The sequence below is a fragment of the Hippopotamus amphibius genome, chromosome X, assembly GCF_030028045.1.
Source record: "Hippopotamus amphibius kiboko isolate mHipAmp2 chromosome X, mHipAmp2.hap2, whole genome shotgun sequence".
NCBI classification, from domain to species: Eukaryota; Metazoa; Chordata; class Mammalia; order Artiodactyla; family Hippopotamidae; genus Hippopotamus; species Hippopotamus amphibius.
In genome coordinates, this window is record NC_080203.1 from 16,675,555 (window position 1) to 16,936,399 (window position 260,845).

At 40.6% G+C, this 260,845-nt stretch overlaps 3 protein-coding genes and 2 non-coding genes across 7 annotated transcripts; 4 read left to right on the plus strand and 1 right to left on the minus strand.

Annotated features, from left to right (window-relative positions):
• The first annotated feature begins 50,547 nt into the window (after positions 1-50,547).
• On the plus strand, positions 50,548-50,684 carry LOC130842810 (U4 spliceosomal RNA). Its single transcript, XR_009050584.1, has one exon. It is a non-coding gene; the product is annotated as a U4 spliceosomal RNA (small nuclear RNA).
• A 28,732-nt stretch (positions 50,685-79,416) lies between these two features.
• On the plus strand, positions 79,417-80,910 carry GPR101 (G protein-coupled receptor 101). Its single transcript, XM_057717345.1, has one exon. The coding sequence runs from the start codon at positions 79,417-79,419 to the stop codon at positions 80,908-80,910; it is 1,494 nt and encodes a 497-aa protein (XP_057573328.1).
• Positions 80,911-89,761: 8,851 nt separating this feature from the next.
• Positions 89,762-209,882, minus strand: LOC130842638 (transmembrane 9 superfamily member 2-like). The gene is given in 18 exon segments (XM_057719323.1): positions 89,762-89,918; positions 116,701-116,872; positions 119,206-119,317; positions 121,537-121,685; positions 123,182-123,341; positions 151,049-151,106; positions 151,311-151,430; positions 152,441-152,573; positions 153,279-153,387; positions 156,117-156,196; positions 168,189-168,300; positions 179,019-179,146; positions 191,581-191,710; positions 191,920-192,018; positions 192,020-192,045; positions 195,946-196,039; positions 197,167-197,234; positions 209,569-209,882. Coding segments are annotated over 18 exon segments (2,007 nt in total). The 5' UTR covers positions 209,758-209,882; the 3' UTR covers positions 89,762-89,850.
• Positions 209,883-231,699: 21,817 nt separating this feature from the next.
• RBMX (RNA binding motif protein X-linked) lies at positions 231,700-250,667 on the plus strand. 3 transcript variants are annotated; one of them, XR_009050269.1, is made up of 10 exons: positions 231,731-231,876; positions 233,070-233,197; positions 233,395-233,501; positions 234,056-234,227; positions 234,796-234,948; positions 235,224-235,338; positions 235,435-235,560; positions 235,662-235,744; positions 238,472-238,553; positions 239,227-250,667. XR_009050269.1 is itself a non-coding variant. In XM_057718086.1 (9 exons), exons 2-9 carry the CDS (start codon positions 233,089-233,091, stop codon positions 236,680-236,682), a joined length of 1,176 nt encoding a protein of 391 aa, XP_057574069.1. In that variant the 5' UTR covers positions 231,700-231,880; positions 233,070-233,088; the 3' UTR covers positions 236,683-237,393. The 3 variants fall into 3 exon arrangements, 2 of the variants coding, with proteins under 2 accessions (XP_057574069.1, XP_057574068.1); XM_057718086.1 differs by lacking the exons at positions 238,472-238,553; positions 239,227-250,667 and adding an exon at positions 236,372-237,393 and having other exon boundaries at positions 231,700-231,880; XM_057718085.1 differs by lacking the exons at positions 238,472-238,553; positions 239,227-250,667 and adding an exon at positions 236,372-237,393.
• LOC130842763 (small nucleolar RNA SNORD61) lies at positions 233,246-233,317 on the plus strand. Its single transcript, XR_009050556.1, has one exon. It is a non-coding gene; the product is annotated as a small nucleolar RNA SNORD61 (small nucleolar RNA).
• Positions 250,668-260,845: the final 10,178 nt, after the last annotated feature.

Here is a 260,845-nt window from a genome sequence, read left to right on the forward strand (position 1 = left end):
GTGGGTGGAAGTGTGTGGATGTGCATTGTCATGCAAGATCACAATGCCCTTGGATAGCAGTCCTCTGCGTTTAATCCAAAGTTTAGGCTTCAGCTCCTCAAAAAGCATCTCACTGTAAGGAGCACTGTTGATTGCTGAACCTTTGAGCTGTGGATGATTTGCAAGTGATTTGTCACATAATCTACTGTCACTCGTCTATTCGACAGAATCATTTCACGAGTACGTTCAATGTTGTCATCAGCCGTGGATGTGGACAGGCATCCAGCTCCTTCTTGATGGCTAACACTTGTATGGCCTTCCTTGAACTTCTCTATCCATTCATACACACTTCTTTGCGACAAAACACTTTCTCCATATGTCACACAAAGTCTTCAATAAATACCAGGACCAGGTACACCCTCAGACCACAAAAAATGAATCACTGCCTGCTGCTCTTCTTTCGTGCAAGTCACAAGTGGGGCATCCACTTTTGCTTGCACCGCAGTTACAAATGAACTGATGTAATACAGTCACACCTGCACAGCAGTGACTGGGGAGACAGTAGCCTTGAACAGAAAGCGCTGATAAGACAGTGAGGCCAACAGAAGTTTTAATATAACCGGAGTGAGGATAATTTTTGACTCACCCTTGTAGATTCTTCCCCAAAGCTTCCAGATAAGAATCCAGTGTGGCTGACACCTTAACTTTGGCCTTGTGAGATCCTAAGCAGCAAACTCAGCCAAGCCCTCCAGACATCTGGCATACTAGAGAACTGTGAGATAATACATGCATGCTATTGTAAGCTGCTAGGTTTGTGGTGATTTGTTATGCAGCAATATGGGGCAAGAGAGGAAGCTTGGAGACCAATTAAGAAGCTGTGGTAGTAGTTCAGACAAGAGAGGACAGTGGTTCAGGCCAAAATAACAGCCATGGAGATGGAGAGAAATAATCCAGTTCTAGATATATTTTGATGATGCAAGTAAAAAGTTTTTGGCCTAAGGACAGGAAGAATGAAGATCTTGAGACAGGAGGGAAGGGGGCAGGGTACAACCATTAGAAGAATGACATAACCATTGAGAAGAACAGGAAAAGGCAAAAACTGGTTAGAACTTACTAGGCCCAATATGGCAGAAGATTTGATTTCCAGTAGAATTCAGCCTCGTTATATGCTAATTGTATACATTAGCACACTAAATGACACCTTCACAGGTGCCATGACCGTTCCAAGGCTGACCATAAAAGGCCAAAAAGTGGGCAGTGGTCCAATTCCTGGAAATCCCCACCACTTCTCCAAAATAGCTGAAATAACCCTCGTACTTATTAGCCTATGAAATTACCCAGCCCATAAAAACTAACCATGCCCACACACTGGGGCCACTCTCACTTTCTGAGACTGACCTCACCCTGCCTATGGAATGTGTATCTCTCTAAAAAAAAAAAAAAAAAAAAAAAAACCTGCTTTCACTTTACTACGTCTCGCTCTTGAATTCTTTCCTGCATGAAACCAAGGACCCTCACTTGCCAGCCCATCCCAGGGCCTTACAGGAGCCCTGGGACATGACCATCCTCTCACACCCCATTTTCCTGCAACAATCTCATCAACTCAGATTGGAAACATAAGGAAAAAGCATTTTAGGGGAAGGGGAAGATCAGAAATTCCATTTAGGACATAAATCTGAAATGTCTATTAAACAAATAGGAGAGATCTAAAGCCATGAAACTAAATGAGATTATCAAAAGAGTGAGTCTAGGCCAAGCAAAGATCCAAAGACCAAGCCCTGGGGAAGATGAGCCCACAAAAGAGAATGAGAAAGAGCAGCAGTTACTGTACCCAATTTCTCCGAGCCTCAGCTTCCTCATCTGTATAACAGGGATACAAATAGTACCTACCTATAGGGTCACTGAATTAAGTAATGGGTTTTTAGTACTTAGAACAGTGCCTGGTGCATTGGATGCATTCAACAAATGTTAGCAATTATTCAACAGGGCAGAGGCCATCTCTCATCCATCCCTTTTTCCTTGTCACCTCCACTTCTCTGCCTCCAACCCCACCACCTCACAGCACCGGTGCAGGGCTTTGCACACAATCATCACTAGATCGATCGATATCTACTGAAGCGAATTTAACTCTCCACCTTAGTGTTCTAAAACTAGGATTAGGTTTTCAAGCTGAGTGAAATGAGCAAATCCATGTGGGCATTTGCAACTCATGATTTGGGGAGTCAAGGGCAAGGGAGACCATCCAGAAATGAATTCCTTCACTTCAGCAAGAGACTTCTGTTGTTAAGCCACAGCCATGTTGAAGACGCTACACACATGCTATTTCTCCCTAGATTTCCATTTTGGAGCAGTCATAAGTGGAAACAACCCAAGAACAGAGAGAAATCCAATTTTGTTGACAAGACAAGGCTACAGATATTTAGTTTTCAAATGAAGTATCCCTGTAGGTTTTACTCATTTTCTGTTTGGAATCATTTCTTGAGACCCTCAAGATATTTATAAACTCCCAAGTCTGAAAAATACTGCCCATGGCAGGTCATAATTCTTTGGAATGTGCCTTGTGGTTTCAAACAGTGACTTGAACAGTGGCTACTGGGGATACTTGTGCTTTTCCCCCCTAACTTCTCCTCTGAGACTTATTTACTGAAATATTTTATTGCCTCTGCATTGAGAATAATTTAAAACTGCAGTTAAGCCTGTAGGAGCTAAGTAAAAGCAGGCATCATTTGGATCGAATTTGTTGAGAATGAATCAACTGTTCACTATCTGCCGTGAAATTTTGAAAATTCTCGGTAATTAGCTCCTTACAAAGAAAAAGTGTTCTAATTTACTCGGCTGCACAGAAATGCACTCAGAAGTGCTGTTCAAAGCTTTAACTTTTGCCTTCTGTGTTTTAAGGTAACCATTCAATCTGAGGAAAATGTGTGAATTTAATTAATGGTATCGAAACAAAAGAAGCATTTCCAAAGTGCTCGAATCCATATGAGACCAATATGTTGACTTGTTGATGTGAATTTAATTAGTGTCTTCAAGCATTAAGTCCAAAAGCCTCTTTTATCTAATCATCACATTTATATAAACCATTAGCACATAGTACTTGGTTTGAAATGCTTTGCTACATAATCCAAACTGTTGTCTTACCTTGGGAGAGTCTCTAATAAACTCAATACGTTTCCACAGAGTAACTATTGTATCCATATCAAGTAAATTTAGGCTTCACAGTTGCACAGAAAGTAACTTAAAACTGGCCTTTAAGTATGTGAAACAGAAGTGATTTAGGGCTTGTTCTGCCTTTCCATCCCTTTCCTACATGAACAAAAGGAAAGAAATTAAATTGTGCTGGCCTAACCAGTCTCAGGAAGTAGCCTAAGCAAATGACTAAACTGAGTCCCAGGGCTCCATGCTGCACAGAGCGACAATGACTGAAGAAGTTGGTTCATTGGGCAATATTGACGTGACAGCTTTAGGCAAAGAAATATTGCTCTGGGTGCCCCAGGAACAATTTCTCGGTAATAAGTACATCTGTCTCCCAGCGACTCCTTTTCCCTGTCTCCCAAAAAAGAGTTCTTAAAAGCAAAAAAGAATTTTAATATGGTTTTCAATGACTGTTGTATTACTCTGCGGTCCTAAAATTCGAGGGGGTACCTGGTGGTGGTGATTTAACTCTTTAGGATCAACACAATAAGGAGCCAGCCTCTGGAGGCTAGCCTGAGACCCAAGGCAGGAAGGTAACGGGGCAGTAGAGAGCAGGCTCTGAGGTCAGACTGAACTGGGTTCAACTCCCAGCTCTGCCCTTACTCTGTGACCTTGCTCATGTCACTTACAATTCTGCACCTCAGCTTACTCAACTGAAGAGCAGGAATAATAACAGTACTCCCTTGTATTAGTTTGCTAGGGCTACTGCAACAACTGTGTGACTTAAACAACAGAAATGCATTGTCTCACAGTTTAGGACACCAGAAGTCTTAAGACCTAAGTGTTAGGGACTTCCCTGGTGGCACAGTGGTTAAGAATCCGCCTGCCAATGTAGAGACACGGGTTCAGTCCATGGTCCAGGAAGATCCCACATGCCATGGAGCAACCAAGACCATGTGCCACAACTACTGAGCCTGCGCTCTAGAGCCCATGAGCCACAACTACTGAGCCCACGTGCCACAGCTACTGAAACCCACCTGCCTAGAGCCCGTGCTCTGCAACAGAAGCCACCACAATGAGAAGCCCACGCACCACAACAAAGGGTAGCCCCACTCACCACAACTAGAGAAAGCCCGTGCACAGCAACGAAGACCCAACACAGCCAATAAATAAAATAAAAATAAATTAATGTTTTTTAAAAAAGAATCTGCCTGCTAATGCAGGGGACATGGGTTTGATCCCTGATCCGGGAGGATCCCACATGCCACGGGGCAACTAAGCCCGTGAGCCACAACTACTGAGCCTGTGCTCTAGAGCCCGAGAGCCACAACTACTGAAGCCCCCACGCCTAGAGCCCATGCTCCACAACAAGAGAAACCACTGCAATAAGAAGCCTGAGCACCACAATGAAGACCCAACACAGCCAATAAATAAATAAGTTTATTAAAAAAAAAAGACATAAGTATTAGCAGGGTTGATTCCTTATGAGGCTGTGAGGGAAGGTTCTGTTCCAAGCCTCTCTCCTTGGCTTGTAGGTGGCCATCTTATTCCTGCGTCTGTTCACGTCAGCCTCCCTTTATGCACGTCTGTCTCTGTCTCCAAATGTCCTCTTTTTGTAAGGACACCAATCATGTTGAATTACGGCCCACCTTTATGACCTAATTTCAACTTGATTACCTCCATAAATGCCCTATTTCCAAATAAGGACACATTCTGAGGTACTGCAGGTTAGGTCTGCAACATATGAGTTTTGGGAGGACACAGTTCAACCAAGAACACCCCTCAAGTGGGTGATGTGAGGATGTGATGCGATAATGTATGCAGCTAGCATAGTTTAGCACAGTTTCTGGCTCAAATAAGCACTCCACAAAAAGTAGTTCATATCAGGCACTGTGCTGTCCATACTTATTGATTTCGTGGGCTCAAATAATTTTTGGTAAAGAAGAAATCAATAAGTCTGTCCACACTAACCCTAGCGTCTACTTCCCTCAACAAGTACAGATGGTCAAGGTGAGAAACGATAAACCACTGCAAAAAGTACAAGGGGGGCAAACTAGGGCACTGAGGTGCCATGAAAGTAGAATTGCATTTAGGTAGTAGGAAATGATAAAAATTCCTCATCTGACAGTGAGACTGCAAAATCAATTGTCAGCTCATCAAGCAACCTTGGGATGGGATAAGATACTCTGAAGGCAACTTCAGTTTAGAAAAAAGGCAAGTGTTTTAATATTAGACTAATTAAAACCCCAGAATGACAAGGCTGGAGCCCTCACTCCTATGGATTATCTTTGAGAAGACTGGAGTTCAAGTGAAATCTGAGACACTCCCATATAGACAGAGGAACAACAGGCTCTGCAACGGGAAATTTATCAGGTTACTCTTTCAATAATGTGTATTCATAAACAAAGGACATATGGCTTGATCATAAAGAAATTAGTTGGAATTTCTCATACATTTCTTTATACACACATACTTAGAGAAAATGGGTCCACGGAGACTGGAAGAAAACGGCCACGAACATAGTCGATTCTGATTCTACAGCTGAGAAGGGAACTATGTGGCAGAAGAAATATAAAGCTAGCAGTAAAGAGACTTGGCTTCTAGACCTAGACCTGCTACTAACTATCTGTGTAACTGCGTAACTCACTTCTCTCTGGGCCTTAGTGAAACAAAGGGATTGCCCTGGATAACTGCTATATTTTCATGCTTTGGTTGATAATAAACTCTTTTACACCATAAAGTAATAAATAATACACTCTAAACTATTAGTAGTGGTTCTAGGAACTGCAGACCTCACAGTGTAATTACATCTTTCCATAACATCTATGCACTACCAAATAGATTTAAAGTTTCAGAATGTATTCCCTCTTGAGTACCTTTGCCAACTGCTATTTTCTTTTACATGGCCGATGCCCCACTTTCTTCCTATGCATCTTGTCTTAGTAAATGATACCATCCTCCACTCCATCCACCATCCTTCATGGAAAATTTCAGATGTACACAAAAGTAGAAAGAATAGTACAATTAATCTCCCTATACCTATCATCCTACTTCAAAATTATCCACTCTCTGCCATTCTTGTTTCATCTATTCCCTCCCCTCCCCACCCCACAGACTTTTATTTTTCTGGGGTGTTTCAGAGCAAAACCTAAATAGCACATACATTCACCTGTAAATATTCAAGAGGGCCGTTCTCACAGAGGAGAATTCACCAACCTGCTTGGTGTTTTCCAAACATGTCCCACTCTTCCCTGTGCCTTTGCACAGTCTATCCCTTCTGCCTAGAGTGGGCTTGGTCCCCTCACTTCCCCATCTAATGAACTCTTAGGTACATCTCAAATGTTACCCTCTCTGTGAAAACTTCCCCGCTTCTCCTCTGCTGTGCTCCCACAGTACTTTGTAATACCCCACACATTCACTGATAAAATAGAAACAGAAAATAATACATAAGCATAGTTCATATTAAATTATAGTAATATATTATATAATGCTATTGTGTATTTCATATTTCAAAAAATATTATAAAAATAGAATATGGTATCTAGCCTACTGAATACCTATTGTATTCAAATGATGTGTTTGTGTGCCTGTCCCTTCTACTAAAGGGGAAGCCCTTTGAGGCAGAATGTTTCTGTTTCTTTTATTACAGCTTGAGCCCACCACCCAATGCATGTTTCTATTCCTAGCACCTAGCACAGTGTTTGGTACATAGGACTGATCTGCAAATATTTGTTAAATTAATATATTAATCAGGTGTAGTATCACCAAAAGCGTATAGAATTTGGAGTTGAACAATTTACGACAGCCAAGACATGGAAGCAACCTAAATGTCCATCAACAGATGAATGGATAAAGAAGATGTGGTACATATACACAATGAAATACTATTCAGCCATAAAAAGAATGAAATAATGTCATTTGCAGCAACATGGATGGACCTGGAGATTAGCATACTAAGTGAAGTAAGCCAAAGACAAATACCACATGATATCACTTATATGTGTAATCTAAAGAAAATAAAATAACAAATACAAATGAACTTATTTACGAAACAGAAATAGACCCACAGACTTAGAAAACAAACTTATGGTTACCAAAGGGGAAAGTGGAAGGGATAAATTAGGAGTTTGGGATTAACAGATACACACTACTATATATAATAGATAAACAACAAGGACCTACTATATAGCACAGGGAACTAGAAACTAACACAACACTGTAAATCAACTATACTTTAATATTTTTTAATTTAGAAATTTTTTTTTAAAAAACAGAATTTGGAGGTGAACAGACTTGGATTTAAGTTCCAGTTCCAGCAGTTATTTACAAGCTATTCTACCTCTCTGAGCCTTAGTTTCTCATTTCACAATTGGCATAGTAACGCCTACATCCCTGTACTGTGAGGATCAAATACAATAGTAAATACAAAAGCAATCACTGGGACTTCCCTGGTGGTGCAGTGGTTACGAATCCGCCTGCCAATGCAGGGGACACAGGTTTGAGCCCTGGTCCGGGAAGATCCCACATGCCACAGAGCAACTAAGCCCGTGCGCCACAACTACTGAGCCTGTGCTCTAGAGCCTGTGAGCCACAACTACTGAGCCCACATGCCTAGAGCCCGTGCTCCACAACAAGAGAAGTCACTGCAATGAGAAGCCCACGCACCGCAACGAAGAGTAGCCCCACTTGCCACAACTAGAGAAAGCCCACGTGCAGCAACGAAGACCCAATGCAGCCAAAAATAAATAAATAAATACATACATAATTTTTTTTAAAAAGCAATCGCTAAATACCTTCCACATGTACGGCAGCAGCGTAACAAATGCGCAGTGTGACCTAAGGCATGACAAGTGTTTCGCACAATGCCTAGCATATAGCAAGTGCTGAATGGTTGCCAGCTATCATTATTACACTTGAAGATGAGGCTGCTGCCAGCCACCCTACTTGTGCATGCACCTCTGTGTGTGTGAGAATTGACTGATGGATGACCAAATAGCCCTGCTCACATAGCAAATGCTCTTCATCTGTTGATTCCATGGCTGTGTGACTGCTGCTTGCACTCTCCTAGGCCTGCAATTTATCAGCCATCGAAAACATTCCATGTTGCTGGATGCCAGGGTTCAAGAGAGCTTTAAGTTTATCCAAGCTGATGGTCAAGGCTGGAGGGACCATACAGATCCCAGATTGTCTGGGATAGTTGCAGGCTATGTTTGTGGTCCAGACACTGTTAGTGTCTTCTTTCATTTTCAAAAGGGTTATAGTTTGGACAATAAATGATATTACAGTTAGCCTCACCAAGGATATACTTACTACTCAAGTTACTTGTTTTCAATAAGGAGAAGAAAAAATCCTAAGTGAAAGTCTTATTAGTGTCTTTTCAACAGCAATATCTTTTTTATTCTTGGTTGTTGTTTTTTTCCCTCCACATGGCACACGGAAGCAGACCATTAGGGAAATTAAGAGTGGTACAAGCAGCCGTGTCTCATAGCCCCTGGGTTCATTTACATTAGGAACTATTCTGTGTCTGCATCTGCTCCTGTAACAGCATAAGCAGGATGTCTTCCTGGACCCAGAGGGCATGCTATTCAGAGCTCTACCACCTGCACACTTTTTGGCCACTGGCCACATGGCAGGGCAGTGCCTATAGCCACAACCTGGGCAGATGGTCCCCAATCCCCAGGTCTCTCCTGGACTGCAGTTTTAAGGGGGCAACTTTATTCTACAGCCTCTGCCCCTAGCTACCTGGAAACTTACAGACAAGTCTCCAATCACTCCTAGCTACCACTGGAGTTGTCAGGGGCAGGGGTGAGAACCAAGGGCCATGAACCATGTTGGCTGCCTTAAATACCTCTACTTAACCTCCTCTTAAGTTAACCGAGCCAGGCTTTGACAACAGTTTGATATGATTCATTAAAAAGCATTCTGTCAGTCAGAGCAGGCCACAGATATTTACATCTGCTGGTTTAGTCCCTATTAAAGCTGTTTGGCCATTGTGTATTGTAGGCAAAACCTCAATGTCAGCCGTTTCCAGTGAGAAGGAATGTCTTTGTACATGACGATCCCAGCCATCATGAACTGTACTTGACTAACGCCCATCCTGTGCCCAGCACATCGAGGGAGACAAAGTCTAATTCCCACTGGGAAAAGCAGAGTGTGAACACACAGCAGGATAACTTACTCAGATCAGGGAAGGACTGTCCTCCACTAAATCTATGCATTCCCTCTACCGGACACTAGAGGAACAGTGGTAGCTGAGACAAGCACCACTTCTGCCCTCATGGGACTTAGTGGCAAGTGGGGGAGACAGACATTAAAACTCTAACTTTAGGGACTTTCCTGATGGCCTGCCAATGCAGGGGACCCGAGTTTGACCCCTGGTCCAGGAAGATCCCATATGCCACGGAGCAACCAAGCCCGCGCGCCACAACTACTAAGCCCACGGGCCCCAACTAGAGAAAGCCCACACGCAGCAATGCAGACCCAACGCAGCCAAAAACAAACAAACAAAAAACTGTAACTTTAACTTTAAAATGCACTGAAGGTTAAAACAACAACAACAGAAGGATATAGAAGAAGGGCTTAATAGGGCCTGGGATGGGAAGGGAGACTCTCAGGGACTGACTCCTGGAGGAAATTGCAGCAAACCTGAGCCCTGAAAGAAGTTAGCTACACCAGAACCAACAAATTGTATTCATTCAGTGACACACTCATATATTTAGTGGGTGTTTGTTGAGTGCCAGACTCTGTGCTGAACGCCAAGGAAACTGTTTTGAACAAGACAGACTGAGTCTATCATAAAGCTTACAGTCTTGCAGAATTTCCAGAAAGTTCACGATCAAAGAGAGTTTTCAGAGCCCCTGAAAATTTTGCTCCCTCCTATCTTTCCTGGCTAGAGAAATGCAGGCAAGTTACCCTAAAGTTTAAGGTAACTGGTCTCCTAGCTTCTAAAACAATCCCATTCTGAGGCTGTGAAGCCTCACCTCCTTTCCAGCCTGGTGTTTAGGCACAGAGGAAGCCTCGGTTTTAGATAGTTTGGACTGTGAATCAGGAATCACTAATCCCCCTCTATACATGCACACACATCTTAATTTCTGTTCCTTACTTATTTGCAAAATATCTCCCTGGCTCCCAGCATCCCCAGGGTGGTATAAGAATTCTGCTAAGACCTTGTTTCTTGGTGTATATACCCATTAGAGGTGGGCCTTACCCTTTCAAAATACCCTCCATATTCCAAAACAGACAGGTTAGGTGGAAATCATTTCTAATAACCAATCATTTCCAGTGTATTTACTTTACAAAAGATTTCATAGTGCAGAGAGGTTTTCAGTCTAGCACATTTTCCCCTATATTTTTATTAGAAAAATATAAAAAATTCAGAAAATTTTGAAAGATTTGTACAGTGAACACACATATACACATCACCTATATTATGCAACGAATATCCTGTTAGATTCACTTTATCACATATCTATCCATTGATCAACCTATCTTATTTTTGGATGCATTTCAAAGTAAATTGCAAACATCAGTACACTTCATCCTTAAACACTACAGTACGCATTTTTAACTAGAGTTTAATATTTGTTAATGGTTCTTTTCTTTAAGTCAAAATTTGTAAAAGGTACAATGCACATATCTTAAGCATACCATTCAATGAGTTCTGACAAATGCATAAATCTGTGTAAACCAAACTTCTAACAAGGTGTAGAATATTTTTTATCACCCTGGTAAATTTCCTTATGCCTCCTCTCCTTGTCAATCCCTACTCATCCACCAGTGGCAACAATTGTTACAATTTTTTCACCATAGTTAGGTTTTGTTCTAGAACTTCTTATAAATGGAATCATAGAGTCTGTAATCTTTTGTGTCTTTCTCCTTTCACTCAACATATTTTGGAGATTCGACCATGCTATTGCATATATCAGTATTTCATTCACTTTTATTGCTGAACAACTTACCATTGTATGAATATTCAACTCCCATTCCATAAATTTTGGAAAACTCATTGCCTTTCCAAGATTTCTGTGAATTCCCAGGAAAGAAGAGCCAAGGGTCAATGGACAAAGTAGAGAACAAAATTTAGATGACAGAAGCCAAAAAAAGTACGTAAAGTCTGGGGTAATGTCAGGAAATGGGCTGCAGTAACCTGGAGACCAGTAAGATACAGCAGGAAGACCAGTGAGGGTTCAGAGGAGATAGGACGTGGAGACAGAACAAGGTGTGGGAACAAGCCAGGACTTTGAGAGTACATCTGGGGGTTGCTCAGTTCCAACTGTGTTCTCCCTTTGTTCCCAGTTTGAAAACCTCCTACCAGACCAACACAGGTAGGGCAGGTACTAATCACAGTCAGCCTCAGGGGAAAATGAGATAACAAGGAGGGTCTAATTTAGATGGAGTGATCAAGGAGGACCTCTCTGAGGAAGCAGCATAAAACAGTGTTCTAGAAATAGCAAAGGCAAAGGCTCCAAGATGGAAAATCGGTTGAGGAAATGATGGGAAGGCCAGAGTGGCTAAGGTAGGGAATGGTAGAGAGACTGTCATGAGATAAGGCTGAAGAAAGTGGACAGATCACGAGATCCTTGTAGGCCAGTGAAGGTTTGTCTTTGTCCTAACAACAATAGGGATATTTAAGCAGGGCTTTAGTGGGGAGGGGAGGGGATGATTTCATTTGTGTTTCAAAAAGGCCACAGTGGCCACAAGAGGGAAAATGATTTGGAGCAGGGCAAGGTGAAGGCAGATATCCCAGTCAGGAAGCTATTGCTGTTGTCCAAGGGAGAGAAGGAGATCTTTGGATCATGGTAACAGCAGAAGTAGCAATAAGATATAAAGATAAATTTAAGAAGTAAAACTGACAGAACTTGCTGATAGATGAATATTTGTGAGTGTGTGTTGTGTCTAGAAAACATCTGGGAACATAACCGCCTAGTGTTAGTAGGGACTGTCTCTGGATGGGAGGTACTATATTTTTTTAATTTTTTCATCTTTATTGGAGTATAATTGTTTTACAGTTTTGTGTTAGTTTCTGCTACACAACAAAGTGAATCAGCTATATGTTTACATGTACCCCCATATCCCCTCCTTCTTGAGCCACCCTCCCACCCTCCCTATCCCACCCCTTTAGGTCTTCACAAAGCATCGAGCTGATCTCCCTGTGCTCTGCAGCAGCAGAAAGATACATGTACCACAATGTTCACTGCAGCATTATTTACAATAGGCAGGACATGGAGGCAACCTAAATGTCCATCGACAGATGAATGGATAAAGAAGATGTGGCACATATATACAATGGAATATTACTCAGCCATAAAAAGGGAGGTATTATTAATAGATTTTATTTTCTTCTTTGTTATTGCATGTTTTTTTAAATTACCACAATGAATATGAACTACTTTTATAACAGGGAAAAAAGCAATAAAGTTATTATATTTTTAAATCCTAAAGAAAGGTGACACCAGTCCTTAACCATAGACATGAGTGTGCTTTGTGTTATATTGACCCCCTTGGAGGCCCTCCACCCTCCAGAGAAGATCTCAGATGTGTGACTACCTCTTGTGAAACTGCCTTCTGGACCTGCAGCCCAAACTTCCAATGCCCTCAGTGGCCACACATCTTTATCCTTTGGGTGTGGGCTTAAGGTTTTGCAAATAGTCATAAGTTATTCAGAACCAGATCTGTTGGGCCTGCAGGGTGGGGCGGGTGGAGGGGGCCAAGGGTGCTAAGTGATGCTACTTTAGTTAAAACAACCACCACCTGGTGCTCCTGTTTGGTTTGTAAACTGTCTCTTAAGACAGATCCCAAAGAAAGCTTGCTTCCAGCCAGCTTTTGAGGAATGAAAGCATTCTTACATGCAACCTATACTGCCTCCCAAGCTTAAAAGCCAAAATCTATCTCATGACTGTACAATCATTTCTTATTTATTACAGGCAAACTCTCATTGCTGAACACTAATAGGAAATTCCTCCATCCTATCCCTCTCCTCCAACCAAAGGTTCTAGGTTTTAAGGAGGGTCCCCAAATGGCATTAGTTTAATGTTCAGAGATAATATCTGGAAATGTTATTAAGTGCATGAATCAGAAACGGAAGAGAAAGGCCTCCACTGGGAAAACAGAAAACCAAAACATTTCCAGCACAGAAGACCACAGCCACATTCCATGATCAAAGGATAATACAGAAAAGCAATTGAAAAAAATTACTACAAAACAGGAGATGGGGCTCGTTTTTCCAGTTTCCTCACTTCAAACCCTAATGCTGATACCAGCCAATCAGATGTTATTTTCAATCACGAATGACAGCTGTTGGGGCTCTAAGAGAATAATAATAATAAAAAGTCATCTAACTTTTTCAGCAATTTTTTTTAAAGTCTCTAAAACTTACCTCTTGTCAGTGATATATTAGATGACTTTTGGTATTTTACAGTTATGCATAAAAATAATGTAATTATGAATGCGCCATTTGCAGAACAAAGTCAGTATCTTGGGGGAAATTGCTATTGTAATTGGCTGTAATAACTATCCTGGGTTTAAGGACCTGAAATATGTGACCATAATGCAGAAAAACTAAGGAAAGTTAAAATAAGGACTTCGGGGCTCAAACATGTACATAACTTGCCCCAGGATCTTAGTGTTCTCTCCACCAGACCTAGGCCTAGAAAGGGAAGACGCTTGTCTGCCTGACCCGCTCAGCAGCTACTTGAAAACGATTAAGAGCCAAGAAAGCTGCTTAGCACTCACCTAAGACTATGGCTACACTGAAGCTCTGTAGAACAGTGAAAGTTAAGACCCCATTTGGGGACTTTGCTGGTGGCACAGTGGTTAAGAATCCGCCTGCCAATGTAGGGGACACAGGTTCGAGCCCTGCTCCAGGAAGATCCCACATGCCACAGAGCAACTAAGCCCGTGCACCACAACTATTGAGCCTGTGCTCTAGAGTCTGTGAGCCACAACTATTGAGCCCATGTGCCACAACTACTGAAGCCCATGTGCCTAGCGCCCACACGCCTAGAGCCTATGCTCTGCAATAGGAGAAACCACCACAATGAGGATCCCCTGCTCGCTGCAACTAGAGAAAGCCTGTGTGCAGTGACGAAGACCCAACACAGCCAATCAATACATAAATATATAAATAAATTTTTAAAAAAGACCCCATCTGTTTTGCCAAGTATTTGAGCAGATTTTTGAACGCAACTCTTTATTACCTGTCCAAATGGAAGAGGATTTTTACTGCCTTTACCTCTTCAGAGGAAAAGATACGCTCTCATGGTCTGCCTATTGATACGTCTTCCAAAACTGTGGGTCTGATCACGCCACTCTCCTGCTCACATGCCTCTAAGTGCCCTCATCCTGAACCACACTGCCTACAAAATAAAAGACCTTAGCCTGACAGCCATCGCCTTCTACCGTCTGGTTCCCAAACATTCCCAACCTTATTTACCAAAATACAGCATCCCCTTCATGTACTCTATGTCTTTGCAAGGACTTTCTGTTGCTGTTGTTGTTTGGTTTGTTGTTGTTGATTTGGTTTTTGTGGAGTTTTTTGGTTGCGGTCTTTTGGTTTTGTTTTGCTTCTTGTTTTTGTTTTGTTTTGTTCTTGCTAGATGAAATCATTTGCTAGGAGAAAATGCAGAAAAGGGAAGAGGGACCAGGACTCAGTCCTGGGTCATTCCAACATTCATAAGTTGGGAAGAGGAGGAAGATGAGCCTGATAAAGAAAAAAGGGGAGGGGACTTCCTAGGTGGCACAGTGGTTAAGAATCTGCCTGCCAATGCAGGGAACTCAGGTTTGAGCCCTGCTCCAGGAATATCCCACATGCCACAGAGCAACTAAGCCCGTGCACCACAACTATTGAGCCTGTGCTCTAGAGTCTGTGAGCCACAGCTATTGAGCCCATGTGCCACAACTACTGAAGCCCACGCACTTAGAGCCCATGCTCCACAACAAGAGAAGCCACAGCAATGAGAAGCCCAAGTACCTTAACAAAGAGTAGCCCCCACTCGCCGCAACTAGAGAAAGCCCGTGTGCAGCAACAAACACCCAAAGCAGCCAATAAACAAATTAAATAAATAAATAAATTTTTAAAAAAAGAAAAAGAAAAAAGGGGAGGCCAGAGAGGTAGGAGAAAATTCTGGGGAGGGAGGTGTCCCAGAAGCCAAGGGAGGAGAGAATTTCAAGAAAGAGGGAGCAGTCACTGGGTCAAATACTGCTGAGACATTAAGAGGAGAAGGACTGAAAACTGACCACTGGATTTAACAAAACAGAGCAGGGCTGGAGAGAAAAGCATGGATATAGAGAAGAAGGCAGGAAAGCCTTGGGCCTTAAGAGGAATAGGAACTACCTGTTACTTGAAATGGGCTGTGCCAATGATATGTGATGGCCCCAGGTTGTAAGGGTGGCTGAAGGAATTTGGGTGGCTTTGTGAACAACAAGGGCTGTCAGGGGCTGGGGGATGGGAGATTTACTGCTCATTGCTAGTAGCTCCTAGAATATTCAGACTCCACAAGATAATTCCCCCTCCCCAGCAGCTACCTCCCTGGCTTTCCCAGAGGTCTTGTCCCCCATCAGCTGCTCCACCTGCTACTCAACTCATTTAAATGTCAAACCAGCTGTACCAATTAGCAGTGGCCCAACCATCCAGAGCCTGAAAAGAAATGAGGTGTAAATGCAAAAGTCAGGATGAAGGAGCCCTGACAAAATGCTCCCCCATTTCCCCAAAGCTGCTCTTATATTTTTTCAATGTAGGGAGGCTTTTTCCTAAGATGCTATGAGAGCAGGGAGGGGGAAACACATGTGCAACGGAAAGCAAATACGGCCAGGAAAGACCTTAGTGAGCTGATCTTTCCCGATTCCGTTTGCAGAGCTGTATTGAACTTTCTCTGGAAACCTTATATGACATTTAACAGGTAGAATCAAAGTACCTCTGTGAAGCATTTGCATAGGGATTGTTAATGAGTAGGGTCAACTGTATATATGGATTAATCAGACTCATTAGAAGGAAATTGTTGATAATTGTGTCCAAATGCACTTAGGTTCTGTGACAGAGACAAGAGTCACTTGGAACTTCCTGAGATGGCCATACGCACCTCTGTTTGTACTGCAGACTATATTTAAATATCAGGCACCAGCATCAAATGGCCATTTTCTTTTTTTTTTTAAGCTCTTTACTGGAATATAATTGCTTTACACTCTTGTACCAGTTTTGAGGTACACCAAAGTGAATCAGCTGTATTTATACATATATCCCCATGTCCCCTCCCTCCTGCAACTCCCTCCCACTCTCCCTGTCCTGGCCCTCTAAGGCATCACCCATCATCGACTTGATCTCCCTGTGTTATACAGCAACTTCCCACTAGCTATCTCTTTTACAGTTGGTAGTCTATCTATGTCTATGCTACTCTTTCGCTTCGTCCCAGCTTCCCCTTTGCCCCCCGCCACCCCAACCCCGTGTCCTCCAGTCCATTCTCTGCATCTGCATCCTTATTCTTGCCCTGTCACTGGGTTCATCAGTACCATTTCTTTTTTTTTTTTTTTTTGATTCTGTATATATGAGTTAGCATACAATATTTGTTTTTCTCTTTCTGGCTTACTTCACTCCGTTGACAGTCTCTAGGTCTATCCACCTCATTACATATAGTTCAATTGCATTCCTTTTTATGGCTGAGTAATATTCCATTGAATATATGTGCCACATCTTCTTTATCCATTCATCAGTTAATGGGCATTTAGGTTGCTTCCATATCCTGGCTATTGCAAATAGTGCTGCAATGAAAATTATGGTACATGTTTCTTTTTGGATTATGCTTTTCTCTGGATATATGCCCAGTGGTGGGATTACTGGATCATACGGTAGTTCTATTTTTAGTTTTTTAAGGAACCTCCACACTGTTTTATATGGTGGATGTACCAACTTACATTCCCACCAACAGTGCAGGAGAGTTCCCTTTATTCCACACCCTCTCCAACATTTATTGTTTCTAGATGTTTTGATGATGGCCATCCTGACCCGTGTGACCTGATACTTCATTGTGGCTTTGACTTGCATTTCTCTAATGATTAGTAATGTTGAGCATCTTTTCATCTGTTTGTTGGCCATCTGCATGTCTTCTTTGGAGAAATGTCTATTTAGGTCTTCTGCCCAGTTGTGGATTGGGTTCTTTGCTTTTTTGGTATGAAGCTGCATGAGCTGCTCGTATATTTTGGAGATTAATCCTTTGTCTGTTGCTTTGTTGGCAAGTATTTTCTCCCATTCTGAGGGTTGTCTTCTTGTCTGGTTTACGGTTTCTTTCGCTGTGCAAAAGCTTTGAAGTTTCATTAGGTCCCATTTGTTTACTCTTGATTTTATTTCCATTATTCTTGGCGGTGGGTCAAAAAGGATCTTGCTTTGATGTATGTCAAAGAGTGTTCTGCCTATATTTTCCTCTAGGAGTTTTATAGTGTCTGGCCTTACATTGAGGTCTTTAATCCATTTTGAGTTTATTTTTGTGTATGGTGTTAGGAAGTGTTCTAATTTCATTCTTTGACATGCTGCTGTCCAATTTTCCCAGCATCACTTATTGAAGAGGCTGTCATTTTTCCATTGTATATTCTTGCCTCCTTTGTCAAAGATAAGGTGCCCATATGTGCTTGGGTTTACCTCTGAGTTCCCTATCCTGTTCCATTGATCTTCCTTTCTATTTTTGTGCCAGTACCATACTGTCTGGATCACTGTGGCCTTGTAGTATACTTTGAAGTCAGGAATCCTAATTCCACCAACTCCATCTTTCCTTCTCAAGATTGCTTTGGCTATTCGGGGTCTTTTGCATTTCCATACAAATCGTAAGATTTCTTGCTCTAGTTCTGTGAAAAATGACATTGGTAATTTGATAGGGATTGCGTTGAATCTGTAAATTGCTTTGGGTAGGATAATCATTTTCTCAATGTTGATTCTTCCAATCCAAGAACATGGTATGTCTCTCCATCTGTTTGTGTCATCTTTGATTTCTTTCATCAGTGTCTTATAGTTTTCTGCATACAGGTCTTTTGCCTCCTTAGGCAGGTTTATTCCTAGGTATTTTATTCTTTTGGTTGCAATGGTAATTGGGAGAGTTTCTTTAATTTCTCTTTCTGCTTTTTCATTGTTAGTGTATAGGAATGCAAGAGACTTCTGTGCATTACTTTTGTATCCTGCATCCTTACTAAATTCATCGATTAGTGCTAGCAGTTTTCTGGTAGCATCTTTAGGGTTTTCTATATATAATATCATGTCATCTGCAAAGAGTGACAATTTTACTTCTTCTTTTCCAATTTGGATTCCTTTGATTTCTTTTTCTTCTCTGATTGCTGTGGCTAAAACTTCCAAAACTATGTTGAATAATAATGGTGAGAGTGGGCACCCTTGTCTTGTTCCTGTTCTTAGAAGGAATTCTTTCAGCTTTTCCCCATTTAGAACGATGTTGGCTTTTGGTTTCTCATATATGGCTTTTATTATGTTGAGGTAATTTCCTTCCATGCCCATTTTCTGGAGAGCTTTTTATCATAAATGGATGTTTATTTTCGTCAAAAGCTTTTTCTGCGTCTATTGAGATGATCATATGCTTTTTAACCTTCAATTTGTTGATATGATGTATCACGTTGATTGATTTGCGTATATTGAAGAATCCTTGCATCCCAGGGATAAACCCCACTTGTTCATGGTATATGATCTTTTTAATGTGCTGTTGGATTCTGTTAGCTAGTATTTTGTTGAGGATTTTTGCATCTATATTCATCAGTGATATTGGCCTGTAATGTTCCTTTCTGTGACATCTTTGCCTGGTTTTGGTATCAGGGTGATGGAGGCCTCGTAGAATGAGTTTGGGAGTGTTCCTCCTTCTGCTCTATTTTGGAAGAGTTTGAGAAGGATAGGTGTTAGCTCGTCTCTAAATGTTTGATAGAATTCGCCTGTGACGCCATCTGACCCTGGGCTTTTGTTTGTTGGGAGATTTTTAATCACAGCCTCAAATTCCGTACTTGTGATGGGTCTGTTCATATTTTCTATTTCTTCCTGGTTCAGTATTGGAAGACTGTATTTTTCTAAGAATGTATCCATTTCTTCCAGGTTTTCCAATTTATTGACATATAGTTGCTTGCAGTAGTCTCTCATGATCTTTTGTATTTCTGTGATGTCCATTGTTACTTCTTTTTCATTTCTAATTCTGTTGATTTGCATCTTCTCCCTTTTTTCCCTGAGTCTGGCTAATGGTTTATCAATTTTGTTTATTTTCTCAAAGAACCAGCTTTTAGTTTCATTGATATCTGCTATTGTTTCCTTCCTTTCTTTTTCATTTATTTCTGATCTGATCTTTATGATTTCTTTCCTTCTGCTCACTTTGGGGTTTCTTTGTTCTTCTTTCTCTAATTGTTTTAGGTGTAAGGTTAGGTTGTTTATTTGATATTTTTGTTGTTTCTTGAGGTAGGACTGTAATGCTATAAACTTCCCTCTTAGAACTGCTTTTGCTATGTCCCATAGGTTTTGGGTTGTTGTGTTTTCATTGTCATTTGTTTCAAGATATTTTTTGATTTCCTCTTTGATTTCTTTAGTGATATCTTGGTTGTTTAATAGTGTATTGTTTAGCCTCCGTGTGTTTGTATTTTTTACAGCTTTTTTCCTGTAATTGATATCTAGTCTCATGGCATTATGGTCAGAGAAGAAGATGTTTGATATGATTTCAATTTTCTTGAATTTACTGAGGCTTGATTTGTGACCCGAGATGTGATCTATTCTAGAAAATGTTCTGTGTGCACTTGAGAGGAAAGTGTATTCTGTATTTTTTCGATGGAATGTCCTATAAATAGCAATGAAGTCGAGATGGTCTAATGTGTCATTTAAAGCTTGTGTGTCCTTATTTATTTTCTGTTTGGATGATCTGTCCATTGATGTAAGTGGGGTGTTCAAGTCGCCTACTATTATTGTGTTACTGTTGATGTCCCCTTTTAAGGCTGTTAGCATTTTCCTTATGTATTGAGGTGCTCCTGTGTTAGGCGCATAGATATTTACAATTGTTATATGTTCTTATTGGATTGATTCCTTGATCATCATGTAGTGTCCTTCCTTGTCTCTTGTAATAGTCTTTACTTTAAAATCTAATTTGTCTGATATGAGTGTTGCTACTCCAGCTTTCTTTTGACTTCCATTTGCATGGAATATCTTTTTCCATCCCTTTACTTTGTCTATATGTATCCCTTGGTCTGAAGTGGGTTTCTTGTAGGCAGCATATAGAAGGGGCTTGTTTTTGTATCCATTCAGCCAGTCTGTGTCCTTTGGTTGGAGCATTTAATCCATTTACATTTAAAGTGATTACTGACATGTGTGTTCCAATTACCATTTTCCTAAATGTTTTGGGTTTGTTTTTGTAGGTCTTTTCCTTCTCTTGTGTTTCCTACTTAGAGAAGTTCCTTTAGCACTTGTTGTAAGGCTGGTTTGGTGGTGCTGAATTCTCTTAACTTTTGCTTGTCTGGAAAGCTTTTGATTTCTCCCTCAAATCTGAATGAGATTCTTGCTGGGTAGAGTATTCTTGGCTGTAGGTTTTTCTCTTTCAAGACTTTCAGTATATCCTGCCATTCCCTCCTGGCCTGCAGAGTTTCTGCAGAAAGGTCAGCTGTTATCCTTGTGGGTTTTCCCTTATATGTTATTTGTTGCTTTTCTCTTGCTGCTTTCAATATTTTTTCTTTGTGTTTAATTTTCATTAGATTGATTAATATGTGCCTAGGTGTATTTCTCCTTGGGTTTATTCTGTATGGGACTCTCTGCACTTCTTGGACTTTATTAATTATTTCTTTCCCATGTTGGGGAAGTTTTGCACCATAACCTCTTCAAATACTTTCTCAGACCCTTTCTTTTTTTTCTTCTTCTTCTGGGATGCCTATGATTCGAATGTTGGTGCGCTTAATGTTGTCACCAAGGTCTCTGAGACTGTCTTCCATTCTTTTTATTCTTTCTTCTCTTTCCTGCTCTGGGGCAGTTATTTCCCCCATTCTATCTACCAACTCACTTATTCGTTCTTCTGCCTCAGTTATTCTGCTGTTTATACCATCTAGAGTATTTTTAATTTCGGTTATTTTGTGTCCGTTACTGTTTGTTTGTGCTTTAGTCCTTATTAACTGTTTCTTGTATTTTCTGTATTTTGTTATCGAGATTTTGGATCATCTTTACTATCATTACACTGAATTCTTTTTCAGGCAATTTTCCTATTTCCTCCTCATTAATTGGTCTTGTGGGGTTTTTTTCCTGCTCCTTTGCCTGCATGGTGTTTCTTTGTTTTCTCATTTTGTCTAATATATAGGATTTGCTGTCTCCTTTCCCTATGCTGCCTAGTAGTAATCCCTCTTGTTTCTGCCCTCTGCCCCCTGTGGTGGGGTTTGTCCAGTGTCTTGAGTAGGCTTCCTGGTGGGGGGGGGGGTCTGCTGTCTGTTTTCCAGTGTGTGGCTCTGTGTCTTTTCTCTCTGATGAGCAGGGCCGTGTGAGGAGGTTTGTTTTAGGGTATCTGTGAGGTTAACATGGCTTTAGGTAGTCTGTGTGCTGATGGGTGGGTTTTTGTTCCTTTCTTGTTTGCAGTTTCATGTGAGGTGTCCAGCACTGGCAGTTGCAGACAGTTGGACAAAGCCAAGTCTTAGACTCTGATACAGAGCTCTGTGAGAGTTCTCTGCAGTTAATCTTCCCTGTGTCTGAGGACTCCCTAGTAGTCTAGCATCCTGGATTCAGTGCTCCCTCCCCAGAGCCTCCTACTTGCCTTCTGATGGAGTAGTGCAGACTTCAGAAGTTGCTTGTCCCAGTTATGTCGAGATCTTTGCAGTCCTTTCTGCTGTCCAAGGTCATTTGCTGGTGTTCAGCTGGTTCTCTGTGGGAATTATTGCATCTTTTGATGTATTCCTGATGCATCTGTGGAGAGGGATGCATTCCACGTCCTTCTGCTTCACCACCATCTTTCTTCTCTCAAATGGCCATTTTCTAGCAGACAACATTCTACACTTTGTTTTTCAATTGAGTCAAACTGATAAAGCCATATCAACACAGCAAAATGATTGTAATTAACACTCCTGCTCCTCAAAGTTAGCTCAGAAAAATTGTCCTCACTTCTCTTTTGCCCTCCATCTTAACGAAGTGCAGAAACACCCACTCCCAGCTCCCAGGCCTGCTGCCACCAGTTCTTGTCACTAGTCATGACACTAAAAAAAAGAAGAAACGTCCCAAGTGCAAAATCAGGCAGCATTCTCAAGCAGAGTTCTAGTCTGGAAAACCCAGAAACAAGTCCAAGATCTGCCACTAACTCACCTGGTAACCCCACTGGCACTCTCTCAGCCTGTTTTCTCATCAGCAACGTGGGGGGAGTAAATGAGGTCAGTCCAAAGATGACTTCCCGAACGACCTGCTAGGGTTTCTCTAGAACCTGTTTTCTTTCTCTTAACTGTCATTGCACAGCCACTGAAGCACCTGTACCTGATACACCTGCACTCGGACTTCCACTTTCCACTTAGAGGGCCAAGTCTCCCAAGCTCGAGGAAGGAGGCTAGTCATAAGCTGTGGATTGGTTTCAGCCTTTTCAAACCAACTTCCCAAGGTCTCCAGAATTTTGGTTCTAAGCATGCTTGTAAGGCAAAAATTACATGTATTTCAATAAGCAGGTTTTAGTACTTAATATGAAAATTAGGTCAGAAAGAAATCCCAAAGTGTCAAGTCCAACAAAGCTGACAGAGCTGGCTTTTTAGTCCAAACTCCTCCCCTGTCCTAACTGTCTGACCTTGAGCACATTACCTAATTTCTTGGAGTCCCAATTTCCTCATCCATAAAATGGAAATGCTAATAATAGTGCCTACCCCACTGGGTTCTTCTGAGGATTAAAAGAGACAAGACACATGCCCTTCCCGGGGCATGGTGAACATTCAAAAAAGGATAGTTCTGACAGTCAGGATTTTCATTGCCCTCCCACACGTGTAACAGTTGAAGAGCAGATGTCTCCCTGTCTGCCTGAAGTTCTTTGCACACCCATATACCCATCATAGTTCTCAGACAGAGATAGTGGCGATAGATAGATACAGAGGAAAAATGAGTGGGACAGGCCCACACGTAGGGAAAAAAAGAAAAAAGAAAGCAATGGCACATTTCATAGGATTCCAGATGTTACATTGACTACCTACAGTTTTGAATCCTTTGTTTTGAGCTTGTGGCTGAGACTATGGCTATGGTTGTTTCCAAGATGAAATTTCTTTCCTTCCCCCATTCCCAGAAACAATCTGAGAAATGCCCTACAGGTAAGGCAGAACAACAATGGCTTCATTCCTCTTCTGCACCTGTTAGTGTCCGCACTACTTAATCCAAGGAAAATGGAAGGTGGAAACTTCCTGAGAAAGGTCCCCTGGACCCCTCCTAGACCTTAGGGCCCTAATCTGAATTTAGCAGAATATATTACTTTGCAATATGCTATTTTGACTTCTCATGCATCAAATTCAAAATCAACATCATCTAAGCTTTGCTTAGATACCTGAGATGAGAGACACCCCCTCTCTTCTTTCACTGGCCTGACAAAGCTCTTTCCAATCTCTCATTGGGACTTCTGAGAAATGACAATATAGATTATTGCTGCTGAGAAGCATTTGGCATACAATTGTTTTCATTTTCCCCTTCAGAAGCAATAACAACTGAAGAAAAATAAAGTTGGATTATCTTAAGACGGGGAAATGCATGAGCAAACAAAAATATCACAAAATGCTCCTCTTTTTGCTGAGAAAAACAAATCTATTACTTCTTCTTTCTTGAAATCCTAAAGGCCTCATTCAGCATATGGTGTTGGCACTTAATAAATTTTGTTTAAGGGGATGATGATGGAGATGATGATTTTAGTGAGAATAAATACCTCTCCACCAGGCACATGTCTTAGCCTTCTCTTCTGTAACAGGACCAGTGTCCCTTCTTTCCCATCTGTCACTACAGATCATGTTTTCTAAAGAATATTGCTACTTACCAAATATGGGTCTTTAGACAAGTTATTTAACATCTCTGTACTTCACCATAAGGACCATGATGACAGTTTGACCACAAAAACACACCCCATCAACCCTGACTTGTTCCAGGAAATGGCCAGCCACAGACAACCTTCCACCCTCTTAAAGTTGAATAATCTTTCCTCTATTGAAATGTCCCTAAAATGCTTGTTTACCCCCATGCAGCCAACCAAGGACTGCCAACCACACCTGAAGATCAATTAGAAAGCTTCCCCTGCTTCCAAAATTCCCACACTAATTGAATGCTTGCCAATCAAAGACCATCTTCATATTTCCTCTTTTATACTCTATAAAATTTACTCTCCTTTCTAACACTTTTGTATCCCCGCTGAAACAAAAGTTACTGCAGCAAGTTTATGAATCAGCACCCTTTGTTAATTCTGACTCTGACTTAGCTTTGCCTTTGACATGCTCAAGAAATAGCAGCTATGTCAATTCATATTTCTATACCCCACTCCACTTGCTCAATCAGGCCTTGCACACAGAAGGCATGCAACCGATATTAATGAAATAGTTAATAGAAAGTTAACTATAAACTTATGGTTACCAAAGGGGAAAACGGGGAGGGATAAATCAGAAGTTTGGGATTAAAATATATACACTACTGTACATAAAATAGATAACCAGGGACTTCCTAGGTGGCGCAGTGGTTAAGAATCCGCCTGCCAATGCAGGGGACACGGGTTCGATCCTTGGTCCGGGAAGATCCCACATGCTGCGGAGCAACTAAGCCCTCGAGTCACAACTACTGAGCCTGCGCTCTAGAGCCCATGAGCCACAACTACTGAGCCCATGTGCCACAGCTACTGAAACCCACCTGCCTAGAGCCCGTGCTCTGCAACAGAAGCCACCACAATGAGAAGCCCACGCACCACAACGAAGGGTAGCCCCACTCACCACAACTAGAGAAAGCCCATGCACAGCAAGGAAGACCCAATGCAACCAATAAATAAATAAATAAATTTATAAAAAAAAAAAAAGGACTTGCACTTGAAATACTAGGACACAAACAGGTTGGAAGTAAAACCAAGAGAACAGATACACTGTGCAAACTACAGATACACTGTGCAAACTGTAACACCAGAAAGCTAGCATAGCTATGTTAACATCAGAGAAAGTTGACTTTAAGAAAAAGAGAATAATATCAGATAAAGTGGATTATCATTACTTCATAATGATAAAGGGATATGATCATGTGTATCTTCTCACCCAGCTTTATTGAGACACAGTGTAAATTATGTAAATAATCATTTTTCTTTACTTTTCTGTCACAGGCTCTTAGAGTTACACAATAGAGTTGATTAGGACAAGTTCCTAATAGGAAAAAAAATCTGCATTGCCAGAGGTGGGGAAAGGGAGTGGCAAGTAAGGGTTTGTGGATAAATGGTTACAGTTGGGTGGAACTAAAAGATAGGACATGAAACTGGAAAGACAATATAAAAAGTTGCTGCAGGACAGAATGCTTGAAATTGAGATGATGGACACTGAAGACACTGGTAATAATTACATAGAGGATTGCTTGTGGGAATGAACAGCTGAAGTAGAGTGAAGGAGGGATGGTCGTCAAGAAACTGAGCAGCAAAGTTATTGGGTGAATTAAAAAATACACAGAGGAGGATGAACAGAATTAAGAAAATCACTATCCTGCAAGCCCTAATGAAATTACAGGCTCAGGACACAGTTAATGGAGACTGAAACTGTTGGGTGAAACTTTGATGGAACAGGTTGACATCACCTGATTATGGTTCTTCCCTTATTGCTGTGGGACAACCAGGTATCATGTGCTACCCGATGTCCTGTAATAGGCAACAGAGAACACTGCCCATAAAACAGTCTCGATGAAAACTTGAATCAGAATTAACCAAGCCTCTAGATCAACTATAGCTCCTAGCAGACCTAAGGGATAGATTCACATTTCAAATGAAAACACAATCAGCCAAAAGCAGAATGTGGGCAATTCTCCAGGAAAGAAAAAGAGTGCATTTTCTGTAACAAATGAATGATACAACCCCACTGGAGAGCTAATACAGGCATATGTTGGAGCTATTACTGGTTTGGTCACCAAGAGAATTAATACAAAATGGAGTCACACAATTTTGGGGGTCTCTCTTTGCATAGAAAAGTTATGTTTACACTACACTGTAGTCTATTCAGTGTGCAAGAGCATTTAAAAACACTATTGCTAAAAAATGCTAACCATCATTGTACAACACAGGGCTGCCAGAAATCTTCAATTTGCCAAAAAAATGCAGTATCTGCAGAAGCAGTAAAACAAGGAATACTTGTGCATGTGTATGTACATGTTTATATGTATAATTAATATTCATAAATATGTATATACAATTTAAGGATTAAAAATATGACTGTTAATGTTAAAGAAAAGAAAGAATCGGCCTGCCAATGCAGGGGCATGGGTTCAATCCCTGCTCCAGGAATATCCCACACGCCATGGAGCAACTGAGCCTGTGCGCCACAACTATTGTGCCTGCACTCTAGAACCCATGAGCCACAACTATTGAGCCCAAGAGCCGCAACTAATGAAGCCCCCATGCCTAGAGCCCGTGCTCCGCAACAAGAGAAGCCACACTGCAATGAGGAGCCTGTGCATCACAATGAAGAGTAGCCCCCACTTGCCACAACTAGAGAAAGCCTGTGTGCAGCAATGAAGACCCAATGTAGCCAATTAGTAAATAAATAAATTTATTTTAAAAAGTAGATAAGCAACAAGGACCTACAGGGAACTATACTCAACGTCTTGTAAGAACCTAAAATGGAAAAGAATCTTAAAAAGTATATATATATACACATCTTTAAAAGTTTTATAAAAGTGTGTTTTCACTCACATTCTTTTTACCACATTATATATATAAAACTGAATCACTTTGCTGTACACCTGAAACTAACACAGCATTGTAAATCAACTACTGTATATTTCAATAAAAGTTTTAAAAATAGTTAACTATTACTTTAATCAACACTTATTGAGCCTCCTATGTCACTAGTCCCTGTACTAGGTGTTTTCACTCACATTCTCCCTTTTACCACATTATTCATCAACTCAACCTTACCCAGGCTGAAAATCTTTTCATTATTTTATAGAAGCTGTATTAATGATAAACAAGGGCTCTGTTGTCCATGAAAACTGAGATTTGGAAATCCTGGTCCCAAGACACTTCTGACTGACACTTTTTTTACTTATGCTTCAAAATAGTATCACTAGCGGGACTCCCTCAACATGCAGGAATCATGATGAATTAAATAAATAATGTTCTTCTCTCTTCCCTCATTTTGCCAATCCTTGTAATGCATTTCCCTAATTGCCAAGATCTTCTTATCTTTTGACATTTTACACTGTGTGAGATTGTAAGGTAGCAGCAGTGGAGGAAAGGTCCCCTTTAAATTGGCAGATGCACTTAAAGGTTCATCCACAATGAATGAATAAACAAAATGTGGTACATGCATACGATGCGATATTATTCCGCCTTGAAAAGGAAGGAAATTCTAACACATGCTACAATGTGGATGAACCTTGAGGACATTATGCTTAGTGAAATAAACCAGTCACAAAAAGACAAATACTGTATGATGCCATTTATATGAGGTATCTAAAGTAGTCAAACTCATAGAAACAGAAAGTAGAATGGTGGTTGCCAGGGGCTAGGGGGTGGGAGAAATGGGAAGCTGTTTAACGGGTACAGAGTTTCCATTTTGCAAGATGAAAAGAGTTCTAGAGATCTGTTGCACAAGCAGGTGAATATACTTAACACTACTGAGCTGTACACTTAAAATAGTTAAGATGGTAAATTTTATTTTATGTGGCTTTTAGCACAATAAAAAAAGTTAGAAGATGCAGATTCCACAGTGATCCAAGGGCCTTGGTGAGGCAGCATTAATCCAAGAGCCCCAGGCACCTCCCACAATGCCTTTCATTTCAAATGAGGGCCTACCACTCAACACACGTGTCTCTCTTCCACTTGCATGACTTCTGCAGCTTCTTACTTTCTTATTTATGATCCTACAAATGAGCTTTACTTCAGGGCAAGAGACTAAGGAAGCAGAAGTGCATGAGACAAGCATTTTCCCACCAATTGCTTTCCAACTGATATTGCGAAATATTCAAGTTCCCGCAAGGAATGGTGCATGGGGATTTGCAGCTGCTCATCTCAACCATATCTCCTTCTTACCAGGAGCTCTGTCAAAGCCACTCATGTGAGCTTTTGACTAAGCTTGTGGATCAACTGAGTCACTGTATGCGTATGAAACATGTTCATAACACATATTTAAAACCCCAGAGCCTACCTTTAAATATTCTCATTACTGTGAAACTCATCAGCGAAAAAGAGGGACTCCAAGGCAAAAGTGACCAAACAGCATGAAATCGATGAGCACAGAGTGGCTGGGAGAGAAAAGAAAACTCAGCTCTGGTTAAAATTTCACCTTGTTGACCCCATTTATGTGTGTGTGTGTGCGCGTGGTGGGGGAGAGGGGTAGGTGGAAGGGGTGAGTTGTGGCCAATCTTGGATGTTTTAATTTATCATAGTGTTCATGTAAACAAGGCAGTTAATTGTCTAAATGTCTTAAATATTTCCAGCTTAATTGAGGAGAACATCAATATGGTTATTTGACCTCTAATATTTGCATAATAAACTCTAAACAAATCTCTCATTACCAACTTCCCCGAAAAACAAACATATTCTGCTAAAAATGGAAGGCTCAGAAACAGATGGAGATCACTTTCATTCTGTCCTGAAAACGTCCCTAGATTCATCGTCTACCCATGACCTTGATCCTCCTTCCTCCATACCTCCTCCACTCCCATGTCCCCTGCCTACAGCAGTGCCATCCTATCAGTGAATACTTACAAAAGTCTCCTAACCATTTCTCTACCATTGGATATCTGCTTCATTGCAGTAACAGCAACAATAGTAGTAGTAATAGTAATAACAATAACGACAATGATAACAGGAACAATTTATTTAGCCCCTAATATGTGCCCGGCATGGTACTAAATGTGCATTTATGTACATGGATTCCTTTAATACTCATAAAAAGTGTGGTGAAATAGATACTTACAGATGAAGAAAGGTAAGTCAAAACCTAACACACAATCAAAACCTACCATTGCGACTTCCTAGGTGGCACAGTGGGTAAGAATCCGCCTGCCAATGCAGGGGACACGGGTTTGAGCCCTGCCCCAGGAAGATCCCACATGCCACGGAGCAACTAAGGCCGTGCACCACAACTATTGAGCCTGTGCTCTAGAGCCCGTGAGCCACAACTACTGAGCCCATGTGCTGCAACTACTGAAGCCCACGTGCCTAGAGCCTGTGCTCTGCAACAAGAGAGGCCACCGCAAGGAGAAGCCCATGCACCACAATGAAGAGTGGCCCCCGCTTGCCGCAACTAGAGAAAGCCCGTGTGCAGCAATGAACACCCAACACAGCCAATTAAATAAATAAATAAATAAATAAAATTTTTTAAAAACCTACCATAGCTAGTAAGTTGAACTAGGTCTGTCTGAGTCCAAAGTCCATTATCTTGGTGTCCCCCATGCCACCACTAAGATCTGTTTTTTCAGAATTGGGCAAATATTATAAAGAACTTCCAGGTGTTATAATTCACATTCATGCAATGCATGACAACAAAGTAAAATGTGGTTTCTCTTTTTCAACCAACTACCAGAACTTCTGTATCCAAGTGAATGATGATCTTCTAAGTGGTACCCATGGGAGGACATACACTGATTCTGCAGCCCTCTTTATCAGAACTGCCTCCAAAGCTCACTTCGAAGCTACACAGGAGAATTTGTCTCCTTACCAGAGAGACACAGCTCATTTCAAAATCCAAAACATTCACTGCTGAGCAAGATCAGCCACCTTATTCACCAGTGTGGGTTCTAATGACTTTTAGCTGTTTGTTCAAATATAGCCTATTCTCAGAGGACAAAGATTTGTCACCACCGAGGAGATTCAAAGGGATATGTGGCAGGCTCTGAATGCAATTTGACAATAGAGTTGCTTCTTCCTCCCCAACATCTAGCATCTGGTTTGCCTTTTCAAAATGTCATGGCAAATAGGCAACAAGGAATCAAGAAGTTCTCTTCTGAATTAGAAAACAAAACTTCTTCATCTCAATGTAAAGACAAGTACCAAAAATTATGCATTCTCCAGCAGACATTCATCCATCCTGGAAAGGCTATGAAACCAGTTGAAAACCAGTTGCTAGTTGGCCTTTGCTTTGGAGTGGCCAGAAACCAACTGGCTCCCTGGGGGTTATTCACAGTGAAACAGGAAACGAACTACTTCTCACCACAACTCTCCTTCAGTTGGAACTGTTTACTCCAGGAATAAATTCACTCTAAGTATAAAACTCTATTCCTACTTTGTCTGATGTATGTCTGTCAGAGGAGAGAGCAAGGCCCTTTGCCAGGTGGCCGCTTGGAGATAAATGGGCAATGGCAAACCAGCTGCCAGTTGGTCATCCTTGCCACCACCTTTGAATATATATTTCAAGCTGTATCTCCTGTTCCTACTGAAAAACTATTCTAGCATATTTATTGTGCAGGAAGTAATCATCTCAACATAAGCTTGATGTAGAAAACCACATTGCTAAGTAAGATGTATGCTTCATGGATCAATTTCCTTCATGCAAATAGCACAACACTTTAATTTAACACTCTCATGAAGTGTAAACCTTTTTGCATTTGAGTGCCAAAAAGGATACAAAGGAGAATTATTATTTTGGTGCTGGGGATATTACGCCAACCTAACATCCCTGGGCCAAGCAAGGGGTCTTTCTGGATGTGGGAGTTGCAAAGAAAGGGGCGCTTCAAAACAGCCTGAGCAAGTGATGGCCAACCTGTGGCTCTCCCTTGAACAAACGTGAAAGAAAACCCAAAGCCATTCTGAATGGGACTGATGCTGTCATTAAATGTCATTTTATATCCCTTAGATCATATACTGCCTTTGAAATGCCTGGGAGCATTATAATCAACAAGCAACGGGGGGAAAGGGAGATTTCATGATCTTCTTTTCAAGCAAAGCGGACTGAGCCATTCATCAGAGGCACTAGTGAAATCTAGCATTCGCCCTTAGATTCCATTGAAAATCTCATGCTAAACCATCTAGGGAGCAATCATTTGGGGCAATTTATTGGAGGCTCACTGGGCTCTTGAAGCTTTCTACCACCTTCCTCTTCTCACTTTTCGTTCCCATCCCTCTTCATCCTCTGATGGCCATCTGAGGTCACTGTCACAGACCTCCAGAAGCTGGTCAAGGATGCTGCTCTGGGTTAACAGAGAGGCTTTGTGACTGGCTTAGACCTGTGTTTAACTTTGTAAGGTAACAAATCCAAGCAAAACCCAGCCAAGATACCCAACTGAGGGCCTGGTGTGAAAAGCACATTCTACACAAAATATATCCACAATATTCTCATTAGTGAGTAAAATTCACATTCCCACAGGAACTGGAAATGCTCGATTTCTTCCCCAGGGTTTTTGCCTCTTACTAGGCTGCCTTTATCAGAGTTAAGGCTCAGTGAAATATTCTTTATTTGTGCTTGCAAGCATACAAGCCTCTCAGAGCTCTTTAGTCATTCTCCTCCTCAGTCTGGTTTTTAATAATCCTCAAGGGAGACAAATTTGTTTTACATGTAACCTGAGCACACGACAATGTCCAAATCATTTTATAAGCCAGTGAAATGTTGTGATAAGCACTGCTAGAAAGTTAGTGATGTCTGTAAACATTACCCATGCTCGCTGCACGTCTGCCACACCGACAGATTCCATCTGCATCAAGAAATGTCTTAGCAATACCATTATGACCCTAAGTTCATTAAGATTTTCTTGCCTAGAAACAGAAACAGGAAGCCCTAGGTTGGAAGGGTGAAGGGCTGGCTGTGGAAGCCGATCCTTTTTCCTCTGCCATATTATTTCCTTCCATAGAGACTCTTGATTTTCAGTGAATTTGCCTGTTGGTGAGTCCCATGAGAACTCAATTGATCGCGAGGATTTTGCATTTTCCCCAGTTCTCCCGGGACTGCCAGCCAGAGAGAACATTCCCAATTTGCCATCTTTTTTAGCAGGGCATGTTGCCTGACACTAGTGAATCACAGAGCAAGAACACAATCCCTCTCAAAGGCTACATTTGCGGCCACTGAAGTTTGTGGACACATTGAGTTTGACAAAAAGTAATTTCACATGAGCTTGTCTGGTACTACCTGAGACCAGATCCTTTTATTTTCTCCCCGCACAGCCTCTTCAAAATGCCACATATTTATTTAGAAGTCCAAGTGGTGAAACAGTCTCTAATGCCATCCCCCAATCAGTGGCCCCAAAGTTCGGTCACGAGAGCTGGAATACTTGCAGACTTGGTTAAAGAATTCCTCTCCTTGGTAACACAGCAGACCCCAAATCCGCCTTTAGCTCAAATGCTTCATCAGTCCAGTATCTTACACAGATATTGCTGCAAATTCCCCGTGTGCCCATCCTACTGGGGAGTAAAAATATTCTAAATATCAATTGGTAACCATATGAAGCACTGCATTGATGAACAACTTTGTAACAGCTACGGGTACAGCCTTGGGAGGGCTGCCAAATACGTGTTTTGATTTAACGAACTTTTCATGATTATGAGACAAACAAGAAATCCATTCCTAAGCCTGCAACATATTTAGAACCATTGAGCAAGTATGTGTACATCTTCAGTAAAGTCAAATGAACCGAATACAGTCCTGCTCTTTTGTCATTGCTAAGAGATTTCTCAGCCTGATGACATCGCCAATACTATCTTTCGCTATTGATTCAGAAACGCACTCTGTAAGCATTTCTCCCTTTATTTGCACAGAAGGCATTCAACTATTTATTGATGATGAAACTCACTGGTCAAAGGAAGCACTCACTTTGACTTCTTTACTTCTCCCATTTTCCGCAACAGTCCCAAGTGACTCATTGGAGCAGCATAAGCAGCTGGTCAGTTTTTCTCTAACGACACCTGCATTCTCTCTTAGAGAAGATGGGGCTGAGCAGGGAGGCAGACAGGGAGAAGGCAAGAAGAAACGAAGACACTAAAGCTTAGTTAAATCCCTTGGAATAATGATAATAGTGCTTATTTCACCCCTGATATTGGTCAAAAGTCAAAACCAAGAGGAATCATTTTCCCTATTTTTCAGGAAATATGTGCTCTTTTCAAGTACCAATATATCTTTTCCACAGCTGGTAATATAGCTGAAATTGGCTTGTACTGCACACTAAGCCAGGATTCTTGTCACTGCCATGTCACCTGGATTCAAGTCCAGCCTTTTCTCTTTTCTAGCCATGTGAGCCTGAGGCAAGTCACTTCACCTCTCTGAACTGTTTCCCATCAGTAGCACGTAGAAAATCACACTACCCCCTACACAACGTCATCGTGACACTCAAAATCAAGATGAGAGTATGGGACACTCTAAAGTACTCTGCAATGCATGCAGGCTTTCCAGCAGTTTATAGACATAAGGTCACGTTATCTTCAACTCAGTGATCACCCGAGTTCATGTGGCTGTTGAGAGAAGCTGCAAGATTCCAAAGTGCTTCTTCATCAACAAGACTACTTTTGATTGTATGGAGATTAGCGGTAAGTATAGTTTGGTATGTTCTCATTCCTTTCGGCCTGCATCTTCCATGCATGTAGTACATATCTATTAGGCAGAGCAGTTGGTTAAGCAGCCACTCCACCTCCCAATGAGACTGAGTAGAAGAGTGTGCCGACTTCTCTGACACAGAGCTGGGTGCACCCTCTCATCTCAGTGCCTGTCTTATTGCCCCCATGCATGAGACAATTCCAGTGCACAACGCAGACTTCCGCATGTAGCTCCTGCTTCCCCGGAGGCAATCACATTTTTACCAACACGCATGAGAGAGAGAGAGAGGGAAGAATATGCAGGTAGCGTGATTCCTTTACTATGTGCAACCAACCGGCAGCTACTTGGCTGTTGGCCATTCAAATCCTAAAGCCCATCTGGCAATGGGATTGCATTTACCCCTCCTGGGGCTCCCAGATGTATACTGGATGGCAATTAGCTCGAGCCATGACTAAACAATTTCATTCCAGCTATTTTCAACAAAAATATTCACGCCCAATTCCAGTGTGACTAATCAACCAATAACCCATTGTCATTGGTGGTTCACATACACACTGTGTATGAGACAAGCATGTCGCAGAGATGACACCTGCTTATATAAGTATTATATTCTCATGAAGTACTTTGCCACCTGTTTTCTGCATTTCTCCTCACAATAACCTGGGAGGGGGTAGGTAAGATAGGTGCTACCCTCTCTACCTTCTAAATGATGAGGCTAGGACATACAATGTTATTGCTTCAAGTAACACAGCTGTAGCACAGGGAACTATATTCAATATCCTGTGATAAACCATGACGGAAAAGAATGTGAAAAAGAATACATATATATGTATAAGTGAGTCAATTTGCTGTACAGTGGAAATTAGCACAACATTATGAATCAACTATACTTCAATAAAATTTTCTTAAAGTAATACAGCTTGTCAGTGAGAGGCCCAAGCCTAGAACTTGGGCTTCCTGATTCCCAGTGCCCTCTCTAGATGCAGAAGTGTCAACAGAAAGGGAGTTGTGGTCAATGCAGGCAAAGAGAGACAGAGGAACTATCAGAATGGCTACATCAGCACCCCCATCTCATTGGCCCATCCACATGCAGCCCTTCCAAGGCAAGATCTTTGACCTTTTCAATGCAAAGATTGACTGTCCCGCTGCACAGAAAGAGAAGCACCCCACGTTAACACGCACATTCCCTTGTAGCCACCAAAAAAACACTGGGGTGAACTCAGCATCTCCTTCTCCCCAGAAACTCAGCTTCGGAACTTCACCAGCCTGACATCCAGAATCACAATATGTAATCCCTACAACATGACTGTGAACTCACCCAATTCCTAGGCCTCTTGGCTTCCCTTCAGGAACAAGCAGGAGAAAAACTGCCGTGCATCTTGGATCATTCATTAGCACTCATGGCAAAAAAAGAAAAAAGAAAAAAAGAAAGAAAATCTCAAAGATAAATAGGGCTGCCCTTACACGGCTCGCATTTTCCCCAATTTTCCCCTGGGCTGCATCTCTCATGAGCCCACCTAGTTCTCGGAAAGCTATTTTTGCTGTTTTTATATAATGAGTATGCCTACAGGACTGTGAACTTCTGCACTGGAGAAGAGGTGCAAATAAAGCAGAGTCATGCTATTCAGCCACAAACACGGCAAGTCATTTCATACTCCCCGGCCCTACTAATTACTGAAAATAATTATGCAACAGTGAGAGCTTTCTCCCTCGTTGTGTTTGGACTGATCATAATAGAAGATCCTCCAGCAAATTAGAAGTCTAACAACTGCTTTGTTCGGAGTGGGAGAGAACAGTAAACTGGGAACAGGAGCGCACAGTAGCAGAGCCAAGGAGAACTGGAGTGATTTAGGTTCACACAGGAAATTTCTCGCCTCAGAAACAGAGTCAGTTTCCTAGTGTCTTTTCCCATATTTTAAGCGCAAAGCAGGAATAATAGCTCTGGTGCGTCCCAGGTGAACCGGAACTAGGCTTTCCCTGAACTGGCATAAGTAGCTCTTTGGTCAGGTCAGTGAAGTGATTTTCTTCACAGACAGAGATCACTTGCTTCAGTGGCAATTCCCAGTAAGGGCTCCCAGGGGTCATCAGTGGTGACCAGTGACTCCAAGCTGCTGCTGTAAGGGAAGGACTCAGCCAGCCTCCACAGCACCCAACTCACTGCAAATGCTCATGGTCAGTCTCATCCCTGCCACCTATATTCCATCCCTTGTTTGCTTGTTTATGATTTTTATATGTAAAATTTATACAGAGAAATGTGCAAATCTTAAGTGTACCATTCGATGAGTTTTGACAAATGCACACAGCAGGATAACTCACACCCCTATCAAGATAAAGAATGTCTCACTCACCCCAGAAAGTTCCCTCATGCCCCTCTGTAGTCAGCACACCACACACACACACACACACACACACACACACACACACACACACACACCCCCCACCATCAGAGCCCCACTGGTCTGACTGTACTCACCACAGCCTATTCTAGTACTTCACGTAACGGGAACATATATCCTTGTACTCTTTTGGCTAAGACTTCATTCACCTTCATAGAGATTCATCTATGCACTTGTTCATTCCTTTATTATTGTTAAGTAGAACTCCAATACATGACTATACTACGATTTGTTTATCCCTTCACCAGCTGCTGGACATTTGGGTTCTTTCCAGTTGGAGGTAATAAAGCTGGTATAAGCCTTCTTTTACAAGTGTTTTTGTGGAAACATGCTTCCATTTCATTTCTCTTGGGAAAACACCTAGGAGTGGGATGCCTGGGTCATAGGGTATGTGTATGCTTAGTTAAATATGAAACTACCAGATTTCTGACAAAGTGGTTGTGCCATTTTACATTCCCACCAGCTGAATATTCCAGCTGCTCCACATCTTTCCCCACACGTGGCAGTCAATCTTTTTCAATTTTAGACATCCCGGTGAATGTATAATGGTATCCCATGATTTTGGTATGTATTTCCCTAATGACGAATGATGTTTAGCACTTTTTCATGTGCTTATCAGCCATTTGTATTTTCTCCCTTTGGGAAGTATTTCTTCAAATCATTTGCCCATTTTTAACTGCATTTTCTCATTATTGAGTTATAAGAGTTCTTTATATATCATGGCAATAAGTCCTTTGTCTTAGTGTTGTGAATATTTTCTCCCAGTCTACGACTTACCTATTCATTTTCTGAATGGTGTCATGTGGCGAGAAACTTACAAATTTGGTGATATCTAGTTTATTATATTTTTTTATGATTTTTATTTTTTGTGTCCTAAAAATGTAATCGATTTTAAGTCCTGGTGATGCTCCCTCTTTTTTTTTTTTTGCTCCCTCTTTAATTGGTCTTGAATCATGCCCCTTTTCCCTTTTCTTTCCCTTTTGCAAATAACAAACTCCAAGCCACCATCCTCTTTTGTCAAGACCATGGCAAGAGCTCTCTGAAAGCCCAAATGGAACCCCTAACTCACAATTCCCAACTGTCTACCCCTACCCCTACCTGTCCCTCCCTTGGTCTCCCCCACCTCTTTAAAGATACTACCATACAATTAGTCACTTGAGGCAAAACCTAGAAGTCACCTAGGACTTCTCTCTCTCCCTTACTTCCAACCCATCACTAGGCACTTTTGATTTTTCCCTCTTACCTATCTCTCAAATGCATATGCTTTTCTCCACCTCCTCTTCCACCACCTTAGCTCAGGCCACCCTGACTATAGCAGCAGCTCTTAACTGGTCTCTCCAATTCCACCCTTGCTCCCTTGATTCCATTCTCCACAGAAGTTAGAGTGACTTTTTCAGCTACCTCTTGCTGCATAGCAAAGCACCCGCAACAAAACACTTTGTGATGGAAAACAATAACTATTTTGTTGGGTCCCCAGATTCCAACGGTCAGGATTTGGGAAAAAGCAGAGCAGGGAAGGCTCTTCTATGCTCCTTAATGCCTAGGGCCTCAGCTGAGAGGAGACTTGAACATCTGAGGACTGGCATCATCTGAAGGCTTCTTCACTCGTATATCTGGTCCCTGGCCTGGGATGACTTAAAAGCATGAAAGGGTTCTCCCCATCCTTGTCACATCCTTGACTCTTTTCTTGCTCTTACACCCTATATTCAGTCCATCACGAAATCATATCAGGGACTTCCCCGGTGGCACAGTGGTTAAGAATCCACCTGCCAATGCAGGGGACACGGGTTCGAGCCTTGGTCCTGGAAGATCCCACATGTCGCAGAGCAACTAAGCCCATGCACTACAACTACTGAGCCTGTGCTCTAGAGACCACGAGCCACAACTATGGAGCCCACATGCCACAACTACTGAAGCCCACCCGCCTAGAGCCTGAGCTCCACAACAAGAGAAGCCACTGCAATGAGGAGCCCGCGCACCACAGTGAAGAGTAGCCCCCGCTCACCGCAACTAGAGAAAGCCCATGTGCAGCAACGAGGACCCAACGCAGCCAGTAAATAAATAAATTAATTAATTTTTTTAAAAGCACACAAAAAAAGAGAGAAATCCTATCACCTTTCTCCTCAGACATGTATCACAGTACTTGGAGTACAGTTGCGGGTGCTTTTCTAGTCTTCTCCATAAGAGTGCAAGCGCCTTGAGGCAGAGACAATACCTCATTCACATTCATGCAAAGAGAAGGCAGTTATTTACATGTTGCAATGTGATGCACCAGAAAGTGCTTCTCTCCCATCATGGCACTCAAATGTCTCAAATGTCAACATTAGAATTCCTTTGTCTGTATTCCTGAGTCTACTGCACATGCCAGCATGCCTACTAAAGTGTTAGCGGCACAAGACATCTGCTTCCTTCATGTAAATGCATTAGCCATGGGGGAGGAGCAGAGCACCACCCAAAGAGAAGGATGATGGAAAGAAAGGCCCACAGCACGACTTCACCTTGCCTTTGCCCTGCACATTACCAATGCCCCATGGTAGCAGACCAGTCCCCGACTGGCTACACGAGAAAATGTTTCCTACTCAGAATACCCCCATACTGTTCCTTTTCTCCACAGATGCTACTCACACCAGAGAACATAAAGTTCTTCAAAACCTTAAAAGAAGAATTTCTCTATAAAAGTTAAACAATAGCAAGAGGGAACAATCTAACCAAGATGATGGAAAGTGGTAAAATCCTTTCGGAAAAGCAACTTGGCTCCCTACGTCATAAGCCTTTGACCCAGCAATGCCCCATCTAGAAATCCATCTTATGGGGGGGACACAAAATCCAGAAAAATAATTATGTGTAATGACACCCATTTATAATGGTGAACAAAATGGACACCAACATGTCCATCAATAGGGAGTTGGGTAACTAATATAAGGGAATACGATGCAGTCAACGAAAGTGGTATTTTCAAGGAATATTTAATGACCTGAGGAAATACTCGTGATGTAATAGGGGGGAAAAAAAGACTAGGAGAAAAAAACACCAGTATGTTACCAGTACCTTATCTCCGGCTGATAGGCTAAGAAGGAATTGGTATTTTCTTTTTTGCTTTGCTTTATGTTCCAAATTCCCTACAATAATTACGCATTGCTTTTGTACTCAGGTTTTTTTTTAATCAAGAATTCCGTTTTTAACCAACCAAGGACGCTGGAGTTCTTAGCGATCAAGTCCAGCCCTTGGTCCTGACCCCACCTTCGCCACTTGGGGCAGAATCACCCCCCTGCAGTCCTAACCTAGCAATGTGCTCTGACCACCCTTGCCAAATCCACCTGACTCCCAGCTGTAAGTGTAAACAATGCTTCCTGGCTGAGGCTGGAGTTGGCTGCGTCCCTCTGCAGCTGTCCTGCCTAGCCTCAGGCTTTCTGGCTTACCTTGGTCTAACCCCTTGTTCTGCCTTTGCCCCTAGGCTCTCTGCCTCCCGGCAAACCTTCCCCCCACCATGCCTTACCCCTATCTTTCACTCACAGAGCCTATAGGCTCAGTATGGCATCATGGCGACACCCACTGCGACAGCCGGCGGGGGGGGGGGGGGGGGGGGTAGTCTGTGTGCAGAGTCCTTGCAGCAGGCAGGGTTCAGGGACTAGCCACAACAGCACTCCCTTTCCTCTGTGACATCTTCACTTCCCTCTTCAATTACAGACCCCAAGCTGATCACACCACTTTAATAAGGCCCTGATCAATGCTAAGGAGTTATTTTATGATTCCTGCAGGTTGTATTCCTGTTATTATTACACATCACAGCATCACATTAGCTTTCAAAAAACAAACCAGCATTGATTTGCTGACTCACTCTATGGTCTCCTATGACGCCCAGATCTTTCCATTATGTTTGCATCTCCAGGCAAGGAGAGAATTGATTTCCTCTCCAGCCTTCCATAAGAGGTTCCTGTTCACTTGCCGCTCCCCATCATCCCCCCGCCCTCCTATCCTCTGTAACGAAACTGGAGAATTGTGGAAAGCAACAAAACTCTGAGGTCTATTTGTTAAAGCCCTGAAAAACAACAACTGAGAAAACAAAAGCATCACAAGAAGTAAACTAGAGGCTCTTGCCTACTTTCCACCAGACCGCTCCAATTTTTTATTTAAAATCTTTACAGCCAAAATTACAGTGTGTTTTACAAGCTATAAATCAATACAGTGGGGGTAGTTAAGAGCTTAAGTTATGGAGTCAGAGAGATCTGGACTTAAAAGCCAGTTCCCAAATCTCCTAGCTGTGTGATTTTTTTTTAAAGCTCTTTATTGGAATATAATTGCTTTACACTGTTGTGCCAGTTTTTGCTGTACAAAAAAGTGAATCAGCTGTATTTATACATATATCCCTATATCCCCTCCCGTGACTCCTTCCCACCTTCCCTATCCCAGCCCTCTAAGGCATGACCCATCATCGAGTTGATCTCCCTGTGTTATGCAGCAGCTTCCCACTAGCTATCTATTTTACAGTTGGTAGTGTATATATGACAGTGCTACTCTCTCACTTCCTCCCAGCTTCCCCTTCGCCCCCCCGCCCCCGCCCCCAGCCCTTGTCCTCAAGTCCATTCTCCACATCTGCATCTTTATTCTTGCCTTGTCACTGGGTTCATCAGTACCATTTTTTTAGGTTCCATATATATGTTTAGCTGTGTGATAGTGAACAAATCACTTTGCCTCTTAAGACCTCAGTTTTACCACCTGCAAAATGGGAGTAATTATAGTACAGTCAGTTCTGCAATAATGTGATGTATCACAGTTTTACACATGTTAGATGGTTAAGAAATACATAAATACTGCAATAAGGGTGGCACTTTAAAAAGACCTGACATTTACTTGTAGAAGCAGCTGTTGGGAGACCTGCAGCTTGTGAGTTCTTGTGCCATGGTGGAGGGACGGTGATCTGGAAGCAGACAGAAATTTGTAAAGCAGATGTGGGCAGGTGTGGCTCATATCACACATGGTGAACTGAGAGAGCTGGTGGATGCTTGAATTGTGCGTGTGTGTGTGTGTGTGTATGTGCATGTCTGCATGCACATGCTTTGCGTATCACTATGAGGCTCAGCTGAGCTGTGTGCAGTTTCCTGCATTCACTGAGAGTTTCTCATGGAGGAGATCGTGCATAAGCAAGCACGAAGTTCATGTTATGCTCAAATTGTTCCCTAACACATCAATCGCATTAGAACAAATTCACATTTTTCAAAACAAGAGTTTATAGCAGAACTGACTGTACCAACCTCTTCGGTTTGGGAAGATTACATGAAATAATGCCTTTAGCAAAAAGCCTGGCACCTGGTAAGCTCCCAGTAAATGATAGCTGCAGTTATCAAAAGCAGCACTAGTAGCTCAAACCAATGGGGCCCTGCAGCGCCTGCAGGTAGAACCTGAAACCACCTTGATGTGGGTTTTCCTTCACAGATCTGATGAGAGGCAACAAAAGTCCAGTAAAGCTCACCTCTGTTCGAATTCAGCTTTCCCCACAGCCTACTTGCTAACCAAGTGCCTGTAATGTTTGCAATTAATTCTAGAACATCTTTTATGGCCCTAGAGTGCCAAACAGTGGCTAAGCAGTGCAGGATTTACAAGAGGAGCCACAGGCCCAGCCCTTTGGCCTATTTCCTCTGACGATCAGTAGGAAGGGTGAGGCCTATGGGGAGCCAGGGTGGCCTGGCTGAAGAGTCTCCAATAAGCAATAGAGAGACACTGTTGGCTCTGAGCAGGGCAGTGACAGGAGCAGAGCCATTGTTTAGAGCAGATGTCAGCAAACTTTGTCTATAAGAAGCCAGACTGTAAGTTTTTAGACTTTGCAGGCCATATGATCTCTGTCACAACTAATCAAACCTGCTATTGCAGCATGAAAGCAGCCATAGACAGTACATCCATGAGTGAACATGGCTGGTTCCAGTAAAACTTTATTTACAAAACAGACAGTGAGCAAGATTTGGTGTTCAAGCCACAGTTTGCCGATCTCTGCTTTAGAGAAGTCCCATCTAATAGATTTTGTGCCACAAATGCAAGCCACAGAAGTAATTTTAAATTTTTCTAGCAGCCACATTTTAAAAAGCCAAAAGAAAAAGGTGTAATTAATTTTAATAGTATATTTTATTTAACCCAATATATCAGAAAATACTATCATTTCAACATGTAATGAACAAAACAATTATTAACGAGATATTTTACATTCTTTTTATCATACCAAGTCTTTGAAATCAGCTATGGGTCGAATTGAATTTCTCAAAAAGATGTTAAAGTCCTAACCCCCAGTACCTGTGACTATGACTTCATTTGAAAGAGGGTCTTTGCAGATGAGCAAATTAAAACGAGGTCATTAGGGTGGGCTCTAATCCAATAGGAGGACTGCTGTCTGTATTAAAAAGGGAAATTTGGACACAGAGACACACACAATGAGAAAAGGCCATGTAAAGACAAAAGCAGAGACTGGGGTGACGTAGCAGAAGCTAAGGAATGCCAAACATTGCCAGCAAACCACCGGAAGCTAGGGGAGAGCTCTCAGAAAGAACCAACCCTGCCAACACCTGCATCTCAGACTTCAAGCCTCCAGACTAGGAGGAAATAAATTTATGTTGTTTAAGCCACCCAATTTGTGGTACTTTGTTACAGCAGATCTAGGAAACAAATACAAAATCTAAGTCTTTGGGGACTTCCCTGGTGGCGCACTGGTTAAGAATCTGTCTGCCAATGCAGGGGACATGGGTTCGATCCCTGGGCCAGGAAGATCCCACATGACTCAGAGCAACTAAGCCCAAGCTCCAAAACTACTGAGCCTGCGCTCTAGAGCCCGCAAGCCACAGCTACTGAAGTCCTCATGCCACAACTACTGAAGCCCGTGTGCCTAGAGCCCATGCTCCACAAGAGAAGCCACCACAGTGAGAAGCCCGCGCACCACAACGAAGAGTAGCCCCCGCTATCGGCAACTAGAGGAAGCCCACGCAGTGACAAAGACTCAGTGCAGCCAAAAGTAAATAAATACATGTATTAAAATAATTTTAAAAAATCTAAGTCTTTGTATTTTACATTTACAGCACAACTCAATTCATACTAACCACATTCCAAGTGCTCAACAGCCATCCATGGCTAGTGGCTACCATATTGGACAGTGCAGCTTGAGAGAGAGCAATCTGGCTCCCCCCAAAATGGGCTGATGAGCTTGGGGGAAGAGAGGAGTCAGGGAAACAGGGAGCTTGAGGATTAAGCATAAACAAAGAACTTTTTTAAAACCTTGACCTTCCTTGAAAATGTATTAAATGGGATAGTGCCGGGTGTTTACTTTCTCTCAACAGTTTGGGGGCCCTCAGGAACTGACCACGGCATAGCCACGGAGTGCTCCATTTTCTTTAGCTTTGACCAAAGTCATTTCATTCCAGAGTTCTGTTTTTGCTTCTATGGTGTGCGATCATTTTTATCTCCCAACTGATTTCCTTTGAACTCAATATGTGATATTTTCCCTTGAAGTGATTTGCCAGTTTCATCATTTTATTGATCTTACTTTCCCATTAACTGTATTCGTGCATGCAATGTATCATCTGAAGTGACAGGAAGATGGTAACAAAAAGTTGAGTTCCATTTTTGATATTTGACTTCTGACAGCTTTCAAGCTCCCTTTCCCTTTTCCCCTTTTGCCCCACATCTAGCAAGCCAATAAGAAAGGGTGGGCACTCTCTCCCCTGCTGCTGGTGAGAAAGCTCAAACCAAGAACACCCATGTGCAGGAATCTTCACCCCAGCCCCATCTTCTACCCACACTAAAAACCCGAGCCACTCACCCCTTCTTCGCTCAGGCCAAGTGGATGGGCTTGAATGCCTGCCCTACTCCCCTCAGAAAGCCTCATGATGTAAATAATAACCCTTTCCATACCTTCTTGGTGCATGTGTTACATCGTCAGCCTCAAGATCCAAACCAATTTGGGGTGGAGGTAGGGAGTATGATACTGTCCTTCCACGGAGGAACTCCAAGACAGTTGGTGCTGAGAGCAGTGTGGTCTAAAAGATGCCCGACACCTCCTGGAGGTCTTCCTTCTATTGCTTTCAGTTAACTACCTGGCTCCACAGCCTGTTGGCAAATATACACTCTGAGCTGCAATCTACTGCCTGCTGCCTAGTATGCTCTTTGAACAGTGCTGCTGCCTGCTAGTGAGCTTGCATTGGAGTTGCTGCCGCATTTAATAAGTCCTAGCAAGCCTCAATCCCTGATTTAACCTATCCAAGTCAAAAATTTTGCATTTAGGGCCAAAACTATGGGATTGGGACCCTCCTTAAAGTGGCCCTGAGTTGGGTATCTCAGACTGGCCCTATCTGTTTCAGATTGAGTCACATGTCTCAATTCCTGCACAAGCTATGACTGATGCTAGACTCAGGGGAACGACTCTCACCCTGTGATTGTTGGGTGTATGTTTCAACCAGGCATTGGTCCTAAGCTATACAGTGTTCAGGGAAAAGACTGATAACGTGTGCAATATGATGATCACGGTTGTTCACTGGTGTAAGGAAGAACAATTGTCATGTGGAGTTCTGGGGTCACATTCCTAAAAACAGACGGCATATTAGGACCCTAAATGCCTCCGGTGCAACACATATCTTGATCCTCAGTATTATAGGGGAAAACACCCCTGGTACCCTTATGAAAAGCATCCTTAATGTTTTATTCCCAACCTTCTTAAAGAACCAGAGGACACCATCACCTTATTAGATGATTGGAAAATGGATCAATGAAGACTCTGGGTTCTATTGAGTGCCACATCTGATCAACACCCCCAAGAGGTTAATTCAAACTCAGCTTAAGCCCTGAGTCTCTACACCCAATAAAACAATAATTGCCATAAGAAAGGTCCCTAACCCTGATAATACTGATTTGGGACTCTCTAGAGGAAGAAAATTATAAACATGACCAGGGTAGAGAGGAGACCTCCAACACAAGGTACATCAGGTAACGACCAAAATAAAAAAATGAAACAAACCCAAAAAATTGATATGGGGAGGGGGAGGAGAGAAACTGAAACAGAGGCCTGCAATTTGACCCAATTGTATATCCAAATTGTATGAAAACAATTTATGCAACAGAAAGGTAAAAGTTTGCTGATTGGCTTTGCACTTCTAAAACAGGTTCTAAATTAACTTTAACATCTGCTGAAATGCAGCAATTGCCAAACTTTCATGGCGTTAATTGATACTGGGACCCAAATTACAGTTATACCTGTAAGTCTCAATAAATTTAAACAAGGTGTCCTCTATAGGGAATTACCAAACATAAAGTATAGGGGAAAACGGTATGCCTCACCTTAACCATGAGAACCACTGCCTTGACTAAATTCCCCATGGTCACAGTGCCCACTGCCCTAACATATCCCATAGAGGGCATGGATGCTCTGATGCAATGAGCAATAAATTGAAATAAAATTGAATATTTGGTATTTACAACTGGCGTGACAAAAATGGAACCACATGGACCTGCTCCCTGATTAAAATCAGCCAAGGGAAGAGATACATGGGGCTAAGTCTAGGAAAGTTCCAAATGTGGAGTTTCCAGTTATCCTCTTCCCACAGTCATGGAGAGCGTGCCTTTCCTGGCACCGGTATGTGACAATACACATGGAGTACAGCCCATCAGGAAAGCTCACCTGAGCCTTGAGTCCAGAGTCTTTTGGGGGCTTGATCACATAAACCTGGCTGGCTATCCATGTGGCTGACCTCAATCTCCAGCCCCTCCCCCAGAGGTCAAGTGATACCCCATGACCCAAAGCTCCCACCCTAAATCAGATTGTTAGTGTCGTCCAAGTCCCTGAGACAAACAAAGATATTCCTATCAGGCGTGGCATTTCAAGGGCTCAGATGTTACCTCCAAGAATCTACGGGCAAAGGTTGGACTGGTCTTTGGGCAAAATTAAATTCTTTACTACACAGCTCCCATAACTAATATTATTGAAATTACTGGATCTAACCCACCAGTCAACACCAGAAAACGTTTTGCTACTAAATATTTGGTGAATGTGTTCCATTCAGTGCCTATTTCCATAGTCTCTCAGCTGAAGTTTGACCTCATCTTCAAAGAGACATAATACACCTTGACCCAGCTACACATGGAGTACCTCAACAACCCTGCCATCGCACAGGGTTGATCTCAATGGTATCCAACTTTCCTTAGAAGCGCAGGTATAATATCCCACTGATGACATCTTCCTCTGAAGAGATTCACCTGACACACTCATTCAGGATACAAAAATATTCACAAAGGAGCTCACAAAAGGGAATGAGCCATTGCCCCACAGAGAGAACAAAGCAGGCCCCACTATTGGGTTAAACTCCTGGGAATCATTTGGCCAGCCAAGGGCCACTCCACCCCAATACTGTCAAGAAACAACTATTGACCCTCTCAGCACCCACATCATTAAAACAAGCCAAACATCTTTTATACATTTTTGGGTTCCCAAGGCAACATATTCCCTGTTTGAAATTTTACTTAAGCCCACTTATGCTGTTATTTACAAATCAGCCCATTTTAAATGAGGTCCCCACCAACAAAAGGCTCTAGAATGTGTCCAAACTGCAAGACAACAGGCACCCCCATTAGTATCTTCCAGAGAGTCCTTCACTGCAGAGGCTTCAGCAACCTCCTCTCATGCCTCCTGGAGTCTCTCAATCACCGACCATTTAGGATGGCCATAAGTTGTCTATGCAAAAAAAAAAATGTTATTTTTTTTTTCTGGTGCAAAAACTGTTCTCCTCAGCCTCACGCTACAGGCATTAGAGCAACAACTGCTGGTTATTCCAGCATACAGGGCCTTTCTGAAGATGGAGACTCTCACAGGAGACTCTCTGCACCCAGTTGCCCAGGATGCTTTTGATCATGGTGGCAGCACCCTCATTGAAATGAACATAATACTTACATGATGGGGCCAAACCTGGGCCCTCTGGCATATTCCACTTATAGGAATGGGTGGCCTCCTCTGGCCTCAGGCCCTTGACAGATCCAAAGTTGCTGAAGGAGACTACTCCTTTCACAGACTCAGTGATCACCTGGAGAGCCCCTTAGGATCAACTTCAGATCCGAAAAGGGAGTTCGTACACTTTACAGACAGCAGCACTGCAGGAGAGCTGCTGCCATTCATCATCTAAACTGGATGTGCCTAATCAGGGACAGGACCCAAGTGTCATCAAAATTGACCCAATTGCAGGCCATTATCTTAGCACTAGAGGATACCCTGGCCAACAATTGGTCCCATATGCATTTTATTTTACAGACTCTTGGGCCACTGCCAGTGGTCTGGCTGCCTGGTCTGACCAATAGCAACAACAATTCCTTATCCAAGGTTGCCTATTTGGGGTAAAGAACTCTGGGAATTTATTGCCTCACAGATACCCAAAATATAAATCAAGGTCACACATGTCTCTGCATGTACATTTAACACTACAATACAAGGTCTCAGCAAGGCACTCCTTATCCTCTTCAGAGTTCCAGACATCACTGATAGTGAAGGAGGCATTCATCTCACTTCTCAGAATACACAATGCTGAGCTCTCGAACAAGGTACTCAAAGGGACGTTCATGACCTTCACTGGTCTCAGGCTGCAGGCCTCATAGAGCACCATAACGGCTTACTTAAACAAGTTCAAATTCAAGTAAATGAAATATGGCACCCCACATTCGCACAAGCCCAGAATAAAGTCCAGGTGATCCCTCCTTTCGTGCCAGCAGGAAAGTTCAAACCATCAAAATCCCAGTGAACCCTCACCCCTACTCTATGCCCTAATCACAGTAAAACCAAATGAAACCACTAGCCTCTTCCTTCGTTCAAGTTAAATGGACCTGCTTGGGAGCCTGCTCTGCCCGTCCCAGAAAGTCTCATGCTGGAATAGCTTTTTCATACTATCTTGGCACATGTATGACATCATCAGCCTTGACTTCAAAGCCAATCTGAGGCAAACAGTTGATCCCATCCTCCTCAGGGAAACCACAAAACGGAGATTCTATCAATTAATAACTAATATAAAATGTAGCATTCCATTTCTGATGAAAGTTAACTCCACCTCCAGAAGTAATTGACTTCTAGTCACAAAGGGGGATTTTTGCAATTGTATCCATGAGGGAAGAAGACATTTTAGAAGCTTATATAACATGTCACATATCTCCCCCACTCCCACTTAGCTACAGATTAATTTCCCCTTAAATGTATTTGCAAAAGCTTACCTTTCTAGCCAGGCAGAAAAGAATACAACACTCAAAGTCATCATCTATACAGAAATCCTGATAAAGAGTTTTAAAGAACTGCAATATCACAGCTAGCCTGGTATTGTTAATCCTTGAAAAGGAGAGTCAGCGTTGCCCAAGAAAGCTTTGTTAATAGTATAACCGTCACAACACTTGGCCAAGAAAAAAAAAAAAAGGAGCCGTAGTAGGATTGGAATCCTGAGTAGGTTTTATAGAAATGAAGGGTCTGTAAGAGGTTATACAGTGAAAATGATATTGACAAATGCCATAGCAACCAAAATTGCTTGTCGCCTTGTGAAAATTAAAATCTTCCTGATGGTCAGGCATTTGGTGTGTGTCTGTAAACGAGTGTATGAATAAAAAGCTTCCCTCAAAATAAAATCCACTCCAGGGCTGCTAAGACTGTTCAGGAAAGGGGGAACTTTAATTCTGGAAATCTCTTTTTTTTTTCAGTCTAATCCTACACAGAAGATATCAATTTCAGCTTCCAATGAAAACAGAAAGGAGAAATCTGTATTTATGTGAGCACGTGAAGCGGAAAGGCACCTCCAGAAGTAGCCACTGCACCGCCTGCCCATCAGCCGGGTTATGCTCCCAGGCAGGGCTCTTCAGAAATACTATATTTCCACAGAATGAGATTTCATTTTCTCCCTTTGCCAATCAGTGATCAGAGCCCTCACTGACAGACTTCTTTCTGGGTCTAACTTTCATTCTTTCTGCCCTGGTTTCAGTGTTTCTCATTTTTCTGGAGATTGTTTTCCTTCTACTTTATTGGTAGATTTGATGATGGTTCAGCATCCTGTCAGCTTTGCGATAAGTCCTCATCTCTTTAATCCAGCCTTGTCCATGGGTTTATAAACTCAGAAATATTTCCATTCCATCACTATGCTCACCCCAACATCAGTCCCGCTTGAACATCAGTGCTTCTCTCTCCCTCTCTCTCTCTCTCCCCCTAGGAGTCACTGTGCTTTACTCTTCCCATGTGGAAGGAATTCTAATGGAAGGCTTCTTTCTCCCTCTTCCTTCTCCCCTTACACACACACACACACACACACACACATATGTGCCTTCTCAGGACCCACATTCTCAACAAAGCAGAAAGCACTACAATAACTTGAACACTTCCTACGAGTTGTCCACTTGAGGAAGCCCTCTGGATCCCCACTTAGCCCTACAGGTTGTCATCCCCTTCTCCATATGAGGAAACTCAGGCTTAGAATCAGAGGCGAACCCTTGCAGTACTAGCGCTCTCAGCAGCTGAGATTCCCAGCTTAACTCCTAGCTGCCCCCAGCACTCCAGCAGCCTCAGGCTGCCACAGCTCCCCATCCTCAGGCCTGGAAATCAAGGGTGGGGTCACAGGGGGCCAGGCCACTCCCTCCATCCCTCCCACCTTCACAAGTGCTAATAATACTGTGAAAATACCCAACAGCTGTTTCTGGGAGTCCAGCCTGAGATCCACCAACCAACCCCATCTTTCAAGAAGACCAAGTATACAAAAACAAACAAATCAATGCCCCTTGGGCTCTCTGCCTCCTTCGCTCGGGGGTCCAGCTCACGTCCCTCTAAACCAGAGTTATATAGGCCTGTCCTAAGTCCTGAGCTGTGGGAATATTCCTCAGTATTTCTCCTGGTATTCCCTCCCAGATTGTCCCCCCTTGCAAGGAGGTTGCAAAGTTTCAGGGAGAAGCAAGCATTTGAACACTGGCAGGAGAAATCAAGTTTGAATTTTGAACTTTGCATATGTGCAACAATAAACTTAAAAAAATAGAGGATAGGTAACGAAAAAAGAAAAAAAAAAGAAAAACGCACATTTAGGAAGACCCACACGATGGGAGTGCTCCTGTAAGCCGTGGACTTTTTTTTTTTTTTTTTTTGGGCACACGGGCTTAGTTGCTCCGCGGCATGTGGGATCTTCCTGGAGCTGGGATCGAACCCGTGACCTTTGCATTGGCAGGCGGATTCTTAACCACTGCGCCACCTAGGAAGCCCCAGCCGTGGACTTTCTTAAAAGTGACATGCAATTGTTTCTTGCAATTGTATTTCTCTTATAATTTTCTCTCTCCAACCTCTTACAGATCTGCCTTTCACAGAAAACACATTTGGTGAAGGGTCCTGAATTGGAACACTCTACTTGTGATAAACCTGTCCTGCTGAGTTTATATAAAAGGAGAGGGGAGCTTTGCGCAGTGGCAGTATCGTAGCCAATAAGATTCATCCGAGGCGCGATTATTGCTAATTGAAAACTTTTCCCAATACCCCGCCGTGACGACTTGCAATATAGTCGGCATTGGCAATAAAAAAAAAAAAAAAAAAAAAAGAAAGAAAGAAAGAAAGAAAAAAAAAAAAAAAAGGAGAGGGGAGGGGAGAAAAAACTCAAGGAAGAGAAGATAATGCCATAATCGAGACAATAATAATTCTTACTTTTGCCGTTAAAAACATTTTAACATTTGAAGGGATGAATGCATAGCCTCCCAGCCTCTGCTATTCAATAATACAATTCATTACGAGGGAGCAGAGAAATCTCCGCGGCATTAAGAATACCGAGGAAGGGGGAAATGAAGGCCAGTGTTACAAGCCCTATGGCCAAATTCAGAAATGAATGATAATTAGATTGCAGTTCAAAATGCTCAGGCGATCCAGACACACATTTTGAATCCCATTCACATTTGCAGAAGGAAGAGGTAGACGACGCCTGGAATGTTGTCCTTCAAAAGTATTAATGATGCACTATAAATTTCGTCCGCGTATTAATGATAATTCACTCCTCATTAAACGCCGGTGCTGATAGCAACCCACATTTCGGCACAGCAGGCCCTCGCAAATTTATTTTCCCTTTGTTAAATCCAGTTTACTCTAATAGTTTGTGGAGACACGGACCGAAGCAGCGCGGGGGTGAAAATCTATTTCTACGTCTGATCAAATACAGGATTTTCTAAATGGCAGCGCCCGCGCTCGATGGACACGCGGGCATCTTCCCGGCTTCCGCAGGGATGGGGCCACGCCCGGGGCTGCAGGTTACGTCTAGTTCCCAATAGGCTACCAGAGAGAGAAGCCCCCCCTTTCTTCTCTGAGCTGTTCCCCAAATGCAAATGGTGGCGAGGGCAGCAGATGGCAGCCGCCAGGGCGCTGCGGAATGGGGGCTGGCAGTGGCACCGTCGGAACATGGTGGGCACCGCGGTCCAGAGGGGGCGCGTAGGGAACCCGGGTTCCCTGGCAGGCTCCGCCATCAGGAGGAGACCGGCGCCCTCTGGGCCGAGGCCGAGCGCCCAGAGAGCGCCCCGTTTTAGGCACGGTTGTGCTAAAGAAATAAAAGACACGGAGCGCCCCCCGGGTCTGCGTCCTGTGGTCCAGAGGGACACAGGACAGCCGGGGTGGAGGTGGAGACGCGCAGCGGTGCCAGGTGCCTTCGCAATCACCCTCTGCGGGTCGGGGCGGGGGCACCCGCGCAGTGACAGCTTCGGGGCACCAGAGGGCGCCGTGCGCACAGCCTGCTTTCAGCGCGAGCCGGGCATCGGCGGGGACTCGGGGGCCTCCGGCAGGGTAGGGACAGGAGAGAGTCTTCACCTGCCCGCCCGTCCGCGGGAACAACCGCCCCCGCGGTAGCGCGCCTCCCCGGTCCTCCCTCCGCAGCCCACAGGGAGGGGCCTGCACTTCTGGGAAACATCCGATCAGGTAACATCTGATGACAACCCAGCAAAACGCAAATGAAGGAGGGGGAAGCATCCTTAACACCTACGGGAGCTCAAGCAAATGTCATTTTTAAACTGCAGAGGATGAGCAATTGCCATCAGACACTATCCTGCCGCACCTCACAAATCCCTTAGAGCTGGCTGTGTCCTGAGGTAGACCCCCACTCAGAGACGCAAGGTTCCACACGCCAAGGGGGCGTCATGTAGGGATGCACAGAACTGCAGCACCATCATCCAAACAGCACCTACTACTTGCCATTGTTGCTCTGAGTACTCTCACATCCATCATTTTATTTAAGCCTCAAAACAATCCCACAAGGCATCCTTAGCCTCACTTTACAGATGTGGAAACTGCAGCTCAGAAGGGGTATAGAATCTGTCCAAGCTCACACAAAAACCATGTTCTTTTCACCGTCCACACTGCCTCCCTGATGAGGAACACGGCTGGCCAAGTGACTGCTTACACACTTCTTCAAGCCAGCAAGACATATTGGAGCTAAAAGTATGCATATGAGTTCATAAAAATAACTTGGGCTCTAATCCCTTTTCACTTTTGAAATAACCCCCAAACCTTCCCCTGGTATCCTCTGAATGCTGTATCTCAGCCTCAGTGAAGAAAGCCTTCCCCATTTGAGTTCAGAAGTGATTGCACACACCAGGAGCCACAATGGCCCCAGACACCCAGAGTCGTTTAGACTCTTAGGCGTGGGTTCTTGCAAACATTTGCAAGCTCTGCTTTCCGTGCACAGAGGAATGGAAAAGCATCCAGTAAGTGGTCCAGATGTATCACCAAGCATACTGGTATGAGATGCTGATGCCAGGGTCCTACCTCCTTCCAAAAGCCTGCGCCAGCTCCTTCAGCCCACATTAGCTTCTCCGGCCTCTGAGCTCCCCCCAGCACTTAATGTAGGAGCCACCCTGAGGCAACTTGCTTGTTTCCATTCCCTGTTCTCTGATTCTCTCATATGTGTCTGTCTCCCCAGAGAGCTGGCAAGAGCCATGGGAGCAGAGGCCATGTCAGCACTGGGCACGCAGCAGCTCTCAGGGATTTGTGAAATTGAATTATGGCTGCATCTCTGCTTACAGCATCTATCACTTTCCACCAATCAAACAAGGTGGCCCTGTTTGCTTTTTCTTCTAGTTTTGGGGTTTGTTTATTTGAAAGAGTGAGGCCTGCTGACAGGTAGAGTTTATAAAAAGACAACAGTAATTGTGAAAATGTGAATTATTTCCTTTGCACAATGCAGTGTTCATTGTGTCCTCTCTTCTTGTTTGGATTCCTGTTTCATCTTCCTTTCACACCTGTACTGTGATAACAGGTACTCATCTATGCTATAGACAGCCAAATACAAATGAATATTAATAGGAAACACCACTGTATGGTAAATTCCCATCTTCTCCACCATTTGCTACAATGTGCTTAGAGTGTTGTGTAGCAATCAGATGTGCTGGGCTGGATATCTCTCCCTCTCCCTCATAAAGCAGGACCCAAACTGGCTGTTACTGATAAGAAATGGAAAGATGGTCAGTGCAGAGGAGGAAGCTAGGATTGGTAAGGAAATGTAATGAAAAAGGTGGAATGGGCAGGGGTGTTGGAAACTGAGAAAGCAGCAAAGTAGTATGTATATTACAGAACCCAATGACTGGAGAGATGAAGTGTTATGCAATGAATATTTGTGTCCCTCCCCCCAAATTCATATGTCGAAATCCTAACCCCCAATGTGATGGTATTTGAAGGTAGGGCCTTTGGGAGGTGCCCAGGTCACAAAGGGGGAGCCCTCATGAATGGGGTTAGTGCCCTTATAAAAGAGCTTTCTCATCCCTTCTACCATGTGAGGACATGGTGAGAAGACAGCAGGCTATGCACCAGGAAGCAGGCTCTCACCAGGCACTGAACCTACTGCTGCCTTGATCTTGGACTTTGCAGCCACCAGAACCGTGAGAAATAAATTTCTGCTGTTTAATTTCTGTTTTGCTATAGCAGCCCAAAATAAGACACAAAGGAAGGCCTAAAGAGTTGGGACTTCAGGGGAAGAAAGATGGCAGCGAAGTAGAAGGACGTGGAGTGCATCACTCTCCACAGATGCATTAGGAATACAACAAAAGATGCAATAATTCCCACAGAGAACCAGCTGAACACCAACAAATGACCTCGGACACCAGAAAGGACTGCAAAGATCCTGACATAACCGGTAGGGAGGCATTTACAACTATCAAAGATGGTGAAGCAGCTGAGCTGTGGCAGACAGGAGGGAGTGAGAAACACACGGCAGGTCCGCACCACGGCTCAGAGTGCCCAGACTGAGACGTCTATTTGCAGCTGAACAGGGGGTCTGGGAGCGGGAGTGTGGGAACCAGAGAGCTGGTTCAGGGTGAGAAAGATTGTTGGTGGTGGCGAGATGGACCGAGGGGACAGGAGGGAAGAGGTCCGCAGCGAGGAGTGCCTACCGCAGAGAGCTGTGAGACCATAGTGGCGGCTGGATACTGCTGATTCACAAGCAGGGGGGAGGAGCCGCGGACGCAGCCTCTCTTTCAGCGCCTGAGACAGACAGAGGGAGGACCCCTGTGGGCCAAGCTAATGCACACAGGGATAACAAAGGCCCCTGGGTGGGGCTGGCTTAGAGTGCCTGCAGCTGAGAGCCAAAAGCCCCACAGAGCGGCCCAACTCTGAGACATTCTGTTTACACCTAAGCCGCCTGCGTCCCTCTGCAACAGGCACCGCCACACCCGATGGAACCAATGAGTCCCAGACAGGGCACCACTGCTCACTCACTCCCAGGGGAAGGAGCCATTATTGTACCCTCTCTCTCCCCACACACCAGCGCTTACAGACGAACAATAAACGAAGCTCTGCTAGTTGCAGAATAATACAAAAAAACCAAGGCGGGTAGAAGGACACTTACAGCTGAGACCCCAAGGAAACAGAAATATCAGTATTGATTCTATTGAACTGGTCCATTCTGGGGTCAGTTCCAGTGTTTGCTTTTCTTTTTTTTTTATTAATTACGAGCTTAGTCCTAAGGGATGTACAAGCTTTTATAACATATTTTTATTCAATTTTTTATTCTATTTTTATTTTTAGCCATTTTATATATTTCTATTTCTAGCTAAGTTTTTTATAGTGCTGACTGTATCTCTCCTACCTTCTTTTCATCTCTTTTATACATTTCTATTTCTTTCTTTTTATTTTCATATTTCCAGTCACACTATGCTCTTCTGTTGCTGTGTCTTCTATTCTTCTTTAGTTTATTTTATCTTAATATACTTACAAGCAATATTATTGGTCTGCTCTGTCTCCTTGCTTTATTCTCCAAATGATACACTGCTTTGGTATTTATTATTAGGTTTTTGTCTTTATCTTTGTTCTAAGTATAATTGTCTGATTTCACTCTGAGAATCTTCAGTCTGTCTGGTGGTACTCTAGCTCTTCATTATATTTGATCCTAGATTTCAATATCTCCCTGGATTTGTGTTTGTGTGTGTGTGTGGTGTTACTTTGTTTGTTTGTTTGTTTTTCCTTTTGTTTCTGTTTTGTTCTGTTTTGGTTTTGAATTTCTGTTGGTTTTCTCTTTGAAAGTCTGATAGCATACTGTGGTTTTTCTCTCAGGTATTTCTAGTGCCTTATATTCTATTGGATTCAGTATTTGTGTGTCTTATACATGTTTGTGTTTCCTAGACTTAGTATATGTTTGACTCAACATTCTGCCATTAATCTGTGGCTGGGACAGTCTTCTTTAAACCCCTTTATAGCCGGGACAAGCAATCTCTGAAGTTTGGACTATCATGAGAAAACAAAGAAACACCATGCAGGCAAAGGAGCAGGAAAAAACCCACAAGACCAAATAAATGAAGAGGAAATAGGAAAAATGCATGAAAGAGAATTCAGAGTAATAACAGTAAAAATGATACAAAATCTCGATAACAAAATACAGAAAATACAAGAAACAGTTAATAAGGACTCAGAAGAACTGAGGAACAAACAAACAGCAATCGACAACAAAATAACTGAAATTAAAAATACTCTAGATGCTATAACCAGCAGAATCACTGAGGCAGAAGAATGAATAAGTGAGTTGGGAGATAGAATGGGGGAAATAACTGCCCCAGAGCAGGAAAGAGAAGAAAGAATAAAAAGAATGGAAGACAGTCTCAGAGACCTTGGTGATAATATTAAGCACACCAACATTTGAATCATAGGCATCCCAGAAGAAGAAGAAAAAAAGAAAGGGTCTGAGAAAATATTTGAAGAGGTTATAGTGGAAAACTTCCCCAACATGGGAAAGGAAATAGTTAACCAAGTCCAAGAATCGCAGAGAGTCCCATACAGAATAAACCCAAGGAGAAATACACCAAGGCACATATTAATCAAACTAACGAAAATTAAACACAAAGAAAAAATATTAAAAGCAGCAAGAGAAAAGCAACAAATAACATATAAGGGAAAACCCATAAGGATAACAGCTGACCTTTCTGCAGAAACTCTGCAGGCCAGGAGGGAATGGCAGGATATAATGAAAGTCCTGAAAGAGAAAAACCTACAGCCAAGAATACTCTACCCAGCAAAAATCTCATTCAGATTCAATGGAGAAATCAAAAGCTTTCCAGACAAGCAAAAGTTAGGAGAATTCAGCACCACCAAACCAGCCTTACAACAATTGCTAAAGGAACTTTTCTAAGTAGGAAACACAAGAGAAGGAAAAGACCTACAAAAACAAACCCAAAACAATTAAGAAAATGGTAATTGAAACACACATGTCAGTAATCACCTTAAATGTAAATGGATTAAATGCACCAACCAAAAGACACAGACTGGCTGAATGGATACAAAAACAAGACCCTTCTATATGCTGTCTACAAGAAACCCACTTCAGACCAAGGGATACATATAGACTGAAAGTAAAGGGATGAAAAAAGATATTCCATGCAAATGGAAGTCAGAAGAAAGCTGGAGTAGCAACACTCATATCAGACAAATTAGACATTTTTTTTATTTATTATTTTTTGGGGGGACAAATTAGACTTTAAAGATTATTACAAGAGAAAGGAAGGACATCATAATGATCAAGGGATCAATCCAAAAAGAACATATAACAATGGTGAATATCTATGCAACCAACATAGGAGCACCTCAATACATAAGGAAAATGGTAACAGCCATAAAAGGGGACATCGACAGTAACACAATAATAGTAGGAGATTGAACACCCCATTTACATCAATGGACAGATCATCCAAACAGAAAATAAATAAGGACACACAAGCTTTAAATGACACATTAGACCATCTCGACTTAATTGATATTTATAGGACATTCCATCCAAAAACTACAGAATACACTTTCTTCTCAAGTGCACACAGAACGTTTTCCAGGATAGATCACATCTCGGGTCACAAATCAAGCCTCAGTAAATTCAAGAAAATTGAAATCGTATCAAGCATCTTCTCTGACCACAACGCCATTAGACCAGATATCAATTACAGGAAAAAAAACTGCAGAAAATACAAACACATGGAGGCTAAACAATATGCTATAAAACAACCAAGAAATCATTAAAGAAATCAAAGAGGAAATCAAAAAATATCCAAAATCAAATGACAATGAAAACACAACAACCCAAAACCTATGGGATGCAGCAAAAGCAGTTCTAAGAGGGAAGTTTATAGCATTACAGTCCTACCTCAAGAAACAGGAAAAATATCAAGTAAACAACCTAATCTTACACATAAAACAATTAGAGAAAGAAGAACAAAGAAACCCCAAAGTGAGCAGAAGGAAAGAAATCATAAAGATCAGATCAGAAATAAATGGAAAAGGAAGGAAGGAAACAATAGCAAAGATCAATGAAACTAAAAGCTGGTTCTTTGAGAAGATAAACAAAAGTGATAAACCATTAGCCAGACTCATCAGGGAAAAAGGGAGAAGGTGCAAATCAACAGAACTAGAAATGAAAAAGGAGAAGTAACAACGGACACCACAGAAATACAAAAGATCATGAGAGACTACTACAAGCAACTATATGCCAATCAATTGGATAACCTGGAAGAAATGGATACATTCTTAGAAAAATACAATCTTCCAAGACTGAACCAGGAAGAAACAGAAACTATGAACAGACCCATCACGAGGACAGAAATTGAGGCTGTGATTAAAAATCTCCCAACAAACAAAAGCCCAGGGCCAGATGGCTTCACAGGCGAATTCTATCAAACATTTAGAGAAGAGCTAACACCTGTCCTTCTCAAACTCTTCCAAAATAGAGCAGAAGGAGGAACACACCCAAACTCATCCTACGAGGCCACCATCACCCTGATACCAAAACCAGGCAAAGATGTCACAAAAAAAGAACATTACAGGCCAATATCACTGATGAATATAGATGCAAAAATCCTCAACAAAATACTAGCTAACAGAATCCAACAGCACATTAAAAAGGTCATACACCATGATCGAGTGGGGTTTATCGCTGGGATGCAAGGATTCTTCAATATATGCAAATCAATCAACGTGATACATCATATCAACAAACTGAAGGATGAAAACCATATGATCATCTGAATAGATGCGGAAAAAGCTTTTGACAAAATCCAACATCCATTTATGATAAAAACTCTCCAGAAAATGGGCATGGAAGGAAATTACCTCAAAATAATAAAAGCCATATATGAGAAACCAAAAGCCAACATCGTTCTAAATGGTAAAAACCTGAAAGAATTCCCTCTAAGAACAGGAACAAGACAAGGGTGCCCACTCTCACCATTATTATTCAACATAGTTTTGGAAGTTTTAGCCACAACAATCAGAGAAGAAAATGAAACATAAGGAATCCAAATTGGAAAAGAAGAAGTAAAATCATCACTCTGTGAAGATGACATGATATTATACATAGAAAACCGTAAAGACTTTACCAGAAAACTGCTAGCACTAATCGATGAATTTAGTAAAGTAGCAGGATACAAAATTAATGCACAGAAATCTCTTGCATTCCTATACACTAACAATGAAAGAGCAGGAAGATAAATTAAGGAAACTCTCCCATTTACCACTGCAACAAAAAGAATAAAATACCTAGGAATAAACCTGCCTAAGGCGGCAAATGACCTGTATGCAGAAAACTATAAGACACTGATGAAAGAAATCAAAGACGACACAAACAGATGGAGGGACATACCATGTTCTTGGATTGGAAGAATCAACATTGAGAAAATGACTGTAGTACCCAAAGCAATTTACAGATTCAATGCAATCCCTCTTAAATTACCAATGTCATTTTTCACAGAACTAGAACAAGAAATCTTACGATTTGTATGGAAATGCAAAAGACCCTGAATAGCCAAAGCAATCTTGAGAAGGAAAGATGGAGTTGGTGGAATTAGGCTTCCTGACTTCAAACTATATTATAGGGCCACATTGATCAAGACAGTATGGTACTGGCACAAAAACAGAAAGGAAGATCAATGGAACAGAATAGAGAACTCAGAGGTAAGCCCAAGCACATATGGGCACCTTACCTTTGACAAAGGAGGCAAGAATATACAATGGAAAAAAGACAGCCTCTTCAATAAGTGGTGCTGGGAACATTGGACAGTCACATGTAAAAGAATGAAATTAGAACACTTCCTAACATCATACACAAAAATAAACTCCAAATGGATTAAAGACCTCAATGTAAGGCCAGACACTATAAAACTCCTAGAGGAAAACATAGGCAGAACACTCTATGACATCCACCAAGCAAGATCCTTTTTGAGCCACCGCCAAGAATAATGGAAATAAAATCAAGAATAAACAAATGGGACCTAATGAAACTTAAAAGCTTTTGCACAGTGAAAGAAACTGTAAACAAGACAAGAAGGCAACCCTCAGAATGGGAGAAAATACTTGCCAGCAAAGCAACGGACAAAGGATTAATCTCCAAAATATACCAGCAGCTCATGCAGCTTCATACCAAAAAGGCAAATAACCCAATCCACAAATGGGCAGAAGACCTAAATAGACATTTCTCCAAAGAAGACATGCAGATGGCCAACAAACACATGAAAAGATGCTCAACATTACTAATTATTAGAGAAATGCAGGTCAAAGCCACAATGAGGTATCACCTCACACCAGTCAGAATGGCCATCATCAAAACGTCTAGAAACAATAAATGTTGGAGAGGGTGTGGAGTAAAGGGAACTCTCCTGCACTGTTGATGGGAATGTAAGTTGGTACAGCCACTATGGAAAACAGTGTGGAGGTTCCTTAAAAAACTAAAAATAGAACTACCATATGACCCAGTAATCCCACTACTGGGCATATACCCAGAGAAAACCATAATCCAAAAAGAAACATGTACCGTAATGTTTACTGCAGCACTATTTACGATAGCCAGGACATGGAAACAACCTAAATGCCCATCAACAGATGAATGGGTAAAGAAGATGTGGCATATATATACAATGGAATATTACTCAGCCATAAAAAGGAATGAGATGGAGCTATATGTAACAAGGTGGATAGACCTAGAGTCTATCATACAGAGTGAAGTAAGCCAGAAAGAGAAAAACAAATATTGTATGCTAACTCACATATATGGAATCTAAAAAAAAAAAATAATACTGATGAACCCAGTGACAAGACAACAATAAGGATGCAGATGCAGAGAATGGCCTGGAGGACACGCGGTTGGGGGGGCAGGGGGCAAACAGGAAGCTGGGACGGAGTGAGAGAGTAGTATAGACATACATATACTACCAACTGTAAACCAGATAGCCAGTGGGAAGTTGCTGTATAACAAAGGGAGATCAACTCAATGATGGGTGATGCCTTAGAGGCCTGGGACGGGGAGGGTGGGGGGGATCACGGAAGGGAGGGAATATGTGTATAAATACAGCTGATTCACTTTGGTGTACCTCAAAAACTGGTACAAGAGTGTAAAGGAATTATATTCCAGTAAAAAAATTAAAAAATTTTTTTAAATTTAAAAAAAAAAAGAAGAGTTGGGACTTCTTGCTAGACCAGGTATGCCACCCAAGCAGCTCCTTCCAAAACGCACACATATTCAGAAGCTTTAGAGTTTCCAGATCCACCCCACCATGACCCTGAGTTTCTCAGGCTAGCTAGGTGCCTTGGCTTGAAAAGGACAAAGAGAGTCTCATTCAGGCTTCATTCTAGTTAATGATCCCCAGTGGCTGCTACCATTACTAAGAGCGAGATGACCAGACATCATGCATCTTATGACAGAAGCACATGGCACCATCTCTGAAGAAGTCTTGCCAAAAAGCAAACATAAGTCTGATCAAACATTGATCCAGCTACCAATTTACAGGAAATACAAAGGAGAGAGGAACATGTTAAAAGACATCACAGGGCGGGGAGGGTTGGGGGGGAATGAATTGGGAGACTGGGATACCAAACTGTACACTCATATATGCAGTTTATTGTCTGTTAACTGTATCTCAATAAAAGTTCTTTAAAAAAAAAAAAGACATCACAGGGATGCAATCAGCAAGATCCAACTCTGGGAAACTCTACAGAAAAAATGATCTCATTTCTTCAACAAATAAATTAGAGAGAGAGAAAGAGAGAGGATATGGGGAAACCTGTAGATAAAAAACTTAAATACATATCAAGCAATTGCAACATATAGATCTTATTTAGATCCTGATTCTAACAAAATATATAACTAAAAAAAATCCTACAGCATCTAAGAGATAATTGGAAATTTTAATCTCATGGAATAGCTTATGGTATTGAAGAATTATTACCATTTTACATGTGGTAATGGTGCTGTGTCTATGATTGGTTCTTTTTTAAGGCTCCTGCACTTGATCTAGAGATATGTACCCAAGTATTTACAGATGAAATGCTAATATCAGAGGTCTGCTTCAAAATGTTCTAGGGGTGAATATTTATAACAGCATTATTCATAATAAACAAAAACTGGAAACAACCCAAATGCCCATCAGGTGGTGAATGGATAAACAAAATGTGATATAGCCATACAATGGAATACTATTCAGCAATAAAAAATGTACAAACTGCTGATATATGCTACAGTTTCAAAAACATTATGCCAAGTGTATGAAGCTAGAAGCAAAAGCTGCATATTGTATGATTCTATTTATATAAAATGTCCTGAAAAGGCAAATCTATAGAGTGAGAAAACAGATTGGTGGTTGCAGGGGGCTCAGGGTGAGAAAGAGCATTCAGGAAAATGAGCACAAGAAATATCTTTGGGGCTGATAAAAAATGTTGTAAAACTGGATGACGTGATTGATATTTGTACAACTCTGTGTATTTACTAAAAGCCATTGAGTTTTATACTTAAAACGGGTAAATTTTATAGTTTGTAAATTATGCCTCAATGAAGCTGTTTTGCTTTTAGTGCTTCAGGGGATGGGAGGAAGGAGTGGGTGGAAATTAAACAAAACAAGATTGGCCATGATAACTGCTTAAGGTGGGTGATGGGTATACAGGGTTTATTAAGCTATCGTCTTTAGTTTTGCATGTGTTTGAGAACTTCCACAATAAAAAACAATTTAAAAGTGAGAGGAGGAGATTGGAAGTTGAAAGTCATCAGGAACAAAGGCTTCTCTGGGGACCTGCTACTCTCATCATTTCTCTTTCTCATGTGTCACATTATCTCTCATGGTGTCTCTGCTCTCTTGCCCATGCCCCTCGAATGACCAACTGACCAAGCCTCTCAACATTCTCCAGTCCAAATCCCAGGGGGCACTGATTGCATGGTCTGGCTCATTGCCAAGGCCACCCTTAGGCCAAGCCCTTGGTGCCAGCCTCAGTAGGGACCACTTTTGGGTCAGGTGTCCATTTCTGGTCCAAAGAGCCAAGAAAGAAAGAAAAAGAAGGGAAGAAGGGAAGGGAGGGAGGGAGGAAGAAAAGCATGCGCGTGTGCGCGTGCATGCGCGCGCGCACACACACACACACACACACACACACACACACACACAGATATGTGCCTAGTTCCCTGAGGAAGGGGCTGTGGAATAGGCTGTTTGTGATAGAAGTGAAAGTTGAGTCAGACACTAACGTGTTCCGTGTAGCCCCCACTCCTGTTCCCCATAGAACACAATAGAATGTGTTATCTTTCTGGAACTGCCTCTCCTGGATGCAGCTCCAGCAGTTGAGTCTGAGACCCAGAGCATGGCCTGTCAAACAAGAATGAACAAAAGTGATGAGATGGACCCCAGCCTAGCATTGGATGGCAAAGGTTAAAGAACAAGTAAAACTCTTCTGAAGGGCCCACAGACGTTAAGTGTGGACTTAAATAAACTCAAGGAATCTACAGAAACCTATAGGGGTCATTAATTCAGCTGGCCTGGCACCCCTCCTCAGCGCCTTTTCTCTGGTAACCTACTCTCAAAGTTTTCTCCCAAAAGTCTTTGACCATAAAGATGATAAGGGAGGTCTAAGAAGAAAGAAAGGAGGGAGGGAGGGAAGGAGGGAGGGAGGGAAAGAAGGAAGGAAGGAACGAACGAACAAACAAACGAACGAATGAACGAACAAACTCCTGGGCAGTCAGACCTGTCTCTGCCTTCTTGTGGTGGGGCAAGTAAGTGATGGTGAGTGGTCTGTTAGTAGCAGGTCATTCCTGCCACTTCTGAAGTGGTTGATTATAAACATTTCCTTGGCTATTACCCCATGAGCACACCTACAACCACCCACAGAAATGGCATGTTGCCTTAGGCAGGGAAAGTGCTACATTTGAACAAAGAAAGCTATTTAGTCTCCAAGCCCCATTGGCTTGTCCCACTTGAATACACCACAGGAAAAGTAGGACTCTCCTCATGCCACAGTTACACTCCAGCTGCCACTTCAGCTCTTTGGTTGGGTCAATGCCAAGGGTAAATTCATGATGCCAAACAGATGCCCAAGACTGACACAATGAATTCCAACTAACTGACCCCTTTTTCCTCTGCCTGTGACCCCCAAAGGAGTATTTCTCTGATAGTACCAGTCTAGCCAAAGCTGTTTCACAAGCTCCGTCTCTTAGACAGTTACTCTCCATAATTGCTCACCATGGCGGGTGTAGAGCCAGCAGTCAACCCAGCTCAGTCTTCAGAAGGCACATTCTGCTTCAAAATGGACCAAACTCAGGTACATTAAGGACGGATCTGTACACACTGAAGTGCTCTTTGCCCAACTCTAAGTCTCCACTCTCTGGACTCAGCTTCCCCTCACATGTCCCCACAACTCCACGGCACAGATGAGCAAGCTCTCCCAAAGGACATCATGATGTCTCCATCAAGAAATAAAACATCAGGGTGAGAGAGGTTTTCCCTAAGAACACTCCCCCTCCCTACCATTTACTTTTCCTTGGGCTTGCTTCTTTTTTAGGTCACTGACTTTCTAAGTCTATTCATTTCATCCATTAATCCTTCACCCTCATTCAAACCACTGCTTTGCATTCAAACACAACTTCACTCTCAATCAAGCTTTTACCTTACTCTCTACTTGTCTGTTTTTTCATCGATTTTGGCTGGTATGATAGAAAGCAATGGAATCTCTTCCCCATTTGCCAGCCACAGAAGCACTTCCCAGTGATTCTACATCCACCAGCAAGCCTCCCATCACAGAAAGCTCCTTGACCTGAGAGGCCATGAGAATCTGCCCACTTGGCCCTCATTCCCTCTCCTTTTTATCGCTGGCGGGACTTAGCACAACTTCTCAGCGATAGAATTACTGTCCAAGGGAAAATGACTCCTTCCTTATACAACCAAAGCTCTGGATCAATTCTGGTGGTTTGTTGATCACCCACACTGGTCCTAGTCCATGAACTCAGAGCATAACCAAGCTGCAAGGGAGGACACTGAGCTCAGTGCAGGCCAAGAGCCACCTTCTAGGGCAGGAGCTATTAACCAGGGATCCCTAGACTCCAGACTGCATGGACTGCCTTTGTAGGCCATGAACCCCCTACAATTGGGTTTGGATTTGAGTGTGCTGTGTGTGTGCACACACGTGCTCATATGCATATATATACATGTGTTTTTTTTATGAGTTTGCTTTTTATGTTTCTTAATTTTTTTTTTATTATTTTTTGGAGGGTACACCAAGTTCAAGCTATACACGTGTTTTTTTGGTGGAGAGGGTCCCTAGCTTTCATTAGTTTCTCAAAGGGGTCCCTTATACAAAAACAAAAAAAATCAGAATCACTGTACTTGGCGAAACACTAAGCTTGGTCAGAAGTGCTCCCCACCCCACTGTGGAGAATATTAAAGAGCCAGAGTACAGGGCTAGGTGTGATAAAACAGAGAATGGAAGTTCAGGACCCTTTTCTCCAGAGCCACACAGCCCAGTTCCGGCCACCAGTCCTGATCTGAATCCTGATTCCAGGGTTCAGATACAGGAAGGATCCAAAAATCTTGCCCAAGGCTCAGTCGATCTGAATCTAACTCTTTAATCATGGACAATGGTGCATGTTGAAAACGTAGTGATGGAAACTGTATCACTGGGACTACATTTATACATCCCTGTCCTTCCTATGACCAGTCCTCTGATTAAAAGGATGAAACTGAGCCCAGAGAAGGGAAATGGCCTTCCTACTATCATACAGGAAAACTGTGACTGAGACAGGCTAGAAGCCTCTGATATCCCATATTGCCACAGAGCACCTACTGGTTTCATCCATCCTCTCCCTGCACCCTGGGCCCCTATGGAAAATGGAGGCCTATCATTAGTAATAGATACTGATAAGGTCATTTTGAGTAAGGCTTCTAAAATGTTGATCCCAGAATAACCAGGGCCAGCATCCCCGTGGGAGACAGAAAGACAAAGAAATCCACCACAGACTGGCTGACTTCCTTCTAGCAAATGGAATCCTGACCAAATGTGAGCATTCGTTAGGGAAGAATATGAAAGAGTTAAATAAGGCAACAACCACAAGAGCCCTGTAGATAGTTTAGAAAACATCTTATTGAAAATCCAGGGCAGGGACTTCCTAGGTGGCACAGTGGTTAAGAATCCGCCTGCCAACGCAGGGGACACGGGTTTGATCCCTGCTCCAGGAAGATCCCACATGCGTGGAGCAACTAAGCCCGTGCACCACAACTATTAAGCCTGAGCTCTAGAGCCCGTGAGCCACATCTGTTGAGCCTGTGTGCCGCAACTACTGAAGCCCGTGTGCCTAGAGCCTGTGCTCTGCAACAAGAGAGGCCACCACAGTGAGAGGCCCGTGCAACACAATGAAGAGTGGCCCCCACTCTCTGCAACTAGAGAAAGCCCGTGTGCAGCAATGAAGACCCAACGCAGCCAATCAATCAATCAATGTATTTATTTATTTAAAAAAAAAGGGCAATGTGCACCAAGAATCCAAAATATCAGAAACTTTGAAAGAACTATGTTGAGCAACTAAGTAGCCAAGTAAGAGAGAGATGAGCAGTATGATAAAAGCTCCTTCTCCAAATGGAAAGGTGGCTCAAGCAAAGGGAACAAAGATGCTCCCCAAAAGTGGCAGAGCAGAGGTAAACTAAAACTCTTGGGGACCAAGGGAACTGAAGAGGAACCAGGCAAGGTACCTGAAAGCCAAAGTCAAGACCCTCTTGACCTCTAATCTAAGAAGAATGCCAGCAAGACAATCAGTGGGATAGGGAGGGTGGGAGGGAGACTCAAGAGGGAGGAGATATGGGGACATATGTATACATATAGCTGATTCACTTTGTTGTACAGCAGAAACTAACCCAACATTGTAAAGCAGTTATACTCCAATAAAGATGTTTAAAAAATTAATAAACAGAAATCTCAAGAAAAAAAAAAGACAATCAGTGGGGACAAATGACAGTTGGGATAACAGCCATGCTTGGGAGGCCAAGAAGTGAACAAATACCAAACAGGATATCACTGGATGTCTGCTCCTCGGCTCCCACTGGAAGTGTCCAGGTCACGAGACCACATAGTGGCAAATGCTGTGGATGTCCAAGGTCCACAGAAGGGCATAAATATGCACCCTTCACTAGGACTCAGGGGCAAAGCGTCTGCATGAAACTAGGACAGAAGGTGCAGCCTATCCTCGACAAGGCTGTCACATTGCCAATATGAGTTCCATTCATAAGGTAGGGTCTTAAAGAGATCCCGGGGCACGGGCTGGGCAACACATAATTTTTATAACAAAGGATAAGTTCAATGACCGTTTGGACAACAGTTTACACAAGATGAAGTCGTGCCTGACCAATCTATCAGAAATTTTTCAGTAGTAAAAACACACATGGATAAAAAAAGAGAATGTGTAAACAGAAGATTTTGACATAGTTCCAAACCACCATTGGAATGGGGGTAAGGTTGTATCATGGATAAGCGATGGGCACAGGGACAGGAAACAGGGATAAACCTGATGTTCTCTGAGGAGAGAAGTCTAGACACCATGGCCTCCCCCAAAAAACTGATGGAGAGATCTATCTTATCTGACTTACTCAAAAATTATGTGGAAGAAAGTCAGCCTAGTAAAACCTTCAGGTTTCTAGGCAACACCCAACCCTTCTGGGTAGTAACATGTTAAGCTCTTTAGATTAAACTGCAGAAGATGCTCAGAGGCTGAGTGAGTGGGCTGAAAAGTAGCAGGTGAGCTTGGTGCAAGCAAGTGCAACATAATGCACCGAGAAAAAGAATCCCATTAACCACTCAAAATAACACACCGAGCAATCAAGCCTCCTTTGTACAAATCCTCAGGACATCTGCATCCAAAATGAAAGGACTAATTCTTCTATTAGACAAATGGAGTGACACAGAGGTCATCCAGCTAGAGATGAGGATATGGAGGCCAAGGGACAGAGCCGGGACTAGAACCCAGGCCAGAGGACTTCTCCAGAAGCACAGCACCAGTGGACAAGAGTATTAGCCTTGATGTATCAGTGGACAGATCAAGGGTCTTGGGAACAGTATGGTGTAGTGGAGGGAGCATGGATTTTCAAGCCAGACACATTCACACACCCCTCTGTTTCTAGCTGTGTAGAAATTAAGCAAGTTGCTTAATCTTTTTGAGTCTCGGTTACCTCAACTGTAAGATGGGAATCATGACACATACTTCCCGAGGTTATAATGAGGAATAGAGATATTTTCAGAGTGCTCTACACAAGAATCTGAATAGACATTTCTCCAAGGAAGATATACAAATGGCAATACACACATGAAAAGATGCTTGACATCACTAGTCTTTGTGGAAATGCAAATCAAGACCACAATGAGATTCCATTTCACATCCACTAGGATGGCTGTAATCAAAAAAAAAAAAAGGAAAATAACAAGTGTTGGTAAGGATATGCAGAAATTGGAATCCCAATACCCTACAGGTGGGCATGTGAAATGATGCAGCTGTTGTGGAAAACAATTTGGCCAATCCTCAGTAAGTTAAACAGAATCCCCATGTGACCTAGCAATTACACTCCCAGGCAAATGCCCAAAAGAACTGAAAACAGATGTTCAAACAGAAACTTGGACATAAATATTCATAACAACACTATTCACAATAGCCAAAAGGTAGAAACAGCTCAAATGTCCATCAGTCCACCAACTGATGAATAGATAAGCAAAAGGTGGTATATCCATACAATGAAATATTATTCAGTCATAAAAAGGGATGAAGTACTGACACACATCACAGCATGGATGAACCCTGAAAACACTATGGTAAGTGAAAGAAGCCAGTCACAAAAGCCGACATATTATATGATTCCACTTATTTGAAATGTCCAGAACAGGTAAATCTGATCAGACACCAAAAATAGATTAGTGATTGCTTAAGGTTAAGGAATGGGCACGTGGGGAGTGCGGGATAAGGGGCTGTTAGCTAAAGGTTTCTTTCTGAGGTCATGAAAATATTCTAAAATTGAGTGTACACTGGATGGGTGTGTGGCATGTAGATTATATCTCAATAAAGCGATATAAATAAAAATAATGTGTTCTACAGACAGAGATGTGTCGGTAGAGGTCTAACACCTGGCTCTCAAGAGAAAAAAGTCCTAATGTGTAATATTTGATGATTTCGGTGGTAAAAATACTCCCTTGGTCAATTTCAATGTGATGTCAGTCAATGTGGAGTTGTGAGAAGATGTGTGGCATTACAGTATAATACAGTATTTGCACTATACACATACAATGGACATAAATAATCTCAATATAACAGATAAAAGTCAAAGGTGATGAAACAACTAGGAAGCGATGTGTTTTGAGTATTACCTTTTTTTGAATGTAATTCATTTAACTGTACCTTTATGCAATTTAATTTTTGACCATCACTTGCAAAACTCCTGAAAACAGAACAAACCAGCACACCAGCTCTCACAAACCAGTACAGACTGTCTCTAGACTGTCTCTACTGCACTGTACCACAGAACACTCTTTTTGAAGAATTTCACATGAGCAACTTCTAGAAAAGTGCCACCCTTTGCATTCCTCTGGGCAAAAGCTCTAAAATTTATACGGTCATTACTGCTTGGCTTGAAGAGGTTGATTTCTCCCCCTCTAATGCTGATATCTGAGCATGGCAGGAATATTTTCCGAAATGTGGAAACATAATCCTATTTTCTGTCGACTCCATTTTGAGGCACTCTGGCCACATCTCTACAGCCAACAAGCAACACTAACAGCTCACGGAAGGCACCTGAGCACACTCGAGGAACTGTCTTTCTCTGGTCAACCCACAGGCTCTGTGGCTCCCTTTCTGATTTTTAACTGCCATCAAGCTCAGTGTTGTTTGAATCAAACTTCCGAGTCTTAATTCAACGAAAATCAAAATATAAATTTGCCTTTGAAAACTCCACAGACCCTAATATTTATTTATTTGTTTATTTTTCTTATTGACCCTAATATTTAATGCAGAGCCATGGGAAGTTTGAAGTGCTTGGTGCTTTGAATCCTCAACGTGAATCAGTGATACGTCAGTTCTAGCCACCCAATAAGTGTTGGAATAAGTGTTGTAGAACAGGGTCGGCCATTCCAATGCTCCTAGAACCTGACACTGCACCAAAGTTATGCTGTGAAACTCTAGAGCCTTTGGGCAAGTTGACTCAAGAAGAGTTAAGTGTGGTTCCAAAGATGAGAGGATTTAAGTCTTTCCTGCCCTGAGGGTGACAGTAGGCAAAGCAGCTAGAGAGAGTGGGCTCTGAAGTTATTCATATGCTACTGGGGTGGCTTGAAGCAAATTATTTAGCTTCTCTAAGCCTGTGTTCTCACCTATAAAATAAGGAATATTAGCCATAGCCACCTCACAAGATTGTTGGAGAATTGGATGAGATAAGGTGTATAAAGTTCCTCATATATCAGTGATTCATTTTAAAAAATTGCTTAGGATAAGGAAGCAAAATAGTGTAGCAGTTAAACATCCAAACTATAAATTCAGAGTCTGTCCTAAATTCAAATTCTAGCCCTGTCTGTTCCTGAGTGACTCTGAGTAAGCCACAGCTCCTTTCTAAGCCTCTGGTTCCCCATCTATAAAATGAGGCAAATGATAGCACAGTGTTCATTAAATGAGCTGTGAGAGGTCAAGTGCAAGGTACACTGTTAAATCCTCAGTAAATGAGAGCTGCTAACCTGCCATGAAGGGATGGACACAATTCTGCAAGCATCTGGGAAGAGCTCACATTGCGTTCCCGTCACAGAGGGAAGGTGGGGCAAGAACACTGATTACGAAAACACAAGGGTATGCTGATGAGAGCCAAGATGGGGTGCTGGGAGGCCTGATGGTTCCCTTAGAGAAAGGTGAGTGTTCTAGTGCTGGGGGTGGGATCTTGGACACACAAACCATTCGCTTTGGAGTTTTTATCCCCCAGGGACTTATTTTTACATACAGTTTTATTTAGGTATAATACATGTAGATTTAAATGCACATATGTGAAGAGTACAATTTGATGAGTTTTGACATAGGTATATATCACGAACCGTCACCAACATCAAGATAATGAACATTTGTGTCATTGCCAAAAGATTCTGCATACCCTTTCCCTCTCTTTCCTCATCCCAAGGCAACCACCTGTCTGCTTTATGCCACTTTAGTTTGCATTTCTAGAATTTTATGTAACAGGAATCATACAGTATGTACTCTTTTTTTGTGTGGTTTCTTTCACTTAGCATATTTATTGTGAGATTCATCATGCTGTCATGTATATCAACAATTTGTTCTCTTTTGGGCTAAGTAGTATTCCAAGGTGTGAATATACCATTCACCTGTTGATAGACATTGGTGGTGTTTCCAGTTTTTATCTATTACAAATAAAGGTGTTATAAACATTCAAGTACATCTTTGCATTGGCAAATGCTTTCATTTCTTTTAGGAGTGGAAAAGCTAGGTCATATAGTCAGTATATGTTTAATATTTTTTTTAACCAGCCAAGTTCTTTTTCAATGTGGCTGTCCTATTTTACATTCCAAAAGCCGTGTATGAAAGTTATCGTTTTTCCAAATATCCTCATCAACTATATGGCAAGAATTCATGGAGAAACTGTAAGTATTATGATGTGCCTTGATATGGTCTTCATGTTTCTTGTGCTTGAGTTTTGTTGAGGTTCTTGGATCTGTGGGATTTTACTTTTTATTACATTTGGAAACATTTGAGCCATTATCTCTTCAAATAATACTTCTGTCTCCCTAATGTCTTCTGGGACTCCACTTACACATACATTAGGCCCCTTGAAATTGTCCCACTGCTCACTGTTTCTCTGCTTACTTTGTTTTCTATCTTTTTTTCTCTGTGTTTCATTTTGGACAGTTTCTATTTCCATGCCTTCAAGTTCACTAAACTTTTCTGCTGCAGTGTCTAACATGCTAATGATGTATCCATTGTATTTTTATCTCAGAAATTATATTCTTTATCTCTAGAAGTAAGATTTAAATCTATTTTCTATCTTCTATGTCTCCGCTTGACAGGCCTATGCTTTCCTCTACCTTCTTAAACATGAAATATATTTTTAAGCCATTTTACTGTCTGTCATCTAATTCCACCATCCATGTCTATTTCTATTTAAAGACTTTTCTTCTCATTATAATCTTTCCTGTTTTGCATGCCTTGTAATGTTTTACTGGATTTCAGACCTTGCAAATTTTACCTTGTGTGCTAGAGATTTTTGTACTCCTTCAAATATGTCTGAGCCTTGCTTTCAGTTGCAGTAAAGATATTTGGAAACAGTTCAACCTTTTCAAAGCTTGCTTTTAAGCTTTGCTATATGTGACCAGAATAAACTTTACACTAAGGTTAACTTGGCTCCACCGCTGAGGCAATCCTCTCTGAGTACTCAGTCTGATGCCCTATATATTATGAAGTTTCTTCTCTCTGGCTATTGGGAAACTGAGCTATTCCCAGCCCTGTATGAGCTCTAGAAATCACTCCACCTACCCCTTTTGAGTGATGTTTTTCCCCAGCCTTGGGTAGTTTCCTCACACGTAGTCACAGATTTGAGGGGTACCTTTTACAGTTCTCCGGAGTTCTCTCTCTGGGAAGCTCCTCTCTGGTATATTACCTTGCAAATTCTAGCCACCCTTACTTACCTCCCTGAATTCTGACCTCTGTCTCTTCAGTTTAGGCAAACCTCTAGGCTCAGCCTGGGTTCCCAGCTGGTAAACTTTCTCTAGGTAGTAAACTGGGGCAATTGTAGGGCTCACCTCATTTGTTTCCCTTTTCTTTCTTTCTTTTTCTTTTTTTTGCTTTTTATTTATTTCCCTTTTGTTGAAGATCACTGTCCTGCACTTCCTGTTTTCCAATGTGTGACAACCACTATTTCATATATTTTGTCCATTTTTTAGTTGCTTAAGGTGGAAGCATAAATCCAGTCCCTGTTACTCTTTCATGGCCATAAGCAGAGGTCCAGCTTTCAGTTTTTAAATAGTTGACTTGGATTACTTTGGGATTTTTACTTTGGGATTTTTAATAACATCCAGATATAAAAGAGATGGAATCAGTCAAAAACTGACAGGATCCTTTGAGGTTACCTAACATTTCCCCCATTTCATTTGATGGATTAACAGAACTGAGATAAGAGAAAGGAGGGGATATTCCCAAAGTCACACACCTAATTCTAGCCACAGAATTTGGACTAGAAATCAGGTCTCCTGCTCTTTATTTTTATTCTATCCAGTTATTTTCTGCTGATTTTCTTTTCCAAACCATCTTATTTGGATAGATATAGCCTTGAAATCTAGACCTTCTGTCCTGCCCAAGCCCACAGAGTGGGCAATATCAGCTCACACCCAGATGGTACTTAATTTCATGTGAATTTTGCAAACACAACCCCTAGGGTTGGCCTAAAGTGAATACCAGAGCCGCTCATAACACTGAAAAACTTAAAATACCCCCATGGGTAGGCACTCCAGAACAAGACCACATATTTTTCCCCACTGACTTATTATGAACTCACTGTGCAGGAAGGAGCGTGACTTAGAATTTAGATTGGCTAATTTAGTCATTTCACCACCTATAGGAACAATGTATCCTACAAAAAGAAGCTATTATCACTGCAACTGCATTTGTCTTCCCACAATTTTAGCAATTCATCTGGATTCAAAATTTTTATCTGGATTGGGTCTCTGGAAGCCTTTCTTTCTGTCTTGCCTCTTGACCCTTCCAAGAACCAGCATAGGAAATGCCCCTGCTTTGGAGTCAGAACAGGTTTTACCTCTCAGCTCTAATAGTTACTTGCTGTGTGACCTTGGGTAAAGTTACTTAACCTCTCTGTAAGGACAGGGAGGGTGCCGGCATACATTGATTCTAAAGCACATTTCTTTTCACATTTTAGCATCTCTGAAATCAACATGCATATTGCCAGCAGTGGTGTGAAGGTTAAATTTGCACTTTTTATTCTTAATGGTATATGATGTCTTGGATTCTAAAAATACTGTATTAATCTCTAACTTGCAGAGTTTCCTCAAGGATTAAATAGGATAAAGCAAGCATAGAACTTGGCATGTGGTTGGTGCTCAAGGACTCTTGCACTCCCATTGTTACTGGAACTAATACCTGGCTGGGTCCTGGGCCTCTGACCTCCCTCACCTGGCAGTTGGTACATCCATTGGCGCAGTCTGATGAGGTGAACAAGTCTGGGAAAACCAGGCTGGCATGCTGCCGGCTGGTGTTGCAGCTTGTGGTTGTCATCAGGCCCTAGAGCCTTTCTAGTAGCTTCTTGCCCTCCGGCCCTGCCCCATTAATACCATTAGCCTGATCTTACCTCTGCTGCTACAGAACTATGAAGGTAGGGAAATGGACTAGGTGGCTTCTTGTGCCATCATCCCTAACTCTCCCTGTCTCATCCCAAAGAACCTCCCCAGAATCTAACAAAGCTTGTCAGTTGAAGGGCTCTCCCAAGGCCATCAGAATCAGAGCCTGCAGGGCCTGAAGCCAAATCCACATTCCCCAAGGCCCCCCACATACCTCCAGTTGGGATGCTGATACTTGCATGCCTTTGAAATTCAAGGACACCAACTCTTCCTGCCTAGAGGGAAAAAGAGAGGAAACAGACACCTGAGGATTAACAACCCTCAAACAACTCCCTGTACAGAAAAGTGGCTTATATTTCCTCCCCAGGGCTTCCTAGCCTTTCCTGCTGTCCCCTGCAGGCAGACTGGCTTTGGTTGCAGAAGCCTCATCACACTCAGGCCCTTTCACTCCCCATCACGTCCCTTGGCACCCAGGGGTGTAGCTGCAGATTCCATGAGCCCACCTCTCTGAGGCACCCACCTTTAACATGTACCTAGAGCTTTTCTCCCTGTGCCCTGCTGGATCCCAGTAGTCCAGGGAACTCTTGGGACCACAGTGAAAAGCAGGAAAGAGCAGGATGGACTGGACTGGCCTTTGTCTCTGGCCATTTCTCCCAGCTTGACAGCCTCCTAAATGATTCTAAAATATGGAGTCTGATGGAACTGCCACTTGACAGTGCATGCCACCCAGGATTCTGCACCATGGCCAGTGTGAGGCTAGGAATTAATAACTGTGAGCAATTATCATGGAAACTGTCTTTAAGAAAAATGACTAGGTTTATACCATTCAAACTTCAGCAGATAAAATCAGGCCTAGCCAAAAAAAAAAAAAAAAAACTTATCTACAGCTAGTGGTAAGACCTGAAATCCCAGGAGCATCCTAGGGCCTGATTCTACACCTGCCTGTGTCCCTGTCCAAAGGCACGGGGTGCAGTGGGGGGAGGGGGTGGATATCCATCCAGCTCATCAACCAACTCAGAATCTTGTGTCATCCTAGACCCTCCCAATACCTCCTTGCCCTTATCTCTTTCCACTGTCAATTTTGCCCCCTATGGGTCTCTGCTCCAGCCCCCTTCTTGTGACCTGTTGAGACAGTCTTTCTCTACTGCCACAGCCTCCTTTCTGCTCTTTCTCCATTCAACACCTCGCCTCCCCCCAACCCCAGCCCTGCTTCTAGGAGACCCTGGAAAAACAGAAATCTTACCACATCGCCCTATACAAAAACCAGCAATGAAAAATGAAAATCGTTTTTAAATCACATGTAATCTTATCATACACTAGATAACTTTTAACACATTGGTTTATCTGCCTTCACATTCTGAATTCATATATAAAAAAATATATAGGCCTTTTTAAACAAAAGTATCTAGGGGACTTCCCTCGCGGTCCAGTGATTAAGAATCTGTACTGCCACTGCAGGGGACACAAGTTCCATCAGGGAACTAAGATCCCACAAGCCATGCAGCATTGCCAAAAAAAAAGTATCTAATTTTATACTCTGATTCTTTTTACTTATTAAACCTTCTTCAAAAAATAACAAAAATCAATGAACAATAACGGCAAAATATTTATCGTTGTTAAGCTTGAATGGTGAGAACAACGGAGGGTTATTTTATTATTCTCATCATATTTGTGCATGTTTGAATTATGCATAATAAAACAAATCCTCAAAGGCCCTCCAGGGACCTCAGGATAAAGTCCAAAGTCCCCAGACTGGCATTCAAGGCCCATCAGAAGCTGCCTCTGCCCCATTTTTCCAGCTCACCTGCTGTCACTCACCGTGTGCAGCCTCTCTTGGCACCCAGCTCTCTCCTGCAGCCCTCTTTGCCTGTGCATCTCCTAGAAGAACACGTTCTCGCTTTCTGTCATGCCTAGAAAACGTTTCATCTTCCCTTGGAAACCAGACTTAAATGATACCTCATCCGGCCACCTTCCTGGGTGCAACCCTCCCTTCGTGGGGAGCCGGGGGGGGGGGGGGGGGGGCGTGTTACATCCTAGCGTTTGCCCACCTGGTAAAGAGCAAACACTCGATGTGTACGTGTTTGGGAGAGACCAGAAAGTCTTGGTTAATAGAGCAGGTGCAACATTTACTTGAACTTAGGCAAGTAGGGTAATCTCTCTTCTTGGCTTCTGCTTCTTCCTCTATGAAATGAAGATAATAGCAGTACTTATCTCACAAGGCTGGGGGAAGGATTCGGCGGTATTCTCTGTAAACAGTTTACCACAGTACCTGGCAGAAAGATAGAGATGGGGGGGCGCTGACTTACAGATTTCAATCAAATAATAAAGTGGATAATTAAGCAGCTTGTCTTAGACGAAATGCTCCGAAGGCCTAGAGGAAAGGAACTGCTGTTTACTCTTGCCGGGAGCTAAAGAAAATTGTGGCAAATCGGTGATATCAAAGTCACTTCCTCTCTCGGGCCCAGGGGCGGTTCACATTTGAGGCGGGTGGGAGTAAGGGGTCTTCCAAGGTCGAGGCCCCAGGCCCCGGCCCAGCTTTCTGCTTCTCTTCGGAACAAGTGTGCAGGTCTGGGGCCCGGCCCTGGCTCGAAATCCGGGGGCTAGGAAGGCATGGCATTTGCAGGAAAATCAGCCCGGGTGACGATCCCCAGTCTGTGAGGTCTCCAGTGAGCTCGGACCGCCTGGGGCGTTGGTGCGGGGTGAGAACAGCTAAGCGGGCCCGTCGCAGTGCCCCCCGCCCGCCCGCTCCTCCCGGCGCCCGCGGCCTCGTGCGTCAGCGGCGCGGGCGGGGGCCGGGGGGAGGGGGGCGCCGCGAGGTGAGGGCCCCGCGCTGCCTTAAGACGCCGCGCGCCCCCGCCGCCGCTCAGAGCTCGCAGCGCGCCGCGCGGGCCGGAGGTGCGGGCACCGGCGCCCCGCTCCCGCCGCCCGGGGCCAGCTCGCGGCCGCCGGCGCCTCGAGAGGCCGCCCGGTCGAGCGCGCCGAGTCCCGGACCGGCACGCAGCTCCCGCGGCGCGACGCCTCTGGCAGCAACAGGTAAGAGGCCCTGCTCCGCTCCCCGCGCCGCGGCCCCTGCGCCCAGCCCGGCCCCGCGCTCCGGCGCCTGGGACGCCCCGTCCGCCGAGGCCCGACGGCGGCTGCGCTGCCCTGCGCGGAGCCCCCCGGCGCGGCCCCTTCTCGCCTCCCCTCGATCGGCCCCTCTCCCTCGCGTTTTCCCTCGCACTTTCCCTCGCGCCCACCCCACCCCCACCCACCCCCGTCATCTCGATGTTTCCTCATCCTTTCTCACATTCTGTGCTTCGCATCCTCTCTTTTCTTATCCTCTCTTTTTTGATTTTTATGTCTCAATTTCTCCCTGTCTCTCTGTCTCTCCTTGGCTCATTTATTGACTCTAGGTCTCTTTTCTCTGTCATTTTCTCTGGCTCTCTGCGTGGCTCTCATTCTGTCTCTGTCTCTCATCTCTTTCTGTCTCTCGTTTCTTTCTCTTTTTCTCTCTCCCTCTCAATCTCTTGCGCTCTCTCTCAGACTCTCCCCACCACCCCTGCCTCCTCCCCCGCTCTCCCCGAGCTCACCCACCCCTATACCCACCGCCGCCGCCGATGCCGGGTGGGCTGGAGAATGCAGGGAGGACGCCGAATTGGAGGGGGGGGTGTCACAGTAGGCACCCTCCCTGCTTCCAGCCGCGGCTGCGCTGCTGAGAAACTGGGAGGTTTATCCACCAGAGCCCGCGGTGGCCAAGGTGGCAGCTGGTTTCCATGGTAAAATAAAGTCGACAGAGAGATAGAGATCAGAGACAGAGATCTAGCCAGAGAAAAACCGAGGTGAAGGATCGTCGGAGAACGATGGAGAGAGAGAGGCACACACACTCAAACATACAAGGAAAGTGTTCAGCGAGAGTCCCGGGGAGAGAGTGAGAGACAGAGAAACCAACTACCTTTAAGAGCACACGCTGGAGAGAGTCTGAGCAGCGCAGAGACAATCAGGAGAGACAACGAGTAGATCTTCAGAGACCAACGGAGAGGCACAGGCAGATAGTGATAAAGAGAGAACTTAACGCACGGGGAGACAGAAGCCGCAGTGGGGGAGACAGGAAGAGACACAGAGGGGAGAGGATCCGAGAAAGAGAGAGCAATCGCAGCGAGAGACGCGAGACGCGGAGAGAGAGAACCCGAGGGAGACACGGTAACAGGAGAGTCGGAGAGACATGGAGGCAGTCAGAGACACACATTCAGCGAGTGATACGGAACAGGTGCACCAGGGACACAGAGATTGTCAGGGAAATAGACTGTGAGAGAGAAATGGAGGGACGAGACAGCATCAGGGGAAGACGCAGAAGCGCACGCACGAGCGAGCGACAGAGACAGTGACAGGCAGAGATAGAAAAGCGAGAGCGCATCAGTAAGAGACGGAGGGAGAGACAGGGACAAGATCGGGAGAAAGCCGACGAGAGACAGAGACACGCACACACAGCCACAGAGAAAGTGCGCTGGCGAAAAAGATTCACAGAGAAACTGAGACGGAGAAGCTGACCGAGAGTAGGAAGGCAACACGGGAGTAACAGAAAGGGAGGTGAGAGGAGAACGACAGACTGGCAGAGACGGGCAGACAGCGCGCATGTGCTAGCGAGGGACCGAGAAATAGGGACAGGCCACAGAGAGAGACACGGGTGAGAGAGAGAAAACCGGTGAGATACACACGCACGCGCGCGCGCGCGCACACACGCGCGAGGTACAGGAAAAGTGCGCTAGTGAGAGACACTGGAGAGAAAGCGACAAATCCACACAAGTAAACAGGCAGGGACGGAGCCCGCGCGCGCATGCGCTAGCGGGAGAGCCGGCGGAGAGATCTCTGGAGAGACCCAAACTCGGAGACCCCCAAGATAGTGCGAGACGCGCAGAGAGCGCGCGCGCCAGCAGGAGACAGGTGTGCAGGGGCGGGGGGGACTCGGAGACCCCCAGAGAGAGAGGCACAGAGGCCCCAGAGTAAGAGAAGGATTCAGGGAAACTGCCCGAACGCGGACTGGAGCCGCGTGGGGGCCCGGGGGCGGGGGTCCTGCAGCGCTGCTGCCCCGTACGGAAGCGCCCCCCCTCCTCCCCGGCCGGGGGACTAACCCCGCGTGTTTCTTCGGTCCCCAGCCTAGGCGGTGAGTGTGGTCCCTGCGCCCCTTCGCCGCCCGCCGGTGCCCGCTCAGCGCCTGCACCTGTCTCCGGGCCGCCCGCCGCCGCCATGGCGTCCACCTGCCCCAACAGCACGCGCGAAAACAACAGCAGCCACACGTGCATGCCCCTCTCCAAAATGCCCATCAGCCTGGCGCACGGCATCATCCGCTCGAGCGTCCTGCTCATCTTCCTCACCGCCTCCTTCGTGGGCAACATAGTGCTGGCGCTCGTGCTGCAGCGCAAGCCGCAGCTTCTGCAGGTGACCAACCGCTTCATCTTTAACCTCCTCGTCACTGACCTGCTGCAGATTTCGCTCGTGGCCCCCTGGGTGGTGGCCACCTCCGTGCCCTTCTTCTGGCCCCTCAACAGCCACTTCTGTACCGCCCTGGTTAGCCTCACTCACCTGTTCGCCTTTGCCAGCGTCAACACCATCGTCGTGGTGTCGGTGGATCGCTACCTGTCCATCATTCACCCTCTCTCCTACCCGGCCAAGATGACCCCGCGCCGGGGTTACATGCTCCTCTATGGCACCTGGATCGTGGCCATCCTGCAGAGCACCCCCCCACTCTATGGCTGGGGCCAGGCCGCCTTTGACGAGCGCAACGCCCTCTGCTCCATGATCTGGGGGGCCAGCCCCAGCTACACCATCCTCAGCCTCGTGTCCTTCATCATCATCCCGCTGATTGTCATGATTGCCTGCTACTCCGTGGTGTTCGGCGCGGCCCGCCGGCAGCATGCTCTGCTCTACAATGTCAAGAGCCACAGCCTGGAGGTACGAGCCAAGGACCGCATGGAGAATGAGGATGAAGAGGGAGAGAAAAATGATGAGTTCCAGGGTGAGAGTGAGTTCCATGGCCAGAATGAAGGTGAGGTCAAGGCCAAGGAGGGCAGCGTGGAAGCCAAGGATGGCAGCGGGAAGGCCAAAGAAGGGAGCCTGGAGGCCAAGGGCAGTGAGGAGGTCCCAGAGAGCAGCTTGGTGGCTCACGGTGAAGGCAGCACCAAAATTCAGAGCAGCAAGAAGGCAGACAAGGGGCGCCTGGAGGTCACCCAGTGCAACATTGACTTGGGTGAAGACGACATGGAGTTTGGTGAGGATGACATCCATTTCAGCGAGGATGACATCGAGGCAGTGAACATCTCAGAGAGTCTCCCTGTCAGTCGTCGGAACAGCAACAGCGACCCCCCTCTGCCGAGGTGCTACCAGTGCAAAGCTGCTAAAGTGATCTTCCTCATCATCTTCTCCTACGTGCTGTCCCTGGGGCCCTACTGCTTTCTAGCAGTTCTGGCCGTGTGGGTGGATGTCCAAACCAAGGTGCCGCAGTGGGTGATCACCGTAATCATCTGGCTTTTCTTCCTGCAGTGCTGCAGCCACCCCTACATCTATGGTTACATGCACAAGACCATCAAGAAGGAGATTCAGGACATGCTGAAGAAGTTCTTCTGCAAGGAGAAGCCCCCCAAAGAAGAAAGCCACCCAGACCTGCCCGGCACTGAAGCTGGCACCGAGGGTGGAACTGAAGGCAAGATCGTCCCTTCTCATGATTCTGCCACTTCGCCTTGAAGTTGGTTCTAAGGTAAACCTCGAACTGTCCACAGGACACAGGAGCAGCTTTCTCTTAAACGGACCATCCACAATCACATTAATGCCAACCCATACCATTCCAGGCAAAGGTTCTGCACACACCCCTCTCACAATACGGTAGATACACATATGGAAGAGGTAGGAACTGGGGTCTTCCCTTAAAAGTGTGCCCCTCAAAGAATGGACTTGAGGATTCTGACTGTAATGTCTCCCCACCAAAAAAGTTATGAGGCTCCAAATTTCTTAAAGCAACAAGGGCTATCCATTTTGGACCCGTGCTTGATATTCTGTCTCCCCAGAGCTATCATGTGTCAACTTTGGCTCTGAGGGAAAAGGAAGATGATGCTGGTGAACTTAAGGACTTCTGAGCTCATGGGTGAGGGCTACGGCCCATATTCAAGGGGAAGAGAGGCAATGGAGCAAGTCATTCATGGAGCCCAGGAAGCAGAACCTGACCCACTGATCAATGTATGAGCCAGATTCTAGACTGAAGAGCCCCCACAATCTGGTGCAAAGACTATTACGGAAACTAAGGGCATCATGTAGTTAAAATACCAAGAAGGTTTCTAGATCCTCTGAAGAGATCCAGAAAAGTGGAAGAGGATAATAGGGCATGTTTGAAATGGGAAGCTAGTCTAAGGGAGAAGATAGAGAAATCACACACATCCGTGGGGCTGAACAGTTGACTTTTTTCTATAAAATCCTGGGTTTGTGCGTGGGCTGAGGCCAAATTTGTCTCATGCAAATGGAAAATCATCAGTTGACACTAAACTGTTTTCTGTCTCCTATTTGAATAATGGTGGGACAGAAATCATGCCACCATTTTCCAATTTTCCCTTTGTGATCAAATTGAGATGCTCATAAGAATCCTCCAGATCTCCCCTGCCAGTCACTTGTGTGGGTTTTTTTTCCAAATAGGCCTTTTCAGTCAAACGATATTCCAGAAAAAAAGAAAAAAGAAATTCAACTAGGAGTAGCCAAAGTCCTACAAAACCCACACTGCCAATCAAGAGTGATGGGCCCACTAGAAATCTCTTTTGTGTCCATGAGATCATAGACAAGACATATGATCTACACATGGGGTAAAAATAAGGCAGGATAAACATTCTCCTTCCTCCAGACACACCCATGCATCTTTTCCACCTGTGGCTCTCTCTAAAGCCTTTCAGCTCTCTGCACATGTGGGAGAGAAATATAGGAGAGTCAGAAATAACAGAAAGGATGGTTTCTCAATACCTGACAAGCACCTGCCCTATTCCAGACAATCCTAAATCAAAGCGTTCAGGTCAGACTTATCTTAATTATTGCTGTTGAAATATATCACTTTGGGAAAAGCTCTGCAATATCTAAATTATCCCTAGGATCAATACAGAGGAAGAGTTTTCAAATCCCAAACCTTGAATCACTTTGGATGGGTATATACTTGTGTATTGTTTAGGGCACAGACCATATCGACATGACAAAAGACCGTGGAACCAAAAAATGGTCAAAACAGTGTTTTTGATCCTCCTGAAGATCAAATTAAAGCAACTCTGTGGTCAATCGAGTGTTCAGGCAGAAATCCAATGTTAATATGGGCAGAGGAAGAGAAAGGAGTATTTGACTGAAAAAAAAAAAAAGGTTAATCAGAATGGTTGTATATAAAGATGGCCATATTCAGAGTTTAGTCTCATTCTTGTGTGATGACCACGTCTGTATTAGAAGTCAAATTTCGTTCATTTAAAAGCCAAGCTCACTTATATTTTATCTCTTCCTCCTGACAGATTCCAACATGAGCATCTCAAGGGGGAGAGGTAAACAGCAGTGTATTGAGGCTGTGAATAAGTCTGCATGGGAATTTGGCATTGCCACGTTCAGAGTTTAGGAGAGGAGTGGGGATAGACCCATCAATTCGATATATCCATGAAACTGTATTGATTTCAACCCCATTAACTTGGAACTTGTGATTCAGACAAGACATGGGAGCTGAAGTTTACCTTTGCAAATCATTTATTTTTCTACCAAAATGTATACAGTGAGTGAATAGTCATAAGTTTATGATACCAATTTGTTGCCAAACTCCTGTATCGACCTGTCTGCAAAGGATATCTGGGTGAAGAAATGGCCCGTGTGACCAATCCTTCTATGGGGGGAGGGGTATTGCCTTAAAGATCTGTCATGGTCAAAGGCTATAGCCTGTCCCTTGAGTAGAAATGCTTACCTGGGTAGGAAACAGGATTTCAAGCATAAGTGTCTCCAAATATTTTGTTGAAACTGAACTTCTTGTTTTATTTTTAAAGCTCAGCCCCTTCAAAGTGTATCAGAGAAAACTGTTTGCCAAAATCCCAAATCAAAATGGAAGCAGAACCTGTCGAGTGTGGTAAGTTCATGTAACTGCACAACATCCTCCAGGGCACCAACATGCACTGATTTCCTTTTTCAAGTTCCTCTTCTCCCTATTTTAGTCATTGTCCATTCTCATAGCAAATTGGATTTTTCAAAGGTGAAAATCTTTTGAAAATAGGGGACTGGAAAAGAGGACCTTTGAATTAAGAGCATTCTGCTTTGCTGACGTGTTCTTCTTGAACAATAGGGCCTCTAGTTAGCTTGGAGATAGCAACTGCTTCAAATTGTATGCTATTTTGAATAAAACACTATCAAGTTAATGAGGTTTTACTGCACATACTGTTTTGTCATTTGAAAGTCTGAAAGCACACACAAAAGTCATCATTAGCCTCACAGATCTTCATGTGCAATAGCTTTCCCTAAATGTTTTTAAAGGAGGTATTCTTTTGCCAAGGCCACTTCAAATGTGCAGTAAAAATCCCATTAAAGTCCAGGGGCCAGACAAACCAGACTTTGAAATGATGTGGTTTCCAATTTAATGATTTCCTTAGTTAAGAATAATAGAGCATCCAGTTTGCCAAGGAGTCGCAGGTGCTTTGACTAACATACCAATTTCAACAAGCTTGGGAAGGCAGTAATAAGGAGCAAGCCCCGGGCTTCTATGACTTCTCTGATTGCGAGGGTCCGTCTTCTCTAAGGCACCACAAATACCAGCTGCCGGAAGTCCTCTGCACTTCCGGCCCCCTGCCTACCTCCTGCCATCATGCCTACTGTCTTCACCTGCCTCACTCCCTCTCCCCTTGCTGTGCTGGCCCTTCAGGAATATCCTGTGCTTGAAGCTCTGTGTGCTCACTCACCCCCATTCATCCCCTCCCCACCCAGAGCTGACAGGTTCACAGGGAGCCAGGGGCCTGTGGGAGCCCGGAAGGACCGAAGGATACAATAGCAGTGACCAGCAATTAAAGGTATTTTTCTGTCTCCTCCCCCAACTCCAATCCAACTTAGAGATGAGGGGATACCTACTTCAAATTCAACAGGTAAGGATAAGTGCCATTTTATAATAGGAGAAGGCAGGCACCGCATTTCTTACCAGAAAACACCCACTACAACGCATCTTTGGGAGCACATTCAATCCTGTAGGTACTGTCCAATTATTTCAGCAAAAAAAGAAAAACACTAAAAAAAATTTTACCTATAAAATTGTAAGGTGCCTGATATTGCCTTATTTTCTACATAATTAGCCAATTAAGCTAGGTAGTTACTTCAAAAGATTTTTTCATACTACCTAAAGAGTAATATATTAGATTAAACTAGGCTTTCTTTCTTAGACTTTGCCAAAATGCTCTTAAAAATGTCTGAAATACACCATTTGGAAGAGAAAAATTATGCATCATCTGGTGATTTGAATACTCCAAGATAAAACCCTCAGAGGTTGTTGAGATAAAGAGAGTATCAATTTCAACTAGTGGCCTGTATTTTTTTCCTCATAACTGCCCTCCCCCATATTTTGAGAAAAAAATCAAAAGAAGGGTTTTCCCCTCATAATGTCGTTTTTGTTGTATTCCTCTTTAAGACAAACCCTCATGCTGTCAGGAGAGGCTTCTCTAAGCAAAATGTCCTTTCCCCATAGAGCAGACAAAAGATTAAAAGAACAGTTGGCTATGAGCCAGTTACCAAGATAAGGAGAGAAAGTCTGGTCAGTCGTGGCTTTTAACCCTCTCCGTCCTTATCTGTGTCTCTCATTTTCTGTGGGCCAGACAAGTGCTCCTGGCCCCCTCAAAGTCCCTCCAAGCTTAGGCATGAGGAGACAGAAGCAGTGAACCACAAACAACAGATCATAACCTAAAAGTCAAAAAGAAGAGAGACTCTTGTCATAAATTCTTTCCAGTTACTTACAAACAATCTCTTCCTCCACGGCAAAGGCCCAGCTTGCTTTCAGCAGTCTTCTGCGAAAAGCAGAAAGACTGGCTGAAGGAAGAACTAGGAGAGCTAAAATCCACAGCTAAAGTTTCACTGCTCTTCGATAAGTAGGATAAGAATCCTCAAGGTAAATGAAGGTTGCCAATAGGTGTCAAATGTTCCCATCACTGCCTCTCAAAGCTCGCATATCTCAAAGTATACACACGAAGGGGAAAACACAGTAACTTGTACACTCACAAGAGGTTTGCTATGGCCAAGGATTCGTTACTGGATCTCTCTTGTTCTAAAATACAGGCAAAAACAAGATTGGTTTTAGTTTGGTGCTTCAAAGTTGAGTGGATTCCCCGCCCTTCATCTGTGCTACAACTTTAATGTTAAAAAAACTTGGTATTTTTGTCTGTTTCAGTGGTGTATTCCTTTCTGTAGTAATTCTCCTAAATGTAAGCTATTACTGTATATAAAATATGTGTTCTTGGAGATAAGGTGCTAGATATTAGATTGTATGTGTCCATAGATAGTCACCCTCAAAATTGGGTAGTAATGTAAAGTTAGTTAATAAAATGCATGCAGAATTCTATTTGTGACCCACACCTTGGTCAGTTTCTGAAGTAGAACATAGTACATTTGTGTTTAAAGTTTTCCTTTTAAAGTGTATACTACAGGATGTATAAGAGGCTCCAAGGTGGGGTGGCAGGAAGTGGTGCCTTTCATTCCTTAAATCCCTGGTACAATATATGACAGGTGAGAACTTATTCTGGTACAGTTGGTCATTACTGTGACTTAATCGTCTTGGCTGAAGTCCTCGCTGGCAGTTCTGCACAACACGCTTGGCACTGGTACGCCTGTTTTCTGTTCATTGTATAGAATGCAAAATCAAAAAAGACAATCCTTTCATCCTTAAGGAGCAAAGACCCCAAGACAGGCTATTGGAGTCCTGTTAGCAGGATGGAAAGAATGATGTAGTCTCAAGATCCAACCAGTACCTGACTGTGAACTGATAGGGTTTGCATTGCGCAGATCTATACTGTGACCATCCCTGCCCTTCCAGAGCAGTACCAAAAGCCAGAAAAAGACTGCTCTGTTTTTTTTTTTCTTTGATTGGTTGCCTGAGAGATAAGAAAGCATAGATGAGTAAATAAATAAAGAAGTAGTGGGACTCCTCCAGGGGTCGCAGCAAAGATGTTTGAGAATTAAAATCACAGAGCAATGGCATTTGCATCAGACAAGAAAAGAGAACTATGAGATGAGTTTATTATATTTTAAGAACAAAAATATTAAAGCTGAAAGCTATATATATTGAATAATTTCTAAAACTGCCTTTAATACCCAATTGTATGTGCTGTTTTTGAGACTGAAAGCAGGAGGAAAATGCATTCAGCCAATAAACAGTTTTGAATTTGAATTTTTCCTTTTCTTTTCCAAAAAGTATTTGTAATTTAAAAGTGCCTTCGCAAAGGATTGCCACACTACAATCCTGGGGCCAAGTTCCCACTGGCACAACTTACCTTCAGGTGCACAAAAGAGGTGGACTTAATCCTCCTCCCCCCAGCAAGAAGAGAAACCCCTTTACACCCCAGTCAAATTCATACATCAATACTCTTACATGGGTCAGTAGTCTCGGAGACTCTGCCCAAGGACAAGGTTTCATACATTGGTTGGCTTTAATTGGATCCTTTCTAAAACAGTTACATTGCACGTTCTTGCTGGACAGAAATAACAGACTCCTGCTTGGGGAATGCAGAGAGATTGATGTTTGTGGTTTAACTAAATATTATTAAGTAACGTTTGTGTTTCTTAAATAGGTGCTGTTAATCTGTCCTTGGTATATTCTTCTTAAATATGCTAAATAAAGTTTAATTTTAATGTGTGTATCTGGTTATTATGCCAAGCTCCAAGGGAAAGACATAAGGGAGGGAGACACATAACTAGTTCTCCATCCCTTCTCTTCTTCTGGAACAGAGGGAAGAGGGGAGAAACTAATCCTAGTACACAGAAAAATGAAACAGATGGACGCCAGTATTTCACATTGCACTGTTCCAGTATAAGGAGTATGCAGTGGGAGGGGGAAGTCATCTTGAGGGGCTTGCTGGAAGAGGGGAATCTGCTGAGTCCTCCGAATAAAAAGGATTCCAAAGTCAGGGTGGTCAGACTTTGAAAACAAACTTAGGGTTACCCAAGGGGAAAGGTGGGAGGAGGGATAAATTAGGAGTTTGGGATTAACATATACACATTACCAAATATAATAGATAACTCACAAGGACCTGCTGTATAGCAGAGGGAACTCCACTCAATATTCGGTAATAACCTATATGGGAGAGAATCTGAAAAAGAATGGATATGTGTCTATGCATAAATGATTCACTTTGCTGTACTCCTGAAACTAACACAACACTGTAAATCAACTATACTCTCATGTAAAATAAAATTTAAAAAAAAACAATAAGGTGAGGATGGGTGGGCAGATGGTTTGTGAGGTTCCCAAATGCCAGTCTTATGCTCAAGGCCATGGGGGTGGGGGGTGAATAGGTTTTGTTTTAGGAAATAGTACTGCTCAGCACCTGGGTCACCCCCACTGGGCTCCTGGCCCTGCTGTCCTGCTACTCATGACCAGGACACCTCCCTTGGCACAGTTCAACCACACCCACAGCGTCCTCACCTACACACACTCACCCACCCACACACACACACAGCGCAGCCAGGACTCAGCAGGATTTACACAACAAGAGGCAGGGGCATGTTCCCTCAAGCCCAAGTTTAAGAAAATGGCTCTACCTCTAACACCAACCATGACGTAAAAACACAGAGCACAGATGAGATAAGCAAACATGTCTAAAACTTAAGAGCCCACTAGTTCCTCTCAAGTTGCTGTGCTTGATGTGCTAGTAGCCCTTCTCCTAATCTCATCAGCGGTGGTAGGAGGAGCTGCGCCCTGGTGCTTCTGAAGTGGCCCAGGGAGCTATTCATCCCCGTTTCAATCAAAGGAAAGTGCTCTTCTCCATTTTTCACTCCAAAATCAAACTAAATACTGACTTAGACACGCTGTTTTTCAAGATGTTCAAAGATGGCTGCCATGAGACCTGCCCGTGGCCGCCTTTAACCTTGGTTCATGAATGCCATTCTGGCAGTGACCTTCTCCTCCTGCAGAAATACATTTACCTTCCAGCAAACTACTACCACCAGTGCAAGCGAGTGAACTCGTGAGTTCAGATAAAACTATCAGGCAGCAAACCTGGTGGGAGCAGAGTCCCCTGAAGCTACAACACTGCTTTGTGCAGAGTATTTAGAGGAGAAAAAACCGGGTTCCAAGGCATCTCGTCATAGCAGTTGCACCTCTCGGGCAGGGTTTAGGCCTCACCCTTCAATTATGAGACAATGCAAGAGGGTTGAGAGGATCTAAAAATTCCACTGTCAAGAGGCACCTTTGACCTTCTGTAGCTACTCCCTCTCCCCGCAGTCTGCTCCAGGTCCCAGCCACAACCCTGCTCCTTCCAAAGCAGAGGAAGGCCTACTACTGGCTACTGAATGAATTTCTTCTTCCCTGAGGCAACTAGTCAACCCTTACTCCGTCTACCACTCTTTTTCAGAATGCAACCCTCTGACCCCGTCCCTCTTCATTCCAGACTCCCCTTCAAGGGCAACACCACCATCAAGGGCATCAAAGGATCCCTGCACACACAAACACATATTCCTCAGTTTGAGGGTAGCTTTTAGAATGTTCATAAATTGAAGGGTATGTGTAGATAGTTTTCAAATGTTTACCTCAATAAGACCAATATTTTTCAATAAAATTTATCACAGAACAATGTGTGATTTTCATGACTGCTCCCCCAAAACTTCAAGCTCAAAGAATGTTTGCAATACAAATCCCCGGCATTTGGGAAGTTGTGACACCTGACTACTGTTGAGTGGAAACAAACAAATCCAAGAAAATTGACTCCAAAGATTTGATATCTACACACAACTAAGTCAAACCTGCACATTCTCAGCCTCCAGAGGCAGAAAACAAAAACAAAACAAAAAAAGACAACCAACCACCAGAAATGTGCAGATTTAATTGAGGAGTAAGACAGCAGTATCTGATATTTCATAAATACCTGTATGCTAAACAAATGTGTATTTTTAAGTGATCACCCAGTTACAAGGGCATAATATAGTTTGTGCAATCAACTTAAGTTGGAAATTTTCGCATTTTACCTACGATTTATTTGACAATAGTTCTGATGCTCTAAGCAGATGAAGAAGAAAAAAGAGAAAAGAAAAAACATTTTCCTCCAAAAAATCAGTGTACTCACTTTAAACACATGCAGTTTATTGGATGTTAATTATATCTCAATAAAAGTTCTTTAAAAAAAAAGAAAAAAAACCAGTATACTCAACTTTAATTTTTTAAGGAAATGTGCCTCCCTGTTCTAATTGCTTTAAATCAAACCCTTCTATGGTATCGTTTTAGGAAAATATGACTTAGAATAAACCTACTTCCCAACCTGTTCTTTTCCCCATACAATCATATTTTGTGTCATACAAACTGAGGCTGGACAACGAGGTTTTTAAAATGACATATATTAAAAACATGCAGTTGGAAGCATACATATATGTCTCTATAGATGTTCATATAGATACAGATATATATTGAAATGCAAGGCTGATGTGCCTGGAAGCCTTTGGGGACATTCTTTAATCCATTTTCACCACACTGTAGATTTTAGTAATAAAACAGAAGCAGGAAAAAAATCCAACTGTCCCTGAAACAAAATGAAAAAGATCTTTGTTAATCAGACATTATAGAAAATCAAAGTAGCTTTCTCAAAAACGCAAAGCATGTCAGTTTTGAGGTGGAGTACTAATTCTCTAAATTGTAAGACTTGTACTTTATCAAATAAAAATCACTAGGCTCTCTTGCTGAGCAAAGAGGATGAGCAGCAGGGCTGCAGGCAGTCACCTGCAAAAGAGTGTGAGAATACATTTGATTGAACACTGCAGGTCTCAACCAAAGCAAAATAATAAAAATGAGTACTTAAGTTCTCTATCTCAAAATGGATACAAAAAGGTCCAAGGCTACTTTCTAACACAATAAACTTTGTATAACTTGCTTCAATTTAGAAAACGTAAATAACCATTATCAACATAGCAAAAGCAGGAATAATCTATTTACTTACATACTCAGAGCATATATTAGTTTTCTAAATCAAAGTTTTGCATTAGTAAGCTTGAGAAACATCCCATCTCTGGGGACTTATCCTAAAGAAATGACCCCATAGAAGAAAAAAAAATTACATGCACAAAGGTGTTCATAAAACTGATTTATAATATTGAAAAATTACAAACAAACCAAATGCCCCCAAATAGATGACTAGCTAAACAATGGACTAGGATGAAATACAAGAGGCATCAAAAATGACAAATATAAAGACATACAAAGCAGCATGGGGCAATATTTATAATATGGTGTTAGGTAAAAAAAGCCAGATCTTAAACAACTCCCAGGCAACACACCTATGAGAACATTGCATAAGCCTAAACCCGTGGACTAGAGCAGAGCAAGAACAAAAGAAGATACCTTTATATATTAGGGTGACATGATTATGGACAAATTTTTCTTTAACACAGAATTCCAATGATGTTCATACTATAAAAATAAAATTTCAGATGACATTAAGGTTCAGTGACTGAACTGAAGTAAACTCTAATAAGATTTCCAAATCCCATAGTCTAAATGGGGCAATTCAATTATCTAAGAAAACATCTTACTCAATAACAAGATCACAGAAAGCTTTAGGGAGGGTTTGTTACCTTTTTCTATACCAATTTCTAAATTTATCAATAATAACTTTCTATGCTGTATACCAGCAGTCCCCAACCTTTTTGGCACCAGGGACTGGTTTTATGGAAGACAATTTTTCCACGGGGGTGGGGGGTGGGGATGGTTCAGATGGTAATGCGAGTGATGGGGAGCGGCAGATGAAGCTTCACTCGCTCGCCACTCACCTCCTGCTGTGCGGGCCAGTTCCCAACAGGCCATGGACCAGTACCAGTCCATGACTCGGGGGTTGGGGACCCCTGCTATATACATACCATCATGTCACTTCCCTCCCATCCTTCGAAGCTCCTTGTCAGGAGTCAGTATGCTATAGTGATAAGACCATGGGCTCTGGAGGAACACAAATCTCCTCTGTTGATTACTTGTTAATCTTGGGCAAGTGACAGTCTTGCCAAGCCTCAGTTTTCTGCACTGAAAAATGGGGACAACAATACCTATTCCTACTTTTGGCTTCCATTTTTGAATCCAACAACTTCAAAGGTTCAGGAGATGAGAGGTATGTAGCTAACATATGTCTCTGAACCTAAAACACTCCTGATTTCAATTTGTTGCATATTATTCCCATAAATTATTAAAATGTCTGTGAATTCTCAACTTTTTGATGCTCTATTTAAAATACCAAATTGACTCCTACCCAAAACACAAAGATTCATTAACCCTCACATTGTTCTGAGAGTTGGCTGAGCTAAAGAATCTGGACTTTGGAGTTAGGCAGACACTTAGCTGTATGATGTGGAACAAGCTACCTATTTCCTCTGTTCCTCATAAGTGAAAAGGAATCATATCCCTGCCCAACTAACAGAATTGACCTGAGAAAAAAAAGGATAAAATACATTAGAGTGCCCGTCAGAGTAGGCACTCAAGAAATAATAGCCATCACTGATGTTCTGATCTGGGGCTTGGAAAATATGTTCCCATGTGATTTATGTGACTAGTGTAGAAGTCCTCAGCATCGCCTGTAGCTAATCGCCAGGGGAGATTTAACAAACACTACTGCCTGGGTCGACCTCCCCCCCCCCCCCGACCCCGCCCCCAGCTACGCTGATTTAATTGATCCGGAACACAGCCAGAGGGTCAAGATTTTTTACATCTCCCCAGGTCCTGCTGACTTGCAACCAGGGTTCAGAAACCTCTGGGCTACCCTGACTTCCTTCCTTCCCTTCCCTTCCCTACTCTTCCCTTCCCTTCCTTCCTTCATCTCTTCCTTTCTTACATGTAAAACATTAAGTATGAAGGAGAGGTGTGGAAATTTCTCTTCTAAGGGCCACTGTACCACACAAGTTAAAAGCAACATAAAGGGACTTTCCTGGTGGCACACTGGTTAAGAATCTGCCTGCCAGTGCAGATTCGAGCCCTGGTCCAGGAAGAACCCACATGCCGCAGAGCAACTAAGCCCATGCGCCACCTACTGAGCCTGTGCTCTGGGGCCCTCGTGCCACAACTACTGAGCCCGTGTGCCACAACTACTGAAGCCCACCTGCCTAGAGCCCGAGCTCCACAACAAGAGAAGCCACCGCAATGAGAAGCCAGTGCACCACAACGAAGAGTAGAGCCCCACTCGCCGCAACTAGAGAATGCCCATGTGCAGCAACAAAGACCCAATGCAGCCAATAAATAAATAAAATAAGTAAATTTAAAAATAAAAAAAAGGAGGTGAGGGCCAGATAATGAATGATAAGTTAAGAACTTTGGAGTTGATCCCATAGGCAACTGGGAGCCAGTAAAGAGTCATAAGCCAGAGAGTGAGATGAACAGATTTGTTCATAACCAAGACAATGATGGTGTCGATGATGCTAATAATAATAATAGCTGGTATTTACTAAATATTTATTATATGCCTGGTTCTGAGTTAAGTGCTTCACATATGTGATCACTCTGAGATAGGTGCTATTTTCTATAACGAAATGGAGGCTCAGAGAGGTAAAGTGACTTGCCTTACAACACACAGCCAATGAGCAGTACAGCTGGGACTCAAAGTCAATTCTGGGGGACTTCCCTGGTGGTCCGGTGATAAAGAATCTGCCTTGCAATGCAGGGGATGTGGGTCTCTACCCTGGTCGGGGAACTAAGATCCCACATGCCTCGGGGCAACTAAGTCCGCATGCCACAACTATTGAGCCGGTGTGCCTCAACTAGACAGCCCGCGTGTCGCAAACTACAGAGCCCATGCACTCTGGAGCCTGCGCGCCACAACTAGAGAGAAAACCCGCACGCCACGACTAGACAGAAGCCTGTGTGCTGTAACAAAAGGTCCTGCATGCCTCAACTAAGACCCGACGCAGCCAAAAATAATAAATACATACATTCATACATACATACATAAAATATTTTTTAAAAAAGAGGCAGAAAGGTCTTCCATTTAGAGGAGAGCTTGTTGTTTGAAGTACGAAAAATAGAGAGAAAGCGCTTGAAAAAAAAAAAAGTCAATTCTGACCTGGCTGTTCTAGGGTGGAGATATCAATATGGGCTGAGATGACCAAGAACTGCTTTGTACAGAAAATACCTCAAAGAATAAGCAGCAGTTGGACAGGAAAAGCTTGAGAATAGGGATAAGAAATCAACTCAGGCACAAGATGCCAGAGAACATAAAATACACTAAACAAGAATGCCAGAGAATGCAGCTTTTGCTTACATCTAGAGAAAAGGAATACCGCCCCTCCTTTGAAATTTTTTAGTATGATGCTCAAAACTAGAAGAATACTGGCTACCACAGGGCCCAGAGTTAGAATAGGTCTGTAACTACATGCACTGGGAAAAATGATAAGACCCTGAGGTTTTCAATATCCTTGAGAATAGAGAACACTCTGTCCTGTTAATTCCTATAGCACCTGGCACTTTAGTCCATAAATATAAGCTGAAATCAAAATGAGCTGGAATTAAAGAGGTAATCCCAGAGATTACACTGGCCTTGACTCCCCCATCCTAGAATAATGTGGAAAAATTGGAAGGATGTGCCTCTATTTTTTTTAAAGAAGGTTTGGAAGGGTTGAAAGGGCATGGAAAAGACTTAGCATAGTCTCTTTTCATCATCTATTCCTGAGGGCAATACTTTATTGCTTTACGTGCACCTGTCTTCATTCTCCCAATTACAGCAAGGCCACCTGATCAAACAGAAGACCACAGAGCAGATTCCACAGGCATCCTTTGGTGATTGGTTTGGCCCCAGGACAAAGAAAGTACGTCTTTCTTAAGGAGGACGTGGAGAGTTGTGTTTAAGAGAATGAACTTTGGAGTCAGACCAACCTGGGTTGGAATGAATCATAGCTCTCACACTTACTAGCTGAGTGACCTTGAACAAGTCACTTAATCTCTCTGGGCCTCAGTTTCCTCATACATGCAATGGGAGTAACATGACCTCATAATAATTAGACAATTAGGTGAAAATTAAGTGAGATAAATGTGTATTAATAGATGGCACATAACCAACTCAATAAAAAAAACATTTGGTATTATATCTTGTTTCCATATTCCCTATTGGCACATTGCCAAGCCCATCAAAGAAGTTTAGTAAATATTTATTGGTTGGATAACAGTTAGCATTTATACATCTATATATCCCTTTCTGATCTTTCGGCCTTTAGAATCGAAATTTTTAATAAGACAGAGACAACTTGGCATAATAAAGCACAAAAGGCCCACTTACAGCTAACATTTGTGTGTTATGATAATTGGACTTTTCCTCCAATATAGTGTATTTCATCTTTCACTGTGTGAGAACATTCTTCACTTTAATTTAGTGATAAAATATACAGTAGACACTCAAATATATTGAACTTCATTTGCTTCTTTTAGTGAATAAAAATATATTCAAAGCATAGACAGTGAGAAAGTCAACAGAAAAGCACTCTGCACTCGGCTAATACGCCTTCTGGGTCTTAGAAACTCTTTGCATCACACTGGCTTCAATCACTGCACAGCGACTGGTGGTTCAGAGTCTCAGATTCTAAACACGTTCTCTTGAGATGAACAAAACTATATTTTGAAAATAGCATTAACTCCCAAGTAAAAGTGAGGTTCAAAAATAGTTCATTCTAGAGCAGATTTCTTAACAGCAGTATTATTGACATTTAGGGCCAGGTAATTCTTTGTTGTTCAGGGCTGGTCTGTGCATCATAAGATGTTTAGCAGCATCCCTGGCCTCTTCCCACTAGATGTCATTAGCATCCTCCCAGTTATGACAATCAAAAATGTCTCCAGATATTGCTAAATATCCCATAGGGGACAAATTTGTCCCTGGTTGAGAACCACTGCTCAGGAATAATAGACTATGGCTACATGCAAACATTTATATAAAATATTTAATTTACTACCCAATTGCAATGCCAGCCAGGATTTATATTAAACCACAAACTGCATTATTATAATAGAACATAGCATTTAAACTTGAAGAGAAGGAATCTTAAGTGTTAGATCTTAATTGATTATTGTGCTCTTATGTCTACTACATCAAACTAGAGATACATTATTTCAATTAATTTTCTTGACTTTAACTCATTTGTTGATATCAAAAACAAAATGATGCAAATAAAAAATCATTAACCATCCTCCAAATAAGATCAATTATCAGGCTTCCCTGGTGGCAGAGTGGTTAAGAATCTGCCTGCCAATGCAGCGGACACAGGTTCGATCCTTAGTGTGGGAAGATTCCCACATGCTGCAAAACAACTAAGCCCATGTGCCACAACTACTCAGCCCACATGCCACAACTACTGAAGCCCGCATGCCTAGAGCCCATGCTCTAGGAGAGAAACCACCACAATGAGAAGCCCACACACTGCTACAAAGAGTAGCCTCCACTCGCTGCAACTAGAGAAAGCCCACGTGCAGCAATGAAAACCCAATGCAGCCTAAAATAAATTTATTTTAAAAAGTTTAAATTAAAAAAAATCAAGTATCCACAAGTGTGTCAACCAACAACATCCATTAGAGATCTGAGTAAAGCAATCAAATTAGAAGAGATCACAGCCTACTTGGTCATGTACAGATGACTTAGTTTCTTTAATAGCCAGTTTCTTAACAGCTGGTTAAACTAGTTATACTAAACTAGTTAGGATTTTGGACAAGTCACCTAATTTTAACTGAAATTTGTCTCTACAATACAAGGTTTCCCTCCTGGCACCCTTTGGTGACATTATTGGTATATTGTGGCTTATCCTTCTTCTCCCTGTTCTTCGAATCCTATTTTAAAATGTTATTTACACATCTGTTAGTGTGCTACCAACTGAAAATTGGGGAGAGGAACACCAGCCATAAGGCACATCACTTCCTTTGCCTCAAAAAATCAGAGGAAGGAAACAATGGAGTGCCATTTTAGACATACTAAGTCAACAAAAGAGAAAACCACTTTTTCGGGGTTTTTTGGTTATTGTTTCTTTAAACATAATACTCAATGCCAGCCAAGGCTGTAGGGAAACTGATACAACTCTGCTGATAGCAGAAAAGCATAAAGAGCCATAAAAATATTTGTGCTTTTTGACCCTGTCATCCCATGTCACAGACTATCCTGAGGAAAAAATCCAAAACGGTGGGGATTCAACAGTGAAGAAAGAGTTAAGAAATCTGCTCAATAGATTAAATAGCCACAAAAGTGGCAAATATAAAGGATATATAGAAATACACTCAATATTGAAAAGTGACAGCTGTGAAGTCCCCTACTTCTATTGTGATACATGGAGGAATTCAAGCACCAAACAGGAATGTGGTGACCACAAGAAAGAGCTTTGGATGAATGTGTAATTATTCTAAATTAATGTGAAACTCTTCAGCATTTTTTACATGAGTGGATATTGCTAATTTTAAAGTTCTCATTTAAAAAAATCACTCTCAGAAAGATTTGTCTACAGCAAGAAAGAGTAATCAGCAATTAAGAACTGTACTTTTGTGTACATCTATATTCTTAAGACTAATTATTTAATTAAGGATGTCTTCCTCAGAAATGAAACACCATGAACAGAGGCTATAAGCCTTGCTTCCTGCTGTGAACCTCAAAATAAAATGATGAAATGTAAAGAGATGCCATTTAAGAGTCTTACGCAGAGAAGGCTTCTTAAAGAACAGTTCTAGAAAATTGATGTCAAAAGCACACTTCATGATTTTACTAATTTTTTCCTGATATGAACAATAACCAGGATTTACTCTGGAGGTTTTTCAAACCCATGATTTAATTTTAAAATAGACATGGAGATCTCTTTTCCTCTACCCCCCCCCCCCACATATGAAATATAATTTGCTCTGATTCAAGGTGGTGACATAGGAAGATCCTGAACTCACCTCCTCCCATACACACACCAAATCTACAGCAAAATATGGAACAAATTCCTCTGAAAAAACCTGGCAGAGAGACCTCTTCACATGGGGCAAACGCGAGGGAAACCACATCGAAGGGGATAGGAAAGGCTGAGGCACAATCTCATTATAAACCCCAAACCTGACACGGTGATGCACATTCGGGAGGAACTCAAAACCTGGAGCTTTTTTCTGAGGAGCAAAGGGTTCATCCTCTGTATCAAGTGCTCCTTTAAGATTGGCATCTGAGAAATGAACCCCGCAAACATCTGGTTTTGAAAAACAACAGGGCTCTGGACTTCCCTGTTGGCGCAGTGGTTAAGAATCCACCTGCCAATGCAGGGGACACGGGTTTGAGCCCTGGTCTGGGAAGATCCCACATGCTGCGGAGCAGCTAGGCCCGTGTGCCACAACTACTGAAGTCTGAGCACCTAGAGCCAGTGCTCCACAACAAGAGAAGCCACCACAATGAGAAGCCCGCACACCGCAGTGAAGAGCAGCCCCCACTCACCGCAACTAGAGAAAGCCCGTGCGCAGCAATGAAGACCCAACACAGCCAAAAATAAATAAATAAATAAATTTATTTAAAAAGAAGAAAGAAAAACAACAGGGCTCACACCCATGAGACCCAAGGGGCTGATACAAACTGAGATTTGGCTCTTAAGGGCCCACATGCAATCTCCAAAATATACAAACAGCTCATGCAGCTCAATATCAAAAAAACAAACAACACAATCAAAAAATGGGCAGAAGATTTAAATAGTCATTTCTTCAAAGAAGACATACAGATAGCTAAAAAGCACATGAAAAGATGCTCGACATCATTAATTATTAGAGAAATGCAAATCAAAACTATAAAGAGGAATCACCTCACACCAGTCAGTCAGAATGGCTATCATCAAAAAGTCTACAAACAACAAATGCTGGAGAGGGTGTGGAGAAAAGGGAACCCATTTACACTGTTGGTGGGAATAAAAATTGGTGCAGCCACTATGGAGAACAGTATGCAGGTTCCTCAAAAAACTAAAAATAGATCTGCCATATGATCCAGCAATCCCACTCCTGGGCATATAGCCAGAGAAAACCACAATTGGAAAAGATACATGCACCCCAGTGTTCAGTGCAGCAGTATTTACCATAGCCAAGACATGGAACCAATCCAAGTGCCCATCAACAGATGAATGGATAAAGAAGATGTGGCACATGTATACAATGGACTGTTACTGAGCCATAAAAAAATGAAATAATGCCATTTGCAGCAACATGCATGGACCTAGAGATTGTCATACTGAGTGAAGTAAATCAGACAGAGAAAGACAAATATGATATTGCCTATATGTGGAATCTAAAAAAAAGTACAAATAAACTTATCTACAATATAGAAATAGAGTCACAGATGTAGAAAATAAACTTATGGTTACCAGGAAGTAAGAGGGGAGAAATAAATTGGGAGATTGGGATTGACATATACACATGACTATATATAAAATAGGTAACTTATAAGGATCTACTGTATAGCACAGGGAACTCTACTCAGTGCTCTGTAATGACCTATATGGGAATAGAATCTTAAAAAAAGAGTGGATATACATATATGCATAACTGATTCACTTTGCTGTACAGCAGAAACTAACACAACGTTGTAAATCAACTATACTCCAGCAAGCATTTTTTTAAAGGGGGTGGGGCCCAAACTCAGACTCACCAGCCCCAGGGCACAGAATAGAAGCAGCCTTTTGAAAAGCACGGAGACTTGATGGGAAAGACTGCTTTGCTGATTTTAAAGCATTGGTCTGAAGGGCAGGGGTCTGCTGGAATACTCTCCAGGGACAGAGGCTGGTGGGTGCCGTCTTCTGCTCTCGCTATGCCTACCTAAGTTAGCAGGTACCATCTTATCTTTTATTTTTTCCTTTCTTGCCAGCAGATGTCATCTTTATGCTTCAGCCAGTGGGCACCATCTTCCTCCAAATCCCTCTGCGTTGCTAAAGTCAGCAGGTGCCACCTCCCTCACCTTTTATTTCCCATTTTCCTTTCTCTTCTTTTTTTCTCTTTTTCTTTTACTTTCATTTTTTTCTTCTTTTTTCCTTTTTATCTGTAGGTGCCATCTTCGTGCTCTCCCCTGGCCACACTCCAGAGTGCCATATCTCCCAGAGCGACGCTCCTACACACACCTGGCACCCCAGTTTTTACATATGGTGCCCTGATTTTTGCAGCTACTGCCTGGGGACACTTCTACATTGCCTGGCTCTGGTGGGCAGTGGCACTTATGCTCACATGTCCCACAGGACTATAACCAATGAAGAAAGAGTTTTTAAACAGCTACCACTCCCATGGCCTACCAAGAGGCAACAGACCCAGGAGCTCCTATTACCTTATCATCATAGCTTCAGCCTGAGGGGCAGGCTTCTGATTAAGTCCACATCTTAGGGCTGACTGTAAACTTTCCCTGAGACTTTGGAGGATAGGAACTCTTACATGAGTCTAGTAATTTTTTTACATTTAGTGCCCTTGATCACCTGGCTCTGGTGGCCAGGAAGACCGGTGTTCCTGGGTCCCACGGGACAGTAACAATTGGAAAGACAGTTCTTGGCAACTATCACCCCCAGGGCACTACACAGATAGCAGACTGAAACATCTCCCCAGGCTTTTTGTGAAGGAGGCCTACTTGCTAGTCCTACATCTTCAGCCTTAGGGACAGGCCTTAGGTTAGGCACACATTTAGAAGCTATGGAGCTGCTCTCAGAGAATGTAAGCTAAGGAATACCATCTTTACACTCCCCCTCTATCTTGCTACAGCTCACCAGTGTTTCCCAGAAAGGAGCTTATACCCTCATCTGGAGCCCTTATTTTTGACACTGCTGCACAGGAGACACCTCCAGATCACCTGGTTCTGGGAGCCAGTGGGGTTTACACTCGTAGTTCCACAGAATACACATTTATATTCTCTAAAAGCAGCTGCCTGAGTGAGGATCTGGCTTTCAATCAGTCTGAATCTAGGTGCTGACTAAGATCCTCCCCTTTGAGACTCTGAAAGGTCTTGGGACACCCTCAACTACTAGGAGCTATTAAAAATAAAATAGGCCACTTGGGTAACCACAAAGGTTTGAGACAACCAAGAGCTAGGGCAGGTTTGAGCAATAAGGTTCATCTTCTACACAAGGCCAACCCTTCAAGACTGGAAGAGATGGCTATTTCATCTAATGCACAGAAACCAACAGAATCAAGCAAAATAAAGAAACAGAGGCATATGTTCCAAACAAAAGAAGAAGAGAAAACTTCACAAAAAAAAAAAACCTTAAGGAAACAAAGTTACCTGATAAAGAGTTTAAAGTTATGGTCATAAAGATGCTCACAGGGCTTCCTAGGTGGCACAGTGGTTAAGAATCCACCTGCCAATGCAGGGAACACGGGTTCAATCCCTGCTCCAGGAAGATCCCACATGCTGCGGAGCAACGAAGCCCGTGAACCACAACTATTTAGCCTGCACTTTAGAGCCCGTGAGCCACAACTATTGAGCCCATGTGCTGCAACTACTGAAGCCCATGTGCCTAGAGTCCGTGCTCCACAACAAGAGAAGCTACGGCAATGAGGAACCCGTGCACCACAATGAAGAGTAGCCCCCACTCACCGCAACTAAAGAAAGCCCATGCACAGCAAAAAAGACCCAACACAGCCAATTTAATTAATTAATTAATTTAAAAAAATAAAGTTGCTCACAGAACTGGGGAGAAAAATGGATGAATACAGTGAGAACTCAAACGAAGATGTATCAATAGAAAATATAAGAAAGTATCAAACATAAGCCACAGAGCTGAAAAATACAATAACTGAACTGAAAAATACACTATAGGGGTTCAATAGACTAGATGAAACAGAAGAAAGGATCAGTAAACTCAAAGACAGGGCAGAGGAACTCACCTAATCAGAGCAAAAAGGAAAAAGAATGAAAAAAGTGAAGATAGCTTAAAGGACTTATGGGAAATCATCAAGTGGACTAACATTCGCATTATAGGGGTTCCAAAAGGAGAAGAGAGAGAGAAAGGGGCAGAAAAATTATTTGAAGAAATAATGACTGGAAACTTCCCTAACCTGAGGAAAGAAACAGATGTCCAGATCCAGGAAGCCCAGAGAGTTGAAAATAAAATGAACCCAAAGAGATTCACCAAGGCACATTACAATTAAAATGTCAAAAATTAAAATGACGGCACAAACAGATGGAGGGACATACCATGTTCTTGGATTGGAAGAATCAACATTGTGAAAATGACTATACTACCAAAAGCAATTTACAGATTCAATGCAATCCCGATCAAATTACCAATGGCATTTTTCACAGAACTAGAGCAAGAAATTTTACGATCTGTATGGAAACACAAAAGACCCCGAATAGCCAAAGCTATCTTCAGAAGGAAAGATGGAGTTGGTAGAATCAGGCTTCCTGACTTCAGGCTATACTACAAGGCTACAGTGATCAAGACAGTATGCTACTGGCACAAAAACAGAAATATAGATCAATGGAACAAGATAGAAAGCCCAGAGATAAACTATGGTCAACTAATCTATGACAAAGGAGGCAAGGATATACAATGGAAAAAAGACAGCCTCTTCAATAAGTGGTGCTGGGAAAACTGGACAGCTACATGGAAAAGAATGAGATTAGAACACTCCCTAACACCATACACAAAAATAAACTCAAAATGGATTAGAGACCTAAATGTAAGGCCAGTCACTATAAAACTCCTGGAGGAAAACATAGGAAGAACACTCTTTGATGTAAATAACAACAAGATCTTTTTTGATCCACCCCCTAGAGTAATGGAAATAAAAACAAAAATAAATAAGTGGGACCTAATGAAACTTCAAAGCTTCTGCACAGCAAAGGAAACTATAGGCAAGACGAAAAGACAACCCTCAGGATGGGAGAAAATATTTGCAAATGATTCAACAGACAAAGGACTAATCTCCAAAATATATAAACAGTTCATCCAGCTCAATATCAAAAAAACAAGCAACCCAATCAAAAAATGGGCAGAAGACCTAAATAGGCATTTCTCCAAAGGAGACATACGGATGGCCAAGAGGCACATGAAAAGCTGCTCAACATCACTAATTATTAGAGAAACGCAAATCAAAACTACAATGAGGTATCACCTCACACCAGTTAGAATGGGAATCATCAGAAAGTCTGCCAACACTAAATGCTGGAGAGGATGTGGAGAAAAGGGAACACTCTTGCACTGTTGGTGGGAATGTAAATTGATACAGCCACTATGGAAAACAGAATGGAGGTTCCTTGCAAAACTAAAAATAGAACTACCATATGACCCAGCAATCCCACTGCTGGGCATACACCCAGAGAACACCATCATTCAAAAAGACACATGCACTCCCATGTTCATGGCAGCACTATTTACAATAGCCAGGACATGGAAGCAACCTAAATGTCCATCAACAGATGAATGGATAAAGAAGATGTGGTACATATATACAATGGAATATTACTCAGCTGTAAAAAGCAATGAAACTGGGACATTCTTAGAGACATGGATGGACCTAGAGACTGTCATACAGAGTGAAGTGAGTCAGAAAGAGAAAAACAAATACCGTATATTAACACATATATGTGGACTATAGAAAAATGGTACAAATCAATCGGTTTGCAAGGTGGAAATAGAGACACAGATGTAGAGAACAAACATATGGACACCAAGTGGGGAAAGTGGGGAGGGTTGGGGGGGAATGAATTGGGAGATTGGGATACCAAATCGTACACTCTAAATATATGCAGTTTATTGTATGTTAACTGTATCTCAATACAGGTTCCCAAAAAAAAAAAAAAACCTAAAGACAAGGGGGGACTTCCCCAATGGCACAGTGGTTAAGATTCTTCACTCCCAATTCAGGGCCCAGGTTCGATCCCTGGTCAGGGAACTAGATCGCACATGCATGCCGCAACTAAGAGTTCACATGCCACAACTAAGGAGCCCATGAGCCACAAGTAAGAAGCCCACGAGTTGCAACTAAGACCCAGCACAACCAAATAAGTAAATAAACATATATTTTTTAAGTTAAAGACAAGAGGAGAATCTTAAAAGCAGTAGAAGGAAAACAACTTGTTATATACAAGGGAACCCCCATAAGACTATCTATCTGTAGATTTTTCAGCAGAAACTTTGCAGGCCAGAAGCACGTGACACAATGTATTCAAAATGATGAAAGAAAAAAAATCCAACCAAGAATACTCTACCTGGCAAGGTTATCATTCAGAATTGAATGAGAGGAGATAGGATTAAGATGGCGGAGTAGGAGGACGTGCGCTCACTCCCTCTTGCAAGAGCACCGGAATTACAACTAACTGCTGAACAATCATCGACAGAAAGACACTGGAACTCACCAAAAAAGACACCCCACATCCAGAGACAAAGGAGAAGCCGCAATGAGATGGTAGGAGGGGCACAATCGTGTTAAAATCAAATCCCATAAATGCTGGGTGGGTGACTCACAAGCTGGAGAACAGTTATACTGCAGAAGTCCACCTGCTAAAGTGAGGGTTCTGAGCCCCACGTCAGGCTTCCCAACCTGGGGGTCCAGCAACGGGAGGAGGAATCCCCAGAGAATCAGACTCTGAAAGCCAGTGGGATTTGATTGCAGGACCTCCACAGGACTGGTGGAAACAGAGACTCCACGCTTGGAGGACACACAAAAAAATGCCCACCAGGACCCGGGGGAAGAAGCAGTGACCCCATAGGGGACTGAACCAGACCTACCTGCTGGTGTTGGAGGGTTGCCTGCAGAGGTGGGGGGGCAGCTATGGCTCACCGAGGAGGCAGGGGCACTGGCAGCAGGGGTTTTGGTAAGTGCTTATTGGTGTGAGCCCTCCCAGAGTCTGCCATTAGCCCCAAAGAGCCTGTGGGCTCCAGCACTAGGTGGCCTCAGGCCAAACAACCAACAAGGTGTGAACACAGCCCCACCCATTAGCAGACAAGCAGATTAAAGTGTCACTGAGCTCTGCCCACCAAATCAGATTAAAGCTTTACTGAGCTCTGCCCACCCAGCCCTATCCACCATCAGTCCCTCCCATCAAGAAGCACACAGGAGGCTCCTAGATAGCTTCCTCCACAAGAGGGCAGACAGCAGTATCAAGCAGTATCAGCAGTATTTTGTCTTGTGGAACTGAAAACCACAGCCACAGATAGAGAAAATGAAAAGGCAGAGGACTTTGTACCAGATGAAGGGACAGGATAAAGCCCCAGAAAAACAACTAAATGAAGAGGAGATAGGCACCCTTCCAGAAAAAGAATTCAGAATAATGACAGTGAAGATGATCCAGGACTTTGAAAAAAGACTGGATGCAAAGATAGAAAAGTTTACCAAAGACCTAGAAGAATTAAAGAGCAAACAAGCAGAGATATGCAACACAATAACTGAAATGAAAAATACACTAGAAGGAACCAATAGCAGGTTAACTGAGGCAGAAGGGTGAATAAGTGAGCTGGAAGACAGAATGGTGATCATCACTGATGTGGAAAAGAATAAAGAAAAAAGAATGAAAAGAACTGAAGACAGCCTAAGATACCTCTGGGACAATGTTAAATGCACCAACATTCGCATTATAGGGGTCCCAGAAGGAGAAGAGAGAGAGAAAGGACCCGAGAAAATATTGGAAGAGATTATAGTTGAAAACTTCCCTAACATGGGAAAGGAAATAGCTACCCAAGTCCAGGAAGCGCAGAGAGTCCCAGGCAGGATAAACCCAAGGAGAAACACGCCAAGACATATAGTAGTCAAGGTGACAAAAATTAAAGACAGAGAAATATTATTAAAAGCAACAAGGGAAAAACGACAAATAACATACAAGGGAACTCCCATCAGGTTAACAGCTGATTTCTCAGCAGAAACTCTCCAAGCCAGAAGGGAGTGGCATGATATATTTCAAGTGATGAAAGGGAAGAACCTACAACCAAGAATACTCTACCCAGCAAGGATCTCATTCAGATTCGAGGGAGAAATCAAAAGCTTTACAGACAAGCAACAGCTAAGAGAATTCAGCACCACCAAACCAGCCCTACAAGAAATGCTAAAGGAACTTCTCTAAGTGGGAAACATAAGAGAAGAAAAGGACCTACAAAAACATAACCAAAACAATTACGAAAATGGTACTAGGAACATACATATTGATAATTACCTTGAATGTAAATGGACTAAATGCACCAACAAGAAGACACAGACTGGCTGAATGGATCCAAAACCAAGACCCATATATATGCTGTCTACAAGAGACCCACTTCAGACCTAGGGACACATACAGACTGAAAGTGAGGGGATGGAAAAAGATATTCCATGCAAATGGAAATCAAAAGAAAGCTGGAGTAGCAATAGTCATATCAGATAAAATAGACTTTCAAATAAAAAATGTTACAAGAGACAAGAAAGGACATTACATAAAGATCAAGGGATACATCCAAGAAGAGGAGATAACAATTATAAATATAAATGCCCCCAATATAGGAGCCCCTCAATACATAAGGCAAATGCTAACAACTATGAAAGAGGAAATGCAAGGCAGAAATAGAGACACAGGTGTAGAGAACAAACACATGGACACCAGGTGGGGAAAGCGGGGACGGTTGGGGGGCATTGAATTGGGAGATTGGGATACCAAATTGTACACTCTAAATATGTGCTGTTTATTGTCTATTAACTGTATCTCAATAAAAGTTCTTAAAAAAAAACTTTTTATGGGTGATAAAATAGATGTAACATAAAATTTACCAAAAAAAAAATAGAATTGAATGAGAGAGAAGTTTTCTGAGGGCGGGGGGCGGGGTGGAGGAAGGGATAAATTGGGAGATTGGGATTGACGTATACACACTACTATATATAAAATAGATAACTAATGGGGACCTATTGTATAGCACAGGGAACTCTACTCAAGACTCTGTAATGACCTATATGGGAAAAGAATCTAAAAAAGAGTGAATATATGTATATGTAACTGATTCACTTTGCTGTACACCTGAAACTAACACAACATTGTAAATCAACTATACTCCAATAAAAATTAAAAAACAAAAGTTTTCCAGACAATCAAAAGCTAAAGTAGTTCATCACCGCTAAACCAGCCTTACAAGAAATGTTAAAGGGACTTCTTTATACTGAAAAGAAAGAAACAAATTAGTAACAAAACGACCTATGAAAGTATAAATCTCACTGGTAAAAGTAAATATATATTTACTATTAGTAAAGCTAGTGGATTAACAACTTATAAAGCTAGTAGGAAGGTGAAGGGGCAGGAAAAATTTTTAATTGTTAAAAAAATTTAAAAACCTAATATGAAGGTTAAAAGACAAAAGTAGTAAAAATAACAATAACTACAATAATCAGTTAAGGGATACACATAATGAAAAGATGTAAAATGTGAAATCAAACACATAAAACATAGGCGAGTAAAATAGACTGTTATAAGTTGTTATTGGGTTGGCCAAAAAGTTCCTTTGGTTTTTAAGTAAAAATAAAGACACGTTTTTCATTTTCACCAAGAACTTTATTGCGAACAACGCATTCACCCTTTTGTTGCTACATTCTGCAACTTTTCAGGCAACTTCATAATTCCATCTTCCCAAAACTTTTTATCTTTTTGAGCAAAGAACTGTTCCAGGTGCCTTTTACAGTCTTCCAGGGAATTGAAATTTTTTCATTAAGAGAATTTTGTAAAGACCAAAATAAATGGAAATCCAAAGGTGCAATTGCTGGTGAATACGGCAGATGAATCAGAACTTCCCAGCCAAGATGTAACAGTTTTTCCCTGGTCATCAAAGAAACATGCGGTCTTGCGTTATCCTGATGGAAGATTATGTTTTCTGTTGAAATTCTGGATGCATTTCATTGAGTGCCACTTTCAGTTGCTCTAATTGGGAGCAGTACTTGTTGGAATTAATCGTTTGGTTTTCCAGAAGGAGATCATAATAGAGGATTCCCTTCCAATCCCACCATATACACAACATCACGTTCTTTGAATGAATACTGGCCCTTGGTGTGGTTGATGGTGGTTCATTTCACTTGCCCCACAATCTCTTCCGTTCCACATTATTGTACAGTATCTACTTTTCATTTCCATCCCAATTTGTTTTAAAAATGTTACTTTTAAGTAGAGAATCGCATGCGGAAATACGGTCAAGAAGGTTTTTTATGCTTAACTTATGTGTTACCCAAACATCAAAGTGATTAACATAACTCAGCTGGTGCAAATGATTTTCAACACTTTACTTAGATGTTTTGAGTATGTCAGCTATCTCCCGAATGGTATAATGCTGATTGTTCTCAATTAATGTCTCGATTTGATCATTATCAAATTAAACTGGTCTACCCAATCATGAAGCATCATCCACTGAGAAATCTCAAGCATGAAACTTTGCAAACCACTTTGACAGGTCCAATCAGTCCCCGAAAATATATATATATTTGCATCTTAGTTGCATTTTTACCTTTATTGAAATAATAAAGCATAACATGCTGAAAATGTTGCTTTTTTTCTTCCATCTTCAATATTAAAATGGCTACCCAAAAATTCAATTTTTTAATATTTATTCATTTATTTTTTTTATGTATTTTTGGCTGTGTTGGGTCTTAGTTGTGGCACGCAGGATCTTTGTTGCAGGCTTCTCTCTAGTTGTGGTGCTCGGGCTCCTGAGAGCATGGGCTTTGTAGTTGCAACACATGGGCTTAGCTGCCCCGCGGCATGTGGGATCTTAGTTCCCCAACCAGGGATTAAACGCTCATTCCCTGCATTGGAAGGCAGATTCTTGACCACTGGACCACCAGGGAAGTCCCCCAAAATTCAATTTTGATAAGTTTATTTTTTAATGTATGCTGATATGACAGCTGTAACAATACAATCTAACAAAATCGTTTTGAATGCAGTTAAAGACAACTAACTGCTACTAGAGCCATCTTACAGAAGAAACCAAACGAACTTTTTGGCCAATCCAATATATATAAGCCTCATGTTAGCCACAAAGCTAAAACCTATACAGATACACAAAAGATAATGAGAAAGGAATCTAAGCATACCACTGAAAAAAGTCATCAGACCACAAAAGAATAGACAAGAGAAGAAGAAAGGAACAGAGGAACTAAAAAACAGCCAGGAAACAAACAACAAAATGGAATAAGTACATATCTATCAATAATTACTTTAAATGTAAATAGACTAAATTCTCCAAACAAAACACATACAGTGGCTGCAATGGATAAAAAACAAGACCCATCTATAAGCTGCCTATAAGAAACTCACTTCAGACATAAGGACACACAGACTGAAAGTGAAGGGATTAAATAAAAAAGATATTCTATGCAAATGGAAACCAAAAGAAAGCTGGGATAGCTATATTTAGACAAAATAGATTTTAAAAAGAAGACTGCAATAAGCAAATAAGGGCATTACATAATGATAATGGGAACAGAGGGTACATAGCTCAACATAATAAAGGCCATACATGACAAACCCACAGCTAATATCACACTCAGATGCGAAAAGCTGAAAGTTTTTCCTCTAAGATCAGGAATAAGACAAGGATGCCCACGCTCACCACTTTTATTCAGTATAGTATTGAAAGCCCTAGGCAGAACAATTAGGCAAGAAAAAGGATAAAAAATATCCAAATTGGAAAGGAAGAAGTAAAACTGTCTTATTTACAGATGACATGATATTATGTATAGAAAACCCTAAAGACTCCACCAAAAAACTATTAGAATTAATAAATGAACTCAGTAAAGTTTCAGGATACAAAATCAACATATAGAAATTTGTTGCATTTCTATACACTAATAACGAACTATCAGAAAGAGAAATTAAGAAAACAATCCCATTTACAATTGATCAAAAAGAATGAAATACCTAAAAATAAATTTAACCAAATTTATCCAAGAATAAAGTTAACCAAATTGAACTGAAAGACCGGTACACTGAAAACTGTAAGACATTAATGAAAGATTGAAGAAGACACAAATAAATGGAAAGATATTCCATGTTCATGGACTGGAAAAATTAATATTGTAAAAATGTCTATACTACCCAAAGGAATTTCTGGATTTAATGCAATCCCTGTCAGAAGTCCAGTGGTGGACTTCACTGGTACTTCAGTGGCTAAGACTCTGCATTTCCAATGCAAGGGGCACAGGTTTGATCCCTGGTCAGGGAACTGAGGTCCCACATGCTGTACAGCACAGTCAAAAATAATAATAATAAAAATAATAGTAATAATAAAATAAAAGTCCAGTGGTAATTTCACACAAATAGGACAAACAATCCTAAAATTTGTATGGAACCACAAAAGATCCCAAATAGCCAAAGCAACCTTGAGAAACAAGAACAAAGCTGAAGGTATCAATCCCTTGATCTCAAACTGTATTACAAAGCTATGGTAATCAAAACCACATGGTGGGACTTCCTAGGTGGCACAGTGGTTAAGAATCCACCTGCCAATGCAGGGGACCTGGGTTAGAGCTCTGCTCTGGGAAGATCCCACATGCTGCAGAGCAACTAAGCCCATGCGCCACAACTATTGAGCCCGTGTGCTGCAACTACTGAAGCCCACACACCTAGAGCCCATGCTCCGCAACAAGAGAGGCCACCACAATGAGGAGCCTGTGCACCAAAATGAAGAGTAGCCCCCACTCACCACAACTAGAGAAAAGCCATGTGCAGCAATAAAGACCAAATGCAGCCAATAAACAAAATGAAATAAATAAATTTATTTATTAAAAAAAAGTATGGTAATGGCATAAAAACAAATACATAAATCAAGGGAACAAAACAGAGAGCCCAGAAATAAATCCACGCATATATGGTGAACTAACTTATGACAAAGAAGCCAAGAATATACATTGGGAAAGGATAGTCTCTTCATAAATGGTGTTGAAAAAACTGCACGGTGACATGCAGAGAATGAAACTGGACACAAAAATTAACTCAAAGTGGATTAAAGACCTGAATGTAAGACCTGAAACCATAAAGCTCCTAGAAGTAAACACAGGAGGTAAGCTCCTTGACATCAGTGTTGGTGATGATTTTTTTGGACTTCACACTGAAAGCAAAGGCAACAAAAGCAAAAATCAACAAGTGGGACTAAATCAAACTAAAAAGTTTCTATACAGAAAAGGAGGCCATCAACAAAAACGAAAAGGCAACCTCCTGAATGGGAGAAAATATTTGCATATCATATATCTGACAAGGGATTAACATCCAAAATACATTAAAAAAAACAACCCTCATCCAACTCTATAGCAATAAAATCCCCCAAAAATCCAATTAAAAATGGGTACAGCGGGACTTCCCTGCTGGTCCAGTGTTTAAGACTTTGCCTACCGATGCAGGGGGTAAGGGTTCGATCCCTGTTCAGGGAGCTAAGATCCCACATGCCTCACAGGCAAAAAACCAACATATTAAACAGAAGCAATATTGTAAAAAATTCAATAAAGACTTCTTAAAAAAATGGTCCACATCAAAAAAAATTATAAAAAAAATTTTTTAATGGGCAGAGGATCTGAAAAGACATTTTTCCAGAGAAAACAAAACATACAGAAGGCCAACAGGTACATGAGAAGATGCTCAACCCCACCAATTATCAGGGAAATGCAAATCAAAACCACAATGCGATATCACCTCACACCTGTCTGAATGCTGTCATCAAAAAGATAACAAATAACAAGTGTTGGGGAGGATGTGGAGAAAAGGGAACCCTTGTACACTGCTGGTGGGAATGTAAATTGGTGCAGCCACTGTGGAAAACAGTATGGAGGTTCCTCAAAAAATTGAAAATAGATCTACCACATGATCTAGCAATTCCACTCCAGGTATTTATCTGAAGAAAACAAAAACACTAATTCAAGATATATGCACCCTTATGTTCATTGAAGCATCATTTACAATAGCCAAGATATGGAAGCAACCTAAGTGCGCATCAATAGATGAACAGATAAATAAGATGTGGTATATGTTTATGTATGTATGTACGAGGGTGAGTCAAAAATTATCCACACTCCGGCTGTAGAATTTACATAAGTTTTAATATAACTGGAGTGCGGATCAGGTTTGACTCATACTCGTGTGTGTGTGTGTGTGTGTGTGTGTGTATAAAACTCAGCCATAAAAAAAGAACTAAATCGTGTCATTTGGCCATTTGGGACAATATGGGTGGACCTAGAGGGTATTACGCTAGATGAAATAAGTCAAACAGAGAAAAACAAATACTTTATGATTTCACTTGTATGTGGAATCTAAAAAAAACAGAACAATTGAACAAACATAACAAAATAGAAACAGAGTCATAGATACAGAGAACAAACACGTGGTTGCCAGGGGTCGGGGGTGGGGGGTAGGTGGAGGAGTGAAATAGGTGAGGGAGATTAAGAGATACAAAATTCCAGTCACAAAATAAATAAGTCATGGGATGAAATGTACAGTGTGGGTAATATAGTCAATGACTATGCAATATCTTTGTATGGTGACAGATGGTAACTAGATTTATCACGGTGATCATTTTGAAATGGATAGAAATATCAAATCACTATGCTGTGTACTAGGAATTAACACAGTGTTGTAGGTCAATTATACTCCAACAAACAAACAAACAAACAAACTCATAGATAAAGAGATCAGATTTGTGGTTACCAGATGTGAGGGGTAGGTAAAGAGGAACTATGTGAAGGCAGTCAAAACGTACAAACTTCCAGTTATAAGATAAACAAGTACTAGGGATGTAATGTACAACATGATAAATATAACTAACACTGCTGTGTGTTATATATGAAAGCTGCTGAGAGTAAATCCTAGAGTTTTCAGCACAAGAAAAAAATTTTTTTTCTATTTCTTTAATTTTGTGATTATATGAGATGATGGATGTTCACTAAACGTACTGTGATCATCATTTCATGATGTATGTAAGTCGCATCATTATGCTGTACACCTTAAACTTATACAGTGCTGTATGTCAACTATATCTCAACAAAAATCTCAATAAAACTGAAAGGAAAAAAAATATACACCCTCCAGAAAGATTTTAGGGCTGTTACAATAGATGTAATCATTTTATTGTTTTAAAAAAATGGGCAGGAGATCTGAATAGACATTTTTCCAAAGAAGACATACAGAAGGCCGAAAGGGACATGAAAAGATGCTCAACGGCACTAGTCACCAGGGAAATACAAATCAAAACCACAATGACATATCACCTCACACCTGTTAGAATGGCAATTATCAAAAACACAAGAAATAAAAAGTGTTGTCGAGGATGTGGAGAAAAGGGGACCCTGTGCACTGTTGATAAAATGTAAATTGGTACAGCCACTATGGAAAACAGTATGGAGGGTCCCCAAAAAATTAAAAATAGGACTACCATATGATCCAGCAATTCCACTTTTGGGTATTTATCCAAAGAAAATTAAAACACTAACTCAAAAAGATACTTGTACCTCATGTTCACTGCAGCATTATTTATAATAGCCAAGATATGAAAACAATCTAAGTGTCCACTGGTGGATAAATGGATAAAGAAAATGTGGTATATGTAAACAATGGAATATTATTCAACCATAAAAAAGAATGCAATCCTGCTTTCTGTGACAACATGGATGGGCTTTGAGGGCATTATGCTAAGTGAAATAAGTCAGACAGAGAAAGACAAATACTGCATGCTCTCACTTACATGTAGGATCTTAAAAATAAATACATAAACACCAAGCTGACAGATACAGAGAACTGGTGGTGGGGAGGAGGATGTGGGCTGGTGGTGGGGAGGAGGATGTGGGCAAAATGGGTGAAGGGGGTCAAAAAGTACAAACGTCCAATTATAAAATAAATGTCATGGGGATGTAATGTACAGCATGGTGACTATAATTAATAATACTGTAGTGCATATTTGAAAGTTGCTAAGAGAGTAAATCTTAAAAGTTCTCATCTACTCCAAAAATTTTGTAACTGTGTGTGATGACAGATGTTAACTAGACTTATTGTGGTGATCATTTTGCAATATACACAAATATCAAATCATTATGTTGTAGACCAGAAATTAATATAATGTTGTATGTCAATTATACTTCAATATAAAAAATTTTTTAATTTAAAATAAAATAGATATGGAAACCTTATACCATAATGGTATCTCCTCTCTTTCACACTCTGTGTAATTCAAGAAGAACCATGTAATTCAAGAACCATGTGTAACTCAAGAAGAACTCTGTGTAATTCAAGAAGGACCACTATGAAGGATATAAAATAGGTATAAGATGTGGTCACTGTTCTCAAGGAGATTCCAAGTTAGGTGGGGAGACATGTTAAAAAAGTCAGGAGGATACACACCTGAACTCAGTAAATGGTTAAGTTTAAGATGTTTAGAAAATATGCTGAGTAGGCAGAACAGGAGCCCAAATACCAAGGTAAGTTTAGACCTTGATAGAGAAGGAAGTATGGCACTATTAAAGTTTTCAAATAAGAATGATATTATCACGTTAGTTCCCTATTTAAACCCCCTCAACTTACCATCCTTCATACAATAAAATCTAAATTCCTTAGTACAGTATAGTTTTTAAGACCCTGGTAAGATCTGCCAGTTCCTTATGTTTCTAATCACTATTGCCACCTAGTGCCACCCACCCTCTCTTGCCATCCTGAACTTCTCTGTGTTCTTTGAAGATGTCATACTCCTTTCCACTTCAGGACTTTTGAACACACTGTCACCTCTGTTTGAAATACTTGATTACCCACCTCTTCTTCAATATCATTTCTTTCACAAAGCTCATCAAACCGATAATTCCTTCTTTGTCTCCCATCCATTAAAATAAAAGATCCACAAAAGCAGGGGACCTTACCTGTCTTCTTCACCACTGTGTCCCCAGCACCTAGCTCAAGGTCTAGCGCAGCGTAAGACAGAATAAAAAGCTTCTGAAGAAGAATAAATAGGGAAGTTGTGATTAATTAACTATAAAGCATGGAAGGGCTATGTTAAGAATTCTGCAAAATAAGCCCAAGAGATGAGAGATTAGAGATGATGGTTAAAGAAAGAGAGAAATTAAGATGAGTCAGGGGAAAAGGAAGTGCTAAATTCACTTTCTGGGGCATCCTGAGTTGGCAGTACCAATGTGACGTGCAAACGTTCAGAATATAAGTGGAGAGAGGTTATGGTTGGAAACACAGCTTTGGGAGGTGTCAGCACTGAGGAGTTAAGGGAAGCCCTGCAACTAAATAAGCTCTAACAGGGAGAGCATAGAAAGAAAGGACTGAAATGCTGAAGGCTGAACCTTAAAGGCTAGAGTTAGGTGACAGGAAGAGAGAGGAAAACAAAAGAATTCACAACGTGGTACAAGAAGAATGCCAATCATGCTGGGAGAATTTCACAGAATAGGTGTTGAGTAGTGTTAACTAAGAAGCCAAGGAGGAGGAAGACAAATGAAAGGCCATTAGATTTGGTAAGAAACCACTGAGAGCCTTGGAGTCACATATTAGTGACAGAAGCAATTCAAGTGGTGGAGTCAACCAACGGGCAGAGATTTTTGTCAGCAGTGTGACCATTCGGGATGACATCTAACTCTTGAAAGAAGCTGTTGTAATATAAGACTCCAAGAAAAAGGCAGCCTGAGTCTAAGTGTTAGGTAATGAAGAAAACATAATCCAGAAAACATAATCCATCCAACTGCATGTTACACAAATAGAAAAGCCAGTGACTTAGGGCGGGGGGGTGGGGAATCCAAAACAGAAGACACGAGAGGCAGAGGCGACATGTAAGCACAGTGATACCGATGAAATTCACAAACAATCTTGAGAAAAAGAAACCAGACCCCAATTAAGCCAGACATAAAAGAGTACATCTCTTATGATTCCATTTACCTACAATTCAAAACCAGGCCAAATTAACCTATGCTATTAAAACGTCAGGACAGTGGTTGTCTTTTGGGGAACATGAGTGGAAAGAGGCCCAACAATGGCTTTCGGCGAGCGGATGAGGTACTGTTTATTAACGTGGGTGTCAGTTACAGAGTGTGCTCACTGCTATACACTTATGATGTGTGCATTTTTCTGCAGGCATATTTCAGTAGAAAGCTTAAAAACCTTAAAAACAAACATGAGGAGCCTGGTTAGACTAGAATGGTGAGACGCTCTCAAGGCCTTTGGGTTTTTTTGTTTGTTTGTTTCTTTCATTCTTTGGCTGCGCTGGGTCTTTGCTTCATTGGGGTGCACAGGCTCTTCGCTGCGCTCTTCGTTGCACTCTTCATTGGGGCGTGTGGGCTCCAGAGTGCGCATGCTCAGTAGTTGCGGCACGCAGGCTACCTAGTTACAGCACATGGGCTTAGTTGCTCCTGGCAAGTGGGATCTTAGTTCCCCTACCAGGGATGGAACCCACGTCCCCTGCATTGGAGGGTGGATTCTTAACCCCTGGACTACCAGGGAAGTCCCCAAGCCTCCGGTTTTAAATAGAACTTTTTTAGTTCTCCAACCAACCATCGAACCCTGGCCTCCTGCAGTGGAAGTGGAAGAGCGGAGTCCCAACCACTGCCCCACTAGGGAAATCCTTAAACAGAACTTCTGGCAGTTGAGAGAGGAGAGGAGGCCTGCACGGTCTTCTCTTTACTGAGGAACTGAAAGCAGCAGTATACAAAAAGCACAGAAAGGAGTTACCACCAAGATGCCCAGTTTCTCAGATAATGTTTACATATGTCTTAAAGCTTTGATTTCTGACAAATTTCCATTATTAATTTTTGCATATTTGTTGAACCTGAGAGTTAAAATTAGAGAAAAATATTTGAAATGTTCCAAACTGATCTACACAAGTGATATGACTTGAGCTTAAACCAGAACTTAAAAGTTAGGCAGGTAGAGGTGGACCACTGCTTCCCTTGGGTTAGAAAGGGCATAAAGCTCTCCAACCTCATTATTTCGCCAACTGGATCATTTTAGAACCCATGCCATTTTTTCACCTGCTTTAAGCATTAATCTAAACAAAAGTTTCTATCACAGCTGAGCCCAAATAACAATCCCAAGTGAGTAATCCTGAGAAGTATACATCTTGTTCCTCACCTATAATTGCTTATATTGACTTAATCTAATTTTACTAATTTAAAAGTTATTCAAGTCAGTTAATTTTTTATGCTTGGAAGCTATTCAAAGGTGATTACATATAACTCTTACTGTGCTTTGGAACACATCCCTACTGTTTAAAAACACTCACAATGGACAGTCTTACAGCTAAGTACATAAGGTCCCTCCAGCTCCCCAGGCTTTGCAATCTTTTATCCCCAAAGCATAAAAATGAACATGATGACTTTGTTCCCTCTTCCTTCCACTAATTGTTAATTGGTGCTTATTATATTATGGCTATCTCCAAGTCTTTTTAGAGAATCTGAAATACACAAAATCATTCCATGCTTACCTGTGAAAAGGAAGAAAATCAAGACCATGATCGTTGTGTACCCAAAGTACAAAGTGGTGCTTGCAAAGCCCGTGATTTGAAGTTTGGTAAAGAAGTAATAAACTGCATACAAGAAAAGGTAAACAGCTGTAAAACTGCTGGTAAAAAAGGCTCTCCACCACCAGTGATAGTCCTGCAAAAAAGAGGTAGAAAAAGCAACTTTTTAGATGAAATTCTAACAATACATGGGTTAGCAATTATTCTAATAACAAACAACATAAAATAGGCTCCAGATGATTATGGATTAAAAGAAATAAAGGGGGAAGTTTTTATAAGAAATTTAACATAATATGTACTGTCTGAGTAACGTACATCCTGCTTGGGGCACCCTAACGATGATAAACTCTTGGTTTCCAGGGGGACCACGTGTGCCCTCGGGGGTTGTACTTCTAATGTGTGTATCCTTTCTCCGCAGACGCTGCCTCTGCCCTGGAAGGCTTTCAGGTCGGCTTCAATTTACTGGCCAGGGTTGTGCTAGGCCTGAATTGATGCCTCAGGCCAGGTAAAAAGAGGTTAATATAGAAATTGAAGCTAGACCTTTTTCTCCCCCTTCCAGTTTTATTGGGATTGTTATTGAGATATAATTGACATACAGCACTGTCTAAGTTTAAGGTAGACAGCATAATGATTTGACTTACATATATCATGAAATGATTTTCACAGTAAATTTAGTGAGCATCCAACATCTCATACAGATACAAAATTAAGGAAATAGAAAAACAATATTTTTCCTTGTGATGAGGACTCAGGATTTACTCTCTTAACAACTTCATACATAACATACAGCAGTGTTAATTATATTTATCATGTTGTACATTACATCCCTAGGACTTATTTATCTTGTAACTGGAATTTTGTACCTTTTGACCACCTTCATCCAATTCTCCCTCCCCCCTAACCCCTGCCTCTGGTAACCACAAATCTGATCCCCTTTTCTATAAGTTTGTTTAAGACAGACCTTTATGGTTAATACAATTTGTTTTAACTGGCTAAATTCAGGACCCATGCAGGCATGACTGAGGTCAATAATCAAGTTAGTCTCATCCTGCCCCGTGGGCCCTTCCTGTTAATAATTTTACCACAAAGGCACTGTGGTCAAGGACCAAGGGGATAAACTGTGCAGAAAAGAGTTAGAATAGCAGGTCTGTGGTTGCTATCTTTAGAAGGGTCTGCTTGCAAGGTTGACTCTTGGCTTATATCTGGGAACTTGGCATTTAATCATTCCCTGACTGATGAGACTGGTTTGCTATACCTAGACTGTACAAACAATGTGATTTATGGTGAACACTTGCTTTCCTCTTGGGAGTCTGAAATTTTTGGAGTTGCTAGGCAGAGGGTGTCTATGTGACTACCTTCCAATAAAAACCTTAGATGCTGAGTGTCTAATGGGCTTCCCTGGGCAGACATATTGCACATATAGTCCTGCATGTTTTACTGCTGGAGAGAGGAGCATGCTTTGTGTGTCCCCCTCATGAGAGAGAGAAAGCACAGGAAGACTGTACATGGATTTTTTTCCCCAAGTTCCACCTGTGTCTTTTTCCCTTGCTGATCCTGTTGTGTATTATTTTGCTGTAACAAACTCTAGCCAAGAAGACATCTATCTGTACGCTGAGTCCTAGTGAGTCACCAAACATGTGAGTGGTCTTGGGGGCCCCAAAAACATTTTCTAAGGAATAAAAATATACACATTATATGCTTATTAATGTATGTTTCATTAATGACTGTTGCAGATTTTCTATGACAAAATGTACCGTAGAATCAATGAGTAGCTAAGTATAATAATATACATAATTATATATTTTTTTACCTTTATTCCTATAGCTCAAGAAAAAAATGCTCTAAGACATCATGTATACAATAATCATGCCCTAAACTCTCTTGTCACCTTTAGAGCGTCTCATTAAACTACTAAAATAAGAGGGATTTAGGGAATTTAAGAAAACACGTTCACCACCAGCTTAGTTATCTAAAATGACATCAGGAAAAAATTGGGGGTGGCATGGGGTAAAAAGAATTATTTATGTCCATGGTAACCAAAAGGCAACAAAATGAAAGAGAAAGGGCCTTTAGCAGCAATCTCAAACCCATAAAATACAATCCTGGCCTAAGCTGCAAGAAAATTTTAATTGTTAAAAAGAAAACATCATCGAACCAGATCTTTTATAAGTCTAAACTATCAAATCGGTTCCCCATATTTTTCTATGTTAACTGAATATTATGCAGCAATTATAGTAACTAGCCAGAGAGAAATTGCTTTCTGTTGAAAATTTTCCATCAAAGCAGCATTAACTTGATAGCTGCATCAAAATCAAAATGTGTCATTAGGAAAATACAATATAAAAGCGATCCCAAGTTATAGAAACCATGCAGTTAACATTTATTTCAATTCCTTTCTCAACACAGACCTCTAATTCCAATAACGCAACTTTAGAAAGCTTCAGATGCATTAGTTTCTTATGTCTTTACCTCAGCACACAAATGAAAATAACACAGTAAAACAGCAGCTTCTGAACAAGTAATCAGGAGAATTACAAAGACTAAGAAAAGGAATCCAAACATGAAGTACACCTGATGAGACCTGAAAAGAAAAACAACAGCTTTAAAATAAGCTTTAACTTAACGATACACACAGAAAGATCCGTCCAACTCTATACAGTAAACTGTCACTCGCTTTTCTCTCCTTGAGCTTTTCATTCCAAACCTTCACCTACCCATACAGTATCATCAAATCCATGTAGTATCCATGTAGTATCAAATATATATATATATTCCCTTACCTACACAGCTTCAGAGTTTGGCTATATCCTCTCTCACCAGAATCAGTGTTGCTACTTACCCATATTCCTCTGCTCCTATAATTTAGTTTTCCCTTGAGACCCATCAATATCCTCTATACACATTTTAAAACATGCTTTCTCTTTAGAAATGGAAGGTTGTACATGCCATAAATACCAGCGACTACAGTATACAACAGAAAACCACAGAATCCCACGCCATTTTGCCTTTGGAAGTCTGTTGACAGGTAGCTTCCCCAAATAGGTCTTTATAGCACAACACATAATTCTATGAAATATACTTTCAAACATGCATCTTTAAAAATATCTGTGTGTGGATTACATATAGGCCAAACTTCAAAAGAATGAAGTAATTTCTTTCATTATAATAGAGCAAGCTGACTAAATTGGGATTAGAAATACACATTTTTAAGAGCCTTCAGAAGAGAAGAAGAAACTCATGTACCAATCAATATCCCATTTTAAAACCTCATGTAAAATATACACCTGGGGACTGAGGATGAAGGATGGAGGTTGGGGAGAATCATCTCTAGAGTTAATAAATACATACAAAGTTGTACACAACAAGTGTGCTGTTTCTCATTGAAACAAAAATTAATTCGTCTATTAGAGAATGAACTTATGGTTACCAGGAGGGAAGCAGGGGAGAAAGGGATAGTTAGGGAATGTAGTATTGACACGTACACACTGCTATATTTAAGATGGATAGCCAACAAGGACCTACTGTATAGCACATGAAACTCTGCCGAATATTCTGTAACAATTTAAATGGGAAAAGAATTTGAAAAAGAATAGATACACGTATCCGTATAACTGAATCCCTTTGCTGTACACCTGAAACTATTATGACATTGTTAATCAACTATACTCCAATATAAAATAAAAAGTTAAAAAAAATTTTAATTAATTTGTCTAAAGAATCTTTCAGTTTCACTTTAAAATTACTTTCCCATTAAAAACATCTGGAAAATTTGGTTACTATAATCTATTTCTCAGCGTGTTAAATACGTAGTTGCTTATCTTTTAAACAACTTTGACACAATGCTGTTTAAAAGGTGAGTAATTAATGTGTGTGATTAAGCCTAATTTCCGAGGACTTCAAAGTTTTGTCTAGAAGATTCCTTTGGGACAAAAGTGTTGTAAACACACAGAGTTGGTGACTGCATTTTATTTTATTTTATTTTATTTTATTTTATGGTGCCTTTGCCCCCTCTCCAAAAATCCCTCCACAATAACACCCCACTTGGCCAGCTCCCAAAACCAAAATGCTGTCAAGAATCGGGTAGAAAAAAAGAGACTTGGAGCAACTGAAATATCTGTCACAAAACAGCAGCACTACAGCTGTGACACTTTAATCAGAGAGCACTGGTTCTTCCTTCACATGCATTTCTAACTATCTCGGTTATTAGAATTCTTAAATTACAACAGATTAACAGTAGCAGATAAAAAGAGAAAAGCTATAAGGAAAAGGCATCTGACATCAGCACTAACAGTTGACAGAAAGGAAGATAGAAAACCCTTACTTATAGCTCAGTACAGATGAAGACCCAAAATCAGCGGTCTCCAAATTATTTTTAGCAGAGAAACTCTAAATGAAATCTTACATGTAAGGCCAGTATGGAAAATAGATACAAATCAGAGCTGCCCCTTCCCATCTTTAGGCACCTCCCTCCAAGTGACACTCCCATCCCACCCCCTGCAAAGTCTCAGAGAAGTACAGTTTGAGACCAACTTTTGTAAATCACTTGGAAATGCTTAAAAAGAGGTTATTAATTTTCAAAAAGGAAACATTTATAGACATTTTCATCCAAAAGTAGCTTTAAAATTTTGTGAATTAAGTCTTAGTTTCTTAGGAAATTCCTTTGGGTCAGATTGCTATTTCCTGGATAAAACAGGGTAGCAAATAAAGTTTAACCATACCAGAATTGAACCTCCTTGAGATATAAAAAAAATAATTTATTAACATTTAATATTTTTGAGATTATGAAGGTACAATACTCACCAAATACTGTTTAGAATGAAAAAGAGTTGAATAAAAATACAGCCAAAAGGTAAAAGGCCACCGATGACGATGCCAAAAAGTGGTTTTCTAATGAAAGTCTGTTGAGGAATCCGACGGGGAATGTGGTTTATGCGAACTGGATATGTAAACTGCTCAAAAATAAATCAAGTGAAAATCAGAATGAAATAAAATGGAAGTAAATGTATACAGATACCATCACAATACATAATCTTCACTCTGAACATTTCCAAGAGCAGTTATCTGGGCAGAGGCTATATCAATGCTGGGCAACAGAAATACTATGACGTACGCCACAAATGCAGTATCAAATTGTTTAGTAGCTGCATTTTTAAAAGTAAAAAAGAAAACCGATAAAATTAATTTATTAATATATTTTACTTGATCTAATGATCTAACATGCCCAAATACTACCATTTAAATTTGTGATCGACATAAAAATTATTAATCAGATATTTTACACTTCTCTTGTTGTTGTTCTAAGTGGTTGAAAACCAGTGTGTATTTTACACTTACAGCACATAATTCAGACTAGCCACACTTCAAGTACTCAAAAGCCACAATTGTCTAGTGGCCAGCATACTAGATAGGACACAGCTAAACAATAAGGATGTTTATCTTTTCTTACAAATGTCAAGGGAGAGACTGGACAAAACTTACTAGTTACTATTGCAACATGAAATAATACATGATGTCAAAAAGTTCTCTCAGAATTTGTCTAAAAATTTCTCTATGAAAATTTGTCATAGTTTCAGAAATTTTTCTTTTTCTGCTCTCTGTGGAACTCCACCTCCTGTTTTGTCTTGTCTGAATTCTCCCCTGCAAACTCATGCTACATCTTTATAATACAACCCTTTTGCAGTGTGGCCTCATTTAGTCTTTTTGGTATACTGCTCCTTTTCCCTATGCATGGAATAGGCTAACTTCAAATCTGTAAACTGGGTTAGCAGATGTAAACTATTACATATAGAATGAATAAACAACAAGGTCCTACTGTATAGCACAGGGAACTCTGTTCAATATTCTGGGATAAACCATAATGGAAAAGAATAGGAAAAAGAATGTATATATGTGTGTGTAACTGAGTCACTTTGCTGTACAGCAGTAATTAACAGAACATTGTGATTCAACTATACTTCAATAAAAAATAAATTTAAAAAACAATTATTTCTACTACTATATATAAACTAAACAACAAGGTCCTACTGTAGAGCACAGGGAACTCTATTCAATATCCTGGGATAAACCATAATGGAAAAGAAAACAATCTGTAAACTGAGCAGCCCCATTTCTTGGATTGTATCTTGGCTTTCTTCCCCTGACTATATAAGCTTATTATTTTTCTGACTTTCTTAAAGTCAGCCTTCCTACAATATGTCCTTTTAATTTTGCCCATCAGAGAGCGAGGGAAATATAAACAATCCATAAAATGTGAAATACATGAAAGAACATCTTGTAAAGTGTTACTGTCTTTCATTTACAATTTGTAAAAATCTTTTACCCCTAAATGGTTATTCTGTGTCATTTTCTCCAATGGTACAGCTTCCATTCCCTGCATAGTCTATACACATTGAGGTATTATTCCAGACATCACTCAATGGTCAAAAGCAGTATTTTAAAAGTTTACCTTTTTCTGGCTTCCAATGTATGCACCCAAAAATGTCAATGGTACTGAAATTCCAAACCACACTGTGAGGATATCTATCAAGGTACCAAAGGAGATGGTGGCTGATGACCCTTCCACCCAAAGAATTAGATTCATGATAAAGAAATCCACAAAGACAATACTAGGGGAGAAAAGGTATCAGAAAACATTATGATTTCAGGAAAACGTTATAAACATATTTGATGTGAATGTCAGTGCATTTCTTTTGGTGGGAAGGATATCACAAATTACTAAGTTAAACCCTAGAAGAATATTCAATCGCACTGTGTAAACCCAGTCATTGAGCTGGAGCTTAAACTCAATACCATATAATAAGATAGCAGTTTATTATAGGATGTAATTTCTACATCCCACTCATCTTTTTTTTTTTTTTTTTTTTTTTTTTTTTCTGATTTTTTTTTTTATTTTATTTTTTTGGGGGGTACACCAGGTTCAATCATCTGTTTTTATACACATATCCCCATATTCCCTCCCTTCCTTGACGCCCCCACCTCGATTCATCCCACTCATCTTTGCAGCTCCAGAGTCTAGCAGAAAATAAATAAGGTGTGGAATAATATACCATTGAAAAACTCAATATGCAATATAGTGAATACAATTAAGAAAACACATATATTAAAAACAGATTTTAGAATCCTAGACTGAAATGGGTTATAAGAAGCCTCAAGTCAGACAAGTATTCATTTAAAACAGTTTTACAAATATTTCCTGTAAGAAAGTTAAAAATTATCCTACACATATCTCTATTTTTTTCAGAGTCTTCCTAACAAAGATTCTGCCAATTTCTATTCATACCTCTAAGTGATGGGGAAAAAATTTTTACTCTCATGCAGACATTTTCAGTTTCTTTTTCTTGGCCTTTAGTACAGGAGGTACAGAAATCTTAGAGGCTGTCTCACATGTAGCGCAGATAGGGCTTGAAGCTATTAAAAGTCCTTTTAAATTCCAGCATAGTGTAGGAAGCATTTTCAGGAATGGTGGCCAGTTTGATTCGTTTTTAAAAAGTATATTTGCCAAGGGAGAGGGGGGTGGGAGAGGGTAGGAGTGGGAGTTTTTTCAAGTAGATTTTGTATTCTGGATTTACAATTTTGTTAATAAATACACAAAGATTTTGGTGATCATTTTGCAAGTATTTTTTAAACCTTGAATTTAAGAATCTGTTTGTCTTTTAGGACTTCCCTGGTGGTCCAGTGGGTAAGACTCCCAATGCAGGGCACCTGGGTTCAATCCCTGGTCAGGAAACTAGATCCCGCATGCATGCCAACAACTAAGAAGTCCGCATGCCACAACTATGAGCCTACATGCTGCAGCTAAAAGAGACTGCATGCTGCAACTAAAGATCCCATGTGCCGCAACTAAGACCTGGCACAGCCAAAATAAATAAATAGATAAATAAATAAATAATTTTTTTAAAAAAAGAATCTGTCCTTTAAAAAAAATATTTAATCTTTCACAGCCTAAGTGTAATGGAGATCACAGTTTTAAGCCTAGGAAATAAAGCCTCATATATCTAAAGATGAATAATTTCAAACAAGCTGATAAGGTTTTTGTTATTACTTTTTCATTTGAAATGTTTTATAGACTGGCTTAATTCTGTTCAAATTTTTTTAATAAATTTATTTATTTATTTATTTATTTATTTATTTATTGGCTGTGTTGGGTCTTCATTGCTGCGCTCAGGCTTTCTCTAGTTGTAGCGAGCGGGGGCTAATCTTAGTTGTGGTGCAAGGGCTTCTCACTGCAGTGGCTTCTCTTGTTGCAGAGCATGGGCTCTAGGCACACAGGCTTCAGTAGTTGTGACATGTGGACTCAATAGTTGTGGCTGAAGGGCTCTAGACCACAGGCTCAGTAGTTGTGGCACACAGGCTTAGTTGCTCTGCGGCATGTGGGATCCTCCTGGACCAGGGCTCAAACCTGTGTCCCCTGCATTGGCAGGCGGATTCTTAACCACTGCGCCACCAGGGAAGTCCCTCAAATTTTATTTTTAACTTTTGTGTTTATGGTTTATTTTGTATAAATTTTTATAATAAAATAAATTTTCCAAAAAACATAAAACAAAGAGTATTACATTTGTCATTCAGAATCAGCAGGTCAACCCCTAAGTCTACTGGATAAACCCCCAAGCAAGCCCAGCTACTGTGCCTGTATGTGTTCCAGGCAAGTTTGATCACAGCTACAGGTGAGTATGGGTGTGAGTAAGTATCGATGTGAGTGTTTCTGAAAGCCTAAAAGACGAGACTGAAAAGGTGGGCAGAGGCTAGGCTGTGGAAGGCTGTGAATGTCAGGTTAAGGAGTGTAGACTTCATCCTGTCAGCACGAGGAAACAGCTGAAGAGTTTTTACACTCAAAGCTGTGAGGTACACAGTGCAGTTGTCCAGGAAGGTGAATCTACAGCATTTTGAAGGACAGACCTAAGGGAGGAGATACTAGAGGCAAAGAGACTAGATATAAACTGTTAAGAATCTGTACAAGGACTTCCCTGGTGGTGCAGTGGTTAAGAATCTGCCTGCCAATACAGGGGACACGGGTTCGAGCCCTGGTCCAGTAAGATCCTACATGCCAAAGAGCAACTAAGCCCATGCAACACAACTACTAAGCCTGCACTCTAGTGCCCGAGAGCCACAACTATTGAGCCACCACGCTTCAACTACTGAAGCCCTGCACCTAAAGCCCATGCTCCAAAATAAGAGAAGCCAACGCAATGAGAAGCCTGCACACCACAATGAAGAGCAGCCCACACTCTCCACAACTACAGAAAGCCTGCACGCAGCAACGAAGACCCAACGCAGCCAATAAATAAAAAATAAAATAAATATAATTAATTAATTAATTTTTTAAAAAACACTGATAAAATTATAGCAAAGGAATTTTTTAAAGCCATAAATACAGAAGGATGAGGGATACAGGGGAGAAGACATTAGTAACAAATTTTGGAAACCAGATAGCAGACAGACAAATAATAACCGAGTTAGTAAAAAGAGGGAAACTGTATCCTCAATCGTCAGTAGAGAAAGCTGAGAGGCAACTCAATTTATACCATAGAGCTCCAAAAAGGTTCTGGAATTTGTAGTGCCAGGTACCTCTCCAGGTCGGGGTGAAGGACTGCCTAAAGCCAGGAGAACTGGTTGAAAGTCAGCCTGAGACGCTGACAGAGCTGTAGATTCCCTCCCCAACTCTGCAGAGCCAGACAACTCCCCTTCAGGACCCCAGCATAAGATGGGAGGGCTAGGCCCTTAGACAAGATCCCTGAAGCTCAGAAGAAAACTTGATTGAGAAAATCTATGATCCTCAGAGAAATCAGACATGTTATTGTAGCCATGAGACAAGACGAGGAAATTTTAAAGGACTTTTGAGAACATAGAAAAGTTCTTCTTCTTTCTTTCTTTTTTTTTTTGGCTGCGCTGGGCAGCTTGCAGGATCTTAGCTCTCCCCACCAGGGACTGAACCTGTGCCCCCTGCAATGGAAGCACGGAGTCCTAACCACTGGACCGCCAGGGAATTCCCTAGAAGAGGTCTTATGAATTAAAAATATGACAAGAGGCACTTATAGGTGAAATGTTAAAAAAAAAAAAACAAATGTATTTATTTACAAAACAGAAAGAGACTCACAGAACTAGAAAACAAACTTATGGTTACCAAAGGGGAAAGAGGGGGAGAGGATAAATCAGGAGTTTGGGATTGACATATACACACTACTATATATAAAGTAGATAACCAACAAGGACCTACTGTAGAGCACAGGGAACTATACTCAATATCTTGTAATAACCTATATGGAAAAGAATCTGGAAAAGAATATATATAATATAGATAGAAAGATAGATAGACAGATGGATCGATAGATATAGATGTATAACTGAATCACAGTGCCATATATCCGAAACTAACACAACATTGTAAATCAACTATAATTTTTAAAAAGTGACGAGATGAATTTAAACCTTAATAAAAGGGTTGGAAGGTAAAGCTAATGAAATGTCTTAGAAAGCAGTGTTTAAAAAAAGAAAGAAATGAAGAACAGGCAAAAAAAAGGAAAATTAATGATCAACTCAGGTAACAAAAAACAAAAGTTACGTGGATAGAGTTCTTTCTGAATGTCTTTTAGGGATATTAAGTAATTTGCTAAAGATCGAACAGCTAAAAAAGAGGTAGAGCTGGGATTCTTACTCAGATGTGTGTGATTTTTTTAAGAGCAATCTTTCCCCATTCCACTGTGCTATAATAAAGCCTCTATGGTAGGAACCAACCTGACCAATCACGTTTATCTTCTCCTCTCCAGAACAGTTTGTCAAGCATCAGAGACAGGGAATGTGGTGACAGCCACTTCGTGCTGCACCAAGTTAGGCTTTGAGGTCTACAGTTTAGTATTCCTGGTTTCATTCATCAGTTCTAAATTCTCTCAAGGTCCATTCCAATTCTAGGATTTTAAGGCTGCCTTTGTATTTGCCATATATTTTCAATTTCTTATTTAGGATCACTGTTTTGGATGCTTCCCCATCTCTCATTATAAGTGATTTGGTCCTCTCTAAACCAACTTCGGTCATTTGTTCTTTCATTTTACTATTTCTACTTCACCTTTCCTCCTTGCATTTACGGTCTCTTCTGTCTATCAACACCTTTTTCAGTAGACATATCTTTTCTGCTTTTTAAAGGCTCATACTTCCTCCTGTTGGAGATGTAGTTTCCAGTCCTTTCAAACAACAACATATACAACAACAAAACCTCCACCTTATGTCTCATCAGTTTCTGGCATCTCAATAAGGGAGTCTAGTGTCCCATGATTCAACCATACTTCTTAAAATGTTTTTTAATACCTTTCTGCTGTAATGAATTTGTCTAGCCACGATATTCCTCTGCCACATTTCCTAGCTTTGAAGAGATTCATTTCAGCTGTTATCTTTCCATGGCCAGAAAAATTACTTCTCACTTGACAAATCATAACCTCCCTTCTTATACATAAACTTAATCAACCCATCTCAACAATTTCCCTTTTGAAAGTACACTCTAGAATGTTAATACGTGTTTAACGATTCTGTAACTGTCCTTCAATTTCATGTTTTTATATTCTGTATTTCTTCCTTTGTCAATCTCTAATTATTTCCAGACCTTTTCATGGAATTTTAAATAGCAGAACTAAAAGGAAACAAGAGGTCACCTGGGTCCATCTCCTACTCGAAACATTTATTCACACATTCATCAAACATTTATTGAGTACCTATGTGTTAGGCCCTGTTGTTCCAAGATAAATAAAACAAAAATCCTTGCTCTGAAAAAGCTCAGTCTAGTGGGGGACAGAGATAAACAAATAAATTACAACATTGGAAATGCTATAGCAGTTGATAGACATAGAACAGTAGGAACACAGAAGAAAAGAGTGACCAAAAATACTTTGTAGCTCACAAAACAATTTCACAATCCATTAGTTCATTTACTTCTCTAAATGACTCTGTGACACAAGCATTACGAGCAAGGAAATGGACAATCAGAAAGGTTATAGGACTTACCCAAAGTCACTTACCTAATACTGAGTGCTGGAATTCAAACTTTTCTTCTTCTAATTTTAAAGTTTGAATACCTGTCCATCAACCCCTGCTGACTCTTCCCTTTTCTACGTACCCCTTTAGGAGTTACATGCAGGAAAAGGACATCATTTAATAATTTTACTTTCTTCAGTTTCTCTTAGGGAGCATATGTTCATTAGTTTAACTGCTTCTCAATTTAAACTCAAATCCATTTTTACATTGTCCATGTATATACCATGAGGCACTGAAATTCTCTTTCAACCTACCACATTCTAAGAAATAAGAATCCCAGTACCTTATGATTGTCTCATCTACATAAGAGAGCCCCTAAACCTCTTGAGGGAAACATGTTCTTTATATCATGTCTGGTTTATTGCTTTTAAACTGCATTCAGTTCTACTAACAGAACTAGGAAACAATCTATCTTGCATTTTAAATTATTCACATGATTCAATCATTTACTGAGCACTTACTCTCCATAAGGCACTTATACTTCATATAAGGCACTAAGCTACACACTGTGAAAGATACAGAAATGAATAAGACATAGTAATCACCCTCATGAGTCTTAGAATGTAAAATGAGAGATAAGACATCACAAATACCTCCAATCTAAAGAATACTGTGGTAACTGTTGTAATAATGGTAATAGATACTGCACAATTTCAAAACATGAAAGTGATGCTATTAGAGCTGGAAATTAAAGAATGAATAGAAATTTGGCATGGGAAAATTGGAACAAAAGGACTACAAATAGATGGGACAGCTTGAGCAAAGGCATGATAGAAGAAAATAGTAGCTAATAACCACAGCTACCATTTATTAAACACTTATTATGTGCTAGGCACTGTTCCAAATGTTTTAACACATTATCCCATTTAATCCTCATAACGACCATATGAAGTAGATGCCATTATTTCCGTACTACAGATAAAGAAGCCTAAGATTAGAAAGGTAAAATAACTTGCTCAAGGTCCCATGATTAGTAAATATTATTTAAAACTCTTTTTGCCTATCCAAATTAAAAGACAACTGCATAATGCAATACTTATAAAACTGTGTTGATGAGCACACAAAGCATTAAGATGTAATTAGGATGACAATAACAGCACAAAGGAGGGAGGAGGGAAAGGAGGTATAAAAGAGCATGTGATATTTTTAATAACATTGAAATTAAGTTGGTACTAATCTGAACTACATTGCTATAAATTGAGACATTAATTGTAATCCATAACATAACCACTAAGAATAAACTCAAAATAAGAGTAAAAGAAATGACAAGGAAATAAAAATAGTACACTAAAAATATCTATTCAACACAATAGAGGGCAGTAATGAAGGGACAAAAAAAGACCTAAAATTAATAGAAAATAGCAAGATATCAGATGTAAATCCTACCTTATCAATAATCTCATTAAATGTACATGGGTGAAATATTCCAATTAAAAGGCAGAGGTTGGCAAAAGGGACCCAAAAAAATAACTCAAATAAATATATGATGTCTACAAGAGACACGATTCTGATTCAGAGACACAAATAGATTGAAAGTAAAAGGATTTTACATACAGTTGACCCTTGAAAAAAATGGGTTTTAACTGCACAGGTCCACTCATACATGGATATTTTTCCAATAAATACATACCACAGTGCTACACAATCTGCATCCATGAATGCAGAATAATGGATACAGAGGACTGACTCTAAAGTTATACAGAGATTTTCGATTGTGCAGGGGGTCAGGGCCCCTAGCCCCCATGTTGTTCTAGAGTCAATTAGATAAGTGATCTATATAAGATCTCTAGATATATATATAGCTATATCATGCAAACATTAACCAAAAGAGAGCTAGAGTGGCTATACTTCAAAATAGACTTTAAGACAAAAAGCATTGAGAGAGGTAAAGAAGGACTTTTATAACAATAACAGTATCCATCTATCAAGAATATAAACAATTATAGGGACTTCCCTGGTGGTGCAGTGGTTGAGAATCTGCCTGTGAAAGTAGGGAACATGGATTCGACCCCTGGTCCGGGAAGATCCCACGTGCCATGGAGCAACTAAGCCCACAAGCCACAACTACTGAGTGCATGCTCCACAACTACTGAAGCCCACGCACCTAGAGCCCATGCTCCCCAACAAGGGAAGCCACCACAATGAGAAGCCCGCGCACCACAACAAAGAGTAGCCCCCACTCACCGCAACTAGAGAAAGCTGCATGCAGCAATGAAGACCCAACACAGCCAATAAATAAATAAATATATTTTTTTAAAAAAAGAATATATAACAATTACAAACATATATGTACCTAACGCAGAGCCCAAAAAATACGAGAGTGAGTCAAAAATTATCCACACTCTGGCTATAGAATTCATTGTAATTAACTTTTAGAAAAGACAAATACATCATTTTTTGACATAATCTCCTTGTTTTTCAATACACGTTGTCCATCTGTCAAGAAGCTTTTGTATTCCCTCATTTAAAAATGTTTTAGGCTGAGCTGTGAGCCATGAATGCACCACTGTCTTCACTTCTTCATCAGAAGTGAATCTTCATCCTCGTAGGGCTGCTTTCAGGAGGCCAAACAGGTGAAAGTCTGATGGAACAAGATCAGGACTATAGGGAGGATGCTTTAGCACCTCAAAACGAAGTTTTTGCAGAGTGTCAACAGTGTGGGCAGAAGTGTGCGGACGTGCACACCCTCAGACCACAAAAAACAAATCACTGCATGCTGCTCTTCTTTCATGCAAATCACAAGTGGGGCATCCTTTTTTGCTTGTGCTGTGGTTATAAATTAACTGATGTAACACATTCACACATACACAGCAGTGACTGGGGAGACAGTAGCCTTGAAAGGAAAGCACTGATAAGACAGTGCAGCCAACAGAAGTTTTAATATAACTGGAGTGCAGGTAATTTTTGACTCACCCTTGTATATGAAGCAAAAACTGACAGAACGGAAGGAAGAAACAGACAATTCAACAATGATAGTTGGAGACTTGAATACCCACTTTCAATAATGGATAGAACAACTAGACAGAAGATCAACAAGGAAATAAAAGACTTTAACAACACTGTAAACCTACTAGACCTAACAGACATTGACAGCAGAATATACATTCTTCTCAAGTGTACATGGAACATTCTCCAGGATAGACCATATGTTAGGCCATAAAATAAGTCCCAGTAAATTTAACAGATCTGAAATCACATAAAGTATAATATAATTGAAAGGAATTAAAGAAAACCAAATAAATGGAAAGACATCCTGCATTTGTGAATTGGAAGACTTAATATTGTTAAGATGGCAATATCCCCCAAATTGATCTACAGATTCCATGCAATCTTATCAAAATCCCTGTCAGCTTTTTGAAGAAATTGAAAAGCTCTTCCTAAACTTCATATGGAAATGCAAAGTTCCAGAATAACCAAAATAATCTTGAAAAAGAACAAAGCTGGAGGACTGCCACTTCCTAATTTCAAAATTTAGAAAAAGCTACAGTAATCAAGACTATGGGTACTGGCCTAAGGACAGACATATAGACTAATAGAAAAGGATTGAGAGATCAGAAATAAACCCACAAATTTATGGCCATTTCATTTTCAATAAGGGAATCAAGAGACATCAGTTGGGGCAGAAGAGTTTTTTCAACAAATAATGCCAGGACAACTGGATATCCATGTACAAAAGAATAAAGTTAGATCCTTAACTCACACATATTAAAAAAAAATTAACTCAAAATGAATCAAAGTCCTGAATTTACGATGTAAAACTAGAAAACTTTTATAAGAAAAGATAAGCATAAATTTAAGTGACCTTGGATTAGGCTGCTTAAATATGACACCTAAGGCACAAGCAACCAAACAAAAGGAAATAAATTGAAGGTCATCAAAATTTTAAAGTTTTGGGACTTCCCTGGTGGCACAGTGGTCGGTAGTCCACCTGTCAATGCAGGGGACACAGGTTTGAGCCCTAGTCTGGAAGGATCCCACATGCTGCAGAGCAGCTGAGCCCATGCACCACAACTGCTGAGCCTGCACTCTGGAGTCTAAGAGCCACAACTACTGAAGCCCGTGTGCCTAGAGCCCATGCTCCACAACAAGAGAGGTCACCACAATGAAAAGCTCATGCACCGCAATGAGGAGTGGACGTTGCTCACCACAACTAGAGGAAGCCCATGCGCAGTGATGAAGACCCAACACAGCTAAAAATAAATAAATAAATAAATTTATTTTTTTTTAAATGGGGGTGGGGCTTCCCTGGTGGTGCAGTGGTTAAGAATCTGCCTTCAAATGCAGGGGACATGGGTTTGATCCCTGGCCTGAGAACATCCCACATGCCAAGGAGCAACTAAGCCCGTGTGCCACAACTACTGAGCCCACACACTACAACTACTGAAGTCCGTGTGCATAGAGCCCTGCTCTGCAACAAGAGAAGCCACCGCAATAAGACGCCTGTGCACTGCAATGAAGAATAGGCCCTGCTCTCGGCAACTGCAGAAAGCCCGCGCAGCAACAAAGACCCAACACAGTCAATAAATAAATAAATAAAATTATATTAAAAAATGTAGGGGGCGGAGTTAAGATGGCAGCGTGGGAAGACACAGAGATCGCATCTCTCCACAAATAGAACAGTTACTGGAGGCCAGCGGGGGACCTGAGGCCCAACCAGACTGCAGGAACCCCGCAGCAACAGGGTAGGACCTGGGAGAAGCCAGAGGGGTGGGGAAGGGGAGGCCTGACTGGACCGGCGCCCGGGGGGTGGCTGGGGGAGGGGAGAAGTTCCTGCCTGGAGGGACTGCTGGGGGCTGGGGAGATTGGGGAAACCGCGATTGGGTTTCTCCCGCCCAGGAGGCCAGGAGGCCTGCTGAGTTCCCTGGCTTGGGGGCCTGCTGGGTTCCCCAGGCGGGTCCTCCACCCTCCAAGGTCCCCTCCGGGCTGCCTGGGTCCTGGGGGTGTGGGAAGGAGGGAGGAGGGGCGAGGAGGTGGAGAGGCAGGCAGGAGGGGGTGGGAGCTTTGAGATTAGGGGCTGGGAGAGGCTGGAGGGCGTTTTGCCTGCTCTCTTGGCCAGGGAGGCCGACTGGGCTCCCGGACCTGGTCCTTCATTCTCCGGGTCCCCTCCAGCTGCTTAAAACCTAGGAGAGTGGGGGGCGGGGGAGAGGAAGAGAGGCAGATAGGGACCCTACCAGACTGGGAGATCTGGGGAAGTGCGGCAGGTGTTACCCTAGCCCAGGTGGCCCTGGGAAGCATGTTGGGCGTCATAGTCTGGTCTCCTGCCTTTCAGTGCCCCCTGCAGCTGTAAGGGTTCTAGGGGAATAGGAGAGAGGGGGTGGGAAAAAAGAGAACCCAAGGGGAAGGGACCCTACAAGACTGGAGGACTAGGGGAGGAGCTTGCATCTCTCCCACCAACTTGGGCCCAGGGAGCCCGCTGGGTACCTTGACCTGGTCCTTTGCTCCCAGGACCAGAGGCATTTCTGGGCCCTTCTACATCATTGGACCTAAGCCCCATTCTCCACAACCCCCAGGGCCGTCTCTAAGGGTAGGCTCTGCCCATTGCCTAACTACTCCCCCACACACACCCTCAGCCTCGTCTAAGCCCAGTCCTGACAGCCAAGGCCTTTTCTGGCTTTTTTTTTTTTTTCTCTATATCTTTTCTTTTTCTTTTTCTTTTTTTTTTCTTCCCACCCCCTCACTTAGGAGATTGCAGTTGTTTTACAATCCAGTTGTTGCTCCATCATTTTTTTTTAATTTTTTCTAACACATCTGTTAGTTTCCTACTATTGTATTTTTTAGCTTGCTATTGTTCTCCTGTTCTCCTACCTTTTTTCCTTTTTTTTTTTCGTTTTCCCTGCTCCACACAGCTTGTGGGATCTTGATACACAAGCCCAGTGTCAGGCCTGTGTTCCTGAGGTGGGAGCTCTGAGGCCAAAACATTGGACTAACAGGGAAACCCAGTTCCCAGGGAATATCCTTTACCGTGAGGTCTCCCAGAGGTTCTCAACTTAACATCAAGAACCAGCAGGAACACAGTCCCACCCATCCAAAGCGGGGGGAAAATGAGACAACAAAAACATATGCCACAGATGAAGGAACAAGGTAAAAGTACACAAGACCAAATAAATGAAGAGGAAATAGGAAAATTGCCTGAAAGAATTCAGAGTTATGATAGTAAAGATGATCCAAAATCTACAAGAAACAGTTAAAAAGGAATCAGAAGAACTAAAGAGTAAACAAACAGTACTAGATAACAAAATAACCAAAATTAAAAATACTCTAGATGGCATAAACAGCAGAATAACTGAGGCAGGAGAACAATTAAGTGAGTTAGAAGATAGAATGGGGGAAATAACTGCCACAGAACCAAAAAAGAAAAAAGAATAAAAAGAATGGAAAGCAGTCTCAGAGACCTTGGTGATAACATTAAGCGCACCAACATTCGAATCATAGGCATTCCAGAAGAAGAAGAAAAAAAGAAAGGGTCTGAGAAAATATTTGAAGAGGTTATAGTGGAAAACTTCCCCAACATGGGAAAGGAAATAATTAATAAAGTCCAAGAAGTGCAGAGAGTCCCATACAGAATAAACCCAAGGAGAAATACACCTAGGCACATATTAATCAAACTAACGAAAATTGAACACAAAGAAAAAATATTAAAAGCAGCAAGAGAAAAGCAACAAATAACATATAAGTGAAAACGCATAAGGATAACAGCTGACCTTTCTACACAAACTCAGCAGGCCAGAAGGGAGTGGCAGGATATATTGAAAGTCCTGAGAGAGAAAAACCTACAGCCAAGAATACTCTACCCAGCAAGAATCTTATTCAGATTCGACGGAGAAATCAAAAGCTTTACAGACAAACAAAAGTTAAGAGAATTCGGCACCACCAAACCAGACTTACAACAAGTGCTAAAGGAACTTTTCTAAGTAGGAAACACAAGAGAAGGAAAAGACCTACAAAAACAAACCCAAAACAATTAAGAAAATGGTAATAGGAACATACATGTCAATAATCACCTTAAATGTAAATGGATTAAATGCTCCAACCAAAAGACACAGACTGGTTAAATGGATACAAAAACAAGACCCTTCTATATGCCGTCTACAAGGAACCCACTTCAGACCAAGGGATACATATAGACAAAGTAAAGGGATAGAAAAAGATATTCCATGCAAATGGAAGTCAAAAGAAAGCTGGAGTAGCAATACACATATCAGACAAATTAGACTTTAAAGTAAAGGCTATTAAAAGAGACAAGGAAGGACACTACATAATGATCAAGGGATCAATCCAAGAAGAAGATATAACAATTGTAAATATCTATGCACCCAACATAGGAAGACCTCAATACATAAGGCAAATGCTAATAGCCATAAAAGGAGACATCGACAGTAACACAATAATAGTAGGAGACTTTAACACCCCACTTAGATCAATGGACAGATCATCCAAACAGAAAATAAATAAGGACACACAAGCTTTAAATGACACATTAGACCATCTCGACTGAATTGATATTTATAGGACATTCCACCCAAAAACTACAGAGTACACTTTCTTCTCAAGTGCACACGGAACATTCTCCAGGATAGATCATATCTTGGGTCACAAATCAAGCCTCAGTGAATTCAAAAAAATAGAAATCATATCAAGCATTTTCTCTGACCACAATGCCATGAGACTAGATAACAATTACAGGAAAAAAGCTGTAAAAAATACAACCACATGAAGACTACACAATATGTTATTAAACAACCAAGAAATCACTAAAGAAATCAAAGAGGAAATCAAAAAATACCTTGAAACAAATAACAATGAAAACACAACAACCCAAAACCTATGGGATGCAGCAAAACAGTCCTAAGAGGGAATTTTATAGCAATACAGTCCTACCTCAAGAAACAAGAACAATATCAAATAAACAATCTAACCTTACACCTAAAACAACTAGAGAAAGAAGAACAAAAAAACCCTAAAGTGAGCAGAAGGAAAGAAATCATAAAGATCAGATCAGAAATAAATGAAAAAGAAAGGAAGGAAACAATAGCAAAGATCAATGAAACTAAAAGCTGGTTCTTTGAGAAGATAAACAAAATTGATAAACCATTAGCCAAACTTATCAGGAAAAAAAGGGAGAATATGCAAATCAACAGAATTAGAAATGAAAATGGAGAAGTAACAACGGACACTACAGAAATACAAAAGATCATGAGAGACTACTACAAGCAACTGTATGCCAATAAATTGGATAACCTAGAAGAAATGGATTAATTCTTAGAAAAGTACAATCTTCCAAAACTGAACCAGGAAGAAATAGAACATATGAACAGACCCATCATGAGGACGGAAATTGAGGCTGTGATTAAAAATCTCCCAACAAACAAAAGCCCAGGGCCAGATGGATTCACAGGTGATTCTATCAAACATTTCGAGAAGAGCTAACACCTATCCTTCTCAAACTCTTCCAAAATATTGCAGAAGGCGGAACACTCCCAAACTCATTCTACGAGGCCTCCATCACCCTGATACCAAAACCAGGCAAAGATGTCACAAAAAATGAAAATTACAGACCAATATCACTGATGAATATAGATGCAAAAATCCTCAACAAAATACTAGCTAACAGAATCCAACAGCACATTAAAAAGATCACATACCATGATCAAGTGCGGTTTATCCCTGCAATGCAAGGATTCTTCAATATAAGCAAATCAATCAATGTGATACATCATATTAACAAATTGAAAGATAAAAACCATACAATAATTTCAATAGATGCAGAAAAAGCTTTTGACAAAAATAAACATCCATTTATGATAAAAACTCTCCAGAAAATGGGCATAGAAGGAAAGTACCTCAACATAATAAAAGCCATATATGACAAACCAAGAGCCAACATTGTCCTAAATGGGGAAAAACTGAAAGCATTCCCTCTAAGGTCAGGAACAAGACAGGGGTGTCCACTCTCACCATTATTATTCAACATAGTTTTGGAAGTGTTAGCCACAACAATCAGGGAAGAAAATGAAATAAAAGGAATTCAAATTGCAAAGGAAGAAGTAAAATTGTCACTCTTCACAGATGACATGATATTATACATAGAAAACCCTAAAGACTCTACCAGAAAACTGCTAGCACTAATTGATGAATTTAGTAAAGTAGCAGGATACAAAAGTAATGCACAGAAATCTCTTGCATTCCTATACACTAACAATGAAAGAACAGAAAGAGAAATTAAGGAAACTCTTCCATTTACCATTGCAACAAAAAGAATAAAATACCTAGGAATAAACCTGCCTAAGGAGGCAAAAGACCTGTATGCAGAAAACTATAAGACACTGATGAAAGAATCAAAGACAACACAAACAGATGGAGGGACATACCATGTTCTTGGATTGGAAGAATCAATATTGTGAAAATGACTATCTTACCCAAAGCAATTTACAGATTCAACGCAATCCTTATCAAATTACCAATGACATTTTTCACAGAACTAGAACAAGAAATCTTACGATTTGTATGAAAACGCAAAAGACCCCAAATAGCCAAAGCAATCTTGAGAAGGGAAGATGGAGTTGGTGGAATTAAGCTCCCTGACTTCAAACTATACTATAACGCCACAGTGATCAAGACAGTATGGTACTGGCACAAAAATAGAAAGGAAGATCAATAGAATAGAATAGAGAACTCAGAGGTAAACCCAAGCACATATGGGCAGCTTATCTTTGACAAAGGAGGCAAGAATATATAATGGAAAAAAGACAGCCTCTTCAATAAGTGGTGCTGGGAAAATGGGACAGCTACATGGAAAAGAATGAAATTAGAACACTTCCTAACACCATACACAAAAATAAACTCCAAATGGATTAAAGACCTACATGTAAGGCCAGACACTATAAAACTCCTAGAGGAAAACATAGGCAGAACACTCTATGACATCCATCAAAGCAAGATCCTTTTTGAGCCACCTCCAAGAATAATGGAAATAAAATCAAGAGTAAACCAATGGGACCTCATGAAACTTAAAAGCTTTTGCACAGCGAAAGAATCCATAAACAAGACAAGAAGACAACCCTCAGAATGGGAGAAAATACTTGCCAACGAAGCAACGGACAAAGGATTAATCTCCAAAATATACAAGCAGCTCATACAGCCTAATACCAAAAAAGCAAAGAACCCAATCCACAAATGGGCAGAAGACCTAAATAGACATTTCTCCAAAGAAGACATACAGATGGCCAACAAACACATGAAAAGATGCTCAACATCACTAATTATTAGAGAAATGCAGGTCAAAGCCACAATGAGGTATCACCTCACACCAGTTAGAATGGCCATCATCAAAAATCTAGAGACAATAAATGTTGGAGAGGGTGTGGAGAAAAGGGAACTCTCCTGCACTGTTGGGATTGTAAGCTGGTACAGCCACTATGGAAAACAGTTTGGAGGTTCCTTAAAAAACTAAAAATAGAACTACCATATGACCCAGTAATCCCACTACTGGGCATATACCCAGAGAAAACCATGATCCAAAAAGAAACAAGTAGCATAATGTTCATTGCAGCACTATTTACAATAGCCAGGACATGGAAACAACCTAGATGCCCATCAACAGATGAATGGATAAAGAAGATGTGGCACGTATATACAATGGAATATTACTCAGCCATAAAAAGGAATGGAATTGAACTATATGTCATGAGCTGGATAGACCTAGAGTCTGTCATACAGAGTGAAGTAAGCCAGAAAGAGAAAAACAAATACTGTATGCTAACACATATATATGGAATCTGAAGAAATGGTACTGATGAAACCAGTGACAGGCAAGAGTGGAGATATAGAAGTAGAGAATGGACTTGAGGACACGGGGCTGGGGTGAGGGGCAAAGGGGAAGTTGGGACGAGGTGAGAGAGTAGCATAGACATATTTACACTACCAGCTGTAAAATAGATAGCTAGTGGGAAGTTGCTGTATAACAAAAGGAGATCAACTTCATGGGCAATGCCTTGGAGGGCCAGGATGGGGAGGGTGGGGGGAGTCGCGGTAGGGAAGGGATATGTGGATATGTGTGTAGATGCAGCTGATTCACTTTGGTGTACCTCAGAGGCGGGTACAAGAGTGTAAAGCAAATAGATTCCAATAAAGAGTTAAAAAATATAAATAAGTAAGTAAATAAATAAATAAATTAAAAATTTAAAAATTTTAAATTTTTGCACTTCAAAGAACACTATCAAGGAACTAAGAAGACAATTCACAGAATGGAAGAAAATATTTACAAATTATACATCTGATAAGCATCTAGTAACCAGAATATATAAAGAACACTTAGAATTCAACACTGAAAAGAAAAATAATCCTTTTTCCAAATGGGCAAAGGAGTCAAATAGACATATTTCTAAAGAAGATATGCAAATGACCAATAAGCACATGAAAAGATGCTCAATATCATTAGTCATCAAAAAATGTAAATTGGGGGCTTCCCTGGTGGTCCAGTGGTTAAGATTCCATGCTCCCAATGCAGTGGGCCTGGGTTCGATCCCTGGTCAGAGAACTAGATCCCACATGCCACAACAAAGTACCCACATGCTGCAACTAAGACCTGGCACAGCCAAATAAATAAAATATTTTTAAAATGTAAATTAAAACTACAGTGAGGGATTTCCCTAGTGGTCCAGCACTTAAGACTCCATGTTTCCACTGCAGGGGGCACAGATTCGATCCTTATGGGGGAACTAAGATCTCACATGCTGCACAGTGCAGCCAAAAAGTAAAAAAATAAAAACAAAACTACAATGAAAGATCACTTCATAACAATTAGGATGGCTATAATCAAAAACAGATAATAACAAGTGTTGACAAGGAGGTAGAGAAATTGAGACCCTTATACATTGCTGCTGGTAATGTAAAATGGTATAACAACTTTTGAAAACAAGCTGGAAGTCTCTCAAAATAGTAAGCATAGTGACCATATGACCCATCAATTATACTCCCAAGTATATATCCAGTATCTATCCAGTAGAATTGGAAGCATATTTTCACTCAAAACATCACATACAAATGTTCACAGCAACACTATTCATATTATCCAAAAGGTGAAAACAGCCCATATGCCCATCAGCTTATGAATGGATAAACCAAAAGTCGTATATTTTGTGGTATATTGATACAATGGAATATTGTTTAATCATAAAATGAATGAAGTAGTGATACATGCTATAAGATGGATGAACTCTGAAATTATGCTAAGTGAAAGAAGTCAGACACAAGAGGTCACATTTTTATGATTCCGTTTATATGAAATGTCCAGAATAGGCAAGTCAACAGAGACAGAAATTAGATTAGTAGATTAGCATCTGGAAAATTCCAATGGTATTTTTCACAGAGCTAGCAAAAGCAACCCTAAAATTTGTATGGAACTACAAAAGACCCCAAATAGCCAAAGCAATCTTGAGAGAGAAGAATAAAACTAGAGACATCACATTTCCTGATTTCAAACTATACTACAAAGCTACAACAATCAAGAGTATGGTACTGATATAAAAACAGACACACAAAACAATAGAACAGGATCAAGGGGCCATAAATAAATCCCTGCATATAATGTCAACTAATATTTGACAAGGGAACCAAGAAATCAATAAATGATGTTGAGAAACTGGATACCACATTCAGAAGAATAAAATTGGACCCCTATCTTACACCACTCACAAAAATTAACTCCAAATGGATTAAAGACTTAAATATAAGACCGGAAACCATAAACTCCTAGAAGAAAGCATAGAGTCAAAACTCCTTGACATTGGTCTTCACAACAATTTTTTGGCTATGACACCAAAAGCATAAGCAACAAAAGCAAAACTTAAGAAACAGAACTACATCTAACCAAAAAGATTCTGCACAGGGACTTCCCTGGTAGCACAGTGGTTAAGAATCCTCTTGTCAATGCAGGGGACACAGGTTCGATCCCTGGTCTGGGAAGATCCCACATGCTGCGGAGCAACTAAGCCTGAGCACCAAAACTACTAAGCCTACACTCTAGAGCTCACGAGCCACCACTACTGAGCCCATGCTCCACAACTACTGAAGCCCACATGCCTAGAACCTGTGCTCTGCAACAAGAGAAGCCACTGCAATGAGAAGCCCACACACTGCAATGAAGAGCAGCCCCCACCTGCCACAACTAGAGAAAGCCCATGTGCAGCAATGAACACCCAAGGCAGCCAATTAATTCATTAATTCATTACTGTTTTTAAAAAGCTTCTGCACAGCAAAAGAAACAATCAATAAAATGGAAAGACAACTTAGACTGTGAGAAAATATTTGCAAATCATATATGTGATAAAGAGTTAATATCCAAAATATACAAAGAACTCAGACAACTCAATAGCAGAAAATAATCTGATTAACAAATGGGCAGAGGACCTGAATATACATTTTTCCAAAGAAGACATACAAATTGCAAACAGGTACATGAAAAAGTGTTCTACATCACTAATCATCAGGAAAATGTAAATCAAAACCACAACAAGATATCACCTTACACCTGACAGAATGGCTATCATCAAAAAGACAAGAGATAACAAGTGTTGGCAAGGATGTGGAGAAAAAGAACCTTTGTGCACTATTGGTGGGAATCTAAACTGGTACAGGCACTAAGGAAAACAGTATGGAGGTTCCCAAAAAATTTTTAAATAGAATTACAATATGATTCAGCCATCCCATTCCTGGGTACATATATAAAGGAAATGAAAACAGGATCTCACAAGGAAAGCTGTACTCCCATGTTCATTGCAACATTATTCACAGCCTACTCAAGGCCTCAATAATTAGAAAGAGGCAGAATTGGGAAATGGACCCCTATGTGTACAGAGTGTAGGGTGTATGTGTGTGTGTGTGTGACTCTAAACCCTACACTGTAGCCTCTAATGCTACCTCTCACTTCAATATATGGTTATGAGTTATTATTATTGTTTATAATCAAATTATTTAAAAACAGGTAAAATATGCCTATGGTACAGCATGCGAAAAGTAAAAAGAATCATAGAAACAGTGAAAAATAAGTATAAAATAAATAGTCTCCTTCACATTCTTGTCCTGCAGCCACCCAGCAACCCACCCAGGAGACAACCACTGTTAACAATTGCTTTTCAAATTTAAAAAAAAGAATATTTTCACAAAACTGTGGTTTGACACTGCACCATTTCATAGTCCATGTATCCCTGAGCCATGTTATCCTGGATTTCTACTCTAATTTCTAAATTTTCCTGTGTAAAACATTCTTCAAAATTGATCCCATAGAAAACATGAAAAAAATAGCTCATAGGGCACTGCAAATGCTAATGCTTTTCAGACGTTAATTGCTCAATTTCACTAATCAAGCTTAGTGACACAGCATATTCTAATTCTTTCACATTTTCTATTTCAATGACGTTAACGTCTTTTTACAATAAGATGGAACATCTGTCTGATGAAAAGTGGGCCGTTATTATTCATCTGAAGCCACGAAGGCAGTTTCAGGGGAGATTTACATTTATTTCCTCTACAGTGCCTAGCATAATGCATTAAATATAGTAAAAAGCAAAAACAAGACAAAATTTTTTAAAAACACAACAAATATGTTGAATGAGAACTACATAATGAAGAGAATAGTACATGGTTTATTGACTAGTTCTTGCTTGCAATATCCTTGTATTACAATCCAGTATAATGACTTTCACACAATGGCACTTTGTTGCCAAAGTTATTCAATTCCAGATTCATCTGAGTCTTGAACTGAAGGAACAAATATTTGAAATATTGTCAAGGACGTTGCTTTGTTACATAAATATATTAAAGCACTCACCTCAGGAATGACCACCCATTCTAGTTCCCTTGAAAAGAGTTATAGGCAAAGCAGATGGCTCCATTCAAGGTGGTAAGGGGGAGGTGAGTGCACTGTCTGTACTTTAAATAAGCCAAAAACTCTGCGGTACATGTATTTGATGTGCAAACCTATGATGTTCAATCTTTTCAATGATATTACCTTTTTCCCTGGAGTTTAGGGAAAAACAAGCCACATGTAGATAAAAGATTATGAGTCTACTGAATCTATGATCTATCACTGCATTGCATTGTTTATAGCATTATACTCAGTCACAGAGCATTTGCTCTCTTTGTCACTAATTAGTATATAATATAACTGAATTTATTGTGTATAACTTTCATTATAGGACTTCCACTATTATGACACACTCTAGCATCAAGGACATGGGAATTTTACAACAAATGGAAATTGAAGTACCACATAACAATTACCACTACTTTTGGAGGAATCAAGATGGCAGAGTAGGAGGACGTGCGCTCACTCCCTCTTGCAAGAGCACCGGAATTACAACTAACTGCTGAACAATCATTGACAGAAAGACACTGGAACTCACCAAAAAAAAAAACACCACACATCCAGAGACAAAGGAGAAGCCACAATGAGACGTAGAAGGGGCGCAATCTCGTCAAAATCAAATCCCATAAATGCTGGGTGGGTGACTCACAAGCTGGAGAACAGTTATACTGCAGAAGTCCACCTGCTAAAGTGAGGGTTCTGAGCCCCACGTCAGGCTTCCCAACCTGGGGGTCCAGCAACGGGAGGAGGAATCCCCAGAGAATCAGACTTTGAAAGCCAACAGAATTTCATTGCAGGACCTCCACAGGATGGGGGGAAATGGAGACTCCACTCCTGGAGGGCACACAAAAAAGTGTGCTCACCAGGACCCAGGGGGAATGAGCAGGGACCCCATAGGAGACTGAACCAGACCTACCTGCTGGTGTTGGAGGGTTGCCTGCAGAGGTGGGGGGCAGATGTGGCTCACCAAGGAGACAGGGGCACTGGTGGCAGGGGTTCTGGGGAGTGCTCATTGGTGTGAGCCCTCCCAGAGTCCGACATTAGCCCCACCAAAGGGCCTGTAAGCTCCAGTGCTGGGTAGCCTAAGGCCAAACATCAAACAAGGTGGGAACAAAGCCCCACCCATTGGCAGACAAGCAGATTAAAGTGTCACTGAGCTGCACCCACCAAATCAGATTAAAGTTTTACTGAGCTCTGCCCACCCAGCCCAACCCACCAGCAGTCCCTCCCATCAGGAAGCACCCATGAGCCTCCTAGATAGCTTCCTCCACAAGAGGGCAGACAGCAGTATCAAGCAGTATCAGCAGTACTTCATCTTGTGGAACTGAAAATCACAGCCACAGAAACACAGAGAAAATGAATAGGCAAAAGACTTTGTACCAGATGAAGGGACAAGATAAAACCCCAGAAAAACAACTAAATGAGGAGATAGGCACCCTTCCAGAGAAAGAATTCAGAATAATGATAGTGAAGATGATCCAGGACTTTGAAAAAAGACTGGATGCAAAGATCAAAAAGTTGCAAGAAAAGTTTACCAAAGACTTAGAAGAATTAAAGAACAAACAGAGATATGCAACACAATAACTGAAATGGAAAATACACTAGAAGGAACCAAGAGCAGATTAACTGAGGCAGAAGGGCGAATAAGTGAGCTGGAAGACAGAATGGTGATAATCACTGATGTGGAAAAGAATAAAGAAAAAAGAATGAAAAGAACTGAAGACAGCCTAAGAGACTTCTGGGACAACATTAAACGCACCAACATTCACATTATATGGGCCCCAGAAGGAGAAGAGAGAGAGAAAGGACCTGAGAAAATATCGAAAGAGATTATAGTTGAAAAGTGCCCTACCATGGGAAAGGAAATAGCTACCCAAGTCCAGGAAGTGCAGAGAGTCCCAGGCTGGATAAACTCAAGGAGAAACACGCCAAGACATATAGTAGTCAAATTGACAAAAATTAAAGACAGAGAAATATTATTAAAAGCAACAAGGGAAAAACGACAAATAACATACAAGGGAACTCCCATCAGGTTAACAGCTGATGTCTCAGCAGAAACTCTGCAAGCCAGAAGGGAGTGGCATGATATATTTCAAGTGATGAAAGGGAAGAACCTATAACCAAGAATACTCTACCCAGCAAGGATCTCATTCAGATTCCACAGAGAAATCAAAAGCTTTACAGACAAGCAACAGCACCACCAAACCAGCCCTACAACAAATGCTAAAGGAACTTCTCTAAGTGGGAAACATAAGAGAAGAAAAGGAACTACAGAAACATAACCAAAACAATTAAGAAAATGGTAATAGGAACATACATATCGATAATTACCTTGAATGTAAATGGACTAAATGCACCAACCAAAAGACACAGACTGGCTGAATGGATCCAAAAACAAGACCCATATATATGCTGTCTACAAGAGACTCACTTCAGACCTAGGGACACACACAGACAGAAAGTGAGGGGATGGAAAAAGATATTCCGTGCAAGTGGAAATCAAAAGAAAGCTGGAGTAGTGATACTCATATCAGATAAAATAGACTTTAAAATAAAAAATGTTACAAGAGACAAGAAAGGACACTACATAAAGATCAAGGGATCAATCCAAGAAGAAGAGATAACAATTATAAATATATATGCACCCAATATAGGAGCACCTCAATACATAAGGCAAATGCTAACAACTATGAAAGAGGAAATCGACAGTAACACAATCATAGTGAGGGACTTTAACACCCCACTTACACCAATGGACAGGTAATCCAGACAGAAAATTAATAAGGAAACACAAGCTTTAAATGACACAATAAATCAGCTGGATTTAATAGATATCTGTAGGAGATTACATCCAAAAACAGCAGATTACACAATATTCTCAAGTGCACATGGAACATTCTCCAGGATAGATCACATTTTTGGTCACAAATCAAGCCTTGGTAAATTCAAGAAAACTGAAATCTTATCAAGCATCTTTTCTGACCACAACACTATGAGATTAGAAATCAATTACAGGAAAAAAACTGTAAAAAACACAAACACATGGAGGCTAAACAATACGCTACTAAATAACCAAGAGATCACTGAAGAAATTAAAGAGGAAATCAAAAAATACCTAGGGACAAATGACAATGAAAACACAATGATCCAAAACCTATGGGATGCAGCAAAGGCAGTTCTAAGAGGGAAGTTTATAGCAATACAATCCCACCTCAAGAAACAAGAAAAATCCCAAATAAACAATCTAACCTTACACCTAAAGAAACTAGAGAAAGAAGAGCAAACAAAACCCAAAGTTAGTAGATGGAGAGAAATCATAAAGACCAGAGCAGAAATAAATGAAATAGAGATAAAGAAAACAATAGCAAAAATCAATAAAACTAAAAGCTGGTTCTTTGAGAAGATAAATAAAATTGATAAACCTCTAGCAAGACTCATCAAGAAAAAGAGGGAGAGGACTCAAATCAATAAAATTAGAAATGAAACAGGAGAAGTTGCAATGGACACCACAGAAATAAAAAGCACCATAAGAGACTACTACAAGCAACTATATGCCAATAAAATGGACAACCTGGATGAAATCAACAGATTCTTAGAAAGGTATAACCTTCCAAGACTGAATCAGGAAGACACAGAAAATATGAACAGACCAATCACAAGTAATGAAATTGAAACTGTGATTAAAAATCTCCCAACAAACAAAAGTCCAGGACCAGATGGATTCACAGGTGAATTTTATCAAGTATTAAGAGAAGAGCTAATAGCCATCCTTCTCAAACTCTTCCAAAAAATTGCAGAGGAAGGAACACTCCCAGACTCATTTTATGAGGCCACCATCACCCTGATATCAAAACCAGACAAAGATACTAAAAAAAAAGAGAATTACAGACCAATATCACTGATGAATTTAGATGCAAAAATCCTCAACAAAATACTAGCCAACAGAATCCAACAACACTTTCAAAGGATCATACACCATGATCAAGTGGGGTTTATCCCTGGAATGCAAGGATTCTTTAATATATGCAAGTCAATCAATGTGATACACCACATTAGCAAACTGAAGGATAAAAACCACATGATCATCTTAATAGATGCAGAAAAAGCTTTTGACAAAATTCAACACCCATTTATGATAAAAACTCTCCAGAAGGTGGGCATAGAGGGAACCTACCTCAACATAATAAAGGCCATATATGACAAACCCACAGCAAACATCATTCTCAATGGTGAAAAACTGCAAGCATTCCCTCTAAGATCAGGAACAAGAGAAGGATGTCCACTCTCGCCACTACTATTCAACATAGTTTTGGAAGTCCTTGCCACAGCAATCAGAGAAGAAAAAGAAAGAAAAGGAATCCAAACTGGAAAAGAAGTAAAACTGTCACTGTTTGCAGATGACATGATACTATACACAGAAAATCCTAAAGATGCCACCAGAAAACTACTCAAGCTAATCAATGAATTTGGTAAAGTTGCAGGATACAAAATTAACACACAGAAATCTCTTGCATTTCTATACACTAACAATGAAAGGTCAGAAAGAGAAATTAAGGAAACAATCCCATTCACCACTGCAACAAAAAGAATAAAATACCTAGAAATAAACCTAATCAAGGAGGTAAAAGACCTGTACTCAGAAAACTGTAAGACACTAATGAAAGAAATCAAAGACGACACAAACAGATGGAGGGACATACCATGTTCTTGGATTGGAAGAATCAACATTGTGAAAATGACTATACTACCCACAGCAATTTGCAGATTCAGTGCAATCCCAATCAAATTACCAATGGCATTTTTCACAGAACTAGAACATGAAATTTTATGATTTGTATGGAAACACAAAAGACCCCGAATAGGCAAAACAGTCATGAGAAGGAAAGACAGAGTTGGTGGAATCAGGCTTCCTGACTTCAGGCTATACTACAAAGCTACAGTGATCAAGACAGTATGGTACTGGCACAAAACCAGAAATATAGATCAATGGAACAGGATACAAAGCCCAGAGATAAACTATGGTCAACTAATCTATGACAAAGGAGCCAAGGATATACAATGGAGAAAAGGCAGCCTCTTCAACAAGTGGTGCTGGGAAAACTGGACAGCTACATGTAAAAGAATGAAGTGAGAACACTCCTTAACACCATACACAAAAATAAACTCAAAATGGTTTAAAAACCTAAATGTAAGGCCAGACACCATAAAGCTCCTAGAGGAAAACATAGGAAGAACATTCTTTGACGTAAATAACAGCAAGATCTTTTTTGATCCACCCCCTAGAGTAATGGAAATAAAAACAAAAATAAATAAGTGGGACCTAATGAAACTTCAAAGCTTCTGCACACCAAAGGAAACCATAAGCAAGACGAAAAGACAACCCTCAGAATGGGAGAAAATATTTGCAAATGAATCAACAAAGGACTAATCTCCAAAATATATAAACAGTTCATCCAGCTCAATATCAAAAAAACGAACAACCCAATCAAAAAATGGGCAGAAGACCTAAATAGGCATTTCTCCAAAGAAGACATACGGATGGCCAAGAGGCACATGAAAAGCTGCTCAACATCACTAATTATTAGAGAAATGCAAATCAAAACTACAATGAGGTATCACCTCACACCGGTCAGAACGGGCATCATCAGAAAATCGACAAACAGTAAATGCTGGAGAGGGTGTGGAGAAAAGGGAACACTTGCATTGCTGGTGGGAATGTAAATTGATACAGCCACTATGGAGAACAGAATGGAGGGTCCTTGCAAAACTAAAAATAGAACTACCACATGACCCAGCAATCCCACTCCTGGGCATATACCCAGAGAACACCATCATTCAAAAAGACACATGCACTCCCATGTTCATGGCAGCACTATTTACAACAGCCAGGACATGGAAGCAACCTAAATGTCCATCAACAGATGAATGGATAAAGAAGATGTGGTACATACATACAATGGAATATTAGCTGTAAAAAGCAATGAAACTGGGACATTCTTAGAGACATGGATGGACCTAGAGACTGTCATACAGAGTGAAGTGAGTCAGAAAGAGGAAAACAAATATCGTATATTAACACATATATGTGGACTATAGAAAAATGGTACAAATCAACCGGTTTGCAAGGCAGAAATAGAGACACAGATGTAGAGAACAAACATATGGACACCAAGTGGGGAATGTGGGGCGGGTTGGGGGGGAATGAATTGGAAGATTGGGATACCAAATTGTACACTCTAAATATATGCAGTTTATTTTATGTTAACCGTATCTCAATAAAAGTTCTTAAATAAACAAAAATTTTTAAAAAAAGATACAATCCACTACTTTTTCCTTAAAAAAAAAAAACCCGTCCTTCAGAACATACCAAGAAAAGAATTTTTTTAATGAAGCATGCTATGGACTGAATTGTGTCCACCAAAATTCATATGTTGAAACCCTAATCCCTAATGTGAGAGTATTTGGAAATGGGGCCTTTAGGAAGTGACTGGGTTTAGATGAGGTCATGAGGGTGCAGCCTTCATAATGGCATTAGTGCCCTTATAAGGAGAGAGACCAGAGAGTTTGCTCCCTTTTTTCCCCTGCCATGTGAGGACACAGCAAGAAGGCAGCCATCAGCCACCAGGAACAGAGTGCTCACCAGGACTGGACCCTGTCGATGCCCTGACCTTGGGCTACCCAGTCTCCAGAACTGTGAGAAAATAAATGCCTGTTGTTTAAGCCACCCAGTCTATGATATCTTGTTATGGCAGCCCAAGCTGATTAAGACAAAACCTATTAAAGAATTTGGAGATAAAACCCTAAGCGAGTCAGCACTATATCAGTGAGGTATTATGGGAAGAGCACTGGACAGGATGTAAGGAGTGCATTCAGTTACATATGGCCTGGGCTCCATTACTGATATCTTGTGTGACCTTGAACACATTGGTTCCACATCTCTATAATTAGAGGACTGGATGAGCTCCTGTTACAGCCACTGTACACCACCCTTATTTCCACTCTGACCATGACTCAGCCTGGGGACTGCAATCACTAATGACACTGTAGCAACTCAGTGAGACAGGAAGAAATAATCACTGAAGGCAGGGATGAGGAGAATAACACAGTGTTGTGTACAAACTGCCACTCTAACATGATATATACATCTTAAGGCAAGATGCATAACTGAGATGAGCATTTATGAAATCCGCTTCAAAAACAAAGATCAAAGTTGAATACCACAGCACCATTGCCATCTCTTTGGACTAGGGGTTAAGATGTACAAAAAGAAGAAAAGAATGCAGATACACCAGAAAAAGAAAGCTGCAGCCACAGAAAACACAGTGGTCATTCATCTCCTTTCTACTCTTCATTACGGTGTACAATGATTTTTCCAAGGTAACGTATAAGAAAGTATAATTGCATAGAGAAAAGAGAACCTGAGATACTTACCCAGGAAACAGCAGTACTGTCAGCAAAAAATTTGTCTTCCACTTAACGCCTTTAAATGCTGAGGAAGTAAAGGACAGAACAGTTACTTCAGCAACTGGATTTAGTCCACTTTATAAATACTTTATAGTAACCAAGACACAATTACATTTTGCTAGGTCAGCTAAATTTCCCCATGCAATTTTTGAATTTTTAATTTTACAGCTTTTTAATTCCTACATTTAATACACCAACTTACTGGAATAATAACAGTTGTAATGCTTACTCTTATACATCTTAGCAGACACATATCCAGCAGAGGTTCCCAGAAGGACCCATAACACAACAGCACAGATCATTAAAGCACCTCGATTGGCAGGGAAAAGGAAACCAAGACAGGCCAGAACTAAAGGCACAAAAAAGGAATATCAAACCAGTGACAATAATAGCCTCAAAAGCACATAGGACTTTATAATAAATTAAATACAACCTTATTAAGATATTTTTATGAGACAGCATACAAGGAAATTCTCTGATGTTATTCACTTAGCTAATTTTTTGACAATTTCTTTTCCTAATGAAAAAGTCCGATTTTCCATACAAGGCAAATGATATGTTTTCAATTTAGTCTTTAATCTCACTGTTTAAATCATTAGTTAGATTTAGTCTTTAATCTCACTAAGTCAAAATTAAACAAAAGATCTTCTTTCCTACTCCAGTAGTCACTCTATAAACAACAAATCATTTTTCCCACAAAAAAAATTTCCGCCTGTTTCATTTTATTCAAGGTGAGGGCGAAAAAAATCACAGTGAAACTTGGTCTCAGGAAAATATAAACTGAAGAGCTAAATTTTGAAATTATCATTGACATCTGAAACACCTCATAAGTCATTCATTTACAGCCACTTTGTTTGTGAAAATCATAACCACTCTGGTTATCAAAAACTGACAAACTCCATTTTTAGTTGATAAATGAAGGCAGCCAGAGTTCATCAGCCATTGGAAGCCTACTAAGGATGCCATTGCACTTACACACTTAAAGACCAGCACTTAGGCTTGCCATAGCATTTCAAAATGCTAGTCTTTGAATAATAACTCCCTGAGTCCACTTAAAATATAATTCAACCCACATGGTGACTTTCAAGAAAGCATCTATGTTGCAAAGCATGGAACATGTATATTGGATAAATTATTCAGAACTGAAGAAGCTATCAAAGGTCCTTGATATAGGAACATATTCAGACTCATATCCTTAATTTGAGAAGACAGAAATGTAAGTACTATAAAACATACATTTCCTTAAACTTTAGGGTAGAATTTTCAAAGTTCTTTCGTACACATGAATCAAAGTTTAATATATGTTAGCAGTTTGCTAAGAATGTCGAAGAAGACACATATTGATGTGAGACTACTCACGTAAAGTTATAAATGTCATAATCAAAACTTGTGTTCCTTGACCCAGGAAAACCGACAGCAATATTTCACTCCTTGGAGGTCTGAATACAACCCCATGAACCAGTTTCCAACCAGATTCCTCCTGTGCATCTTCCTGCATATGAGAAAGTCTTTAATAAACACAGGAGTTACTATGACAGAAAGTAACAAGAGCTCTAAAAGTTAGAGAAAAGTGAATTTTCCTCTAAAGGCAGACTAACTGGAAACCAATGGCTCATTTTGGATAGAGTAGGTCTCTGGCAGGTATGTGACCCTGCCATAAAACTAGCCATTCCCTTAGTTTAAGTTTTGCATTGGAGGGAGTGTGTTAATTATATAAAGCACACAACTGGCTTGATTTTCATGAAGAAAGTAACATGATTTAACACATAAAAAATTCAACCAATTCATAGAAATTAAAAATTCATCAATACACAAATGATTACAAGACTCAAAACAGTATAAACTGATAAAACTAAATTTACCCTAAATTGTAGTATTTTGCAATGTTTCAAACATTTATCTCAGGGTCCAAATTAATGAAAATCTTAAATAATGATATTTTGAAAGGTCAGAAACATGAAAAGGAATCTAACAAAAGAGTTGATAGCAAATAACTCTCTAATAAACTTACCTGTACTTTTTAAGAATCTACAAAACACTCTGTACTTTGATTATTCCACATAATATGCAAAATTACTAGACATCAAAATGCGTTTGTATTCAAGGTATTATACTCTACGTAGAAATATAACACTGAGAACTGGGCAAAGCAGGCACTCAAATATTTGCTGAATCAAATATGTGCACTTTTACTTACAGGAAATGTCATCTGATTGTATCTGATAATATCTTTCTGGAGAGTCGTTAATATGATCATAGCCACCATTCCAGATAAGAAGAGAACGATAACAATGGAATTCATAATACTAGAAAATGTAAAGAAGGAAAAAGAGAAGTCAAATCTCAAGTTTCTTATTTGAATAGTAAAAAGAATATGTGTGCACATGTAAAAGAAAGACATTCAAATTATCATTATGTCAATCAGTTTTCTAAGGTTAAATGTGGATCAAAGGCTGAATACATCAATATATTAAATGCACTTAAAGCTCTCTCACAAAAGTGCATTACAAATAAATCAATAGAAGCAACACTATTATTAAGGTTATTTTAGAATTTTTTAAGAGCACATTCCCAAAAAGAAACAAGGGGAGATAAATAGGATGTATAGAAACAAAAATGTAGTTCCAGAACATGAAACTGAGAATGGAAGTTCAGGAATCAAGGTTGAATTGATCACTGACTGACTTCTTAGCTGACAGAATATCAAGTCTTTATCAAGCTTTGGGGTAAAGACCCCATGGACCACTTACCTACCACTTCCTGTTTCCAAAACTGAATCTTAAAATCTATGCCCAAATCAAAATCAAGACCTTCTGCCATCCCACCACCCAGCCAAACCCTGACACATCAAAAAAGCTTCACCAGAATCTATGAAAAAGCCAGCACTGTTTTAGAAAAATGCCGCTAAGATAATGTCTAACATGTCCGTGAGGGGCTTCCTAGTGGCGCAGTGGTTAAGAATCCGCCTGCCAATGCAGGGGACAAGGGTTCGAGCCCTGGGCCGGGAAGATCCCACATGCCACGGAGCAACTAAGCCTGTGCGCCACAACTACTGAGCCTGTGCTCTAGAGCCTGCAAGCCACAACTACTGAGCCCACGTGCCTAGAGTCCGTGCTCCACAACAAGAGAAGCCACCACAATGAGAAAAAGCCCATGCACCACAGCAAAGAGTAGCCCCCGCTCTCCGCAACTAGAGAAAGCCCATGCTCAGCAATGAAGATCCAACACAGCCAATAAATAAATAAATTTATTTTTTTTAAATTCTGTTAAATGTTGTAAATAAATTAGCTTGAAACAGAAACAAAAGTACATTTACTGTTAACATTATAAATATTAATACTACTAGAGATTAGCCCCCAAATCTGGATGCCCTTCCCTTTCACAACCCCTTTAAAGAAACCATTTAAATAAATTTTATCTGAAGAGAGTTCTAGGGGGTGTGATAAAACAGGACTTGGGCTATTGCCCGAACAGAAGATTTTCTAGAAAAGCTGTGATATGTTAATAATAACGAGGAGGAGAAGGAGGTAGAGGAGAAATAAGAATAAGGATAGAAATAGGAGGAGAAGAAGCGGGTGCTATTCTCACTTGAAAGGCAATGACATTGTAAATCAACTATACTTCAATAAAATAAAATTTTAACAAAATAAAGGCAATGGCAGCATAAGGAAATCATCACCTCAGAAGACCATACTCATAGAATCACATCTTTCCTTACTTTCATCTTTACCTTTATAGTCTTCTTCCATCCAAAATTGCTTTATTATAGGATATGACGATAACAGGGGGAAAATATACTATGTATACAGGTTCATCTATTTCTCATCAGCTTCTCTGATCCTAAGTTACTAACTGAAGATCCTACATCACGTTCTCAGTTGGTCCATCCTTCAATTTCATGTTGAAACTACTCCTTCCATAGTCATGAAGGACTTCTAACTCTGATTTGATCCTGTTGAAGATTCCTGAGGAATCAAGTCCCTTCACTCTGAATCCACTAGAATATAAGCCTCCTGCGAGGAGAAGCCTGTCGGCCTTATTCACTGCCATGTCTGAGAGCCTGCCCTAGTGCTTGGCATACTAATAGGGATGAAAAAGAATACCTGGAAAATGAATCAACCTCGACTCACAGACATGATCTCGACACAATCCTCTCCTCTATATAACCTGCTCTGACCACTTGCAATGTTTTGGTTTCTCATACATAATGTTTTCATCTTTCTCTGCTCTCTTCCCAATCTTCCATGACATCCTGACCTACTCCACCCAAGCTGGTTACCACTTTTTCTTACACTCTAGTTTGCTCAGACTTTCTGACCCCACAAACGAAAGTATCTATCATGTTTTCCTTCCATCTTTTTTACAGTGTCCCCTGCTACAGTCCTAGCCTGCCTACTTCCCAGCATGCACTGCTCTTTATACACAGACATGCTATCTCTAGGACATCTCAGCCTTCTCTTTCCCTTCAGCATAAACACTAGTATATTTAAAACAGATTTTCCTTTTTCCTTTCTCTTCGTGTATGTGGAGAGATGCGGGATAGGAAGGAGAGGGGAAATTAGCCACAGAGAAGAAAAAATATCACTTGAGATCATCTCTGATAAGGGGGAGGGGGAGGGGGAATTGCATGAAGGTGGTCAAAAGGTAAAAACTTGCAGTTATAAGATAAATAAGTACTAGGGGCTTAATGTACGACTTGGTTAATGTAATTACTTCTGTACATTATATATGAAAGTTGTTAAACAGTAAATCCTGAGTTTCTACATGAAAAAATTTTTTTATATTTCTTTAATTTTGTATCTATAGGAGATGATAGATGTTCACTAAACTTGTGATCATCAATGTGAATCAAATCATTATGCTGCACACTTTAAACTTATACAGTACTGTATGCCAATTATATCTCGATAAAACTGGAAGAAAAAAAGATCATCTCTGGTGACAAAATAATTTTTAAAATACATATATGTATATGTGTGTGTGTAAACATGTCCCACCATGAAGCTACTTATTCTTTATTTCATAAAGTGCTTACCTAAACCACTGAATGCTGGTACGAGACATGGACTCCAAAATATAATCCCATCTAGAACCCCACTTGATATTTTTGTTTTCCTAAAAACAAAAATACAAAGTCACATAACCAAACTTTAACTGACCTTCTACTGGTTATAATCCTAAAATAGACAGTTATTCTGCCTGTACTTTCTCCATTTCTTTACTGCTAACTTCATGGAATCATGCGATCTAACCTCATATTTTTATCTTATTTTTATTTACTGATATGCTACCTCATTTCAGAAAGGGACTAGGAAAAAATAAATGTATCTTACTGCTGTTCACCAGAAATAGCACCTTTTTGCCACTATTTTTCTGTAACCCTAAATCCATTCCATACTTCATTTCCTTTTGTCCAGACCACATTTTCTTCTTAATTGCAACTTCATACCATACTTGCAAAGGTATATGTAATATCACTGTAGTTTTGTTTGTAAATTTAAAAACCTAGAAACAGCCAAAAATTCCCATCAGAGTGGGAATAAATAAACTATGGTAATCCATGCTAAGAAATACTATGTAACCATTAAAAAGAATGACGTGTATCTATAGGTGATGATATGTCTAAGAAATGGAATTAAGCGAAAAAAGAAAGCTGAAAATTATGTAATAAGACTAGCATGTACAGCTAGAGTCCATCCCCCTCCCCAAAACTATATACATATTTTGTAGATGCGAACGTTTTTCTGGAAGAAAAAATAATGGTTATACTTTTGGAGGGAGAGACTAGAAATTGGGGGGAGGGTAGTAAAGCAATGGAGAATTTTACTTATACATTTTCTAAATGGTTTGAAGTCTCCACCACATACAAGTATTATCAATATTATTATTTAAATTGAACTAAAAATTTGAACTAAAAAAGACAGCTTGCTTCACTGAAACACACCACCTCCTGCAAATAGGCTTATTATTAGGGTATTTTGTTTAATTAGAAAACAGTATTCAATTTCAATCATTACCTCTTATAGAATATTTTCATATTTTACATTTTTGTATGTTAAGTACTTTGAAATATTTTAGCAACAAATTTATAAAAGGTTTTTTTTAATACTGTCGTTCTCAGTACTGAATAAAACACAAGAAAATATAACCACCAGCTGTTTCTGCTGATGTGCAAAGTCAACCTTTCAATACCTTTCTTATGATACCCCCCCAAAATGATCTTAAATGATAATCCTCAATAAACATTTAAACCATCAATGCAATATTATTACCCCTCCAATTAATAGCATGCTCTTAGCAAAGGGAAAACACTGGTACAGATGACCAAGTTATGTTTGAAATGACTTATTATTTAAAATTAGGCATCTTTAAGTGTTTTTTCTGAAGTTTGGGGGTGGGTATGAAGCAAGCCAATGCACTTTGCTGCTTCAAAAAAAACTGAAATGATGGGTTTTCTTTTTAAATGATGGGTTTTAATTGAAATGAGCTTTAATTCAACAGTGGATTTTAATTGATAACTAATGACCTGGTGATCATGGTTAACATTACCCATGAAAGGTCAGGTCGACATTATGTGTCTACTGATATGAGGTATCACTTTTGCAGTCTTTCTGTCAAGAATCCATGGCCTGAGCCAGGTCATGAAGAACCATCGGACAGACCCAGGTTGATGGTCATCCTGCAGAATGTAGGGTTTGTACTCGTCAAGATTTTCAAGAATATGAAACACAAGGAAAGACTAAAGAACTGGCCCAGGGCTTCCTAGGTGGTGCAGTGGTTGAGAATTTGCCTGCCAGTGCAGGGGACATGGGTTCCATCCGTGCTCCAGGAAGATCCCACATGCCGCGGAGCAACTAAGCCTGTGCACCACAGCTACAGAGCCTGCGCTTTAGAGCCTGTGAGCCACAACTATTGAGCCCATGTGCTGCAACTACTGAAGCCCATGCACCTAGAGCCCGTGCTCCGCAACAAGAGAAGCACAGCAATGAGGAGCCCGCGCACCACAACGAAGAGTAGCCCCCACTCACCACAACTGAAAAGAAAGCCCGTGCACAGCAAAAAAGACCCAACACAGCCAATAAAATAAAAATAAATAAATAAATAAATACATAAATTAAAAAAAAAAAAAAGAACTGGCCCAGATTGGAGGAGATCAAAAACTAAATATAACATGTTTTCCTGGATAGGATAGTGAACCAGAAAGGGAAAAAGTGGGACTTCTCTGGTGGCGCAGTGGTTAAGAATCTGCCTGCCAATGCAGGGGTCACAGGTTTGATCCCTGGTCCTGGAAGATCCCACATGCCGCAGAGCCATTAAGCCTGTGTGCCACAACTACTGAGCCCGCATGCTGCAACTACTGAAGCCCACTCACTTAGAGCCCGTGCTCCACAACAAGAGAAGCCACCGTGATGAGAAGCCCATGAACCGCAACAAAGAGTAGCTCCCGCTCGCCGCAACTAGAGAAAAGCCCGTGAGCAGCAACAAACACCCAACACAGCCCCCCCAAAAATAAAGTTCCCTTTTAAAATATATTTAAAAAAAGAGAGAAAGTGACATTGTTGGCCAGCTGATGAAATTTGAGTGGACGAATGTGAATCAGATGGTAATGCAATGCCAATACTGATTCTTGGTTTGCACGGTTTTATGCTAGTTATGTAGGAGGGTGACCTTGTTTTAGGGAAAGACACTCTAGAGGGTATAGGGGTGATGAGACAACATCTAGCTCTCAAAAGATTCACAGAAAGACTAATGATAATGGACACATACAGAGAGGAGTGAACAATGGAGCAAGTGAAGTAAAATGTTAACAATCGGGACGTCTGGTTAACGGGACTACAGGAGTTCTTTGTGTTATTCTAGAAATTTTTCTGTAGTATGAAATTGTTTCAAAATAAATTATTTTTTAGAACCTTTAAGAAAATATGAATTTACAGAACTGACAAATCCAGGGATAAATATTCATCACATGAAAGGATTCATCTTAGCGGCATATATATACAATGGAATATTACTCAGCTATAAAAAGGGATGAGATAGAGCTATATGTCATGAGGTGGATAGACCTAGAGTCTGTCATACAGAGTGAAGTAAGTCAGAAAGAGAAAGACAAATATTGTATGCTAACTCACATATACAGAATCTAAAAATGGTACTGATGAACTCAGTGACAAGAACAAGGACGCAGATGCAGAGAATGGACTGGACAACTCGAGGTTTGGGGGGGCGGGGGGTGAAGGGGAAGCTGAGACAAAGCGAGAGAGTAGCACAGACATATATATAGTACCAACTGTTAAATAGATAGCCAGTGGGAAGTTGTTGTATAACAAAGAGAGTTCAACTTGAGGATGGAAGATGCCTTAGAGGACTGGGACGGGGAGGGTGGGGGGGACTTGAGGGAGGGTGGGGGGGGAGTCGAGGGAGGGAGGGAATATGGGGATATGTGTATAAAAACAGATGATTGAACTTGGTGTACCCCAAAAAAAATAATTAAAAAAAAAAACAGATGATTGAACTTGGTGTACCCCCCCAAAAATAATAAATAAATAAAATTTTTTTAAAAAACCAAAAAAAAAGAAAAAAAAGAAAATATGAATTTACAGAACTGACAAATCCAGGGATAAATATTCATCACATGAAAGGATTCATCTTGGCCATTTTATTAAAATATTGTTCCTATACTAAAGTGTAACTTAATTTGTCAAAATTTGAATTGCATGCATCTCTTCACCAGACTGTCCACTGCCTTAAGCAAGTTAACATATCAAGCCCTTAAAAAAGGAGTGAAATAAGTGAGGGAAAGTAAGAGGTACAGACTTCCAGTTGCAAAATGAATGAATCACGAGTATGAAATGTACAGGGTGAGGAATAGTCAATGACTATGTAATACCTTTGTATGGTGACAGATGGTAACTAGACTTATCATGGCGATCATTTTAAAATGGATAGAAATATCGGATCACTATGCTGTGTAACGGGAACTAACATAGTGTTGTAGGTCAATTATACTTCAAAAACAAACAAATAAACCCATAGAAAAAGAGATCAGATTTATGGTTACCAGAGGCAGAGAATGGAGACGGGGAAATTACGTGAAGGCAGTCAAAAGGTACAAACTTGCAGTTATAAGATAAATAAGTACTAGGGGTGTAATGTACAACATGATAAATATAATTAACACTGCTGGATGTTATATATGGAAGTTGTTAAGAGAGTAAATCCCAAGAGTCCCCATCACAAGGAAAAAACATTGTTTTTCTCTTTCTTTAATTTTGTATCTATATGAGATGAATGTTCAATAAATTTATTGTGGTCATCATTTCATGACATGTCAAGTCATTACACCTTAACTCATACAGTGCTGTATATCAATTATATCTCAATAAAACTGGAAGAAAAAATAAAATAAAAAAAAAGGAGAGATACTTTCAAGTATGCACTATGAAGTCTGGCGTGTAAATACAGAGAGCCTAGAAAATCTGCAGTTGTCAAATCAAGCAGTTTTTGCACCAAATATTGCCATCTGCTGGAAATGTCAGTTCACAACACATACGACTCCATAAGAAAATAAATTGTTTTAAAATCCTAAGGCACATTTGAGACAAAATGACAAATGCAAAAAGAAACTAAGTGGCGGAACCCACTTTTTAAATCCACTTAAAATTAATGAATTATTCTGCATCTTTACATCCCAGAGTTTCAAAAGCTTTTATAAGACACAGCAATTCTCATAAAAGCACATGAGGTAAGCAGGTCTTTAATGCTATTTATAATGAAGTCCTAAGCAGCAAAGGTAGAAATATAGACAAGAATTCTTGATTCAGGACACAGTACATGATGGGTTTCACTCGGTAAAAAATACATGCAGGGAATCAAAGAATCAATCTGGCAGGCAACTACAGCTTCTTTTAGTCTAGTTGTTTTCAACAGGGAGAGCAGCACCCTCTAGGGAGCATAATGAAAAGGTGTGGGGATGCTACTGGTATTTAGGAGCATAATATTGAATAGAATGCCAGACGTCCTCCTTGGCACTGAGAGATCCACACAAAGAATTGAGAAGAACTTCCAAAAGCCCCACCCAACATTCACGTCAGTGAAAAACTGTTTACGATTATTTGCGCCTAGATTCTAACTTCATTCTACAGATTTTTACATAGTTTTTTACATAGTTTTAATATACACTGATTTTCCCCCAGGAATGCAACTACCATGTAAATTGAGGAAAAATGGTACTATGTTTGGCTTGAAACTTTACCAAAGTTGATCAACATTTCAGAAAATCATGGCATCCTTTAGAAAGATGTGGTATTTAAGCCACCAATGTACAGTATTCTCATATCCATCTGCCTTCGTAGATATGTTTACAATGATTATACACATAGGTGCATGCATCTGACAATGACTGAAATATACACTGAAATACACATTATTTTATTAAAGATTTATTTTTATTTCTCCTTTATATTATAGTTAGGGTGCTATATTGATGTCTATTGAAATTATGTGTAAGACAGGTTTAATTTTCTCATACCTATTAATATAATTTTACAATAGCAAAGGGAGAAAAATAAAACATTTGTTTTTAAAAGAGGACATCGATCTGATAGGGTTGAGAACTATTGATCCAGCTCCAGTTCCCTCACTTTACTCTGGGGAAACTGAAATCCAGAAAGGAAAATAAACTTGCTCAAGGTTACAGTATGAATTTGAAGCAAACCAGCACCAAAATTCTCTGAATTCTCAACTCAGTTATTGGTCCATGGTGCCTGAAAATCAGGAATGCACCTTGCAAAAAAAAAAAACCTATATATGTAGCTAGGGTCCCAAGCTAGCCCACAACTAAAGCTTATATAACTCACATACATAGATACATAGCTAAAATTGATATGACTAGACTGAAACCAAAAAAACCTTTGGCTGGTGATATAAAAACAGTAAGTTTCTAAAGTAAAATATGGTGAATAGAAATACCTTAGCCAGACATTCAAGGTCATTCAAAATCTGGCCCTAACCTATCTTTCTAACCTTTCTACCAATACTATATAAATGATCAAAATCTGGGGTATTAGACAATCTTTTTGGCCTTTATATACCCCAGGGCTTAACACCTGGCATATGGAGTGCATTTATTGCCTGTTGCTGAATGAATAAGCAAATGAAAAAATATTTGTTTCAATCAGACAAGTCTATTCACTGTTCCCCACATACACCATGTACATTCTTACCTGAAAAGCCCTTCCTCTAGCTCCTCCCCAAATTCCTAAATGCCAGGTCTTTTAACTTGGTTCATAGGCCTTCCCACAATGCCTTGCACACCTCTACCCCTTCTATCCAAATTATCCTCAGCATCCTTCAAGGACTAGCTAAAGGAACCTCCCTGGTGGCACAGTGGTTAAGAATCCGCCTGCCAATGCAGGGGACATGGGTTCAATCCCTGATCCAGGAAGATCCCACATGCTGCGGAGCAACTAAGCCCATGCACCGCAACTACTGAGCCTGCGCTCCAGAGCCAGTGAGCCACAACTACTGAGCTCATGTGCCACAACTACTGAAGCCTGCACCACCTAGAGCCCGTGCTCGGCAACAAGAGAAGCCATGGCAACAAGAAGCTCACACACCGCAGTGAAGAGCAGCCCCCGCTCACCGCAACTAGAGAAAGAAAGCCCTGTGCGGCAACCAAGACCCAACACAGCCAAAGAGTAATTAATTAATTAATTAGTTTTTTAAAAAAGGACTAGCTAAAGGCCTCTCTCTTATAAAGGCTCCTTGGCCAATTCACCCACCATAACTCCTTCCCATTCTAAACTCACACCATGTCTCAAAGAGACTTTGTTAGAAGCCTGGACTCTGTAGTCAAGCTAATCTAGATTTATAATCCTTTACATTTGTGACATTGGGCAAGTAACTCTTCCTCTATGAGTCTCAGTTTTATAGTCTATAAAATGAAGATTTAAAATAGCACCTGCCTTCAGAGGACTATTGTGAAAAATAAAGTTAAACTAGGTACTTTATAAAAATTCCCATGCTAGGTGCATGATAGGCCCTTAATAAATATTTGTTATATAAATGGATGAATAAAAAGTCTTCACTCAAATGTTAATCTTTATGGGCCCATCCTTCAATAACTTCTGAATAAAATTGTTATATAAACACCAAACTTTATACCCACTTGGGAACATGTATCATGTTCTGAAAACATAAAACACACAAGATCTTCAATTAAAAAGCAAAGAGACAAAACTTTTATAAAAATTGCTATGTTTGCCTCTGAACCTTTCTGTGGCCAGTAGCTGCCTGATCAGGGGTTCAGGCCAACAACTCGGCCGATGACCACAGGCTCTGCGCCCAAACAGCAGTTTGCAGGTGGCTGCACTAAGGTGGGAGAGGCGGCCCAGGAGGACGGAGCTCGCTAGCCAGGTGGCTGAGGCGCCACAGCTGCTGCATGGCACTGACATCTGTAAGTTGTTTGACGTGTTCAGCTTCCCCAGCTGTGTTCCCCCCTCCCGCCCCGTCCCCAACCCATCCCTGTGTCAGGATCGCACCTACCCCTGCCGTAACCCAGAGACCATCTTTGTGAAAGGCTTCTGCGACCTGCACGAGGGTGAGAGACTGTAGTTCACCCAGCCAAGCACATGGGATCAATCTATGTCACAGGACCTGGTGGGATTTTCTGTATTGAGAGTGAGAAGCAATGAAAGGCAAAAAACAAGTAGAAGCACAGACCAAAGAGGACAGTCCCTGAAAATGTGGAGGTCTAGATCTTTGCCAAGATGGCAGTGGCTAGTCACACATGGCTATTCAGCACTTGAAATGTGGTCAGTCCTAAGCGAGATGAGCTCTTAGTGTAAAACACACACCAGATTTCAAAGACTTGGTTCAAGAAAGAAGAATGTAAGATATTTCTTTATCCAAAAAATGCTATACAAACACTGTGTACTAGTTAATACATTTGTTTCTCACTTTACACGTGTGCTAGGGTTGACCACATATCAGTATCTTGTGGCTGATGGGAGCCAGGTTTCTCACTACCAGAGAAAGCACTTTGGGAAATATTGATGTGTATGATTATCACTGGGTAAAAAAAAAATTCAACCCAAGACAGAAAATAAACAGCACCATCAGAGATATCTATCACCACTCTTCCTGGCACACTCCCAACTATAACAGCAACTTCTAGTATTCATGTAAAGAAGACTATGGTGGTTAAAAGCAATTAAATAAAGAGAAAACAAAAAGAATATTGTGGCTTGGTGCATTCTGACTGTACAAGTGCACTCTGCATACACAAGCTACTCTTGTATAAGACATTAGTGAGTCAAGTGCTCCTGTATCTGAGAGAAGGAATAGGAAACATTGTGTGTCTACTACAGGCTAGGTGCTGTGCTAAATATCTTATATGTTAGCTCACTTATCTCTGATAGCTGTCACATGAGGTGACTATTTTATCCCCATTTTACAGATCAGGAAACATAGGCTCAATATAACCTGCCCAAGTTCACACAGCTAGTAAATGTCAAAGCCGGGATTCAAATCTTGGGTGTGTCTGGTTCTTTCCGTTGTACCACGTCTGGAAGCCAGGGGCCTTCTAAGCACCTTAAATGAGTTTCAATGGGAAAGGAAAATTCCTCTTCTGGAATAGCTCCCAGGATTAAAGAAAGTTAAAGAACAAGGAGTTGAGACCTAACCCCAAATAAGGCAATTCCCCCAAACCCCCATTTGGTATAGCTGCATCTGAACTTGCACTTCAGCTCTTTTGACTGCCACAGTTGCTTTCTGACAGGCAGACCACTAACGCCATACCATGTAGGCTCCTGACATGAATCTAAACTTCAATTTAGATGTGCTTTCCCTTGGCTTTTACTGTAAACATAAGCATTCCTACGCTTAATTTTTTTTTATTTTATTACTTTTTTTCTTCCAGTTTAATTGCGATAGAATTGACATACAGCGCTGTATAAGTTTAAGGTGTACAGCATAAGGATTTGACTTACACACGTCATGAAAGAATGACCACAATAGGTTTAGTGAATATCCATCATCTCATATACTATAGATACAAAATTAAAGAAATAAAAAATATGTTTTCCTTGTAATCAGAACTCTTAGGATTTACTCCCAACAACTTTCACATATAACCTACAGTGTTAATTATATTTATCATGATGTACATTACATCCCTAGTACTTATTTATCTTATAACTGCAAGTTTGTACCTTTTGACCACTATCATCTGATTCCCCCCTCCCCCCAACCCCTGCCTTTGGTAACCACAAATCTGATCTCTTTTTCTATGAGTCTGTTTGTTTGTTTGTTTTTGAAGTATAAGTGATTTACAACTCTATGTTAGTTCTTGTTACACAACATAGTGATTCAGTATTTCTATACATTTCAAAATGATCACCACGATGTCTAGTTACCATCCTACACTTAAAATTTTAATAGCCAATTGATAAGTGATAAAAAACTGTAAGGGCTTCAGCTCTTCAATCAACTTCTGATAATAGCTTAGACTTGGAATACTATTCTCAATCACTGGGGAAAGGTTATTTTAATTTCTTCAGGGTGTATTTCATTCCTTTCCCCAGATTACACTTCTGTGTTTCATCCAGAGATTAGAAGACTGGACTATACTTATTGGACTAGTAAATTGCCTGTTTTCACCAATTGTACTCTGGGTAAACTGCAGGATGTAGGATCAAGTAATCCTGACCTCTAGCTGGATGATTCAGCGTACACACACACATTTCTAACATAAACGTTTCTCATTTTCTTTACAGTAACTCTGTAGGCAGAAAATATAATAGACATTTAATACAGAAACCCAAAATGGAATAGTGGAAAAACTATGAGTTTGGGGCCAAACAGACCTGAGTTTGAATATCACTTCCACCTCCTGCTAGCTATGATCTGAAGAAAATTACTTCAGCTCGCTGGGCTTCAGGATCCTCATTTATAAAATGGAGATAACCACTATAGGTGATACATAGGGACAAAAGCAAGGCAACCCCAAACTGGAATTGCTTTCAGAATGAGATTAGGAAGAATCATGTTATAATGGCTGTCAGGCCATCTATAGAAATGACACAAACCAAGCACAATTTCTAAGTGTTCGAAGAGATCTGAGACCTAATCCCAAATAACGTGATTAGGGTTTTGTCTCAGGAAAGCACATCTAAAGCTATAAGAAATAAGCCTTATGTAAAATCAAGTATAATCAAAGCTGAATCAAAAAATATGACACATAGTCTTTAAAAATGATAAAGAGAAATACATACATCTACATCGTTATAAAAAGCTTTCCCTATGAAAGGAAAGCCCCAAAGTTCATCTTTTGGAGAAGCACCTCTAATACTGTTCAAGGCTAAGAGTACCTGACTCATGAATATATACATCTGGTCCCTGGGCAAGCACAGCACTAGTGTGCCGTGAATATCATCTTTAATAATTCTCTTCCTTTTGCTCCGGGGTCCTATGCTCACCAGGAAACTTTCTATTTATTTTATTCTATCGATATTTGCTTTCTCATATATCTTTATTATAGGCAGATGTGCTAATCAGCTGACATGAATGGTGTGGTCCACTAGGCATTTATATTTCTCCACATAAATTACGAAATTGGTGTTCTGGTTTATATATTGGACCCTTAGGAGTCTGCCTAGTATGAACCTATCTCCCTTTGTGTTACTCATAGAATTAAAATTCCGAAGCAAGATTTTTTAAATTGACAAAAACCTAGTATTGCTGAGTCTGTGAGGAAACAGCAGGTCTTCAGGCCTAGCAACTTTTCTGCAAAAGAATTTGGTAATGTGTTCTCAAAGTGTGTACACCCTGTTACCTAAATAATCCTACTTCTAGGAACTTAGCTCGAGGAGATAATCAGACAAATAAAAAAGTAAGGATGCTCATTAAGGTATTGATTATAATAATTAAAAATTAGGCGTTTGGGTTATTTTCATCAATAGGGCACTAAATAAGTCCATTACAACCTGCACGTTAAATACACTATGCAGTCAATAAAAAGAAGGCTGTGACTCTGTATTCACTGACCTGGAAAGATGTCCATGACATATATATTAAGTGAAAATAGCACATGCAATATCCCATTTGTACAAAGTTGTACACTTTTTAGCACCACATGTGGTGTTTTCCTTATATATTCTACAGAAAATGATGTCCTCATGAGTTCTACCATGGTGTAGGAAATGCTGCATACTATAATCATCTTTTGAAAATTCACAATGCTTTTTAACATCGTGAATACTCTTAAAACCATTGTTTAAACACTGTTTAACCAAGTATTATCCAAAGTAACCTCATCGTAGATTCTTTCTTCCACATAACACCTTTTAAAATACCCAGCTAAAATAAATAAAATATGAAGGAACTAGTTTCCAGAAAACCCTCTGGGAAACATGGGCTTTGAAGAGCTAATCGATTATTCACCAGAATGTTAACAGTCAGTCTGTCTATCCATCTATTTACCAAAATGACATACCATCTTTATAAAAATACTATTTACAAAAGGAAAAATTCCAGATGTACAAATAATAATGAATGTTATATGTTGAGGACCTACTCTCTATCATGCTAAGGGCTTTAATATATCCTAAAGTGAGGATGAAAGGACCTGAGAAGAAATGGAGCCTCAGAGATCACGTGACTTGCCTACGCTCATGCAGCTGGTAAGTGGCCAAGCCCCAATCTGAACTGCAGATCAGTCCAAATGTCCAATATGTCTGCTCTTTTCACTACACCAAACTGTGTGTCTTCCACAAGATCTTCTCCCTTTACGGTTTCACTGGAGCAATCAGCCACCCTGCCAATCCCAGGCAACACCCCTCTGGTTTCCCATGTACCTCATTCAAATGCCAATATGAAGTAAGAGAAAGTAAAGTACCTGGCAAGTCACCTGAAGTGTAGTAGATTGAATATAGAAATTCCTGTAATGATTGTTCTTTCAATGGTTTAAACATAAAGAACTTACCTACTTTCTTGGGCTTCTAATAAGCTGTGTTACATGACTTTAAATGGAAATTAAGGCTTTAATAGTAAAGTACATGATATTTATATACTTGATTTGGAAAAAAAGATGATGGCATGCAATACTCACCTCAAATTTCACCGAGTAAGTGTAGGTTATGTTCAACTTATCTGTATATCCTACAGGAATTTCCATAGGGGGTCCATCACAAGTTAGCTGGTCTTCATCTGCATGTTTATAGCTAATAAAAGAGACGGAGAAAAGAAAGGGAAGGGAAGGGAATTTTTATACCAAACTAACGTTGTAATTTTCTGATTCATAGCTCTTCAGGCATGTAACAATTGCAGGCTGAAAAAAACAGGCCTTTCATTATATTCTGCATTTAAAATTCTTTACAATTTAAAATACTTCTGTTTCTAAATGTCCCTAACACGCAAATAAGACTCAGTATACTGCCCAAAACACAATACTTAAGAACCTTCTCTATGCCTATGGATAGATGTTTTTTTAATCCTTCTACAGGAAGTCCCCTACATATGAACCTTCAAGTTGCAAACCTTCAAAGATGTGAACATACATTCGTTCCATGAATGTCAGGCGTGAGTGAAATTGCAACCTGCCCTCTGTCTCCTATTGCTGACCATCCTTCAGCTCTACCATCTCCCACCTCCTCTCCGTCCTCCAGTCAGTAACTTTTCTTGCCTGTTCACTCAAAACCAGCCCCTGTATGCCAGCTGTCATACTGTGCTACTGTACTTTTCAAGGTACTGTACTGTAAGATTAAAAATGTTTTATTTTTTGTGCCTGTTTGTCTTTTATGTATTATTTGTGTGAAAAGTATTATAAACCTATTACAGTACAGTACTATATAGCCAATTGTGTTAGTTGGACTTACGAATAAATTTCACTTACAAACGCGCTTTCGGAAAGGAACTCATTCGTATGTAGGGGACTTACTGTATTAGCAAATGGCTTTATTTTTCATCTTTTATCACATCCCCTTTCCTATATACTAAAAAAATAATCTTGTAAGCTTGGCTGTAAAATTAGAAAATCAAATACATGATACAGAAGTCATATTTATAAGCACCCAGAGATTTGAGGGCCTACTGTGTGTAAAATGCCATGCTTAGCAATGAAAGGTACTGAGGATATAATCTATGTGAACTTTTTGTGTTTGCAAAAGAGACTGATTATTAAAACCAGAAGATGGAAAACAAAAACTAGAGAAGTGTGAAACTAGACAGGACTGGTAAAACTAGCAAATGCCTGGTCAGAAATAAAGCGACTCTTCTATCACTCAAAAAGTAAAAGAGGAATAAAGGGGAGATAGAAAAACCAAAGGAGAAACCATGATGATTCCCTTTTGAATTATTTACTCAACATACAGTTGGCCCCTTGGCTTCTGTCTAAAGAATAATATGCAATCCTTATGGGATTGTTATCTCTACACATATATGCACAATAAAACCAGTCGTTCACAATTGCAAAGGTTATTGGTGTGCACCTCTTTTTATTCATTCCTGTAACCCTACTTTCTGCTACATAATGTGCCCTTATAAGTGTTTGTAGGATGAATGTATTCTATTAAAAGCGAAAATACATTTTTTTTCTTTTTTTTTTAAATTTTATTTATTTATTTATTATATTTTGGGGGCACACCAAGTTCAATCATCTGTTTTTATACACATATCCCCATATTCCCTCCCTCCCTTGACTCCCCCCCCACCCTCCCTCGAGTCCCCCCGACCCTCCCCGTCCCAGTCCTCTAAGGCATCATCCATCCTAGAGTTGAACTCCCTTTGTTATACAACAACTTTCCACTGGCTATCTATTTTACAGTTGGTAGTATATATATATCTGTGCTACTCTCTCACTTTGTCTCAGCTTTCCCTTCACCCTCCGCCCCCTCCCAAACCTAGAGTTCTCCAGTCCATTCTCTGCATCTGCATCCTTGTTCTTGTCACTGAGTTCATCAGTACCAGTTTTAGATTCCATATATGTGAGTTAGCATACAATATTTGTCTTTCTCTTTCTGACTTACTTCACTCTGTATAACAGACTCTAGGTCTATCCACCTCATGACATATAGCTCCATCTCATCCCTTTTTATAGCTGAGTAATATTCCATTGTATATATATGCCACATATTCTTTATCCATTCATCTGTTGATGGGCATTTCGGTTGCTTCCATGTCCTGGCTATTGTAAATAGTGCTGCAATAAACATTATGGTACATGTTTCTTTTGGGATTACGGTTTTCTTTGGGTATATGCCCAGTAGTGGGATTACTGGATCATATGGTAGTTCTATTTGTAGTTTTTTAAGGAACCTCCAAACTGTTTTCCATAGTGGCTGTACCAACTTACATTCCCACCAACAGTGCAGGAGAGTTCCCTTTTCTCCACACCCTCTCCAACATTTGTTGTTTCCAGATTTTGTGATCATGGCCATTCTGGCCGGTGTGAGGTGATACCTCATTGTGGCTTTGACTTACATTTCTCTGATGATGAGTGATGTTGAGCATCTTTTCATGTGTTTGTTGGCCATCTGTATGTCTTCTTTGGAGAAATGTCTATTTAGGTCTTCTGCTCATTTGTGGATTGGGTTCTTTGCTTTTTTGGTATTAAGCTGCATGAGCTGCTTGTATATTTTGGAGGTTAATCCTTTGTCCGTTGTTTCATAGGCAACTATTTTTTCCCATTCTGAGGGTTGCCTTCTAGTCTTGTTTGTGGTTTCTTTTGCTGTGCAAAAGCTTTTAAGTTTCATGAGGTCCCATTTGTTTATTCTTGATTTTATTTCCATGATTCTAGGAGGTGGATCAAAAAGGATCTTGCTTTGATATATGTCATAGAGTGTTCTGCCTATGTTTTCCTCTAGGAGTTTGATAGTGTCTGGCCTTACATGTAGGTCTTTAATCCATTTGGAGTTTATTTTTGTGTATGGTGTTAGGAAGTGTTCTAATTTCATTCTTTCACATGTTGCTGTCCAATTTTCCCAGCACCACTTATTGAAGAGGCTGTCTTTTTTCCATTGTATACTCGTGCCTCCTTTGTCAAAGATAAGGTGCCCATATGTGTTTGGGCTTACTTCTGAGTTCTCTATTCTATTCCATTGATCTTCCTTTCTATTTTTGTGCCAGTACCATACTGTCTTGATCACTATGGCCTTGTAGTATAGTTTGAAGTCAGGAAGCCTGATTCCACCAACTCCATTTTTCCTTCTCAAGATTGCTTTGGCTATTTGGGGTCTTTTGCATTTCCATACAAATCGTAAGATTTCTTGCTCTAGTTCTGTGAAAAATGCCATTGGCAATTTGATCGGGATTGCATTGAATCTGTAAATTGCTTTGGGTAGTACAGTCATTTTCACAATGTTGATTCTTCCAATCCAGGAACATGGTATGTCCCTCCATCTGTTTGTGTCATCTTTGATTTCTTTCATCAGTGTCTTAAAGTTTTCTGCATACAGATCTTTTGCCTCCTTAGGCAGGTTTATTCCTAGGTATTTTATTCTTTTGGTTGCAATGGTGAATGGGAGAGTTTCCTTAATTTCTCTTTCTGCTCTTCCGTTGTTCGTGTATAGGAATGCAAGAGATTTCTGTGCATTACTTTTGTATCCTGCTACTTTACTAAACTCATCAATTAGTGCTAGCAGTTTTCTGGTAGAGTCTTTAGGGTTTTCTATATATAATATCATGTCATCTGCGAAGAGTGACAATTTCACTTCTTCTTTTCCAATTTGGATTCCTTTCATTTCATTTTCTTGTCTGATTGCTGTGGCTAAAACTTCCAAAACTATGTTGAATAATAATGGTGAGAGTGGACATCCTTGTCTTGTTCCTGTTCTTAGAGGGAATTCTTCCAGTTTTTCCCCATTGAGAATGATGTTGGCTTTCGGTTTCTCATATATGGCTTTTATTATGTTGAGGTAATTTCCTTCTATGCCCATTTTCTGGAGAGTTTTTATCATAAATGGATGTTGAACTTTGTCAAAAGCTTTTTCCGCATCTATTGAGATGATCATATGGTTTTTATCCTTCAATTTGTTGATATGATGTATCACGTTGATTGATTTGCATATACTGAAGAATCCTTGCATCCCAGGGATAAACCCCACTTGATCATGGTGGATGATTTTTTTAATGTGCTGTTGGATTCTGTTAGCTAGTATTTTGTTGAGGATTTTTGCATCTATATTCATCAGTGATATTGGCCTGTAATTTTCTTTTTTTGTGACATCTTTGCCTGGTTTTGGTATCAGGGTGATGGTGGCTTCATAGAATGAGTTTGGGAGTGTTCCGCCTTCTGCAATATTTTGGAAGAGTTTGAGAAGGATATGTGTTAGCTCTTCTCTAAATGTTTGATAGAATTCGCCTGTGAACCCATCTGGTCCTGGGCTTTTGTGTGTTGGGAGATTTTTAATCACTGCCTCAATTTCTGTACTTGTGATTGGTCTGTTCGTGGTTTCTATTTCTTTCTGGTTCAGTCTTGGAAGATTGTATTTTTCTAAGAATGTATCCATTTCTTCCAGGTTATTCAATTTCTTGGCATATAGTTGCTTGTAGTAGTCTCTCATGATCTTTTGTATTTCTGTGGTGTCCATTGTTACTTCTCCTTTTTCATTTCTAATTCTGTTGATTTGCATCTTCTCCCTTTTTTTCTTGATGAGTCTGGCTAATGGTTTATCAATTTTGTTAATCTTCTCAAAGAACCAGCTTTTAGTTTTATTAATTTTTGCTATTGCTTCCTTCCTTTCTTTTTCATTTATTTTTGCTCTGATCTTTATGATTTCTTTCCTTCTGCTCACTTTGGGGTTTCTTTGTTCTTCTTTTTCTAATTGTTTTAGGTGTAAGGTTAGGATGTTTATTCAATAATTTTCTTGTTTCTTAAGGTAGGACTGTATTGCTATAAACTTCCCTCTTAGAACTGCTTTTGCTGCGTCCCATAGGTTTTGGGTTGTTGTGTTTTCATTGTTATTTGTTTCCAGATATTTTTTGATTTCCTCTTTGATTTCTTTAGTGATTTCTTGGTTGTTTAAGAGTGAATTGTTTAGCCTCCATGTGATTGTATTTTTTGCAGTTTTTTTCCTGTAATTGATATCTAGTGTTATAGCGTTGTGGTCTGAGAAGATGCTTGATATGATTTCAATTTTCTTGAATTTGCCAAGGTTTGATTTATGACCCAAGATGTGATCTATCCTGGAAAATGTTCCGTGTGCACTTGAGAAGAAAGTGTAGTCTGTTCTTTTTGGATGGAATGTCATATAAATATCAATTAAGTCGAGATGGTCTAATATGTCATTTAAAGCTTGTGTGTCTTTATTTATTTTCTGTTTGGATGATCTGTCCATTGATGTAAGTGGGGTGTTCAAGTCTCCCACTATTATTGTGTTACTGTCGATGTCCCCTTTTACAGCTGTTAGCATTTGCCTTATATATAGGGGTGCTCCTATGTTGGGAGCATAGATATTTACCATTGTGATATGTTCTTCTTGAATGGATCCCTTGATCATTATGTAGTGTCCTTCCTTGTCTCTTTTAATAGTCTTTACTTTAAGGTCTAATGTGTCTGATATGAGTATTGCTACTCCAGCTTTCTTTTGGCTTCCATTTCCATGGAATATCTTTTTCCATCCCTTTACTTTCAGTCTATATGTATCCCTTGGTCTGAAGCGGGTTTCTTGTAGGCAGCATAGAGAAGGGTCTTGTTTTTGTATCCATTCAGCCAGTCTGTGTCTTTTGGTTGGAGCATTTAATCCATTTACATTTAAGGTGATTATTGACATGTGTGTTATAATGACCATTTTCTTAATTGTTTTGGGTTTGTATTTGTAGGTTTTTTCCTTTTCTTGTGTTTCCTACTTAGAGAAGTTCCTTTAGCACTTGTTGTAAGGCTGGTTTGGTGGTGCTGAATTCTCTTAACTTTTGCTTGTCTGGAAAGCTTTTGATTTCTCCCTCAAATCTGAATGAGATTCTTGCTGGGTAGAGTATTCTTGGCTGTAGGTTTCTCTCTTTCAGGACTTTCAGTATATCCTGCCATTCCCTTCTGGCCTGCAGAGTTTCTGTAGAAAGGTCAGCTGTTATCCTTATGGGTTTTCCCTTATATGTTATTTGTTGCTTTTCTCTTGCTGCTTTTAATATTTTTTCTTTGTGTTTAATTGTCATTAGTTTGATTAATATGTGCCTTGGTGTATTTCTCTTTGGGTTTATTCTGTATGGGACTCTCTGTGCTTCTTGGATTTGGTTAATTATTTCCTTTCCCATGTTGGGGAAGTTTTCCACTAGAACCTCTTCAAATATTTTCTCAGACCCTTTCTTTGTTTCTTCTTCTTCTGGGTTGCCTATAATTTGAATGTTGGTACGTTTAATATTATCACTGAGGTCTCTGAGACTGTCTTCTATTCTTTTTATTCTTTTTTCTTTTTCCTGCTCTGTGGCATTTATTTCCCCCATTCTATCTTCCAACTCACTTATTCGTTCTTCTGCCTCAGTCATTCTGCTGGTTATAGCATCTAGAGTATTTTTAATTTCAGTTATTTTGTTATCCATTGTTGTTTGTTTTTCTGAGTTCTTATGAACTGTTTTTTGTACTTTCTCTATTTTGTTATTGAGATTTTGTATCATTTTTACTATCATTACTCTGAATTCTTTTTCAGGCATTTTTCCTATTTCCTCCTCATTTATTTGATCTTGTGGGTTTTTTTCCTGCTCCTTTGCCTGCATGGGGTTTCTTTGTTTCCTCATGGTTGTCCAAACTTTTGGGGTTGCTTGTCCTGGTGATAGAGGTGTTTATAGAAGACTGTCCAAGCTTCACACTAATGTCCAAGTGTTGGGTTAAACAAATATTAAGTCTTGGGTTTTTTGTATTATTCTGTGGCCAGCAGAGCTTCCTTTATTGTTCGTCTGTAAGTGTCGGTGTGTGGGGAGGGAGAGGGTACAATAGTGGCTCCTTTCCCTGGGAGTGAGTGAGCAGTGGCGCACTGTTGTTTCAGTCGGGCTTGGAGGTGCCTGTTGCAGCGGGAAGCCGGTGGCTCAGGTGTAAACAGAAAGTCTCAGAGTTGGGCCTCTCTCGGGTTTTTTTTTTTTTTTTCTTCTAGGCAGCCTCCCTGCTGCCGGAGTTCCAAGGGGTTTTAATCCAGCCCCACCTGAGTGCCTGAGGGTCCTTGTTATCCCTGAGTGCCTTGGGTGGCCCACAGGGCGTCTCTCCACTGCCAGCTGCAGAGGCACCGAAAGAAAGAGAGAGAGGCTATGCCCGCGGCTCCTCCCCTCCGCCCGTGAGCCTGCAGCCTAGCCGCCATCATGGCCTGGCAGCTCTCAGGGGCAGGCACTCCTCACTGCAGACCTCTTCCCTCCTGTCCTCTCAGTCCGTCACCTTACTGGCAATGATTTTTCTCACCCTGAACCGGCTCTCCAGTTCCCACGCTCCTACTCCCGGACCCTCTGTTCAGCTGTGAATCGATGTCTCAGTCCGGAAACGCTGAGCTGCGGTGCGGACCCTCCATGTGTTTCTCACTCCCTCCCGTCTGCCACAGCTCTGCCACTTCACCCTCTTTGAGCCATCGTAGATGCCTCCCTACCGGTTATGTCAGGATCCTTGCGGTCCTTTCTGGTGTCCAAGGTTGTCTGCTGGTGTTCAGCTGGTTCTCTGTGGGAATTATTGCGTCCTTCGGTGCATTCCCAATGCATCTGTGGAGAGGGATGCATTCCACGTCCCTCTACTTCACCGCCATCTTTTTCTCCCAAAAATACATTTTAAAACAGCTATGAATTAAAGAAATAATAATTAAGGCTACAGATCAAAACTTAACATTAAAGATAAAGATTAAATTACTGCAAGATAATGCATAACAAGGTTCACTGTTTAAGCACGGGTCCTAAACCCAGCACAGGAGAGATCTGCATTTCATATTAGAGAGATTATGTAGCAAACATTGTGTTAAGATCTCTAATCAAGGTAGAAGCCCTATCTTAAACCACTGGCCTTACATATGGGTTGTACAAGGCCTTACAGGCCATTTTCACAACTTTGACTTTTACTCTGAGATGGGAAGCCACTGGAGGATTCTGAGCAGAGGATTGACATAAGCTGAAATTTAGAAAGGAACGCTCTGAATGCTGTATTGAGAACAGATTATGAGAAGACAGGGGTAGCAGCAAGGAGACCAGCTAGGTTTCTGCAACAATCCAGGTGAGATATAACAATGTCTTGGACCAGGTGATAGTGGTAGAGGTGATAAAAAGTGGTAGATTTTGAATATATTTTTTAAATAAAGTCACGTGGGGAATTCCCTGGTGTTGCAGTGGTTAAGACACAGCACTTTCATTGCTGTAGGCCCAGATTCAATCCCTGGTCAGGAACTAAGATCCTGAAAGTCACACAGCGCAGCCAAAAAAAAAAAGAGCCAGAAGATCTGCCAAAGGGTTGGACTAGATACAGGGTATGAGTGAAGAATGATAGAGAAATCAAGGGTGATGCCATGGTTTGGGGGCCTGAGCAACTAGAAGGATGTAGTTGCCATTTACTGAGATGGAGAAAACAACAGGAGAAGTGGGTTTGGAGGGAAGATTAGAAGTTCGTTTGGGACTTCCTAGGTGGCGCAGTGGTAAAGAATCTGCCTGCCAATGCAATGGACACAGGTTCGAGCCCTGCCCTGGAAAGATTCCACATGCCACGGAGCAACTAAGCCCGTGCGCCTTAAAAAAAAAAAAAAAAAAAAAAAAAGAAAGAAAATATACTTAAAAAAAAAAAAAAAGAAGAAGTTCGTTTGGGGACGTGTTAAGTTGGAAATGTCTATTAGACATCCAAATAAGACATATCGAGTAGACAGCTAGACATACAAGTCTAGAGACCTAAGAGTATATTGTGGTATCTGATGCCATGAGACAGGGTAAGATCACCAAGGTGTGAGTATAAATAAAGAGGCAAAGCTCAAGACTGTCCTGGGGCCCTCTGACATTAACAGGTTGGAGAAATGAGAAGACTGATGAGCAACCAGTGAGACAGAAGAAAACCAGGAAAGTGGTAACCCAAAAGCCAAATACAGCAGGTGTTTTAAGGAAAAAAGAGATGATCAACTATGGCAACCATCAGGGAAATTAACAGGGTACAGTACCTAAAAGAAAACACGAGACTCTAGACCTAGAAAACCATTAGGCCTAACTCACGTCTATGACCTTGAGCAGATTGCCGAATTCTGAAAAAGATGAAATTTAACACAATCCTTATTCTCAGGGGGCCCAAATAAATGAGCTTTACTGTGATTAGATAAAAGTTTTATTGCATGCATACATAAGCTATTACTATGGGCAGTGTAGAATAAATACAGCTCTAGAAAAAGATTTTTCTTGGCTTTTTCACTCTATCTGAGCCTGAGAATATGAGAGGTGACTATAAGCATTAAATTTGATTTTCATATAGCTGATGAGATTAGCTTCCTGTATCATGCTTTGTATATTTAGTACCTTTCTACCCAGATGACTTTCAACATGAGCAGCCATCCTCAGTCAGACCTCACAGTCCATCAACCAAAAATTCTGTTCCCAGGTATCAGAAGTGACATACACAAAAAAAAATGGGTGATTGTCCTTGACAATGGTTAGTATTCCCTGGCCTCTCTTAGTAGCTCTGTTTACCCCGTTATTCATAAATATGCCCTGATCCTTTTAATCCCTCTTTTATTTCCTGTCTGTAACACCTTATGAAATAAATCTTCAAAAATTTTTAACACAGCCACTAATTTAAAAAGAATATCTTTTTACTAAGATAAATCAGAGTTGGAACATACCAGTGTTCTTCATCTTTTGGGGTCTGTTTATCTAATGAAATATATAGATTCTTTTGCCCAGAAAAATACACAAACACATAAAAATTGGGTTTGATGCATCAGTATCTATATGAAAAACTCCTAATCCTTTTGCAGACGAGGAAATTAAACCTATGAGAGATCAGGTTAACCTACCCATGGTCAAAAGCTTGGCACAGTACATTCTCTACCTATTCTTTCCCTTTGACCATCAGCTGTGACAGACAGAACAACCTTGGCTAAAGTAAAATAGGCCAGTCAGCTTAAAAACAATGAAGTCTGCTTCTTTTCCATGAACTTAGGGTTGACTTCCAAAATGGAACCAGCAGAGATCAGACTAAAATCCAAATTTCCGATTTCCTTGTTCTGTGTTCAGAAAATTATACCACATTTACCTCCTTTAATATACTTCACATAAGTTTCAAAGGATAACTTCCCCATCCTAATATTCCAGGTTTTATAATATTTTGCCCATATGGATCATGATTTGATACACTGTATGATATATTCCCCTCTTTCTTTTAATTGAAGAGTACTAATCTTATTCTACATTTTCAAAGAGTCTTAAAGTTGGAACATTATTTGTCACCTGTCCGGTCTCTTACCCAATGCAGAACTGCCTTTTACCATTCATTAAGCACTCACTTACTAGGAATGAGATACCATGCTGGGTGCCTAAATTATGAAATCTCTAAGAGCTGGGTCATCTAGGCTCTTCCTACAAATGTCTAGGGATTAACTACTCACTAATTCTTGAGATTGCTTATTCAAGTGTTAGCTCTAATTGCTAGCAGATTCTTCCTTATATCCAGCTGATACCTGCCTAATAGACTCCACTGGTACTAGAATTGTCCTCTGAAGAAACACAAATCTTAATCTAATCTCTTTGTCATATAGCCGCAACTAAAGAAGAGAGTTAGGATACCCTCAATAAGTCAATTCTCTTCCATATCTGTCAGTTCTTCCTCACATTACATGTTACTCAGATGCTTACAATAGGTTAAAGAGAATAAAGTTGCCTATTTGATTTTTCAAACTTTGTCTAAGGTTATATCACACATGTATCCTAAAAATGAAAATTTTGGTGAGATCTTCTACATTTTGAATTAATTTTTAAATTAATGGAACTAATTAAAAAGAGATTCTATAATTACCTTTTGGGATCAAGTCTAGCAGTAACCAATTTTGCAATATCCCAATTTATTTCACTTTCCCTGTGATATGTAATGGTAATATCAACGTGGTTGAAGAGGTAGAAAGTATTACTTTTGTTGAATTCAGACTGGAAAAAGATAAAGAAAAATGAAAGAAGTTTAAATTTTTCCTACAAACTAGAAAACATAAAATCTAATCATGGAATGAAATGGGATATATTAGTTCTAAAATATCAAGCTATAAATTAAGCATACTGACATGTAAGTGTGTTCTTATAGAATTAAAACTGTAACCCTGAGCATCTGGCCTAAAATTAAGATGTTAGTTAATTCTACAGTTTTAAATAGTTGTTACAAAGGAATAATATTGCAAATATAAAATTCACAAATGCATGCATCGCTAGATTTTTAACAACAGAAAACTATGAAGTAATGCAAATAAACTAATAAATCAGTATTTTAAATTTAAGCATGTCAAAAATGTCAAGAGCTTGGGCTTTATTTATGTTAAAAATAGTAAAGCAAGAAAAACTAGAAGGAAGACATGTTTCAGAATAACTATGTCGTCTCTGGGTAGTGAGATTATATGCAATAATTTTTCTGTACTTAGCAAATTTTGTTTAATGAGGGTATATTTACATTTCTAATCAGAAGCATCAAACAGATAAAAACTGACTGAAACTCTCTCTACCAGCCAAGTATTCATTAGTTCACTCCCTAGTAGCCACAACTATAACTGAAGATAATCATCTTAGATCAATGCTTCTTAAACTTGAAAGTTTATACAAATTACCCAGGGATCTTGTTAAAATGCAGATTCTGACTCACTGGGCCTAGGGTGACGCCTGAAATGCTGTATGTCTAACAAGCTCCCAGGTGGTGCCAATGCTGCTGGTCCTGGCACACACTTTGAGAACCAGTGAAGGACTATTTTTCCATAAGGGTTTGGGGGGCAGTTTTTGTATAAGAGTTGTGATGGGTTGGACTGTATCCCCCAGAAGATAGGTTTAAGTCCTAATCCATTACACCTGTGAATGTGACCTTATTTGGAAATAGGGTCTCTGTAAGACAAAATCAAATTAAGATGAGGCCATTCAGGTGGGCTCTAATCCAACATAATCAGAGTCTTTATAAAAAGAGGGAAGAAGGCCATGTGGAGACAGGAGGAGACTGGAGTGATACAGCCACAAGCCAAGGAATGCCAAAGACTGCCGGCTGTCACCAGAATCTAGGGGAGAGGCATGGCACAAATTCTCCCTCAGAGCCCTCAAAAGGAACCAGCACTGTTGCTGACGGCTTGATCTTGGGCTTCTATTCTCCAAAACTCTGAGACAATAAATTTGTTGTTTTAAGACACCCACTGTGTGGTACTTCGTTACAGCAGCCCTAGCAAACTAAGACAAAGGTTAACAATATGAGCTTTGCAATCAGACAGCCATTTACTAGCTATATGATCACAGAAAAGTCATTTAACCTCTTTGAGCTTCAGTTTCCCCTTTTTAAAACTGGGGACAATAATAGGATTGCCCATAGCATTGTTGAGAGGATTAAATAGAATAATGCGTGTAAGGTATGTAGTGCAGTATTTGGCATAGGAAGCCTAAATATTAGCTATTATGTTACCCAGGCCTTCAATCTTCAGAGAATGAGTACAAATGAGCCTTGTCAATTACCATATTGAGTAATCTACAACATGGAGGACTCCTAGATTAAGAATTATGACTCAAACATGGGTTCGAGCCCTGATCCGGGAAGATCCCGCATGCCTTGGAGCAACTAAGCCCGTGCAACACAACTACTGAGTCTGCACGCCCATGCCACAACTACTGAGGCCAAGCACCTAGAGTCCGTGCTCTGCAACAAGAGAAACTACCGCAATGAGAAGCCCACACACCGCAACAAACAGTAGCCCCCGCTCACCGCAACTAAAGAGCCCGTGAGCAGCAACAAAGACCCAACATAGCCAATAAATAAATAAATGAATAAATAAGTAAACAAATTAAAACAAAACATTGGGATAAAATTCAGATTTTGCCACATACGATCTTAGTCGTTCTGGGCCTTAGTTTTCTTAGCTGTAAATGGGGCTACCATCACTTAATTCATAACAATTGTTAAGAGGATTAAGTGATGAATTATATGGAAAGACCTAGCATAGCACCTACCACAGAATAAGAAAGTCATTAAATGTTAGTTTCCTTCCTACTAGATATTAAAATTATGCTTTAAAACTTTAACTAGGGACTTCCCTGGTGGCGCAGTAGTTGAGTCTGCCTGCCAATGCAGGGGACATGGGTTCAATCCCTGCTCCAGGAGGATCTCACATGCCATGGAACAGGTAGGCCTGTGCACCACAACTACTGAGCCTGTGCTCGAGAGCCCGTGCACCACAACTGCACACCCAGAGCCCATGCTCCACAACAAGAGAAGCCACAGCAATGAGAAGCCACTGCAAACAAGAGTAGCTCCCACTCACCACAATTAGAGAAAGCCTGCATGCAGCAATGAAGACCCAATGCAGGGGCTTTCTAGGTGGCGCAGTGGTTGAGAATCTGCCTGCCAATGCAGGGGACACGGGTTCAATCCCTGCTCCAAGAAGATCCCACATGCCACGGAGCAACTAAGCCCATGTGCCACAACTATTGAGCCCATGTGCTGCAACTACTGAAGCCCACACGCCTAGAGCCCATGCTCCACAACAAGAGAAACCACGGCAATGAGAAGCCCGCGCACCACAACGAAGAGTAGCTCCCACTCACCGCAACTAGAAAGAAAGCCCACGCACAGCAAAAAAGACCCAACACAGCCAATAAAATAAATAAATAAATAAATCTTTAAAAAAAAAAACTTTAACTGGATTTCCAATTGCAATCTTATTTGGGCCAAATTTTCTGCTTAAAACTACAAATGATAAATATAACAAATATCTCCTTAAAAGCAACATGAGCATGGAATGTACAACACCAAGAGTTACCCCTAATGTAAACTATGGACTTTGGGTGATTATGATGTCATGCACCTATGTAGGTTCATCACTTGTAACAAATGGCCCACTAAGGTAGAGGCTTCTGAGAATGGGGGAGACTGTGCATGGGTGGGGCAGGGGGTAGATGAGAAATCTCTGTACCTTCCTCTCAATTTTGCTATGAATCTAAACCTGCTCTAAAAAAAAATAACTTTAAAATTTAAAAATGAAAAAAAGCAACATGAGTGACAAGAAAGTAAGGAACTACCATACCAAACTCTAAGAGAAAGTAGGAAGCCAGAGAGGTCAGCTGGGTAAGGGAGCAGATGCTGCTATTGCCCTGAGGACACCTGCTGATCTGGGCAAACTTGAACTTGGGTTTGGGTAGCTTCATGGGATGAGGAAGAAGGAACTCAGGGAGGTCCCAGGACCCTCTCAGGTGAGAAGGCTAATATGAGACCCTCTGCACATTAACATGAGACCACCCACCCCTTCCAAAAGCAACATCCTCAGGGCAAAGGTGAGTCACAAGTGAACCTGCTCCTATAGTCCCAATGGACTATTGAGAAGATGGATGTGAAGCTAAGCAGAACAAGGTGGAGGCAGGGGACAGAAATAAAACTGTTCTTAAAAAACTGTGGCAAAAAAAAAAAAAAAAAAGCTGTGGCCATAGACCAGCCCTGACCTAGATTTGCAGGCTGGATTCACATCATCTAAGTGGCCCCAGAAAGTTCAAGTTATGAATTTGCTTTAAGGTGGTCCCAGACTGGTATTTCCCAAAGACAGCTTGTGGAAATAAATGAAAATCCTCTCTGGAGGAAAGTACTTTGACCCTAGGACTCAAAGAAACTCCACAAACAATCTTCGCGAACAGTGAGTATGTAGTCAAAATAATGAAGCATACAACGAAACAAGGAGTCACGAGCAAGAATCAGCAGAAACAAACTTGTAAAGATTTCAGATCCAGGAACGATCACAGGCAGATTTAAAATTAACCAAATTGAATATATTTTAAAGACATCACATACAAGTGTGAAAGCACGTGCATGAAATAGAAAAGTATAAAATAATGACCTAGCAGATATGAAAAAGAACAAAACTTGTAGAAATGAGAAAGCTGATTACTAAAATTCTCTTCTCTTCTCTTAAGAGGAGGAAGAAGTGAAAAGAGAATTTATAGACTGGAAGATAGACTAGAAGAACATAGCACAGGAAAAAAATGGAAAATGCAGAAGGGAAGTTAAGAGGCATGGAGGAGGAAATAACATTTAGCATAGCTTTAATGGGAGTCTGAAAAGGAAAGAAGAAAATATCTGACCATGGCTAAGAATTACAGAACTGATGAAAGGCACCAATCCAGGGAACTCAAGGAATTACAAACAGGATTAAAAACAAAGCAAAACAAAAATCCATAACCAGACACTTAATCATGAAACTGCATAACACCCTCTAAAGAAAGAGGTGACTGGGAGTTCCCTGGTGGCCTAGTGGTTAGGATTCTGGGCTTTCACTGCCTCATCCCGAGTTCAATCCCTGGTCGGGGAACTGAGATCCCACAAGCTGTGTGGCACAGAGAAAAAAAAAAAGTGACGAACACGTAGGTATAAATGAAAGGACTATAACAGAAATACGAACCTTAAATATTAGAAGAATTACAACAATAAAAATGTAGACCATATAAAAAATTTTCAAATAAATACTATATTTCATGGAATCTAAAATGCCACCACTTGTAAAACATCATTATTTTATGTGCTGCTAAAAAAACACTGCCAATTAAACTTTAACATGGCATCAACCAGAAGACACATCTTGATTTCATAAATGTTAAAATATAGGAAAACATGAGTCTTAGAGTCAATAAAATGTGGAACATCAAAATAGTAAATGGAATGTAATATAACAGAACTGAGAGCAAATGTCATCTCAATACATGTAAGTGGGCTTAACTCACCTATTAAGAGGAAAAGATTTTTCAGAAGATACCACAAAGCAAAACTCAACAACACATTGTATAAAAGAGACACATGTAAAAGAGATTCTGAAAAGTTAAAAATGAAAGGATAGGCAAAGTTACACCAAGCAAATGTATGCAAAAAGAAAGCAAGAGAATTGGACTTCCTCCTCCAGACATGATGGAATAACAAGAGACCAGATTTACTTTTTCACCTTAAACAACTCTTTCAAATCAGTAAAATATATGGAAACAACAGTTTCAGACCTTGGACAACAAAGGACATTAAGAGAGTGATCACCCAGAGAAGGGGAAGCCTCCAGCTGCCCTCCCAGAAAGAATTTCCAGGTTGTGCTGCAGGGAAAGGTACCTAAGCAGAGCCCTGCAATCTCCTCCAGTTGAGAAGACAAAGTTCAAAGTCCAGAGAGGCCAAGGGGGCTAGATTTTGTGGGGCAGAATACCAGAAAGGAGAGCAGCACAGATTTCTGGAGATATGTGAGGGCTCTCTTTCATCAGAGTATTGATCAGTACATGAGTGTAAGGTGTGCCAGTTGTTGATTTATTGTCTCTCATCCTCAAATTCATGCTCTCTGACCTCCGTGAAAATTATCTGGGCCCATTCAATATTGTAAATAGTTTTCCTTTGCAAGCTGGCACTGAATGAAGCTTTGTCGGTAGAGGGCGCTGGATAGACACTGCAAGAGAAAAGGGTTTTGTTTCCTGGTTGATAAATGCTCACTCCGCCATGCTCCTGTTTCTTCAGCCTCAGCAACCTCTAAGAAATTAATGGATCCAGTTCTCATAGTAGAAGACAGAAACAAAACACATCAGGTAGAGGGAGATGAACAGGCAGAGCACAGAAGACTTTTAGGTCAGTGAAACTACTCTGTATGATAACAGTGGATACATGTCATTATACATTTGTCCAAATCCATAAAATGTAAAACACCAAGAGCGAACCCTAATGTAAACTGTGGACTTTGGGTGATAATGGTGTAGCAGTGCAGCTTCTTCAACTGTAACAAATGTACCACATTCTAATGAGTGATGTTGATAATGGGGGAGGCTATGCATGTATGGGGGCAGAAGGCACATGCGAAGTCCTGTACCTGCCGCTTAATTTTTCTTGATACTAAAACTGCTGTAGATAATAAATCTATTTTTAAAAAAGAGATATCATGTGCCTCCTGATTAAAGAATGCATCACTACCTTATCCTGCCAAAGAGATCAAACCTGAATGTAATCAAGCCACTGGATCCATCTACCAATCAGGGGCAGAGGAAAATGCACCACTGTTTGGATGAATGATACAGGAATTGACAAATGGATAGATATGTGATAAATCAAACACAGAAAAATGCTAATTATAGAATCTACATGCTGGGTTTATGAGTGTCCCCTATATAATTCATTCAACTTTTCTGTGCGTTTGAAAATGTTCACAATAAAACGTTGAAAAAAGATACATAAAATGGTCAAGTCTAAACTGTAGTATCTAGGGATGTAGACCTGGATGATAAAACCGTGGAAGAAATACAAGGAAGCGATTAGGGTAAAAGTTAGGATAGTGGTTATTTTAGGGGAAGAAAGAGTGTTGTAATGGGGTAGGGATACTGGGATACCTTCTGGGGTGGCTGGCCAAATTCTATTTCTTAATCTGCCTGGGGTTTACAAAGGTGTTCCCCTTATAATAATGCATTAAATTTTATATCTGTTCTGTATGGTTTTCTGTATCTGTATTTTACAACAAAAAAGTTTTTTTAAAAGTCCATGTCCTTTGACCCAGCAATTACACATATAGGAATTTATCCTAAGGTCATAATTAGACAAGAGTACACAAATGCTTGCACAATAATAACTACCATTTACTGAGTGCCTACTATGTGTCAGACACTGCTCCAAGAACTCTACAAGTGTTATCCTATTTATCCTCACAACAATCCTATGTGGTATATGCTATCCTTCTTCCCATTTTATAGGTGAGACTCAGAGAGGTAAAAGAATGTTCACTGAAGCATCATTAATAACAAAAATTTAAAACAGCTAATCATGATAGAATGGATAAAAAATTATGACCCATCCATACAATGGAATACTATCAAACTATTAAAAAGTATAAACGCTTTCTCTTTCTTGAATTCTCTCTCGCCATGTATATGTGTGTGTGTATATACATAATATATAAAATGAACATGGAAAGAAGTCCATTATAAACTTCAAAGTAAAGACAAGATTACAAATATATATATATTATAATTTCACTTAGATTAAGAAATTATATATACATAAAAATAATCTATTAAAATTGAGGAGGATTATATGAAGACTGTCACTTCATACTCTTTATACCTCTGTGTTGTACGAAGTTTTTACAAACATGTATTACATTTCTTTTTGCCCTTTTTTTTTTTTTGGCCGCAACGTGCAGCACGTGGGGATCCTAGTTCCCCAACCAGGGACCGAATCCGGTGCCCCTGCAGTGGAAGAGAGGAGTCCCAACCACTGGACCACCAGGGAAGTCGCCAAGCAGGTATTAATTTTGTAATCATGGTGGTGGTATTTGTACAATGCTAGTGTACCTAATGAATTTAAAATTTTTTATTGATAAGACAACCATACCTGCCACTTTGATTCTAAATATCTAATTGAGCAGTTCTCAAACTTTTTTAGTCACAGGACTCCTACTCTTAAAAATTATGAAAAACCCGAAAGAGTTTTTGTTTATGAGGGTTATATCTACCCATAGTGAGCAAATTAGAACTTAAAATGAGAAAATTTTAAAACGTAAGTGTACAGAAGCACACATTCCATTGGCCTTCAAAGAGATAACATCACACTTCACATAGCTCCTGGAAAATTCCACCGTACACTCACGAAAGAGGAAGAGTAAGGAAGGCAAAAAACATCTTAATATTATTATGGAAATTGTTTTGACCTGGCAGACTCCCTGAAAAGTTATCAGAGAGCCCCAGACCTCACTTTGAGAATAGCTGATGTAATTATTCCTACAAAAAAGATCAATTATACTATAAACACTATAAACAACTTTTCTGAAACTTGCCTAGAGCTTTAAGTTTGCAATGGAAGGGAGTCTATGTGTAAAGGGGGGAAGGAGGAAGACATCAACATCTATCCAAAATAAATATCCTTAGGGACTTCCCTGGCGGTCCAGTGGTTAGGACTTCATGCTTCCACTGCAGGGGGCATGGGTTCAATCCCTGGTCAGGGAACTGAGATCCCACATGGTGTGAGGTACAGCCAAAAAAAAAATCCTTAAAATAAAAAATGAGAAGATTCACAAGAAAGAGTTCCTCTATCTGTAAAAGGGATGAAAAAAGACAACTGCTAGCTTCACTTAATCTTGGTAATCTTAGAGTTGCAACCCAAAAACGTTGATAAAAGTTACTGCTACTCTGGCCAGCTGGGGTCCTTTCATCCTATTGGTCCATTTATTCTTCCCAGACTTGATCTTCAAAGATGTGGTCTTTAAATGGTCCCAAAGAACCACTCCAGGGAATTCCCTGGCAGTCCAGAGGTTAGGACTCCATGCTTTCACTGGGCAAGGGCCCAGTTTCAATCCCTGGTCAGGGAACTAAGATGCTGCAAGCTGGGTGGTGTGTGGGGCCAAAAACAAACAAACAAACAAACACATTTCCATACAGACTTCTATATAGAGTATCAAACACAGAGTATATTAATCCAAATTTCTCCTGTTCATTAACTCCTCCCTGCTGCCACTTTTCCCTTGCTTTAAAAGAATTATCAATTAAGCAGTTGTTTACTGCTTTTCCTCCCACATTCCCTATGTCAATGTTTCCCACTGTGAAGAATACATATCACTGGGGATATATGAGATAATTTTAGGTAGTAGCTGGAAAAACAATTTGTACTCTACTTTTTATCTAGTTACTTTAACATAGATGAATAAAATATATAAGTAGTACACTAAGCCTGTAATTTCTGTAATTTCCTTTTAAATAAATTTAAGTTAAATTATGGATAAACAGGAAGTTCCCTGGTGGTCTAGTGGTTACGATTCCGGGCTTTCCCTGCTGCGGCCCAGGTTCAATCCCTGGTCAGAGAACTGAGATCCCACAAGCCATTCAGTGCAGCCAAAAAAAAAATTATGGATAAATAATAAAACAGGTGTGGCAAAAATTACCAAGGTGATGCATGAACGACTGAAATTCAAGAAGCACCGCCCTTTTCTCTGGAAAGAAACAATGAAGGGTACCATCAATTAGACACCAAAACAGAAACCTGGCAGGCATCCTCTGCTCCTCTCTCTCCCCTCCCCTTCATCCCCATTTCTAATCCACATTGAGTCTTCACATATAAGACAGATTATAAGCAGTGCTGCCCTGGTTGAGCCCTTCCATGCCCATTCAGCCTCCATGGCAGCCTCAAGACACTTCTATTACCCTAGGGCCAGTAGAAAACAGTTTGAGAACCACAAGACAGATTTCAAATACAGTGTGATTGGGACTTCCAAGGTAAAAAGATCTGAGTTACCACTGCAACCAAAAGAATAAAATACCGGACTTCCTAGGTGGCACAGTGAGTAAGAATCCGCCTGCCAATGCAGGGGACACGGGTTTGATCCCTGCCCCAGGAAGATACCACATGCCACGGAGCAGCTAAGCCCATGCGCCACAACTATTGAGCCTGCACTCTAGAGCCCATGAGCCACAACTACTGAGCCCATGTGCCGCAACTACTGAAGCCCCGCGCCTAGAGCCTGTGCTCTGCAACAAGAGAGGCCACTACAATGAGAAGCCCGTGCACCACAATGAAGAGTAGCCCCCGCTCACCACAACTAGAGAAAGCCCGTGTGCAACAATGAAGATGCAACACAGCCAATAAAATAAACAAATAAATTTTTTAAAAATCATATATTTAAAAAAAAAAAAGAATAAAATACCTAGGAATAAATCTACCTAAAGAGGCAAAAGACCTGTACTCAGAAAACTAAAAGATACTAAATGAAAGAAATCAAAGATGACACAAACAGATGGGGAGATATATCATGTTCTTGGATTGGAAGAATCAATATTGTGAAAATGACTATACTAGCCAAAGAAATCTACAAATTCAAGGAAATCCCTATCAAATTACCAATGGCATTTTTCACAGAACTAGAACAAAAACTTTTATAATTTGTATGGAAACACAAAAGACCCCAAATAGCCAAAGTAATCTTGAGAAAGAAAAATGGAGCTGGAGGAATCAGACGTCCTGACTTCAGACTATACTACAAAGTTACAATAATCAAGACAGTATGGTACTGGCACAAAAACAGAAATATAGATCAAAGGAACAGGATAGAAAGCCCAGAGATAAATCCACGCACCTATGGTCACCTAATCTATAACAAAGGAGGCAAGAATATACAATGAAGAAAAGACAGCCTCTTCAATAAGTGGTGCTGGGAAAACTGGACGGCTACATGTAAAAGAATGAAATTAGAACACTCCCTAACACAAACACAAAAATAAACTCAAAATGGAATAAAGACCTAAATGTAAGACCAGACACTAAAAAACTCTTAGAGGAAAACACAGAAAGAACACTCGTTGACATAAATTGCAGCAAGATCTTTTTTGACCTACTTCCTAGAGCAGTGAGAATAAAAACAAAAATAAACAAATGGGACTTAATTCAACTTAAAAGCTTTTGCACAGCAAAGGAAACCATAATCAAGACGAAAAGACAACCCTCAGAATGGGAGAAAATATATGCAAACGAAGCAACTGACAAAGGATTAATCTCCAAAATACACAAGCAGCTCAATATCAAAAAAACAAACGATTCAATCAAAAAATGGGTGGAAGACCTAAATAGACATTTCTGCAAAGAAGACATACAGATGGCCAACAAACACATGAAAAGATGCTCAACATCACTAATTATTAGAGAACTACAAATCAAAACTACAATGAGGTATCACCTCACACCAGTCATAATGGCCATCATCAAAAAATCTACAAACAATAAATGTTGGAGAGGATGTGGAGAAAAGGGAACCCTCCTGCACTGCTGGTGGGAATGTAAACTGATACAGCCACTATGGAGAACAGTATGGAGGTCCCTTAAAAAACTAAAAATAGAACTACCGTATGACCCAGCAATCCTGCCACTGGGTGTATACCCAGAGAACACCATAATTCAAAAAGACACATGCACCCCAATGTTCATTGCAGCACTATTTACAATAGCCAGGACATGGAAGCAACCTAAATGTCCATTGACAGATGAATGGATAAGGAAGATGTGGTACATATATACAATGGAATATTACTCAGCCACAAAAAGGAAGAAAATTGGGTCATTTGTAGAGATATGGATGGACCTAGAGAGTGTCATACAGAGTGAAGTAAGTCAGAAAGAGAAAAACAAATATCATATGCTATCACTTACATGTGGAATCTAGAAAAATGGTACAGATGAACTTATTTACAAAGCAGAAATAGAGACACAGATGTAGAGAACAAACTTATGGATACCAAGTGGGGAAGGAGGGGTGGGATGAATTGGGACATTGGGATTGACATATACACAGAACTATGTATAAAATAGGTAACTAATGAGAACCTACTCTATAGCACAGGGAACTCTACTCAATGCTCTGTGGTGACCTAAGTGGGAAGGAAATCCAAAAAAGGGGATATATGTATACATATAGCTGATTCACTTCACTGTACAGCATCAACTAACACAACCTTGTAAAGCAACCATACTCCAATAAAAATAAGTAAATAAAATAAAGTTAAAAATAAATAAAAAAAGATGTGAGTTGGAGTCCTATGTCTGCCACTTACTAGCTGCATGCCCCTAGTCATGTCTCTTACCATCTCTGAAATTGAATTTCATCATCTATAAAACAGCAGTAGTAGATTGTAGCAACAGGGCTATTCTAAGGATTAAATTAGTCACTGTATATACAGTGATATAACATTTTTCTTGGCTCATAACAGGCATTCAATGCTATTTTCCTTACCACTGCATATAGGACCTCCCACCATGATTTGACCTGGCACCTGGCTTCTGCCTACCCAACCCTCCCCAACCCCCGCTTTTTTTCTTGGCCCCGTGGCTCAGCATGCAGGATCTTAATTCCCCGACCAGGGATCAAACCCGGGCCCCCTGCAGTGGAAGCATGAAGTCCTAACCACTGGACCACCAGGGAACTCCCCCTACCCACCTTTTGAGCTTCATCTCTACCTTCATCCCCCAAACCCCAAACCTTATGCTGCAGACACACTCGACTACTCACAGTCCCCCAATCACAGGATGCTCTTTCAGACTTCCAAGCTCTGAACCACATTGATTTCCCTACTAGAAATGCTCATCCACCCATTCATCTGACAAATACTTTTTCATTCCCTCCATTATGTTCTCACTGCCCCTTAGTCTCCTACCATAAAACATTTTTTCACATTGATTTGCTTACAAGTCTATCTCCCTACTTAGGACAGTGAACCCCTAGAGGGCAGGGACCACTGGTCTTTGTATCCCCAACATCTAGCACAAAATCGAGAAGATGGTAGGTGTCCCATTCATGTTTGTTAAGTGACTATAATAGAAAGCAAATTGCAAATGAAGCAACATTCTTATATTTCTATAGTAAGTTCTCAGTACTTACATTGATAAAGCAAGCATCTTTCAATATGCCATTTTGGGTAATAAAACATCCTATCAGAAATCCTGGTATGCAGTACTTTTTTCCATCTTCTATATCATGACACCATACCACTGGCATATTATCAATAATCCTAAATACAATTTTTTTTAGAAAAAGATTTAACAAGCATTTCACATTAAGCAATACTAACATCATCTTACATGTATTTAAGTTCAGATTTTTAATCAAAGTCATCACAAAAAATAGTATACACTTTCAGGTAGATATTAAATAGATATTAAAACTACTTCTGAAAGGAATTGAAAAATTAAGTCGTGTGATTTCAGTTGCCAAACCTACCAGTGATGTTGATAATTCAGTTGTATTCCTCTCTTCAAAAAATCCAGCTTTTTCTCTTGATCTTCATTTGCTGTATCATAATATTTTACACAAACTTTTACACGTTTCTGTCTTATTAAAAGAAAACTGTTAAGAAAATTAAAAATATTAAGAGATTCAACTAAATTGTATAAATCAAGTGTCACAAAATGAGTACTTTATTTTACAGATAAAACTTTTCTTCAGAGGACTTCCCTGGTGGCACAGTGGTTAAGAATCCACCTGCCAACACAGGGGACATGGGTTTGATTCCTGGTCTGCGAAGATCCCACATACTGCAGAGCAACTAAGCCCATGCACCACAGCTACTGAGCCTACGCTCTAGAGCCCATGAGCCACAACTACTGAGCCCACGTGCTGCAACTACTGAAGCCTGCACACCAAGAGCCTGTGCTCCACAACAAGAGAAGCCACGGCACTGAGGAGCCCATGCACCACAACGAAAGAGTAGCCCCTGCTCGCCACAACTGGAGGAAGCCCATGCTCAACAACAAAGACCCAATGCAGCCAAATAATAATAATAACAATTTTTAAAAATAACTTTACCCCCCAAAAAAATAATAAAAAAAATATAAAAAAAAAACTTTAAAAAAGCTAAAAAATAAAAATAAACTTTTCTTCAGAGACTTCAGTATGCCATCATTCTCAACAATATCTCATCTGTTTCAGTTCATACTTGAAATGATTACACTAGACACACACACACACACACACACACACACACACACACATACTCTGCTTTCACCATTAAACAGAAGAATTTGCCTTCTTCAGTATTATAAGCTTTTGGGTATAAAATCCACTGTAGCAGGACTTCCCTGGTGGTCTAGTGGTTAAGACTCCATGCTTCCACTGCAGGGGGCACAGGTTTGATCCCTGGTTAGGGAACTAAGATCCCGCAAGCCACATGGTGCGGCCAATAAATGAATAAATAAATAAATAAATAAAATCCACTGTAGCTTTCTAAAAACTTCCCTGATCTAAAACTGATAATAAAATTGGTTATAGTGATGGTTACACAACTCTGTGAAGATACTAAAAAGCATTGAATTGGACACTTATGAGTGGGTGAATTATTTGGTATGTGAATGATCTCTCAATAAAGCTGTTACCAAAAAAAGTGATAATAAAATATTTGATACTTTTAATACGAAACCTCTTGTTTACAAAGTCTAGCTACAGGAGATTATCAAGGTGAAGTGCCAATGTGGTTCATCAGAAAATAATAAGCAAGAATAAACAATGAAAATTTAACACTTCATATCCTGAAATCATACACATATTAACCCTAAAATTCCTTATTGGTAACTGAGCTAAACTGTCATCCTTCTTCCATCCAAAGGACAGCATTTCTTGAAAAGATGCACTTTTCTCTTAGGGCAATGGTACTATACAGGGGAATTACATGCAAGTTTAATTAATGAAAAGCCAATGCCTGACACACAGACCAAAGGAACAGATCAATAGAGAACCCAGGAATAGACCTACACAACTAGGCCCAAGTGATTTTTTTACAAAGGTGCAAAAGCAAGTCAGCGGAGGAAGAACTGAAATTGTTGAAAAGGTCTTTTCAGTAAATGGTACCAAAGCAATTGCACACCTATAGGCAAAAAAAAAAAAAAGAATTTCAACCCACACCTCACACCTTATACAAAAAATAACTCAAAATGGATCACAGACTTAAATATATAAAGTCAAATTATAAAACTTTTAGAAGAAAGTGTAGAAGAAAGTCTTCGGGACCTAAGGCTGTGCAAAGTCATCTTAAACTTGACACCAGAAGCATGATCCATAAAAGGAAAACTTGATTATTGGACCACACAGAAAATTTAAAACATTTTGGACTTGCCAGGTGGCGCAGTGGGTTAAGAATCTGCCTGCCAATGTAGGGGACACGGGTTCGATCCATGCTCCAGGAAGATCCCACATGCTGAGGGGCAGCTAAGCCCACGCACCACAACTATTGGGCCTGTGCTCTAGAGCCTGCGAGCCACAACTAATGAGCCCATGTGCCAGAACTACTTAAGCCCATGCTCGTGTAGAGCCCTTGCTCTGCAGCAAGAGAAACCACCGAAATGAGAAGCCCACACACAACAATGAAGAGTAGCACCCCTGATCATCGCAACTAGAGAAAGCCAGTATGCAGCCACGAAGACCCAACGCAGCCAATAAATAAATAAATTTATATAAAAAAATTTGCTTTGTGAAAGACCCTATAAAGAAGATGAAAACATAAGCCACAGACTGGGAGAAACTATTTGCAAACTACTGTTGCAACAAAGGAATCATAACTATTGATAGAATATATAAAGAATTCTGAAAACTAAACAGAAAAAAGAACCATAAATGGGCAGCATGAAGAAGCCTTGTGCTAATGGAACTATGCTGTGTATTGACTGTGGTGGTGGGTACACGAATCTGCATCTCACACACACATACACACACACACACATCAATCAGTGCATGTCAAACTAGTGAGATCTGAATAAGCTCTGTGCATTGTCCAATGTCGATTCCCTGGTTCTGCTCTTGTACTATAGTCATGCATGATGTTACCATTGGGCAAACCTGGATAAAGGGTACACGAGATCTCCCTGTTCATTTTTTTGTAGTTTCCTGTGAATCTGTAATTATTTCAAAATAAGAAGTTGTAAAACAAGCTACTGCCTGATGGTTTCACATATATTAAACTTGATCAAATAATACACTTTCAATATGTGTAGTTTGTTATACTTCAGTTATACTTCAATGAAGTTGGGAAAAAAGAAAAAAGTCAGTGCCTTTATAATTGTAACTGCTCATGAAAACATCCTTACTCCATCCCCATACCTATTAACATATCAAGGGCAATATCAATAGACACTGAGAGTCCAATTACATCTCCCTATATCACCTTACCCAAAATATGCAAGAACAAAAACTTAAACTTTTTTTCTTCATGAAGCAAAAATAAAACTTGAAAGGCAAAACCTTTGTGTGGAACCACCAAACTACTGCGCATAACTTAAAGAGCATATAGAGTCATCCCTCAGTATCAGTGGAGGGTTGCTTCCAGAACCGCAAAGGATATCAAAATCCACAGATACAAAAATCCACCATTGCTCAAGTCCCTCATGTAAAACAGTGGAGTATATGCATATAACCTACCCACATCCTCCCCAATACAGTTGACCCTTGAATAACACAGAGGTTGGGGGCCAACCCTCCTTGATGTTGAAAATCTACCTATAACTTATAGTTGGCCCTCCACATAGGTGGTTCCTCTGAATCAGGTTCCACATCTGGGGATTCAGCCAATCACAGATCATATATTGAAAAAAATCCAGGTGGAAGCAGACCCACACAGTTCAAACCTGTGTTGTTCAAGAGTCAACTGTACTTCAAATCATCTCTAGACAACTTTTAATACTTAATACACAATGTAAATGCTATGTAAATTGTAGTTTTGCTTTTGGGAACTTTCTGGAATTTTTTTCCCTGAATATTTTCAATTCCCATTTGGTTAAATCTTCAGATGCAGAACCCTTGGATTTGGAGGGCCAATTGTATTAATGGATTCTTCTGGCAATGCCAGATTCTACGTCCTTTCCTTTTTCTTTACCTCCTTTTACAGCAAAGACTCTTTGGTACAATAACAGTTGACCCTTGAACAACACAAGTTTGAACTGCCCAGGTCCACTTACATGCAGATTTTTTCAATAAATATACAGTAGGCCCTCTGATTCCACAGATTCAACGTGCACAGATTCAACCAACCCAGATAGCAGATGTAAAACTTAATACACGATCCGTGGTTGGTTGAATCTGCACATGCAGAACCTGCCTATATGGAGGGCTACTATGGGATGTAAGCATGTATGGATTTTGGTATCTGTAGTGAGTCCTGGAACCAGCCCCGCCAGGGATACAGAGGGATGACTGTATATGTAGTCAGTTTTGAGAAGATTCATTTTAAAATAAGATTTAAAATAAAATCAACTGAATAACCTCATAAGGAGATGATGTTATTCGTTCTCCAAATAGTACTTGTCCAAGATTTTCAGAAGGGCTTTTCTTTCCGGAATCTTGACAAAAGTCAAAGCTAAAAAAAAAGAGAGAGAGAGAGTTTCAAGTAAGGTAAAAAAAATCAGCAGACAAATCAGTCCTTATCATTTATCTAGCCTCTCCACCTTTAATGGTAGATTCTTCTAAAAATATGACCCAGAATCTTTCTATTTGTGATTTATAGACCTCATTATATACGTTTTTCTTTAAATTGTTTAACCTCTGATAATTATGAATTCATTATTTTAAATGTTTATGGTACTGCTCTTGATTTTTGCAATGCAGGTAATCAGAATCAAAAAGTAACCAACACTACTTTTAGGATTAAACTTCAAATTACATATAAGCACAAATAAGGAAACAATGGCTTAAAGTCTGCACTGATTCTAACCTGAGACATTTAGAAACTGTAATTACCAGTTCTGATCAAAGGGGAATTAAAAAACAAACCGCCCCCAAACACATTCCCACATACAAATGAAATAGTTACTGGGTGAAAAGAATTGCAACTACCTTTAAGTCAATTTGAATGTAAAATGGCTTAGGTAGAAAATAAAATAAATGGTAGGCCTGTGTAATGTTTTAAATACTCATACTAACATGCTACATTTACACCTGGTATTTTAATGAAAATCAGACCTGATTTTATTTCTGCTTAATTAGTAGGAATAAAGTAATACCAAAGGGAACTACAATCATTTTTTCTAAGAAGTACATCATTTGTTGTTATTCTCAAGTGAATGATCATACTTAATCATAATTATGTAATAACTACTCACAACTAAACTAAGCACCTTCATCCATTAAACACTTTAGTATAAACCTACCTATTCAATATTTTAGAAATAAGATATGACTCTGCAAAGATATTTTTTCAAGGTTCAAAGTGTAGTAAATTTATAATTTGCCATTCTTAGAAAAAAATCAAGTATGGCAACTTCCTAATTTTTTAAGTATTTGTCTCACATTGAAAGCTCTCTAGTCTAATCATTTTTTCCTGTTACTTTTATTATAAAATTACCACTACATTTCTTAATATATCCAGGGCTTTCATTCACTAACTTTAAAAACTTAAGGCACATTTTAACCCAATTATACCATAACTGTGATATAATCACAACTATATCAATTATATCAGATGTAATTATAATACTTATAACTTACGTATTATATTCATAGGGTAGTACAGATTCCACTGAGTCCAGTCTATTTACAAATAGTGCTACTGACGACTACAAGAAGGGAAAAAAAAACATTCATTAATAATACAAAGTAAAATAAGGTAGCACTTGCAAAATACATAATGAAGTAACTGAAGGGTAATTGGGTCTATTGCTCCCGTCAATTTATAACTGTATAGTTACAAATTTATAACTTAGGGCAGTATTATAAATTTATAACACAGTACAGTTATAAATTTTTAACACAATATAGCTGTGAATTCATAACATTTCATTTACCTGGCATCATCAGGGTCTCTGAATACAGAAATTTTTCAGATACCTCAGCCATTCTTAACCTTTTAAAATTATAGAACCCTTTGAGAATAGGATGAACGCTATGGCCCCTCTCCTCAGAGAAACACACATATTCACCAAATTCCCTGTTCAGCTTTAAGAGGTTTCATAGGGCCCCTAGGGCCCATGGAACTCAAGTTAAGAACTTGAAATAATTAAAGCTACCTGCATAAGTGTTTTTCTTGCATTATTTTAATCATTTTATAAGAATTATTCTAAAATACACTTCACTCTTTCCTATCTTAAACAGAACATAATGATCACAATTTAACCTTCCCTGATGACTCAGGGTCATTTTGAGCATCAATCATTGCACCTGTTTTGACTCTGTGACATCTCCAGCATCAAATGAGATGAGAAGAGCTATTTGCCCCAAAACTGAATGGCAAGAGATGACTACTCACACCCCTACCACCCACATCCTCTCACCCCTACCAAAGAACATAAACTTGTTTGTAAAGATTTTATGTCTCTTTGTTTTTGCCTATCAGCTGTCATAATGCCTTTTCTCCCTTCTTCCCACTCCACCTCTCCTCCCCCCACCCCCCGCCCTGCCCCGCTACAGGGCAAGCCCTTAATTTGTGAAATAAATGATCAATTTGTTAAAACTATGTCAAAAACGCCATAAAAAAGAATGAAATTTTGCCATTTGCAACACCACGGATGGACCTGGAGGGTATTACGCTTAGTGAAATAAGTTAGACAGAAAAAGACAAATACTGTATGCTGTCACTTACATGTGGAACCTAAAAAATAAATGAATGAATATAAAAAAACAGAAACAGACTCACAGATATAGAGAACAAACTAGTAGTTACCACTGGGGAAAGGAAAGCAGGGAAGGAGAAGATAAGGGTAGGGAATTAACAGATACAAACTACTATGTATAAAATAAATAAGCTGCAAGGATACACTGCACAGCACAGGGAATACAGCCAATATTTTATAATAACTTTAAATGGAGGGAATTCCCTGGCAGTCAAATGGTTAGAATTCAGCGCTCTCACAGCCGGAACCCTGGGTTCGATCCCTGGTCACAGAACTAAGGTCCTGCATGCTGCATGGTGCAGGCTAAATAAATAAATAAATAAATAAATAAATAAATAAATAAAAGCTATATCAAAAAAGACTGAGAGCATGAAGTTAGTGCATGAACACTATGACATCTATTCTGGCTCTTCACAGGACATTTTTGCTTCCTTCCCTGGATCTCGGCCAGCAGTGCTCTTGATAATTTACCAGATAGGATTTTTTAAATCACTAAAACAGGAGAACCTGGGAAATCCCTTTATTCTTTTCAAAAATTCGTATGTTGATTTTTTAAAAATTGAACATCTGCTATCATCTATACCAAATGGTTAGATTTTTTTTTAAAGACAAGGACACACACAGAAAGTTATCACACTTGGGAACAAATATAAATAATTTTATAAATTATAAAATATATTTATATATACATAAATATAAATAATTACATAATGATTTTGACAAAATTCAACACCCATTTATGATAAAAACTCTCCAGAAGGTGGGCATAGAGGGAACCTACCTCAACATAATAAAGGCCATATATGACAAACCCACAGCAAACATCATTCTCAATGGTGAAAACCTGAAGGCATTCCCTCTAAGATCAGGAACAAGACAAGGATGTCCACTCTCGCCACTACTATTCAACATAGTTTTGGAAGTCCTTGCCACAGCAATCAGAGAAGAAAAAGAAAGAAAAGGAATCCAAATTGGAAAAGAAGAAGTAAAACTGTCACTGTTTGCAGATGACATGATACTATACACAGAAAATCCTAAAGATGCCACCAGAAAACTACTCAAGCTAATCAATGAATTCGGTAAAGTTGCAGGATACAAAATTAACACACAGAAATCTCTTGCATTTCTATACACTAACAATGAAAGGTCAGAAAGAGAAATTAAGGAAACAATCCCATTCACCACTGCAACAAAAAGAATAAAATACCTAGGAATAAACCTAACCAAGGAGGTAAAAGACCTGTACTCAGAAAACTATAAGACACTAATGAAAGAAATCAAAGAAGACACAAACAGATGGAGAGACATACCATGTTCTTGGATTGGAAGAATCAACATTGTGAAAATGACTATACTACCAATAGCAATTTACAGGTTCAATGCAATTCCGATTAAATTACCAATGGCATTTTTCACAGAACTAGAACAAGAAATTTTACGATTTGTATGGAAACACAAAAGACCCCGAATAGCCAAAGCTATCTTGAGAAGGAAAGATGGAGTTGGTGGAATCAGGCTTCCTGACTTCAGGCTATACTACAAGGCTACAGTGATCAAGACAGTATGCTACTGGCACAAAAACAGAAATATAGATCAATGGAACAAGATAGAAAGCCCAGAGATAAACTATGGTCAACTAATCTATGACAAAGGAGGCAAGGATATACAATGGAAAAAAGACAGCCTCTTCAATAAGTGGTGCTGGGAAAACTGGACAGCTACATGTAAAAGAATGAGATTAGAACACTCCCTAACACCATACACAAAAATAAACTCAAAATGGATTGGAGACCTAAATGTAAGGCCAGTCACTATAAAACTCCTGGAGGAAAACATAGGAAGAACACTCTTTGATGTAAATAACAGCAAGATCTTTTTTGGCCACCCCCTAGAGTAATGGAAATAAAAACAAAAATAAATAAGTGGGACCTAATGAAACTTCAAAGCTTCTGCACAGCAAAGGAAACCATAAGCAAGACAAAAAGATAACACTCAGAATGGGAGAAAATATTTGCAAATGAATCAACAGACAAAGGACTAATCTCCAAAAGATATAAACAGTTCATCCAGCTCAATATCAAAAAAACAAGCAACCCAATCAAAAAATGGGCAGAAGACCTAAATAGGCATTTCTCCAAAGGAGACATACGGATGGCCAAGAGGCACATGAAAAGCTGCTCAACGTCACTAATTATTAGAGAAACGCAAATCAAAACGACAATGAGGTATCACCTCACACCGGTTAGAATGGGCATCATCAGAAAGTCTGCAAACAGTAAATGCTGGAGAGGATGTGGAGAAAAGGGAACACTCTTGCACTGTTGGTGGGAATGTAAATTGATACAGCCACTATGGAGAACAGGATGGAGGTTCCTTACAAAACTAAAACTAGAGTTACCATATGACCCAGCAATCCCACTGCTGGGGCATATACCCAGAGAACACCATCATTCAAAAAGACACATGCACTCCAATGTTCATTGCAGCACTATTTACAATAGCCAGGACATGGAAGCAACCTAAATGTCCATCAACAGATGAATGGATAAAAAAGATGTGGTACATATATACAATGGAATATTACTCAGCTATAAAAAGCAATGAAACTGGGACATTCTTTTTTTTTTTTTTTTTTTTTTTTTTTTGGCACACGGGCTTAGTTGCTCCGTGGCATGTGGGATCTTCCTGGAGCTGGGATCGAACCCGTGACCTCTGCATTGGCAGGCAGATTCTTAACCACTGCGCCACCTAGGAAGCCCCAAACTGGGACATTCTTAGAGACATGGATGGACCTAGAGACTGTCATACAGAGTGAAATGAGTCAGAAAGAGAAAAACAAATACCGTATATTAACACATATATGTGGACTATAGAAAAATGGTACAAATCAACCGGTTTGCAAGGCAGAAATAGAGACACAGATGTAGAGAACAAACATATGGACACCAAGTGAGGAAAGCGGGGAGGGTTGGGGGGGGAATGAACTGGGAGACTGGGATACCAAATCGTACACTCTAAATATATGCAGTTTATTGTCTGTTAACTGTATCTCAATAAAGGTTCAAAAAAAATTCTAAAAACAAAAATAAAGACAAGGACACACACAGAAAGTTATCACACTTGGGAACAAATATAAATAACCTTGCCATAACTTTGTAAACAAGAGAATTGTATCTGCACTTAGTGAAATTTAATCAGAAATGTAGCAATGGCAACATATATGAGTTATAGTTTTATAAAGGTGAATAGGCAAAAGTTTCTAAAGGACAGCACATAATTAAAGATAATAGTCCTCATCTAGTCTCAAAACTGACAAAGTACATAAGATTTGAACTATATTTTAAAATGCATATTTGGAACTTACTATATTTATAAGAACCTTGATAGTTTCTCAAATCAAGCGGAGAAAATATAGATTAATCAATAAATGGTGTTGGGACTTCCTTGGTGGCACAGTGGTTAAGAATCCGCCTGCTAATGCAGGGGACATGGGTTTAATCCCTGGGCCGGGAAGATCCCACGTGCCTCGGAGCAACTAAGTCCATGCGCCACAACTACTGAGCCTATGCACTACAGCCTCCGAGCCACAATTGCTGAAGCCGGAAATCCTACAGCCCCCCATGTTCAGCAACAAGAGAAGCCACCACACTGACAACCCCACGCACTGCAAGGAAGAGTAGCCCCCACTCGCCACAACTAGAGAAAAGCCCACACGCAGCAATGAAGACCAAATGAAGTCAAAAATAAATAAACAAAAATAAAAAATAAAACAAAATAAAAGAAAGATCTGAATGCAATTAAAAAATAAATAAATGGTGTTGAGACAACTGGTCAGCAATCTGAAAAAAAATTAAGATGGATCCTTCTCTCGTATATTACACCAGAAAATGTTAATCTTATTTAAATGTTAAAATTTAAACCATAAAAGTAATAGAAGAAACTGTAGGAGAATTATTTGATAATCTTGGCTGGAATGGTAAAGACCTTTCAAACAGGGCACAAAACTCAGAAGTCATAAAAAATTTGACAAATTAGAATAAAAGCCAATTTTTCTAAATGACAAAAAAAAATAACACAATAAGCAAAACCAAAAGACAACTGACAAACTGCAAAAAAGGAAATAGTTTCCTTATTTGAGTTTCCACAAATCAATTTTTTAAATGTTCAACTTAATATAAAAATGAGCAAAGGATATACAAATAGTTCCCAGAAAAGAAAATACAAATGGCTTTTAATCATATGAAATGATTCTCAGTAAAAGATTCCTAATAAAAGCAATGTAAATTACAACCACAGCACACAAATTTTTCACCTATTAGATTATCAAAGATCTAAAAGTTTGGGAACACGTTGTCAAACTATGGGGAAACAGGCACTCTAACACACTGCTGGTGAGACTGTAAATTAATACAACCTCCATGGAGAGCAATTTGGCAATATCAAAATTAAGTGCAGTGGGGAAGGGATAAATTAGGAGTATGGGATTAACAGGTATACACTACTATATAGATAAACAAGGATCTACTGTATAGCTCAGGGAACTATATTCAATATCTTGTAATAAGCTATAATGGAAAAGAATCTAAATATATATATATATATGTGAATCACTTTGCTGTACACCTGAAACAAACACAATACTGTAAATCAACTATACTTCAACAAAGAAAAAATTTTTAAGAACATATGTTCTTGGGACTTCCTAGGTGGCGCAGTGGTTAAGAATCTGGCTGCCAATGCAGGGGACACAGGTTCGATCCCTGCTCCAGGAAGATCCCATATGCTGTAGAGCAATGAAGCCCGTGTGCCACAACTATTGAGCCTGTGCTCTAGAGCCCATGAGCCACAACTACTGAAGCCCACATGCCTAGAGCCCATACTCCACAACAAGAGAAGCTACCATAGTGAGGAGCCCAAGCACCACAATGAAGAGTAGCCCATGCTTGCTGCAACTAGAGAAAGCCCGTGTGCAGCAACAAAGACAATGCAGCCAGTAAATAAATTAATTTTTTAAATAAAAGCCATATATGAAAAACCAAAAGCCAACATCGTTCTCAATGGGGAAAAACTGGAAGAATTCCCTCTAAGGACAGGAACAAGACAAGGGTGTCCACTCTCACCATTATTATTCAACATAGTTTTGGAAGTGTTAGCCACAGCAATCAGAGAAGAAAAAGAAATAAAAGGAATCCAAATTGGAAAAGAAGAAGCAAAATTGTCACTCTTTGCAGATGACATGATATTATATATAGAAAACCCTAAAGACGCTACCAGAAAACTGCTAGCACTAATTGATGAGTTTAGTAAAGTAGCAGGATACAAAATTAATGCACAGAAATCTCTTGCATTCCTATACACTAACAATGGAAGAGCAGAAAGAGAAATTAAGGAAACTCTCCCATTCACCATTGCAACAAAAAGAATAAAATACCTAGGAATAAACCTGCCTAAGGAGGCAAAAGATCTGTATGCAGAAAACTTTAAGACACTGATGAAAGAAATCAAAGACGACACAAACAGATAGAGGGACATACCATGTTCTTGGATTGGAAGAATCAACATCATGAAAATGTCTGTACTACCCAAAGCAATTTACAGATTCAATGCAATCCCGATCAAATAACCAATGGCATTTTTCACAGAACTAGAGCAAGAAATCTTACGATTTGTATGGAAACGCAAAAGACCCCGAATAGCCAAAGCAATCTTGAGAAGGAAAAATGGAGTTGGTGGAATCAGGCTTCCTGACTTCAAACTATACTACAAGGCCATAGGGATCAAGACAGTATGGTACTGGCACAAAAATAGAAAGGACGATCAATGGAATAGAATAGAGAACTCAGAAGTAAGCCCAAACACATATGGGCACCTTATCTTTGACAAAGGAGGCACGAGTATACAATGGAAAAAAGACAGCCTCTTCAATAAGTGGTGCTGGGAAAATTGGACAGCAACATGTAAAAGAATGAAATTAGAACACTTCCTAACACCATACACAAAAATAAACTCCAAATGGATTAAAGACCTACATGTAAGGCCAGACACTATAAAACTCCTAGAGGAAAACATAGGCAGAACACTCTGTGACATCCATCAAAGCAAGATCCTTTTGGACCCACCTCCTAGAATCATGGAAATAAAATCAAGAATAAACAAATGGGACCTCATGAAACTTAAAAGCTTTTGCACAGCGAAAGAAACCATAAACAAGAGTAAAAGGCAACCCTCAGAATGGGAAAAAAATAATTGCCTATGAAACAACGGACAAAGGATTAACCTCCAAAATACACAAGCAGCTCATGAAGCTTCATACCAAAAAAGCAAAGAACCCAATCCACAAATGGGCAGAAGACCTAAATCGACATTTCTCCAAAGAAGACATACAGATGGCCAACACACACATGAAAAGATGCTCAACATCACTAATCATCAGAGAAATGCAAGTCAAAGCCACAATGAGGGATCACCTCACACCAGTCAGAATGGCCATCATCACAAAATCTGGAAACCACAAATGTTGGAGAGGGTGTGGAGGAAAGGGAACTCTCCTGCACTGTTGGTGGGAATGTACGTTGGTACAGCCACTATGGAAAACAATTTGGAGGTTCCTTAAAAAACTACAAATAGAACTACCATATGATCCAGTAATCCCACTCCTGGGCATATACCCAAAGAAAACCATAATCCCAAAAGAAACTTGTACCATAATGTTTATTGCAGCACTATTTACAATAGCCAGGACATGGAAGCAACCTAAATGCCCATCAACAAATGAATGGATACAGAAGATGTGGCATGTATATACAATGGAATATTACTCAGCTATAAAAAGGGATGAGATGGAGCTATATGTAATGAGGTGGATAGAACTACAATCTGTCACACAGAGTGAAGTAAGTCAGAAAGAGAAGGACAAATATTGTATGCTAACTCACATATACGGAATCTAAAAATGGTACTGATGAACTCAGTGACAAGAACAAGGATGCAGATACAGAGAATGGACTGGAGAACTCGAGGTATGGGAGGGGGCGGGGGGTGAAGGGGAAACTGAGAAGAAGCGAGAGAGTAGCACAGACATATATATACTACCAACTGTAAAATAGTCAGTGGGAAGTTGTTGTATAACAAAGGGAGTCCAACTCGAGGACGCAGGATGCCTTAGAGGACTGGGGTAGGGAGGGTGGGGGGGACTCGAAGGGGGGGGAGTCAAGGAAGGGAGGGAATATGGGGATATGTGTATAAAAACAGATGATTGAACCTGGTGTACCCCCCAAAAAAAGTAAATAAATAAAAAAAATAAAAAATAAAACCAGAAAAAAAAATTATTAAAAAAAAAGAACATAAGTTCTTTGACCCAACAATTCCATTCATAGAATTTATTCTACAGATATATTCCCATGTGTAGCAATGGTTGGTAAGATTAAGAGAATGGAAACAAGCTAAATACATAAATAAGGGAGTATGTATATCACTTATAGCACATCCTTATAGCAACTGTTAAAAAAGAATAAGGATGATCTTTATGCAATTAAATAATCTCCAAGCTTTATTGTTAAATGAATAAAGGTATATGAAGATGAGAATAGTATGCTACCATTTGTATAAAAGGGGGGGGATATAAATCCATATTTGTATACTCACAAAAAGAAAGATGCACAAGAAACTGGTGCCCTCCAGGGAGGTGTACTTATGTGACTAGAAGACCCAAGTAGATGATGCATTCAGAAAAATCCTCTCATCTGCCTGTCTCCTTGCATATTATTCTAAGAAGCGGGATCACTACAATCAAGGAGGATAAACATTTTTGTAGACTTTGATACATATTTCAAATTACTTTCCAAAGGGTTCAAGTTTAACCATTAAACCAAGCTAAATGCTATCACAAGGCAGAAAACAGACAAATCCAAGAGGAGGGACATTCCACAAGAAAAAACACACTGGTCACTTTTATAAGTCAGCGTTATGAAAGAAAAAAAGAGGAACTGTGCTTGATTAAAAGAGCTATAAGAATATAACAAACAGATGCAATTTGTGGTCCTAGATTGGATTCTGGCTTGGCTATTCCAGGGATAGCTGGGGAAATCTGACTGTGAACTGGGTAATAGATGAGATTAAAAAGTATTGCTGTGGAAAGATGGAGTTGTTAACAGAAAAGTGCAGGTTACAAAATAACATGTATACTATGATTTTATTTTGGTAAAAAAAAAATGCATGTGGACTCTCATTCATTGCTGGTGGGAATGCAAAATGGTATAGCCACTTTGGAAGACAGTTTGGCACTTTTTCACAAAATTAAACATACTCATAGATTCAGCAAATTTTTCTCCTTGGTATTTACTCAAAGGAGTTGAAATTTATGTCCACACAAAAACCTGCACACAATGTTTATGGCAGCTTAATTCATCCTTGTCAAACTTTGAAGTAACAAAGGTATCCTTTAGTAAGTGAATATGTGAATGTGTGTACTCTGGTGCATCTAGACAATGAAATATTATTCAGCACTAAAAAGAAATGAGCTAGCCCTCCATGGAAAGACATGGAGGAGCCTTTAATCATATTACTATGGGAAAGATGCCAATCTGAAAAGGCTACACACTGTATGATTCCAACTATATGACATTCTGGAAAAGGCATAATTATAGAGACAATAAATACATCACTGGTTGCCATGGGTTAAAGGGAAGTTGGGATGAATAAACAGAGAACATAGAGGATTTTTAGGGCAGTGAAATTACTCTGTATCATATTATAATGATGGATACATGTCATACATTTGTCCAAACTCATAGGATGTACAAAACCAAGATTGAACTGTAAAGTAAACCATGGACTTTAGGTGACAACAATGATTCAGTGTAGGTCCACCAATTGTAACAAATGTACCACTCTGGTGGGGGATGTTGATAATGGTGGAGGCTATGCATGTGTGGGGGCAGGGGTATACAGTAACTCTATACTCTCTCCTCAATTTTGCAGCAAACCTAAAACTGGTCTAAAAAATCAAGTCTATTGAAAGTATGAATGTGGGAATATTTGAATATGTATTTTTAAAATCTAGAATATATGCTAAGGTATCAACAATGTTAATTCTCTAGTTGTTAGAAATGTTTTTCTTTTCTTCTTTGCCTATCTGCATTTCCTAGCCATCTACCATGCATGTTATTGCTTTCGTAATAGTAAAAATTTAAAAGCTAAAAAAAAAAAAGAAATCAAGGGCCTGGACACTACCAAATTATGGAAGTTTGAAGTGTTAAACATAAAAATGAGAGGCTCACCAAAGGAAAGAAGGTGCAATCTCAGAATAAAAAGAGAACACATTTAGGGAGACAATAGCCTAAAAAGAAAAGAGCTTACAGAAAAGAAATTCCAGAAATTTGTTATGGTTAAAGATTATATTTCTTGGGACTTCCCTGGTGGTGCAGTGGTTAAGACTCTGCCTGCCAATGCAGGGGACATGGATTCAGTCCCTGGTCTGGGAAGATCCCACATGCCATGGAGCAACTAAGCCCATGCACCACAACTACTGAGCCTGTGCTCTAGAGCCTGTGCTCTAGAGCCTGTGAGCCACAACTACTGGGCCCACATGCCACAACTACTGAAGCCCTCTGCAACAGGAGAAGCCAACTAAGCCCATGCACCACAACTACTGAGCCTGTGCTCTAGAGCCTGTGAGCCACAACTACTGGGCCCACATGCCACAACTACTGAAGCCCTCTGCAACAAGAGAAGCCACCACAATGAGAAGCCCACGCAACTACAGAAAGCCCATGCACAGCAATGAAGACCCAATGCAGCCAAAAATAAATAAAATAAATTTTTTAAAAGTCATAAAAAATATATTTCTTTGCTAGGAAGCCTGCTGAAATAAAGAGCCAGGACTAGGTGTTAGCAGTCAGAGAAAAATGGAGGTGTAAAGTAATTTTTAAACGTCATTTCTTAGTTACATGTGTTTGGCAAATTGATGGTTTAAAATACCACTATCAATACTTCTCACAGGAAAAGGCAAGCTCCAGGTTTTAAGAGCAAATTTGCTGCACCTAGAGCTGGCCTCTAAAAACCCCAGCTTTCAACTTGGCTAACTCTAATAGTCAAACCACACCCGGCACTGTTCTCAACTCTGTAATGCCTTCGTGGTTCCTTCTACCAGAACATTCCCCCACACACTCCATTGGGCAACTTGAGGTCAGAAAATGTCTTACTATTCATTAATACTTTTTGAATTGATTAGTTGCAAAGGAAAATTTTGGAGTGAGTTTACAGTTACAAAAACAAGGTTGCCAAGGAAGGGAGTCAAAAAATTATGGGGGATTGGTGGACATGCGGAAGACGAAATGGGCCAGAAAACTCTGGCTAGAGAAAACTCATAATGATAATGGTTACCATTTATTGAAATCTTATCAGGTGTCAGATGTTTTTGTCAGTGCTTTTCATACGTTGTCTCATTTTATTCTCACAAGTAAATAATATTATCTTGCTGTTTGCGGAGAGGGCCCAGGGGAAACCAACGTGAATTAACGATTAAGGAGGTAAAAGTGCGAGACCACAGGAGTGAGGGGTGACAGAAACATGGTGGGACTATATCTAAGGAAGATCTAGTGAGTGTGTGTCTTGAAAGGCAGATTGTATTCAATATAAGGGGGACAATAGGGAGAAGTGGGAGAGTGGGTGAGGAAGTGGGAGTGAGGGTGAGGAGACAGAGTAGGAAAGGAAGGAACCGGCGAGAGGGAGGGGGAGGGGAGGAGCTATGACGGAGGAGGAGCTAAGAGAGAGGTGGAGGAGCCGCCAAATGGGAGCGGGGAGGGGTAGGAACCGAGAGGAAGAGGAGGGGCTGAGAGGGAGTAGGCGGGACAGAGCAAGCGCGGGAACTAGAGGGACCCAGATAAGGGAAGAGGGAGGGGCCGAGAGGGAAGAGGGGAAGGGAAGGGGGCGGAGCCTAGAGGGATGGAAAGGAAGAAGCCTGAGACTGCGGGCAAGGAGCGGAAAGAAAAGCGTAAAAGGGGGAGCTGTGATGGGGGAGGAGGAGGAGCTGAGAGAGAGAGAGAGGAAAAGAGACGAAGGAGGAGGAGCCAAGAGGGAGGGAAAGAGGATCAAGGGAAAAAGAGATCCGGATCTGCCAAGTGCGAGGCTCAGCGACTGAGATGCTGAGACACACCCACAGAGGCGGCTTTGGTATTCCGGGTCAGAGTCAGAGAGCTCCCGGCACTGGTCGGCCCCGGTGTGCCCCATACCCCAACCCGAAGCCTCCCCGCATATCTCACTTCCTCCCTCTCGTCCTCACCTTGCAGTTAGCAGTCTCTCGGTCTGCCTCGCAGAAGTTGACCGGAGCCAACCCGGGAAGATAGAAAGCCGCGCAGCGGGCGGCCTGAAGCCCCAGGAGCAGCCCCAGCCCCAGCAGCCACCTCAGCTCGGGGAGGGTGGGCCAGAGGAGCCAGAGGTTGGTTCCCAGGCGGAAACCACGAGTACTCATTTTAGGAGCCGGTTCGGCTCTTGGGGACACACACTATGGGCGAGATCGGAGCCAGTGGAAGGGAGAAGAGGAAATGATAAGGAAGAACCGTGGACGGACAGGGAAGAGCCGAGACCGGCTGGTGAGACTAGAACTCCAGGGAAGGCCACTTGGTCTGGGGAGTCACTGGCCTGGAACCCGGTTGCTAGGTGGCCTGGCTGTACGCATGCGTGCGAGTCCCCGCTGCGCCTTCCACCGCCCCCTCCCCACTCCTCCTCCCTTCCCCCTGCCTCCCTCCCCCACCTCCCAGCATCCCCAGCCAAGCACTTTTCGGCGGTTCTGGCGGTTCCTCGCGCGCCGCCTTCTGAGCTGCCTTGCGGAGTCCAGAGGGCGGGGCGGAGGGGGGCAGGCAGTCTGAGAGGTTTTCAACTTCCCAACATCCCAGAGGCTCGCGTCGTTCTGATTTTGCCTCTCTTAGTACCAAAGTAGCAGGGTTAACACCCCGCCATCTTCAGTTCTTGCTGCCCGGGTGGGTGGAGGAGAGAAGACGAGGAATTCCTGGGCCTTGCTGCCCAGTGTGGTGGTTTTTAGGCGTTTGAAATGCGGCTAGTCCGAAACCTATGTCTGTAAGTGCACATTGCACACCAAGTTTCAAAAAGACTTTGCACAGTAAAAAGAATGCAAAACCTCTCCAACTTCATATTGATTACATATTGAAACGATATTTGGAGTCTATTGCGTTAAATATTAAAATTGATTACACCTGTTTCTTTTTTGTGGCTTAATTTTTTTTTATTGAAGTATAGTTGATTTACAATGTTGTATTAGTTTCCAGTGTACAGCACAGATATTCAGTTATACATATGTATATATAATTATTCTTTTTCAGATTCTCTTCCATTATAGGTTATTATAAGATTTTGAATATAATTCTCTGTGCTATACATAAGGTCCTTGTTTATCTATTTTATAAGAATAGTGTGCATCTTTTAATCCCAAACTCCTAATTTATCCTTTCCTCTTTTTATTTTTTGCGTGTGGCTACTAGAAAATTTAACATTACATATGTGGCTCTAGTTATATTTCTGTTGGACGGCGCAGGTCTGGGGAAGAAGGAAGAAAGGGATAAACTGAAGAAGAGAGAGGGGAAGGAAAGGGATTGCTCTTAGATTCTGAAAGTTTTCTTTCTCTAGCGGCAGAGATCTTATTTTGCGACCTCTGTAAGAATCCTTGTCGCCCTTACCTTCTGCTCCTTGTGCTGTCTTATAATGCAAAGTGCCTATATTTGGACCTAGACAGTATTATAGGTATCATAGGACAATGATAGTAGAAGAGCTTATTATTTTTTCTCCTTGTATCTCAAGAGCTTTGGTAAACAAGAGGTCATTTGTTTATGCTGACTTGCGCCTAGCCAAGGGCCTCTCTGTGCAAGTTCCCTCACTCCAGGAGGTCTGCATCTTCTGCTTATTGGCAGGGGGCGATTCAAGACAGAACAAAGGCAGTTGATTGGCCAATAGCAGAGGCAGGTCGAAATTTAGCGAGTTAACTCCTGGACTAGAGAGATAGGAAAAGTTGTAGGAGAAATGAGTGGAGAAAATGTACCAACGATTAGAATTAGGGGAGTTGTTGGTAAAAAGATTCAACTTGACCAAAAGAACTGGAGAAGCCCCTGTAAAGATTTGGAAAACAGGATAACACGATCAGGAGGGGCACCACTTTTGAGAAGAGGACCAGAAAAAGGGAGGTAGGAAGCAAGAGAATGGTCACGGTTGGAAGTAACCAGAGCTTGAATAAAAGTTTTGTGTTTCACCACTGCATGACCACCGCTCTCCAGTCTGCCTTTGGATGAAAAAGAGTACTGTGTAAATTAAAAATAAATGGGATGCTCCGCAAGCCTCCCAGGCCTGGGCCCGAGCATCTAGAAGATGCTCTAGGACCAGCAGGCGAAAACTGCTGTGGGACTGGGCAGGCTGCCAAGCACCTGCGGATCCTGCTAAGCGAGGGGGGCGGGGTTCTGGGCACTCCCTGGAAGAGGTGTGCCACCCAGGTCACCTGCAGGACGCCTGCCCCTGCCCCTCTGCACACTCTCCAGAGAGATTTTGAGAAGCAGGAAAGAGTAGTGGTCAGGGTATCACCATCCTCATCCTCTACAACTCCAATACTGCCACTGAAGTCTTCATTAAAGCTCCCTGCGGGGCTGTGTCTGTTAACCTCAAGAAGTGAAGCATCACAGAAGGCTACGCCCCCATTGTCAGTAACAAGACACAGCCCTCCTGGCATCATCATTGTGTGATTATCACCCGCTCCAGCCCCCTGCTGGGCCCGGAGATACAGCATATTCTCTGTGCTATACGGGCTCTAAAAGTTTGTATGTATTCGTGCCTCCTCACCAGCCCCCTCCACCCTAGAAGATGCAGAAGCCCCAGAGCAGCCTTGTGGGAGTCATCTTCTAAGCAGGCCTGGTTTTCCCCAACACCAAAGCCTCTCCTCCCACCATAAGCCAATTTGACCACCTCTTACAGAAGAGTAAGGCCTGCCTGCCACCTCCAGCCAGCCCTGTACACCTTCTCATCTTGTACGCAAATACGGACATTGCTATTTCTTCGTTTCCAATATGTATACGTTTTGTTTCTTTTTCTGGGCTTGTTGCACTGGCTAGGATTTCCAACACAATGTTGAATAGAAGTGATGAGAATGGACATCCTTGCCTTGCTCTCCATCTTAGGGGGAAAGCATTGTCTTTCACCATTAAGTATGATATTAGCTACAGGCTTTTTGTAGCTGTCCTTTATCAGGTTAAGGAAGTTCCCTTCTCTCCCTGGTGTGCTGAAAATTTTTATTATGACTGGTTATTGAATTTTATCCAATTTTTTGGCATCAATTGATGCAATTTTGTGTTTCTTCTTAAGATTATTGATATAATGCATTACATTGATTTTAAAATATTGAATTAGCCTTGTATTTCCAGAATAAACCCCACTTGGTTGGTTGCTGTGTAAAAAAAGCAGCAACAAAATAAACAGGACTACATTGTGCTGTAGAACACAAAATTTGTAAGGCTTTTAAAATAGAAAATTCAAAGAAATTAATTTCTTTTTTCATTTATTTTTTATTGAATTATAGTTGATTTACAATGTTGTGTTAGTCTCTTGGTATACAGCAAGGTGATTCAGATATATATAGATATATATACTTCTTTTTCATATTCTTCTTCCATTATGGTTTACTACAAGATACTACAGGATATTGAATATAGTTCCCTGTGCTATACAGTAGGACCTTGCTGTTTCTAAAGTCATTTTATGTATAATAGTTTGCATCTGCTAATCCCAAACTTCTAATCCATCCCCTTCCCATCCTCCTCCTCCTTGGCAACCACAACTCTGTTATCTATGCCTGTGAGTCTGTTTCTGTTTCATAAATAATTTCATTTGTGTCATATTTTAGATTCCACATATAAGTGATATCATATGGTATTTATCTTTTTTTTCTTTAAGAACTTTTATTGAGCTACAGTTGACATACAATAAACTGCATATATTTAAAGTGTAAAATTTGATATTTTTTTTCTCATTAGTAATGTATATATGGCAATCCCAATCTCCCAATTCATCCCCTCCCAACCCCCCCCCCACTTTCCCCACTTGGTGTCCACATGTTTGTTCTCTACATCTGTGACTATTTCTGCCTTGCAAACCAGGAATTTGTCCCATTTTTCTATATTCTGCATATATGTGTTAATATGCGATATTTGTTTTTCTCTTTCTGACTCACTTCACTCTGCATTGGCAGGCGGACTCTCAACCACTGCGCCACCTAGGAAGCCCTCACTTCACTCTGTATGACAGTCTCTAGGTCCATCCATGTTGCTGCAAATGGCATTATTTCATTTTTTATGGCTGAGTAATATTCCATTGTATAGATATACCACATGTTCTTTATCCATTCATCTGTTGATGAACATTTAGGTTTCTTCCATGTCTTGGCTATTGTAAATAATGCATTGAGGTGCATGTATCTTTTCAAATTAGAGTTACTGTATGACCCAGCAATCCCACTCTTGGGCGTATACCTGGACAAAACTCTAATTCTAATTTTAGTTTTTTGAGGAACCTCCATACTGTTTTCCATAGTGGCACACCAACTTACATTCCCACCAACAGTGTAGAAGTGTTCCCTTTTCTCCATACCATCTCCAGGACTTGTTATTTGTCAACTTTTAAATGATAGCCATTCTGACTGGTGTGACATGCTTTCTCATTGTAGTTTTGATTTGTATTTCTCTAATAATTGGTGATGTGGAGCATCTTTGGATGTGCCTGTTGGCCATCTGTATGGCTTCTTTGGAGAAATGTCTAATTAAGTATGCTGCCCATTTTTTAAAATTTATTTATTTATTTATTGGCTGTGTTGGGTCTTTGTTGCTGCGCGTGGGCTTTCTCTAGATTTTGTGAGCAGGGGCTACTCCATTGTGGTGCATGGGCTTCTCATTGTGGTGGCTTCTTTTGTTGCAGAGCACAAGCTTCAGGCCCGTGGGGCTTCAGTAGTTGTGGCACTCAGGCTCAATAGTTGTGGCTCATAGGCTCTAGAGCACAGGCTCAGGAGTTGTGGCGCAAGGGCTTAGTTGCTCAGCAGCATGTGGGATCTTCCCAGCCCAGAGAGGAACCCATGTCCCCTGCATTGGCAGGGGGATTCCTAACCATTGCACCACCAGGGAAGCCCTGCCCATTTTTTGACTGGATTTGTTTGGGTTTTTTGTTATTGAGTTGTATGAGCTGTTTTGAAAATTAAGCCCTTGTCAGTTGCATCATTTGCAAATATTTTCTCACAGTCCGTAGGTTGTCTTTTCTTTTTGTTTATGGTTTTCTTTGCTGTGCAAAAGATTAAAGTTTGATTAGGTCCCATTTGTTTATTTTTGTTTGTATTTCTATTGCCTTGGGAGATGAATCTAAGAAAATATTGGTACAATTTATGTCAGAGAATATTTTACCTATGTTCTCTTCTAGGAGTTTTATGGTGTCATGTCTTATATTTAAGTCTTTAAGCCATTTCTGACTTTATTTTTGTGTATGGTGTGAGGGTGTGTTCTAAGTTCATTGATTTACATGTGGCTGCCCAGCTTTCCCAACATTACTTGCTGAAGAGACTATCTTTTCTCCATTGTATAGTCTTGTCTCCTTTGTCAAAGATTAATCAACCATAGGTGTGTGGGTTTATTTCTGGGCTCTCTATTCTGTTCCATTGATCCATATGCCTGTTTTTGAGCTAATACCACACTGTTTTGATTACTGTAGCTTTGTAGTATTGTTTGAAGTCTGGGAGAGTTATGCCTCCAGCTTTGTCCTTTTTTCTCAGGATTGCTTTGGTAGTTCTGGGTCTTTTATGGTTCCATATAATTTTTAGGATTATTTGTTCTAGTTCTGTGAAAAATGTCATGGATAATTTGATAGGGATCACATTAAATCTGTAGATTGCTTTGGGTAGTATGGCCATTTTAACAAGGTTAATTCTTGCAATCCAAGAGCACGGGATATCTTTCCATTTCAAAGAAATTAATTTCCTAATGTAGGCTATGCCCCAAACCCCAGGGAGATGTGAGTTCTCTCTCCTGTACCATTTTGAGTATTTAGTGGAAAAGTAAAGAACGAACACTTTATTATATAATTTTATTTGCTTACTTGTCTCTTTCCCTCTACTGAAAGTAAGCTTCTTGAGCACAGGATCCATTTCTTGCTTATCTTCAAATTTGTAGTGCAGATCTGGGCACTTAGAGCATAATACATAGTTTCAGAATAAATGAAAAAAAATGAATTAATGAATGAATTCACTTACACTGTCAGACATTTTTATATGTTTTATCTCACTTGGAAATCAAAAGAGGATGCAATCAAGAGGTGTAAGTGTAAATAACAAGAATAATACCCCTTTATTTATGTAGCAGTAGAGTTTGCAAAGTTTGTGCCCATCTATTATTTCACATGACTACATGAGGTAGGTAGGGTAGTTATTTAATGTGAAGTAACTGAGACCAAGAGAAGTTAATTTGCTCATCCAAGGTCACACAGCTAATAGATGACCAAGTCAAGGCTAGAAAGCAGGTCTCCTGGTATATAATATAGTTCTTAAAAATAATGGTATTAAAAGAAAGTGAGGGACTTCTCTGGTGGTCCAGTGGTTAGGACTCCTTGCTTCCACTGCAGGGGGCCCAGGCTCAATCCCTGATTGGGGAACTAAGATTCCACATGGTGTGGCCAAAAAATAATGATAAAATTTAAAAAAAAGGAAGTGAAAAATGTTTGATAATAAAAAAGAAACTCATTTTATAATGTAGCTGTTACATTTCCAGCTACATCAATTAAGAATGTTCCAGAAACAAGTAAGTAAAGGATTGAGCAAAGCATATAAATCTCAAATTAGGAGCTATCTTTGACAATGGCACATAGAGAGATTTAACCATGCAATTTGTGATATGCAAGTGTCACTCAGACAATTTTGTAAAGGGAGAGAAACACAAGGAATGGCACTTCACAAAAGCAGATGCTTCAGGCCACATTAAAGAAAATGTATAAAACAGACCAATGCAACTATTAAGTCTTTAATAGTTTTTTTCCCCATGTTACTACCATTTGGACTTAAAAATATCCAAGCTACAGTTCCCATCCTCTTTCCAGTTCACTTCAACGTGTCCATACCAAAATTGAGTAGTAGAACAAAAGAATACTGTGATCCAGTGGAATCATGCTCTATTTAAATCATGTTTCTAAATCAGCATATTGGAACATGAAAAAGGGAACCAATGTGCCATGGTAGGCCAGTGTGTCAGCTCCAGAGGCTATATCACATCTTTCATACGGTACCGACAGGACAAGACTAGCTTATTCCTTGGGCTTCCTGCCTTGACTTACTTTTTCCTTGCCCGTTGCCCCAAATCTAAATATGTTTCTCTCAAACCAATATTGCAAATGTGATCATGCCACACTCCTTTTTAAAATCCCTTGCTGGACAATGCATGCAACGTGGGATCCGGGAGAGGATCCTGCCACAAAAAATAAGACATTAGTGGTGAAACTGGTGAAATCCAAATAAAGTCTGCAGTGTAGTTAGTAATATTGTGCCAACCTTGATTTCTTAGTTTGATCATTCTACCGTGGTTATGCAAGATGTTCCTGTTAAGGGACAGTCAGTGAATGGCATATGAGACCTTTCTGTACTATTTTTGCAACCCTTCAGTAAATCTAAAATTATCTTGAAATAAAAAGTGGAAAAAAATCTTCTCCTGGCTCTTCATTGCCCTAAGGATTAAGTACAAACTCTTTGCCTTTGCTCAGGAAGATCTGCATGACCTAACCCTTCGCCCCCACATACATACACCCACCATTCCAGCATCAAAATTTAGAGGTTGAGGAGGAGGGCAGAGGATGGGGACTCTGCTCTCACAATCACTCCAATCTCTGATCCTGATCCAAAGAACTACTTCTGGTTACATGAAGAGGCCATTCTCTCTAGCCTCTGAACAAATTGATCCTTGCTGTTCCTTGATCTAGTAGGCTCTGCTGACTCAGCCACCCCGTCCCACCTTTTGCTTGGCTGAAATCTTGCTTGTACATTTCAGTTAATTTGGAAAGCTACCTTTCCTAGCAGATCTTCCTTGACAGCCCCCTACTCGACATATATACCACACACACACACACACACACACACACACACCATGGAGTTGGATTAAGTGCCCCTTGTATGTGCTCCCACGACACCCTATGTATACTTGTGATTTGTCACTTTCACACTGTATTATAGTTCTGTCTGCCTCCCCCATTAGTCAATTGTTAACTCTGGATCTTCTCCTTCTATCCACACTTCCCACTTTCATACAGCAAGACAGCCATTGGAATAGCTTGATTTCACAATTTAACACTTTGAGGGTTAAGTTTTCCATCTGAGTAATTATTCTTGTAATTTATATGCTCTGTGATATGGCGAGAATGGAGAATTTTAGTTTTTTCCCTGATTCTCTAGAGTTTCTGAATGTGAATTGTATTTCTGCAACAATATCAACTTGTTATCAGAAGGGTACATATATCCCTTTATTACAGGGATCATTGAAAAATGATCACCACGGACTTCCCTAGCGGACCAGTGGTTAAGACTCTGTGCTGCCAATGCAGGAGGTCCGGGTCTGACCCCTGGTCTGGGAATTAAGATCCCATATGCAGCCCGGTGCAGCCAAGGAAAAGAGAGAGACAGAGAGACAGAAAGAGAGAAAAGAAAAAAATGATCACCACAATAGGTCTATTTAGCTTTCATCACCATACATATGTACAAACTTTTTATCTTTGTGATGAAACTTTTAGGATTTACTCTTTCAAATATGCAATAGAGTATTATTAACTATAGGCACTGTGTTATATACTACACCCCCAAGACTAGTTTCATAGCTGGAAGTTTGTACTTTTTACCCCCCTTCACCCATTTTACCCACCCCTAACCCTCCATCTCTGGCAACCACCAATCTGTTCTCTGTATCCATGAGCTCAGTTTTTGTTGTTTTGTTTTGTTTTGATTTCACATATAGGTGAGAGCATATGTATTTGTCTTTCTCTGTCTCACTTATCTCACTTAGCATAGTGTCCTCAAGGTCCATCTATGTTGTCACAAATGGCAAGATTTCCTTCTTTTTTATGGCTGAATAATATTCCATTTTGTGTGTGCATGTATATGTGTCTATCTATCTATCTACCTGTCTATCTATCACATTTTCTTTATCCATTCATCCATCGGTGATGAACACTTAAGTTGCTTTCGCATCTTGGCTATTGTAAATAATGCTGCAAAGGGCATGAGGGAAGGGGCAATATATCTTTTCCAGTTAGTGTTTTTATTTTCTTCAGATAAATACCCAGAAGTAGAATTGTTGGATCATATGGTAGTTCTAGTTTTAATGTTTTGAGGAATCTCCGTACTGTTTTCTATAGTGGCTGTACCAATTTACATTCCCACCAACTTTTCTGCACATCCTTGCTAACATTCATTATTTTTGTTCTTTTTGATGATGGCCATTCCAACAGGTGTGAAGTGATATGTCATTGTGGTTTTGATTTGCATTTTCCTGATGATGAATGATGTTGAGCACCTTCTCATTACCTGTTGGCAATCTGTATGTCTTCTTTGGGAAAATGCCTATTCAGATCCTCTGCCTTTTTTTTTTTTTTGCCACACCTCACAGCTTGCAGGGTTTTAGTTCCCCTACCAGGGATTGAACCTGGACACTGGCATTGGAAGTGTGAAGTTCTAACCACTGGACAGCCAGGGAATCCTCCTCCCCTTTTTTTTTGGCTCTGATAATTTTTATTTTATTTATTTATTTATTTATTTATTTATTTATTTGTGGCTCTCGGGCTCTAGAGCACCGGCTCAGCAGTTGTGGCACACGGGCTCAGTTGCTCTGCAGTATGTGGGATCCTCCAGGACCAGGGCTCAAATCCATGTCCCCTGCATTGGCAGGCGGATTCCCAACACTGTGCCAGCAGGGAAGCCCCTGGCTCTGATAATTTTTTAATAGGATACTTTTTTTCTATTGAGTTCTATGAGTCATTTATATATTTTGGATATTAACTGCTTATCAGATGTATGATTTGCAAATATTTTCTCCCATTCAATAGGTTGCATTTTCATTTTGCTGAGAGTTTCCTCTGCTGTGCAGAAGATTTTTAGTTTGACATAGTCCCGCTTGTTGATTTTTGCTTTTGTTGCCTTTGTTTTTGGTGTCAGATCTGAAAAAATCACCATCAAGACTAATTTCAAGGACTTACTAGGTGGCATAGTGGTTAAGAATCCGCCTGCCAATGCAGGGGACACAGGTTCGAGCCCTGCTCCAGGAAGATCCCACATGCCATGGAGCAACTAAGCCTGTGCACCGCAACTATTAAGCCTGCGCTCTAGAGCCCATGAGCCACAACTGTTGAGCCCATGTGCCACAACTACTGAAGCCCACGCACCTATAGCCCGTGCTCTGCAACAAGAGAAGCCACCACAATGAGGAGCCCACACACCACAATGAAGAGTAGCCCCAACTCACCACAACTAGAGAAAGCCCATGTGCAGCAATGAAGACCTAATGCAGCCAATAAATAAGTAAATAAATGAATAAATAAATAGTAAAAAAGACTAATTTCAAGAAGTTTACATACTGTTTTCTTTTAAGAGTTTTATGATTTCAGATCTTTTGTTCAAATATTTTATTGTTTTAAGTCAATTTTTGTGTATGGTGTAAGGTAGTGGTCCAGTTCCATTCTTCTGCATGTGGCTGTCCAGTTTACCCAGCCCTGCTTGTTGAAGAGATTTCCCCCATTGTATATTCCTGGTTCCTTGCTGTCAATTAATTGACTATGTAAGTATGGGTCTCTTTCTGGGGGCTCCATTCTGTTCCATTGATCTATGTGTCTGTTTTTATGCCAATACCGTACTTTTTTTGTTACTATATCTTTGTAATGTAGTTTGAAATCAGGGCGTGTGATGCTTCCAGCTTCGTTCTTCTTTCTCAAGTTTGCTTTGGCTATTCTGGGTCTTTTATGATTTCATGCAAATTTTAGGATTGTTTGCTCTATTTCTGTGAAAAATGCCATTGGAGTTTTGATAGGGATTGCATTGAATCTGTAGATTGCTTTGGGTAGTGTGGACATTGTAACAATATTAATTCTTTCATTCCATGAGCACAGAATACCTTTACATTTATTTGTTTCTTCTTCAAGTTCTTTCATCAATGTCTTATAGTTTTCAGTGTACAGATCTCTTACCTCCTTGGTTAAATTTATGCCTATGTATTTTATTCATTATGATGCAAATGTAAATGGAATTTGTAAAAGATTTTCTTTCTGCTGGTACATTATTAGTGTATAGTGGGTTATTAGTAGAGACGTGGATGGACCTAGAGACTGTCATACAGAGTGAAGTAAGTCAGAGAGAGAAAAACAAATATTGTATATTAACGCATGTATGTAGAATCCGAAAAAATTGGTATAGACGATCTTACTTATAAAGCAGAAAGACATACACTTTAAAGACACAGACGTAGAGAACAAATGTATGGATACCAAAGGGGAAGAGGGGATGGGATGAATTGGGAGATTGGGATTGACATATCTACACTATTGATACTATGTATAAAATAGATAACTAATGAGAACCTACTGTATAGCACAGGGAACTCTACTCACGCTCTGTGGTGACCTAAATGGGAAGGAAATCCAAAAAAGAGGGGATATATGTATATGTATAGCTGATTCAGTTTGCTGTACAGTAGAAACTAACACGGCATTGTAAAGCAACTATACTCCAAAAAAATTTTTTTAAAAAAAGAAATGCAACAGATTTTTGTTTATTGATTTTGTATCCTGCAACTGTACTGAACTTGTTTTAGTTTTTTAAAAAACCTATTTTTAAAAAGAGAGTAGTAAGAAGAGTGCTATTGTTTTTCATTTTTGCAAATCTCTTTAATTTCTGGTTTAATCGAAGATAACCAGATTCTCATACTTGCTACTGCGTTCAATCTGTTGTTATATTACATGTCTTGTAGCCTCTGGACTATTGCACAGTCAGAAGAGGATGAAAATGAAAAAGGCATATAACACCTTGACATTATTATGCAAATTGTTTTGACCTGTGAATGCACTAAATTGGTCTCGGGACCCTCAAACTTTGAGAACTGCTGAACTAGAAGATTAACCTAGAGTGTTAACCATGAACATATAAGATATTGAGGATATAAAAGATAGGATTTGGTGATTGGTGGATTAATGGAGGTCGGGGTGAGGGAGAGGGAAGTGTCATGACAGACTCACTCGTTTCTGGCTTGCACAACTGGATGGATGGTGGAGCCATTCACTGAGGCATGGCATATTGAAAGAGGATCAGATTTAAGGGGATAGAGAGAGATCAAGAGGGTTTTGGGGGGGACCTATTATACTTGAGGAGATTCTGAGAGTTACAAATTGAGATATCAAACGTGCAGCTGAATATATAGCCACGGAATGGGAGATACAAATATGGAAATTGATGGCTTATGGACGATAGAAGAAATCACATATTGGGAGAGAACAGAATGAGGAGAGAAGAGGATCTAGGGCAAGTCTTTGAAAAAAATTCAACAAATTTGTAGCCTAGTAGAGAAGGATAAGCTGCAGAGTTGTTAGAGAAAGAGCAGGCACAGATATAGGTGGAAAACCAGAAGAATGTGATGTTAAATATAAAAGAGCTTGGAAGCCAAGGGAAGAGAGTGTTTCAAGGAGAAAGTGGTCAAGAACAAAAGAAAAAGGCCAAGTAAGATAGCAGAAAACATCTTATCTCTTTGATGTGGTGACACAGATGTCATTGGCAACAGGAAAGAGAGCTATTTTGGGGAAATGATCTGGATAAAAGCTAGATTGGAGTGGGTTGAGAATTGAGTGAGAGGTGATAAAGTGGAGTACTTGGTATAGATAACTCTTCTTTTTTTTGACAACTTTTATTTGATATTTAATTACATAAGTAATACACAAATAAATTTTCCTTTAAAAAATTAAAACATTACAGACACGACTAAAATCCTCTCTGATCACTGCCACCAATCCTGGTCTTCTTCCTCACCTTTCAGAGGTAACCATAGTTATTTGTTTGGCGTGTCCATCCTGGCCTTTTTTTGAGTATTAATATATTAATATTATAGATAATAGCATAATTTAACATAGACACACATATGTATACATATGCATATGTTTTACATATACATATATTACATAGTATAACGATGTATGGAATAACTACTTCATTGTTTTAATAAACGCACTACAAATATTACATACTACATCATAATTTATTTGGCATTCATCTACTACGAGTCATTTAAGTTGTTTCTGTTTTTTCCCCAGTCACTCACAATTCTGCAAAAAACTGCCTATATACACTGACCTTGTCAAAGAAGGCAGCAAGAAGGGTATGCTCATTTAAATTTTAATAGACACTGCTTACACTTTTTGTATTTTAATAGATGCTGTACTACCAAACTGCCCTCCCAAATGGCTGTACCAATTTTCCCTCCCACCAGCAGTGAGAGTCTCATAAGACTACTGACTGCTCATTATCCCACACCCACAATGACTCTGTTTGGCTGTGGAGGGGAGGGAAACTATCCTGTGGTAGCTAGAAGGGGATGAAAGATTGAAAGAGAAAGTTTCATATGTGAGAAATCCTTGAGCATGTCTTAATGTGCATGAGAAAGTTCTAGTTAAGAAGGAGAGGATGAATATGAAAGAGATAATTAATGACAAAATTCCCAGGAAAGCAGGGGAGGACATTATCCCAAGCACAAGTAGAAGGAATGGCCTTCAATGAGAAGAGACATCATTCTTCTATTGCAGTGGTTCTCTAACTGGATTGGGCATCAGAATTCCCTGGAGAGCTTGTTAAAACTGGTCAATGCCCCTTCCTCTACCTGAGTTTGTGATTCTGTAGATTTGGAGATGGGGTCTGTAAACCTGCATTTCTAGCAAGTTCCCAGGCAGTGTTGATGCTGCTGTTCTGTTCTGGGGAATTAATTACACTTTGGGAACTACTATCCCATGTAGCAGGGGGAAAGGAAGGTAGGGTGGGTGCAGAGATGGGTAGATACCTATGTTTGGTCACCAGAAGATGAGGGAATTCCTGTCTAATGGCTTCTATTTCCCCTATGAAATGAGAATTGTGGTCAAATATTGAATGTGTGGGGCAAGGTGGGAGGTGGTGCTGGGATAGGAGGTTAGAGGAGAGTGGAGAAGGTTGTAAAAAATGGGTGCAGAAGGCAGATGAGTGAATTGACCAAAAATATGTAGTAAAATTACTGGGCGATATTGCAGGCTCACTTGAGGTCTATGATCATGAATTTTACAATAGGCTCAATCTGCCCAATTGTGTGACTTTTTCCAGTAGACATGGAGAAAGTAAATTATCAGTTTTACCCAAGACTGAGGTTTTGTTACTCTAGTGTCTCAAGAAGACATCTAGTAGCTCATGCTAGAAACGTGGCATCACCGTTGATTCCTCCCTTATTCCCATAACCAATGCATCATCAATATTAATAACTAACAGTATCAATCGTGCTTACTATGCTCTAAGAAATGTTATAAACATGTTGTGTATATTAATTCATTTCATCCTGACATTTTCTATAAGTACTGTTATTATCGTCATTTTGTAAATGAGGACACTGAGGCCCAGAGAAATTATGGATTTGTCCAAATCCATGCAGCTAGGAAGTGGCAGAGCCAGGCTTCAAACCAGGCATTCTAGCACCAGGGGCTAGTTCTTAGGTAGACTATCTATTCTGCACTGCACTGTTTCAACTTCCCAACTATCTTTTTTTTCTTTTTTCGGCTGTGCTGTGGGGCATGTGGGAATTTGAGTCCTAACCACTGGTGCACCAGGGAATTCCCCCAACTATCTTTCTGATTTATCTACTTTTCACCCTGTCCACAACCCCTACCCTAGTCCAAGCCACGTCATAGTTCACACAGCCTTAAATTCCTTTCTCCAGCTTCCATGCTTGCCCCTTTAGCACTCATTCTCCACGGAGTTGAGTCATCTTTCAAAAATACCAATCAGCTCAAGTGCTTCTAGATTAAAGCTCTTTGGCGGCTCCCATTGTTCTTAGCATAAACCCCCGAAAATCCTCACTCTGACTTAAAGGATCCTGGATAATCTGACGCTTTCCTAACCTTCCAACTAGATTAACTGTCATTGTTCTCCCTAAATCACCATGTTCCAGCCATAGTGGCTTCCTTTAAATTCTTCACATACACAGCATTCTTTCCCTCAGCAGGGCCTTTGCACATGCTGTTGCTGCTATCTAGAATGTACTTCCAATGGGTGGTTGCTTCTCATCCTTAAAGTCTCAGCTTCCGTGACACTACCTCCAGAGAGATCTTCCCTGGCTACTGTAAATAGGTCTCCTCCCCTTGCACACACACTTTTTAAAAAAAATTCTCTATTGTTGCAACTTACTTTATGCACAGTGGTTTTCACTATTTTTTTGTTTTCTTGTTTACTTTCTCACAGCCTCCCCCCCACCTAGAACCTAAACTTCATGAAGGCCCCTGCCTTCAAGTCCATTTTATCACCATTGTATACCAGCCCCTACCATAGTGACCAACACAGAGTAGGTACCCAGTGAATATTTGGCAAGTGAATGAATTAATGAATTGGAGGTAGCCTAGTAGTGATGTCTGACAGGAAGCTGGATATGCAGGTTGAGGAACCCAAGGGAGAGATCTGGCACAGATATATGACCAGGGATCCAACCTGTGTCCCCTGCATTGGCAGGCAGATTCTTAACCACTGTGCCACAAGGGAAGCCCTGTGATTTCTGATTTATAATATATAATTACAAATAGTACATATTATTGCAGCTAATAAAGCTGATAGAGGCCCTTGTTTTCTGTTAAATTTTTTCATATATATTTAGTTTTTTAATTTTAATAAAGTTACAGAAATAACAAAGCCTTTGAGAACCACTGTTGAACATATTTAGCTTGCAGTTTATTTTATTTTATTTTTTAAATTTTTGACCGCGCCTCATGGCTTGTGAAATCTTAGTTCCCTGACCAGAGATTGAACCTGCGCCCTCAGCAGTGGAAACACGGAGTCCTAACCACTGGACCACCAGGGAATTCCGTAGATTGCAGCTTGGAAAAAAAAAAAGAATGAGCCATCAAAGCAGTTTGATAATGAATGAATGCTTTTATAGTTAAATGAATCAATCTTTTCATTTATGCCATCTGGGTTTTGTGTCAGGCAGTCCTTTTGGTTCTACCTTCAAAATATATCCAGAATCAGACAACTTACCACCACTGGCACTACTGTCCCCACCATCCAGGTGTTCTTATAATAGCTTTCCAATTGATCTCCCTGCTCTCACCCTTGCTCCTATGAATGAAAAATGTTGCCTGCCTTATTAGCAAACAAAGGATGCTGCGGCCATCAAGCCATGAGTCACTACTGCCACCCCGATGGGGAGCCCTGAGGGAACTTAGGATGGAGACAAAATGGCTGCCCCCTGCCAGGCCATCAGCCACTGCAGCCAACCCCAGAGGTTCACCCTGAGGGGACTCAGGATGGGAAAGAACAGGATACTGGCCTTAGAAAACTGTGGTGCATGTCAAAGCAATGATTTCAGTGAGGCCAGACTCTTGCATCTTCCCATACATAGAAAAAGTGTTAAATTTATTAACTTGAGAAGTCTGGTTTTCTTTAATTAACAGTAATCTTTTGATGTTCCAACTACCTGTGTTTTTGTTGCAAAAAATCCTACATATAGCCGGCTCCCCCCCACCTCTTCGGAGCAGTCCCTCAGAGCGATCTGAGAGGCTGTCTTCTGGGCTTAAATCCTCAGAAATACTGCCAAATAAAACATAATTCTCAGCTTTTAGGTTGTTCATTTTTTTCAGTGGACACTCCCTACAGCGTCTCCTGCACACAGCAGCAATGTAATCCTGTTCCGGGGTAAGACAGATGGCGTCCCTCCTCTGCTCAAGGCCTTACAGTGGCTCCTGATTTCAGTTACAGTAAAAGGTGAAGGGGAGCGGAATTGGCCACATCAAAGTCAAAATATGCCTCTTAGGCATGAGGATTATTTTGAGCTGATTATTTTAAAGAAACTGCAGACACAAGAGAAGCTTTGAAAATCGAGAAGTTACCCTTTGGTAAGAGATATTTACATTTATAAGGGAAATCTCCATTTGTGTCTTCTTCTCTTTACCAGGAAGAGGAGGATGATCTTATCTCTAGAAACTCTTATCAATGGAGAACATAATAATTTCGATTTGCATCACAACCACATTCTTGTTTACTGTGCTTTGCTTGACAGCCTCCCATAACTGGCTCCTACAACATCTCTTTTAGCTGAAGATGGTATGTAAAATGATGGCTTGAGGGGGGGAGGGGCAAAATAGGGGTAGGGGAATAAGCGGTACAAACTATTATGTATACAATAAGCTACAAGGATATGCTGTACAACACAGGGACTATAGCCAATATTTTATAATAACTAAATGGAGTATAACCTTAAAACTTGTGAATCACTATATTGTACACCTGTAACATAATATTGTCCATCAACTATACTTCAATTAAAAAATAAAACAAACAATGAAGACCCAATGCAGCCAATAAATAAATAAACAAATAAATAAATTTAAAAAATAATGGCTTGAGTCATTTCCTGTATTACTGTTTTCCCGGGTATCTCCCGCGTATAAAGGACGTATGCATATTATTAAACTTCCGTTTGTTTTTCTCCTATTGATGTCTTTTTTTGGGGGGGCGGGGGGAGGGTGGTTCTTAGCCAAGAACCTAGAAGAATAGAGGGAAAATTATTTTCCTCCCCAACAAAGGCAAAGTCTTTACCAATGGCCTACAAAACCCTCCATGATCTGGCCCCTCTGCTACTTATCAGCCTTATGTTCTACTGCTTTTGTGTTCTGCTCACTCAATTTCAGCCACACTGGCCTCTTTGCTGTTCTTAGAATGGGGCAGGTATGCTTCAGTCTTCCTGGCCTGCTCTTTCCCCAGATGGCTCTTCCCCCAGGTGGCCTACTCTCTCCTTTATCTTTACTTCAATGTCACATTCTTGGTTGAGGCCAACGACACCCTCCCCGCCTTACTCTCCTCTATGGCTTTCATAGCATCTTTCATCTTCAAACACACTTTGTAATTTATTTATTTGGTTTATTGTTTATTGTGTAGCTTTCCTCACTAAAATGTTAGCTTCAGGTATGCAGGGACCTTTGTCTTTTTGCTCACTGATGTATTCCCAGCACCCAAAACAGTACTGACACATAACAGGCACTGAATAAATATTTGTTAAGTGAAAAAAGTGATTGAAAGGATGGATGTTCCTCATGACAACATTATAAAAACACCTACCCATTTTTCCTCTAGGACTTCAGTGGTTCTACATTTTACACTTAAACCCCTGAGCTGGAATTTATTTTAGAATAAAAAGTGTGGTATGAATCCAGATTTTTTTCCCCTTCAAACAGCTCTCTAATTGTCTTGACAAAATTAATTGAAAAATAAATTACTCCCACCCCCACCCCCCGCCATTTTGAAACATTTCTTTAAGTCATACTTCAGTTCCTTTTGAGGGACTATTAAGTTTGGTTGAAAGTCATCAACTCCTTCATTGTAGAGAAAGACACAGTAGAATTATATCTTCACTCATTCTGCCAGCTCCTATATAGATATCAGGGCCGTACATCAGTTAAAAAGGTTTTTTTCCCTTGCTTGAAGCTAAGTAGGCTATCTTCTGGACAGTGGCTTGGAAAGCCTCCCAATCTTTAATCACATACAATTCTTTCCTCCCTTCCTTCTTGCTTCATTCCAGATAACAGACGTTTTTAAAACATGTGGCAGGATATCTTTCTGTAGTTTGGAAAACAGGCATGACTGGCTGCAGAGTGACCTTACATCTGCCCTTTCTGTAAAAATGCAAGGCTGACAGGAGAGCTTCCATTTACTCATCTCAGAGTGATCCCTAGCTTGATGACTGAAGGTTATTTCTTAGTCATTTAACGGGTTGGAGCTTTTAAAACATGGAGTGTTTTTGTTTTATTCTTGTTCGTTTAGTAAAAAAAAAAAATGTGAGCCCTTTTCAGGTAACTTGGAATTTAAGGCAAGGCCACCAGTATTCATTAAATCCTTACTACGCACCCATCTTATACTAAGTACCATGGAGGATAAAAAGAGCTTGTAATTCATTTAGCCAGCAGTTATTTAGCACTGATTATATTCCAAGGATACCTAGTGGCGAAGTAACATCACTTGACTCAGATCATCAGTGAATCATTGAGATGGTATCTGGAGAGAAACGAGGCAAAGAAAAAATTACAGTAAAAAGACAGTTATAACTGTATTTAATGATAATCCAAAGGAGGAAATAGAAAGTAGTAAAGGGAAAAACCTAGAAGATCCCTGAGGGGGAAGGATGGGTTTCAGAGATTTGTTTTGGGCAGTGTGAGACCTGCTTACCCAACTGCCTGTGCCAGAGCCCTCGCACTGAGCTTGCCCACATCCCCTCTCTCGGGACTACATCAGCAACAAACACCCTGCTTCCTGCCCCTCCCTTCCCCAGTACAGTCTCCAGACTGCAGCCACAGTGATCTCTTTAAGATGAAATCTGATTATCTTGCTCCACCTCTTAAAAATGCTCCCCTCTCCAGTGCCCTCTGATCAGGTCAGTAGGCCCTCTGCCTCCCTCTCCAGCTACTTGCTTTGTCCTGTCTCACCTCTGGATTCTAACCTACAGCCATAATGATCCTCTCCTACAAATTCCTCAACTAGCCATTCCCCACCCCCTCCCTCTCTCTTCTGGTCCTCGGAACTGCTAGCCCCCGAATCTAGAGCACTCCACTCCCCACCCCCCACATTCCAGAACACGGAACCGCAAAGACCAGAGTGATCTGTTCCACAGGGAGACACATTTCCTTCTCAAGACCCAGGGGGACAGGAACATCTATGACAGAGACAGCTCTGTTCTGCCCTAGACTGGCAGTTTCTGTAGTCCTTCTGTCTAGATCTGAGATAGATAAAAAGCACCTGCTGGCCCAGGGGGCATTTCTCCTAGTTCTGCCTAGGGGTGCAGACTCTGCTTGCTGAGCTGTGCATTAAGTGGTTTTTGCCAATCTGGCCAATCCCCAACTATCGCCAGAGCCAATAATTTACATAACTCATTCTGAAGGCAAGTGGACATGACTTTTGCTTTACTTGTTATTATCTGGCTGAGAAAAGGAAAAATAAGAAAAAATATTCTATTGAGAACTATTCCCTCCATTATTGTTAATAATTCGGAGCTGATTCCAAAACTCCTTGGGGCTTTTACCCATGACCTGAACATCATTTACTACCACCTGTCCGCAATACCATAATTCACCACTGGCAGAGTAACTGTAACTGTCAAGAAGAAAAGTAACAATTGTCCATAAATTCTACACTTCCGCCAAGATAAACTGGTAACATTTTAGCACATTTTCTTTTAGTGTTTTTCCCTCCACATGTCTTTTTTAGTAGTTAATACTGGGTGATTTGGGGACTTCTTTTCTTTTCCCCGTTGTATTCTCTTCTTTGGTGGTCTCATTAATTCTGATGAGTTTTATTACTATTTCTGAAATGAGAAATTTAGCCCTTATCTCTGAGCATCAGATTTATCCATCCCCCACCCCCATTCCCAAACTTGCTCCTTTACAGCCATATTGGTAAATGGCCACCAGCTACTAATACCAGATATTTAGTCATCCATAATGACCCTGTTTTTGAATTTCACCCCAATGCTTTCCCATCTGATTTGTTAACAAATCCTGTCCATGCTACCTGCCATATGCAACTAGCAAATATTCCTTCCTCCCCAGATCCACTGCCACAACCCTAATTCAAGGCACTGTCTTCTCTCTCCTGGTCTGTTCTCACAGCCCCATTGGTGTCCCTGCTTCCACACTTATCCCCTGCAATCTTTTAATGGGTTCGAATGTTCTGCCTACCTCTACTCCCTTTTTTTTTTTTTTGATTTTTTTTTTATTTTTTAATTGGGGTGTAGTTGCTCTACAATGCTGTGTTAGTTTCTGCTTTACATCAAAGTGAATCATCTATATGTACACATATATCCCCTCTTTTTTGGATTTCCTTCCCATTTAGCTCACCACAGAGCATTGAGTAGAATTCCCTGTGCGATATAGTAGGTTTTCATTAGTTATCTCTTTTATACATAGTAGTGTATATACGTCAATCCCAATCTCCCAATTCATCCCACCCCTTGTTTCTCCCCTTGGTCTACTCCCTTATTTTATGCCCCTTAAATTCCGGCCACCCTGGATCCCTTTCTGTCCCTTGATACATGCAAGCTCTTTCCCTCCATTTTGCGCTTCTTTTTCTGAAAAGCTTCCGACCCCCCACCCCCACCCCCAGCTTTCCCATGGCGGGTTTCTTTCCTTCCTTCAGATCTGATTTCCAAAGTCACCTCTTCAGATAGACCTTCCCTGAGGACTAAATTGAATTTGGTCTCCCAAACATTGTCCATCAAAGCACCGAGTTTACTTCCTCCCTGGCACTAATCACAACATGCAATTGTTTTATTTGTTAATTGTATTTAAATTTCTTCTTTCGTTTTTAAAGAAATCAGAAAATCAAAAATTTTTGTAATCCTCTCCATGAGTAGGATTGGCAGGTAAAAGATAAAATCTCCAGTTAAACTTGAATTTCAGATAAACAGCGATTAAGTTTATTTCATATGATATTGAGAAAAGTATTTGTTATCTGGAATTCAGACTTGCCTGGGCGTCCTGTATTTTCATTTGCTACATCTGGCAGCCTTACCAACGAGCCGCGTTGCCCTTGTCTCGCTTGGTCTGGGTTGTACCCTCACGGCCAAGCCCAGAGCCTGCCTGCCATTTAGTAGGTGCTCAGTAATTGTTCTATATAAACGGATTATCTGTCTGTTTAGCACAGATTTTTTTCCCACCTGACATTTACTTATCACAATTTTCCCCATTCACTGAAAATTCTTGTTAAAGATATTTGGGAAAAATGTGTTTTATTATCTAAACTTCTTTGTTTCTAATTTCTGCAAAGCTGGCACAGTTCTACCCTCATTACATTGTTCTGAGAGTTAAATGAGTTAATAGGTGTAAAGTTCAGCACCGTGCCCGACCCACCAGAACACGCGAAAAATTTCAGTTCTTTATTACATGCAGCCGTGAACCATTTTGGTGGAACGCAAAAACGCGGGTTTGTGCAGCACCGGTGGGGGCTGGGAAAACGGTTAGAAACCGGGGCCGGCCGGAGAGCCGAGGGCCCGGGAAAAGGGGAGGAGCGAAGAGTGAATAGCAGCGGAGGCAGCCAACGGGGATGCTGGGAACCGCTCCCCCTCCCTTCGCGTTTCAAATTCTAAGCTCCGCCTCCATCCGGGTCCTTGAGCCTCGTTCCCGGGCAGTATAAAGTTTGCTGTCTCCTTTGTTCGCCCTCGTTGCGCAGTAGTGCGAGCTGCTTTCCCCTTCCGTTCTCGGGACCGACCGCCCTCCCGCGTGCTGAGCAGCTAGGAAGCTGCTGTCGGCGAGCTCGTAGGAGCTTGAAACCGTCGTCACCCCTCCAGTATGTGAGTCCTTTCCATTGCAGTCCGTTTTCCGTTCACTCTTGCCACGTTAGGACTTGAGATGATCGCCCTGGAGATGGGGGTGGCGGGCGCCATTTTAAGAACCCAGAGGTGCGGATCTATTTAGGTAAAGCTGGGAGTGTCGAAGGAAAACAGACGCTGGGGTGCCGCTTCGTAGTGTGCCTCTCCGGAAAGTTTGGCTGCGGCCTGCGGGGGTGGGGGGTGGCGGAGGTCGCGGCCGGAGCGGGACGAGGAGGGGACCGCGCCTTCGCGGTCGCTACCTGCATTGGGATGGCGCTGGCGCTCCGGGCGGGCACGTGCTTTTTTGCGCGGGGTCCTTGTTCGTTGGCGGCCTTGGAGAGGAAGCCCTTCGAATTTTCTCAGCCGCCGATGGTGGTAAAAGTTGCTTCCCTGAACGGCGGCGGTGCTTCTGGGCTGAATCCAAGTGTCGCCATTTTGTGTTTTCCACGCGCTTTTTAATGATGGGTGTTAATTGGGTTCCGCTGTAGTCATGGAGTGTTGAGTGTTACAGGGCGCGCTTCCACATTCCGTTACTTGGTATGAGATGATATTTACACTTTTTAAAAGCCAGTAACCTTGTGAGCAGGGGCAGAGGCTGGTGAAGAAGGAGAGTTATAACTTGGTTAAAACTTTAAATTGGTGTTGAGAGGGCTTGGTCTTACGGACCTGAGTTTGGCCTGTGACCTTGACTGAGTCGGTTTAAAAAAATCATTAGGATAATCGGGATGTGATGATTGAATTTGTAAAAGGCAAAAAATCTAGTATTAAAACTAAAAATCACTTTTTGAAGTGTTATTACTTAAGACTGCCAAAGTGAATTAAGGATAGAGGTATTAACTTGCCCCTCCCTCCCCCCCGCCCCAGCTGCGCTGTGCGATTTGGGGGATTTTAGGTCCGCGACCAGGGATCGAACATGGGCCCTCGGCAGTGAGAGCATAGTCCTAACTACTGGACCGTCAAGGAATTCCTTAAGTTGGCTTTTTTAGCCAGTTTAGTGTAAATAGGTATCACTAAACTATTTAGTTTCCTGGGGATGCTTAAATTGCTTTCCGTGGTTTGTGTTATTAAGGAATGATGATTCTAGCAAACAAGAAAAATGAGCCCCGATACACACATGTTGGGTAAACTTGAACTTTTTCCAGGGAGGGTAACACTTTTTTTTTTTCAACAGACATTCACCGGGGGGAAAAATGGTTGAAGCAGATCGCCCAGGAAAGCTCTTCATCGGTGGCCTCAATACGGAAACAAACGAGAAAGCCCTTGAAGCAGTGTTTGGCAAATATGGACGAATAGTGGAAGGTGAGTATCTGAAAAGTATATGCAGGGTTATCATGATTAAAAAGGTAAGCTGTGATGAATTTGATTGCGTTGATCATATGAAATGATAATGTGCTTTGTCCTCTAAGAAGTTCTGAGCTTTCTTTTTACAGGTTTACTTTTGTTTTTCCGTTTGAGCTAGAGTGACACTTTTTTTCTCCCTGAAAACTACTTTCTAGTTCTCTTGATGAAAGATCGCGAAACCAACAAATCTAGAGGATTTGCTTTTGTCACCTTTGAAAGCCCAGCAGATGCTAAGGATGCAGCGAGAGACATGAATGGAAAGGTGAGATTGTCTACATACACAATACCGTGTTTCCTAGTACGTAAAATAGCACAGTATTGTCCAAGTCTGGTCTAGGGCAGCTCTTGAGGTTGCTGAGTATATACCTTTCCAGGACCCTCTTATAGCCCTTTTTAATTTTAGAACGAAATTTTGTAGTCAAAGTGTATTCTTTTTTTTTTTTTGGTGGGATCTTCCTGGGGCAGGGATCAAACCCGTGTCCTCTGCACTGGCAGGCGGATTCTTAACCACTGCGCCATCTCGGAAGCCCCTGTAGTCAAAGTGTATTCTTAACAAGAATCTTTTAGCTTTAGAATATTATATATTATACTTTGTATGGAATCCTTGGCTGTCCCTCTTGGTTATTTGTCTTAAGTTGGTAATTGTCTGGCATTCTTTTAAATTTTACCGACCAGCAGTACAGTGTATCCACCTTAGGTTTTAGTTCAAATAATCAATGTCTTAAAAGACCAAGTAAGCATTTAAGTGCTAAACGCAAAGGTACAGCATTTTGAAGGACATTTCAATTTCTGTAACTAACCATTGATATTATTTAGTCCTTAGATGGAAAAGCCATCAAGGTAGAACAAGCCACTAAACCATCATTTGAAAGTGGTAGACGTGGACCACCTCCACCTCCAAGAAGCAGAGGCCCTCCAAGAGGCCTTAGAGGCGGAAGAGGAGGAAGTGGAGGAACTAGGGGACCTCCCTCACGTGGAGGGCACATGGGTAATGACTTAAGTTTACTTTAGGCTTAGTGTATAAGTTAGGAATTTTAAACACACCAGTGTGTGCTTTGGTTAATAAGTATTTTAAAGGCCCTCTATTTTGAAATTGAGCACACTTGTTCATCTACCAAAGTGACTTAAGGGAAACAAGGAACCCTAAGTTAAATTACATCTTGAGATAATTAACAATTAGCTATTCCTTATCCAGGTGAACTCATTCTGTAGAAAAAAGAAAATTTTTGACAGCCATTAGTCATATGAAAATGGAAGTTTGCCCCTTTTTTTAAGCGGCTTGAAAGGACCCTCAGAACTCTTCAGTTCTACTTTTCTAATCTACATAGACTGCTGTACTATATATAGACTACTATATAGAACTGTATAGACTGTAGAGTTCTCTATACATAGTGTTCCGTATGTACTTTGTAGGCTGTAGTTCTCACGCTCATTCGTGTGCGAGTGAAAACTAAATATTGTCCAACCAAACAGAAATGGTAATCTTGATCAAAGAAAACTGTAGCTTTTTCTGAATTTTTCTTTTAACGTGATTTTCTTTTTTTGTTCTAATGTAGATGATGGTGGCTATTCCATGAGTTTTAACATGAGTTCTTCCAGGGGACCACTTCCAGTAAAAAGAGGACCACCACCTCGAAGTGGGGGTCCTCCTCCTAAAAGATCTGCCCCTTCAGGACCAGTTCGCAGCAGCAGTGGAATGGGAGGAAGAGGTAAATGGTCCATTTATGACTGTCTATCCTACCACCATAACACAAGGGAAGATTGAGAGGTGAATCCTAAAAATGATGTTTAAAACTGTACCTAGATCACCTGGAGTCATGCAGTTAAATGCAGAGTATTGAGTGTGAATAAGAAATTTTAGAGAGGATTTCCTGATTTACATACATATGGTCATATTTGGTTGAATCACGACTTTTGCCTGAATGTAAATTCACATTTTGACTTTTCTCTGGATATATTTAAAAAATGGATATTTTTCCTTAAGCTCCTGTATCACGTGGAAGAGATAGTTATGGAGGTCCACCTCGAAGGGAACCCCTGCCCTCTCGTAGAGATGTTTATTTGTCCCCAAGAGATGATGGATATTCTACTAAAGACAGGTAACAGAAAAGTATAGTAGCTTTTGTCTCTAGTGATACTTAAGGTTGAAGGAGAGCTCATCAAAAATATGAACCAAGTTCCTTTTGTTTCTCTAGCTATTCAAGCAGAGACTACCCAAGTTCTCGTGATACAAGAGATTATGCACCACCACCAAGAGATTATACTTACCGTGATTATGGTCATTCCAGTTCACGTGATGACTATCCATCAAGAGGCTATAGGTAAGTGACTTTGTTGTTGCTGCAATGGCTTGATGGAAAAACAATTTTTTTGCTGTAAAAATTGATGATTTGGGGCTTACACGTTTTTCTCTTTAATTTAGTGATAGAGATGGCTATGGTCGTGATCGTGACTATTCAGATCATCCAAGTGGAGGTTCCTACAGAGATTCATATGAGAGTTATGGTAAGATTTTGGTTGAGGGTCTTTGAATATCACCAGCTTGAGTTTTTAGGTTCATGAGCCAGTTTATTAGGCTGTTGTGGTGCTTGCTTTTAAAGGGATGTTTGCTTGCTTTTAAGGGGGTAACTTAATCAGCTGGGCTTTTCCTAGTCTTGTGAGGGGCTTTTGTTTTTTCTAAGTTTTTTTTGAGGCTGTTGGCTTGCTTTGGAGGGGATTTTGCTTGCTTAAATTGGCAGCCTTATGTGTTTTCCCCCAACAGTGAAAATACAATTTAAAAATTTTATTAACAAGATCAAATGTTTACCATTGCAATATGAAGGAAAGTCTACAGTTCAAAATTGCAACTTATCACTGGAAAGTGGCTGAGTGTCTACTATAAAATAACAAGCTGTCTGGAATATCCTCTTGAAATACACACCGTCTTCAGTCTTTTCAAACAAACATTAAAACCCATCCATTTCCTATCTCAGCAGATGAGCAAATCCCTGTTAATGGCCAGCAATGGCAGAGTTTAAAACCTCCCAGTTGAGAAAGTAAACGTTTAATACAAGAATTCTGTAAATTCAGATTTAAATGTTGTATATATACAATTTATAGTGTTGCCATATTACCTGACCATTGACCCTGCAGGTAACTCACGTAGTGCTCCACCTACACGAGGGCCCCCGCCATCTTATGGTGGAAGCAGTCGCTATGATGATTACAGCAGCTCACGTGACGGATATGGTGGAAGTCGAGACAGTTACTCAAGCAGCCGAAGTGATCTCTACTCAAGTGGTCGTGATCGGGTTGGCAGACAAGAAAGAGGGCTTCCCCCTTCTATGGAAAGGGGGTACCCTCCTCCACGAGATTCCTACAGCAGTTCAAGCCGCGGAGCACCAAGAGGTGGTGGCCGTGGAGGAAGCCGATCTGATAGAGGGGGAGGCAGAAGCAGATATTAAAGCAAACAAAACTTTGGACCAAAATCCTTGTTCAAAGAAACAAACAAAAGTGGAACCTATTCTGTCATAACTACCCAAGGACTGCTAAAAGGAAAGATTGTGTTACCTTTTTTAAATTTCCTGTTAAGTTCCCCTTCCATAATTTTTATGTTCTTGTGAGGGAAAAAAGTAAAACATGTTTAATCTTTGATTTTATGACAGTGCTTTCAACAAGCAAATGTTAAGTGTGTTAAGACTTGACATGTGTACTAGTGTTGTAATTTTCCAAGTAAAAGTGTCCCTAAAGGCCACTTCCTTTAAGATTTTCCCCAGTAAATGATGAGGCAAGCAATTCTAAGATCTTCCACAAAATACCTAGTCATCTAAAATGGAGAGATGAATCCTCCTGCCTATACAAACAAGCTAGCTATTAGAGGGTGGTCGGGGTATGCTACTCTTAGGATTTCAGAGTGTCTTCAAACTGAAATCTCAATGTTCTCAGTATGAAAAACCTGAGATCAGATGCTTATATGTAAGGAAAGTGCTATTCGCCCAGTAAACCCAAAAAAACAAATGGATAATGCTGGCCATATTTTGCTTTTCTGACATTTCCTTGGGAATCTACAAGAACCTCCCCTTTCCCCCTCCCCAATAAGACCATTTAAGTGTGTGTTAAGCAACTACAGAATACTAAATAAAAAGTTTGGCCAAAACCAACCATGAAGCTGCAAACGATGCTTGCTCTTACTGTTTCAAATTTTTGCAACTCTGTAGTGTCTCACTTTTAAGGAACAGCTTGATTGCAAAGGAGAAAATAGATAAGCAATGAAGTTATCTCCAACTTCTCAAAGGCTTATGACTTCTAAAAAGTGAATCTATCAGCATTCCACATCAGATTTAAAGCATCAAATGCCTGTGAAACAGCAAAGATGGTAAGCAAAGCAAACTAGTTTTTCCGTCTAAGTCGAAATTGAACACTTACCTTCCTCATAGTACAGTGAAACATACTGTACCTCATGGCAATGGAAATGCTTTCTAGATTTAAAAAAAAAAAAACTTTTGGAAAACAAAGTGTTCGATAGCATATTAGAAGTCCTCCAAATTCAACACTTGGATTTTTTTTAAAGCATGTATGACACTTAAAGGCCTTAATACAGCTGTTGTTTACCAATAGCGATCTGGGGCTTGGGAGGGGGTATTTTTTAAAGTATTTTTGATGAAGACCTTTAAACATGCTTCATGTTTTAACATTTTTCAAATTAGTCTTTTAGTCAATATAGGAAATGGCTTAAGTTTGGGGTCCCCCTCTTTACCCCTGTAAGCCATTGCAAACCTGACATTTAGTTGGATGCCTGACTTGTTCTTAGTTCTGTGAAACTACACTGTATGGAGAAAATCTATTGCAAGTGGTCTTTAAAAAGCAAACCTGAGGCAGCATGACCCAGGTCCAGCCATGAAGTTGAAAAAGATGCTCTTGAATATAGTAAACTTGAAGACCTCCAACTAAAAATCCTTACACTGCACTTATTCCTTCAAATAAGTTTTGTCCGTTCAACTTATGGATTTAACATGGCAGTGCACCATTGGAACAGAATGGGGATCCATAAGCCATGCAACTTAACCATTTAAGCCATTCCAGTCCATCCCAAGCCAGTGAAGCTTCCACCACTTAAGAGAAGTAGTAGAACATGAAATACGTTAAGCTGCAAGTCTGAACTTGCCTTTTCTTTCTGGAAAAGAGGGCAGTTATAGGCAAGTTCTGAAGAATTTCCTTAAGAGAGATAACTAGTTACCTATTTAATTTTTACAGGTTGAGAATTTTGGTCATGGTCATGGAGTGCTGATTGATTCACAATAGATAAAGCTGGCAGCAAGAGAAATGCAATGCTAAGGTAAGTTTTGAAAGCTGTGGCCTTTATAGGTCTAAATTACTATAGCTTTGCCACCTTGTGTATGTTGATGCTGATTGGCAAGTTACCTGTGATGGGATAATCTAACGCTTGGATTATGAGGATAAAGTTAAAGTGCTGTAGTGTAACACCTGGCACATTCATTTGAATGCGGGGTGAGGTTATCTTAAGCATAGGTATATTTCCATTAGTGGCTCAGTCATGCAATGCTTTTATTAGCTGTGTTGAATGTATACAGCTTGCTGATACTATCTTCATAAGCTGTTGCTGGCTGGAGCTGTACAGTTAGTGTTTTGCTATGTGAATACTTGTTTGAGGTTCAAACTTTATCCTGTGCATTTTGTAAAAGAACACCCTTTATATCAGTTTCTGATTGCTTGCTCAGCCACAGTACAAATTGGCTAAAGGGTGAACAGACGCAGCTGCCACTGAGTCCCTAGTTTGAGTAAGCAATTTTATTGGTCAAAGGATGACATAGTTATGTCTGTTACCAAGGTGATGCTTACAGGAATTCTGATGGGTTTTTATGAGCTTGTAATTTGAAGCAAATCTTTTATTGTCAGTTGTGTTTAAAGAGTAGGTAAGAGGGGGGAGTAATTTGGAGTATAAAGCAGTAAATGTCTTGTGACCTGATAGCATGCTTTTCATTTTACAGAGTTGTTGAAGCAGAAGAATGCTGATTGTCCTTAAGGCACAACAGTTGCATAAGCAGTACTGATCAGAATTGGTTTGGTGCAGACAAGATTTTTGCCTTCCAGGGTTCCTGTGGATCTAAGGAAGGCATCAACGTTGGTTAGCACTCTTAACTAGGGAGTGGCAGTTACTTTAAGTAATTGACCAGATGGAGAAAGGGGAGCAATTAAGGAAATTGGTAAGTGGAGGTAGTCAGGAAGTTCTAAGCATTCTTAATGTAGATTTTACAGCTTTTGACTTCATTTCCTTTAGCTAAAGTCATAGGGAAGACAGCAATTTAGAACTTCCTAATTACCACTGATTGTCAGAAAGTCGGATTCGAAAAATGAAAGGCATAAGAGGTAACTTTATCCAGGAAAGTGATTTTTCAGCAAGTAAAGTGTTTCTTGGTGTTCATCCAGAAGTGAGATTTAGTCTTAAAACTAAAGGGGGAAGACTAATATCTGGAAACTAAGGTAACTGGAAACATAGCTAAAATGCTCAAAAGCACACTTTTAAAAACTGGAAACAGCATTGGGCCGTTTGGCTTTTGTTGTTGTTTTTTCTTTCTTTCTTTCTTAAAAGATAGTTGTTTTGTAAGCCTACTGCTTTACCCCCCACCCCACTTCATATCTTGGAAACAAATCAAGGTACAGTACAGCTTTATCATTGCGTTGGAGACTGGAGCCAACAGTGTAAAAGCTGATGTTCTCAAAGGAAACAGATTTGAGTTGTTGGGCTAGAAGAAACTAACTCACTTGAATTTTTGCCTAGTAAATAATCAGTACTGTCATGTTTAACATTTGCAATTGTGGAAAATAATCCAGAAATTTAACCCTCATTTTGATGGGCTCTTCTAATCACAGACCATCAGGGTATTGACCAAATTAAAAAAGTCATTGCACTTGTGTCTTCCTCAATCATTCTGTAATCTAAATTACTTGAGTTTATGCTTCCGTGGACCTTTTGGCTCTTGAGATTTTATTTAGGTATCTTGAAGGTAGTGTAGAACATAGATTAATCATAGTAAACATGAATAATACATTGAAGAATGCTTAATGACCAGACAGCTGTTTGGCAAATAGTTTATTGACCCAGCAGACTTAATTCTGCTCCTGTTGGAAAAAGAATCGGTCTTGATTCTTTTGGCTTTATACTGGCTGTAAAAGAAACAGAATAATATGTTTTCCTTGTTTAATTGGTAGTTGAATATAGAACTTAGGTATAATAGATGGCTTTTCTCTTTTTGGAATGTTTTGTATTTGAACCTTAATAAAACTTAACATGCATGTTTGGCCCTGGGTTCTTTTTTATAATTTATTTTGGCTTTTAAATAAGGATCTCCACATGTCCCCCTCCCCCAAATGCTAGCTCTCAGGCACTTAGCCCTTGCAGTTAGTTGCCAGGGAACATAGTCACTGAGGTAGCCTACGACTAGGCTTCCTTTATTAGGGGAGGGAGCTTCAGGCAGGCATCAAGGTAATTGGGATGATTTCATTTATTCCTTACCCTGGAATTGGAGCAATAACACCAAAGAACTAGAAGCTGAAGTACCAGAGATGTACTATAGTTCTTTTAATATTTACTGCTGGCTCCTGGAGGTTAGTTAATTCGATTTGGCAGAGTCCCACTTCAGACCAAGTCCCTCAGGGATGCTGTTAAACCAGCACATGATTAGTGTGCTGCTTTATTGGTAACTTTCTATTGTACTGTTTCTATGTACATCTGACTCATGTTTATTTGCACTTGATAAAAACTAATTTAGTGACAATTGTCCTTTATTTCAGGGAAAACAATCGATGGATTGGGAGTGCAGTGCCTCACAAGCAGTGAAGCACTGTTCCCAGGGGATTTGGGGTAAGAGTTTTACAGAGTGTTAAAGAGGCAATGAGGCATCTGGCTGTGGGGTCCTGTTTTCTAGGGGAAGATGAGCTAGCTAAAGCTGAGTTGGAGGATTATGGGTGTATGTTAAAGGTCACCTTGACAGGTGTTTGTTTTCCTGTAAGCGTGGGCTGACAGGTTTACCTTTGTGAGGTGGGCTGGACTATTGCAGCAGCCTTCATTTTGTGGATTCTGATATATGTATTAAGTTCTCAGCATCTGAAACAGGGTATTGTGATTGGGTTATATAGCCAGTTGAAAGAACTTATCACATGGAAAAGCAGTGTTAGCCCTACGATGACAAAAAGCCCTAAGTACTGTCATTCTGTAAATAACCTTGGCTCTGTACCAATTGTTGAAATAATTGAAAAACTTATTAAATCATCACAACCATTTTTTAGTTGCATATGTCAACCTGAAAATATGCATTCACAACAACAAGCTCAATGTTTATAAATTTTGAAGGAAATTTCAACCTGAAGCATACTGCGAGATTTGGTAAAAAGCAGTAAAACTATCAAGGTCACCCCAGCAAGCTACCTTGTAGAAGTTACTTTTCCTTGATTCCTGCATTTATCCCCTAGTGATACAGACTGCCTGTTCTGGAACATAAATGCAGTCAAATTGTGGGTTCTTATATAAGGCTTTCATTAAGCAAAGTGCTTTTGAGATTCAGCCATGGTGTGTACGTATGAGTATAAGCAAAGTATGGTTTACCTGTTGCTGGGAACCTGGGCTTTTTCAGCTCTTGGCTGTTATGAATAAAGTCCCTGTGAATGAAAGTTCTTATGCCAATCTGTACATGATTAGAGATGAAAGCATTAGGTATGAAATTGCTGGGTTCTAAAATGGGAAGTTTTATAAGAAATTGCCAGGCGATTTTCTCCAAAGTTGTATTACCACTAACAGTTCTGGTTACTCTAGACTCCATCAATGTTTGGTGTTTTTAAAATTTAGCCATTTTATTGGGTACATTGTATCATTGTGGATTAAATATGTATATTCCTGATGAATAATGAGTAGCATATTTTTTGAGTTAAAATACAGTGAAATGCATAGATGTCAACTGTTTGATTAGTCTTAAAAAATACTTTAAGTTTTAGACTGTAACCTTCACATCAGGACAGAACATTTCCCTCCAGGAAGTCCCCACCCCTTAGAGAAGCAACATTGACTTGGTTTCTATTGGTGTAGGATAGTTTTTGTATATTTTAATACTTTTTATAAATGAGTCCTATGTCAGTGTACCTTCTGTTTAACTTTCAACATATTTGAAACTCCTCCATATAGTTGTATTAGTTTGTTACTTTTTGTTGCCAGGTAGAATTCCAGTGTATCGTGTATCCATTCTGTTGATGGACATCTCAAGGCTGGTTTAGGTTTTGGGTTATCAGGAATAATGTGCTGTGAATGTTCTGGTGAAGGTCTTGAACGTATACGTTCATTTCTTCTGGAGAAATATCTGGCAGAGGAATTGATGGGGTGGGTAATAGGGTAGATGATATATACTTAATTTTAAGAAACTGCCAAATAGTTTAAAAGTGACCACCATTTTATGCCCTCATAGCAGTTTATGAAAGTTCTGGTTGCTTTCCAACATTTGCTGTTGTTGATCTATTCAGTTGTTAACCATTTTAGTGGATGGGTTGGGGTGGTATCACATTGTGATTTTAATTTGCGTTTTCCTGATGACTAATGGTGCTGAGCATTTCTTAAGTATTTGATTGTGTGAGGTCTTAGTTGCTGCACGTGGGCTTCTTAGTTGTGGCATGCGAACTCTTAATAAACAACTTTTTTTTTTGGCTGTGTTGGGTCTTTGTTGCTGCACATGGTCTTTAGTTGTGGTGAGCCGAGGCTACTCTTAGTTGTGCTGCTCGGGCTTCTCGGTGCAGTGGCTTCTCATTGCAGAGCATGGGCTCTGTCTAGGCACGTGGGCTTCAGTAGTTGCGGTGTGTAGGCTCAGTAGTTGTGGCTCGAAGGCTCTAGAGCACAGGCTCAATAGTTGTGGCAGGCGGGCTTAGTTGCTCCGTGGCATGTGGGATCTTCTGGGACCAGGGATCGAACCCGTGTTCCTGCATTGGCAGGTGGATTCTTAACCACTGTGACACCAGGCAAGTCCCTGGCATGCTGATTCTTAGTTGCAGCATGCATGTGGGATATATAGTTCCCTGATCAGGGGTGGAACCCGAGCCCTGAGCGTGGAGTCCCATCCACTGTGCCACTAGGAAAGTCCTGAGCATTTCTTAAAAAAACCTTTTATTTTGGGATGATTTTTAAATTTACAGAAAAGTTACATAGATAACATAAGGCTCCTGTGTATCCTTCACCCAGTTTGCCCTAACTTTAATATCTTATATAAGCATGGTGTATTTGTCAAAACTAAGAGATTAGCATTGGCATATGAACTAATAAACTAGACTTTATTGAAGTTTCACAAATTTTCTGCTACTGTCTTTCTGTTCCAGGACCTAGTCAAGTATCACACCTTCTGTTTCACATTGGGTAGTTTCTCATGTTCTTATAGCTGTTTTTATAAGTTCCTTGAAAAACTGTCCAAGTTTTTTTGTCCATTAAAACAATTCTTTTAAATATAAAATTCTCAATATATTCTGGGTGCAAGGTCTTTGTCAGGTACATGTGTTAATATTTTCTCATAGTCTGTCTTGCCTATTTTATTTTTCTTGATGAGCAAATGAAATCTAATTAATCAAACATTTTATGGTTATTGCTTCCTGTGATAGATCAATTGAATTCCAGGTCATGAAGATTTTTTTTCCTTTCTTCTGCAAAGTCTGGTAGTTTTAAGTTGTTAGGTCTATGATTCATTTTGAATTGACTTTTTTATGGTGAGGGTAGGGGTTTAAGTTTACTTCTTAATATATGGACTTAAATTTATTCTAGTGTCTGTTGTTGCTAAGACTACTCTTCAATTGTTTCAGTGTCTTTGTAGGAACCATAGGTCCATTACTGTGCTTAAAATTAATATAACCCTAACCCTTATCTTACTGTGGCTTTATAGTAAGCTAGAAATACCAGTTTTTAAAGTTTTCCTCCTGTATTTTTTTCTCCTTGAAGTTATTGTTGCTTATTTCTACTTTTCTACTTTAAACTCTCTCTTCCATGTTAGAGGCTTTCCTCAAGTGAGTGGAGATTTTTGGTTTGGTGCTCATGATTGATGATGAGTAGGGTATTAACACGTTTACAAGCTCTGAGGGCTTGACTTCACAGCTTCACTGTGGTGGCTGTTTGCTGGGGGAAATCCTGATGCCCTTGCCTGTGGGGGTTCTCTTCTTGGGAGAGTCACATTCCTCAAGGAAATCCTGGGCCAAATTCCTGTCTGGAGGGTCTTAGGTTTATTTACTGGCTTTAAATGTAGGTGTGGGGTGGAGGGGATGGGAGGTGACTCCACCTGTGTGCCTGCCTGTGTAATATGTGCACCCCACACACACACTCCCAACAGCTCTGGTGCTGTCTTAACGTGACCCTTGGCACCGCTGTTCTGTCTTGCCATGGTGATGAGGTGGACAGTGATCTTTACCGAGCAACCCTGGGGGAACAAAAGGACACAATCAGAAAGTTTTTCCTCTGGCCTTTTGTCCATGGTGTGTGCCCCTCTTTCATTTTAGGCCACTGCGCCCCCCTCCCCCCCCACCCCAGACTTACCATCTCCAGTCTTGGTGTTCCTCAGTTTTATCTGAACTATGAGAATTCCAGCTCCAGCATTACCGGCTGTGTGACCTTAGGCAAGTTATTTAATCTCTCTGGTCTTGTTTTTTCATCTGTAAAATGGGGTTAATAATACCTTATAGCATTGGCTGGGAAGATTAAATGAACCAGCAGTGCCTGGCACATGGTAAATGCTGCATAATAGATTTCATCATTATTTGACAATTTGCCTTCTTTGTGTCATCTTCAGGGTTGGAATTGGAGGGAGCCAGCACCTTATGTTAGATCAGCATCTTGTCAAGGACTGAAAGTCCCTACTGCAAGCCAATGTTTGTTCTTTCTCTCCTGAGTCATATTCCTCAATTTTTTGTTAATTGTTAATGATGAGTCCATACAAGACTCTTCTCATTTTCACTTTTTATTCTCACTCCCTGCCCACCAGTGGCAAGCATTCTAATGCATTTAATGTATATCCTTCTTGTTTCTGTTCTTATTGAATGTAAATCAATGTTTTGCATGCATATATTTAAAATTAAGTAGTATGGTGTTATATATTTGTTTCTTATAACTTGTCATCGCCAAGTGTTGAAGATTTGAAGATGTTGGAAATACACATCTAGTCCACTGGCTTCTAACTAGCATGGTATTCAAAGGTGTGTATTTGCCTATCCACTCTCCCAGTTTGGTGTGTAAGCTATTCTTCCTGGGTTGTAGTGTGTATCTGGCCGCCTGTAACATCCTGAGATTTGACCCTAGTTATGGGTTTAATGGCAGTTAGAAGTGGCTGTGGTGGATCTTAAGGAGAATACCATCCCCTTTCAAGGAATCTGCTGCCCCAGGTGAAGTTATCCCAGTATTTTTAAGCAGAGGAAGACTGAGTCGTACAGATATTGCAGGACAAGCACTCAGATGAACTCAGAAAAATCCAGCTAACACCGGTTTGATGGGCATGGTTACTGGTGTAATGGTTATGTGCAGCAGCTGCTTCGTTTGGCACTTCCTGATTCATTGTGACTGTGCCTGCGTGCCACAGGGTACTAGCATCCTTTTTTTCTCACGTGCAAGGAGCACTGCCCTCGAGCCCAAAGGCATGAACAAAGCAGTCCCCAAATCCTGTTTTTGTGGGCCTGGAGTTGTCACTCTCCAGGGTCTATCTCCAGGTCCATTCAGTATTTACTTGGGTCCAGTAAAGAGAGGGAAACTACACAGTACTTTGAACAGGGAAGGTTTGATATAAAGAATTATTTAACATAGATAGCATAAGGAGGGATTACTTAGAAGTAAAAAGAACTCTTAAGAATATAGGAATTGCAGATAGAATAATGTAACAACATGTATAATAACCACTATTTCTAGGACCAAGATGGAATACTCAAGGAAGAGCCACACCCGGTTCTGAAGAAGGCTTTTATTAGGGAGGTGTCTCACCAGTGGTACTCTGCTATAACACTGACCAGGAAGGGGAGTTAGCCGGGAGGCTGCTGCCCATGGCTCACTACAGGAACTGAGCACAGTTAAGGGCCTGAGGCAGGAGACACCCACCTCCACCAGGAGAAGCTGCCCAGGCTGGAGAAACACAGGACACCCTGCCAAGCAAGCCTACCTCAACCAGGAGGCAAAACTCTTATCTCCTTGCAATCTCTCCAATGTCTTACTGACAAAACTTACTGTGATGTGATATGGTAAGAAGTACGCACTTGGGTCTTCATCCCCAGCCCCTGAAACAGCTCCAGAGTGATAAAGGTGAAAAGAGCATCTTTTGTTGTAATACTTGGTTTTTCCTGAAATAATTCCAGAGTGGCAAAAGTAAAAAAAGATTGTCTTTTGTTCATAACAAGCCCCTTTCAACCACACCGGAGTTTGTTAATGAAGTGACTTTTGGAAAGTCCCTAGGGGTGTAGGGCTGGTTGTCAGGGAACCAACTGTGTGATTAGAGGCTTGGAACTTTCAGCCCCACCTCCTGACCTCAGGGAGGGGAGGGGAGTGGCCAGTGATTTAATCATGCCTGTGTAACAAAAGCTTCATAAAAACTCTATCCAAAAGGGTAGGGGGAGAGCTTCCCCGTTGGTGAATACTTAGGTGAATATGTAGAGTTGCTGAGAGGGTGGTGTGCCCAGACAGAGCATGGAGGCTCCATGCCCCTTCCCCGGACCTTGCCCTATGCATCTCTTCCATCTGGCTGTTCCTGAGTTATATCCTTTTATAATAAATGGGCAGTAGTGATTAAAGCACTATCCTGATTTCTGTGTGCTGTTCTAGCAAGTTATTGAACCAGACTAGGTGGTAGGGGGAACCCCTGGTTTACAGCCAGTCAGTCAGAAGCACAGGAGGCCCAGGGTTGTGATTGGCATCTTAAGTAGTCCTGTGGGACTGAGCTCTTAACTTGTGGAATTTGACACTACAGGTAGCTTGAATTGAATTGAATTAAATTGCAGGCCACCCAGCTGTTGTCAAAGAATAGAGCAGTGTGGGAAAATACCCACACTTTTGGTGGCCAGAAATCTTGAGAGGAGTAGAATAGAGGAGTCAAGTTTTCCTTTTACCTAATGTTATGCCAGTTGGCAAACGAAAAATATTTAAGGGCTCAGATTCATTTTGATAGAACAAGCAACAGGAGTGAATTTGAAGCTGAGAGGCAATAAATTGATAACTGGTATGAAGGGTAAAGTTAGTCTCATAAAATAAATTGGGATTTTTTTTTTTTTTTTGCCACACTACAAGGCTTGTGGGGTCTTAGTTCCCTGACTAGGCATTGAACCTGGGCCCTCAGCAGTGAAATCAAGGAGTCCTAACCACTGGACTTCCAGGGAATTCCCACCTCTGTTTTCTGAAAGAGTGTTCAAGATTGGTACTGGCTTTTCCTTAAATGATAGAATTCACTAATGAAATCATATGGGCCTGGAATTTTCTTTGTGAGGAGATTTTTTTTATTGCAAATTAAATTTCTTGAGTAGATATAGGTCACAGTTACTGTGGTGTTTTTTTTGTTTTCTGTTTGTTTTTTTGGCTGCTTTGAGTCTTAGTTGCAGCATGCAGGATCTTTGTTGCAGCACACTGGCTTAGTTGCCCCGCGGCATGTGGGATCTTAGTTCCCTGATCAGGGATTGAACCTGAGTCCTCTGCATTGGAAGGCAGATTCTTTCTTTCTTTCTTTATTGGCTGCATTGGGTCTTTGTTGCTGCACACAGGCTTTCTCTAGTTGCAGCGAGCAAGGGCTCCTCATTGCGGTGGCTTCTTGTCGCAGAGCACGGGCCCTAGGGGCGTGGGCTTCAGTGATAGGGCACATAGATGCAACAGTTGTGGTGCGCAGGTTCAGTAGTTGTGGTGCACGGGCTTAATTGCTTCGCGGCATGTGGTATCTTCCTGGAGCAGGGATTGAATCCTTGTCCCCTGCATTGGCAGATGGATTCTTAACCACTGCGCCACCTAGGAAGTCCTGGAAGGCAGATTCTTAACCACTGAACCACCAGGAAAGTCCCCACAGTCACGATTGTTATGTTGCATGGTAAAAGGGTTTTTACAGATATAATTAAGATTATTAATCGGCTGACTTGGGGACTTCCCTGGTGGTCCAGTGGGTAAGAATCCGTGCTCCCCAATGCAGGGGGTCTGGGCTCAATCCATGGGCCGGAAACTAGATCCCACATGCTGCAACTAAGAGTTCACATGCCACAACGAAGATCCCATGTGCCACAACTAAAACCCGGCACAGGCTAAATAAATATTTTTTTTAAAAGTTAATTGATTTTGAGTTAACCAAAAGGGGTATTATCTGAGTAGGCCCAACATAGTCTCATGAGCTCTTTAAAAACAGAATTTTCTCTAGCTGGTAGCAAAGGAGGCAGTCAGGGAGATTCGAACATGGGAAGGATATCATGTGCCATTACTTGGTTGAAGATGGAGGGCACTCATGTCAAGGAATAAGGGTAGCCTCTAGAAGCTGAGAACAGCCCCAGGCTGACAGCCAGCAAGGAACGGGAACTAAGTAATACCATCAACCCAAATGAGCTTGGAAGCTGATTCTTCTCCAGAACCTTAAGAGAATAGCCCCGCCCAGCCAATGCCTCGATATTAGCCTTAGGTGAACCTAAGCAGAGAACCTAATAGGACTGACTTGGACTTCTGACCCACTCCGCCCACCCCACCCCCAAACATCCATTTGATTAGCTCTCTTATTTCCCTCAAGTCTTTGCTCATCTCACCCCCTCAAGGAGGCCTACCCTGACTGTCCTATTTAATACTGCAATCTGCCCATCCTGTCTCTCCCCATGCCCAGCAGGCCTGAACTCTTACCCCGCTGTAGTTTTTCCCCCATAACTTTTGTTACTTTCTTACATACTATATTATTTACCTATTATATCCATTATTTATTTTTTGTCTTCCCTTGTTAGAATATAACCTCCATGAGATCAGGGAACTTTACCTGTTTGTTTATTGATGTGTCTCAAAAGCCTGGCAGAGTAGGAGTTCAACAAAAATGTTGAAAGATTGAATACACTCTTCTCCCCTTACGTACTCTTCTAAAAATGTCTTTGCCTAACACACTTCAACTATTTTGCATGTATCCCCAAATATATTGCTCTGTGGCCAATCCCAAAGGAAAACAACTCAAAGTTTTGTGAATAATTGCATTCAATTCCAAATGCAGAATTTCTGGGATCTTAACCTTTATATTCTCCTAGATACAAACTAAAAATGTTAAATTTATCCCCAAACGTTCTATGTAAAGTATTGGGAGGAAACAAGAGTATGATACAGGAAGGGAAACTACAACCCTTGCTTGGTAACTGGTCACAAGGCTGTAATTGGTATTTATAATATTCTCCCTAAAAAATCTATTTTATATACTCTTTTACCTCAGTTAATGGTATTTTATTTGGTAATATAACCTAAACCTTCATTCCTGAGGCGTCCAACTACCTGTGTGTTGTAGTAATCTTTAACTTTTAAAAAACATTAAAAAAAAGTGTAACAGGAAAGGAAGCAAAGCAACTTCCACCTCTGACCATGTTGGGGTAATTGGTACTGAACCTGCTTTCCCACCATAAACAACTGTAAAACTGGACAAAATATAAGGAGACAACTATTTTCAGGCATCGCTCAGTATTTCAGGAGTACAATCCCTGAGAGAAGGGAAACACACAAAGGGAGGTACATATGCACTCCATTATCTGGCCTGGGACACTTTCCTGACTGCAACACAGGGAGGTAGAGTCCAGATCTCACCAGGTTAAAATGAAGGTGTTAGGATGACTGCATTTGTCTCTGTAAGCTGGAGAAGATCCATTTTCTTGCTTATTTGATTTGTTGGTAGATTTCATTTCCTTGGGGTTACAGGACTGAGGTCCATGTTTACTTGTAGGCAGTTCCCAGCTTCTAGAGGCTACCAAATCCCTTGGCACGTATCCCCCTTCCTCCAACATCAGAGTCAACAATGGCAGGTGGAGTCCTTGTGATATTGCATCTCTCTGACTTCTGCTTCTTTCTTCCACTTTTAGGATTCTTGTGATTTGATTGCCCCACCCCCCCATGGATAATCCAGAATAATCTCACTATTTTTTTGTAAACTGATTAGTAACTTTAATTCCATCGGCATCTCTAACTCCTTTTCTCCATGAAATATAGCATATTTATAGGTTCCGGGGATCAAACATGGACATTTTTTTGGGGGGGGGGGGACCATTATTCTGCCTGCCACACAGGGTATGTTCTCTGACTGTAATGGAACCAAACTAGAAATCAATAACAGAAATACAAGGTGGTCCAGTGGTTAAGACTCTCCGCTTCCACTGGAGGGGGCACGAATTTGATCCGTGGTCGGGGAACTAAGATCCCACATGCCTCAGGGTGTGGCCAAAAAAAAAAAAAAAAAAGAAATGCAGCAGGAAAGTCAATGAACACTTAGAAATAAAAATTTAGCACTGCTGAAGAACCCATGGATCAAAGAGAAATTCAAAGGAAAATTTTTTAAAAATATATAGAATTGAGTGAAAAAATGCAGCGTATCAAAATATGTGGGACTCAACTATACCAGTACTGAAAGGGAAATTTTTTTTATATAGCAGTTTCATTGAGATAAAATTTACGCTTTTGAACTGTACAATTCATTGGCTTTTAGTGTATTCGGAGAGTTGTGCAACCATTACCACTATCTAATTTAAGAATACTTTCATTGCCCCAAAAAGGAAACTCCATACCTATTTGCAGTTACTTCCCATTCCTCCCTGGTCCCAGGCCCTAGAAATAACTAATCTACTTTCTGTTTCTATGGATTTGCCTGTTTTTTTACTTGCATGTAAATGGAATCGTACAATTTGTAGCCTTATGTGACTGGCTTCTTTCAGTTAACATAATATTTTCAAGGTTCATCCATGTTGTAGCATATATCAGAGTTTTCTTTTTTGTCAAATAATATTCCATTGTATGAGTATAACACATTTTGTTTATCCATTCAACAACTGATGAACATTTGAGTAGTTTACACTTTTTGGTTGTCATAAATAATGCTTTGTGGGTTTTTGTGTGTGAACATGTTTTCAGTTCTCCTGGGTATATACCTCAGAGTGAAACTGCTGGGTCGTATGGTAACTCATTGCTTACCGTTTTGAATTAACACAACATTGTTTTCCAAAGTGGCTACACCATTTTACAATCCCAAGAAAGAGAAATTTATAACACTAAATGCTATTTACATTAGAAAAGAGGAGAGGTCTCAAATCAATAATCTAAGTTCTTTTCTTCAACTAGAAAACAAAAAGCAAAATGAAACCAAAGAAAACAGAAGGAAGGAAATAACAGAAATCACTGAAAAACAGGAAAACAATAGAGAAACCAATGAAACAAAAAGTGATTCTCAAAAAAAAGTCAATGAAATTGATAAACCTCTAGAAAGATTGACAAAGATTAAAAGAGAAAAGACATAAATACCAGTATCGGGAGTCAAACAAGGGGTAAAACTACAGATCCTACAGACACTGACAATATGCAAAAGGGAATATTTAGGAACAACTTGGCACCCACAAATTTGAAAACAGAAGAAATGTACCAACTTCTCCAAAACCACAAGGTACCTGTGATGGTTAATTTTTTTTTTTTTTATAAATTTATTTATTTTATTGGCTGTGTTGGGTCTTTTTTGTTGTGCACGGGCTTTCTTTTTAGTTGCGGTGAGTGGGGGCTACGCTTAGTTGTGGTGCGCGGGCTCATTGCCATGGCTTCTCTTGTTGCGGAGCACGGGCTCTAGGCGTGTGGGCTTCAGTAGTTGCAGCACATGGGCTCAATAGTTGTGGCTCACGGGCTCTAAAGCGCAGGCTCAGTAGTTGTGGAGCATGGGCTTAGTTGCTCTGCGGCATGTGGGATCTTCCTGGAGCAGGGATGGAACCCGTGTCCCCTGCGTTGGCAGGCGGATTCTCAACCACTGTGCCACCTAGGAAGCTCTGTGATGGTTAATTTTATGTATCAACTTGACTGGGCTAAGGGATGCCCCAAACATTATTTCTGGGTGTGTCTGTGAGGGTGTTGCTGGAGTAGATTAGCATTTGAATTGGTAGACTAGGTAGAGAAGAATGCCCTCACCTATGTGGATGGGCGTCACAGATTCAGGGCCTGAGAAGAACAAAAAGGCAGAGGAAGGATGAATTTGCTCTATACTTGAGCTGGGAAATCTATCTTCTGCCCTTGGGCATCTGTACTCCTGGTTTTCAGGCCTTTAGACTTGAACTGGGACTTACACCATTGGCTCCCCTAATTCTTGGGCCTTGAGGTTTGGACTGGAACTATACCACCAGCTTTCTTGGGCTTGCAGATGGAGACGGGACTTCTCAGCCTCCAAAATTACGTGAGACATTTCCTTATAATAAGTCTCTTTCTGTATATCTATATATATCCTTTTGGCTCTGTTTCTCTGGAGAACCCTAATAACAGTACAGTCTTACCTTGGAGATATTTCAGGTTTGGTTCCAGACACCACAATAAAGTGAATATCGTAATAAAGAGAGTCACATGAATTTTTTGGTTTCCCAGTGCATAGAAAAGTTATGTTCACACTATTCTGTACTTCATTAAATGTCTGTTGGGCTGCACCTCGCAGGCCTACAAGCCCTCTGCTTGCCCAGCTTCAACACCAAAGAAAAGGGCCAGAGACAGTGACAGAAACATGAGGTTGGCTCATAGGTTACCAGGGGAACTAGCAGAGGGGCACACCCCTCACTGTCCCTTTGATAAGAACTGTCACTGGCTGGGGCCTGGGGCAAGTATGAAGGTCAGTCATGTCAGAAGGTTGCAGGTGAAGCAGACACTGGTTGGGCAGGAATGTACACAGAGCAAGAGAACAGCCATCTGGAGTGGTCTGACCATAGAATGTGCAATAGCATTATGTCTAAAACAACAATGTACATACCTTAATTAACATACTTTATTGCTAGGGGAATTCCCTGGTGGTCCAGTGGTTATGACTCCCGTGCTCTCACTGCCCGGGCCCTGGGTTCAATTGCTGGTCAGGGAACTAAGATCCTGCAAGCCGTGCGGTGCTGCCAAATATATATATATATATATATATATATATACACACATATATACACACACACTTTATCGCTACAACATACTAACCATTATCTGAGTCTTCAGTGAGTCAATCTTTTTTTGTAATGGTAACATAAAATGACTGATTACAGATGACTACAACAAATATAATATTGAAAAAGTTTGAATTATTGTGAGAATTAGCAAAATGTGACACGAAGTCACGTTTGAGCAAATGCTGTTGGAAAAATGGTGCCGATAGACTTGCTTGATGCTCATAAACCTTCAATTTGTGAAAAACGCAATATACGTGAAGTGCAATAAAGTGAAGAAAAATACAATGAGGTGTGCCACTCAGCCAAGATAAAATAGATCACCCGAATAGTCCTTTCACCACCAAAGAAGTTTGAATCCACAAACCAAAAAAGCTCCTTAAAAAGAAATCTCTGAAAAAAAGAAAAAAGAAAGAAAGAAACCTCCGAATTGGGAGACTGGGGTTGACATATATACGCTAATATGTATAAAATAGATAACTAATAAAATTAATTAAAAAATAGAAATCTCCATGCTCGTATCGTTTTACTGGAGAATTCTCCCAAACATTTAAAGAATTAACATCAACATTATACGATCTCCCCAAGAAAATAGAAGACGAGGGAACACTTTGTAGCTCATTTTATCAGGCCAGTGCTACTGTGATACCAAAACCGGACAGAGATAGCATAAAAGAGAAAACTATAAACTAATACCTCTCACGAAGTTAGACACAAAAATACTCAAATACTAGCAAATCAACTCCAGCAATGTACAAAATGAATCATACACAACCAAGTGGGATTATTCTAGTAATACAAGATTGGTTCAATACTCAAGAATCAATTAATACAATCCACTGTGTCAACAGACTAAGGAATAACATCATATGATCATATAAATTGACAGAGACACATATATAAGCCTATACTAAAGTTTGCATGGAAAGGCATAGGTCCTAAAATACCTAAAACAAATTTGAAAAATTAAAGTGAGAGGAATTTCTCTACTTGATGTTAAGGTGTAGTACGTAGCTACTGTAATCAAGACAATGTGGTATTGGTGGAGGGATAGCCAAATAGATGAGTGGAAGAGAATAGAGAACCGAGAAATAGACCCCCACAAATATGCCCAAAGGATTTTTGAAATGGCATAAAAGGATTTCAGTGGAGAAGGAATAATCGCCTTTTGAACAAACGATGCTGAAGCAATTAGACATCTCTGTGGCCAAAAAATTAACCTTGATCAACCTAAACCTCACATCTTTTCAAAAGTTAATTCCAAATGAATCTCAGACAGATATAAAATGTAAAATTATAAAACTTTTAGAAAAAATAAAACATGAAAAAATCTTTGGACCCTAGGGCCAAGTGAAGAGTTTTTTGTTTGTTTGTTTGTTTGTTTTTGACCTGATACAGAAACACAATCCTTAAAGGAAACAATGGGCAAATTGAACCTCATCGAAATAATATGGTTTTGCTCTGCAGAAGACCCTGTTAAGTGGAGGAAAAGACCAGCTAAAGACTGGGAGGAAATATTTTCAAACCGCATATCTGACAAAGGCCTTGTATCTAGAATATATAAAGAACTTTAAAAATTCAAAAGTAGAAAAACAATCTAATTAGAAATCAGGCAAAAAATATGCACAGACATTTCACTGAAAATAACAGATGGTACATAAGAGTTGATAAGATGGCCAACATCATTAATCATTAGAGAAACACAAATGCAGACTGAAATGAGGTATCACTATACACCTGTCAGGTTGGCTAAAATGAAAAATTGTGATAACTCCAAATCCTGGCAAAGGTGTACCAAAACTGGATCACTGATATATTGGTGGTGGTGATGTAAAATGGTATAGCCACTCTGGAAAACATTTTAGAAGTTTCCTTAGAAATTATGCTTACACTTACCATATGATGCAGCAAGCATACTCTTGGCCACTTATCCCAGAAAAATGAAAACTTATGTGCACAGAAAGATCAGTATCTGAATGTGTAAAGCAGCTTTATACATCATAGCCCAAAACCGGCAGTAACCCAAATGCACCTCAGTGGGTGAATGATTAAACAAAATGTGCTACCTCCATACCATGCAATAATATGCAGCAATAAAGAAGCATGAACTTGATTCATGCCACAAACTAGATAAATCTCCAGAGCATTATGCTAAGTGAACAAAGTCAGTCCCAAATGTTACATAATATATGATTTCATGTATATAACATTCTTTTCTTAAAAAAATTATTTATTTATTGGCTGTGTTGGATCTTTGTTGCTGCACACGGGCTTTCTCTAGTTGTGGTGAGCAGGCGCTACTCTCTGTTCTGGTGCACGGACTTCTCATTGCGGTGGCTTCTCTTGTTGCAGAGCACTGGCTCTAGGTGCACGGGCTTCAGTAGTTGTGGCATGTGGGCTCAGTAGTTGTGGCTCATGGGCTCTAGAGTGCAGGCTCAGTGGTTGTGGCACATGGGCTTAGTTGCTCTGTGGCATGTGGGATCTTCCCGGACCAGGGCTCGAAACTGTGTCCCCTGCACTGGCAGGCAGATTCTTAACCACTGTGCCACCAGGGAAGCCCCAATTTATATAACATTCTTAAAATCACAAAATTATAGAGATGGGAAACAGATTAGTAGTTGCTAAGGATTGGGGATTGGTGCATGGAAGGTTTTTGAGGTGGCTGTAAGAGATTGCATAAAGGAACCTTGTGATGATAGAACAGTTATACACTTTGTGGTAATGGTTCTGTGAATCTGCACATGTGATAAACGTGTGTTAATATCTGACTTCTCATCATAAACAGTGGCCACTAGAATGCAGTGGGATAAGACACAAAGTATTGAAAGAAAAATCTGTCAAACGAAAGTCCTATATCCAGAAAAACTATTCTTCAGAACTGAAGACAGTTGCTAACAGAGTAGATCTTAGAAAGTCTCATCACAAGAAAAAAAAGTTGTTAATTATGTGTGGTGATGGATGTTAACTAGATTTGTTGTGGTGATCATTTTGCAATTAAACAAAAACAAAAACTGAAGGCAAGGACTTCCCTGGTGGTGCAGTGGTTGAGAATCCGCCTGCCAATGCAGGGGATATGGGTTCAATCCCTGGTCCAGGAAGATCCTACATGCCACAGAGCAACTAAGTCTGTGCGCCACAACTACTTAGCCCACGTGCTGCAACTACTGACCCACGCACATCTAGATCCCGTGCTCTGCAACAAGAGAAGCCACTGCATTGAGAAGCCTGCACATTGCAATGAAGAGTAGTCCCCGCTGGTCAAAACTAGAGGAAGCCTGCGTGCAGCCAAAAAAAAAAAATGTGTGTGTGTGTGTGTGTGTGTGTGTGTACCTCACCATTACTGGCACAGAGCTCCTAAAACCCTTGGAATTTCTTAAGTGATAAGAGAGATTAAGGTGTCTTTTCTTATGTGCAACAAGCCCCTTTGAACCACATCTGAGTTTATGTTAATGAGTGACTTTTGGAAAGCCCCTAAGATGGGGCTGGTTGCTAGGGGAACCAACCGTGTGATTAGAGAGTTGGAACTTTCACCCCCAACCTCCAACCTGTAAGGAATGGGAGAGGGGGTAGAAGCTGAATCAATCACCAATGACCAGTGATTTAATCATTCATGCCTAAGGAATGAAACCTCCATAATAACCCAAAAGGATGGGTTTAGAGAGCTGCCCAGTTGGTGAACACATGGAGGTGCTGGGAAAATGGTTCGCCTGGAGAGGGCATGGAGCTCTGCATTCCTGCCCGCAGACTTGCCCAGTGCATCTTGTCCATCTGGATATTCCTGAGTTGTAAGTTGTATCCTTTTATAATAAATCGATACTAGTAAGTACAGTTGATCTTTGAGCAATTTGAGGGTTGGGGCACCTCTACACAGTTGAAAATCCTCTCCGTGCAGGCGATTCCTCCAAATCCGAGGTTTCATATCAACCAATGGCAGATCATATACTATGGTCGTATTTATTATTGAAAAAATCTGCATATAAGTGGGCACTCATAGTTCAAACTCGTGTTGTTCAAGGATCAACTATAAACTCTTCCTGAGTTCTGTGAGCCACTGTAGCAAATTAAAATCAGAGGTCGTGGGAACCTCCAGTTTATAGGATTTATAGCCTGTTGGTCAGAAGCACAGGTAACCTAGATTTGTGATTAGCGTCTGATGTGGGGACAATCTTGTGGGACTGAGCCCTTAACCTGTTGAGTCTGACACTATCTACCTGAAAATAGTGATAGAATTGAGTTAAATTGTAGGACACCCAGCTGGGGTCGCAGAATGCTTGGTGTGGGAAAACCCCACACGTATCTGGTGACTAGTACCAAGAGTAGTGAGTGTGTAAAGAAAAACAGGAGTGTTTTTCCATATACCTCCAATCCCTTTAACAATTTATGAGTACCATTCCACTGGCTTTTGTGTCTCTTTGCTTCTAAAGATGTGCACCTGTGTCTCTAATGCTCTTAGAAGCCTGTTTTTGGGTTAATGGAGCTGCTTTGCTTGCACACGCAGAGAGCTGGCATTGCCTGTGAATCTACGGTCATCCTTACACAACCCCTTTCCTTCCCACCTGCAAGCCACAGACAGTCTTTACCCAGTGACTGACTGCTGTGGGAGTATGAAAATGTAGTTCCTTTGCCTCAAGTAGGGACAAGTTCTGAGCCAGAATTTACATCCATTGTTCCCCTGTTGGATCACGCTGAAGCAACCCTCCACAAGATGTTGCCAGAAAGTACACATTTGTTTAGCTTCTTCCCCTTTCCTGTCCCACTTCCTCCATTCTCTTATCAGGTTGCCCTGGGAGCACTTCCTTAAGTTAATTGCGTGTACATTTCAGCAACTGCTTCTGGGAAACCAACCCAAGATGAGGGGGTTACTTATTCCTTATTCCCCTAGTTTGCAGGTGGAGGGACATCTGTTGAAGTAACACTCCAGGCTTCTCTGTGCCCCTCACTTACTTCTCCCCATGGAACTGGGAATTTGGCATATGTTGGTAGATCAGATGCTCTGTGAACCCTCAGAGAGTGGTGCTGACTGAGGCCTTATGGGCCAGTAAAGGCAAACCCGTACTTGGCATGTGTGTCAAAATGAACAGTTGACCTTTTCAAAGGGAAGGGGTCAAATGTAATCATTTTGGCAACAAGTGACTGATGGATATCCTCAAGGGGTGGTGCCATACTGGGAACTTGGTGTTGGTCTCTGTTGCTGGAAGGTTAGACATTTGGGCATGGGGATGTGTTCACCAGTGAAGCCCTTGCTGATGGGCCTATGTACTGCCCCTGTGCCTACTTCATTGTTCAAGAACTGGGTGGCAGAGGACAGACTGGCTGATATCAACTGGTCAGGTCATCCTGTCTCCATGGTTGTTTAGTGCTTCTTCTGCAGTGGATGCTTCCTAGTGGGTGTTAAGGTGAAGACAAAACCCTTGACTTTGTGCCCATTCCCACAAGTCTACCCACATGCCTCTTTCTCATACCTCCTTGACCCCAATCTTTCCATCTTTCCTTCCAAGCCCCTGACCAACCAACCAAGCCATTCACTGTTGCCTGTGGACCAATATGTATTATAACTTCATCCACATAAAGTGGATGACCAAGTGTACCACTAAAAGCTCTCCCCACTGTCTTTCAGGGACATCCTTAAGTGGGGTGGTAGGGAAGCAGCTGCACATTTTCAGCTTATACCCAAACACTGAGCCTACCCATCCAGGAACCAAGTTTGAGCTCTTTCCTTGTACGTCAGCTGGTCATAAGGGATGTTCCCTTTCATGTGCCCATAGGTGGGATGTGAGGGAGAGGTGGGTGACATAAGTGTCTGGACCACCTGTTCCTACAGCTTCCTTGTGTGCCCTGCCTCTGCCCAGTCCTGCTGGATGTACCACTTTGTCTTAGAATGGATTGCTACTAGGTCTGCACAACCTTGTGACTGGGTAGATCTGACAGAATCCAGCTCATGATGGGCGTTTCTGGCAACATGGTCACTTGATGTCCCAAGTTCAGATGTTCGATCTCTTCTAGGGTCCAGCAGCATGCCAGGAGCTCTTTTTCAAATGGTATATAGTTCTTTGCCTCCACATGGCATGGCCTTGCTCCTATCCTTGTCAGAGACTGCACATGTCATTTTTTTTTTTTGAACCACAGATACTTCTAGTATCATGGAACTTTCTGGATCATATGACCCAAGTGGTAAGATTGTACAGAGAGCCCTTTCTTGCTCTGGGCTCCATTCAAAACTAGTAGCCTTCCATGTCATTCAATAAACAGAGAAGTGCAGTATTCCCAAGCACAGAATGTTGCTTCCAGACAAAAAGGGGCCCAGCTTTGTAGTCTTTCTTAGAGGTACAAGGTTCAAAGTGCAACAATCATATTCCCCAGATGCTACATCTCTTAAAAACTTCACTTGGGGCTTCCCTGGTGGCACAGTGGTTAAGAATCCGCCTGCTAATACAGGGGACATGGGTTCGGGCTCTGGTCTGGGAAGATCCCATGTGCTGCAAAGCAACTAAGCCCGTGTGCCACAACTACTGAGCCTGCATGCTGCAACTACTGAAGCCCACGTGCCTAGAGCCTGTGCTCTGCAACAAGAGAAGCCACTGCAATGAGAAGACGCTCACCACAATGAAGAGTAGCCCCCAGTCGCTGCAACTAGAGAAAGCCTGCATGCAGCAACGAAGACCCAATGTAGCCAAAAATAAATTAATAAACTAATTTATATAAATAAATAAATAAATAAATAAATAAATAAATAAATACTTCACTTACATCCCTGGCCCCTGAATTGTAAGGTTTATCTCTGACTCTCTAGAGTGTGTCTTATCAGGGCATCCAAGGTACTTTTGCTTTTCGCTCATCAGATCCTATTAACATGATACCATCAGTATGGTAGACCAGTATGATGTTCTATGAAGTATCCACATGTGGATAGCACATTCCTTTGTGCTATGAGAAAGGGCAGGATTTGAAATAACACAGCCCTGGGGTAAGACTGTGAATATATATTGGTATCTGTCCCACATGAATGGAACCTATTTTTGATTTTCCTTCCTGATGTGTGTTAAAGAATATATCTGCCCCAAACAAGCGGCCACCTACCACCTACTGGAGGCTGTGTTAATCTGTTCTAGTAAAGATACCATATCCAGCTCAGCAAATGTAATTGGGACTATTACTGGACAGGTGCCAGGCTGATTAAATGGGCACATGTGTTGGGGATCATGACTCCTACATCATTTAATGTTTTGAGAGTGACACTAATCTTTGCACCCCCGCACCTGCCCAGGGATGTGATTAAAAATTTTTTTTTTTACTATTTTGGTCGTTGGAGAGTTTTTTTGGGGGAAGAGTTTTAGGGTCTTCCATAGGGCCTTTCAATAGCTCTTACTTCATAGATCAAGGAACTGAAGTAAGATTTCTACTAACTGCTAATATATTCATTGCAATTATTCATCTGGGAGCCATGTAGATGACTATTGCACTTACAGAGACAGACCTGAGCCA

Excerpts from the sequence above, each read along its gene's own strand:
- GPR101 (XM_057717345.1), top strand. The coding sequence starts at position 79,417 with ATGGCGTCCACCTGCCCCAACAGCACGCGCGAAAACAACAGCAGCCAC.
- RBMX (XM_057718086.1), top strand. The coding sequence starts at position 233,089 with ATGGTTGAAGCAGATCGCCCAGGAAAGCTCTTCATCGGTGGCCTCAAT. Across the intron at positions 235,339-235,434 it reads GGATATTCTACTAAAGACAG|CTATTCAAGCAGAGACTACC; the intron begins GTAACAGAAAAG and ends TTGTTTCTCTAG. Across the intron at positions 235,745-236,371 it reads AGATTCATATGAGAGTTATG|GTAACTCACGTAGTGCTCCA; the intron begins GTAAGATTTTGG and ends TTGACCCTGCAG.